The sequence below is a fragment of the Trachinotus anak genome, unplaced genomic scaffold (genome assembly GCF_046630095.1).
Source record: "Trachinotus anak isolate AG129_WGS33_773 ecotype Australia unplaced genomic scaffold, CSIRO_AGI_Tana_v1 ptg000002l, whole genome shotgun sequence".
NCBI lineage: Eukaryota > Metazoa > Chordata > Actinopteri > Carangiformes > Carangidae > Trachinotus > Trachinotus anak.
The window spans coordinates 11583296-11866729 of record NW_027273853.1 but is presented as its reverse complement, the minus strand read 5'-3'; the positions used below and the strand labels follow the sequence as shown (position 1 = coordinate 11866729).

General features: G+C 41.2%; 20 protein-coding genes and 1 non-coding gene across 49 annotated transcripts; 9 read left to right on the top strand and 12 right to left on the bottom strand.

Annotated features, from left to right (window-relative positions):
- The first annotated feature begins 7793 nt into the window (after positions 1-7793).
- tle3a (TLE family member 3, transcriptional corepressor a) lies at positions 7794-27110 on the top strand. 2 transcript variants are annotated; one of them, XM_071497885.1, is made up of 21 exons: positions 7794-8243; positions 8844-9007; positions 9600-9700; positions 9922-9985; positions 11364-11408; positions 15547-15609; positions 15888-15992; positions 19634-19838; positions 20267-20274; positions 21847-21969; positions 22105-22155; positions 22252-22404; positions 22874-23006; positions 23117-23292; positions 23431-23504; positions 23595-23844; positions 24331-24578; positions 24679-24826; positions 24955-25105; positions 25338-25414; positions 25730-27110. In XM_071497885.1, exons 2-21 carry the CDS (start codon positions 8984-8986, stop codon positions 25835-25837), a joined length of 2307 nt encoding a protein of 768 aa, XP_071353986.1. In that variant the 5' UTR covers positions 7794-8243; positions 8844-8983; the 3' UTR covers positions 25838-27110. The 2 variants fall into 2 exon arrangements, with proteins under 2 accessions (XP_071353986.1, XP_071353976.1); XM_071497875.1 differs by lacking the exons at positions 20267-20274; positions 21847-21969; positions 22105-22155; ... (8 more) ...; positions 25338-25414; positions 25730-27110 and having other exon boundaries at positions 15888-15962; positions 19634-20248.
- Positions 27111-88798: 61688 nt separating this feature from the next.
- kif23 (kinesin family member 23) lies at positions 88799-99875 on the bottom strand. 4 transcript variants are annotated; one of them, XM_071497823.1, is made up of 24 exons: positions 99735-99875; positions 98926-98992; positions 98629-98757; positions 98144-98249; positions 97733-97869; positions 97507-97619; positions 97251-97421; positions 97020-97064; positions 95638-95750; positions 94798-94919; positions 94574-94676; positions 94413-94492; positions 94212-94331; positions 93614-93773; positions 92872-93033; positions 92596-92762; positions 92338-92511; positions 91966-92175; positions 91128-91526; positions 90630-90863; positions 90092-90180; positions 89909-89987; positions 89426-89496; positions 88799-89325 (listed from the first exon to the last, which is right to left on the bottom strand). In XM_071497823.1, exons 1-24 carry the CDS (start codon positions 99746-99748, stop codon positions 89310-89312), a joined length of 3081 nt encoding a protein of 1026 aa, XP_071353924.1. In that variant the 5' UTR covers positions 99749-99875; the 3' UTR covers positions 88799-89309. The 4 variants fall into 4 exon arrangements, with proteins under 4 accessions (XP_071353924.1, XP_071353944.1, XP_071353934.1 ...); XM_071497843.1 differs by lacking the exon at positions 91128-91526; XM_071497833.1 differs by lacking the exon at positions 97020-97064.
- On the bottom strand, positions 95467-95563 carry LOC139608587 (Z30 small nucleolar RNA). Its single transcript, XR_011685057.1, has one exon. It is a non-coding gene; the product is annotated as a Z30 small nucleolar RNA (small nucleolar RNA).
- A 735-nt stretch (positions 99876-100610) lies between the features above and the next one.
- ddb2 (damage-specific DNA binding protein 2) lies at positions 100611-106049 on the top strand. The gene is made up of 11 exons (XM_071497863.1): positions 100611-100788; positions 100861-101001; positions 101089-101198; positions 102140-102331; positions 102892-103058; positions 103335-103434; positions 103626-103803; positions 104006-104151; positions 105195-105350; positions 105436-105481; positions 105598-106049. The coding sequence occupies exons 1-11, from the start codon at positions 100626-100628 to the stop codon at positions 105852-105854; spliced, it is 1656 nt and encodes a 551-aa protein (XP_071353964.1). The 5' UTR covers positions 100611-100625; the 3' UTR covers positions 105855-106049.
- On the bottom strand, positions 104574-107060 carry LOC139632731 (protein FAM180B). The gene is made up of 3 exons (XM_071497898.1): positions 106904-107060; positions 106630-106703; positions 104574-106532 (listed from the first exon to the last, which is right to left on the bottom strand). The coding sequence occupies exons 1-3, from the start codon at positions 106974-106976 to the stop codon at positions 106185-106187; spliced, it is 495 nt and encodes a 164-aa protein (XP_071353999.1). The 5' UTR covers positions 106977-107060; the 3' UTR covers positions 104574-106184.
- A 1550-nt stretch (positions 107061-108610) lies between these two features.
- Positions 108611-112519, top strand: kbtbd4 (kelch repeat and BTB (POZ) domain containing 4). Its single transcript, XM_071497726.1, has 5 exons — positions 108611-108684; positions 109565-110039; positions 110130-110271; positions 110834-110940; positions 111058-112519. The coding sequence occupies exons 2-5, from the start codon at positions 109578-109580 to the stop codon at positions 111916-111918; spliced, it is 1572 nt and encodes a 523-aa protein (XP_071353827.1). The 5' UTR covers positions 108611-108684; positions 109565-109577; the 3' UTR covers positions 111919-112519.
- An 861-nt stretch (positions 112520-113380) lies between these two features.
- rapsn (receptor-associated protein of the synapse, 43kD) lies at positions 113381-120335 on the top strand. Its single transcript, XM_071497751.1, has 8 exons — positions 113381-113990; positions 114759-115097; positions 115820-115978; positions 116840-116938; positions 117112-117234; positions 117478-117531; positions 117639-117838; positions 118136-120335. Exons 1-8 carry the CDS (start codon positions 113766-113768, stop codon positions 118206-118208), a joined length of 1272 nt encoding a protein of 423 aa, XP_071353852.1. The 5' UTR covers positions 113381-113765; the 3' UTR covers positions 118209-120335.
- A 1342-nt stretch (positions 120336-121677) lies between these two features.
- LOC139632658 (zinc-binding protein A33-like) lies at positions 121678-126324 on the top strand. The gene is made up of 6 exons (XM_071497739.1): positions 121678-122133; positions 122565-122660; positions 122869-123099; positions 124757-124779; positions 124870-124988; positions 125076-126324. Exons 1-6 carry the CDS (start codon positions 121741-121743, stop codon positions 125624-125626), a joined length of 1413 nt encoding a protein of 470 aa, XP_071353840.1. The 5' UTR covers positions 121678-121740; the 3' UTR covers positions 125627-126324.
- On the bottom strand, positions 126220-133321 carry ighmbp2 (immunoglobulin mu DNA binding protein 2). 2 transcript variants are annotated; one of them, XM_071497713.1, is made up of 16 exons: positions 133129-133321; positions 132177-132259; positions 131510-131679; positions 131224-131419; positions 131027-131124; positions 130698-130861; positions 130344-130544; positions 130025-130169; positions 129747-129921; positions 129229-129411; positions 129018-129136; positions 128837-128931; positions 127987-128110; positions 127055-127882; positions 126766-126965; positions 126220-126519 (listed from the first exon to the last, which is right to left on the bottom strand). In XM_071497713.1, exons 2-16 carry the CDS (start codon positions 132251-132253, stop codon positions 126322-126324), a joined length of 2973 nt encoding a protein of 990 aa, XP_071353814.1. In that variant the 5' UTR covers positions 132254-132259; positions 133129-133321; the 3' UTR covers positions 126220-126321. The 2 variants fall into 2 exon arrangements, with proteins under 2 accessions (XP_071353814.1, XP_071353805.1); XM_071497704.1 differs by having other exon boundaries at positions 130344-130589; positions 133129-133269.
- Positions 133322-134028: 707 nt separating this feature from the next.
- On the top strand, positions 134029-138946 carry chid1 (chitinase domain containing 1). The gene is made up of 12 exons (XM_071497764.1): positions 134029-134426; positions 134607-134750; positions 135466-135598; positions 135715-135759; positions 135885-135991; positions 136073-136134; positions 136232-136321; positions 136432-136533; positions 136677-136826; positions 137749-137829; positions 137919-137961; positions 138089-138946. The coding sequence occupies exons 1-12, from the start codon at positions 134322-134324 to the stop codon at positions 138185-138187; spliced, it is 1161 nt and encodes a 386-aa protein (XP_071353865.1). The 5' UTR covers positions 134029-134321; the 3' UTR covers positions 138188-138946.
- Positions 138769-141608, bottom strand: gatd1 (glutamine amidotransferase class 1 domain containing 1). The gene is made up of 7 exons (XM_071497810.1): positions 141428-141608; positions 141169-141245; positions 139799-139904; positions 139598-139705; positions 139405-139496; positions 139214-139307; positions 138769-139104 (listed from the first exon to the last, which is right to left on the bottom strand). Exons 1-7 carry the CDS (start codon positions 141603-141605, stop codon positions 138989-138991), a joined length of 771 nt encoding a protein of 256 aa, XP_071353911.1. The 5' UTR covers positions 141606-141608; the 3' UTR covers positions 138769-138988.
- A 62-nt stretch (positions 141609-141670) lies between these two features.
- cd151 (CD151 molecule) lies at positions 141671-146359 on the bottom strand. 3 transcript variants are annotated; one of them, XM_071497778.1, is made up of 9 exons: positions 146181-146332; positions 145132-145216; positions 144386-144577; positions 143593-143667; positions 143239-143259; positions 142822-142926; positions 142499-142654; positions 142329-142415; positions 141671-142177 (listed from the first exon to the last, which is right to left on the bottom strand). In XM_071497778.1, the coding sequence occupies exons 2-9, from the start codon at positions 145213-145215 to the stop codon at positions 142118-142120; spliced, it is 780 nt and encodes a 259-aa protein (XP_071353879.1). In that variant the 5' UTR covers position 145216; positions 146181-146332; the 3' UTR covers positions 141671-142117. The 3 variants fall into 3 exon arrangements, with proteins under 3 accessions (XP_071353879.1, XP_071353889.1, XP_071353898.1); XM_071497788.1 differs by lacking the exon at positions 143239-143259 and having other exon boundaries at positions 146181-146359; XM_071497797.1 differs by lacking the exons at positions 143239-143259; positions 143593-143667 and having other exon boundaries at positions 146181-146314.
- Positions 146360-146505: 146 nt separating this feature from the next.
- cracr2b (calcium release activated channel regulator 2B) lies at positions 146506-155506 on the bottom strand. 4 transcript variants are annotated; one of them, XM_071497643.1, is made up of 18 exons: positions 155360-155506; positions 153217-153467; positions 153028-153139; positions 152742-152889; positions 151797-151943; positions 151612-151702; positions 151425-151520; positions 151151-151338; positions 150065-150136; positions 149807-149861; positions 148908-148987; positions 148686-148806; positions 148331-148460; positions 148153-148234; positions 147911-148025; positions 147519-147626; positions 147321-147397; positions 146506-146775 (listed from the first exon to the last, which is right to left on the bottom strand). In XM_071497643.1, exons 2-18 carry the CDS (start codon positions 153463-153465, stop codon positions 146688-146690), a joined length of 1959 nt encoding a protein of 652 aa, XP_071353744.1. In that variant the 5' UTR covers positions 153466-153467; positions 155360-155506; the 3' UTR covers positions 146506-146687. The 4 variants fall into 4 exon arrangements, with proteins under 4 accessions (XP_071353744.1, XP_071353762.1, XP_071353754.1 ...); XM_071497661.1 differs by having other exon boundaries at positions 155391-155486; XM_071497653.1 differs by having other exon boundaries at positions 155364-155421.
- Positions 155507-155538: 32 nt separating this feature from the next.
- tmem138 (transmembrane protein 138) lies at positions 155539-159214 on the top strand. The gene is made up of 5 exons (XM_071497677.1): positions 155539-155692; positions 156289-156846; positions 157833-158004; positions 158206-158281; positions 158373-159214. The coding sequence occupies exons 2-5, from the start codon at positions 156719-156721 to the stop codon at positions 158483-158485; spliced, it is 489 nt and encodes a 162-aa protein (XP_071353778.1). The 5' UTR covers positions 155539-155692; positions 156289-156718; the 3' UTR covers positions 158486-159214.
- Positions 159215-159541: 327 nt separating this feature from the next.
- On the bottom strand, positions 159542-162287 carry tmem258 (transmembrane protein 258). Its single transcript, XM_071497691.1, has 4 exons — positions 162155-162287; positions 161486-161595; positions 159804-159932; positions 159542-159699 (listed from the first exon to the last, which is right to left on the bottom strand). Exons 1-3 carry the CDS (start codon positions 162155-162157, stop codon positions 159806-159808), a joined length of 240 nt encoding a protein of 79 aa, XP_071353792.1. The 5' UTR covers positions 162158-162287; the 3' UTR covers positions 159542-159699; positions 159804-159805.
- Positions 162288-162583: 296 nt separating this feature from the next.
- Positions 162584-183770, bottom strand: myrf (myelin regulatory factor). 9 transcript variants are annotated; one of them, XM_071497608.1, is made up of 28 exons: positions 183062-183768; positions 178837-178880; positions 174805-174895; positions 174395-174667; positions 173793-173854; positions 172929-173151; positions 172731-172831; positions 172444-172558; positions 171399-171594; positions 171225-171301; positions 170553-170663; positions 170355-170460; positions 169193-169393; positions 168810-168918; positions 168482-168591; positions 168234-168394; positions 168042-168114; positions 167857-167939; positions 167680-167748; positions 167499-167582; positions 167208-167275; positions 166752-166826; positions 166448-166675; positions 166197-166290; positions 165704-165766; positions 165128-165233; positions 164890-164964; positions 162584-164734 (listed from the first exon to the last, which is right to left on the bottom strand). In XM_071497608.1, exons 2-28 carry the CDS (start codon positions 178853-178855, stop codon positions 164654-164656), a joined length of 3054 nt encoding a protein of 1017 aa, XP_071353709.1. In that variant the 5' UTR covers positions 178856-178880; positions 183062-183768; the 3' UTR covers positions 162584-164653. The 9 variants fall into 9 exon arrangements, with proteins under 9 accessions (XP_071353709.1, XP_071353700.1, XP_071353661.1 ...); XM_071497599.1 differs by lacking the exon at positions 178837-178880 and having other exon boundaries at positions 172752-172828; positions 183062-183770; XM_071497560.1 differs by lacking the exon at positions 178837-178880 and having other exon boundaries at positions 172731-172828; positions 183062-183769.
- A 5959-nt stretch (positions 183771-189729) lies between these two features.
- Positions 189730-212652, top strand: eps8l2 (EPS8 signaling adaptor L2). Of its 2 annotated transcripts, XM_071497519.1 has the most exons (21): positions 189730-189968; positions 193413-193463; positions 193851-193897; positions 198929-198993; positions 200710-200871; positions 201530-201679; positions 202954-203033; positions 203184-203293; positions 203412-203482; positions 203601-203727; positions 204985-205073; positions 205179-205253; positions 206311-206459; positions 206551-206719; positions 206811-206845; positions 206933-207038; positions 207323-207442; positions 208505-208580; positions 208699-208867; positions 209772-209904; positions 211660-212652. In XM_071497519.1, the coding sequence occupies exons 2-21, from the start codon at positions 193417-193419 to the stop codon at positions 211735-211737; spliced, it is 2058 nt and encodes a 685-aa protein (XP_071353620.1). In that variant the 5' UTR covers positions 189730-189968; positions 193413-193416; the 3' UTR covers positions 211738-212652. The 2 variants fall into 2 exon arrangements, with proteins under 2 accessions (XP_071353620.1, XP_071353628.1); XM_071497527.1 differs by lacking the exons at positions 189730-189968; positions 193413-193463; positions 193851-193897 and adding an exon at positions 198775-198821.
- A 66-nt stretch (positions 212653-212718) lies between these two features.
- LOC139632574 (acyl-CoA Delta-4 desaturase-like) lies at positions 212719-218686 on the bottom strand. The gene is made up of 13 exons (XM_071497536.1): positions 218444-218686; positions 217665-217933; positions 216734-216844; positions 216181-216378; positions 216007-216108; positions 215808-215933; positions 215641-215701; positions 215484-215560; positions 215184-215281; positions 214426-214522; positions 214239-214318; positions 213422-213547; positions 212719-213200 (listed from the first exon to the last, which is right to left on the bottom strand). The coding sequence occupies exons 2-13, from the start codon at positions 217863-217865 to the stop codon at positions 213149-213151; spliced, it is 1329 nt and encodes a 442-aa protein (XP_071353637.1). The 5' UTR covers positions 217866-217933; positions 218444-218686; the 3' UTR covers positions 212719-213148.
- An 11952-nt stretch (positions 218687-230638) lies between these two features.
- Positions 230639-238266, bottom strand: LOC139632559 (acyl-CoA Delta-4 desaturase-like). The gene is made up of 13 exons (XM_071497504.1): positions 238022-238266; positions 237238-237506; positions 236347-236457; positions 235794-235991; positions 235592-235693; positions 233797-233922; positions 233630-233690; positions 233473-233549; positions 233156-233253; positions 232394-232490; positions 232207-232286; positions 231389-231514; positions 230639-231167 (listed from the first exon to the last, which is right to left on the bottom strand). The coding sequence occupies exons 2-13, from the start codon at positions 237436-237438 to the stop codon at positions 231116-231118; spliced, it is 1329 nt and encodes a 442-aa protein (XP_071353605.1). The 5' UTR covers positions 237439-237506; positions 238022-238266; the 3' UTR covers positions 230639-231115.
- A 5387-nt stretch (positions 238267-243653) lies between these two features.
- On the top strand, positions 243654-246295 carry LOC139632473 (leucine-rich repeat-containing protein 10B). The gene has a single exon (XM_071497423.1). The coding sequence runs from the start codon at positions 244060-244062 to the stop codon at positions 245251-245253; it is 1194 nt and encodes a 397-aa protein (XP_071353524.1). The 5' UTR covers positions 243654-244059; the 3' UTR covers positions 245254-246295.
- Positions 246296-246490: 195 nt separating this feature from the next.
- saxo4 (stabilizer of axonemal microtubules 4) lies at positions 246491-251864 on the bottom strand. 10 transcript variants are annotated; one of them, XM_071497434.1, is made up of 12 exons: positions 251637-251864; positions 251172-251304; positions 250919-251036; positions 250279-250441; positions 250123-250168; positions 249820-249920; positions 249150-249221; positions 248958-249044; positions 248813-248878; positions 248613-248707; positions 247561-247665; positions 246491-247482 (listed from the first exon to the last, which is right to left on the bottom strand). In XM_071497434.1, the coding sequence occupies exons 1-12, from the start codon at positions 251745-251747 to the stop codon at positions 247464-247466; spliced, it is 1116 nt and encodes a 371-aa protein (XP_071353535.1). In that variant the 5' UTR covers positions 251748-251864; the 3' UTR covers positions 246491-247463. The 10 variants fall into 10 exon arrangements, with proteins under 10 accessions (XP_071353535.1, XP_071353536.1, XP_071353581.1 ...); XM_071497435.1 differs by having other exon boundaries at positions 251172-251292; positions 251637-251863; XM_071497480.1 differs by having other exon boundaries at positions 246549-247482; positions 251172-251292; positions 251591-251689.
- Between the last annotated feature and the right edge of the window lie 31570 nt (positions 251865-283434).

Genomic DNA, 283434 nt, shown 5'->3' with positions numbered 1-283434 from the left:
TGGTCATTTGCCTGGTCAATTATCCTCCATCCTAACTCCATTTGGCGGGCACCGTGCAGTGTTTCAGCACTGTTTAGCTGCTGATAGAGAGATAACCCCAAGCCTTGTTAGATTCCTGACAGGCGCGGCTTGTCAGTCTGTGGTTCTGAAACCTCCCTAATCAAAAAATCTTTTGGAGTGAGCCAGTGGATTCTGCAGGCGTGAGCATCATCAAAGCCTTTCATGTTCCCTGGCTAAAGGGAGAGACAGTGAAGGGGAGAAAGCTTCAGCAGGTACACTGTGCTCTTTGTTTACCCTTTCTCTTACCAATCTGGTGCACAGATGGCCAACAATTATTTCTCTGTGTGCGCATTGCCACTGGCGAGCCACCAGCTTTTCAGAGATTGGTGTAATCCTTTATTATTTATGATTGTCTGGGATTTTTGGATCAAGATTGAACACAATCTGTTGAATAACTGAGAGGAGCAGGAGGCAGCAGAGTGGAATGAAATGCAAACAAGGAGAGTGGAAACGGAGAAGTCAGGGCATCCATAATGAAGATGTGATGCTCACTGTTAGTAGAACTGCTCCTGAATCCAGCACACTTTAATCCCATTAACACTGACTAAATATACCATTTGTTTTAAGCTTGCCAGTGGTGGTGTTTATGCTAATAGCCTGGCCGCTCCAGGCGATTTCAGAAGACTTTTGGAGGGCACCGGCTAATAATTAGATTTAATAAGGAAGTCAATTTCTATCCTCATTTGAAATAAAAATAAGAGGCTTAGCCTCTCATAGGACAGGCATTAATTTGTTGATTTGGTCTCGCTTTCTCTCTCAGGGCTTCTGTCTCCATAATTCTTTAACCCTTCTGTGCCCTTGTTTAGGGAACAAAAATACACTCAAAGCAATATTCTGGAGACCATACGCACCTGTAAAATCAATCATTCTGATATGGAAACATATGAATTGTGAAAAATGTTGGAATGTGATTAAGTACATTTATTTTACTTGAATGCAAAGTTGAGATACTTGTACTTGATACTTGTATTTCCATTTTCTGCTACTTTACACATCTATTCCACTACATTTCAGAGGGAAATATTGTACTTTACTCAGCCAACTGCAACAGTAAATTGCTGCTCAAGGGTTAATGCATCAGTAATGATAGCATTATATTATACTGTGTAACATTTACTGTACTTTTACTTTTGATATTTTAAGTATAGTTTTCTGATGATACTTAAATACTTTTAAACTATTTCTATAACTGTATGCATATCCTTTTCAGTGTCGCATTGATCCTTTTCCTTATGTACAGTGGGGGAAGAAATAATTAGATCCTTTACATAAAAGCACCAATACAACAATGTCAAAATGCTCAATTACAAGTGAAATTCTTGCATTCAAATGAGTACAAGTACAGCAACAGCAACGTGTACATAACATATAAAAGTAAAAACAAATTGTAGAAAAATGGCAGCCTGGCTTTTAATTCTGATGCATCAATGCATAACCAGCACCTTACTAATGTAGGCTATGAAGTATTTTATGTAGTGTTTTATATAGTGTTAGTGTTTTTTGGAGTAAAAGTTGTTTATTTTATGACATGTATATAACTTTACCTTAGGCTTGTCCCTCTGTTTTTATGTAAAACCAGAACCTAGAAATGAAGTAAGTTAGTAAGTGAAGCTGCCAAGCACATGTAGTGGAGAGGTGTAAAATAGCATTAGCAATGCATATGCTCAAGTAAGTAACAAAATGGTACTTGAGAGGATGTTCTCCTCACGATTGCCTAAGTAAAGGATTTTCCTCCACCACTGATTATGAAGTGATGTGTTTAGGTGTGGGTGTGGAGTTGCTGTTTGCTACAGTACTTAGGTGCTTCTGTTCTGACCTTTCCTGTACAGCAGAGCTCATCATCCCGGTCGACTGCTGGGCTCTCCTCTGCCAGGCCCATGAGCAGGGGTTCCAGCTGGAGGAGCTCTCTGATCTGCTGTCAGACGGCAGGCTCACTCTCCCCTGCCCTGATAACTTCCTCAGCTCTCTATTATTCTCCTCTACCCAGTCAAGCTTTTTTTTTCTCCCCACCATCCCCTCACTCTGTCTCTCTTTTTCAACTTAATAATGGAATCAAGTACCCCTCCAGAGCACGCAGAAATGCTGGCTGCTGGTGAAGGAATCATTTTTGAGCGAGCATGTGTCAGTCAGCAGGTATAGGAGCACTTGTGGAGTCAATTTGGCATGGAGGAGTAGGGCTATATTACTGTGTGCCGGGGAATATGAAATGCTCCTCAGTGGGGCAGAGGTGTTGAAATGCAGTATATGAGGACAGAAATCTGCTGTCTTCTGAGGACATTGCTGAGATACTACACGGCTCACATTGTCATTAGTTAAAAGGCTGTGTTTACTCTCTGATAAATTCAGCTCAGCTCTTACTTCTATGAAGTTGCTTCATCTCATTTCTCACGGCTGAGATTTCCCCCTGCCGTACACTGGTACATCTCTGTTTGATGTAAGTGAATGTAATGTTCACCCTCATGAGACACTCAGTCAAACACTTCACAGACTCTGACCTGAGGAGCAATTGCACTTTTCTTGCATCGCTGTTACCTTGACAACATATTTTCTTTCGAGACAGTCATGTGAAGTCATTCCCATGCCATGTGAATGCAATCACGAACCATAACCGAATTTAGGCCCAAAGAATCTTTTTAATCACATTAGCCATTTAGAAAACTGGATTAGAGTAACAAAATCTTTGTTGAGCAGCTCAAGGCCTTTTCAATGAACTTGTACCACTTGATCCTCTGATCAGTTTAATGTTGACTCTTTTCATAGTGCTTGCGTCCTGAATTATGGCACACCTCCAGAAGGAGATTGCGTGCAGAAATAATTCAGCACGCAGACTAGCTGTGAGCCTCTTGACTGTAACTTGCTTTAATCTGCAGTTTGTTGTCAAAATAAAAATGTGCAGCAACCTATTTCCTGAGCGAAGGGGATTTTGAACAAGCTCTGATACTTGATTATGCAAAAAAAAAAGGAGTTTAAAGGGGCTACTGTGTGCCACCATCACCTCTCTGAAAGCAGGCTGCTGAATTGAAGTGGATAAGTATGTATGTGGCAAACCCCCAGCTCAGCTGTGTTCTGTGGACGCAGAACAACAATAACGTCGCAAGAAAACAAGTTTGTGTGTGAGGATGAGGCCGTGAGGAAGTGTTCATTTTCAGCCGTGTGAGTCCTGCTGGTTCGGCAATGAGATGTGTTACAGATTCAATGCAGAAGAGAATTGCTGAGGTTTTCTGTATCTTTAGAAACACTGTGTATCTGGATGGAGTGGGGCCGTAAAGATGAAGATTAGTGAATATTAAGAGCAGTGTGAGGAATTAAAACGCTGTGATTTATATGACTGAACTTTAATTGAAAGATGAGGATGTCACGGTTTCTGGTCACATGCATAGGTTAACAAACCCAGCCAGTGAATGCTAAAGACAGTTTTATTGTTACCCTGAGCCTTTTTTTTTAATTGCCTTGTGAACTTTCTGGATACTAAAATGTGCTGTCGATTTCATCAGCTATAACAGTCGGGTGAAATGAATACACTAAGTTGTGGTTTGCTTTCACTTTTGGTTTCTCCTCCTATCGTTGCTCAAGCTTTTGTATGTATGTTAGCATGTTAAAGCACTGACTGAGTCGTTTTTCTACAAACCGAATCATTTTTTCTCTGAGTAAATTTGAAATAAAGCCGCAGAAGAGAAGAATCTTGGCAAATATTATCACATGAAGAGCTTGGCAGATGAACTGACAGTACATGTGTATATTTTAATCATTATTTTTCAAGATTCTGTACAATGGGTCTAATTTTAGTGTATTATGATTTTACTGATGGAATCTAATTAACTGTGAATACTGTTAAGTGTGAAGAACTTGGAATATGTTGTGAAAAGGAAAGTCACTCAAACTGTAAAACGTTTAGCCCATTTTTGAGACATAAGACAGTTTTCTGACATGACAAGAAATGAGTGTGAAACTGATCCTCCAGGAAAAGAGCCACGGTTTGGAAAACGCATCTGATGGACAGGTTGAGCAGTCTTTTGAGAGTAAAGGAGAGTGGATCATTTAAATTTAGCAATACGCCAAACGAGTGACTTCATTTGAAATTAGAATGACAATATACTGCATGTCTGAGCGCCCCAAGTTTCTGATCTCTGTTGAGTTGTATTTGATCTACTATCACATGTTGTTTTTTCCAGGTTTAAAACCCCAATAAAAAGGTGAGAATATAAAAACAACGACAGCTCTCTGTTTAAATGTTTTAACTTACGTTCTACTGAGTAACATGTATCTAAGTAAAACCACAAACTCATTAAGCGGCCTCGATTCGGCAAGGTTCTGTGTATTGCTATTAATGTCTAAATGCTTATTTCAATCAGTGAGAGACTGCTGACAGGAGAGAATATTCATTTTAGAGTGGCAGTCGGCTCTGTGTCCTCCTCTGAGCTGAGAGCGACAGCAGACTCCTGCTGAAAACATCACCTTTTTGTTCTGAGACACTTTTTCTCCTTTGATAAGGACTTTCATCCTGTTTGCATTGATTACTGCCTGATGAGTCATCCTGATAATACAGTACTGGCAATTCATCTTTCCACCGCACACTAGGCCCTCTGTTGTATGGAATGTGTGTGCGTGCGTGTGTTTTTTGTGAATTTCTGCCTCCTGCCTGTGAATGACGTGCCCGCGCCACGCGAGCATGTGTGTGTTTGTTTGTGAACGTGCGGTATGTAAGTCTGTGTTCATCTCCTTATATCCAGCATGCCAGCGCAGTGATGCGTAAGTCATGGCAACACAAACCCCAGCCTTTGCATTAACAGGGCCCTCATTTTCTGCTTCATGAACAGGGAAGGAAGGCTGCATGAGAGAGAAAAATACCCAAGTCATTTATTAACTGGAAGTCACATTAATGAGCCAATACTGTGTGATCTCCAAATACATCCAATATGGGTTCAGGATAAATAGTTTCAACGTAATGTAGATCTTTGCCTCGTTCTCAGGCTGCAAAACTCTGACTTCAAACTGTACACCTTAGAGGACTAACACCAATTCTTCCACAGAGATGCACACAGTGCACGGCAGAGTTATAGTTACCTCTGGACGGTATGACCCCGCAGTAATTGTTCTGTGGAAGAAACAAAATATTTGCTCACTAGCTGTATCTGAGCTATGGGGAGAGTGAGTTGCTACTCCGTTCAAAGTGGCAGGAGGAGGACAATCCCTGCTCTGTCAAGAATTAGAGCCACCTCTGCAAATAGGCCAGTGTGTAATGCCTGAGGGTGGGAGTTTCACTGAGGCTGGGGTTTCCGTGTAAATAAACAGTGTGGGGGTCTCAGTGGGCGGAGGGCCCCCTCTCCCTGGGGTTTGGCCTGGCCTTTTGTTGCCTTTAATCCAAGCACTCTCTATTGAAAAGCATGAGGGGGTGCCTGGCTGAGATTAGCCCGCCAGCTCTTGTGTGTGCTTGAGTTTCTCACAGACTGCCTCCATACCTTTGGAAATAACACAGTTATCCCACATCCTCAAGGTGGTTGAGAAGAATGACAAGTAAGACGACTGCTGGGCAATCTCAGACCTGAACATGACAAAGTGACCTTAGCATCCCCAAAAAGCTACTGCTGTACTCAGTGTGAAACATGGCTGGCTGTTTTAGTCACTTTATTGGCTGAGTTTTATTTCATCACAAGACAACCTGCGCATGATAAAAAAAAAATTCACAAACACAAATATTCAAAAGAGGAAACAGACAGAGAAAAAAAAAAAGAATTAAATACAACATGAAACATACGCATAAGAAAGACAAAACAAAGCAAACAAAGTGTTTTTCATAAAAAATTATGCTTTTTCAAATTTTACCCAGCACACTGAAAAGATGTAGATCCAGGAGCACCATATCTTTCATGTTGATGTTTCATGTTTCATGTTTTTAATTTTGACTAGGCCTTGTATTGTACTTGTGTCGGCCTCTAGTAGTCTGGTGCCTGCCCATTGATACACGACTTCCTGATAAATACTGAACGCTGTTTGAAATGTTTAATGTTTGAAAAGGTCCTGCACCATGTGTTCTTTTATTACAAATCATCTTATGTTGTGTAATCTGTACATATGTTGGCTGTTTGGTTAGTCTGTTCTAACATTACACAGATCAGACTCGATTTAAATTAGCTTTACTGGCACGACTATAATCAGGGTTAGTATTGTATAAGATTACATGTTATACATGTCTTTTGTTAATTTATCAGCTTTGACTGTGTGTGATACGTTGAAAGACTGGAGATAACATGATTGGTCTGCCATTTTTATGCATCTGGTGTTGTTTTCCTTCATTTCACAGCCTTACTGTCACAGCTGACAAACAACATACAGCTAATTTAAGTCTTCCCTTTTGTGTCCATCATAAAAACAAGAAGACACGTTTCTCATGTTTTTGACCACATCACATCTATACAACATCCCGTGAATATCAGGTTCAGCTTAACGTTAAAACAGGTCGATGTGATAAAGGTGCACAAGACCCCTCCGTGCGCTCGCTGCAGAGGCCCGTATGTAAAGGAGAACTACAGGTTGTAATGTTACAACTGTTTGCATGCTTCCTCTCTTCCTTTGTTTAATGTAGGCTCTCATTACTACGTGGTGGTAACAGATTGTTTGAACTGGAGAGAAAAAGCCATTCGGAGCTAATTAAGCAGCCATTCCCGGCTCCATTCACCGGCAGAGGACCGAGGAGCACAGGCATTTGTCAGCGCTTGACCCCGCGTGGTATTGATTGACAACGCTGCTCCGTGAATGACAGCCTCGACGGCGCCGGACCAATGGGAAGCCGGCGAGTAAGTGCGCCGCGCCGCCATTGGTCGAGAGGCCTTAAAGCCGCAGAGGAGTCCCACGTGGGGCAGAGCCGAGCCTTCAAAACAAGGCGCAGCGCTCAGACATGGCTGCGGCCCGTATCAGACAAAGGCAATCATCTCCTCTCTCTCCCCGCAGCGCAGCTATCGCCCGAGCGCTGATAGGTAGGCGAGCAGGATGTGTTGCGCAAGAAGCACGAGAAACTTAAAAAACACGGTTGTCTAGTCGCCCCCCCCCCCCCCCCCCCCCCCACCATACACACACCGGGGCTTCAGTTCGGTGGGTATCGTCGATCGATTGGTCATTATTGTGTCCTTCACGGTGTATGTGTGCGCGTCAGGGAGGGGGGGGGGATTAAACCCCGGAACATTTCTAGTTTTTGGTGGATACTTTATATATTTCACACTAACATATCACTTCACATTTTATAACCCTGTTATACAAACACCCCCCCCCCCCCCCACCACCACCACCTCTTCCTTGTATGGGGATAAAGATTGAAGAATGCTTGTTGCACCGCACACACCTCCCTCTCTACCGCCCCCCCCCCCCCCACACCCAAAAATTCATCAACTTTATTCAGGCTGCAAAAAACAAAAAAAAAAAAACAAAAAAACAACACCAGCCTAATGAAGCGCGGATGTGGACTTCGTGCCGTCCCTGTCAGGTCTGGATATCACCGTCGGCACATCAACGCCCGCCGCCGCCGCCGCCGCTGTTGTTGTTGCTCTCGGTGGGACGGACGGACGGATGATGCCTTGTGGATCCGCGGGATGATGTCATGTATGGCTGCACCCCACGTGGGGGCTGTCGCTCTCCGATAGGCAGATGTGACCGTATCCCCTCCGAGTCATCCGATTGGACAGATAGGCGCTTTCACGGCAGTTCAGCCCTGCTGCCTGTGTGTGGCAACCGGGGTAAGCTGGACAACTGGGGGAAATGCGAGATTGTGGAGAGTACCATGTTACGCTTTTAAAGAATCTCCAACCTACTCGAGTCGGAAGACAAGATTTTGGAAGCACATTTATATATATATATATATATATATGTGTGTATATATATATTTAAAACCTATATCTGCTTTTCTTTCTTTTTTCTGGATTAACCAGCCACAAAAGGCGCACATTCCTCGGAGGTTCGCGGCGGAGAATAAAGTAGTTTAATCGAGCCCGACCGCACCAGATTTTCTCCCAACTGCTCCCCCGGTCTGGCTGAGTGCGCTCCGGAGAGAGAGGGAGAGAGAGGGAGAGGATGCCTGTCGAGATCCGCGTCCACCACGCTTACATTAGGAGGGATTAAACGCATGAATTACAGCCTGCTCTGTTTTTCCTCCGGGAACAAAAGTCGGACGGACGCTTAGCACGCACGCACGGGTATGTATTTAGAGCTGTTTCTTGTTCAGTTTTTTTTTGTTGTTGTTGTTGTTGTTGTTTTTTTTTTTTTTTGTTTGGTTTTTTTTTCGGGGCGTAAACTCAACACCGCTTCCATCGCTTTCCGCGGAGTCCGACAGGAGGTGGAAGCCAGCTGCCGTCGGCTCCGGCCGGCCTGTAGACCTGTCCTAGAGCTGGGGGGGGGCGGGCGGGGGTGGGGGGGTGTTTTTGGTCGTTTGACGAACATCAGTCAGGATTAGAGTCACAAACAACCGGGTTCGATGCAGACGTGTAATTTCTACGGCGGAAAAGTGGCCTCTCTAATTTCCCCGTGTTGCGTTTGCATCGGTGTGAATTGCAGATTGAGACACGTTCGCGTGTCGGGGCCGCCGCTGACCACTGACCGAGTCAGGTCATCGAGAAGACAGAAGCGCGGGACCAGCGCTGCTTTTCTGTACCTGCCTGCAGAGACCGGGACTAGTTTTGTGTTCTGACTACTTACAAACAACGTGAACTGTATTGTGTTGTGTTGTGTTGTGTTGTTGTGTGTGGGTTTTTTTTTTTTTTCGTTTATAGATTAAACCGCGTCATTTTTCAACACAGGGTTTTCACGCCCTCCCCTACCCCACCCCCCCCCCCCCCCAAACCCCTGTCTGCTGAGGCTGGTGGGGCTGTGAGCAAATTTGAACCATTTTGCCAAAGGACCTGCACACTGGAGAGATAAACAAAGGATACATTTCAAGATGTATCCACAAGGCCGACATCCGGTAAGAAGCGCTTCCTCGGTACTTACTACAGCTTACATATTTCTCTGACAACACTGATGTTGACATGGTTCCTGACTGTGCTGATCCCCCCCCCCCCCCCCCCCCCCCCCCTGAATCCCCGCAAAGTATCTTCCAGCTACATTGCAGCTCATCCAATTTCTTTACGGTCATATTACAATGCATTTATGCTACATCAGAATGTGCACTTAGTGGTAAATGGATGCAGATGGTTTGCATGCCTGGAGATGTTTACTCAGCCATGCAGCAACATATGACTGCTGAATATGACGACAGGTGGTGGTTTTAATTCATTTTTGAAACTGGATTTCATTTTCGGCGTGGAAGCCTTTTGATGTTATTTTTTATTAGCTTCTGGAGGTGTGAAGCAGACCCACCTGCTTAGTGTGGTAATGTCTTACTTTCTGCAGAGGAGATATCATCTTGAGAGTAGTCTAATGTGAGAACTATCCAGCAGCATGGGACATAATACAGAAAATGATGAATAAATCCTTCTACTGTGACTGTTACTGAACTGATTGTTTATTTTTTTTTTTGTTTTTTTGTTTGTTTATTTTTTACAACCTTCTTCCAGCCTCCACATCAGCCTGGTCAGCCTGGCTTCAAATTCACCGTAGCAGAGTCTTGTGACAGGATAAAAGATGAATTTCAGTTCCTGCAAGCTCAATATCACAGGTAATGAATGCAATGAATATCTCCAGAGTCAACATTTACTCTCTATTCAACAGTAAAGGTTAAGGTTAATATTTAGTTGTTGACTCCTGCGGGAATGAAAAAAGACTGCAGTTTTTTGTTGTTTTTTTTGTCCTCCGTACACTGCTGTCAACTGGTTAAGTGTGAGTGTGTTATTGAAGTGATAGAGAAGCCTGAAATTGACACCTTGTCTTCTATTTTAGTCTTAAGGTGGAGTATGACAAACTGGCCAATGAGAAGACAGAGATGCAGCGCCACTATGTCATGGTAAGATTATGTTACAATAGGGAGCAATTATGGTTCCAAATTGCAAGGCTTGTTGAAGATCTCGTTGGGGTGGAGCGAGACAGGCTATTGTGATCACCTGTGTGGTGGTTAGGGCGGCTTGAGTGTCAGGTACAGGCCTGTGAAAGCCCCCAGGGGGGTTTGATGTAGCTGGTTGTTACGGAGGAGCTCCTCCTGACAGGCAGGCGGCAGTGCGCTGAGGCTCCATTATAGAGCGCCCCTGATCTCCAAGGGTCGACTGCAGCGTTGCCCTCTGTGTGTGCTGATCTGATTATTCTCCTAGGAGACTCCACGCTCAGACATATGCATGGCCATAAATTAGGTGTGAGCTGACGGTGGAGGGCCACAGCAGTGTGTGGGAAAATGCACCACAGCAAACAAAATGGAGGACGTGGAACACGCTGCAGTTTACTTTGCAATAGGTCGATTTGTGTAAACCTCAATTATTAGCTTTTAATTTAGCAACCGTAAAGAAAAAACATAGGTGTGTCTACGATGCAGGAATTTAGTTCGGACGTGACACAATCTGAAGGTTTTTCTGTGGCGGTGTGCTCTGTTGTCCCAGGTAAACACACCGGGGATGACTTAAACCAATACATGCAGGCTTAAGTTAAACATTCTTTTCACAGGAAAACAACATGTCAGCCTGACAGGGAGGAGGTTAGGTAAACATGTAGAGAAGTATACCACAGCCAGCACTGGGTGTCAGGTTACGCTACGGCTGTGGGGCTCTGATCTCAGACAGAATGGCTCTCTTGTTTGAGAGTAATTTTCAAAGAAGCTAATGGACTGAATAATGCATTGGCCTCATCAAATAGACGCTGACTGGAAAGCCATTTCTGCCCTGGCTGCCACTTGTGGGCTCCACGGATTACATTTCAGCCAGACAGACTGACCTGGCTTGAAATATCAAGAGTGTTGAGCAATCACGTTACGCTAAGTAAACAGACATCCTGGAGATCTGAGAGCCTCAGATGGTGATCAATAAATCTAACTCTTTCTTCTGCGTGCCCCCACTATAAACAACAAAATATTGATTCATTGGATATTCGCTGTCAGCTGCACAGAGAACTTCTTTTTATGTCTGATTGTAGTTTATCACAATTGCCCACAGAAGCTGGATGGGATTTGGTTACAATCGTAATGTTTAAAACCATGTGATGATGTAATTAGTAGAGTGATCAACTGAAATATTGATTAGTGGCTGTAGGCTGTGTCTGTTTTATTTTAGAATCATGATTATTACCTAACAACTTTTTTTTTTTTTTTTTTAACATATAAGAAAAATTAGCACAACTTTATTGTAAATGCAACTTTATCAACCTCATTATTCAGAACCAAATCTTTGCTTTCATTCCAGTATTATGAGATGTCCTACGGGCTGAACATTGAGATGCACAAACAGGTAGGTACCATCATGTTCCTCATATTTTTCAGCTCAGTGGTTTTCCACAGTGTCAGGGGATGTCAGACCCAGGAGGAGCCGCTCTCAGGCTGTGAACTGAACTGAGTAACGGTAATAGGCTGTAAACAGATGGATCTACTGCAAACAAACAAGGCAGCAAACTTGCATCATCACTTGTATAATTGCTGTGACACTTTTTGAAATTTGCAAGTGGTGTAAAGACAGGATTTGTCTCAGCCTTTTGATAAGATTAAAGGTAGACTTTGGCAGGCTCGGCCTTTGACTTATAATGATTAAAAGGAGAGGATTGCTGATAGGTCAGTATTTCTTTTTTAACAGAAACTTAAACAGAAACTTACAGGAGGGGGGCCAAAGTTCCTTTGCCATTTATTGTGCCCTTATCTTCATCAAAAGATCCTATCACGTATTGCTCCAAAGATCAATCACACGGATGCTTGAAGAGATAAAGATTGTATGAGTGAGTAATCCTGAGATTCCCATGCATGCAGCTCTCAAACCAGCGGGGCTGTTCCCTGTCTTGTCACAGCCTAGCTTGGTTAATGACAGCATTGGAAGCATGGCGGATTGGTGTGGTAGGGTGATCTATCAGTGTCTGGGTTGTGTGTCACACTGCCACATGTCTGTCAGGGCTCGGGCCGCTCTGATAGCTTCTGTCAGGCACTTATCGCCAACCGGAGGAAAGAGGAGGGGGATGGGAGCCGGAGACAAGTTGGAGAATAGAGCTGGGGGAGGGGCGACAGCCCAGCTCTGTGTAAACAGGTTAATCGACTGATCCATTTTAGCGCCTGACTTTTATCAGGAACCTCAACAGAGCTGATGGAAGCGCTTGAATAATTCATCAGTGGGGCCCTAACCTGCTGAACGGAGTGTTTGTGAGCAAACAGTGTGGGCCCGTCCATGCAGACTCCCCCAGCTTACGGCTCAGGCAGGGGAGGAGGAGAGGACGGGGAGTGGTTAACAGGCAGGGTTGGGATGGATTATTGGATCCACATAGGCATATTATTTTCCTGCCAGGAGATTTATTCCATAGTGAGGAAATCCATTCCTCTAAATGTGCCTTTTTCATTACTGTGCAGGGACATAATTCAGATTTCAGAATGCACACACTGACACAGCTCAGATGGACTGATGTGGCAGTGTTATCCGATCCCTCTCTATCAGACGTGACAGTCTGTAGATGCAAACGGCTAATTTCTGCTGTGTGATGTCAGCCAGTAATTACCATCATCTGGTGCTTGTTTCCAAGGGCTGCACAGGGTTTATGGGCCTGGGTGTTGGTGAGGCTCAATCAGATTTGGCCGTTATCTGCAGTCGTAACACAGACATGAGACCCATGGCTGTGGGAAGCATTTGCTAAGTAGCAAACTATCTGCCATACCCAGGGTCAAAGCAAACATGGCCAGCCAGCGGACTGTCAGCAGCGCTCATACAAAAGAGGCGTGCAGTGAAAAGTGGTTTGGAGAAAGTTGTGGCTCTCCAAAACATCAACGCTTCCATATCCCCAGTCTGTCATGTGGGACTGGACTGGGCTTTAATAAATGCAGGGTGTGAACTGTTGGGTGTCAGATCCACTTATATAAACATAAAGTTATTACATTTTAAGATGTGACATAATGAAGAAGGTTATGGTTTTATGCTGTTTTTGTTAGAAAGTTTATTGTTTTAGGATTGAAGTAATCTTTTGGCCAAGAAAATCAGCTGACTGACTGCTGTGGCTGACAAGGTTAATCATACTAATGACTCATGCATCCTTTTAGGCAGGCTTTCGGCATGACCGAGATCAATACTGATAATGTCAAATGCCAAATAGAAATTTATGCTGGATTTTCTTCACATTAACAGCTCTAAGGCTTTTTGCAACATCTCAGTTGAGTGGAAACATGCGTTGCTGTCATCTTGGACAAATTAGAGGCTCTTTACATCTGACTAGTCAAGTATTGTTTATAGATGGATCATGTGACCAGAGCCACCCATTGTTTCCCTCCGCATTTAATACTCATCAGTGTCTCGACTCCATTTTACCACTGCTGATAGCAACAGGCGAATACCTTTCTGCACACCATTGACAAGCCAGCCTGAGAGTGCTCTTAAAGTGGTGCTACACAGGTCCGAGTACCTGTAATTGTGTAGCAGCAGCGCAAAGCTGGCCTCTCAAGGGCCAAGCTGTCATCTACTTAAAGTGGCAACAGCCCCATTTTTATCTGCCAGCAGAACAAAAAAAAAAGAAAAAGTACTCTCAGCACTGCACTGTATCTATTTTGACAGCAGTGGCGAGCTGAGTTGATGCCTTTTCCATGTATTTACATGTTGTGTTGTGAGACTGTGGAGGCTGCCAGTTGTTCAGGGCGCAGGGGATCAGGCACCTCCTGACCTTTCCTAGCCAGCTGTCACCATGACACTAAGCTACAGAGGAATGGACTGTGCGCTTTCACAAATCCTGTCAAATGTTCGACTGCTATTGACATGGCTTATCTCAACAAACATGGATTATACAGGCTCTGTAGCTTTTCAGCTAGTTCTGAGGGCCTTCTTGAGCTCTTGCTAGAGCACTTACTACATTGCATTAATACTAATGCTCATAAAACCTTTATCTAACCCTTTCATTGCTTCACTGGTTGTAGATCACATTTATTGTGTGTCAGAGGAGACCGGAGTTCAGCGTCTTTCTTTTCTGCAGACAGTAATCAAGTTATAATCAGTATTATCTTATGGACTGTTGTACTTTCTGTAACACATGCTACGCCATGTTTGTTTCACATTATTGCCTCTGATCCCAGGGTTTACTTTGTTTCATCTGGTATTTCATCTTTAGCTTGTTGTTTGTGCTGCTGGCTTGCCTGGCTAAGTGGCTATCCATGTTGCAGCTTGGGTCAGCGGGTCTCGTTCTGTTGGACATTACTCTCCAATCTCTCTGGCTCTGCTCAGAGGTAATATGTCTGGCTGCCAAAACTGCCTGGCATTTCTGCCATGTGTAATAAATAAGCTGGCAGTCTGCAAAGTACATTGTGTGTGCTGCTCCAAATGAAAAATCGGAGAAAATCCCTGTGATGTGTTTGTGTTCCGCAGTGGCCCTGGGTTGAACTGCAGCTCATAAATTCCATAGATGATGTAGCTTTGGCACTGTTATTTTTCTGCTCCCAGTGCTGAGCTTGAACCTGAGAGTCTCATCTCCCATCCCTGGAAGAAGAAGGAGGCAGAGCAAGCTGGCTGTGCAGTGTTTTTACAGGGGAGGGGGGCGGATCACACCCCCTCTGCACACCTCCTCCCATTGCTCTTTTCATCCACCATTCATTTGCTACGTTCATGTGATCGACAGGCTGAAAATTCAATTTAATGACCTGCCTCCAAGCACGTAATATGATTTTAAAGCCTGTTACGGTCAAGCAGAGGTGCCATTTGCATAATGATCCCAGCAAGATAGGGTTGGAGCCGTTGCCATGGCAGTTGGTAGACCAGCAGAAGAATGGAGGCAGGGCTCTGTGGATGGATGGGAGGTTGGGAGGGTGGTGGGCAGCTGATTGCAGCGAGAAATGGCCTGGCCTTCAGTCTTGGAAAGGCAGAGGTCTAGCACTGCACTCTTAACATTTACAGGCTGGTAGTTGTCTTCTAATGGTATTGATCATAGATTTGAGGTGTGTTACCCCAGAGGTCATTATGGTTTGTAATCTTTGCTCAATCTTCAGTTATAACCCTTTAATGTAAATTGCTTACACCGTCACATGTAAGTAAACAGTGCAGTCTGGTTAGCGGGCCTCACTTCCTGGGGTGTGGTTGTATGGTTTAACTCGGAGGTTAACTGCAGGACAGCACAGTTGCAGATGAGGGGAAGGAAGGCAGAGCGAGAGAGGATCCTCTCAACACAGCAGCACTCTGCCTGCTCATATCCGTTTAGCATGGAGTGCACTCTCAGCACAGCTGTGCTCCATCCCCCTGGGCTCTCCTAATGTTTTAAATATTTCAAATGTCAATATCACGCTGTTTAGAGGATGTTGAGTCAAGCAGTTCTGATTGCCGCAGCAATTGACTTAATCGGTGTAAACATTAAAGGCGGGGTTATATGAAGTCACTGTCTGTTTCATACTTTACCATCTCATTTTGCTCCTCTTTTGTTTTGCAGACGGAGATTGCCAAACGGCTCAACGCAATTTTAGCTCAAATTATGCCTTTCCTGTCACAAGAGGTGAGTTTTGAATGTGGCTCCCAAGCAGTGTCACACTTTAGTCCTAAAATAAAGTTACTTATTGTTGCCTGTGTTCTAAAGATACTACTTCATATAATTTTCAGGTTAAGCAATTTGGAGTAATTGTGTGTGGCATTTGCCCTCAATTTTAAAATTGCAGGAGCACTATGAAAATTAAGTGTGAAATTCACAGATAAGTGTGGTGGGCTAAGTGGGTGTGGGTGTGTGATAGATGTTGCCTTGTCCCACTCATCTTTTTTGTAAATGTCTTCCCACAGCACCAACAGCAGGTTGCTCAGGCAGTGGAGCGGGCTAAGCAGGTGACTATGACCGAGCTGAATGCTATCATCGGGGTACGTGGACTTCCCAATCTGCCTCTCACCGTGTGTATACCCCCTTTTATTCCTTTATTTGACCTTGGCTAGTGGCAAACCTGCACATAAGACAATGATTAGCTGTAAATACTTTTCCATATCCATGTCTTGTTCTTTTGCCAAGTAGTCTGAACTGTGATTTAATCTGATACACCACCTGCTAAGGTTACACTGCAGATTTGCCTCTTGTTGAATCAAATGTGTGTATATATGTTTTTTTTCCCAGTTTTGAACTATATTCTTCACCAGTATATTTAGACTATATACACAACAAGTTTAGCTCTCAAGAGCTGGTCCGTTGCTCCAGCGTTGGTCTCTGTGGCATCTTCACTGCCTTGTTGTGTGTTTATAAATGCGAGCCTGAGAGCTCTTGAGATCCCCTTGCAGCCTGTATTGCTTTAATTGGCTAAGGTTTTAACGAGGAGCCTCATCCCTCACTGCTGACCTGGATAGCTGTGGGAATTAGAGGGCTGCGGGGTGAGCAGAACACAGCCAGCGCTGCAAGCTCACTGAGACAGTACAGACAGCAGTCAGCAGTCACAGCTCTGCTGCACAGTTCTCTCTGCACACCACAGCACTGAGCAGTAATGCATGGCGTCCATGACTGCCTCCAAACCCCATCTGCTCCTCATTGATCAGCTGCACTCACCCTGCCCTTCTAAAAGAGAAGTGATTGGCTTCGCTCTGAATACAAAGTTCAAGTTATTAGTGATCTTGTTACTACAGTTGGATCTTGCAGAGTCTTTAGCATGCACAAGAGGCTGGCCCAAAAGGCTGACTTAATGACTGGAGGCACATATTGGAATTCAATTAATGCCCCCATGGTGACCTTTTGTTTCAGGATAATTGCTCCCTAGAATTTGTCTGAGTAGGTGTCTTGAGGTGATGGAGAGCTGTTTGTTTTTTTATCTGCTGGACTGAAGCAGATGCTTTATTACACTTTCACCAAAGCAGAGCAGCTGCAAGCGGCAGTTGTTCCACAAGAAAAGCAAATTTGATTTGCAGCTCCTTCCTGTGTATGTGTGTTTTCACATTTGGAACAATATAATATGGGAATATCGCTGTACTTTTGAATTGGTTGTTGTGATCCTTTCAGTGTGGCCATCTGTTGGTCCTTGTCCACAATTAAATATCTACATTTTAGAAAATATTGGACGAGCCAATTCATGATTTTAGTATATGGTCCTATTTGGCACTCGGCTTGTTTTCTGAAACCGCTCAGACATCCAAGGCGCACTGGTTGCTCATGTCAGAGGAGGTGGAAATGTAGCTAGTATATGTTTTACGAATACCCTTCCATTAGTTATTCATTGAGGAGCAGCTCTGTAGGCATGCCAAAATCCTCATGCATATTGTAAAGCAAGGTGGGGTGAAAGAACGTGCCAGGCAGACAGGCAGCATCCAGGAGCCAGCTGCATGCCTTATTGATGGGGCCGAGGGCCATTAATAGGATGCAACTAGGGCAGCTGCTTGCGTTGAGATTAACCTGACTGGTGGCGCTTCCTGTTTGACTTGAAAACACACAAAAATATTCAGATAAGCCCACCTTTCTCCAGCAAGTGGCCACCTGGATCAACCCACTCTGTGGTGTTGTTTTAAAAGGGTGTTGAACAATGAGTAAAAAAGACTTTAGACTTTTGCAACCCCATCGGTTTCAGTTTATCATAATGGAGAGAGGGCATCTAGAGCAGCTGTAGCCCTGACTGTTTTCTGTCCTCCTTTTCAGCAGCAGCAAGCTGCCTACCCTGCTCTCATGGTCAGTGGCATCCATAAATATCTGCTGTTCTATCATGCTGTTGTTAAAGGCCTTGGGCTGTGCATACATCTGGGCTTGAAGGGCTTGTGCATGTTGCATGGCACTTCTCCTGCCGAGGTGCTATGCATTTCACTCAAGTTAGTTTAGTTAGTACACAAGAGACTAATACATTTGCTCAGTTTTGCTTGTGTGTGTGGTTTTTTTTTTCCTGTAGCTTCTCACAGCCTGAGAAAAAAGGGGCAAAGAGTCGGTCTTTATCGTGGAATATTAAATTAGAGGAAATAGGCCAGACTCCTTTCTTTATTTATTATTGTCTTCATTTATGGCCCTCTAATGAGGGCTCTTGCTGATCAACCATGCATATTACCCATCAGTGCCTCATTAAACACAATGAGCAAGGATGGCTCTCCCCTGCCAATGAACTGGCTCCTTAATTTCCCTCATGGACACAATATTATAACACACTAGCTTTCTCTCTTGCTCTCCATTCTCTCTCTCACTCTTTCTGCCCTGGGTATATTTTGTAATTGGATTGACATCTGTCCTGTGGAGCAAAGGACAATGTTGCAAGTTAGAAACCTCACTATTTTTCAATCTAGCCCTCTCTGCCCCCCCAGGGTAGATCTTCCAGAAAGCAAGAAGCAATTAAAAACGCCCTCCAGATATGATTTTAGGAGACATATTTGAGTAGTATGTGCATATGTAAGACCCACGATCGAATACCACTGTTAAAAAAAAAAGAATTTAAAAGCTAACTCTTATGGAGTTAAAGTACTTCTACTTATGTGCAAGAGTAATGTGGTGGATGTGTCTATGTGTTGTACCACTACCACTACCTAGCCATTACAAAGTGCCTAATACGGCTGAAATGGCCGTAAATGGTCACTGATTGAAGTCTGTCTTGTAAAAGAGAGGAGGTGCATGCTGTAACAGCTGCTGAATTATTCAGCTGGCTTGTAGACGGGTAATAAATTGCTGATGTTTTTATTGGTGTCTCAGCTAAGTATTATTTAACCTTGCTTTAAACTGCTTACTTCCATGCTGAGTGCCTTTTAACTCACATCCATTTCCCTGTGCCTTTCAAATATTGATGGTGAATATTGGAGGGTTGACTGAGTGCCAGCATGGGGCCCCTGGTCCTGGCTCCCAGAGCAGCCTTCTGGACGCACACACAAACACACACTCGAATGCTCAAAGTAAGAGGGATGGAGTGCCAGCTTCTAGCACTTAGTGTTCCCTCCGTCTCTTAAAGTTTGGGTGTGCAAATGATTCATGTTCTGTTAATCCAGGAACGTGAGTATGAGAGGAGTAAATAGATGCTGGTTGTGTTTTTTGAAGCCTTTAAAAAAGCAGGTGGTTGTTTAGCCCACAGGCTGACAGATTCCTACACAGCTTCATGTTCCTTAAGAGAATTGCTCAACTCACTGACGGCATAGGAGAGCTGTGGTGCTGCAGTATGAAATGCACTCGTTTACCTGAAGTAAAATATTCCCTCTGCGTTAAGTGTCGGTCGAATCAGACTTTGCTTTGCTCGTTGCTGTTCATGTCGAATGGGAAATATTTCTTTTACTTAGTTTTCAACTCATCACACACTACTAACGCTGTGTGACTGAGTGTGTCCAGCCCTGCATCTCATGCATTAGCCGCATTGAGCAGTGGATTGTTAGTCATAACTTCTACTCTCCTCAGCACAGATCTAGGGCTTATGCCACCCTGGCCTGGTATGGAAATAGCACTGAGGGGGATTGCTGTCCGATCCTGACAGTAATAGATGTGTGAATGTGCTAATATCATCTGGGGTTTAACTGATCAGCCCCATGTTTAGCGCACGGCTTCGCCTTGCCTTTTCCCTCCGACCCACTCGGTGTCTGTCTCTCTCCTTGTCTACCTACAGCAACAGCAGCTCCAGGCGCAGCACCTCTCCCATGCAGCTCACGGGCCTCCAGTCCAGCTGCCACCACACCCCTCGGGCCTGCAGCCGCCTGGCATCCCCCCTGTGACGGGCTCTGGATCAGGCCTGCTGGCGCTCGGTGCCCTGGGCAGCCAAGCCCACCTCCCAGTGAAGGACGAGAAAAACCATCATGATCTCGAACACAGAGGTGAGGAGTTAAACTCAGACATATGGCTTTCCAATTAGGCGTTAGCTGCTTAACCAGTTTGTTTAGAAGAACTTAAAAGTGCATTAATTTTAACATCATCACATAGATGTTAAACAGGGAAAAACCACTTTAGAGCAGAGTGCTTCTCACTCTCTAGAGCAGAATCCTGGGGCCCTTAGGTGAGGAGCACATCCTGTCTGTTCACATTCTGTCTGGGTAATGAGCTGGTACATTCCCAGCCCATGACTGTATAAGCTATTCAACAGCTCTAACACACGGTGATAAGAGAGGCCTTGTGCCCCGCAGTTGATTCTCACACGTTCAGCCAGAAGCATCTGTTATGATATGCTAACTGACTTGTTTTTCTCTTCTTGCTCCACTTGGTTTCATCATCGCCTCGGCCACCATTGTTATGTCTGCCTACGCAGAGAACACGGTGAGTGTCCGAACCCGCAACTACATCTGTTATTTTTTTGTTTGTTTGTTTGTTTTGTTTTTTTTTGCAAGGCCTGTTGGTTTTATAACTCATCACATTTTTGTCTCCACTGCAAATGTCAAATAAAAATTCTTGCTAACCACATGCTGCCATGATATTTTCGTGGCCCGTTTTGAATCTGCTTTCAGTAAAATTATTAATTAGAAAGGAATTTTGAAATATAAGTCTTGTGTGTTTAATCCAGAAGGGAAATGACTGGTATCATGCTGGAGAGATTAGAGGCCTTGTAATTTCATCACATTTAAGGAAAGACTTGGACTTCCCCTTCTTAAAGGATTTGTTTGATCCTTTCTACTGTCTCCCTTGTTTACCATCTCACTCTTTCTCCTCCTCGGAATGTGGTGAATATTTATGAACAAAAATGGAGGATTGGAGGTTTTGTTTTCTTTCTCCCCACCCCGTCTGGCTGGAACTGCTAAAGCATTTTATTTGAATGGCTGCGATCTCTGATGGCTTGTGATGGGACTGTGAGATTGTGTTTCTGTAGGCCGGGCCAGCTGAATGGGTGCAGTCATGTCTGAAGAAATGGAACTCCTGGGGCGATTAGCAGGCCTGTTTTGTTTCTGTGCTCTTGTCCCAGGTCATCTGATAGCAGAGTGGTGACTTTGGTTAATGAGTCACGCTAAGCATCTCTTTAAAAGTCAGCCATTATGCAGACAGTGGCTCTTTGCCCGGACTGCTAGTCCATCGGCCATTGTCCACCTCTCTGGGCTGCTGCTGACTTAGTCCATGTTGTTGCTTCGCTCCTCAGAGGAAGGGACGGAGAGAATCGGGAGAACTTGGCAGGTTACAGGCAAATGGCAAACTCCTGTGAAAGCCGCTGGACACCTGCCTAGTTCCTCCCATTCTGCTGGCGGCTAGAGTGAGCTGTCCCAGCTTGTGTGGGCAGGCAGGCTCCATGAAGAAGCACCAGTCAGTCCCACGCTGCCGTGCCCACTGGCAGGATATAGATTCTCTTGCTTTATCAGAGCTCAAAGCAGGAGCTGACATGGTGCCTAAGCGCGCTGCAGCAATCAATGCCCAATGCCCACAACATACACTTTCTCTCCCCCTCTCTCGCTGTCTCTCTCTCTCATTCTCTCTGTCTCTCCTCCCCTCTCTCTCTCTCATGCTTAGCCTGACTGACTCCAGAGAAAAGGCCCTCTGTTCAGCCACAACACACTGCTCATGTCCCTGTGAGGCTGTTTGTTGTCCAGTTATGAGGAGGAGGGAGCCCAGCTCGGAAAACAAGCCCTCCTCCTTTCAGTTCAGATAACGGCCCATTCTGTTGTGTGGCCAGGGACAGGCTTGTGTGTGAGATTGGGCTTGGCTGGTGTCAGGGTACTGTTTGGAGCTGGCCCTACAGCTGCATTTTAAGAGTCTGCCGCATCCATAGTTTTGTGAATGAGGCGTTTTTAGTGTTTGGATTGGCACAGTGTGTTCTCTGTGAATTTGTGATGGATGAATGACTCACTGCTCTCTTTTACATTGGAAGAGGAAATGTTAATAAAGTGTTTGGTTTTCTCTTTGCAGAATAACTCTATATCCCCGTCAGAAAGCTTACGCACAGCCAGTGAGAAGCACCGCAGCTCCTCTGACTACAGTTTGGACTCAAAGAAACGCAAAGTGGAAGAGAAGGACAGCATGAGCAGATATGTGAGTCTTTAAAAGGCATTTTAGGAAACACTCTTGGGTATTCCATAATTCCTCCGGTGGTCAGAGACATTTTTTCAAAGGCTTCATATAAAAGAAGATTTGCTGCGGTGACTAATTTGCCAATTATCTTTACAGGACAGTGACGGAGAGAAAAGTGATGACCTGGTGGTAGATGTGTCTAATGAGGTGAGCGGTGTAGCATGAAATCATAGATGGCATATTGACATATGTTGAGATGAAGCTGTTGCATCAATGTGAAACTCTATTGCTGTGTTTCTCCAGGACCCTGCCACTCCGCGCGCAAGCCCAGCCCACTCGCCACCTGAAAATGGCATTGATAAGCCCCGCCCTCCAAAGAAGGACACACCCAACAGCCCTGCATCGGTGGCGTCCTCTGGAAGCACCCCATCCTCCAAGGCCAAGGAGCTCAGTCATGTAAGACACCAAGAGAGTTAGCAACAAACTAGGGCAGATAGGGGTTTAAATGAGAATTGCTGAGAGAGCAAAGGGATATGTGCAAATAAATCTAGGACGTTTTCTGCAGTGGATTAGGAATGGCTGTCGGTGCTTTAAGTGCATGACTAAATGTCAGGGATAATATTGTCCTGCATCAGGATCAGTTAGGTCTTCTCTGTTAATAGCGCAATGTATTTAACTATTCCAGGATTTTTTTCCCTCTGCTTCACCAAAAGATTAAAGCCAAAGCAGTAAGGGGATAAAAACGGCCCCATCTCCATTGTGGCCATAATAGGTTTTAGAATAAATAGCAGTTTATGGCTCTGCAGGACTATGAGGGTTGTCAGAATTAGATTGGATTAAGTTCAGTTTGCTCTCAAATTGTCAGTCTGCACAGTGCCTGGTTTCCGGGATTGTGAATGTGCTCGCTCTCTCATTCCCTTTGCAGAATGACAAATCCTCCACGCCTGGCCTAAAGTCCAACACCCCCACCCCCCGCAACGATGCCCCCACCCCTGGCACCAGCTCCACTCCCGGGCTCAGACCCATCCTGGGCAAACCACCAGGCATGGAGGCTCTTGGTTGGTACCATTCTCTTTCCTCTATGGCAACTGAGATAATCTTTTTCCATTCTTTTCTAATGTACTGTTATGTTAACATACCAATACCCTTCTCCTGTCTTTGTCTGTAGCAGCCCCAGCTTTGCGTACCCCTCTGTCCATCGCAGGCTCTTACCCTACCCCCTTTGCCATGATGGGCCATCATGAAATGAATGGAGGCCTGACTAGTCCTGGTGTGTATGCTGGTCTGCACATCTCCCCTCAGATGAGCGCTGCAGCAGCTGCAGCCTATGGACGCTCCCCAATGGTAAAACCCTGCCTGCCCCCTCATTTAACTATATTTGGGATCACCTAGAAACACTGCACATAGAGTGCCACGTGGATTTTGCTGCGATGACTGCTCAATAACAAATCAATTATTCAAATCTGCCTTGTCGTCTTTCAGGGTTTTGATCCTCACACCCACATGAGAGCTCCAGGCCTTCCAGCCAGCCTCACATCCATTTCTGGCGGCAAACCGTAAGTGTGTCACCAAAGGTGCTATGCTCATACATTTTTAAAAACAGTATAGATGTAAGACAACTCACACAGCTCCATCTTTTCCTACAGAGCTTACTCCTTCCACGTCAGCGCAGACGGTCAGATGCAGCCTGTGCCCTTCCCACCCGATGCCCTGATTGGCCCTGGTATTCCTCGCCACGCACGTCAGATCAACACACTGAGCCACGGAGAGGTGGTGTGCGCTGTTACAATTAGCAACCCCACGCGCCACGTCTACACTGGTGGCAAAGGCTGTGTCAAAATCTGGGACATTAGCCAACCCGGCAGCAAAAGTCCCGTGTCCCAACTGGACTGTCTGGTGAGGAGGCTGCTGATGCACATTTGACTCTTAACTTTTTTGCCCTTAGTTGTTTTTGTGCAGCAGTTTTAAAGGTTACCACAACACCATTCCATTAACAGTGGGAAAAGCCTTTGTTATACATGAGGACCACAACAGGCACACATCCCACTGACAGTTTGACAGCAAATGTACTGGTTGTGTACCAGTACATTGCAGCTCATGCTTTTACTCAGTGTTTGTGTTAAATAGAAGAAAATTTTGGCACCAACCAAGGAGGAATATGATAAACATCACAAAACAATTCCTAAAAAATTACACTTGAAATGTTAAACTAACCAAATAAATGCAATGAAATAAAAACTTAGTCCAGGTTTGAGAATACCCTTCTGTTGGTTTATTATGACAGAAGGATTTTCATCCTCTTTCCCATGACTTCTTCCTAAATCTATCTCTAGCTCCACTGCCCTGAACATGAATTGATTCGCTTTGTCCTCTGTGCATCAGAACAGGGATAACTACATCCGCTCCTGTAAGCTACTGCCTGATGGCCGCACATTGATTGTCGGAGGCGAGGCCAGCACATTGACCATCTGGGATCTGGCCTCTCAGACACCGCGCATCAAGGCTGAGCTCACCTCCTCGGCCCCGGCATGCTACGCCCTGGCCATCAGCCCCGACGCCAAAGTCTGCTTCTCCTGCTGCAGTGATGGGAACATTGCCGTGTGGGACCTGCACAACCAGACTCTTGTTAGGTGGGAAGAAAAGACAGAATTTGCTGTGTGTGTGTGTGTGTGTGTAATTTTAAAAGAGGGTGTCAATAAATGTTTGTACGCCATCTGACTTTGATTGTAGGCAGTTCCAGGGTCATACGGATGGTGCTAGCTGTATTGACATATCTCATGATGGCACTAAGCTGTGGACGGGCGGTCTTGACAACACTGTTCGCTCCTGGGATCTGAGGGAGGGTCGACAGCTGCAGCAGCATGACTTCACTTCACAGGTACAACACAAAGGAATATCAGCAACACAGAAGAGATAGATAACACCCACACCCACAGACCTACTGTGGAGGGTGGTTTCCTCTTAGCCCCAGAGCTGTCAGTAATTACTGTCCTGTCCCGTTTCCAGATCTTCTCCTTGGGCTACTGTCCAACTGGAGAGTGGCTTGCTGTGGGCATGGAAAGCAGCAACGTGGAGGTGCTCCACCATTCAAAGCCTGACAAGTATCAGCTCCACCTGCACGAGAGCTGCGTCCTCTCTCTCAAGTTCGCCTACTGTGGTATGAACACACACACATAAAATGAGGGGGAGATAATGCTGACTGTGCTTAACCGCAGAAGGGCCTTAGTCTCACCTATTTTATTCAGTGCTAAAACCGCAGTGCCCTCTTTTATAGTCTGAATGTCTATTGTGTTCTCAAGGTTACAAACCTGGCAACTCTCATTTGTAGGTATTTTTCTCACCACTTCTTAATTCAAGGAGGCTTAATTGCATTGTTGTTTTCTTTGCAGGTAAATGGTTCGTAAGCACTGGGAAGGACAATCTGTTGAATGCTTGGAGGACTCCTTATGGCGCCAGCATATTCCAGGTATGCAGATCAATACACTCTGTCTGCAGCCAGTCCAAAAGTATGCACAGCTGTCTCTGGGAGGAAGGGCACAGCGACCGCTGCCTGACAGGACTCTCCTATCAGTGAAAACCGAACCTGAATTATTGACCTGACAAAGAAGTCTTTTTGAGGGGCATCAGGCCAGAACTTGATGTCACTGCAATCTAATCTTGCCCTGTAGTCAGCTAATCTTCTCCACTTAACTTAAAATGTAGTTGAGCATGTTAACTTCCTCCCAGACTAAAATGTTTTTTTGTTTTTTGTTTTTTTTTTCATCCTCTTTTCTCCGAACAGTCCAAGGAATCCTCATCTGTCCTGAGCTGTGACATCTCGACGGACGACAAGTACATTGTGACAGGCTCTGGTGATAAGAAGGCCACTGTATATGAAGTGATCTACTAGAGCAGACGGCTTTGGATCGGAGCACGTTCATGCTCATGAACAACAGACTCTTCCTCCATCTACCTTCCCTCACACAGACAGCATGGATGTTGCCTGCAGCCCCGGGATGGATGGGCAGGAAGTTTGGCAGTGCCAGACTGAAATGGACGTTGGTGCTGTTGTGGCCCTGGATGCCGTGTCCTTCGGCTCTGCCCTTCCTCACTCATACAGCTAACACTTGTACAGTGAGTGCAGTTCCCCAAGGCACTAAGAAGAAAATAATGTCTTGCTGTTTTTCTGTTTGTTGGATATTTCTTTTTTATTCGTCCTTTTTAATGTGGAGATAAAGTTCCATGACACAACTAGAAGCGGCGCTTCACTTTGGAGCTTCTCCTTGGAGGTCCTGTGAAAAGTGTACATAATGGAGTAATAAAAGGCCTTTTATAGATTTATATTTTGGTGTCCAGTTACGCTTGTGATGGTTCTTTCTTGTTCTCTCCGTGATTTTCTGTCCCCTCTGGGGATGGAAATTAGATTAGGACTTTGTAAGAGGATATTCTATTTCAGTTTTTCCCTCCTCTGCTTTTTTTCATGTTCGTTGTCCAGAATGACCTTTTCGGAAATCTAATTTGGATTTTTTTTTTTCTCCCTGACAACGGCTTTTTTTTTCTTCGCTGTTTGCTGTAACACAGAACACAGACGTTTGTCCAATGGATTTTAGCTGTGGAGAATTCTGGAAATGCCCTTTTTTCAGACGGGAAGAAGGAGAAAATCATGGTTTCCAATTACTTCTACCCTTTGGCCCTGATCAGCAGAAATTCAGCTTTGAAATGAAGACCTATCCCTGAACACTGGCTGCTTTCAGTAACATTGAAATGGATAATTATCAACTGGAGGACTGATGGGTTTTATGGAGAAGCAGCTGTGACTTGAGTTCAGTCTGGTGACTTGACTATTACATGAATCTTCATTTTTCCACTCAGCAAAGTTTAGTCATCAGTCTGTTAAGAGTTAATTATTGCCTCTCTTGTTTGACTCTCTGTGACTGACATGCAAGACTTACATGGTTACTTATAAGGGTGGCGGGCAAAGCCATTACCACATTTGACATTTTGGGTATGCTCTGTTTGCTTTCTTCAGTAATTCATAATATTCCACCACAGTCTTCTCATAGACAAGACTGGTCTCTGCAGAAACACACGTTAGACTGTGTAGCATACACGTGTCATCATCCCTGAGGATTGTACAGTTGACAGTTGTTGATAAATCAATAAACTGTTTTTATATAAAATCATCTTGACTGAATTTCTATAGTGCTGGTGCCCTACTGCTGTCAAAGTAAGTTTGACATGTTGGAAATTATGCTTTTGCATTTTGTGAAGATGGAGATGAAAAGATCAACACTGCTCTCATGTCTGTACCAAAAGGAAGCAGCTTGTTGGGCTCTGTTCAGTCGCAACACCAGCACACCAGCAACTCACAAATGATATCTCCTTAGTGACTGTCAAGTATTATTACCAATGTTTTTTGGCTTGGTGTAGTAATTCCCTGCTGTCTCTGCTGGCTGGCTGGTAAACATTAAGGGGATGACAAAGTTTCTGTGCCTGACCAAGAAATACTCTGACAAATAAGTGTTGCTGTAAAATCACAATGTGTTGTTTTTTTACACTTTGGTTTTTGTCCAGGTAAAACAAACAACAATAATGTGTTTAGTGGTGTTCTTCAGAGGTGATAGTAAGTGGACTTTGTTACCTTCGGATAGAGCCAAGCCAGCTGTTTCCCCCCCTTATACTAAGCTATGCTAGCTGGCTGTCATCTGCAGCTTCATATTTACTATACAGATATGACAGCAGGGTTGATCGTCTCATCTAACTCTTGACAGGAAAGCAAATAAGCACATTTCCCAAAGGTCAAGCTATTTCTTTCAGTTAGGCGGTTTTAGACTCGTACCTAAAGCAGCAACTGCTGTTGAATGCACCAGTAACTGGCTCGTGCCGGCCTGGCTCTACTCTTCTCGTCTGAAAACCAGAAATTGTGTCCTTAAAGTCTTCACTGCCCTGTGCGCTGCTAGTGAGGGCTCTCCCTTGCTCTAAGTCTGCATCTGCAGTACTTTCAGACTTACTCACAGGCTCTCCTTGACAGTAAATGGACGTCCATCAGTAAATGGCTATAAATGCATCCAGATAGGAGTTGACATCTGTCTCAGACATGAGAGGAAGACATTCTGGGTACTGTTAGAGAGGCTGCTAGGGGCCTCAGGCAGTGGCTTGAACTCAGGAAAAGACTGAGCTTGCATTAATATTTGAGTGATCGACTTGGTACTGCATTGAAAGTTATGGTGTACTTACTTACTGGTCACTGTCATCACCCACCTCATTTAAGGTTGTGTCTTTGTACGGTGTTAGCACTGACACTGCACAGCCATCTCAATGAGGCAGAGATTTTATGCAGCACCACTTCTGAAATATGACGCAAACACTGCTCTTGAGTTCTTGAGTAGTCTTTTGGTAGTTGAGTAGTTTTGGGCAGGATGAGGTGAATGGCTCAGTCCTTCCACTCCAGAGCAAGGCTCTTCTAGGACTCTGTGTGTGACGCTGTGAGCCCTTCATATGGCTGCCTCTTCAGAGATGTTGTTGTTAGATTACAAAAGCAGGGCCGGATGCTTTCAGCATGGAGCCAGCCGCCATGCTCCGCTCTCACAGGCTCATTTGTTAAAGGCTATAGTCTTTCTTTTCCCACGTCGCTGAAGTGTGTACTTCCTGTGTGCATTTGTAGCTTAAGCTCCTTGCTCAAGTAGAATTTTCTTCCTCACTTAATCAAACAGTAGAATATCTGCAGATGAAAGGTTGTACCACTGAGTGCCTATTGCTGGACACTGAGGGGTCATTGTCTCGCCTTCCACTGATCTACCTCTCAATGGAGGGCTTTCAGCAGGTTCTCATGCGAAAGCCCATGCTGGCCTGTTCTATTTAGTGGAAGGCTACAGTGCAGACTAAGAAACTAGAGTGGCCTAAGTGTTTTACAGCAGCTCTAAACATAAGAGAATAGTCCAATTCTCCACTTCAGCTCTAATTGTTAGAGCCAAGACCCTACAGAGAATCAAAGGGGGTCTGTAATGCCAATATGTGGGATTGCACATGCAAACCACTGTGAATGTTTTTTTTTTTGTTTTGTTTTTTTTTTTTAGTTTTAGCTGCCAGGCATTGATCACAGTCCACCAGGATTTTGGCTGCTTCTTTTAGCTGGCATTCTGTTTTTCTGCCTTCCCCCATCCATCACACAGAGAATCAGGGCTTTTTTTCCAACAGCGTGGAACTGGCACCGTGCTGAAATGCAGAATAATAATCCCCTAATCACCTGAGTATTGCCAGTCCTAGGTTTTATCTGCAATGGATGTGAAAGCCCCCAGTGCCTAGTGATTACAGCATTTGATCTGGGTAATAATGTCTTCACTGTTGCCCTGCCTAGGGCCCGAAGGCAGTGCAGCTCTAATCCACAGTGCATTCTAGTGGAATCGCATTACACAAAGACCACCAGGGTTCTCCTCTAGAGGGGAGGGGTGGGGGTGGGGGGGGTTAAAGAAGGAGGTTGCCATGGAAACAAGCTTCTCTCTTTCTTTCTCTCTCTCTCTCTGCTTCTCTCAGTCACACAGACACACATGCACATACATACACACACACACACACACTCTCTCCTGGGATATAGATAAGCAAAGGACAGGTTCTATGTTTACTTTCCATGGGCCCTCCAATCCCTGAGCAGGCTGAGCCCTGATAACACGAGGCCTGTACAGCCACCGACCACTGACAGCAGATAAGCACCCCAGCAGAGCAGAGCAGTCATCACCCTCCAACCAGGATGAACAAACCTGAGAGACCCAGATTCATTTGGATTAGGCTGGATTGCTGCTGCTGCTGCTGCCACCGCCACCACCTCTGCTGCTGCTTTTGCTGCCGCTGCTGTGTTCAGACTACTGATGTTGGCTTTAGGACTTTCTACATGAGAACTTGATGGTGCACTTCACCATGTGGAGTCTCAGAGCTTAGTCAGAGGACACAGCCTCGGTAATGGACTGGATGCTATTTTAGATATTGAGGTCAAGGGACTGTCTGCACTGGGCAGGTTTGTGTCACCGCAGCTGGAGGAAAACCTAAATTCCTCCTGATGTGTCCTGAGGAGCAGAGAACCACACATTATCAGTATGTTGTTTCACCATCTTCTCACATGTGTCCTTTTCGTAATGGCTGTTTTCCACTGAAACGCAGAAGGAATTGTCGGGACATTCCCTTGTATTTGTTCCAAGTATCCACTAAAATCCAGTAATTCAATACCCAGAGTAATTAGATTTGTATGATACTAATGCCCTGAGAAGGGCCCAACATGGTCTTTGATGTTGAGATCAAAACAACTAGAAGTACTTCTTTATTATGTGCATTATGCTAACATACTAATTATATTTCCACACACATTCTTTAATTAAGGCACAGCTGGAGGTGTATACGCTACATGACTAATTACAGAGGAAATGCTGGTATTGAGGTAAAGTGGTGGGAGCTCAATTTCCCTTTGTCCCCTTCTCCTGCCTGTGTTTACTTCTAAGATATCCATTAGTTTTTTATAAAGCTGATTAACAACTCGATCGCATACCACAAAGTTAAAAAGGGAGACTGTCCACTCAGTATCAAGGGTTTGTGGGCCTATATTTCCTGCATTGTTAATATGGATTTATCTCAGTTTATGTCAATAATTATTGTTTGAATTAAATCAACACTATGTCATAGATACAGTTTAGGACCATTATATTACTTACTGCACATGTGACTCTTCACTTCTTCAGCCTCATGATGGTTTCTGTCTGTTGTTATTGTTGGATAAGATGGATATAACATGTCCATGTAATGTGGGACATATTTATGAAATATTACGCAGTGGTCTCTCCAGCTTTATTGATAAACTCATGGAAAACACGGACTCGTCAGTCTTTTCTACTTCAAGGATGAGTCTGGTTTGTTCTCTATTTTTCTTAATGTAAGGAAATTCCATGAAAAAAACAAAACTAACAGCGTGTTGGTCAATTGTTCATAACTCTCTGATTTCCCTACCTCTACCCTTACATCTTTAAAAGCAAATCACGAATGTATCATTTTATTTATTTATTTATTTTTAATGTCAAATGAATTCAGCCACTGTGGAATACAGCAAATGTCATTCAAAGACAAGTAAATAGTCCATTTGTTGGGGACAATTTCAGCCATGTATGTGGGATTGACTAAACTAAATTTTCTGAACAACAGTATGGCGCAGAGGAATAGGATATATCAGGCTATGATTACATGGGTAATACTTGTGAGGAGGAGAAATTCTCAGTTTAATTTTGGTCTTTTCATGTGATTTGTTGACAATAAAACAAAGATTACCAGCCTTATCCTTTATGCTCACTACACTTAAAGGTAATATTGCATTTGTAATCTAAGTTTTTTTTTTTAGTCCTTGTTTGCAAATATCTTTCAACTTGTATATAACCACAGTCCTTTAATAGCTTCAATAAAGATGCTGTACTAATGTTTGGTGATGTTTGAGACAGGGTCATACTGTTTATAACAGCCAACTGCAAATGCATTAATGTAAATATTAATCTAATAGCTCAGGATTAGCTACCAATTAGCAAGACACATTATTATCTAAGAAAACAAAACTAAATATGTGTATATATCTTTTTTTCTAACCCAGTGCAGTTGTGCACCTGTAAAGGCCTCCTACTGGGTTATTTTTCTGGTTTTCTTAAGAAGGAGCAGCAGAACAATAGTTTCAGTTCAACACATCATTGGTTGGACTCTTTATATACAGTCTATGCTCCGGCTGGTAGCAGAGATTTCTGCATTCAACTCAATGTTGTTATTTGTCTGCCATATCTTGTAAACAGGCCACAACAAATCGTCCCGGTTTGGATTAGCCGTGTCTTGCTAACCGTTAGCTACACCTCACCTGCCTGCTTTGAGCCGGCGGCGGAAGTGGTTTATTAAGCTTTATTGTGACAAAAATAATGACCGCTATCAACACCATTAGCACACAGGGGAGCAGTGGGGAGGGGGATTTTACTACAGGGAAGATTTGAATTATTTCTGCGGGGGTTTTGGTGCTTTTTCTCCCCTCCCGTCGTTAAAAGTACCGCTGGGATACACCGACTTCAAGCTAACCGCAGATGCTCCTCTCACTGAAAAAGGAAACTACAAACCTTAACATCAAACATCCACTTCTCAAGTCTACAGCGGGTGAGTTTCTGTTATTAGTTCATGTGACAGCTGCTGCAGATGCATTTTAATCCAGCTCTGAAGAACTGAACATGTCGAGACTAATCTGAAATCAATCAACAGCCAAGTCAAGCTAACTCACTTAGCTAAGTCATGCTGATTTGACAGAGAGAGGTGAACCCCCATGACAGAAGTTTCCTTTATCAAGTAGATTAATACATCTGAGGACATCAGATACACTCTGTATTGAAAAATAATGTGGCTCAACTTTTCACTTAAACTGGTGTGAACTGATTTTCACTCTGACTATAATAATCATAATCTCAATATAACCCCATACGTCATGTTTGATGGATGGGGTTAAAAAGCACAAGTGCACCTCATTGTAAACAGTTGTGTGGCCTGCTCTCATTGACATAAATGAGCTGGACAAATTAAGAGACACCATCCAGTATAATGTGATACAGTCCAACAAAGGACATCTTGTAAAATGACCATACAGTTCAATGACACATCTCTATAACAATGTCGCAGCACCATTTTTTCCCCCTTATTTTCATCTGTACTATTGTAAATGTTGATTAGTGAATTCACATATATCTGTTTTTCAAATACAAAATAATACTTATGGGCCCTGAATTTCTGCTGTCAGATAAACAAGACAAAAGCAACCCTGATTAAAGATTGTACAAAGTGGTGAAAATGATCCATGTGCTGATAGACTACTTTAAATCATTACATTTGAAGAATTATTAATTAGCACAGTCTTCTTCAGGACACAGGATTCTCTGTCCTTGCTCATACAGCAGAGTAGATGGGGAAAGGCCATATTTTGTCCCCATTACCTGAGCACTGTGTCTCACATGTAACATGTCTCATACTCTAATAGGAAACACTAGACCTTTTGCTTTCCTCACAGCAGATGCTCTCATTTCACTGTTACTGTAGTACACGATAGTCATAACTGGAGAGGTGCAGAGAGCAGCCTGCGCTCTAAAAGGCATATACTTTGATTACAAGATTGCCCACCCTTATCTCTGGGCTTTTTGGAAAGCCCTTATACATATAAGTCATGAAGTGGCTGCATGATCTCTATGCTGGAGAGCTCAGCCCCGTCCAAATACTCTGTTGTGATGCTCAAGTGTTATTCTCAGCCACAGAGTTATGTGTTTGCTATCATTTAGTGAAGTGGACAGGCACACCTGCCTCAGGAATGAAACTCTTTTTTTTTTTTTTTTTTATTCTCTTTTCAGTCTGGAGTAACCTATTACATAGAATCCAATGGTCAGTCATTTATCCAGGGCTCTAACTGATGATTATTGTTTTCATAGATTAATCTGCTAATTATTCTCTTGGTTATTTGATGACCTGTTTGGTCTATACATGTCAGAAAATAGTGAAAAATGCCCATTATATTTTTTAACAATCCAATGAGATATATTCAGATCTGTGGTTTTGTTCAACCAGTGGCATAGAATCCAAAAATATTGAGGTTACTGTAATATATTACAAAGAAGAGCATCAACTCCTCAAATTTGAGAAGCTGAAACCAGGGACTGTTTGAGATTATTACTTGAATGATTGATCGATTTATTAAAATAGTTGCCAATAAATTTTCAACAATCAGTTTATTTTTGCAGCTCTAATATTTTGCTGAAATGTACTTTTTTCTTCTCCCTTATGGCGCCATTGGTTGAGTTAAACCACAGACATGCTTTTACTATCAAGACAGCTCTGTGTGGTATTTACTTTAAAAAACACATTTAAATAAAAACGGGTAAATTTTGACACCAGGCTAATGAGATTTGGTTGATGGAATTGTTAGTGAAGCTGGATTTTCTTGCCCCTGCTTCTGGTCTCTGGTGATTTTTTTTTTTTTTTTTCCCTGGTAAAACACTTTATTTCTATTCCTGTTTAGTTCATTGAAGCATCTGTCATTCCTAGTGCTCCCATTGTGCCTGACAAAAGCAGAGCCATGTTAGATTGAAAAGACAGAGGGGCAATCTTTCAAATGGATCTCTTTTCGAAAATATATTATGACATAATCATGTTTTCTCCCTAAAAGCCCAGGGGAGGCCTGTCTGTCAGATTGCAGTCCTCTCTTGGCTGCCTGGCCTGAACAGAAACAGCAGTTGTGTGTTAATAGAACCCAGAGGCACTCTGAAACCTTACCCATTCTGCTTTATGCTCTCAGCCAGGAGATTAAAGTCAGGGAAACATTACAGGAGGCTGGATAATTGCCCCTGTGTCTCCAGCAGACAAAAGGCAACGCTCCGGCAATTCCCTTGGTAAATTGTCAAGAGAGGCTCAAGGATCCTTCAAGGCTGCAGCAAATTGTACAGTGCTGTCTAACAAACTACCAATCTCTGGATATTATGAGGCTTCCATATATCCTTGGCCGTAATGACAGCTTGCACTGCTTTAATGGAGTGCAGGCACAAGATAGCTTTTGTGAGCTCACTTCCAATAGAAAAATCACTACCTTGGTTCCCAGTCTGTGCTTTTCATTTTTTTCTTTTGTTCCCATTTGTATTTTGATTTATTCTGCTATCGTTTTTATTTTCGTTTTTATTCAGAGCATGAGTGCTGGCTGCTGCCACCAACAGATGATTGCAACCTTTACTCCTGAGGGCCACTTGATCCCCCGACAGGAAAAAAAAAAAAATCTGCAAGCAGTTAATGAGTTGCCATCCATGCCTAGTGTTAAGGGTGTCTGCAAATTAACAGAGGCTTTTGTCAGGGCTCTCCTTTGCTCCCTCGCTCTTTTCTGCTCTTGCCACCACTTTCTCTGTCATGCCCCCCCCCCCACCCCACCCCCCCCCACCCCACCCCCAACCCCCACCCCCCCAATCTCGTGCTCCCTCCTGCTCTTCAATTTTCTCCCTCTACCTGCCTGCTTCACGCTCTAGTAGCTCCGTGGCGGGAGCAGCGCTGTCTGGCTTTGGCTCTGAGCAGCACTCATTGTCAGTGCGGTTCATGTTTAGAATTAGCCATTTAATGAGAACAAAAGAAATTAATTGGTGGTTTAAGCCTAATGAGACGTCTGTGAAATTAACGGGCCTCATCAATAGAAACAAATAAAATCCTTCAGCTTGTTGTTGGGGAGCATTATTCTGACAAAGCTTTTGACACAATGATGAATAGCAGGTCAGGAGAGACCATCTGTGCTTTTTTAAACCCCTGCAGGAGGGGGATGGAATGTGGTCTGGCTCGAAGAGATGGTGATAAAAGAGGGAGAGAGGGAAAGGGGGGAGGGATAGGAGAAAAGAGAGGAGAGAGGGAGAGAGGAAAAAAAGCTGAGAAAAAAACAAATTCACCCGCTTTATTCATCGCCCTTTAGCATGATGCTGCTGTCTAACCATGGTTACAAAGGAAATAAAAAACACGGGCATTAGCATGTGAAAGGCACTGGGTCTCTGACTATGCGTCCAGAAAGCCAAAGAGCTCTGATTTCGAGGGATATTTAACCTCCATTCAGACAGCAACAAAGGCCTGGCTGTCGCGCTGAGAGCAGCGGTTCAGCCTGATTGGGGCTCGGGTGGGGTGGGGGTGGGGGTGGGGGGGCAGGCAGGATCACAGACCTCATTTGTTCCCCCTCTTTCCTTTAGCCTGTCTCTATTCCCACTGAAGAGCAGCATTTCCTCTCTATACACTGCCATCACCCCCACCCCCACCCCCACCTCCTCTCTCAAAGTTGTAAATGTATGACCTGAGGAATAAATTGGATGGGAAGGAGGCGAGGAGGCAGCACAGAGAGGAGTAATACATCTCTATCATGTTCGGTGACCTTTATTTACTGCGCATTGAGCAACATCGTTGTCCGTGTTATGCATCTGCCTCGCTTCCTCTGCTTTTAATGGCCCGATGTGGAAGTTGCGGACGTGATGGAGGTGGTTATCTGCACTGTCTTCAGCCCAGCCAGCGGCTCAGCCCTACCCTTGCTCTCTGGCCACCCAGCAGGGCCGACCCAGCCCAGCCTGTTTGTGTATCATGGAGAAACTGTTTGCTTTCCTGCACTGATCAAATAAACAGGCCATGTCTTTGGGGGCGGGAGGTTGGAGGAGTGGTGTCTGTGTGTTGTTTAGCTCTCTCGGTGTAGATAAGGAATTGTTTGATGGGGTAGAGAGAAACGAGAGCGATTTAGGTCAGCTAATCTGATTTACACAGAGATGGTCTGGCCATTGCAGGGAGCAGTAATTACATAGAGGGATTAGAAGCCCCCCCAAAGCTCCCAACCTGCAGAGAGGAGAGAGGGGTGGAGGCTTAAAGGCCTGAGAACTGCTCGAGTATGTTGCGGCAACAACAACAGCTTGAGCAGTTCTTGGTGCAGATTAAAAATGGCTCAGATTGCGCTCGAAACAAAGGGGGAATTTGGCTAAAGTATTACTTAGCTTGTTTACATGCATTTACATCTGCTGCTTTTGATCCCACAATTATTAGAATTAGTTTTCTGTGGCCAAATGTCACAGTTGTGTCTGCCAGGGAATTCAACAGCACGAGCTGATGTCACCAGTGTAGTCATCCATCAGATCATTTTTCTCTAGGAACCCGTTACCAAAGTACACAGCATAAAATCACATGGTGTGTTTCCCTTACCCTGGTTCACCCTCTGTCATTGCTGCAGCTATTCTGCATTTGAGTGTGCTTTCTGCGATACATCATTTACAAATTGATCACTTTCAGCCTTGACATTCTGTTCACACAGCTATTTTTCCATGTTTCTGCTAGGTGTACAGAGCAGATATTCAGCGCTTCTCTCATTGCCATTTGTCTGCGTATTTAAAATGCACAGCTGAATAATTGCACTGCCAGAGCCATCACTTCATCCACAGGAATGACTTGCACGCTTGGCTGCTGTTTCTAAAGTGTGCTTGGCTAATCCACTCATTGCTTTGTGCATTCAGTGCTGTGAACCATAGGGCACCCGCTTGGATGCCCGTGCATAAATTACTGCCATGGAACATAAAGTGCTGGGAGGATTTTCCTTAACGATCGCCAACGCTTTAAACGCTTCTGCTTCAACAGTCGATACTGCTCAGCCCATTCAATTATTCAGCGGCCCGTCCCTCATTAACAAAATCCTGACCTTGACATGTCTGCCCTGTTTCTCTCCCCTGACAGACTCAGCTCTCCAAACGACTTTGTTTGCTCTGATATTGGCTGGGAAATCCATGCATATTGATAAGTTGTTTGCAGTGTAATTGAAAATGTCAGTTATGAGGCCCATGTAGACAAAGGTCGGCCCCAAGAATAAAAGCTGACAGGCTGCTATATATGGAGCATATATATATATATATATATATATATATATATATATATATATATATATATATATATATATATATATAGTATAGGGATGAAGGAGAGTATTAGTAGTAGAAGTTGAACAAATTCTGACTTATAAACTTATATTATCCTTATTACATGTATGCTCACTGTGTGCCAAAAGGACCTGTATAAACTGAGATCCATTTAAGATGTTTTAATCCTGAGGTAATTACATGACTCCACTCTCCGTTTTCATATAGTTTTATGGATTGGTTTGTGGTCACTTGATTGAAATTCTAATCTGTTTCCAAAGGTCAAATTGTTCATCATTCATATCTCAGGATCTGGGTAAACATCCACAGCTCAAACATTCGATAAAACTTATGAATATGCTCATCAAATTCGTAACCCACCATCTCTTGAGGTGTAACAAGTGTCCTTTGGGTGCTGTCTTATCTCAGAGAAGTGTTGTACCTTGTGCATTAGTTGACGTGATGTGTCAATCAAAACGCGCCATGCCCTGCATCTCTGAGCACATCCCGCTCATAATCAGACTGTCTTAATCTGCTCCACAGGGTGGGATCTGAGGTTAAAGTGCTCGCCACTATTTCTACATAAACAAAGATTTGAACCTCAATCCCCAGGAGCCTCTGCTGGCCGACAGGCCCCCACCCTGCCAGATCCCATCCTCCCCGCAGGCAGAGTGGTGACTGCCTGCTGGTTCTTTAATCGATTGCTAATGGGTTCAATTCCATCGTTGAGGAGCTGCTTGGAACCTGGCCCTGAGACTGAATGAAGTGGAAATACCATTTGCGGCTTTATGAGCCGTTATACTGCAGCGAGAGACCTCTATTCGGCATGCTTCATAGCGCTGCAGAGTTTTGCACCACCACTTGATGGTTTTTCTTATGCTGGCTCCTACTGCTTTCGTCTCAGTGCTTTCCATTTACACTGTGCCCTAAAGCATTTACATCCATTCAATCTACAACAAAATAGCTTTGCTTTGCTGCATTTTTCACAAGACCTGATGTAGGGTAGGGTAATTACCATAGTATATCTCTCTTGTACACATGAGAGCACAACAGATTCATTCCATCTTTAAGCTGTGATATTATTCATCAGTTTTTATCAATAGCATGTACCTATGACTCTGTAACTCAGAGGCGTCTGGGATCACTGTGTCTTATTACCCACAACAATGAGCGTGCAGTTCAGAGAGTATGAAATATGCGAGTAGAGCATAAGTTATGAAACTGCAGTTGTTTTTTTTATTGCAGAAACATGTTCCCACTGTCTGACGAAGTTGCAGAGGGAGAGGTTGTGCCTCGTACTCAGCTCTCCCTGGTTTACAGATCTGACCAAATTTCTGCAGTGCTCTTATGAGCTTGCTCTGGCTGAAATGCAAAGCTAAGCAGCCAGCACTGCTCTACATTTCACAGCCAGTCCCAGCAGACATGTGCTCTTTGAAGCATTTCTGGGCCAGGGATACAAGTCTTGTTTGTTCAGTACTTCTGGAGAGAGAGGGAAAAAAAGGAGAAAAATGTAAGCTATTTTTTTCTTTCACTATGGCAGAGAGTAACATTCCTTGACGTCTCAACAGAAAGCCTTGTATTACAGCACTTGCTGCCAGATGCCTTGATAGAATCACCCATGTCAAACAGGAAGAGAAATAAACGCTTCATTGAACTACAGCTTAGCTTAGTGATGGTGGGAGGGAGGAATGACGAGGGAGAGAAAGGGAGGGGAGAGCAGGCTGCTATGTGGGTGTCAGTTCACTAGGGGAGGGTTATTCTCAACCCTCGGTATAAGCACTTTCTTAGATGTGATGTGAATAATTAGTGTGCCTGGCCTAGATAGCCTCATCAATGGACATCTAATCTTCTGAGGAGTACGAAAAAGAAAGCTGTAATCAAGAAAACCGACCATTTTGGTAGCCGACCTGGTGCCAGCAGTTGCAGCAGGGCACAAAGCACATGTTTGTGTTTGTTCTTTCTGGCTCATCTTCCAGCGCCAAGTAGAGTATGACAGGATTTACATGCAGGCTCCTAATCTCTGTAAGCGAACCTGTTTCGGGATGTAATTCACATGGTATGTCTTTTGATTCGGATTAGTCTGGGCAATCCTCTTACCCGTGGCTCAGTATAACTTATCACTGACAAGGCCGTCTCGTGGAGCAGTGCAAATCCTCATATCCACCCCTCCCAGACTTCCAACTCTTAATTCTAATCTGTCCAAATCTGATCTGAGACTTTAACTTCCAAATACCTCTTGAAAGCCAGAGCTCAAGCTGAAGTTCATGCAAGGGCTTTGGATTACATAAATTGAGGTTAGGGATTTCCAATATGGCCTTATGTTAGAGAATAGAGCAGGATTTGGATGTAGGTTGTGATGGAAAATCTTGTGCATTTTATCATTTTGCCTCTTTAATGTTGAATCTTAAATTAAGGGATCATTACTCATATCCTACCCAGTTTCTTTTAGTAATTGATATTGTGCCCTTTGTATGAATTTACATAAAATAAGACCTATTCTTTAACCTAAAGTATTCCATATATAGTCCATCTTATGTTAATGCAGTTGAGTTATATTTAGGAAATGAAATTCCTGGATATAAAAAGTTTTCTAAACACTGCAGCTCATACTTTACTTGATGATGTGCTTTGACATGAAAATGCCATAAAATATTTAAATGTATGAGTCACATTCCTGATCCTTTAAGGTTCTTTATAATTCAATAAACAGGATTTAAAGTAGAGCAGGCATGCTCCACTTTTTCTGCCTCTGCCGGAAGGCCACAAACGGGCTCTTATTAAACGTTGTAAGATTATGCCTTAATCTCACTGAACACATGTTGGGTGGAATAAAAGCAATTTTATTTCTGAAACAGAACTCCACACAGCTCTCCCTCTCTATAATCTTATCACGGCTTCTGCTACAGAATGAAAAGTCTTGTTGGCGTGCCAAAGCGGCCGTGTGTTTTGAGGAGGCTTACAGATCAAGGCCCTAATTGAGAGGTGTAACCCATTAATGTACCTGTGCCCAACTTGGACTGCACCTACAGCCCAAAGGCAAACTTGGTTCCCTGTTGGAGAGGATTTGGGGGCCATGTTCTCTGCTCTTGGTGAGACAGTGGTGTGAAGATGACGATAAGCCAAAGCTCTAAATCCCAGACTCAGCTGTCTTATCTGGAGCTGCTGGGCCGTGTGGTATGCTTTAATGGAGGCGGCTCACTGTCTGAGCTTTAGCTACAATCGCATTAAGTTTCCCCTTCACCTCAACTAGGCTTGTTTGTTGTCAGTTTTTGATTGAATCTTGTGAATTAAGGTTTCATCTCGCTTAAAGTCACCCCACAGTTTAATTCTTCTGACTACTGTGTTCCCAGCGAGGAACAGTCTCATTTCATCTGTTATCATGGGAGAGAATGACAAGTACCCTACAGCTAATAATACACTAATACGCTGAAAAATAATCAAACTTTTAATCTGGCGGAAAACAAAAGATTTGCCTTTTCACCCTCTTTGTCAGCTGCGAAGGAGCAAAAGAAATAATCACACTTTTTATACTCATGGAACAAAGTGATGTTTTACTTCAAAGAAAACATCACTTCTCTAAACGTTTAATGGCAGGAAAAAATGGATATTTAACAAAATTTCTGGAAAACAAGGCATTTGCTTTTGCATTTTGCATTTCCTTACTCACATATTTTCCTTTCACCTGCTACTGAGAGATTTTGTTGTGAAGAAAGAAAGTCTGAGACAGTGTGTTTATGCAGTCAGTCACCTGATGTATTCATGTCACCTGTCCACCTAGAACTAGAAAAAAATTATTGTCCATCACAAGCCAATAAAAAGTCTGTCTTTATTGTAGCTCACTAGTAAAAAAAAAAAAAAACAGTACACACACACACACACACACACATACACACACAGTAAAAATGTACACACAGAGCCACAAATAAAAATATTCACAGTGTGGCTGTACGGGGAGTAGTAAAGTCATCCACCTTAATTCAGGTCTCTACTGTGGCTTTGAGAGGACGGTGGTGATGGGATCTCTAAAGTGAGCCTGCCTACAGATTACTGTCAATATATGGCAGCCATTTTTAATTAGAAGTGTTCTTTATAGTCAAACGCTGTCCCAACAAACAAGGAAAACTGAAACAGATGTTCCACAACTGTGCCTAATGAGTTCGTCAGATGTGTTGTCTGTTTCAATCTGCCACACGTCAAATATTATCAAATTTCATTACCATAATATGTTACTGTTTTCACCTGTCCTCATTTAGAGGAGAAGAATCACAGTAAAGGCAGAAAAGGTGCTCATATCTTCAACCTATTAAATTAATGGGGCATGATTTTATCAGCCAAAACAATATGGGGAGTCAGGCTGATTTGATTAAACGATTAGTTAATTGATAGATGCTTTGATAATTGATTAATTGTGTAAGTCTCTGATGACAGAAGAACGTCAAACACGTTCCAGCTTCTCGAATGTGACGATCTGCTGCTTTTCTCTGTTTTTATATAATCCTAAATTAAATATCTTTGTTTTGCACTGTTGATCAGACAAGACGTCTAAAAACTCCACTTTGCATTTTCCACTAGCTTCAGGATATTCTGTGTACTGGTTCACTTGGCAGCCCCTCACTGTCATAAAGTCATAGACACAGTAGAGGCAGGTTGGATTGACCTTGTTCCAAAGTGATAGACTGGTCTGGCAGTACCTTTGGCATCGCTGTGCTTTTGCTATTATCTCCTCTCTGTTTATCCCAGCACCCCCACCTATCCACCCACAAACACACGCACACGTGCACGCAGCACACCCATACCCCCAGTGAGTCCCAGTCTGTTTACTCAGGTGCCTGCTCGCTCAGTGCAGTGATGAACTCCTGTGCAGACTTTAACACTCCGCTGCCTCTCAGGCAAATGCCAAAACAAATCTTGTCATAATTAGCAGTAATCCTGCTCATTACCGTCTGCTTAATTATCCTATTAATAGCACTTCCTGGGAGAGCTTGTTTGCTACGCAGGCAAATGTTTGTTCCTAAATTAGCAGACAAGAAGACAGCTCCATTGTTCAAACAGCAGCTTTGTCAAAGCAGAACAGGCAGGATTAACAGCAGACAGAACGGGCCACAAGCTCATCTCTGCTTGGCGCTGACAGGCAGGGAGGAGGCAGCCTGGGCCAACAACAGCACTCTTATCCTGCAAGCTGCTGCGTAATCTACATAGTCAAGCACACACAATCAGCATGAGCAACTTGTCATATCAGAGCTTGCAGTGTACTACAAAATAAGCATGAGTGACAAGAGTAAAACAAGCTACAGGTGCACTAGGATTAACGGTAATTGTGCAGTTAATGCACAGGTTTTTTAATGTGTCTGATGTTTAGTTTTTCATTGCTGTGAATGGAGATAAATCCACTGTGTTGTTCCTAATAGGATCCAGTCAGATTCCTCCGACCTGAGAGCCAAGAGCATTACAGGAGCACCCTGCAGACAACCGTCCGACTAACCTCATTACGTTGCAGGTAACAAGACACTAATGTGGACTTACAAGGCTGTGTGACTTTCAAAGGGAGACTTGTGCCTACTCCCAATCTTGTAAGGCGATAGGCTCATCATTGTAAAAATGGAAGTATTAGTGAATTGGATCTGTCTTATCCGCCCAGCCTCCCGAGTTTCCAAACAAGGCTCCAGAGGGAAGCTTTTAAAGTAAATAAGGCAAGTGCTCAGAGCGAGGTGAAGACCAGCCACACAGAGCTATGCACACTAACCTAAGCAGACCCAACACCTCACGCTCCAGCAGGCCTATACATTATAAATGACCCTCTCTCTTTCCCCACGTGCACCAACCCCCTATACATACACAGTGTGCCATAGCTGGAGTAAGCAGGGCCTGGTCTGTGGAGCCTGCAGCACTGTCAGCCCATTGATGTACAACACTCTGCCCTTTGTTCTTCGTACACAAACACACTTTCCACATTAATATTTCACAGGAAATGTACTCCATGCTTGTGATTTAAAGCCTTTTCTTGTTAACAATGCTGTTTTCTCTATTCTGTTGCACTGAATTATGAAGGCAACTTGTCAGAAAGAAGACATGCCCATTAGATTATAATACTACTGGCGATAAATGATTACTGGCAAGGCACATGTGACTTAATCCACTGTGCCTCGCTGTGTTCTAGTTCAAACATTTTCCCTGAGGTTGCACTTGCAGCTATTAGTTAAGAGCATGGTGATGTGTTTAATGTGGTGTGCGTACGGTATGTGTGAGCGAGCATTTGTAATGTGTGTACACGTTATGCACATATGCATATTATACATCGCCTTATTGCCGCGGCATTTTTCTCAGATCTGTTTGTCGGAGTGTGAGAAAATGTACAGCCATGTGATGTCGCTTGTTTGTTCTTGTTGTCAGAGAAAAGGCAAGGATCAATGGATTTTCCTTGCAAGAGTGAAACATGACAGACATAACGAAAGCCTTTCATGAGAAATGAATGAATAATTCATAGGCGCTCTCTCGCTGTGCTTTGTTGTGTCTCATACAGATGGGATTACAGAAGGCTAGATCTTGGAAACATATGAAAGATTAATTTGTGATCTGGGACCCTGCTTGCTTACAAAAGGACTAAATAATGATTTTACTGAGAGTGGCAGGGATCTGGGGATGGTTGTGATGGACACAAAGAGCCTGCAGAGAACAGAGCACACAGCAGTCAGAATAATGTGACCTGACAGATATTCAAAAACTTTGTGTGAAAAGTGAACTTCAGCACTCAAAGATTTCTCTCATTACTTTGATTAATTTGTGTTGTGATGCAATTCAATAAAAAACTAAAAGGCAAGTAAGTGTTGGAACAGCATAGCTAATCGTTTTTTGGATTGATCCCTTAAGATAGAACTCTATTTGCTTTACCCTTTTTTACACAGGCAGATCGGACACATGGCGGCTACAAAACACCTTCCATAGCTACAGGGATTTCCTGTCTTGCTCAAGGACACTTCAACTGTGCAGATGCTTGCATTCCCTTAAATCAAGCTCCTCCGGCTAAATGACTGTCTCCAGATTAGCAGCCTGCTGCCCAGAATTTAACAACAGTAGGCTCCTGTCTTCATAGTTGCTGATTATGGCATTAGGAGGTTGCCTGAAAATAACTTGTGTCTTTTCAAAAGAGCCCTCAAATAATTCACCAGGGAAAACGAAAAGCTGTTGTCTGGTCTCCCCCAGATGGCAGAGACTCTAGGGTGGCACTGCTTGTTGTTTTTGATGAGCTGTACATATACAAAAGCAAAACATCTGGAGCCACCATGTGGCCTCTCCATTTGGCCAACCCCATACCTCCCCGAGCCAGATGCACCCAAACAACTGTGAGCTAAACAGCATGAATGATTCATAGAGGAGTGCGAGGCACAGCTCACACCAGAGACCTGCCAGCCACTTTGATTGGAAATCTGAAAAAGCTATGAATATGCACGAGACATTAAGCCTGCTAGGGGGGATGATTTGTCAAATGATCTGTATTTGACCATTATGGAGAAAGCCCCTGTGGTTTTCATGATTAGAAAATAAGAAATTTAATGTCCAATTGCCAGAATCATTAAATTATTAAGATGTGTAAATTGTTAGCAAGGTGCTACAGAAATGTGAGCGTGGCTTGGTGCTGGATTGTTTCCCGTGTCAGAGATAAGCAGACAGTGTGGAGGAAGAAGGCATTCACACCTGCTCCATGACTCATGGAGATCAAACTTAATTAGGTTCGAAATTGGAGACACTTTGCATTTGATATCAGAGCATTTATGCAGGAATCTATCTGTGGAAATAAAACCAGTCAGTGAGAACGGAAGTTTCAAGTGGATCAGCCTCAGTGCTTGAGACTTTGAGTAAGTGATAAATTAGTTTTTACGTACAGTAGTTATTTTTATATCCTGTGAAATTTCTGATATGACATGCAATGAAAAGTGGCTCACATATTTTTCAAAATATTTTCTATAAAATAACAAGAATTGTCACACCTGTTTAATTCAGTTTCATCTTAGCTTTTCAGGGATCAAGGTTACAATATTTTAGTTGTCGTTAGGGCAGGTTTTTGAGTGGGGAAGAATAATATTTTAGTTGTGTTTAATTAAATTGAATGTAAAAATCTATAGTCCACACAACATGCATCTTTGTCATATTGTATGTGATGAGAAACAGCTTTTTCTTCTGAAGGCAAGTTCATAAAGTCACTGTCAGTGTATGATATTGCAGATGTGAAGAGTAACTAAGAAACTTCACTTCACTTATAAAATGTTTCTGAACTCAGTGGAAACACCCACAAAGGAACAGGAAGCAGAATCACAGAGAGACTAAGAATGGTTTAGTGCTGCTGTTGCCTCTTAAGTGACAAAAAAAATGTGTAAAAAATGATTTTTGACACATTGTTAAGTAGGTATATGTCAGACTTAGCAGCAATACCCAGCAAGATAAAGAGAAAATGTTCAAAATGTTCCATTTCATAATTTTATTTAAAGAAGTGTTTTCATTTTTCATCTTTGGGACTTAAAGTACTTGGAGTGAGATCCAGACATCCACACATTGAGCTATTCACTTCCCTTGAGGAAAAAAATATTCAGAGTATTTTCTTAGCTGGAAACATAGTCTCTCTGGTCCTTAATTTATTATTAACAGAAGATATGCTTTACAGAATCAAAAGAAGTTAGGTTATTCCGCATTTTGCTTCTAAAAAACACTCGACTCTATTCACATGCCTCATTTAGTGAAATGTTTTTTTTTAAATTAACATTGTATGAGGAGTCAAGATGCCACTTGAAACATGAGACCTCCGCAGCAGTTTTACTGCTTCATTTTTATTTGAGACTCATCATAAGAACCTACTATAAAACTCATTTTACAACAAAATCACAGTGTTGTGTATCAAGGATACAGTGATGCCCCTGTTCTCACCTGTCTGGGTCATTTCTCTGCACACAGTAAGCAAAAGCATCATAACTGAAATTATAGATGACAGTTCTGTATTAAAGTTACCTTTAGAAAAAAGAGGTTGGAAATCTGTGAAATGCTCCTTTTGAATTGCATGGGTTATATGACCTTGTATTTCATAAGATAGTTTACTGTAGTTACTGTAGTTTTTTTAATCCAAGTTAGTACAAGAAAGGGGTATTTGTCACATTCTAGCTTTATTTTTGGTGATTACGCGAAAACAAATTTATTTATTTATTTTATTTTGTAACTACATGGGAAATGTTCTGCTCCTGTTGAGTAAGTCATGCACTGTGAGTATATCCTTAAAGTTTTGCTGATATGTTTGTAACAATAAAGGAAGAGAAAAATGAGTTTGAAACCTGTTGGGGAAGTCGCTCGGCAAAATCAGCATTGAAGTGAATCGATAAAATCCATCAGGAATAAACAAAGATTCACCGTGACAAAATTATGCATCAAGTCATTTTGTAAGTTTAGTATAATGTGATACAGAGGCTGGGTGATGTGTGTCAGCGATGAGGTGATCACCGCCTATAAACAGACCAGGAAACATGAAGCAGGTCTGTGGAGGAATGTGACATCAGAGCTCTGACAGCTTGTTGTAGACAAAGCACTGATGCCACTCACTGTCTAATGAGATGAGCTCTCGCTGCTAATTAACCCATCCATAACTCCCAGCGCTCCATTCATCACCACACACAGTTTAATGAAAACAGATACAGATAAGGACAACAAAATGTTTAGACCTGCGTAATGTCTCTGCAAATCAGTCAGGACTAAGTGAGATGGGCTCATGGAAAACAAGTTGCTTACATTATTTAACAGAGCAGTCACTACTGTTTTAAAGTGTGTTCATACCACATACGAAAATTAGTTTAGGGTGTTCTCATCAATTCAAAATACTAGTGCAAGAGAATCAAAAACACAAAAGGTACAGTTCAGGTTCCATTTGCTCAAATCACACTGGGAAGGTCAGGTGTCAGAAATACATTAACAGCTACAGTATCACCTACATAGCATATGTACTGTAAGATCCAGTAACAGCAGCCCTGTAATTAATACCTTGTTTGTCAAGGTGTCTCTCAAAACCTCTGTTGTTAAGGCTACATCCACACTAATATCTTTTTATTTTTTTATTTCTCCATACAGTATCAGAAATAATCTCTGTCCATACTAACACACCTGAAAACGTATGTCACAAGACCATTCACACACACAGGGAATACCCGTGCTTGTATAAACAGGAAGCAGATTGTCTACTCTGCAGTTGGTTACTTAGTTGCAGAAGACCAGGGATTTCTTTGCTTGGACTGACAAGAAGGTGTAGTCGTGGCTGTCATGGAGGCAGAAAACACATTGGGAATTGTTATCCATGTTGCACGCACCACTGGTTATCAAGGCTGATGTCGTTTGTTGTCTTATGGAAAAGGGCGAAGTGATAGGAGCGTGATGAATCAGGGAAGGATACATCGTGACTGATGAGACCTAATCAGGAATTGAGTGGGAGTATCTCCGTCATCGTTTCCAAAAGTCAACGTTTCTGCGTTAGCTTTGATCTTTGGAAAAGGTATGACTGGGTATTTGCATGTTCGACATGAGAGGTTGTTATAACTAGACACAATCTGGATGCAAAACAGTGAGTCTGTAGAGGGCCAAAATGTCAATACTTCACCTTCAGGAAGTCAGTTAATTTAGCTTCTTCTGGTCATTTACATTTATATGTACAGCAGATAACTTTGCACATTTCTTATATAAGAAGTAGCAGCTGGTCGAGCCTTGTGACAAACAAAGCAAACAAGTGTTAGGTCAAACATAACACCTCTGTTGGAAGACGTGTTAACCTTTGTTTTAGCATAGCCAATGATTGTGCAGGGAACACTCATTAATTAGTACATTTACATGCCCACAAATTACTGTGAGAAATTAGATTAAATCAAAAGTTTGATTGATGTATTAAATCATTCATAGAAACCAGACTGCACTAGCTGGAGTTCATAGGAACTGTTTGATAGTTGAATCAATGTCAGGTCGTGTGTAAGAATTCACAGTGTAGTGGCAAAATGGAGCAAAACATCAAAATTCAGAGCCAATGTTCCTAAAAATTTAGCTTCCCCTAAAAAAATATGTGTGCATGGCAACTACAATGTCTTTAAGATTAATGACAGATCATTATATTTTATTATGGGAAATAAAGTATGGTTGCAGTTAGGCTGCAAAAACACTTGGTTAAAGTTAGGGAGGGATTGTGGTTACAGTAACAGTAACAGGAGGCCAACGCCGGTCTCCTACTCAGGCGCCCAGCATTTACACCAACCTCTACTCCATTCACTCCTTCTCTTCTCTTCTTATATATTACTATTAAAAATAATAACAACATAATGCAGTTCAGTGGTTTAAATTTGATGCATGAAGAAGCAACAGTGAACTCAATGAAGTCAAGCGAATCTGGAGAAAATCCAAACTATGGGAAAGTAAAGATATAATGACCTACTGCCGGAAACTTTTGTGCTTTGTGTCTGTCGGATTCTTACATTATTCACAATTCAACAGAATCTAGTTTTCTAATGTTTTTTTCTTTTTTCTCGGCTCATGTAACAATACATTGGTTTGCAGTGAGGGACACAGATGAACAGCATTAGTGCCCTTGTATGAGAATTAGATTGTGCCCTTCTGGTTGTATTTGATTCTGGTTTATTGCATTGATGGCAGCTTTCAATTTCCCCCAGTTCCCTTTGGTTTCAGAACTAAGCTGCGTAAAAAAGGATTAAGATTATGCTTTGAATGAGTCATCACTTTAAACTACAGATGGAGTTTACAGTTCAAAAGGGATTATAAATATTAAAGAGGGCTTTTTTTTTTTCTTTTCAAATGATTGGGTTTTGCTTCAGTGCATTGCTGAATCACATAGCATTCACAAATTCAAAGGATTAGGCAAACATAAATCTCCAAGGTCTCTCTTATGACTAGGTCTGCATTTGAATTGCCACTGAATAATATCCAATTATTTAATGCATTGTTTCTCAGACAAACAGGCCTGTCACAGAGGCCGAGTGAAAGCACAGGAAGTCCACAGATAATCACTCTGCTTTGATTTGCAGTGGGCTTCATTTGATCAAACAGTTTGGGAGCTTTTTGCGGAGTTTGGAAAGACAGCACAACAGTTGTTTCCTCAAACAGAACACGTCACTTTTCTGATCACCCATCAGTGTGGGCAAAATGAAAGTGATCTTTCATCGCTTGCTTGAAATAGTAACAACGTGTGATATTTCTCTACTACAGTCGCTACTGAAATGATCTATAAGTGAACATCATCTTAGCACAAAATGAAACAATAACAAACAAAATTGTCAAGTAAGCAAAACATATGGGTAGGAGCTACAGTATACAATATGCTTATGTATGTGAACTGTTAGATATTTTTCTTTTTTGTAACAATGTAAAACATTAAACATTGGTACAAGCAGAAACTCAGGTGGATGAGGGACTTGACTTAATTAATTTTGCCATGTTCAGCAATACACCTGTTCAATGGCAGACATTTTGTACCTGGGGAACCACAGGTATAATTAATAACACTCTGTATATAACCATGTAACCATGTGAACTCATGTGCATTTGTCCTGAATGCTGACCTGTTTTTCGAGGTAGTTTTTTGGAGATGCCATAGAGAGAAAAGCACAAATGAAATTAACAACATTACAGGCTGCACCCTGTATTGTTTGACCCAGCTCATACTCACTGTGCACAGTCTCCAGAGACACTTTATGGTGAATATTTGTTGAAGTTACAACTGCACTTCTCCTTCTGTAAGAGGTCTATGTTGCATAGTTTCCTCTAGTGCAGCGAGCTGTCATCTGCTGCCATGTCTTTCAAATCAGGACCGATCATATATATTAAAGGAGAGTTAAAGATATAATTAGAGTTTTTTGTTTTGCTTCCTGTCTTGGAAACCACATATTTCCCAAACTATCAATACATATGCACGGGGTGAGTAGTGGGCTTATTCATTACATACACACACACACACACACACACACACACACACACACACATATGTTACTGAAGATGTACTGAAGAAGTAACGTGAATACTGAGGTTCAAAGTTCAATCCTCATCTTGTAAACAACACTTAAGAAAATGGGCTCACTTCCGGTCCAGCTGTTGTAGAGCATTCAATAATATTACATGATCTTCATCAGCAGATGGAGTTTGCCCATTTGTCTTGGAATTGTAGATATTCTAGTTTTAGAAACTGTAAATAAATTAAATCATTTCATGTAAAGTTGTAAATTAGTAAATTGTGAATATTGATTGTAGCACCTACAATTTTCATCACAACTTCTGGTGAGATTTGTTTTCTCACAAAACAATATGTAATTATATAAAAAAGGGCAGTGTGTTGTGTGACGACTGCATTATCGTTGCGCATATTAAGATGTGGGATCATGGCTTGAGGTATATTTAAATAGTATTAAATGACTGAAACCATTTCTGTGTTGAAACCTTCAGCTCTGTGGGTGTAACAAACCAACCATCATGGAATAGAAACCTCATATCTCAAATCTGTTTGGTAGCAAATTACTGGCCGGGTCGATGACCAGTAAGCACATGAATGGATCAATATCTTCACTCTGAGGGAACAATCTTCACTTATAATGACGATGTATTGACGTTTTAATAACCGCTCATGTTTCAGCAGTGCTAATCATTGTGCCTCCGACTGAAAATGGATCCTTGACTCTGTGTGTGTGTGTGTGTGTGCGCACACATGATGTAATGTGTGTAATTGAATGGGTGGTGTCTGTGTGTGCATTTGTTTATGTATGAAAGATCATGCATGCATTCCTGGCTGCACATAGCATGTGTGTGCATTGTGTTTCCACATGGCATGTGTGCGAGGCTGAGGGAGAAGTATGTGTGTGTACATGTGTATCAACGTGTGTCTGGGTCTCATTTATGGAATTAAATCAAACAAGAGCTGCTGGCTAATTAGCCCAGTCTTGCTGTCTAATATCTGACCAGCTGCTTAAATTAAGCAGGTTGGGGCGACCTGATAGCCCAATGGTTAGGGCACATACCACCTGAGCAGGTGAGTCTGACTCTCGGCTTGCCGGACTCTTTGCTGCATGTCATTCCCCCTCTCTGTCCCCTCATCTCCTGGTCTCTCGACACTGTCCTGTCTAATAAAGGTGTAAAATGCCTAGAAAATAACTTGGACTGTCCAGGTCATAGGTCCAGGTCAGATCTGTCTGCTTGGCTATTCATTGGTCTTGAGCTGCAGGTTTGGCGGTATAGTGGCCAACATGAGCCATCCTGTTCTGGTAGACTGCCCTCTATGAATAAATGATGGACTGTGTGCAACGGTCAATGACTGTAATAGCAGCTCTGCTGATGTGATACTGTGTTCATCTGTCCCCTGTTCCAACAGCTGGGAGGTGCAGGCTGTTCACGCAGTTTTACCTAAACAAGGTCATTTGTAAGAAGTTTGTGTAATAGTCTATACACAAGCAGCGATGAGCTTTATGCAAGTAAAGGAATGCATGACATATGTTATCAATTAAAGTCTAAGGTTGTCTTTTTCTGCTTTGCTTTACTATTTTTATTTTTCCATTTTTCCTGCAAAAATTCAGCCATTAGTCATATTTAGCCAGGCTGGCGGCATTGCTCTAGGTATTGGAAGGTCATTCTGGTGGTCAGTCGGTCAGTCAGTCCGCAGATTTGGTTCAGACTGAAATATCTCAACAATCGGGCGGTCTGCCTTGAAATTTTGCAAAGACATTTGTTGGTTTTTCACTTATTCTTTGAAATGTATAAAAATTTACTTGATACACTGGCACAGAATTTAGAACAGGCATTTGTGGTCGCAGAAGATGAAGCCTACTGAAATTGGTAATCCCCTAACTTTTCTCTCTTGGCCACCATAGGGTTGACGTTTCTATCTGCAATACCGGTGCTGGGTTTTGAGCTAAATGTTAGCATGCTGACATACTAAACTAAGATGGTGAACATGCTAAACACTCAACCTGCTCAACATCAACATGTTAGCATTGTCATTGAGAGTCTGTTAGCGTGCTGACATTAGCATTTAGTTCAAAGCACTGCTGTGGCTAAAAACAGCCTCAAATAGCTGCCAGCAGGACTTGGTCTTGTTTGTAAGGACACAGATTTGACTTTGGCCTTCTAAAATCTGTAGAAAAGTTTTCAGTCTGCACTATATGTACAAGTAGATTTATAACACAAGATAGATTTTGTATACAAAGTTTATCTGATTTTTGCTACAATGTTACAGAAAAGCCTCTTCCAGTTATGGTAAGACTCTAGATGCTGCACCAGTTTTCAATGAGACTGGCTCAACTTCTACAAACAAAAACATATGCCATCAAAATATTTTTTAAAATAATTTAAAGATGCTATCATCACACAGATTTATTTATTTGATGGTCAGAATCTGCATTTGTGAGTTTTACATCTTTTTATATAAGTTTTTGCACTTGATATCCACATGAACACATGTATAACTGTGACTTCATCATGTGGCTTAAGGGTCAAACCATTTTGACATTTCTGTGTCTTTTGAAAGATTAATCACTAAATTAGATAAATGCCTCTCTCTGCTTTCCTAGTCACTTTAAGGGGGAGCCCTGGTGGTTTATTTGCATGGAAATCAAAACATTACATTTTTGAAAGAGGTGCAGTGGTAGTGCTGCTCTGTTAGTTAGCTACAAGAGTTATCCACCTGTCACTAACACTGTTATCACAACTTTGATGCTTTCACTTTGAAAACAGGGAAGAATTCATCAGTTGAGGAACGAGTCTTTAGATTTTAATGTGACAACAACTAAGGAGGGTTCGGGCATTTGGTGGAGAAGCTCTGAATTTTCTTGACAAATAAACTAATTCCTGCCAAGGACTGAAAATACACGGCTTAATCTCAGATGCAAACCTGGAGAGGGATTTTCTTCTGAACTCATTCCCTCTGAAAATTAAAGCAAAAACCTGATTTCATTCCCTCTGTGTATGCATATAGAAAGCATACAATCTATTGCAATACAGAAAAAGTTATACCACTCTCCATATTATCTTTGAAAATGTAATGTGAATGACAGATGGATTTGTACGTATAGGCAAAAAGCAAATATAACCCAGAGTGCAATTTTCCCTCAGCTACTTGTGTCTACCTCATTGCAGTGTTCAGAGAGACAAGAGGAGAGGAGCGAGAGGCCCTGTGTTAAGTGTCTTATTATTGGGAAATGACTGCAGTGTCAGACGAGCCCAAGCTGTCACAGTGCAGCCATCATTAGAATAAGCATGAGAAGCTCTTGTCGTGGATGGAATCACATTTTAATCCCCACCACATTATTACTGTGGTGAGGAAGGTCAGCACTCAGGCACATTTAAGCAGGAATAAACCCCCTTGAGAGCTTATGATAATGTCTTCCCTCAATGGGAAATATTGGTCATATTTTAGTTTCAAGCTTTTTGTAGAATACGGCACAGCTAATGAAGAGCCTAATGTAATGCAGCTGTGTGGGCCGCCATGGTAACCATGAATAATTCAGCCTACTTGTTCTTTGGTTTCCTGGTCTCAGGAGGGTTCTGCCTATATTGTCCATTATGACAGGCCATTATCCAGCCTTCAGCCTGCTAGCTCTCAGATGGAGCGCAGAGCCCATTTGTTACCCCTCTTGCCCCTGGTAACCTTCAACCAGATGGAGAGAATGATTGAGACTATACTGTTATATAAACATGAGAGCAAGAGGTGCAAGAGGCAAGAAAACGAAGAGACCCCTCCACACCGGGGAATTCAAGGAGGCCCTTCCATTTCATTACAAGTGCATATTACATCTGCCTTCAAAGCCATCAGTTACTCTTTGAATACAAATTGCACCAACAGACCACTGTGATATATTAATGTGCACTGTGCATGTCTTGTTTTGAGCAGCGGTGGAAGATGTATTCCAATGCTTTACATAAAAGTGAAAGTATCAATACCAAAGAGTGAAATTTCCTGCATTGAAAATCTTACTTAAGTTTTTAACAACTTTAACACATATTTTATATACATACATACATATATATATAAAATGTGTATGTAACTTTTAAATTGCTCAGTAACTACTAACTATCTGAAATAAATGTAGTGAAATAGAAAAGGAGTGGAAGTATAAAGTAGCAGTAAGAAAACGCACTTAGCTGTATTAAACTGCTGGATTTCTGTTTTTATAAAGATACATTTTCTTTTAAGTTGTGTATAAGTAGTATTTTTTGGGCATTTTCATGCCATTATTACAGACAGACAGCAAAAATGAAGGAAAGAGAAATGTAACACAGGTTCTCTGCTGGTTCATGGTTTGCAGCTAAACTCCCACGCCACATGAGCGCCCCTCCACAACTGGTTTTGAGCTGTTGTCTTGTAGCAGCCTCACCTACATTTCATCCATGGTGAATTATCAATGATCAAATCATTTCCTATGGATTAAAGTAAAGATGGAGCAAAGAATAAATTCGAGAGTCTGAAAGGGAATTGGTTGTGTGATTGTATTTGGTCTGGAATGTAGTCGGTATTGGATCAGCCAGTTGAGGAGGTGCGATGCATTTGATCTAGTCATTAGGACGGGCAGGGTGCTCTGCGCTCTGGTACCTCAGCCATTTCAAATCAATGCCTGTGGCGGATTTTAAATCAATGAGTGTATTGCATCTCAGAGACTCATCAGTGGACAGTCCCCTGAGAGCCTGGCTAGCTAAGAAGACAGAAAGGAAGACGGAGAGAGGGAGATAGACATTGGGAAAGAGGAGGAGGGAGGGGGTACACTCTTAGCCACTGACCTCCGTAATTACCCTGTGCTATTGCCTGAATCCAAATGTGATCCGATTGAGATAATTGCCTATTGGAAACACCATTGAGCTTCACTGCAGTCACAGCTCTCAGTGATCTCTGCCTGGACAACCCTGAACCTATGTCATGCTGTGGCTGAGCTGCTACAGTGCTAAGGCCTGATATTTAGCAGAGGAGTGAATTGAGACCGATGTTTGTGTTCTTGTGATTCCAGCCCAGCCATTGTCCCAAGGGCAGGGAAGTGTAATCAGGGCCGTGATAGCATCTCTTGGGGGGAGGAGGAAGCAGGGCCTGTGGGCTGATCCAGAGGGCAGATATATTTATCTAGGTAATGAGAGCCCAAACAGTGTGGCTCTGTGGGGAGGGCCAGGGACATGGGCTAGTGCGCTGAGAGACCCGCCGGTGCCATGGCAGCGAGGTCCCCGTGCTGCTCATTAAACTTCCATCAGCGTGTGGTCACCATGTTCCTGCCAGGCCTCCAAAGTGCCCGTTATTAATTCATGAAAGCACACCGCACATGTGATTGAGTCTGGTGAGCAGTGAAGCATTGAGGCACAAGAGATGGGGGAAATATTGTCTGTGTCTGAACACCCAACCCTCCACCAAACCCCTCCCACACATTCCCTCTGGCAGTGTGCCCTTGAAAAAAAAAAAACTGAGACAGAGACACAGATACACTATGTTGTGAAACATTAATAGCCACTGCTGCAGTTTGCCTACAGCTGGAAAGAGAGCAATGCAGGTCGTGTGTGTGTGTGTGTGTGTGTGTGTGTGTGTGTGTGTGTGTGTGTGTGTGTGTGTGTGTGTGTGTGTGTGTGTGTGTGTGTGTGTGTGTGTGTGTGTGTGTGTGTGTGTGTGTGTGTGTGTATGTGTGTGTGTGTACGCGTACGCGTACGCGTACGCGCGTGTGTGTGAGAGCACATTTATGAATGTATATGCAGGATCTCCAGATATGCATGCATGTTTTGAACCCATTTGCTTTAGTGTTTTATAAATGTGGAGGAGGTGGTTGTGTATTGCCGACACATTCTGTGTGAATACATTACCAACAAACGTAGTGTTGTTTTGGGATGGGAAGCTTGTATATACAGTGAGCCAGCTGCTTTTATCTTCGCTCCACAGACGTGCTCTCTAAAGCTTGTGTTGGGAGGGCCGCCTTTAAAAAGGAGACAGTAAATTGGCCTGGATATGGATTGTTGCAATTGAATTTAAAACATTAGCTCCAGGATAATAAGGGTTGCTATAGAGAAAATCTAGGAAATGCATTTGGTCGTTAGAGCATGGAAGGATGGGACTAATGGTGTAGGGGGGTGGGCTGGAGGTGGAGGCAAAAAATGATGAAAACCATTTTTAGGATGAATGGGTTATTTCAGGGAGAGAGTGAGAGAGAGAGAAAGAGAGAGGAAGTGAAATAAAAAGGAGGAGACGAGGGAGACAGCAAGAGAGAGTGGTGCTACATGATTTCAAATTAACCATTATTGTAGGCTGTGACATGTATTATGTCTCCTGAGGCTCCGAATCTCGAGCTCATTTTCACAGAGAAGAGGGGAATAAGAGTCCACTGTCACAGTTTGAACGTGTACAGCTGGCTTGAGCTCCTCATCTTACGGCCAATTATAACTCCTCTTCTTCCAAATCCTTACCCCAGCTCTCCGAGGCAAATCTCACCACGCATAGCTTATTGTCAGCCTAACTCGGTGTCCAATTAACAGAATGTTCCTCTCATTTCCTCCCCTCCCCCCGCAGTGGAAAATAAGACACTGACCAGTAAAACTGTGTTAACCCTCAGCACTCTTCATTGGTGAAATGATAAGATAATAGCAGTGGGAATATGAAGTTTTTATTATATCTGTGCAAGGAAGAGTATACATTCGTAACTATATGACTTCCTGATATAGAAATTTCATTGCTAGCATAAGTGAGATGTTATTGGCATGCTCCTACTACTGTATGTTTGTATCATAATTAAAATGACAGATCAGATACTATATATGTATGTATGTATGTGTGTATATATATATATATATATATATATATATATATATATATATATATATATATATATAAAGCAATATTATCTTAATCAGTTTGATATGACTTCTCATAAATCAACAGTTCATATCTGCTCTTCCGACAGTAATTGAGCTCTTCTCTGTGGTGTGAGCGCCAAGTTATGTATCTGCTCATCTCATAATTCGTGTTGTGAGGGACCACAGATTAGACAGAAAATGAAACTGACCTTGTCGTAGCCTGTGAGGAAGACAAAAAAAGACCTCTGCGTCAGAAAAGCGTACATGGCTAGTCATGCAGAAAAGGCAAAATGGCAACTGTTGAGACAGAGAGGAAGTCTCAGTGCATTGCATTCGCTTGTGTTTACTGTCTTGAAATGTGAAAGGCAGTGGCAATAGTGTGTTACTGTCCAGCCCAGGGGCATCGCTGTCAGATTTCATCAGTGTGTAATTAATAAGACAGGCTGAAAAAGCTCCCCTTGTATTAATAGCTGCATTAAACAGCGGCATTTGTGATATCATTAGGCCAGTATGTGGTGTCATTATCAGATGGGTGGAAAATGTAGCACTAAAATAATACAGAGAGGTTTAAGTCCTGTGTGAAACAAGCCATAATTATAACATGAAATTCACTGTAGCTCTCATTAGCTATTCTTAGGTGTTTTGTCTGTGATATTAATTAAAATTGGGATGTTTTTTTCTGGCTTATGCAAGTATACGACAGCACCATACTGTAGGCCGAGTACCCTTGCTGTCTACTCTGGTTAGCCACTTGTAGATACAAGATATGGATACAGCACTGAGGCCAAAAACTGCTCGAGTACAGTGATTACATGTCCATATCCCCTATTTTATGGCTTACATGACCTTCAAATGTGGAAAAAATGACAGAGCAGATACTTACAAGCGCAAGGGTCATGATTCTACCAATTGATGTCAGGGATTTCTGATGGTGATCATAAATTTCACAGCGACAATCACTAAATGTTATGGGTCTGGCATCATAGATCAAAAGGCCCAGTGCCCATACAGAGCCATGACACCTGCATGATTCAGGATGATGTTCATTCACCTCCAAATGTGTGCGAATGAGTTATGTTTTTCACCTTGTACGTTAGTCTATTTATTTAATCTTTGTTTGTATAGGGACGAGTTTATAACAATAACCAATGCTATATACCACTGCATTTGTGGCCTAAGCTAATTTGCAATGCCTGTCCAAAGATGCGCCAATAAAATACCTAAAACTCCAAAATAATCCAGAACAGGATTATTTTTACAGGATCCAGAACAAGATAAACCATTTACAAACAATGGTACAATAAAAATACAATAGAGTTGGTATAGTTGACAATGATGAGAGACATAAGACACTGTGATTCAGTACCTACCAACTATGTTATACTGTGCCTGACGTTATATTGAGAAATTGATCTTCCTTAAATCCCCACAGTCCTCGATCACACGAGATCCTTGATGCAGAGAAAACGTCATGCTATTTTTCACTCTCATTAACTGGGAAATGTATACATTAACGACTTTACACAATTACTGACCATATACAGTTCTGTTTGGGAATTTGGCCAAATGTGACAAGCAGGTAGAGATTGCATCAAGATATTGCTGTAATTCCATTAGATCTCCACAGTATAGGGAATGATCACAGTTTTGCCCATTCATTGTTTAACAGCATCATAAATAATTACTGGCCTGCTTCAACTGGCTGCATGACTCTTATTTATTTAAAAAAAACATTATTATTAGTTCATAAAGGTAGAAAGAAGTACAACATGGTTCAAAGCAAACCAGTCAGTGTCCATGTAGCCAGTGTATGTAGCTCAAAAAAAGTACAAGAACATGTAATCTGCAGCAGTGGTTGCCAGCTTCTGGGTTGGGTTGCTTTGTTTACATTTCTGACTTGTCTCTAATCTTTGTTTTTTCTTGTGGAGTATTCCATCTTTTTCTTTTCTGTAAGCCTCTGAAAATAATCAAATCAAACAATAAGAGAAGGAAAGATTTGTCTTTGATTGAACTGCTTACAAATCATACATGAGCAACCTCTGACAAGGGGTCTGTGTACAGTATGGCTTCATAATAATGGCTCTCAAGCAGAAACATTTGGGAACCTACAGACACACCACAGGTACTTATTATACAGGTACTCTGGGTCTTTGTGTATATTGGCCCAACTGAGTAAAGTGCAACAGTCCCAACATTGACACTTATCACCAGGAACCTGTGAACAGCAACTTCTGACTGGATCAGCCTGGGTCTGGCTCTATCACTGCAGGACTGACTGCACTAAAGTAGATGCGGATTAACAAAGACACTTAAATGTGTACATACATGTGCATATAGTATATGAATACACGTCTACACATAGACTCAAGCAGACACATAGCGCAGACATGGCTCCTCTTTTAAACAAACCTCCTCTCAGCTCCTCCAGGGAGCGATTTCTCGTCTCACCTTCAAAGTGAAAGGCGTACAGTATTAGTTCACATTTACTGCAGCATGGAGGGAAGTGTGCTCTCAGCCAGCAGAGCAGAGATTTACCACAGCCAAATGTGTGCCACCTGTCTGACCTGTCTGTCTGCCACCAGGACTGTTGCCCAAGAGGAACCATTAGTGGACCTCCCTGCCACTGTCTCAGCTCTCACTGGGCAGGACAGTTGACATGTGCCAGCTTAGGTAATATTACATATCATCTACTTTTCCTTTTAGGCTAGTGCTCATTATGAAGTAAGATATAAATTTATATGTTACAGAGCTGCTTAAAGAGTTTGCAGCTGTCAGTGAAGCATTATATTGCTGTTCAAGCTTTCAAATTGCCATTTCAGACAGTCCGCTAAGTCTCTACCATGCAGGACTTCCTGTGGCAGGGGGACATCTCTGTTATATGTGTCAGAAATATGTTAGTAATGTAGCTGAATAATCACGAGGGGCGCTGTGGAGGAACAAGTCCCAGTGGGAGACAGATGGCAGTGGCCACAGAAGTACGAGGCGTGTGCTGGCTCTGCACATTCACTGTAGGGCCAGATCTCAACACCTCACCCCTTTCGATTAATCAAGCCTGCCTTGGTTATTTAAGGCCCCTGATTAATCATGCAGGCTAACTGAGGTGATAGATTAGGGTTAAAGGAAAGTTTGAAGATAAAAGGGTTTATTCAGGGTTAGTCTGGCACTGCAGCCAATGGTCATCTGACCAAGAGGCTGCAGTCTGGGTTTCAGTACCTTTTCTTGCAGGGAATTTTACTTATTCATCGCTGAGACAAATTCTCTTGAGTCATCATTTCTAATGTGAGCGCTGTGTGTTCATAAACAGACAGATAAAGACTACAGAATGCACTTAAGGTACCTCTCTTCCTTGGTACAATGGGAATGACGCTGTGAGTGGTAATACGCAGGTGTTAATGCAGGGAGTGCCCTTTTCAAATTCATTATGAAGAAGTGAAGCTAAACCTTCCTTAAATGATTTTTTTTTTTATAATCAGAGGTGACGTGAGTGTTAATTCATTCAGCTGGGAAAGTGAGACAGTAAGAGCCTGAGAGCACTGCACTTCAGGCCTCTTCACTGGTAATTTAACTGCTGTATGTGAGAGGACATGCATACATCAACACTCAACACCTCAACACTCGCAATTGGCACGGACTGAGGGAATGTTCGAGTATATGTGTGTGTCTTTCTGCAGCTTGGCAGAGCATTGGCATTGAATCTGCGCAAGGAGCCATCAGAATAACATTTCAGTTTTACTATGCGAATGATATCTGATGTCGAAAGTTGAGGAATCAAAATTGCAATTACGTCTGTTTATGAAAACGTGTTTCATGCCTCATCGTGTGTCAGTAAGAGGTTCCTTTAAGCAGCAGGTCTGTCGTAGTGAATATAGTATGTCTTGCTCATGAGCAGGCATTCCCTCTGCACTGCAATAGCAAGTTCTTGGTTTGCTAATGAGAGTCTAAAGTGAGTCTGATGTTGCTGTTAAATGGCAGGGGGAGCTGTGAGGATCTTATTCTAACACTTAAAGCTGACTTGATCTTCTGTCTTTACTCCTGCCAGCTGCTCTTTGCTCTGACAGACATGAGCACATTCCTTGGAAAGAAGATTCTGGTTGAGCCATTTACCTGCCAATCAAATCTGAAGGGGTCAACCCCGCCGGGGAAAGCACACTGTCACAGCCTCAGCTCGTCATGCACTGTGGGTCTCCAGATGAACCCTGCCGCATGTGTGTTGATATAGGATCATTTGAGCATGTCGTTGTGTAGGCCAGCGCACAGCGAGTACACGGTGTCTATAAGGGGCCACAGTTAAGTTTACACTAATTAATGGGGCTGAACTTTTCAGGGCAATGCATAGCTTTCCAAGCAGCAGGACCCAATTCTATATTTAAATCTTAGGTGCAGCAGGGTTATTTACAGCTGGGAACATAATCCAACACCTCATTTTGCTGAATCCAAATGAAAACTGCCACCTGAGTGCAGAGATTGGGAGACTTGAGTTTTCCCTTTGTAAATATATCTATAAGATTTTACTTAAGTAAAAGTACAGTATTGGCAGAATATACTTTGAAAGGTGCATTATAATATTATTATCAATGCATTAACTTGTAAACAGGATTTATAGTTGGTCAATGTGGAATTTCAACTGCTTTATAAAGCTTAATAAAGCCTTTTGGGCGGCCCGGTAGTCGAGTGGTTAGGGCGCATACCATTTGGGCGCAAAGATGCTCTTAGCAGGCGGGCACCGGTTCGACTCCCGATCGGTCCGACTCTTTCCTGCATGTCATTCCCCTCTCTACCCCCTTTCCTGTCAGTCTCCACTGAACTATAATAAAGGCATAAAAGCCCAAAAAATAATAACTTTAATAAAGCCTTTTAATATAAAATTTTAATCTGCAAAACTAATACTAGAATCTGATCAATAGATTGGCTTGTTAACATTATCAGCCAATATTAGCTCATTACAGATTTCTTTTAGCACATATGTTGGACATATTTTTTAATTGTCAAATATTGATATTTGTATCGGCCTCAAAAATTTGTCAGGCTCTAGTAATTACCAACTAAAATGATAAAATAAGCACAATACGGTTTCCTCTAAAAAGTTTTGAAATATAAATAAACATAAAATGGAAATAATTAAGTGAAGTACAAGTACCTCACCATTCATTGTTCAATTTAAAATTTGGATATAAATATATATATATATATATATATATACACACACACACACACACACACACACACACACACACACACACACACACACACACACACACACACACACACACTGAGCAAATGTACTTTTCCACCATTATGTTTCCAGTATATACTGTATGTAGGTATGTATGTAGGGGACACACACATATGGAAGCATACTGTGACATTTCACAATAGCGGCCTAATCTGAGCTAAGGCTCTTAAACAATGTAGCACCTGATTGTTGGCTTATCATGGGGCCTGTGGTTACTGTCGCCCAGCCGGTCCCTGCTCTCTTGGGGCTTTAGTGAAGCACTATGGCAGGGAAGGGAATGGGGAAATGCCCTCTGAGAGGGGTGGAGAGCACAGCAGTGTAGGGGTGCTGAAATTTGTGCTGTCATAAGACTCTCTCCCTTTCCCCTTCTCAGCGGGGCCCTGTTGCCACCTCCCCTTCAGCCAGCCACACCCCCCAACCCCCCACCCCCCACTACTCCCACATGACAGAGGAGCCGCCGGAGCAGCTGGGGTTAGGGATACTTGTCAGCAGGGTGATTGTGTGTCCTCTGAGTCTGTCCCCTGTCTCTCCCATAGCCATGTCGACTGACAGCCAGCATCAGCTGATTATCGCCACTGTGGCAGTAAAAGAAACCCACTTTGGCAGTGACAGGCTTATGACCTGCAAGACATGCTCATATTGAGTAACCAACACTTCATCCAGAGGCTCAGGCTGTGTCACCCTAGCCTTGAGAACATACTACTGGGCAGATAGTCTGACACATTAGCAATCTGTTTAAGGTTAAAGGATCAAATCATAGCCACGGTCATAAATTGCATCTGTTACCCGTACAAGATGTTTATGTGTTTGAACGCTGTAATTGAACTTTATTGCCTCTTTGATACACAGAGCAGAGCGATTGTCCCCGGCTAAATGTGATTCCTATCATATCTACGAAAACATGTCTAAAAGATCATTAAACTAAAAGGTTTACTCATCATTAAATTGGTCCTTTGCTATGTTTGAATAAGTTATATTGCTGACCCAAGGCAAGTGTGGAAACAGCAGTATATGAGCATGGCACTCGTAAAAGTTATTTTAATCCCTCCTGGCCAGTCGTGCTTGGTGTTTGTGTATTTTGAGAATCTCTGAGAGGTTAACACCCCCTGTGCTCAGAGGCTCAGACAGACTACTGGTGTCTGGTATCAAGCTGAATTAAAGCTATGTCAACACATTCAGTCAGCCAGGCTTACATTACAGAGGCACCCAGTCGTCTCTTATCTGAGGCACAGACATACAGTCAGCTACATTATACACACACACACACACACACACACACACACACACACACACACACACATAAGATATTCCACTGTTCTCCATGTTTATTCTCTAAATATATTTTTGTGTTGAAATTTAAATGAGCTTGGAAATCTTCCTGTTGTCTGCCGTGAGGACATGTTTGCCTTGTTTACAACGCGCAAAGATTAGAAAGCACTGAAAGATGTTATTTATTGATGGAATCAAATTAAAAGTCTCATACTTGTACGTAAAAGCATCAGCATTAAATTATTGAAATAAGTTTTTGGGGTTGTGTGCAGGCTGAAGCATTGTTCTGAAGTGGCAGACATTGTAACTTTCCTTCCTGACTCAGTGTGTTATTGTGTCACTAGCCTCAGGCCCTCAAGCTGCACACTAACAGTAACTGACTAGCTCTGGCTTATGCTGTTATGTAAAGATGCCTGGTCCAATGGGAGAGGCGGACTGCTGCTTTCCCGCCTGGTACAGTCAGCGTGAATGAGGCGACGTTGATGTTGTCCTCAGAGTCGTGTTGTTCTGTTGATTGCCTTGCGTGTGCAGCTTGTTAGGCTGCTGAAAGCATTGTGTTTAGCCCTAGAGATGGTGGCTTGAAGGTGACATCTGTCTGGGAGGTAGAGGGGAGAGGAGAGGAGAGTGCTACGCCATGCTTCTATAAATACGCAGCAGCCGTGACAGCTCACAGAGGAAGCAGCTGAGAAGAGGAGCTTTGCTATGCTGCATACCTCCTAGTGACCCTGTCACTTTCACAGAGGTCTTAATTATTCTGCACTGGCAGCTCCCCTCTGCTCACTGCTGAAGCTGTGACACACAGGGGCCTGTCAGAGGAAAGGCCCACACTGTTCCCTCTAACATACTGCACCCACAGAACATGTAAACAACAGTTTGGTTCAGTATGCACAGTACTCTCTTCACACGTCTGTCATTTCAACTAGTATTAAGCACACTTTTTTCCAGCCTGATGCAGCCCTTTGCACTCCCTGCATGCTGATAAACACAATTTGTCATCTATAACTTCAGTTGTTCTGTAACATTGCAATTACATATTCTTTGTACCCTCTCTTTTTATTTATACACAGCACTTACTTATGATTATACCTATTTTATTTGATCTACAAGTTTTGTTTGTAGAGATGTCGCCACTGAAATGATTCAGTTTGATGTGCAGTTTCTAATCTTATACTCAGGGTTGCAGTCCATAAAACAAGTCATATTTTAGCATAGTGTGAATGACCTCTGTTACCCTGTGAATGACGCTAGTGGCTTTAACGGCTGGTACTGGCATGGAGGTACATCTTTATCACCTTTGCAGGCTTAATGGCAACTTATAAATGGGGCTAGTGTTTCCACACTCAGGTTTCAGTGTAGTCAAGGTCACAATCTAGTTCCTGTTACTCATGCGCATACACACAACACCAACACGCACATTTATTATACAGTATACACATGCACATTTCAAATATCTTTATTTTTCTGTTTTTCCATGAGAAAATGATAATGATGTCTGGGGAAGGTTTTATTTGTGTGGAATCCGATTTTAAAAAATCCTCATAATTATACAGTTTTTTATACTTTGTATATCATATAACACCAAACAGCATTTTTGCTGCATTTTCAGTTGAACTCTCCGTCACTGGGAAGATAGGTTCCAGCCGCTCACCCTGAAATAATTCCTCATGTTGTTCCTGCAGAGCCATAACCAGCACTCTGCCCTGACAGTGACTGATACTGTTGTGTTGCCTTTATCCAGGCCCAATTGTGTGTGTGTGTGTGTGTGTGTGTGTGTGTGTGTGTGTGTGTGTGTGTGTGTGTGTGTGTGTGTGTGTGTGTGTGTGTGTGTGTGTGTGTGTGTGTGTGTGTGTGTGTGTGTGTGTGTGCGTGTGTGTGTGTGTGTGCGACACTAACTGGCACCAGTGGATAGATTACCTAATACAGTCCAAGCACGTTATTAGACCCCAGGGCGCTGGCTAAGTCACTCTGAGTTCTGTTTCTGGCCTTTTAATTATTCATCAAGGTATTGCCTGGGATGTAACCTCAATTACTGTGGGCTGCGGGGCCAGGTCACGTGTTGTTAACACTGTGCTGTGATCAGAGCCACCACAGGGAAGGCTGCCAACGGGAAGAAGTGCTCTGTGGCTTGGCACTCCACCCACCGCCACTGATTGGCTCGCGTTGAGCAGCATGCTGGCTGCACTGAGGGCAGGGAGGGGAGGGGCATTCCTCAGATTCCCTGTTGCCACAATGGGGACAGGAGGATGGTGTAAATACTGTAAATCAAAGCTTGATTGGTGTGATCAGCGTGGTGTGAGCAGCCGTATGAGGCTTAAGGAGGAAGGAGGAGGAGGAGGAGGAGGAGGGAGGGAACAGCTGAAGGTTTTAATGAGCCAAGAGGAGGGTGAGATGTGAGCTGTCTCTTGGGCCCACCTGTAGTGGGCAGACAGGCTGTGCACCTGCAGTCCTGGAGCCCTCAGCACACAGAGCGGTGGGGGAGAGAGGAACTGGCAACCCGGCAACACTTGACAGAAGGACACAGGGATGAGAGGCTGGTCTGATTGTGAGTGGCTGGAAGGTGGCAAAACTAAGGACACTGTTAATCAAATGCTCCCTGTTTTTAGCGTCGTCACGTTCAAATTTGTCTATTATCTCACCTTTATTCTTCGTGTTTAAAAGAGAAACAAGAAAATACACTCAATTGAAGGCTTCTGCTTCTCAATTTGCACCTTAATAAGGCATCTGCGGTTCCATTTGTAACATCCATAAAGTCGAACAGGCAGAGCTGAATTTCTCCACTTCTATCAGGGTGGGTGAGAGTGATCAGACATCCCATTTCTCGGCTGATTTGTGGCGATCATGTGTAGCCGTCCCTTGTGCCTGCGTCGCTCTGACAACCATGCCATGCATATCCAGGTAGTGATAATGAGAGCTGCTGTCATGGCGATCTATGACTAACAGCAGTTTCACGCTGTGTTAAATCAGGGCTGCAGCCTTGTTTGAGTCTGTTCCCTCAGGCCACACCTACCTTTACCATCTGATACTGAGGCCTCCAAATCCCATGCATTAGGACATAAAAAGATGGTTATCATGAGGTGACAAATATACAGATATTTTTACCAACAGTGTTATCTATACAGATCCCCACAATGACACGAATAACCCATTATCCCTTCATGTTTCACTGTAGTGATCCAGCTTGACACCTGCTAATTCTGCCACTGTGAAGCCTGTGCACTGGTTTGGCAAACAGTGCACTGAACAGTATGACTGAGGTGAAATTATTAATCCAACAGAAATATAATCAGCAACAATTATAATAATTTTGATATTTGGCAAATACTCTTGGCCCTAGCTTCTCGTGCTGGTTTTGTTTGTCTGCTAAGATCATGAACTGAATATCTTGGTTGGACAATCCAAGAAATTTGAAGACATCACTCTGGGTTTTTGGAAACATGTCATGGTCATTTTCACCATCCTCCTTCCCTTTTACAGACTAAATGATAAATCGAGAGATCTGCGGATGAATTGTTAATAAATTAAAAAGAAATCTCATTTGCAGCCCTACATTATTAGTGCTGAGAGAAATATTGGCAGCAGATTCAGTGCCAGTCACCTGTTCTAGCCTCTCAAATGTGAATATGTGATGCTTTTTTATGTTGGACATCATTATGAATTGAACATCTTTGGGTTTTGGACTGTTGCTCAGACAGAACAATCAACTTGAAGACTTGAAATGATTATCTGCATCTGTGAGCAAACCCTTGTAGTTAGAAAGCTTGGACTCGGGCAGATTACAATTAATCAGTTAACAAAATATGTCCTCATTAATTTTATGTTGATAGATTAAGTGATTAACTAATCATTTCAGCTCTAGAATAAGTTGTCGTCTATGAAAATAATCGATAGTTTCGGCAAAACATCATATCAACATTTCTGGTGACAAACTGTTTTCTGCCGCAGGCGACTGTATTGCATTACACCCAGAGGACAAGAGCAGATGTCCTAGAGAAGTGCTACTAGCTTCAGGCAGCCCATCCTCGGGGGGCCAGCAGACAGGAAGCATCTCCAGATGGGACATCCTGTGTCATAAATATTGTGTGAATTCTAGTGGCTATAATGGCACATGCCTATTTCCGCTATGCCTCCAAGTAACCTTGACCGCCGATTTACAAGTACAGACATAAATTGCGGTGAATGATTTAGAGGAGGCGAGAATATTCAGTAAAACGTGTGGACAGTGTGTTATACCCTGTGAGTGACATATCATTTTTAATTTCATCTATGTGGCCAAGCTTTTCTACATAGTTGTATAGTATATAAACATGAGTGCAAGCTTCTTTCTCATTATATTACAGAATAACAGCAATAACTAGTGTCTACAATAATGCACATATTAATTTACAACCCGACAGCTTTTCTGCCTTATTAGTTTTGATCTGGAGGTTTAATTACGTCTTCTCTCTAAAGGTCTTGTTTAGATAATGTAGAGGGTGCTAATTAACTAGCTTGCCCTCCCACTTGTAGCTAAGGTCACAATATTGCTTTGTTCATGTTGATCCAGCAGCTAAGCCAAAGCTCTCTGCTTTCCATTATGCTCAAAACCGGAGAACACTGAAGTAAACCTACAAAATGAATTCTAGGGCAAGAAATGCAAACGCCGTTCGAGCCGTGTGAGCTGAGTGGATTATCTATAGCTGCAGTCCTGCTGCTCCTCTGGGATACTGCCTTTTATTATGGAGTGTTTTATTGCTGCCAGGAGTAAAGCTGACAAGGAAGAGGCAGCTATAAAATGAAGCTCCTCATTCTTGGTTGTCTGCCACCTCCTGTGAAAGCTTTGCAGTCTGCATGTTCATGTGCTCTGTGTGTGCATGCAGGGGGACCGATGTGCGTTGTGAGCTTGTTTGTTTGTTCATTTGGTATAAGATGAGACGCTGAGTTTCTAGAATAAATAAGGCATCACTGATGACTCTTGTCACTGTAATCTATGTGGCTCTGATACCGAATCTGTCCTGTACTCTAACCACAGTGCACATGTAACTTTACGTGTAGAACAGCATCAGGAGGAAGTTTGAGAAATGATTCATTTTAATGGGCTGCTGAGCCTGTTTTTGGGCTGACAGAGTTTTGGCTAAAATTAAGAGTCCCAAATATTTTTCCAGAGCTCACAATGAGCCAATGGCCCTATCCATACAACAACATCTGAGCAGTGTGATGTGTTTTAGTGATCAGTGAAGTGTGTTTGCTTTTCACCTCATATCTCAGTTAGTTTTTAGAGCTTCCCTGGTGGACAGTAGGACACACCCAGGGACATTTTCCAAGCTCTCTGGGTGTGTGTGTGTGTGTGTGTGTGTGTGTGTGTGTGTGTGTGTGTGTGTGTGTGTGTGTGTGTGTGTGTGTGTGTGTGTGTGTGTGTGTGGATGACCATGTTCACATGCCTTGCAGTGGGGAGCAACAGGGATCAGTGGAAGTAGAGCGCTGACAGGTTGACCCATACCAAAGCCCTCTGTCATTACAGGGATCAAACTGTTCAAGGCCACAGACTCTCACTTGTACTCCTCCCACTGAAAAAATGCTGCGCCTGGCCTCCTCGCACATACAAATACAGTTACACGATCAGACAGTTCAGGGACCATATTGGTGTAATTTCTCACCATTGCTGTATATGCTTCCTGTTTTCAGCAAATTGTATGTGAATAAGTGTACACGATGCTTGCTTTAGTAGATCCCAGCCTGACTGCCATTCATGTGGAAAACACTCTGTGAGCCTTGAAAGTTGCCCGGAATCTATAATTTTGCCCTTGTGAAAATTATACAGATGCTTATTTTTGATTAAAATACTGTATTGCTCTGCAGCAACTTGTTGACGTTTTGCACATAGATATTAAATCTTTTCTACTTTTATGCTTCCAAGAAATGAATTTTCTTCCTTGGCTGCATCGCCTGTGGCAAAACGTCTCTGAATATTCTCTGCAAGAAAATAAAGACAGAGGGGAACAATGTACTGTGCAATGTTCTCTGAATGTCTTCTAAGACCCTTTCTGATATAGATTACATTTACATACTACATTTTTTTTGCCAAATATGTTTAGAATGGAATGCAGTTGCTGCCTGGATGATATATACTGGCAGTGTTTTTTCTAGTTAAGGATGTGCAACATTTTTTTTTCAACATAGAAGTCACGAGGAGCTAGATGGTGGACACTGGAGGCAAGGGTTCACAGCTTGTCTTTAGCACCATGTGTGGCTGTGTTTTAGCTTTTAAACATTGGGGTTTGGTTCAGTATTGTAAAATTTACGTGGTGTGTCTCATCCTTCAAGTCAGGGTTGAATTTTTCCATATTTAACCACATACCACAAGCTTTGTATAACCGTTACCAAGTTCTTTCGGATTCTAAACATAATCATAAAAGACATTAATCATGTTGTATTGCTGTGTAACTGCTGGGTGATAAAACAATCTCAATGATTACATTCTCCAACAATAGGGTTACATAGCTGAATGTGAGGGAAGAAACACAGACATTGTTGGAAACCTAAGAAATAAACGACCATGAGGGAGTTCACACTACATCAGTAATTTGGAAATGGTTCAGATTCCTAAAGCTGGATAAACAGCGTTGCAATGTCCATTGTAAAATACTGACCTGAGCTGAAGAAGACGAGAAACAAAACAAACCTTTTCCACCATTTGGGAAGGTCCGATCCTGCTGAGTATACAGAAAGCCAAACTCCCACACTGCTAGTACTAGCACCCAAGCTCAAAAGTGAGAGCTCAAACCAAAGTAAGGAAACAGCAAGTGCCTTTTCACATAAGACATGAAGACGGTTAGACTGATGGAAGAACTGGGTTTCAGAAGTGAATGAAAGTAGCTTCCTCTGGGCATAAATAACTCCCAGGACAGAAAAACAGCGTTGCCTCAGTTTTATGCTACTGATGTGTGGTCTAGCCAAACAGAAGAGCCTTACATCAGCCTATTAAGCCTAGATGTTATACCATGTTAGTTGCGGAGAGAATCCAATTATTGATTGAAAAATCAATGATTGTTTAGAACTATAACAACTTGTGACTCATGTAGGGTTCATGTGTAAACTGAATATATCCCTTGAAGGAACCCTCTGGAGCTCTCTTGTAAAAAATATCAACCTTCACTTTTACTCACCATAACACACTGTGTGTATCCTTGAGATCTAACACACATACTGATTTTTTTTCCTTCCTCATTAATGGTATTAAATGTACATATCAATAATTATTGACATTGATCCGTATGACACAATATTGTGATAATATTTTTGACGATAACACCCAGCCCTAATTGAGAGGGTCCTCGAGTCTCACTAACAGATTTAATGCATTTTCTTCCTCCTAAACATTTGTAAAGCTGTTTTTTTATTATGTTTTCTGGTTGTCTGTATGTCTCGTTCTCCTTCACATGGGCTCAAAGATGAACTGATTCGATTTTGGTGGTCAAAGGTCAAAAGTCGAGGTCACTGTGACCTCACAAAACACATTTTTGGCCATAACTCATGAATTCATTTGCTAATTATTACATAAGTGAACACAAATAGGATAAGAAGATAAATGATAAAGAGATGATATTTTATATCCAAACTGTCAAAGGTCAACTTCACTGTCACATCAAAGTGTTCTGCAAAAATACTTCTGGCCATTATTCAACCCTTTAACCCAGGAAGGGGGGAGATTGTGACCACATTTCCTGCTACTTGACTGGTTGGTGGAAGCATACAAACCACAAGGTGGTAATACTAGTTTTTAAATTTTGCATTGTTTACATCTACGTTTACTTGTTAGCAGTCTGCCATGTGTGTATCAGGGCAATAGTGTGAAACATTGGTAGCAACATGCATCATGTCACCTGTGAGGATGCACATGCATGAGAACAAGCAAAATGGAGACCCATTCATAAAAACACTGCTCCATAGCACTACTAGTGGTCAAAAACTTAAAAGGTGCCTTTAATACATTTCCTCATTACATTTTTGAAAAAAGTAATTGGAGCAGCACGACACTTCTCTCAGAACATATTTCTGAAGCAGATTTGTAGTCTGTAAACATAATTTCTGGGAGAACATTTTCATGTTTGAATGTAGCCAAATAATACAGAAACCTCCATGAATGGCATTTATCAAGACTAACGCATGCCTGGTTAATTTAACCGACGGGACGACTCCAGTAGGCCAGAAAAATTACACTAGACTGTTTTCTTTTTAATAATGGCTTCCAGAAATGAACCCATCAGAAGTTCAGTAGTTGTTTGAGCAGTTTATCTGGTGCAGCAGCAGAGTAATGTGTGTGTGTACATATGTGTTTGTGTGTACATGTTTTCTAACAGTAGAGTGAAAAGAAAGGTGCCTGTGGCGAGAAAGCGTGTTTTCTCTCCCCTCTCCTGCTCTTATTACTGCTGTTTTGGCAGCTGACGCCCAGTAATGGAGACCTGGCTGTCAGGGAAATTTGTAGCTGTCTGCTGTAGCGCAGCTCTTCATTCCAATCAGCAGCTGTCAACCCAGCCTAGGCCGTTATTAATGACGGCCACTAACTGCCTCACAAATTCTCAGCACTATTTGAGAGCCAGCATGAAATAAGGTTACACTCTCCCACTGTGCTGCTGTGGGTTAATGGAGAGGTCTCAAATATCAGACAATTGTACAAACTACTTCTGAGCCTTCTTTCATTTTAAGGAGCTCAGACATCATATAAATATAAAGTTTTGTGATTGCTGAATGTTGACAATAATAAAACAACAAATAAAAGTTTTGTCCTTGAGAACAGTTCAGCTGTTGGAACAGTTTGCTCTTTAAGTCATTGTTATCGTGCTGATGCCTGTGTCGTCATGTCAGTGTGTGCATTGCTGAAGTAGTCATCCTGCTTGACTGACTGAGATAACAGCATCGTAAAAACTTCTTTATATCCTTGTATGGTCGAGGTTGCACTAATAGAATTGTGTGTGGGGCCATAAATGCGACCATGACAGAAAAAGCATGTGTTTGTCAGCTGTTAAACGTGGTGCATGGGCATTCAGAACAGCACACTGGGGAACAGCTGCCATATAAATCACTCACCTTTGAAATGCTGTGATTAGCTCGCCGCCCTCACCGTCACTCTGTGGGTGAAGAGAGGAGCGATTGAGGGCGGGGAGCGGCTGACACCCAGGACATGACACCGCCTCCCACCTGCCTGACAGACGAGGCAGCAGAGAACACCACTGGACACCTCCTGTCAGGTCCCTCGCTGCTTAAGCTTGCCATGCCACTGCTTCCTTTTGCACTTAAGGCAAAACGGTGTGGTGCGGCACCACCCACATAAACACAAAGAATTTCACCACAAGCTACTTCTCTAGCTAGGTGCATTGACTCACACAGTTTCCCTCGTATCTTTCATCTGCCAGATTACTTATCCACCCATTTAGGTTGATGAGTTACACCACAAAGGAGATCGATGCTCTCGGCTATGATGGGCCTTGTAAAAGAGGGGAGATTCCTGTCCTGTGACAGGTAGCAATTAAGTCTAAAGGAGGTGTAACAAGGTCCTGGATTATCCTTGTCAGATATCATATCAAAGAACTGCATCTCTCCTATCTGTGAGTTGCTATTGAAGGATAAAATAGATGGAGTAGAGATAGCTGGGGATTATGTTTTTGTTTGACCTTTGGTTCACAGGTAATCCTTATCTCAGGAATCTTGAGCCTCAAAGGTGCGGCTGTTTCCTACCCTCATTCACAGGACAATCTTTCTATCCCTCCCCGGTCTGCAGAGGAATGTTCACACCTGTAGCACTTCACCCAAATGTGAAGTCTGTTGTGAGAATTCAGCCGGGCAAACCCTCTGCCAGCACATGCCGATCACTCCTCAGATAACAAGCTGTTGTTTTGGCAACAGTCAGACTATCTTGATAAATGATAGAGCAAAAGAAGGAATGATAATAACAATAATAATAATAATAGTCACTGTTATATGAGGTGCTGGCGCCCCAGAGTCCTGCGGCTGTTTGTGGTTCATTAAGACTTGTTCTCTCTCTGCTCGAGTGTCGAGCCACATTCCACAGCATGTTAAGTTGTTTGTTAGTGGCTGTGTCGGTGCAGTGGAGGCTGGAGAAAGGGATATGTGTGAGTCAACAGCTCCACTGACCTGAGATTGAGGAAAGAGCTGTTTGACATACAGCTTTCTGCCCAACCACCTGTCAGTCCACACACTGTTCCCACCCTACCCTGAAGGCACATCACTGGGAAACCGCTGACAATTACAGGATGCTGTTGATACTATTTCTTTAACAAGGGGAGTGAACAGATCTTAAAGTATTCTGTGGTATTTGACCCACAGTGTCAGCTTCATAATTTAAGTGCTGTTGCGTCAGTCTCATGCCCCTCTGAGGAGTCATCTCCCCCTGGCTGGAGGGTGACAGCACAAGAAGTTGAAGCAGAAGAACTGAAATCCAGATTTCAGAGAGAGGTTTTCTCTCAGAAAATATCGCAGCAGCTTGGGGTTATTAACTCCCCTCATGTTTGCACAAGACAATCAAGACTGAACAGTTCAACAAAAGGGTTGCAGGAGCCTGAGGCCACGGTCATCCACATGTCAGAGAAAAGCATTAGGTCTAGTTTCACGTATTAGTTCAGCCAGGAGATATTTGTCATCCGTTTGACTAAGTATTGATATGTAACAAATATAAGCGTGTGAAGTGTCCTGGTTTGTGTTTTCCGTCTTGTTTGTGGTGTAATCACAGTCAGGCCTGTAATATGATCACACGTGTGAAGAGATGAAAGAGGAAAGTGACGTGACAGAAGGTCACAGAGCCTGAGGCAGCTCTGGGGGGGGGGGGGGGGGGTGTAGATGCTTCACACTCACACACTGAATCACCAGTTCCCTGAATATGGTGAACTTTTCCCTTGTTTGTCTTCAGGCCTACACTGTGTTTGCCTCAGGCAGGTAGGTAGTTAACATTACTGCCTTATTACTTTGCAACATGAATATCTAATGAATGAATCTAATGATTCCCCAGTCATGTTGATGACTACTAGCTCTTTAGGCTGTACTTATGCACGGTGGTGCTTTGAGTTAGAAGGCTAATATCGGTATGCTAGCATGCTCACAACATGCTCGCTAATATTTGGCAGGTATAATCTAAACCATCTTCACCATCTTACTTTAATGTGTTAGCATGCTAATTAGCTATTTGATTTGTCTCTTTAAGCAAAGTGTCATAAAATCGCTATATGATTAGATTTGATGAGAGTGAATACAATTTGATTACTTTCCATCTGTCCAGAGAGTAAAGCAGCTCCTAGAAATGTCAACTGAAAAACATTGGCCAAACTCATTCTGCGTGTGAAGCTGAAGCTGTGATATGTGAAGCTGACAGAAAGGCGCTATTTCAAAGACATTTATCTTAAGGCACAACTTCAGTCTCAAATAACTCAGTCTGTGGTGTTTGTATGTGATGACTGTTAATATAATCAGCAGATTGCTCAATAATGAAAGTAATTGTTAGAAGCAGCCCTACAAATAATAATTAGTGTCTACATGTAATATGATTTTTTAAAATTATGGCTGAAATTAGTGTCTGTATTGTTAGATAAAATATACAATAAATCTCTTTTTTACATGCGTGATATAGAAAGTAGATGTATTTCTTTGTTAACTGACTCGCAGAATCCTCTCCAGAGCAAATCTAAGCGATGCTAGGATCTGCTAAATCCATTAGCAATTGTGAGTGTAACACCAGACTATCAGGGGAAATGGTAAACCTCACTTTTGTACATGACAAAAAACCCCATGATGAACAGCCATAAAGTCGCACGGCATTAAAAGTTCACTTTTCCCACGTCGTGCTGCCATAGTGCAGGGCATGTCTACAGAACCACAGGACCATAACTCATGCACGCTCTATAAACTAATCACTTGCTGGGTTTTCTCACTGTGAGGCGAGACTGTTTCATCTGTGTGCAGATGAAAAATTTGGGGTTGTGAAATTTACACTCACTCACATACAAACTGATTCTTGAATACTCCGAGAAAAAAAAAAAAAGACATTTCACGAGGGAGCTGTTACATTCACAGAGGCATAGATTTTCTGTGCACTTTAATGGATTTAGTTTCAGATTCATGAAATAAGATGCCTCTGTCTGGGTGTGACCTAGACAAGGGTGTCTGTCGGTGTCAAAATTGAACATCTGGGTGGCTGGGAAGTTGTTTTAGCTCAGGTCACCAGAGGAAAAGCAGCACTTAAAGGGCACTGTCTCAGAAAGACTGGTCTAAGTAACAACTGCTTCAACCCAAAGCCTGTGATGAAGCAGTTTTGTGCGTCTCATGAACATGCAGCGATTCTCTTGTCATTCATTTATTAAAACAAAGTGCAGATCATCAATTTCTTCAGTAACACACTGGATTGTTCACTGTCCAATGTGATGTGAATGGTGGAGTGTCATATAGGGTCACTTGAAGACCAACCTTAAATGTTAGCAATGTCCATGTATCATGTTTCATAACATGCAGAACAGTTCATATCATCTCATTATGTTGAAGCAGGGAACAGCTCAACTTAACTTAAGCCAACAAAGTTCTCGAAGTGCTCAGAAAAAAATTGAAATTTAAACAAATTCAACATTTACAATACCAGGAGAACTGGATATACTCTGTTGACAAAGATTATGTGATCCGATCAAAAGCTCCGGAGGTGAGATTGTTTTGTCAAAGTTTCACTGCGCGGACAAGCAGAAAAGGTAATAAAATTGCACACAAAACATAAAAAGCCAGAAACAAAATTAAGGCATTCAATTTTAGTCAAAGCCTAGAAGAATTGGAAAAAGTCAAAAAAGAGACAAACTGGACAAATAAGGGAATTAAAGCCATAAAGAGTAAAGCAAAGCAACAGGGTTTAAAGAAGGGCTTTTAAAAAGTGATAAAAACTGTCAGCAGGACTTATCAGACTAATTCTACCTCGTCCTTCAACTGTAGTTTTCAGGCTGGATCTGGATCTCTGCCTATGTTTAAACTCATGTGGGGATAAAATAAAATAAAAAAAATTCATGGTGCTGTAAAACTTATCCACTGAACATTTAATTTAAAAGTTGCCTTAGCCCTTAGCTGTTCAAAATCAGCAACTACTGAAGTTATTTTAATCCATTTATTAACTACAAACATTAAAAAATGTGTGCCACAGTAGCATGTATGCATAAGACAGTGTGTTATTTCTGTCATAGGCCTACTCCTAACTTTCACTTCAAATCCTCTGTGGCCTATGTAGCCTAAATTGGCTAATGGATAACTGCCAGATCTTAAAATCAGTAGTAAAATTAACAGGAATCTGGAATGAGGATAATGTGGCAGCTAATATGTCTCCTAATCCCCGTTACAAGTGTGGTTATGATTAACCTTATTACAGCCAAGTCGTTTCATGGATTAGATCACATTATTACAGCTCACATTTTAAGATGGCTTCTTAAAATGTACCCCCATTAGGCTTTAGGAGTAACAGACACATTTATCATGTAGGTTTTCACAGCAGTGTCCATGATGGCGTCATGCTGAAACAGGCTTTGTAAAGAGGCACGCTCAAATATAGCAGCCTGTTTCCCTGGCCGAGTGTTTTGGGGTGATGTTGCTGTTAGAACAAAATTGATCATGTGCGGCACAGCAGGCTGACAGAATGACACCGTGGGGACGAGGAGGAATATCTGTCCATTTTCTACACAGAAAGAGAACTTTCAAACACGAAAAGGAAACCATGGAAATTAACAATTTTGTGGCTACGCTATTAGTGGCTTTTTGGCTGGCAATGCTAAAGATGGATAGCTTATCTGACTTTAATAGCTGGCGCAGCAGCATTAGTGCTGAGCTGGAGCGAGGAGAGGAACAATACGGCACATTAGAGGAGCAGCCAGCACACGCCAGAAACTGCTCCAGACTTCTAATTAGCATTCATTAACAGTAGGGGAAAGAGCGATTATGGTCTTTAAGTAGTGCATTAGCTAATGTTGCTTTTTCTCATGTCAGCAGATTTAAATAGGAGGGGTGTGCTGCCACATCAGAGCCAGTGCTTTGTGCTGACTGGGAGGTTTTGGTTGATGTTTTTGATGACCTTAAAATACACTGCTGCTGTTTGTTTACACTAGTTATTACCGCTAACAAGGCCGCAGGCTCAGTCAGACATGACTGACTGACTGCTAGCATCACGGCTGCTGCAGGAGCTAAGCTGAATGAATGACAGCCATCACACCGTTTTTCATGTTGTTGCGTTGACTTGCTTGATGGCTGCAGATGAAATGTAGCTTCCCGTGTGATCTAGGAGTTTGATTCTACACCTCTGAATCTACTTACGTCTGAAATAGTCAGTAGGGAAATTAAATAGCAATTCAGCCTAATTATCAGACTAGTGATCTACAGCATATACAGTGTGCCACAAACTTCTTTCCTAATAAAAAAGATTTTTCCATTACCGTCAGGGTTTTGTTTTTGTAATTTTTTCCATTATGTATATAATTTATGTCAAAAACTGAATATAATTTATGATACTTTTGTGGCCACTGGGGACAGCACAACTGGCTATAAACACAAAAATGACATATCACCTTAAAAAAGATGATGGAGCAAATTTAATCTCAAACAGTTCCTTATTTCTAATTATTATAATGTTATCATATTGTAATATATATATATATATATATATATATATATATATATAATACAAAAACAGTCTCCTTTTAGCAGTGTTTTTGGTCTTCAGTCTCTTAAGGGAAATATCAGCATTTTTAGCAGCTAAATGCACCAGGTATAGCTGCTAACTTCTGTTTGGTGCTCTGCAGGTGATGCACAGTGGGTTTTTAGATTTTTTTTGGAAAATAGTGTCCTGCTGTGGCTGGAAACAGGGCTGATGAGAGCACTAAGACTGTGTACAAACAGTAAAGTTGAGGGCCAGAAAACCAAAACATTGAATTGAAAGAAGCTATAAAGCTCTTTAGGGTGACGGGAAACTGCAGAATTGGGGTGACAATAAAATCGTGAAATGGGATAGTATCCTCAATGTTGCTCAATGTAGAAAGAACTTAAAATAGGAAGACTCTATAAGGATCATATATGTTAGGACCCCAAGCCTCAGTAATGTTTCAGATAAATCATGTTTTTTCTGTCATGTTGGCATGGCAGATGGATCTAAATACTGCAGTACCCATAAGCCTCAGATGGGGGCATGAATCAGAGCGATAGCAAATTCAAAACCCTGCATTGTTTCATTTGAAGAAAATGTGGTGTTATAGTTTCTGTATTCAACCAAAGTTGACCCCAAAAATAAAAGTGAACTGATTTAAGCTGCAGATTAAAAAATCAACACCAAAATCTTTAGTTTCCACCACCGTTAGCAGCATATGTGACAATATTTTAAAGTCAGGGATTGGATTTTTCTTGCTGATATGCACCTTGGGAGTCGTAGTCAACTCTCTTCCAAAAGTTTTATTTACACAAGCTTGTGCCTTACAGAAGAACCAGATATTTTCTAGCTCATAACCCATTTGTGTACATTTTGTACTGATGATTGAATTGGGAGAGTTTCATGCTGATACAAGCTGTGGAGTTGCTCTGTGAGTCATTTAACATTGTCTGTGAATAAACAAAGTTTTGTTTCGACAGGTTGGAAACCACTGAATTAGAGGAAAACACTGATTGAGAAAGTTGGGGATCAGGGCCTGACGAACACCCTTACAAGTTAAGTAAGAAAGATGAATAATTAATACACCAGTATGCTGATCAATAACAGCATTTTGCTTGCCTACTTCTTTATTCTTATTATTTTACTGAGATTGGCAGATGCGGAAGCTCAATATTTTTTGTTTGTTCTCCAGAATCTCCTGTAGATTAAACTCTACTGAACAAACTGACAGTTCTGATAGCTGATGGGTTTATAATTTCCTCTTACTTCATAATTGCAAATGAGGCACAACTCAAACATTACTCAGCTGCCCTCTGTAATTAAAGCTTTATTCAGCCACAAATGTGCTTTATGCCACTGCATGTTTTATGTGGAGGAATCACAGTTAATGGCATTTAGTGCTGACTTTTGCTTTGAGTTTATTCATCCACAACGCATTTATTGAATGGAAGAATGAATGTTGTGCAATCTGATGGTGACAATATCATAATCAGGCTGTTGATTTTGGCAGCTGTTTGAGCCTGAATAAACTGAAACAAACTCTCCTTCAAGACTGAAACATTCAGCTGAAGTGCTCTGCTGTTTATGTGGGACTGTCAGCAAATCTGGTCTCGACTGCACAGGGCACCCTCAGCCAGAGGAGAGAGGAATGAGAGAGGCTTGCCGCAGGGACTGTGACGTCTAACAATAACATCCACACAAAAGACAAGTGATAGAAGAAATGTCACTCACTCAAACATAGAAGCCACTAATTCAACAGTAAGCTGGAGTTTGCTTTCTTCCTCTTTCCTATTATCTTTATTGTTATTACTGCACCGGGCAGTCAAGGTTCACTAACAGAGCACACTTAACCATATATCCTGTCACACACACTCCCACCTACCTACCACACACACACACACACACACACACACACAGAACACACACACACACACTCACACACACACACACACACACATAACTCTCTGTCTTTCTACCAACACCAGCCCTGCTCTGTGTGCTCTGCTAATATTGACTCTCCTGACTAACACTGCCTCTATTGAGTCAAACACAGAACTGTTTGACTAGAATTAGAACATCATTGAGATAACAGCCGTGGACCTGTCCAGGCTGGAGCTGTGGTGCTAATGTAAAGCAGAGCAGGAGAACTGCTGCTGCTGATCATTGTCACTGAGTGAGCTGGAGGTGCAGAGGTGGAGCTCACAATCTGGTCCCTACACAAATGTTTTCTCACTCTGCGACTTTTATCACCAATGCACAATAACAGCCACTTGTGAAATGTCTTCTTGTGAAATCGCACACGGTGTTCTGTCATTAAGCTCATTGAGTCCTCTAGGTTGTAAAACGGGCTTGTCAGTGGGGCCATTGTGTCGTTTGTGTTTCTCTGATGAAACAAAATGCTGTCAAACTTGTTGGCAGCAGGAATAAAAGACTGTGTTGTGTGCCAAAGCACGTTTTTAATCTGAATGCAGGTATTAAATTCTTATCTTTGGTTACACATTGGTGCTATAATGTTAACAGCTCTACCCAAGCATAAAACACACATGTAAAGGACACACAGATAAGCAAACCTACTTGACTAGTCACCACTTGCAGGCCAACTCACTGACTTATCTCACTGACTCTCACATTGTGTCTGAAATCACTTCAGATGTACTATATAGCACCCTTTATTTACCCTCTGCCATATTACTATATTGAATAAATTGTGTGTAGAATTATCTACCATATAGTACCTGAGCAGACATCATTGGCATCGATGGCATGTACACTACTATGCCTTATTATGCAAAAATTACAGTTTTGTGAATTAACACCTGTTAGTGATGACATAAAAGGACAAGGACTGGTTAGAGTCTACAATTTGCTGCTCACTAAAGGTCTTGGAAGTAATGCTCAGTTACTGCTGTAGGTAAGCTAGGTAGCTGGACTGAGCTTTGTGGACTTAACTTAGTTTGATTTAGCTTTGTGGCCTATGTTAGTGCAATTAAACACAGTGTTTAATCCATTCCTTATATTTTTGTCCTTATGTTTATGGCTTAGATCCTCTGATCTTTAGATACCAAGTATATCTCTTCCAAATCAATCCAAATCATGACAAGCTTGGTGCCAGTTATAGCTTAGCAACGTAGTTACAGTTGCTAGGCTATGATTGGACATTCACTGAGGGAGCTGCTTGAGCAAAAGTCAATTCTGAATAAATTTTCAATCATGTTCCCATAAATCATTTCTCACTGTATTTAACTGATACACCTTGTTGAGACCAGACCTGTTAGTCATCGGCAGTCCATGTTTGTCATCCACATGAAAGGGGAAGAGCTGGAGAAAAGGCTGCTGCAGATTCAGTGCAGCAGTCTTTTCTGCTTATGTGGTTTCATTTTATCCCTACAGGCCCTCATGGTATTTTGAATTGCCCTGGGTTATGTATTCACATGGTCATGTAAGCTAAATGAACCATCCATAATGTAAATGAGAAAGAAAGAGGGAGATTGAGAGAGAGACAGGGATGCAAATGCAGTAGTGCCCCTGGTGTTGGAAGGGAAGAGAAAGAGATGTCAGCGTTTTCCCACATTTCACTTTCAAATGAGCCACAGCTGACTGGAGAGTCAAACCTTGGCACTGCATATACCAAAGAGTGTAATTACTTAGCAAAAGATTCAACAATGCGTGAATTTAAAAAAGTCAAAAGCATCACAAATGTAGTTTATTCTGTAATTTATATGAAAGGGCTCCACATCCTTGTCTTGGATTTGCATGAAGAGAGATGATTCAACAGTCCCTGCTCCATCATTTACAGAGTTGCTGACTCTCCCTGACTGGCTGGCAGGAGTTATGTGCTTTAGAGTTTATTGTGGTTGAACCTCCAGCCTTCTTTTTTTACCCCTCCTGTCCCACAAAAAGTCCCAAATGCACTGTTTTCCATTTAGAAGACAGAGAGGACACAGGTTGTGCTTTGAGTGCAGAATAATTACTGTTGGAAATTTTTGTCTGCCTGTTCAGGTCACAACACAAGGTAACCACATAACAGCACTGCTGCTGTCTGCACTCCATCTCATTTCAATCAGTAATTACCCAGCATATTTGCACTTGGCACTGCAAAACATGATGCAAGTTATTTTGTGTCCTCGATGAGAAATATTTTCTGGCATTTCACTGCTTCCAAACTGTTACAGCCAATTTGATATTAGATAAATATTTGAGCTGGCATGCAATGAAGCGTATGTCAGATGAGCAAAAAGCACTGGCACTATGGATGCATTTAGCTGCTCAAAGGGAGGAAAAAGACAAGGGAGAGGCCTTGTCTGTTCTCCATTAGAATCCACTCAGTTCTTCCACAAACAGAGAGGATGCTAGCCAAACAAGCTTATTCAAGGGGGTTCTGTGTGGACCGTGTTAGCTCAGCAAATCCAGCTCCACAAACATGCTTCAAAGAATCCTGCTATCTCCACAGAGCCTTTGATGTGGGTATTGATCATGCAGCGGTCTGTGAGAAAGAGGGATGCAGTGGAGGTTTAGTATTCTGTTCTGACTCAGATGGAATAGATAATAGCAAAAACATGCACTCCCATCACACCGCGCTGTACTTCAGTTATGACAGCTGCACAACCATTTTCTGGCTCTGAGGTAGATGTGATTAGGAGTAAAAGACAGGGGAAGAGTAAATCAGATCATTTGCCCTGAGGACAGGTCACAGCACATTGTGTTTACCACAGTAGAGGAGCCCAGACAGAATCCAAATAAAGTCAAAACATAGGTTGACAGAGAAGACCACCACACCTCCAGGTGACAGAATCAGTCTGAGATCTGTCCAATCACTCCTAAAAGCATTAATGCTTGCCATTAGTGCATAGGGTCACTTCATTTTTGGGAGGAAAACAAGTACAACAAAAACACATGTTTTGCTAGTTCCTGGTGTCGCAATACAGTGGCAAGAAAAGCAAAGCAAACAAAAACAAAGCCAACACTTCCAGCATCACACAGTTACGCTGTATGCTATAGAAAGACAAACAAAGTCTGTTCCTCTTAGCATGGTAAAACAACCACCCACAGCCCTGCTCCTGTCTCACACTGAGACCATTAGTCACAATGATTTCTCTGCCAGCTGTCCTGGTGTTTGCTTAAGCTAGCCTCGCAGGCAGGTTGGGCCTCATTTGAATTCTTGCTTAAGTTTATTAGGCATGCGCTGGATCATTAGTATCCAGTAAGGCCGATGCAGATGTGTTCCTCAGGTAATGTTCAAATGCATATCTGAATGGCCATTAATCATGTGGATAAACACACCATGAAAATAGCATGCTCTGTGAATTATATGAACCCACAGTCATCCAGTGTTTTTGCCTCTTGGAACAACTGTCCCGTTCACCTTGTCAACAGGAGCCGCAGCCAGCGCTCTAATCTTATTTGTGCACATGGAAGCTGTAATCTCACCCTTGATACTCATACCTGGGCTTGTGTGATAAAAGTTGCTGCTTTATTAGAATGAATGATTTTTGCAACTTAACCATATCTAATGAATTAAATAACAACTCCTTAACGCACCATGTGTAATCGCCCACCATTTACAAAGTGCAACGTGCGAGGTACTGGATCAGAGAAGTAGCGTGGCAGACTATTTTAAGATAAACAGCTGATGTGTGCGTTCAAAGAGGCCTTTGTGTTTGTTTTTTGCGTGGGATTTTTTGTGGAGAGACCTGACTGAGCGTTATGCAGATATGAAAATCAGGGGGTGCTAATTCACCTTCTTCCAAATGCCACCCATGATTGTGCACAGATAAGCTGGTTCCAGTGTGAGTAATTTGCATGAAAGCACTGGCAGGACAAAAGTTTGAAATGCCATTCTCCTTCTTTCTGTAGCAAACAGGGACTCAGGATATCAGTTTAGCAGGTTAATAGAAGGTGTTGTGAAAGCTCAGTTATTCTTTGTACTTGGTGAAGGGAAGCTAGAAGATTCATGTGATGTGAGAAAGTTGAGTCAATATCCTCCACATCCAATAAGAATTTAATCATTGTACATCACATGGCATTGTAACATTGTCAGTACAACCATTTCTGGCATCTCTTCTCCTTTCATTTCATCAGCAAACTGCTTGGAGCGCCACTTAAATAATCAGCCAACTGCACGCAAAGCCTGGTTACGCCGCAGCGTTAACTAGATGAGATCAACCACTTGTAAAAAAGCAGTCAGATATTTCTATGAGGGACACACTGTGGTTACAATGAAAGTGAGTCAACGGAAATCAGTCATGGCATACTGTCATCCGAGTGAGGACACAGCCAGCTAAACGTGCAGCCAAGCCACATATACTGGGCAAGGAGAATACACTCAACTGACAGCTGCAAGCACTTAGTGGGCTGCCAAGAACAAAGACAGGCAGGAAAAAACACTATTCAGCCCAATTTGGACATAATAAGCCTACACAACAATGGCTTCCAATATTTTCAATAAGAAGTCGGTCCTGACTTGAATTGCGTTTGTCAGAGGTCAGCTCTCTCTGTGTTGATGTGTAACCACAACAAGCACGCGGACAAATGGATTCCTCATTACAACTTGAGCTCGAAATGATAACTTGGATGTGAGGAAACAGAATGGACAGAGACAGACTTAACATCTGTTATAGTCATCTGTGGAAAAATTTATCAACTGCATAAAGTAAGAAATCAGATTGGCGATATGTATCCTGTCAGACAGACTCTGAGTGGAGCAGCTAAGTGACATAAAAGCAGAGCAGGAGGAGGAGGAGGAGGAGGAGGAGGAGGCAGCAGATGGGATGAGGTGTTCTGAACCACTAACCACATGAGCTTAAGGGTCAGAGCAATTCTCATCCAATGTGCTTCTAAACAGCTGAAAAAACCAAACTTTACCTCCGGGTGCCTCTGCGAGTTTGTGACTCTTTGACCCATCTGCTCGTCACAGCCGCACTGGCAGAAAAGAGAGCGTGGGAGCTTTTACCTCTTATTAACACTGAACACGGTGCCTCATGCCTCCGCTGTGCATGTTAGTATGCATTAAGGCAGAGGAGCGTGAGGTGAGCAAGCAGTGAAGAGGAGCCCCGCAAAAAAAAAAAAAAAAAAAAAAGCCAGATGAGTCCCAAAAGGCTGGGAGATGGGCTGAATGACAATTGACTGGCTTTCAACACTCATCTACATTCACATATCTTTCTGGCCAAACACATTTAGCTGGCAGACGGCCATGGCCTTGACATACGGAGATGTAGTGTGCAGACCCTGCTCAGAGCTTTACTTTAGAAAGCTCTGCTCTCATGAAGTATTTACTTGTGTTTCCCGCTAATTGACTTGCATTGTCAGGGATTGTTATCCTCTACACTAAATGAAGGCAGAACACCTTGTAATGAGTTCTGCTTTAAAGGACAGCTGTGGCTGCCTGCTTCAACATGCCCTTCAAATCAACCATTCAGTTGTTATGATACAGCTTCGGAGGCAACTGAAACTGCCATCATACCTCAGATGCCCCTCACAGCCAAGTATAGAGTGCCGCTGGATAGGGTTACACGTTCATCACACCTATTTAAACTCATGCCCGCTTTTCACAGCCTGATTCAGTACAGTATGTTAATCATGTAAGCAGACAGAGGTCATGAACTGGCTGCTCAAGTCAAATTTACCAAAACAAAATGGCGACTTTAAAGATGCTTTAATCAGTATTTTTATATTAATAATGGATCAAATGATTCTGTAATGTGAAAAGTGTCACTCACAGTGACAGACCTGAAGGGAATTATCATCCAAATCTGTAGATATATAAAGATATTTCCCTCAGGAGTTGGTAGAGACCAAAGCAGAGCTAAAAGTAGAAGAATATAGAACTACCATACATCAGGTGGACACAAATACAACTTGAAATCAATACTGGCACTGGCAACTGTTTTCATACTAGGTCACCATGTCAACTTGAAGGGTATTATGTCAATGTTGCGTTCAAAGCTTGTTTTGTGCCCCCAAGTGACCACAAAATCAGTTATTGCAGGTTTAAGAAGGCACGTCAGTGAGTAAAATAATGTTATGAATGTAGAAAATATAATTTTTGATCAGGTGAAACTTGAGGAAATGATTGTATGTCATCTGACAATGCTATTCTGAATCACTTAATTATGAATGGCCCTCATCAGTATCATAGATTGGTGTGAAAATTATTTCATCCTGCCTGTGCCAAAAGGCAGCTTAAGAACTCTTTATCAGAGTCATTCAAGCAAAGAGTCAATAAAACATTGCAATTAGGCTTGCTCTTTTAAAATGTGAGATGGTCTAATTGACTGTGTGTATTCAAGTAGAACATCAGAATTCCCTCCAGCCAGTTTAATAACACTGATAAGCGGCACGCTGTGTAATCATGAGCTTCAGGCCCTGAAATGTAGAATGTTGCATTCTTACCATACACTTGGATGAACAGTGTTGTCTTTAAGACTTGGTTTATGCTTATTGCTCGCCTTTGTGTTTAGTTTTCATTTATTTTTCTCTAGTGTCTCTTTGAAACTGGTAATGTTAGTCAGGGGCTCAACAGGAGTTTCATGATAAAATCTTTATAATGCTCGTGCCACTTGGTCGTGGAGGGCTTGCAGTGAGGAGCTGGGGATAATAGTGTGGTGCAGCACATCAAACAGAGCCTGGTCAAAAAGCAAAGCACTCAATATCTCATAGGAGTGAATTTAATGGCCACTGGTTGCTCTGGACTCTTGACCCTCTCCAAGAGGCTCCATGTTAGTCACTCTCCAGTGCTTTCCAATTGAAAGCCAGCCAGACTGGTAGTGGATGAGATTTCAACTGTCTACTCAAAGCCTGGATGACTGTACCACTAGCTTTAGTTGGTCATTACACTGGTGATGCTCAGCTGATAAGAGACAGTGAAACTGGACAATGACACTTAAGTAAGTTCTGCTAGATTAGTTTTCAAGAATAAGACTTTCTCACTCTCCTGTAGATGTAGATGTAGATTGTTGTAGATTGTTATTCAATCAATAAAAATACTATATGATATATTGTGTATGTAATAACATAACATATTATGTTGTATAACATGATAAACAGGCAAAATGTATTTCAAAATGTATTTTTTACTGTTACCAAAAATAGAAAAAACACAAATGCGGTGATGGAAAGTGCACCAGTACTGTAATTAAGTACGAGTTTAAGGGTCTTTACTTGAGTGCTTCAATTTTATGCTACATTTAATTGAAATGTCACATTTTATTTTCAAATTGCAATTTCACAAATTTGTTTATTTCTCTATCCAATTTCCTTTTTCAGTTTTCTTTACATTCTTAACATTTAATTATGGCCTGATTAACCTGGATACTAAAATAATGTTAGTTTTGCACTTTCTCTTGTAATTTTCCATTTTTCTTTTTTAATTTCAATTCCACGTAAAATTATGCTCTATGTCCAGTTATTTTAAAGAACTACATTTTATAGATTATATATTCACCACATCAGTATATGAAGATGTTAAAATTAGCTCCACTTCCACCAGCTACAACTTGCTACTTAACATCGTAATTAATCATCAAACACAATCCAATAATACAACACTGGGGCTATTTTGTCACCTAATGACTACTTTTATTTTACCTCTTACTTCTACTAAATTATGAATGCAGTAAGGGAGTATTTTAAGGGTAGCATTGCTACTTTTACTTTAACAATAGAAATGTTCTTAATACTTACAAATATTCCAACACTGGCCCTTATCCCTTTGTTTACAGACAATTGTCCACATTATTTATATATATATATATATATATATATATATATATATATATATATATATAACCAAACTAAACTAAGTCAAGAAGCAACCACAGAATAGTGGAAGCCAGGACACACTAAGGCACTTTAACTCCTGAAACTGACTCGGCCTCAAGGCAACCAACCAGCCTAATTTAATATGGATTCATATACAAGGTGTCTTGTTTAACATAATGAATATCTAATCAAGCATGAGTACAGGAAAGCAATTTCAGCAAAGTAATTGAAAGCAGACTTTGTTTAGATGACAGAGAATATTGCTACACTCTTGGCACAGGAGGGCTCTAACTCAACATTAAATCTCCTTTCGTGGCTCATTTTAAAATAAAAGGGGAGTTTCTCCTTACCAGCTTCTCAACAGTGCTGCTGACAGCTCAGGATTGTTCTTGTTTAAAGCATCATAGAACTGGTCATTACAACAAACACTTAAAATATGTGCTTGTCTTCAGAAAATTAACATTTCTTGTCATATTATTAATATGCATAAAGAACAGTGGCATGAGAGATGCCTTCTAATAGCTGTCAGGCATCCAGTGCCCCTCTTCCCCCTGCAGTGAAATTGAACCCATGTTTAAGATTCATGATGTACTGCTGACCTGTGCTGCCATCTAGTGTTCAGAAATTATCCTGCCGCCAGTTGTTTCATCTTTTGTACTGTACTGTAGTGTCAGTTTTGCATTTGTATATATACACACACACACAACAAACTGGTGCTTTGAAGGAATTTTATTCCTGCATGTACAGTGAAGGCAGGAGAGCTCAGTTTTATATGAAAAGAAAGAAATTCATAAAGAACTGGATTTTTCAAACACTTTGAAGCTCAATATAATTCACCAATCAAGAGACAGGATGTGGAAGACAAAAATCAGTATTGTGGCAGCTTCACAATGACTCCTCATGTGCCAGGCAACAAATGTAACTACATTACACACAAATGTGCAAAGACTCTTTCAGGCGCAGGGTTGCAGTGACTAAATATTTGCCACAATCCACAACTAAATCAAGTAACACTCATTTCTATTGGTTCAAATACAACGTATAAAATATTTTACAAAATAGCTTTGGTGACCCATGTATATACACTTCTGCATATATAAAAAGTGTGGAAAAAATGTTTAAATATTATCACTAGAGCTAAATATAAAAAGGTTAGACTATTGCACAACAGCCAGGTGATGATAGTGAGGAGGGGAGTGATCACTGGAGCAGCTGTCGACTGCTTTTAGGGTTTTCTGCGCCTGCAAGAGAGAGCAAAGTTCATCAAAAACTCCCAACTGTGTACCGCAGTGGAAAACTAAATGTTATTCTCAGACACAATCTGTAAGGATGACAGCTTACTTGGTGATCCCATGATGCTCAAAACCAGGACCCATGTTTGACCCAGCCCTCATTTCCACGGCCACAGAGCACTGGGGAAAAAAAAACAAACAAAAAAACAATTGGAACCCAAATGTACTCAAGCATTGGAAAACTACATGAATGAGAAGACCAACATTAGGAACAACACAATGATGATAAACAAGAGTGGCATGCAAACAAAACAAGCAACAAACTGTTCTGATTTTGAATAAAAAGATAAATGAATAATCAAAATTGTTGATTGTTTCGTCCTGCAGTTTCTCCATTAATATGAGAAAGATCTGCATATGATTAATTTTACCCAATCTTATGATTTCTATAACTGCTACAAGAGGCATATATTTGGTTGTGTCTTAGGCTGGCCACCTTTACCCTCCAACTCAAGCAAAGTCAAGTTGATCACATGATCCATCTTTCTAAACATGCAATTGTAGTTTAAAGAGACTAATAATATCATTGTACCCTCGTCTCCACATCAGTCCAAGCTCCATCTGTTCCATCGCCGCTGGCTGGAGTGCCTTCTGAGGATTTCCTCTTGCGGCTTCAGAGACAAATGTGAAATAACAAAAAAGATGTTAAATGTAATAATATAAATATAATAACAGCTGGTTAACCAGCACCTATTAACCTGCAGTGAACTGCTACCTGGAAGCTGTAGTGAGCTCCTGTTTCAGAGTCTCGATGTCAGTGAACTGGACAGCTTGTCCTCCTCCCCTGGTTTTAATCACCTCACCCTAAAAAAAAAAAAGAACAAGTATGAGGTAGTGGCCAACTTGAGTTCATCCCATGTAAAAATCCTTTAATTATCTAGTATTACTTGTGTCAATTGATAAACAGATTATTTTTTCACATAAAACACAGTGAGTTAGGTGAGGTTAAGTGCAGCATGTGACGTTTGTCTAAAAGAGAAGTGACATGTTCTCTGGATATGCAGCCGATGACCAGCTTCATGTTTTATGGACAAAGACAAAGAAGTGAAAAACCATCAACTGCTTCTATCACCAGTTTCTGTGTCAGCTAAACCTGAATTTGACGAATATATCACTCGCTACTTTTCCAAAAAGAAACCAGCGTGAACATGTCTGGCTGAGTAAAGAAATTAAGTCAAATAGCAAACTGTTCTATCAGGCAAAGGATTTGCTATTTGCAAAATGTGTCTACTATCCTGTCGCAACATACTTACCTTAATAAGTTTGGTCTGTATCTCGCCATCAGAAGCAACCTCCTGGTGTGTCAACACATATCTGTCACACTTTGACAGGGCCTTCTCACTGGGTGCAGACACCTGGATGGCATTGGGGATGACAGGCTGCAAAACTGTACCCAAGTCCAGGCTGGAGGCAGGTTTATGGTCCACCCACTTCTCCCCGCCAGCAGACCGGGAGCGACGGTGCAATGGGCGTACTGGTGTCGCCGTCTACTCAGCAGAGTTGGGAAGCAGCAGCAAAGAGGGTAAAACAAAAAAGTAAAACTTGGTCAAAGGATTACATCAGAGCTTGACAAGGTTTATCTGTCATTAAACTGGTAAATGGCTGAGGATACCTTCACTTGTAGGAACCCAAATTGTGTCAAATAGTAGACTTAATTAGTCGATTTAATTTTGAGGTGCGTAGCGTCTAAAAAGCTGATCAGAGACACCAGTTTTCATCTTAATGCTGCTGCCTATAGCTAACTCACTGACCCTGTAGCTTCTCTCAGTTAGGTCTAGATCAAATGTAGGGGATGGGGAGCAGGCTTCCTCGTCTTCTTTAGCCCAACACATAGCTCTCCTCCTGGCCCGGCTGGCTGAAGGGGCTGCTGGAGACTGAGTTGTTGTGGGCGTAGTAGGTGAATGGTAACCCAGCTGACTGTCCTGAGCTGCCCGCTGCTCCCATACAGAGATGCAGCTCGCCACAGACAAAGCCCTACTGCTACTGGGGACTGGACAGGCAAGCCTTGGGTTTGTCTCAACTTCCTCAACTGTACTGGCACTGAATGGCTGTGACCCTGACCCTGGCTCTGGTTCTGGCTTTGGCTCTGGCACTGGCATTGGCTCAACATAGGGAGAATCAACGGGGCACTGGGGAGCAAAGTGCCAAGTCTGCACAAATACACAGTTAGATACAGTTAGTAATAGAGACACAAAAACCACATGAAAATTAAATGTTATAGTGGTGGTGAAGTAAAGTGCACCATCTAATATAATCAAATACAACAATAATATGTTGTGTTACCATGTTACATTTTTGCTGAGACGGTGTGAAAGAGTGGTGCTATTTTTAGAGTCACCTTCGATATTTTAATGAAGTCAATTGAAAGATTAATTACTTGAGGGTTAAATCAGCGCCTCTGTCACATTCTCATCAGAAATGTTAAAATGCTTTTGTTTCACAAGGGTAGTTACAGGTGCCACATTAAAGCCTTGGTTTGTATCAAAAACATGCAGGTGTTGATGGTAATGTGTCAACTGCCAATGCAACAGGATTAGTAATGTTAGCCCTGGGTAGATGTTTTACATGTGCACTGTCAAAACAACTCACGGGGACAGGTGAGGGCGAGGCCGATCTCTTTGCAGGAAGGCGTTCCTCCCTGGAAGGCCGCTGAGGCTGGGGCTGAGTCTGACGCGGTGGAGGATCAGGACGACCTGAAGTCTTGCTCTCTGTCACGATGGCCTTGAGCTGCTTCAGCTTTTCGTCTTTCACCCACAGCTTGTTCTGCATCTCCAGCTGCATCGCATTAACTCGTCTCTCCTGCACAGTGAGAGGCAGAATTTTGAAGTGAAACACCTCTGAGTGTACAAACGATTGCTGGCTGGCAAAGCTGAGGCATTAGTATTTTGCTACTTAAACAGGCTATAATAAACAAAACGCTAACAAATTTAATAACATCTGTGTTAAAGAGGAGTAACTCACACATTCTTTCTCCCACTTGTGCTGTGTGTCTGAGACCACACCGTGCATGCGCTGCTCCATGCGTCTCTTCTCAGACAGCTCCCTCTGCAGCCTGTGGTCCCTGGTTTCCAGCTCCTGCCGCAGTGAACGCTTGTCATCCTCATAGATTTTAGTTGTTTTCTGCAGGATGTCAATCTGGAACAGAACCATGTGAGACATTTGAGAAATCAAATCTACATGCAGTATTTTTGAGAAGGTTTGAATGTTTTTGTTTCCCACCTTGTGCTCTTGCATCTTGGTTTTCTTCTCCAAGCGTTCCATCTCTGCCTTGTTGGCCTGGATGATTTTGTCTTTCTCTGCCAGTTTGCCATTTTGTTCATGCATATAGTTGTCTTTTGAAATGAGGTTGCTGTCCAGTTGCTGAAGCATAGACTTCATCATGTTAGCTAAAATAATATGAAGGAGACAAAATGCGAACCATGATAAGAAATCAAATTCAAGTAACTTGAACTGTCAAAACCACAAGGTGAGACTTGAGCTAAAAGGAGGAGGCACCTGCTTTGTTGTATTCGTCAATCATCATCTGCCTGATCCTGTGTCTGTTCTGCAGAGCTTCGATCAGCCTGGGCAGGGTGATGTCATCGTGAGGGTCGGTTATCTCAGAGGAGGGTAGAGGTGGGAGGCTGTGCACCAGGTGGTTTATAACAGAGGTCACATCTGTGGAAACAGAGAATTAACACAACTCCTAAAAGCCATTTTGTATTTTAATAAGCATATGAAATATTCCATGGATGAAACATTTACAAAGTATTGGCAGCATTACAAGTACTGGCCCAAATGTAAACACAACACAATGCTGTGTATTTTCGTGGAGATTACGTTTGCAAGAACTGGGCTGTCATATATTTGAGGACTAATGTTATAATGTATTGATATAAGCTCCAGGTGCATATAAGAGCTTTGATATGAGTGAATACATGACTCCGTAATATTTTGAGGGAAAGTTATTCAGTTATTCAGATGAAAAACAAAATCTAAGACACGAAGCCATGACCTCATGCAAATTCTCGTTGAGACTTTACAGTTAAAATTAAAAATATTAATGGACTATTTTTTGATGTGTTTGCATTGTTTTACTATATTTCTATTTAAAAGTGACAATGCATTCTGTAGTTAATTATATCTGCCTGTGTTTAGAGTGTAAATATAAATCAGGCTAATCTTACATTCCAATCAACTAATCAATTAACCCCAGTCTTGTTTAGCCGATTTGGCTTATAGGGTGAACGACTCTTACCTCTGTCTATTGGACCGCCACGCTCCTCCAGCTTGCGAGACAGTTCCTCTTTAAAGGCCTGGTTTCTATTACGGCGGCCTGGAGTGAAGCCACAGATGGGCCTGTCCACTGGCCGAGCAACCTCCACCTCCTGGGTCATCTCTGCAAACCGCATCACCAGCTGTACAAGCAGAGCACGTCAGACAAAAAAAAAACAAAAAAAAAAACACAACAACTTACAAGTTCATTAAAAGAACCAGTGTGTAGGATTTAGGTGATCTGTGTTTTCACTCATGTTTCATCACCTGAAACTAAGAATCGTGTTTTCATTAGCTCAGTATGAGTCCTTCATATACATATAGGGAGAAGGTCCTTTTGCACAGAGCCCTTGATGTTGCACCACCATGTTTCTACAGTAGCCTAGAATGTACAAACCAAACACTGGCTCTAGAGAGGACCTTTTGCATCTTTATATCACCTGAAGGCTAGCGTAGGTTCTCCTATACGCTTTGAAAGGTGAGGGGGTTTTCAGTTGGTTGCAATCTGGATCCACACTAGATTTCGCTAAATCCTTACACACTGGTAAAGTATGGTAAAAAAAAGTGTGAAATTAACCTACCAATGTTTCCTCGTAGTCATCAGCCTTGGGATTGACACAAACAACCATTTTGACTTTTCCCTCTCCATCAAAGTAGTTCTTGAACAGATGGGTGACTTTAGAGTCTCTGTAGGGGACCATCTGTAAGAGAAATATACATTACCTACATGGTCCATCAGTAAATATAATGGCAGTGTTCAGCTTTAGTTTGGCAAGTCATACCTTGTTTGTGCCACACATCTGGTTCTCTCGAAGTGTCTCAATGCATGTCCGCAGGGTCAGCAAAGACTGATTAATGTTACCTGCAAGGGAGGCAGTTGTTAGATCTCACATGTACCTCAGGGCAAATGGTAAAAGCAAATCTTGACGGTTGTGTAACAAACCTGCTTCACGTATACGAGTGCCTTCTGCCCCCGTCCTACCAGTGCGCTCACTTCCGGCCAAGTCTACCAGGCACAGCTGACTGACATTCACCTGGCTCTTATCCTGACAAGCCACATCAAAAAACGGTTAAATATTACAAGTAGTGCGTATAATTCATCCAAATGTGAATTACAGAGCTGCACTCAACTCTGGGACCTGAAATCTGTTTTCAATTTAAACTGACCTGAAGAATGTTATCGCCATCTGCATCAAGAGGAGCCTGAGCCAGTTTAATAATGAACACACTGTGGGAGCGGCTGGACTCTCTGTTCAGCCGGGTGTTCGCAATCTTCCTCTTCTTCTGACCTGGAACAACACAGTATAAGCAACTTTTCAACCAGATTACTGAGGGTTTTCTGCAGCATTCACCAAGTTAAACATAAAACCTTTTAAGAACACAGAATGCAGCTTAATATTCATTTCACAGTAATACTGGCAAAAATTTGAAGGATATCAATGGAAAACAGCAGGAATGATATGGCCCAGAATTATTTCCCAAGAGCATGAATTTGATATGACATTTTCGTGACATCATATTTTTGTCACTCCTTTCAAGCTGCATGTACCAATAATATCATTAAACTCAGACCTGGAGCTGGATAAGCATAATTGCAAACAGAAAACTGATAACTAAATAGACAGTGGGATTAACCATAAAAAACTACCTATTTAAGGTCTACATATGAATTCTACATAACAGAGATTTAGAATAATGCTACTGCAGATTTTCCAGCTAAGTTTTGCTAAATTCACTCACAAAAATATTTACTGCCTGAGGCTATTCAAGACCTGCAGATGCCCAATTTTTCACTCATGGCATCTTCACATGCAATTTCAACTCCTCTTCCATAAGCTGCTCAGAGAGAAGATTAAGTGAAGTCATTACCCAGTCAGAGTTGACCCGGAGGCCAGCAATACCAGGTCAGTCACATCTACAATCATCAGTGCAGTGGTTTTCTCTCCCTCTTTTCTTCCCTTAAATTTAACCCATTCATATCTAAATGCAGGTCTTACAGAAACTTACCTTTCCAGAATACTTGAAATGCTTCCTCAGCAGACTTGACTTCAACTTCCATACAACCAGCCACATACATGTTGTGATTCTGATCCTCTCTGAGGATTTTAGACTGAGGTGGTCTATATTGAGACAATAAACTGTTAGAAACTGAAGACAAGGATTTGCATTTTTCATGCAGTAGATGTGGGTTATGAAACTTTTGAAATGGGGAATATTAATGTTGCTTGATTACAGCCATAGAAAGTAATCAGACCATTACAATCATGAAGTGACATTCAAAGCAAGAGAAAAGACAATCAGGAGCTTTGCCATAACAAGACGACAAGCAGCAGGGGGGTAATCTAATGATTTTTAGGCCCAAAGAAACACTCATCAACACTGGAGACATAACTTGGAGCAGCTCTGTTAGTCATGCTTTTGGGTAGGGCTGGGTATCAAACCTCCAGACTGAATGTATCTGAAGCAGCAATCAGTTACACTATATTTAGCTATATGTTACATTAAAAAATATCTGCATTTTTGGTCATAAACGTGTTGATATTTCTCAAATATATTATCAACTGGTACCATCTCGTCACTTCAGCCTGTAAGCCTTTGAATGTGTGTGTTTTGTCCATGAATTAAATAAGATCAATACTTAAAAATTATTGTTTTGTTATCACTGAAACTCTGGTGTCATGTCAGCACTGGAATAAAAAAAATATTTGAAATGATAGCCCGCCCTATGTTTCATTGACTTCTTAGATGTTATGCTAACTGGTTTTAGATTAGACGTTTTTTACTACAACAAATAAACATATAAGGGGCTATATGTAAGTTTTCTCTAACCACCAAACGTGATTTCTTGCCAGGAGTGGGTGACTGTGATGGTCACTTGCCAAAAGCTTCAGCTATCATGTTTACAATAAAACAAGTTATAGTATAACCCACAATTAGCACTACTTCTTCAGGGCAGCCTGGACACTAGAGTGACTCGCTATCAAAAAGCGATGAGATGGTCTGGCCAAGCTGGGGCTAGCTGCTTAGCATTCTAACTTCAGTAGACGAAAAGATGATAGAATTAGAACCGAAATAGGAGGGCTGCTTTCCACCTCTGGAGACAGCTCTTGGTAAAGGAATTAAGTTTGATACTAAACTGGCAATTTTTCCACTACACTGGTAGGTCAACAGCTGTTAATCCGAATGTTAGCTATGAAGCAATAGCACAAAACTTACATATAGCTCCTTTAACCAACCCATACATAACAACATCTGTGTAACTTTGAAGATGTCTCCAGTGTTGACAACATTTCATTTATTATCTGCGCATTCGTGTGTAACAGGGAAAGGTCATCTAAATCAGGCCACTACTCTGATGTCTGATGTACGAGTATTCACTGGTCACATACATGAACTCAGTGTTCTGGCGCACAGGTGTGCCTCCACCATTCCACCTAGTAAAGAGAAAAGATAATAATTTTGTCTTCCAGCTACTCTGACGTAAAAGAATTAGCTCTAAAAACCACTACATTTAATATTTTTAATAACTGACTGCTCTTTACAGTTAAAACATGATGCTGAGTACACATTCATATAAATATAAAACATATTCCTTTCAATTCATATTTTTCTGAACTCACTTTGGTTTGATTGCATCTTCCTGAGTTTCCTCCAGGAGATCATAGATGTAGTTGTTGTAGATTTCAATGTAGGAGACAAAGATGCTGTAGCTGCTGTCCTCGTCCACACCGTCTGCTTTATAAGCTTCCTCTGTCTTAATCATGTCAGCAATTTCAGGATCAAGCTTTTGTCTAAAATCAAATTTGTGAATTACATGTTACATATCAAATTATATTACATTACAGACCACTGCCATTTTCCAGGACTCAGACTTACCTTGAGGGGGTCGCTTTTGGAACAGGCAAGTTGTTTTCCCGCCTTTGGCGCTCCAGCAAAGCATCAACTTCACTCTGGACATCCATACCATTTTTATCATCTGTCTTAAAAACCTGAATAAACAGAAATTAAATTAGATAAATATGTGTACAGATTTCACAAAGCATTATTTAATTATGTGGGTACAAAAGATGATCAACACTGCTCTTGATTGCTACTTCCTTACATATCTTTTGGCCTGGTAGGGGCCTATACTGTTGAAGATCATGTCGAGGGCACGAGGTAAAAGTCCACCCTGGCCTGGAGAGCCTGTCATAGTGAAAGTCTTTCCACTTCCCGTCACCCCATAAGTAAAGAGCAGGCCTGCAAGAATCAGAAGAGAGAACCAGCTATATACATACCATACATATTTACAATGCAGCTAAGGAAAATTCAGATGTGGTGGTATGAGAAAACAACAAGAGTACTTGTAGGAGGAGAGGGGAGACACAATACAGTATAAAAACTTGGATACCAGACGCTGACGATCTGACATGCAGTCCAGACAGAGTAAAGTAAGTAGAAACAAGCTGACCTGTTATTGTTTAAAAAAATAAATAAATACAATAATATAAAATCAGTTAGCCTATGTTCTTACCATTTTTTCCATGGATGAGGTCATCAACAAGAGGTTTGGCCACATACTCAAAGAGCTCCATCTGAGATACCGAAACCCCAAAGACTTTTTTGAAGGAATACTGTGTCTAAGAAGCAAAAAAGAGGGATTTGAAAATTAAGAGAAGCATATTTAATAACATTAAAGATTCATCAAAATGAAAGTATTCGTCATAATTAAGGAACATGTCCTCCACAGCAACTTTGAGGTCAATCGTTTGTTCTCAGAGGCACAAAACTAATAAACTATATCAGGCTTTGGCTACACAGACAAATTTAGTTTGGATCATTTCATTGTTGGTTTTGGTCTTTTCATGCAATAGGAAAAACGCAGAATATAGCCAGTCTAATCCTTGAAATCTACATGGGAGAGATAATGTAAATGTGACCAATACCTCTGAAAAGTGTCTGTACTTGTACACAAGGGAGAGAAAAACAAACCTACTCCTGGTTCACTACATTAGTTACCTCTTTGTACTCTCCATTGCGGTTTGTTTTGAAGCCTTCAGGGGCATGCAGCTGGATGGTAGTGCTGCTGATCACTTCAATGCAGCACTCTTCATCCTCCGCACCCAGGGGACGTACACGGCAGTACACCTATGTAAAAATATATCAGTCAGCTGTGCTCCGAAGGAATGTACTTTGGAAAAATGATTAGATCAGTAACAAGCTTTGCCCTAAAACTACAACTTGCCAAACAATCGTGTATCACCTCTCAAAAGTATGAATGATACAATTTGTGTTGTTAGCTCTTTGATGACTCACCCCAACTGGGTCTTTCTGGTTGCTGGAAGGCTTTTTGGGAGGAGGCCTGCGGGGGGTTTTACCCTTCCTGAAATTAAAAAAAATATATATCAGTCACGTTTAATTATTACAGTTCAAACTGTGTCTGCAGGGTTCACCTAGTTAAAACTTAAGAATTTTAAAAACCTTTTAATGCCACATAAAATGCAATTTATTACATGTTTCATGATCACACCGATCAATATATAAAAGTATGAGGGAAAATAAAAAGGGATGATTTGAACTGTTTAGTATTATAACAGATTTGTTTTCAGTATTTCGCAGAAATGCTACTGACAGAATTGAATGACTGTGAGCTGGACCCAAAGATGCACAGAAAATGAGTGAATGGATAAACCAGTTAAAGATTATTCATTCTCTCGCCCAGTAGCAATCCACTATCACAGTAACCCTACTTTTAGTTTCTAACTATATGAATTACATCTTCCGCAATTACACATTTTATACCCACCATTACTGCCTACAGTAGGCAAGACAAGTGTTTAGGCTAATTTAAGACTTTTTAAAATACCCCCTAAGACCTTTTTGAGTAAACTGAACAAAGGCTTATTAAGACTGTAATACCTGCGGATACACTGAGCATTAGCATTTTTCAAAGCCACTGGCTACACTGCCTGTTAGCTTCCGGCTAACGTTACTGCTAAAGCTAGTTAACTTGTTTGGATTCGCTCTACAAGCCAGTAAAGTGTAAAACCTCCAAAAGAGTAGCATATTTAATGGCAGTATACTTTTAAAAAGATGGATGGAAAACATGAAGCTACAGTACTTACGCTTGTCTGTTCATTGTAGCCAGCTGCTTGTGATTTTTTACCGTTTCTGTCGCTACAGGTTTGAACTTTCCCTCCGCCTCAAATCACGGGACGTTTTCAAAACGGGCCGTCAGCAGCCAATGAGACTTCAGGACAACAAACACGTGTTTCTGCCGTCACTTCCGAGCCTTTTATGGAAACAACAACAAAAAGAAATGTCGGATATGTCAACAGTCATCAGATTAGCTCAGATTATTCTGACCGTAAGAAGACCAGACAGCAGACAGTCTGATCCTGAGAAACCAGGAAACAAAAATAAACAGCAACAAGAAGAACTGGAATTTTCACAATGATAATAATGAGAGTAATGTCACCCTTTCCCTATGTTTTATATTTTATCATTTAGGATAGGGGTTTATTTCAGATGTTGCCAACATAAGTAAGTAATTTAGGTTGTTATTATATATATTAGATTTTATATGTTATTTTTGAATAGTAAAAATATTTGTAAGATTTAGGTTCCTTAAGTAGCTCATCCAACAAAGAAAATAATAAATATTTTGTTAAATATTTGGTTAAAGTTGTAATGTTATAAACAGATTAGGTTAAATAAATTCACAGAGAAATAGATTGATGGATATAGTACTTTATTTCAGTTACTCAGATCCCTCACTTGGTAAAAGTACCAATACAAAAATCTAAATACTCCATTACAAATAAACTCTTCAATTCATAACCTTAGTTAAATAAATGTACACAAGTCTCGGCACCAAAATGTTCTTAAAGTGTAAACAGTAAAACTATGTTTCACTGTATAATGTCCCCTCTGACTGACATATTACTATATAATAGACCAATCAGTTTTCTATCCAGTGTCATGACTGTACACACCCCAACACAGTAGGCGGCGGTATGCGACCCTCTTATAAACTCAGAGAAGAAGAAGTCGAAGAAGAAGAAGAAGTTACAAAACAGAGACACAACACACTCACATGTACTGCTGCGTTATGCAAACACTGGAGTGTCTTCCGTTTCTCTGCAGCACAGGAGGCTGAAAGTCTCCATCAAGAAGCAGGTTTGAACCTCACCGATGCAAACAGACGCATCTGTTGTCGTGTCAAAAGTTACCGAGTCGTCTTTTTTTAAGGTGGGGAAATGAAAACTAGACCTGCGAAGTCAGACGCATCTGAATCAAAGGGTAAAGTGAAGAAGAGACCCGCGGCGAGCTCGGGTCCAACTCTTTCCAAAAAACTACGAGACAAGAAAGATGGAGAAGCGTCTAAACCAGGTGTGCGGACCTGACAGGACAGTGACGGTGCGGCATGAATTACACTGTTGTCACTCGGGTTGACTGACTGCTTAGTGTGTTTTGCAGGGCCTCCTCTCAAGCCTGCAGGAATCCAGAGGAGAGGCGGGTATGGGAGTATCCTGCACTACATTTACAAGAGCACCCTAGGCCAAAGCCTGCACTCACAGATGAGACAGGTGAGACCGCTGGAAACCACATAGGCTGCACACAGTCATCAAATACTGACACTAATATAATATGAACTTAAATGAAGCCACAACTCTACTTAGAATTTATGTGAATAAGGGAAAGAAACTGTTGCACATTTTTAAAAATACAATGTAATCATTCTGCATCATCTAATTGTCTATTATATAGAAATATACACCTCCTGGACATTTTATCAGGCTCACCCATAAAAGTTAGTATAAAATATAATCCAATGCTACAGATGTTCCCCTAATTCTAAATGCAGGAAGTTTACAATATTCAGTTTTTGTTGACACTGCCAAAGAGGTGTTAATTACATTTATTATTACGATTGTATGTAGTGGTGGTGTTGTACTGGGTCCAGTGTTCTTTTGGATTGCAACAGATTTTACAGGTCTTCCCAATAAAGCGGCCACTGAATGTATGCGGAGGAGTAAATGGCCATGATTAAGATCCCTGATGGTGTGAGTTATTAGTTAATTACTACAGTCATGTATGAAGCAAACATTTCAGCAAAATGCCAGACAAATGTGAGGATTCTCATCTTATCAGTTTTCTTTTATAACTTTGGGTTTAGGACTGACGGTTAGAAAAAAAAAAAAAAACAAGACATTTAAGATGTCACGTACAATTCTGTGAACTCATTTTGGTCTTTTTCTCTTTTTTTTAAAAAAACAATTTCTGTTTTTTTTATAGGCTAAAAGTTGAATTAATTAGTCTCTTATATGCAGTATGCATCTGAAATATATAGATCTGTTGACTTTTATAATTTGCATTAACTTAAACTGGAGTCAAAGCACTCAGTCCCTGCACGTAGATCTCAGTTCTGTACAAGGTCCGGGAGTGGGTCACCTGAATATTGGATCTTCTTACATAGAAAAGTTATTTTCATTGGTAACAGTGAGTTGTACATTTATCTCTTTTTCAGTGTCTCCAGGAGCCTTTCGTTCGCTCTCTGTCATCCTATCACTTCCACGGTGCCACCAGCCCCTTCGACCGCAGGATCACCTGTCTGGAGTGGAACCCTGTTCACCACACCACTCTGGCTGTGGGGTCCAAGGGCGGAGACATTTATCTGTGGGACTTCAAGGTCCCCACAAATAAAACTTTTATTCAGGGGGTGAGTTCTTATATGATGGTGATGCATCTTTTACCTGATACTTGAATGTGAAACAATGTGAGGTGTTCAATAATTTATCTGTTTGTTTTTTTTTGTTTTGTTTTGTTTTTTTAAACCTTGCCTTTATGTAACAATTGAGGCCAAGGACAACTACAATTTGAGTCTGTAGCTAATTTCAAAACTGTGCAATTTAGATTCATGTGACTTCAAACTTTCATTGGTTTTCTGCGTAGATGGGAGCTGGAGACTCAGTTACAGACATGAAGTTTAACCAGTTAAATCCCACTCAGCTGTTCACCTCGTCTATGGGTGGTACGACAGCACTCCGAGATTTCAATGGGACAACTCTAACAGTGTTTGCCAACACTGACACACTGAAGTAAGACTGAATAAAATAAAGATTTAAAAAAAAAAAAAGGGTGTTAGGTTTCAGATCTGATCGGTCTAGCATCAGTCTTCTTATCAGGTGGCCCCTACTGGTTTAATGCTGAGCATGTTTGTGGTAGTGTGGTGCCAGTTACTGCCCTGTGATCAGCCTGCATTTGTGTTTGTGTGCACAGAATGGTGCAGGAGACTTTATCGGAGGGATGAAGTTTTGCCCCACGGACCTTTCCAGAGTCTATGTGGCCTCTGGTGAGGGCACACTGACCATGCAGAGCTTTGAGGGCCGCACACCCACCATACTATCCCGAACGCAAGACTGTGGCCACGATCACCACAATGTTTGGTGAGAAAACTGCAAAGAAGACTGATGCTCAGCAAAGAAAGATGCTGTGATCTTTTTGTTAATTTGATGCCAACAGGCAGTACTAGTAGTAAAAGTAATGTTTCTCCAAAATGTCAACACATTTTTTTTGGCTGTTCCATTGTATTTCAGTGATTCTTGATCAGTAGATTTTCTCTATTGTATCATCAGTTTTCTATACAGTGAAGACCTCAGCTTCAGTCATTTTTCCTTTGTCAAATCCAGTGAATTTACTTTGTTCCTTGTTGTCCCACACAGTTATTGGTACTGCTGTGTTGATGTGTCTGTGAGCCGACAGATGCTTGTGACAGGAGACAATATGGGACAGCTCTTACTCCTGGGCTTGGATGGACAAAAGGTGTGTGTTTACTCCTCAGTGAAGTAGTGATGAATCTGAATATGTCTGTTCTTTAATGAGACAAGAGATGCCTTCTATTGTCTGTGAGTCAAATTATCCTTGTTTCTCATACAAACCAGAACATATTCTAATAACAAAAAGAATAATGGGTATGATATCTGTTAAGACCTTGTTCCATTTTGACATTGTAGATTTTCAGTAACAAGCTGCACAAAGCCAAAGTGACCCATGCAGAGTTCAACTCTCGATGTGACTGGTTGTTGGCGACGGCCTCAGTCGACCACACGGTGAAACTTTGGGATCTGAGAAACATAAAAGACAAGAATAGCTTCCTGCATGACATGCCGCATGAGAGGGCCGTCAACTCAGGTAACATTCGCTTTTAGAAAAACCTTTTTCTTACTGGTGTGGACTTAAATTAAGTTCAAGTCTTTGCAACATACATCACCCAAAGTAGTCATCAAAAAAAACACCAAGAGAAGTTTGTGGCCACGATTTGTATTAAACTTCCTATGGCCACAGATCGTAAAGAGATCAATTTGACAAAGCTGTTACTGTCGTCTCCTCACAGCCTATTTCAACCCGCTGGACTGCACCAAGTTGCTCACCACAGATCAGTATGACCAGATCCGCGTCTACTCGTCCCCTGATTGGTCGAAGCCTCAACATATCATCCAACACCCACACAGACAGTTTCAGCATCTCACACCCATCAAGGTTTGCTTCTTCTCTCTCTGTGTGTGTGTGTGTGTGTGTGTGTGTGTGTGTGTGTGTGTGTGTGTGTGTGTGTGTGTGTGTGTGTGTGTGTGTGTGTGTGTGTGTGTGTGTGTGTGTGTGTGTGTGTGTGTGTGTGTGTGTGTGTGTGTGTGTGTGTGTGTGTGTGTGTGTGTGTGTGTGTGTGTGGGTGGGTGTGTGTGTGTGTGTGTGTGTGTGTGTGTGTGTGTGTGTGTGTGTGTGTGTGTGTGTGTGTGTGTGTGTGTGTGTGTGTGTGTGGGTGGGTGGGTGGGTGGGTGGGTGGGTGGGTGGGTGGGTGTGTGTGTGTGTGAGACCTTGGCAGGAACGTCTACTGAGGGACCAAAACAAACCTGATGGAGATAAAACATGTGCACAAACAGCAGGTGTACAAGACACATAGTCCACAGTTGTGCTGTAAATAGCTGTTTATTGACGGTGTTATTGCAGACACAATGATAGAGTGCATTCATGTAATTTTTTTTTTTTTTTTTTTTTTTTATGAATTGGACAGCATTTATAGGATACATCTCCATAGTCCAGCACGGAGAGGATTGTAACTGCACTATGATAGAAAATCAGTTTTTATTTTTACAGCCATCTAATCAAACCTCTGCCTATTTATAAGACTGAAAAACCTTAATTTGACTACCATTAGCTGTAAGAATGGCAGAAAGATATTAAGAGAATTTACAGGCTCTTTGGACTAAATCACATTTCATCTTCTTAGTATTAAGTACAAGTTTAACAGCGGGCAGAGATGTCATTAAAAAAGGCAAAGCGTTATCTAGTCATGGCTTGAGGGCAGCAGCCAAATGAATATGCGGATGTGCACTCAGTCTCCAAATGGGTATAAGAAATAGTTGGTGAAATTATATTAATATTCATGTATTTATAGATAATACTGGACCAGGTGGTATTTCAGGAGACATGCCAGGGGGAAGCAATATCTTATCACTTCTATGTGCTTGGTCAGTGTGGTAGGATAGCATTTGTGTAGATATAATACTGTGATTGTTGTTTTGTAGGCCACATGGCACCCTGTGTATGACCTGATTGTGGCTGGCCGCTACCCTGATGACCGTGTTTGCTCTGGCGATCAGAGGACCATCGACATCTATGATTCCAACACAGCAGAGCTCGTGTGCCAGCTTTACGATCCCACCGCTGCAGGGATCAAATCTGTGAGTATGATTCAAAAACACGCACAAAAAAAAGGTAAAGACACCAAAACCAAACTTACTAACTCCTGGAATTGTGCTTATTCAGATCAACAAATTCAATCCGATGGGTGATGTGATTGGATCTGGCATGGGTGAGTTTCTCAGGAGCACAGTATCAATAGATGCGTTGTCTGTTGACTTGGATTAAATCAGTTCTGCGAGGAAATGTCAAATTGTCTCACTGAAGCTGCAACACGTTCACTCACAGGTGTGACAGTGTTAGTCTGGGATAGGAACGAGTCATTGATCAGTGATCGGCACACACTGAAGGAGGACACCTTGACCTCGGCAGGCAGCGTGAGAGGGCAGAGGAGAAGTCAGCAGCGCTCCACCAGGGACCGGAGAGGTCCTGCTGTGGATACAAAGCTCAAGAAAAAACTGGCCTCTCTGGAAGAATCTGAGACCAAAACCAAGACCAAGACTGGCTGTACAAAACAAAAACAAGCGCAGATGAGGAAGAAGTGAACTGTAAAATAGTCAGGGTCTTCAAAAAAATCCATGTATATATTTCTTTGTTTACTGTTTTTTGTGCCTCTAACTGCAGGGATGGTTTGAATGTTTCAGATATTCTTTTATAAACCATTTTAAGACCGGACCTCTTGTATGTTCGCACAGGTGTTTTTTCTACTGTATGGTAATAAAATGTTCATGTTTTCATTATGATTGAGTTCTTCATTTACAAATCTTTCACCACATACTGAATTAAGTTGTGAATACACATTACAGGAAGATAGGAAGATTTAAGGGCAGTGATTTATTACATCCTGTATGTCACACAGACTGACAGTCGGTGTATTAAGCATAATTGAAGAGATAATTTCCACGTAGCTCAAAAACGGTGACGTTGGCCAGCTGGAGGAGAACTTCACCCCAGGCCTCCTGTTCCTCTTTTTTCTCCTGATGCCGGGCCTGCTGGGCAGAGTACACCATGCTCAGGATGAGACTCTCAAACTCTCTTTGAGTCAGCGGCCTCCTCCTCTGCCCTTCCAGTGTTTTCACCAGCTGCATCATGGAGCGCAGACTTTTGGGAATGCCGTCATTGATCTGAGACAGGAACACCCGCCCCTGCCTCATTGACGCCATCTCCTTGTCAAGCAGGACAATGTTGTTGTCCTGGTCGAGCTCTGCCCCACCCAGCAAAAACTGCACCCAGGAGAGTAAAAGAAATGTGCATCACTTAATCAAGTAAAACGTGGCAAGAGGTTTAATTTATCTGCATGTTGACTTTTGTAGAAAGTACCTCAAACATCAGGTTTGCATCAGAGATGGATGAGCCAGTCATTTGAGAAGTTGGACTTATGCCTGCAGCCACATCTAAGGTAGAAAAGACTGAAGTTTAACTGTGACGCAAATAGAATTAGTCACTGCAGATAGACTATCAGTGCTTTTGGAGACTAAATTAAACATCACTGTTGCTGGTTTTAATGCATATTGCACAATGCATGCAGTATCATTATGTAACATTAAGAATTTCTGTCCATAGCCCTGTTCAAAGACCCTCTGTTTCTACTTACCCTGCACCACTTGTTCAGACCAAAGCCACAGAAGGACCTGAAGGTAGATTTTAAGTTGTATTTTCATGGTCATTCTTCTCTTGATTATTACAGAGAGATAAACCACCGCATCCCTCTCACCTCTACTCTCCCTCGCTCACTTTTGTGAAAACAGGCAGAGGCAACTCAGACTGAATACCATGCATTTTTCCATCTTGGAAAAAGGCAGCAAAAGCCAGTTGGCTGTGATGCAAAGCTGAAAGCACTATTTCTGAACACTGGTTTTTCAAACCCCATCCAATCCTGTGACCTAGCAGGATAGTGTGTAAGGCTTTACTTCAGTGAGAGATTTCCCCAGTGTATTCATGTGAACAAAACAAAAAAAACAAAAAAACAAACACAAGCATCCATGAAATTAAGGTAAATTAACTAAAGGTGAGGGTCCTTCACAATCACAATCAATGATTCCAGTAAAGACAGCTTAGTCCATTTTTGTCATTTATACACTGAAGATTTTGCAAGTAGATTTAGTTTCATTTGTCTGTTCAGGGGCATTTACAGCTATAAATAAATGTTAAAGCAATAAAATCTAATGATTAACCAGATAATCCTTTTTTTCTCCTTCGTAAAGACTCCAGCTTTCACAGACACCACATTTAGTAGGTGATCTGAAAAGAATCCCAGAATCCCTGTACTAATTCACTCTACAGTCCTACTACTGTATATTGTGCTGTATAAGACCAAAATGCATGGCTAAATGTTATTTGATATTTTTAGATTTACTTTGTCTTTGAATAAGACAAATATATGAAATAACCCTTAAGTGCTCACCCAGTTGGTGAACATTTTACACAGTACATGCTGTAACAAAGGCATTATTTTCATCATAACATACAATGGAACTAAGTAATTTGCTATCTGTCTAACCTACATGATTGATGCCTCTCAGTTGAAATGACTTATTTAATGTAATTAAGAAATTATATCTTTTGAATTAGGTGTCATTCAGCATATTTTACATCAAGACGAACAGTTACCAACTAAAAAAAAAAAACAGCTCTGTGTTTTTGTTATTTCTGAAGATTTCTCATTTCTCTTTCTTGACTTGAAAAGATTCAGGACAGAACAGTGTTATTGGACATGTTCACTTGGACTAAGGCTGGGTCAAAGGTGACACGAACAATTGTGGATGCATCTGAATTTGGATCTGTGAAGAAAATATGTGTCTTCTTTGTGTCTGGACAGCTCTTACATTGCTTTCTTTTGTTGTGGTTGTTCTAGGTTGTTTCCTTAATGTCTATGTATGTTTTATTGTTTATTTGTGGTGTGCTATATTTTGTCATGCTTCTTTCATATTGCACCAAAATAAGAAAACAGTTACACTGGTAATGTTGAAGTAAAAAAAATCTAGCAAGAATTCACGTGAAAATAAAAAACAAAGACTGCCCAGCTTACTTTTTAAAGATTTTCAGAATAAAAGATTTTTAACTTATAGCCTAACCAAAGTGCCGCAGATTTCCTTGAGACTGCCAACCAATACCATGAACTTTCTTCAAAAAGTAAGCTAGATAGTCTTTGGTTTTTTCATTTTTACTTAATATAATGGAACTATTAGGGGGCAGAAAGAATAAGAAAATCATTATTTTGTAATGTGTACGAAGTAAACATGGTAAATTGACGCCTGTAGTAGTACAGGCTCACCACATGAGGGCAGTAGCAGCAGTTGAATCCGGTGAGTAGACTTTATTTACTTCCGGTTGAGAGTTCATTTGCTCCTGAATGATAAAGTAGTGAAGAATAAGGTAACGGCACTTGATATTATTATAAAAATAACATATTTTGTAAAGCTTTACGACTGTTGTGTTTCGTGTACATTTATAGAAAAAACAACAATATCCACAATATCACGGTTGAATTTTTCGCACGAAAGGAACGTTAGCCAGTTAGCTGCTGTGGGCGCTAACGCTAGCTAGCTACTCATAAACGTAAACAATATGTCGCATTCACAGTCGGTAAATGTGAACTGTCCTGTTGACTCTGTGAATTAGCATCTGTAGTTTATCTGTTGTATTAAATAAATAAAGTCAGGTTAGAGGGGGCATCACAAAACATGCAGAGATCTCGATTCTGGCTCCAACAGCATCTCAGTCACCACAATACACTTGTGTATGTATGATCCGCTGACGTTAACCTACCTAAAAAAGTGTGATCAGTTAATTTAATGGCAGTATAAGCAAGCTTCTGAAGAGATGTCTTTTGTATTTTTGCATATTATGTTATACCAGTTGCCGGTTTGGAAGATAAGTCTAGCTAAAGTTTAACGCCACAATCTGCCCCCTCCCAAACCACCACAAAGGTGGGTCCACACCAAAGCAAGGGGGATAAATCAACCAGGCCAGTGTAATCGTATTTTAGAAGTAATGTCTTGATATATCACCTAGATAACAAGAAATTGCAGTACAGAAATGATAAAAAAAATGGTCCAACAGTGGTAACATTTAGTTTGTAGATTAAAAACTGCTTATATGTACTGATATAGTTATCACATTTCTTATTTAAACACAACAATATCGATAGCAGTATCAGGCTCCAATATCAGTCACGCATTTGACTACATTAGTTTTAACCAGGTGTACTGAAGAAACGAGTATCTAAGTGTAAATGGTTTGTTGGCTTTGTCAGGCGAGCAGCAAAGATGGAGTCCAGTGAGGAGGGGGGCCTCAGTGTCGGGGGCTCAATGGGAGAGGAGAACTACTTCTTGGGATACACCTTCACTGACCGCTCCCATTCCAGCCGGGTGGTGAAGAGCATCATGGACCTGTGTCTGGAGGATGGCCTGTTCGCTGATGTCACCATCACTGTGGACAGTAAAGAGTTTCACCTGCACCGACTTGTGCTCTCAGCACAGAGCAGTTTCTTCCGCTCCATGTTCACCTCTAACCTCAAAGAATCCCACAACCGCGCTATTGAGTTGAAAGATGTCAGTGCCACTGTCTTTCAGCTGCTAATTGACTACATCTACCACGGCACAATTAAACTGAGGGTGGAGGAGCTGCAGGACACTTATGAGATGGCAGACATGTACCAGCTGACTGCTCTGTTTGAGGAATGCTCCCGCTTCCTCTCACGGACAGTGGAGGTCAAGAGCTGCCTGCAGGTAAGTGACTGTTTTTCACAGACCTAATCATATCTGCTACTTAGCAATAATTATGAAAGATCAGTTTTATGATCACTTGTTTGTGTCCAGGTGATGTGGCTTGCAGACAGACACAGTGACCAGGAGTTGTACACTGCTGCCAAGCACTGTGCTAAAATCCACTTAGCCCAGCTGCATCAGACAGAAGAATTTCTCAATCTGCCTCTCTGTCTGCTCTTGGACATCATCAAAGGTATTCCAGCCTCCTCTTCTGTTGCCAAGTGTCCGACTAACCGGTGTTTTTGTTTATTAAGCCTGTTTACTACAAGCCACATACACTTAACGTTACTATTACAACGTTACTCCTGAGCACACCCTTCTTTTTAATGTGTTTTGAATTTATTTACTCTTACTTTCCACTAAACTTTTGGTTTTCGTTCATTTTGTATGATATAAAATAAGAACTAAGAGACTCTTGACAGTAGCTTCAGATGGGTAGTCTTCCATAATAAACATTATGTCCACTGTGTCTATCTTTGCTTTTGTCAAACTTATGATATTGTCCATGGTAATGCAAATCAAAGTATAGATTGATTTGAAAAATCTTATCATGTTATAGTTGTAACAATATAGTAATAATTTTGTAATGTTATCATGCTGTGAAATTCGACCAAAACAAATAAAGGAATTTTGTTCACTGTGGTTGGTTGCCTGTCTCAAGTTAAGTCTCACGTCTCTACAAACTACTCTACCAATTCATTAACAACAAGCAGCTCCATGAATTTGATTCATGAAGGTCTTGTGTTTGTGGTCAGATGGCGTTCCGAGCTCCCAGAATCCAACAGTGGCAATTGAGTCGTGGATAAACCACAACAAGGTGGAGAGAGAGGAGTTTTCCTGTATCCTCCAAGAAAATCTCAAGGTAACATTTATCATCTAGAGCTGAAAAATATTTTTCAAGAGGGTTCTTTCATTTTATGTCTGTTGAAATTATTTGTATCTGTGATGCATGATATCACTTTATATTTTATGTCCACAGGAAATTGGTGAAAATGTCCACATCTACCTGATCGGAAAAGAGGAGACGAGGACTCACTCCCTGGCTGTGTCACTTCACTGTGATGAGGACGATGCGATCAGTGTGAGCGGCCAGAACAGTTTATGCCATCAGATCACTGCAGCCTGTAAACATGGAGGAGACCTGTATGTGGTGGGGGGGTCCATCCCTCGCCGCATGTGGAAGTGCAACATGCACACCATGGACTGGGAGCGCTGCGCCCCACTGCCCAGGGACCGCCTCCACCACACCATGGTCTCTGTCTCTACTGAAGATGCCATTTACTCACTAGGAGGGAAGACGTTGCAGGACACACTCTCTAATGCCGTCATCTACTACACAGTGAAGGACAACATGTGGACAGAGACCAGCCAGCTGGACACTGCAGTGTCTGGGGCTGCTGGCGTTAACTTGGGAGGTACCATCTACCTGCTTGGTGGAGAGGAGAATGACATGGACTTTTTCACTAAGCCATCCCGTCTAATTCAGTGCTTTGACACCTCCTCCCAGAAATGTCAGATCAAACCTTACATGCTGCCGTTTGCGGGCTGCATGCACGCTGCTGTCCACATGGACGTGATCTTTATCGTAGCAGAAGGAGACTCCCTGGTCTGCTACAACCCTCTGCTGGAGAGCTTCACCCGACTGCGCTTCCCTGAGGCATGGAGCTGCGTTCCTTCTCTGTGGAAGGTGGCCAGCTGTAATGGCTGCATATACGTCTTCAGGGACAAATGTAAGAAAGGTGATGCAAACACGTTAAAGTTTAACCCTGCCACATCTGTTGTCTCCGTTATCAGAGGTATAAAAATCCTCCTCACAAACTGGCAGTTTGTTTTGGCCTGAACTGTCCTCTGGATGTTCACACTGTGGTCCACACACTCGCCACAGAGAATCAGGAGAGACTGGGATAACTTACCATGACTTCACTGTTCAGACATCCTGTGAGGAGACCTGCTCTAAATATGTATTTACTCAGCTCGTTTCTATCTATGTCACTCATTCCATTCAGACTCCACCACCCGACCTGTAAAAACAGTTCAGTGGTGTGTGTCACCTGCTTGTGGTACAGTGTGTCTCCTTGTGCATCCCTTAGCTGAGAAGTCAGAAGTTTGTGGTGATGCTGTAACCAGTGATGAACTAATCAACATTGTCTCCTGTGCTTGTTTATTGACACGCATGAACAACTTCAACGTAAAGACTTTGTCTGTACATTAGACACGCTTCAGTATGTTGTATGTGAACAAGTGTATCATGATGATGTAGGCTGAATACCCTCACGTGTCATATTTGAACTCAATGTGCATAAACATGATAACAGAGAATGTTTTCTAACTTTTCAAATTTTCACAGTTTCTTGTCTTGAGATTGTATTTTTCGATGTACAGTGTACATGTTCAAGTTAAGCTGTTAACATAAATGTCAAATATATCGCTGTAGTTATTGCTGTTTGTTTTGATATTTATGACTCTGTTGCTGTTATGCATGAACTATCTCTTAGTTTTAATACTATATTTGTTAACAAGGATTTAGGATTTTTTCAATATACCAGTTATATCATTTATACAGAAATGCATTTACAAAGGGCACACTTTGTTGTTGCTGTAGCTATTGAAAGTTTTGCCTCAACAAAGAGATTACCTCCAGCCGTATTTATTGGTTATGCATCTTGTGAATGGCGAGGTGGTAAAGGTGCCTGTTTGTGTCCTTGAGGGGGGGGTTGAAGTAGAGAAAGCTACTACAGAGAGGCCAAAACTTTGATCCCATTGATGTGTTTCAGGAGGCTGTGCAGCTGAAACCCAAGCCCAGTAACATGTCAGACTTTGTGAACTATTCTAAGCATCAGTTGCTGACGCCGAGATGAGGGGTGGGGGTTTCTGGGGGCACATATGCGCCTCCATAAGAACTCCCAATAGGAACTGCTGGCCACTGCAGGCACCATCTGACATGCAGTCCCTTAATGTTGGGAAATAAAGCTGTTTATAGCCCCCATATCACAGTTCACAGTCCCACATGTGAGAGGCTGATCAGATCCATTTGTGGATGAGTGTTTTTAATGCTCCAGGGAGTTGTGATGAAAAAACTTGTAGTCCAGCGTCTGGTCAGTGAGGGAGGTTTAATGTGAAGGCAGATCGCTAGGAGCTGTAGTGACCTTGGGACTGCTTGCTGAGGGCAGGACAGAATTCCTGAAGGGACACATGGTCTAGAGTGACAAGGCCATCTGCTGTAGCGCCAGCAGTAGGAGGAAGGTGGAGGGGGTTGGACACAGGGGTGCTGAGAATTCCTTTCGCTGGGGTGTGGAGGGAGTAGATATTCTGGGATATCGCCGCTAGCACTCCACCAGGAAACGTGTTTCTTCGGCGTTTTTCAAACGGAAATCTAAGGGAGAATTTTTGAACGCTTGATGGTGAGTGGGGATCATTGCAGGGTTAAATGGGGAAGATATTTTCCTGGCCCTCCAGCTCTCCACAAAGCGACTGGTGATAATGGTCTTGGTGTGTCGCCGTTTTACTTTGGTGGATCCAGTTTCCTTTCCATCTCAGCATAGTCGGAGCTGAGAGAGCGGGATCTGGTAGGCCTTCTGGCACCAACCTCTCAGAGGATCATCTTCAAGGGATCTTCTTTGGAGTTGTACTGTGCATGGGAAGGATCTACTTTCTTGCTGCCTCACTGAAATTGCATGGCCTAAACGAATGAATATTTTTATGAGGCGTCTTGTACCAGAGATGGGCCAGGACCAAACCAAGCAGCAGATAGAGAAGGGCCTGAGGTTGTATCAGTCCAATCAGACGGACAAAGCTCTGCATGTGTGGACAAAAGTGCTGGAGAAGACCTCGGATCCTGGAGGGAAGTTTCGGGTGTTGGGGTGCCTGATCACAGCTCACTCAGAGATGGGAAAATATAAAGATATGCTCAAGGTAAGCCTCTGAAACAGCAGTATGCCACCTACAATAGCTTACTGCTATTTAATTGACCAAATAACATGTAATCACGATATACTGATGATATATTGCTGCTCTTGCATTTCTTTAATGGCTTAATTATAAGAAAATGTCAATCTACGCAATGATAGTTTTTGTTTGTATAAAATATTCCTAACTTTGTCATCACTTGGTTTAGATAATTAATGTCAAGTCACATTTTTAATACTGTGATCATTTTTTGTGTTGTGCAACCAGCAGTAGGATATGTGTGTGTGTGAGTGTGTGTGTGTGTGTGAGTATGAGCGAGTGAGGTTGCACTCGTAATGAGTGAATGCCATTGAATAGCTCATCAATTTTATATGTCATCATGTCTGCTCAGGGTTGGTACAGTTCATGCTGTCGCAGCATTTTAACATTTTGGCAACGTCCAAATGCTTACTGATCGAAAAGAGGTCAAAGGTTACTTGCTTTTGTTCCATTTACAGTGATCTTAAGAAGCATGGGTTAATTTGTGGCTTCCACACGATGCAGAGTAAATAAGTGCCCTGCAACTTGAGTATGAGTGTGGGGTGTCTTGTTGACATAATCATCTTTACTCAAGCAACACCCACTCTCACCCTTAGGATGTTTGAAAGTAGGGGCCTTATGTCTTTGAATTCATCAGATAATTTCTCTTTTATTCAGTATTTATTTGAATTTAAGACTATCCACCTGATTGTTTGCAATTTGGCTGCAATTTACACTGACACGCTCTCCATGCAGTACGCCCTCGATCAAATCGACACAGCCAGAGAAATGGAGGACCCAGACTACCTGACTGAGGGCTACCTGAACTTGGCGCGCAGCAACGAGAAGCTGTGTGACTTCCAGAAAACGGTCTCCTACTGTAAGACCTGCTTAAACATGCAGGGCACCACTGTCAGTCTGCAGCTCAACGGACAGGTATGTCTTAGCATGGGCAATGCCTTCCTGGGCCTCAGTGTCTTCCAGAAAGCTTTGGAGAGCTACGAGAAGGCCCTGCGCTATGCACACAACAACGATGACAAGATGCTGGAGTGCAGAGTCTGCTGCAGTCTGGGAAACATCTACGTCCAACTTAAGGTACTAAATGTACAGCTTTTACTCAAATGAGCTGAGATTGTTCTAAATCTGGCTGTAAACTGGTGTTGAGGATCTTAATGTGCGCTGCGTTGTAAATACAGTCCCAGTCTTCGTTCCTGTAAGAGACATTTTAGAGAAGGAGACTGAATAAAAGCCTGCTAAAAAAATCTTGAATACTCATATGGTTGCAGACATCCCAGCTATGTTATTTGGGAGAAACATTCATTGGACTGCACGTGTGACTTGATTGCGCAATCAGTAGTGATGTTGCCAGTGTATTTGCAGGGTATGATAACACTCCTGAGCATCCAAGCAAACATCATCAATGGTTAGCTCATGTAGTGCTGGGCATTGTAAAACAAGGGCAGAGTGAGTAGGCTGGTTGGCAGGGGGCTTATGTAGTACCCTTGACATCAGAGATTTGTAAGAGTAATCCCCCGGCTTCCCAGGGAGGATTGGTTTCAATGGGATTGTGATGAAGTGGTGTTAGATGAATGCACTCATATGTCACATTATCAAACAAAAAATATAACGTGTTTGTTAGTGATACTGGGGCCAATATACACTCACAGTTTGCGCTCAGATTCTTTATTTTAATACGGTCAAAAGTTGAGTTGTTATCATTAAAGAATTACAAACCAGAAAGTCCATGTCAGTAGTATCGATGTAGGATGTAGTGCCATACATTAGAGGTCTTGCTCATTGTTCATGTCTGCCAACAGGACTATGAGAAAGCCCTGTTTTTCCCCTGCAAAGCAGCTGAGCTCGTCAATGACTACGGCAAAGGTTGGAGCCTCAAGTATCGAGCCATGAGCCAGTACCACATGTCTGTAGCCTACAGGAAACTGGAGCGCCTGCCAGACGCCATGGAGTGCTGTGAGGTATTGTTTTATAACCGTCCAACACATGATCGCCGTCCTCAGACACAAACTTGCATAACAAATGGAGAATGTCACAGTTTTGGTTTCCTCACCAACTCGCTGTCGCCCCGGTGCCTCTGGCTGTTCCGATGTCGGAGCTGCAGATACAGTAGATGTTGTGCCCCTGACAGGTGCAAGCGCCAGTTGCTCTGTTGTACCAGGCCTCAGACCTCGACAAAAATATGCTCACAGAGGCACTGGTTTAACACTGTTAATGAAGAGGGTGGCTGAAGTCTTCACTCTGTTCTAATTATGTACTGTGGGTGAAAAATAACTCGATGACATTGCCTTGGAGTGTTAAAGTATAGTAACAAGGATGCATTTCAGATTTATTACCTTTGGCCACGCACATTTAGCCAAATTATTTACACATCTTGTTATATTGGAATACCAGAGCACAAGAGGAGTCCTCAAGGTGAGACATAGATGTCTCACATTCCCCATCACTTCTCACTGTGGCTCATTTGAAAATATGGTGATACTGAAACTGCAAAATACGAAATAACTGAATGAAATGCGTCAACGTAGTTCACTAGAATACAGTGTTTAGAGTGAGGAATTAGGTTTTATTCTTGTGATGGTAAACAATTCTGTGATTTATTAATAAATCATGAAGGTTTGGGTTTTACACTAAATTAAGCACATTATAAACATACAACCGCCACTGAATGAAAATGAACTTGCATTGCTAATAATAAATCCGCTTCAAAATCAAGTTTCCCTTCATTTCCAATTACATCTTCGCAGTACGTTGGTGTCACAGGAGACAGGGTAGGACTCCTCTTTAATCATTTTCATTACCTCTGTCTCCGGCTTCAACAGGAATCTATGAAGATTGCTCTGCAGCATGGTGACCGTCCTCTGCAGGCTCTGTGCTTACTGAACTTTGCAGACATACACCGCTGCAGGCGTGACACTGATGTAAGGTGCCACCATTTGTGCAAATTTGTTTACAGAATTGGTTGTTAATAATTATGTCTTTGCCTTTGAAACTTTTTGGAACTCAAATGTAATATTTACATTATATCAACTGACTACTATAGTTTCTAAATAACTTTGGTATTTAACTGTGGGATTTATCTTCCGTCATTCAGAAAGCATTCCCTCGCTACGAGTCTGCTCTGGGTATCATGACCGAGATTGGAAACCGTCTCGGACAAGCACACGTCTACCTGGGTGTTGCGAAGTGTTGGCTTCTGCAGAAAGACTACGACAAGGTACATATAATTATATTAAAAAAAAAACTTAATAGCCACCCAAATATCAGATATCATACACAATATAATGAATGAAATGAATCAAGAAAAACTGACAATTCAGTCTGATTATCAGGCTACAATTGTGTGTAAATCTCTGTGTACAGCTTTGCAAAATATCAGCCTTGACACATTACTGTTTTATTGGTTCTCTTAATTCGTAGTTATGCGGTAATTCTGTCACCGTCTTCCTCACTGTTCCAGGCTCTTGACTCTTTGCAGCGAGCACAGGAATTAGCCGATGGAATGGGAAACAAGGTATCTGATGTTCTTTAATCACAACCTACGAGACAAAAGGCTCAGATCTATTTCTGATATCACAGTATGCATCACGTTGACAGTCTTTTTCCTGTGTGTATCTTAAGCTGTGTACGCTGAAGGTTCACTGCCTGAGCGAGGGGATTTATCGAAGCCGCGGGCAGCAGGAGGAGCTCAGAGAGCAGGTGGTGAAGTTCCTGCAGTGCGTCGAGGAGCTGGAGCTCTACTGTGGCATGTGTGGAGAGTCCATTGGGGACAGGGACCAAAAGCTGCAGGCCTTGCCCTGTTCCCACATTTTCCATCTCAAGTGGGTGTTGTAGCACAGTGTATTCTTGTCTTCTATTATTTTTGACATGTATATTTTAGAAATAACACAAATTGTTGACTTTTGTTTTTATGTGATTTTTATTTTTTTCTGAAAAAAAATAATTTGCCTCCAAAAGAAGCGTCTTTTGTGATGTAGGCTACAGTGTAGGCTTTCACATCTGGTTTCTAGAAGAAATCCAGTCACAGATACACTTTAATAAGTGCATTTCTCTATTTTAACACCTGTTTACAGGCTGACGGGTAAAACTGTTGACACTCTGCTGTTTGATTCCTTCAGGTGTCTGCAGACAAACGGAACAAAAGGTTGCCCCAAATGTTTCAAGTCCTCCATGAAGCCTGGATTTGTGTGATTGTGAGACGGTGTTTGTGCATTGGATCTGCAGACACAGCGTGATGCCTCACAGGCTCCTGACTGATCTGAGAGAAGCGGGTTGCGTCAGGATGTGCTGAAGATGTTTGAGGAGTAATGATTCACTGCTCTGTGCAGAGGATGCTGAACTGGACCCAGAGTGTCTCAGAGTGTGGCTCTGAGGACGTGATTAAGGCATCCATCTTATTTACAGACACCGGTCTGTGAGTGACTGAAGAGGTATAACATTTAATACATTTCAGTATAAGCTGAAGAAGAAAGAACCTATGTTGTCTCTGTTGACTGGCCATTTGTTGACTGGCCATTTGTTGCAGAATTTAAACAGAGAGGGGTATGTACTGTCCAAAGAGCATTTATAACTTGGTGTATTTGTTTATTTCGCATTAGAATTGTTTAGTAAAAATGAAAAGTGAAATCTCAGTAATCTTAGGGTTTGTCTTTCAAATTCAACGTTACTTTTTACACCACATCTGCTGTTCTTTGCTCAACAGTTTTCTGTTTTGTTTTTTTTAATCAGAACACAGAACCATTTCTGAATTTAACTGATTTCATACTTGGTATATTTATTATTGATTTATTATTAATGTACATACTATTCTCATATTCACTTGTTTTAAAAGTTTGATTTATTTGTGGTGTTTTGTAAAACCTAAAACTAACTAAAATCTCTTAACCATTCAAAAACTAGTATGTCTTTACAAAACAGGTACATGCAGCTTTTTTTTTTCCTTCTTCACAAAGATTAAGGAGCAGACTCAACACACATTGTGTTCATAGAAATTCCTTTTCTGGAAATGTTTTACTCTTAACTCTGACATCAAGGTAGTATTGTTGCAAATATTGATAAATATTGTTGAGAAGGAAACCTATTGGGAAAGGATCTTCTTTGACCAATCACTCACTAATTATTTAGAGGAGATGCATACAGTCTGTTTTAATGTAGTGTATAGTCATATGTAAATACTAACTGGCAAAATCTCAATAGTCAAATTGAGATTATTTTCTTGCAAAGGTATTGAAATTTCAAGGTGATTTTAGGGGAAAAGCCAAAAAGCTGAGGCATCATGTTAATTGTTGCATGTTTTATTTATTTACAATGCCGAGCAACAAGGTTGAATTACATCAAATTATCTATCTATGTAACTGCATATTTACGTACTTCACAATTGTTTGCTATAGTATTTCTTAATATTCAAAGGCTTTTATCATTCATATTACTTATATTTGTTCAGTTTATTTTAAACATTTAATTTTGTGATTTGGAAAAAAAAAGCCACATTAATCAAAATCATTATGACTTATAAGGGTTTTCATATACAGTAGGTTTTCCTCAAAAACTGTGAGCTCATTAAACCCAGTTTCTTTATAGTTCTCTTTCAAAACATCGATAAGTTCAATTGTTTGGTGAAAATGGAATAAATGCTTGGTACAAAGTAATTATAACGAAACGAATACTATTAACCCCTTTTCAAACATTCATAGTTAAAACAAAGAGGCGACAAACTTTTTAATCAGACAAAATGAGGAATACACACAAAAACTTAAGCTTTAAATTGTTAAGTATTTAGTTTTCTCTCTTGGTTACATCATGCGAGTTGGGTGACAGCATGAGAAGAGAGAGACCAACACATTTACCTTTACTGCACAAGCACTTATGTTTCTCACTAAAAGAACACATCACTGCACGACCTCACTTGCTTATTCTTGTTTAAGGTCCCTTCATCCAAAATAATGTAAATAAACTGTCTGTTTACCTGTCGTACAGTCAATGTAAAACTCTTGTAAAGCACAGATATTATCTACACTGTTTATTCTTGTCGTGTGGGGTGTAGAAAAGATTTTACTGACAGTACAGCCACTCAGCTTTAATGGTTTAAACTACCTCTGTTTTTGACTCCTCCTCAGAGGATTAATGCAGTAATAACACAACATTTAAATACATGTAGAATTATTATGTTTTTCTAGACATGTTGATATAACCGTGATTTAAAGATATAAATTGTGACTAAAATGCATTGTTAATATATTTATGCATTGAGTCAACACATGGTACTGTGTCGAATATGGAGACATTTCATTATGGAAAATAAAGTACACTGAAAGTGAATTGAAATGTTGCGATTTCAGTGCTATTTACTATTTGTATTGTGTTTTGTTTTGTTTTTAAACAAAGCTATATAGATTTGTGCTTTTAAATTAGTTTTGTTGGTAATTTTCAAACCAAAAGTGAATGTCAGTGAGCTGATATAACTTTATTAGATGGCAGCAACTCAATGCATTTAGACATGTAGACATGGTCAAGACTTGCTGAAGTTCAAACCAAGCATCAGAATGGAGAAGAAAGGTGGTTTAAGGTGATGAACGTGGCATGGTTGTTGGTTTCAGATGGGCTGGTCTGAGTATTTCAGAAACTGCTGATCTACTGGGATTTTTCCACGCGGTCATCTCTAGGGTTTACAGAGAATGGTCTGAAAAAGAGAAAATATCCAGTGAGCAGCAGCGAAAATGCCATGTTGATGCCAGAGGTCAGAGGAGAATGGCCTGACTGCTTTGAGCTGATAGGAAGGCAACAGTAACTCAAATAACCACTTGTTACAACCAAAGTATGCAGAAGAGCATCTCTGAACGCACAACACGTCAAACCTTGAAGCAGATGGGCTACAGCAGCAGAAGGCCACACCAGGTGCCACTCCCGTAACTAAAATTGGACAATAGAAGATTGGAAAAACATTTTCTGGTCTGATGAGTCTTGATTGCTGCTGCAACATTTGGATGGTAGAGTCAGAATTTGGCATCAACAACATGAAAGCATGGATCCATCCTGCCTTGTGTCAACGGTTCAGGCTGGTGGTGGTGTAATGGTGTGGGGGATATTTTCTTGTCACACGCCCCTTAGCACCAAGCCTACCAGCATCGTTAAAACGCCACAGCCTACCTGAGTATTGTTGCCGACCATGTCCATCCCTTTATAACCACAGTGTACCCATCTTCTGATGCTGCTTCCAGCGGGATAACGCGCCATGTCACAAAGTTCAAATCATCTCAAACTGGTTTCTTGAAGATGACAATGAGTTCACTGTACTCAGATGGCCTCCAGTCACCAGATCTCAATCCAATAGAGCACCTTTGGGATGTGGTGGAACAGGAGATTCGCATCATGGATGTGCTGCCGACAAATCTGCAGCAACTGTGTGATGCTGTCATGTCAATATGGACCAAAATCTCTAAGGAATGTTTCCAGCACCTTGTTGAATCTATGCCACGAAGAATTAAGGCAGTTCTGAAGGCAAAAGAGCTCCAACCTGGTACTAGCAAGGTGTACCTAATGAAGTGCCCGGTGAGTGCACAGTATGTGGAATACACCCATGTCGATTTAACCAGTCATACTAGTTTGCCAACCTTAACTGAAGTTTCAACCAGTCCTTCAGGGTAATACTGCCTACAGTCACAACACCTGAGAAGCAGGAAGGAAGTTTTCACGTAACCTCACTTTACAGGAACACTTCAACCTGATGGCAGCAGCGAGCCCATTCTCTGAAGAGGACTTACTTTGTCCTCAGTGCTCTGAGATTTACTGCGTTCCCGTTCTTTTGAAATGTGGCCACAATATTTGCAAAGTTTGTTTACAGAAATTCTGGGAATGTAAAGGATGTCGAGAATGTCCTGTGTGTCGCGCTGTGTCTGTCCCTGGGAGGCCTCCCATCAACTTGGCACTAAAGATAGCTGCAGATGAATATCAAGTGCGGCGGGCCAGCGGCAATCAGGAGATTTGTTTTCTTCACAATGAGAAGCTGAAGCTTTTTTGTCAGAATGACGAACAGGCCATCTGCCTTGTCTGCCACACGTCAAAACAGCATAAGGTTCATGACTGCTGCCCAGTGGAGGAGGCTGCGCAGCAGAAAAAGGTAGAGTAAAAATAGAAACTGGGAAATAACTTGGCAAATTGTGTACACCACAACACAAGAAACACAGGATTCAGTTAGTTATCTGTGCGAGCAAGAGATTTGCTGCTACTGTGGTTGTAGTTTTTGCTGTCAAACAAGTTTTAGAATGACTGCAACTAACAATTATTTTCTTTATTATCTTTATCACACACTATGCCAGTTGTTTTCTCAGTTAATCGATTCATCATTTAGTCTAAAAATGACTAAAAATAGGGACAAATGTCCATCACAATTAACCAAAATTAGAAAGCGACATCTTCAAACAGTCTAAAATCATGTAGTTACAATGATATGAAGCACTGAAAAGCAGAACATTGATCTCAAGATACTTTTTAGTCGACTAATTGTTTCAGCTCTTCATTTAACTCCTGATTTTTCTGTGAACATCTCAGGCAGAAATTTCAGCCATGTTGGAGGCCTTAAGGAAAAAGCTCAGAATACTGAACATGACAAAAGAGCACTGGGAGGGAACAAAAACCTATATACAGGTAAAAAATTATTACATTTGCTATATCCATCATTCTGAACACAACATCTGCCTTGTTGTACATCTAATCACACTCATATTTCAGTATTTGTGGACATTAACTGCTTTAATTATGAAGTGTGACTCATTAAGGAGGATTAACCTCAGGGCAGCACGCAAACATTCCTTTTGTTTACTGCTATAAACAACCAGCTTCCTCAATGTTGCAGACCCAAGCAAATCAAAATGAGAAAGTGATCAAGGAGGAGTTTCAGAAGCTGCACCTGTTCCTCTGGGAGGAGGAAAACACTAGACTAAAGGTGCTCAAACAGGAAGAGGAAATTAAGACCCAGGTGATGTGCAAAAAGCTGGAAAACATCAAGGATAAGATCGAAACCCTCTCTTCCACCATCAGTGATATTGAGACAGCCCTCAGAGCGAAGGATTTACCATTTTTACAGGTACATTTACAGTCATCTTCACACAACATTATAACCACTGACTCCAAACCACAAACTTATCCAAGCGTACAGTGGTTCAGTCCCAGTCAGCTTTTCCTTTGGTCAAAATGCTAAAAATGCTCACACGCCAATATACACATATAAGTAGGTTCTATGGCAGGTGTAGTCATAACCCAAGCCTCCAAGGGTGATAAACATCTCTAAATATGAAAAACTGAAAAAATACACAATTAAAAATGTCAAAAACATAAATCCCAACAAGTGGTAGTATAGTGACTTGTTGTTTTATGGTACGTTCATTGTATCACTATTTGTAAATTGTATCTTGTGGCCTTTTGTATCAAATTAATTCCTATCAGCTTTGGATATATGCTGTGCTATGTGGCACTGGTTTCTGCTATATACTAACATGAAGAGAAAAAAAGAGTCAATAATGCATCAGATATATCAAGTGTCAAAATATGTGTAAATTAAATGAAAAGAAAAAAATTAGAATATTGTACATGACAAGAAGCATTAATTTGCTATGAACCAGAAAATCTCTACTCATATTTCTGTTAAAACAAACAAAATAATATACAAAACTGAGTCTGTGGGAAATGTTTCATTTCATATTCTCGGTTCAAACCTCTTGGTGTCAGAATTTCGAGTGAAATTTAAATTTAAAAATTCCAGTAAAAAAATAGGGAAAATTTATTTATATTTTGGATGAAGCTTCCTGTTGAGAGTTGTACAAGGTTTTGATCATAACATATCTGTGTTTGTTAACTTGACAAAGAAATGTGTGTGTGTATATATACATTTATATATTTCACACTAACAATTTACACTAACAATGCTAACATGTGGATGTCTTGCAGGCTTAATGTTTTACCATCTTAGTTTGGCATGGTAGTATGCTAACATTAGCACTAACTGTAAAGAGCAGCTGACGTTGATGGGAATGCTGTTACTTTAGCAGGTACTTGGCTATAAACTGCCTGTACCTTATGCTGTGAAAAAACACTGAATAGTTCTCAAGGTATTTCACTAAAAGCCACAAACGTCAACCTGCTGGTAGAGCCAGAGGAAAAGTGAGGACATACAACATCAAGTGGCATTCCCTCAATTACTTATTGAGATGTTTTGAGGTGGACTAAATGCTTTTGGTCATGTACTTTTTTGCATATTTTATTTGGTTTGAAATCTTCCGATATACCCCATACATTTAATGTATTATTGTCTCTGTGCTCCCTTTCTTAGGGATTGATATCATTTTGGCTGTTTTACTTCTTGAATGATTCATAGTGGTGAGATGTTTATCACCCTGGATGGGTTTTACCACATAAACTCAGTTGTCAATTTATTAGGAAAACCTAGCTAAAACTAATATGGTCTAATACAACAGTTCTGCAATAATTCCTCCCTTCATCAAGGTTATATATAAACTGTATCATCATTTTGGGGGCTGTAATTTGTAGTGCTTTGTGTTGTACTAAATGGTGTTCCTATTATTTTACCTATCCCAATTGAATCAATGTGGGTAGGCTAAAAAAGAGACACTTCTCATTTATGCTGATCTCCAGTAGCCCTAAAAACTACATGTGATGTGCATAAACTATGCTGCTAACTTCATTAATGAGATCTAATTCTACATTTTTTTTCTTCAACTAAAAAGGACTACAAGCAGACAAAGAAGAGGTATGCATACCCTACTATCTGCTAAATTAGCTCTAACTCCATGTCTCCTTTAGACAGTCATGAATCACAGTAATCATTTCCACATTTTAGGGGAAAATGCAACATTCAAAAGCCAGAGTCTATCAGAGACATTCTGATAAACTCTGCAAAGCATCTGGGATCATTGAAGTTTGGGATTTGGAAGAAGATGGCCAACATTGTCAAATATGGTGGGTGAACACACGATGTCCTGCGAGTTAAAGTTTACTATAAGGTATGAGTATTTTGAATCTAATGAACTTTGTTTACACTTTCAGTTCCCATCACTCTGGATCCAAACACTGCCCAGTCCAACTTAAAGTTCTCTGACGAGCTGACTAGTGTGCAGTACATCAGTAAGCAGCTTGTACCTGACAATCCTGAACGCTGCACCAGTCGTGTGTGTGTGCTGGGAGCAACTGGCTTCAGATCTGGAAAGCACAGTTGGACCGTAGAAGTGGGCAAAAGCAAAGACTGGTACATTGGAGTGGCCCGAGAGTCCATTAAGAGGAAGACTGCTGTCTTCCTCAACCCTGCTGAGGGCTTCTGGGTAATTGGCCTATCTAATGGCGACTCCTTCTGGGCTCAGACCTCGCCACGCACCAAGCTCATGTTGAAGCAGAAGCCTGAGAGGATTACTGTAGAGCTGGACTGTGACAAAGGAAAGGTGTTGTTCATCAACGCTGATGATTTGACAACAATACACATGTTCAAAGAGAGATTTACAGAGAGGATTTTCCCCTATGTCTCCCCTGGATTGTTTGAGGGTGGGAAGATCTCCAGCCCACTGACAATCTGTCCTCTGACTATAACAGTGGATGTAGAGTAGATTCTCATACAGTAGATGCATCTTTCTAGATCAGTGGCTCCCAACTTGTGGGCAGGGGCCCACTGGTGGGACGTGAAGGTATTGCAAGTGGGCCAACAAATCATTTGCGAAACAGTACAATTTTTGTGAAGAGATGTAATTATAAAAAATTAAAATGTTTTAAAATGAAATGATCTTTAAAAACTCACAGTTTTTTTCCCTCGCATTAAGGCCTACCACTGTGATAATGATAGCCAATGATAGGAACTTTTATGTTGTCACTGGCCGGACCACATTGTATACTTGTTTGCTCTCTCAGTCTGATTGCATGTTAAAAGATCATATCCATGGCAAAAAGGAGAGTGGCATATCAAAATGGATAGCTGGTTAGCTGTAGCAAGAATTAAAAAGAGTCAAGAGAAAGATGGTTAATCAAGTGATCAAGAAGTGATCTCTGAGATGAGCCTCCCCTGCTTTCAGTTCAATCTTGAATGTTCAGTTGTTATCATTAAAATAAAAAGTGCTATGAGAACACACTTGGCCTTCATATTGTTGGCAAAAATGACAAAAAGGTATGCAGTATACCATAATGTATCCAATGAAGGTCAGAAGAGCAAAATGTATGTATAATTTATTATACAAGACTATAACCATTTTCATACTTGTTCAAAACAAAAGTCTTCAGTTCTGTTAATTAAAGTGTTGGTATGGTGACATTAGCTTTCCTTTTCTTTGTTTTTTGGTTTCCTCTGTGTTTCCATATCTTTAAGTTTAGAGTCCAGTTTTCTTTGCAGGTAAGCTTTCTTATTGGGATCCATGGATTTGTCTTTCTTCCCACTGCCAGCATAAAGAACACCCTCCTTGCTTATTCTCATCCGAGCATGAGACTTGGCTTTATCTCCACAGCCGTGAACCTAAAAACAGATTACAACACATTTACATTTGTGGTGAAAACACAAAACTTCACACACCACCATTTCCTTATATTAAAGCTGTCACTTATGGTGAAATATCAGCACACAGACTTTTAAAATACTGTCCTGGCACTGTTCATACATTTTCAGCAACAAGTGCATCACCACACCAAATCCCACCTACACAGAATACTAAAAACACAAACCTAACATATATTATTTGGTTGTGGTTTGTTCCTGTCTTACCTCTGGTATATGATGACTGAGACAGTACTGTCTGTTGCAAAAAAGGCAAAGCTGTCCAAGGGTTAGCACAGATGCTTTACACTTGACAAAACTACACACACTGTCAGCCTTCATGACAGCATTGATAAGTGTGTCAAAGTCATCATCAGGAGCGGCTGCTGCAGCAATGTCGCAGGCACCCGCCTTTGTTCGCTTCTTTCCTGGGAGAGAAATGACAGAGTTATAGAGACACTAGTCAAATGTTTGATGTGGCAGATGTATAAGAAAACTTTAATTTTCTGATGCAAACCTTTGGCCTTCTTGGATGTCTGCATCTGAGCAGGTGGGATGTTGTTCTGCTGCTTTTTCCGTTGAGCGTTTTCCTCTCTTTTCTGTTGCTCCCTCTTCATTCGCTCCAAATGTAAACTTTTCAAATCTAATGGAGGGTGAGATTGCGGCTCACTTTGGGGATGTGGGACTGTTTCCTCTTCATGGGCTTTTTCTTGTTCTTGTGCTTGTGTCGGCTCCTCGGCTGGTGCTGACTCTAGGGGCCTGGACACAGTGATACACCTGTCTTTCCCCTCACCTTTGCTCTCGTGCACAAGTCCCAGCTCCTCTGCGATCTGGTGGACTAGCAGGCGGTCATGAGAGTTGAAGGATGATGGGAATTGTATTTCACTCTGGTTTAGGTCCTTCAGAAACTTCTCCACCTGCTCTCTGATCTCAGTGTATCTCTTCTTGTTCTGTTGTTCCTCTGTGAGTGTTGATGTACAGGATTTTGTGTGCTTCTCTGGACCAGCAGGATTTTCCTTACTGCTGCTACAGGTGGATTTCTTCTGCCCTTTCTTCCCCTTGCTGGGAGCCTGATCTTTGACACTTTGTTTGGTAGATGCAGAGCTGCTGGCGGATGTGTTAGCCTTAGTGTCTTTGTGGTCACGGGTGTAGTTCTGTGGCACGATATCTTGGATGTACTCAAAGGCTGTTCTGACCTCACCAAACTCAGTCATATGATCAATCAGGGACTTCAAGAAAGCATGATTCTGAACAGTTTGTGTGTCGCACACAACAGCAATGTGGCGTCTCGCACGTGTAACAGCCACATTTATTCTTCTGTCCTCTGCCAGAAAGCCAACTTCCCCTAAAATAAAGGGATGAACAAATACGTTAGCAGTATCAGTTTACACACATGCAAAGGTTCATGGTGTGGCAGAAACAGATACGACAACAGGAAAAAAAATGTACCTTTTCTGTTGGATCGAACTAATGACAACACTACAGCCTCTTTCTCTCTGCCCTGAAATCCATCCACTGACTTTATCTCCAGCTCTGGATGCCTTGTAGACAGTTTCTGACGCAGGAGATCGACCTACACAGCCATAAAATCAGTAAATCCAAATCACTGAGGGAATTCGAGACACATTTGTTCAATCTTTTGGTGTAATTTTAAATTTCCAGTTTAAAACAAGTCTATGTAACTTTTGCTGAGCAGCAGCAACAGCAGCCTCTGTAGCCATATGTGGTGATTACAGGAATTACAATTCCGAGTCTGAGTGATTAAGGGTACTGGAAGCAGCATACCCACTGATGCTAACAGTTCATGTACACACAACAAAGCCTGTCAGTCACTCAAGCAGCAAACACAAAATCATCATCTCAGTAAAAACCACCAATCTCACTGTTCCTTCATGTCAAGTAAGTATTTGGCTAATCTGAACACATCTGAAACCACAGCCGTTGTGTGCTAAAATCTTTGCCTCTGCCATTGTTTCTGTACTGAGAATAGCGAGTTGGTGTGTGATGTAGTGCCGGGAAGTGTTACGCACTTCTTGTGGAAGATCGTACTTGCTCCACTCAAATGACATAGTGCAAGAACAGGCATTCACAGTGGGAATGAAAATAGCTGTATAATGTTGCTTTAATTTGACATTTTCTTTGTTAGTGATTTTATTTTAGTTACTGTAAAAGTGTGGATTTTTTTATTTATGAAATGTAGAAAATAAAGTTCTTCATTATTGCTATGACCCAGTACAGTAGTGGCAGTTGAGTTCAGATGTATGATTTTAAGATACAGTTCCTCAAATCAGCAACTTACTTGTAAATTGTACGGGGCAATAACAGCTATGTCTTTAGCTTTAATCCCAGCTTCAGTCAAGGCCTTTATGTGCAGTTCAACAATGTCTACCTCACCTGAGGATGCAGTACACACACAGTTAGATCCTATACAACTCAAACAGTTAAAATATTCTGTTTTTTTCCTGATAAAAACAACTAACCTTGATTGCCTTTGGACTGCTCATCTGTGACTTCCATTTCACTCAGACCACAGCCTGCTGTATCTATCAGAAGAAGTGGTGTGCTGGTCTCTTCAACACAGCTGACTCCTGGTAGATCTCTGTTTGGATCAAGTGCAACAGTGATTTCAATAAGTTATCCTTCACCAAAATACAAAAGTGAGATATGTTCTTTAACTAAACTCATTCTTACTTTAATAAATGTCTCTCCACTGAGCTGTGAGCAGTCAGTCTTCCCTGGTACATCTCTTTGGAGGCCCACTCCATGATGGCACTGTTCATGCGGTACTGAACTGTCAGCATACGGACCACTGAGTCCCCATACATCTGGATAAGTCTCTCCATAAGACTCAGAGACAAGCCTTTTGATGCAGCTCTGTGGGAAACACAAGAGAACAATATGCACCAAAGAATAAAAATCATGTAACAAGATCTTTTAACAAGCTCTGAAAACCAATTCCCTCAGTGTATGATGACAGATGTGGGGTTGTTTGCTAATGTTGCCAGTCAATCAAATCTGATCAAACAACACCAACTTTCCTTTACTTTAACCTTGATTGTTGCTTATATAGTAATAAACATTCACAGTTTCACAGAAAAATGCTTCAAATTTAAAATCAGTTTTTAAGGAAATTTTTTTAACTGCAGCGAATATCAAATACTAAATCTTGAATGTTAATATAGATGCATAAAAAGGGAAAACCTGTTTACTTTTGTGATTTAATAGTCGGTGGTAACTGCTTGTAGTCTCCAGCCAGAATGCACTTGCGTGCTCTGAGCAGGGCGATCCAGCAGCTGCTCTCCAGGGCCTGAGCACACTCGTCTATCACCACCCAATCAAAATGCTCTGCTGGCAGGAACTTCAGAGGGCCGTCATCACAAGCACCTGCAGAGGCAGACAAGTGCTCGCTGATTGCCTTTCATCATCACCGCTACAACTAAATGACAGGGAATGACTGACATTTTCTTCACTCAAGGCCATTACTAACCTGTGTTGGTTGATAACACAACATCAGCACTTTTCAGGATCTGGGCAATGGCTGTTGCTTCCCTGGTTTTCAGCTCTTTTCTCAGCTCGCCTATTTCTCTTCTGAAATTCACCCGCTCGCCTTTTTCATGCTTCTTCATTCCCATCTGGAAAAAAAAATATACATATATCTATATAATATATATATAAATCATACGAAATAGCTGTTTGTCTCTATGTGTCAGCCCTGTGATAGACTGGCGACCTGTCCAGGGTGTACCCCGCCCTCGCCCAATGTCAGCTGGGATTGGCTCCAGCCCCCCAGACGCTAAAATACTTACAAAAGCTTTATCAATGTCTTTGCGGATGTCAGTGATGATGCTTGCATTGTCACTCTGAGCGAGGATGGCATCCAGTGAATGTTTCTGAATGGACTCCAGCAGTCTGGCAGGGTGACCCAGCCTCAGGACTTTGGCCTTGCATTGGGCTAACCTCTCTACTAAATTATCCACAGCCACATTAGACGGGGCACAGCACAGGACCTGCACAAACCAAAGGATCCCATGAAAATGATCATGTCTAGGATTCTGCGACGACAAATGCAGCAACCAGTGACAAGCACACATAAATATAACTAACCTAATCAGTGGAGACAATATGTTCACATTTACACTTATAAATTCAACTTTTTGCACCTTCTGGCCTTGTTTGACTGCTTGCAGAATAATCTCCACCACTGTGGTGGTTTTCCCAGTGCCTGGGGGTCCATGGATCACAGCCAGTTCTCTCTGAGACAAAGCAAATGACACAGCTTCTCTTTGGGAATCATCCAGGTTCAAGTTAAAGAATTCAACCTCATCTGAAGGAACAGAAAAGAAACAGCCAGAATTAGTCTCATTGATTGGCGAGGGTTTGAAATTAGTGTAAACAGTGTGCTGCATACAACCAAGCTACCACTAAGACATAAAGCAAATAGAAGGTCTATTTTTTTTTAATAATATTTCCTTTATAAAGTCTCACTTACTTGGCTGTGACTGAGAGGAAGGTTTTGTGTCTCCAAAGAGAACACTGATCAGATTGGCTGCCGTTCCATTGCTGTATCTGTTTAATGAATTCAAGGCACTGCACAAACACACAGAGTACACATTAGTCGTTTTAAGGTTTCTCAGCTCACTTCTATCTTTATGGCTTTACAGTGAGAACTTTACATATGTTACTCACTTTTTCATTCGTTTGTAGGTGACGTCATTTGCCAACTTCAGGAGGCTGTAAAGAGCATCTGTATCAAAACTGAGCCCATCCTTTGAATCATCAAAGGCCACACTTATGGAAGCTTGGCTGACTCTCGTCACTATTCCTGTGGCAATCTGAGAGGCTGCGGTGCATCCACCAGTGTCATACAAGCCAACTATATCACCTGTAACAAAAGATGTAAACATCATATTAAGCAAAATATGAAACCAAAGTGACAAAAAAACAGATCAAATGTTTTAACTTTCCATCTCACCAGGTCCAAAGCTGTTGCTTGGTAGAGACGAGAAACCAAGATGCTTTCTTGGCTCTAGGATGACGACTGTGCGACCATACAAGCCTGTGGACTGACTTCCTATCTGCAGTTTCAGCAAGCAAACTCCTTTATTTTGAAGATTCTTGAGAGAGATGTTCTCCTGCCATAGCCTGGTGGCACAAAACAAGACTGTAATATCATAATGTCAACTACCACTAATAAAATTTTATTTTTTAATATTTTGTGTGAAAAACAACCAAAGGCCTTTCCATTAAAAAAATACCAAAATCCCTGTCTAGTAAAAGGATATCCACCAAAATGCACATAAAGGTTGGTATACATGTCTTGGGGACAATTACACAGTTTGTAAAAACAGTTGTGCAATAGCTTGCATTACAAACTGAGGCTGTGGAGTTGTAAAGACATGAGCATTCCTCTGTCAAGGATACACTATGGCGTATCATTATGGGAAGAGTAGGACCCAGCATTTTTGGAGCTTGACCCATCCCAGAGTCTAAAACTCACAATAACTCTGCTGCTTCATTTTTGACCTTTGTTTTTGAATTTGTCTCTTCCAAGTCCAGCAACTTCATGGAAGTGCAGAACAAAATTGCTGATGTGCCCCTTTACACAGTCAAGTATAACAGCCTGGATGTTATTTTCTTACCTGGTCTCCTCAATTTCAGCTTCCCTCTCCTCCTGTAGAAGCTCGAGTGTCTTTGACACAAATTGTTCAACTGCCATCACTCACTAAAATTAAAAATGATAATCAGTGTAAAAGTACAGCTTCCAATACAAACCAGTAATACCTCACTTAAGCTACAGACAAATGACAAACCAGGAGAGGCTCTACTTATTAACTGTTAACTCTGTCACATTTTAATGTTACACGCCAGGTCACATTGGACTAGTAAAACTTGATGTTGATAGATATGTTAGTTCTCCTATTAACATGGGTGAATCTCACCAGTGGTGTAGCTTACACTAAGTAGGTTTATACAAGCGCTACACATAAGTGTAATTTTGATGTTCTTGTACTTTACTTGAGTATTTCCATTTTAGGCTTTACACTAAATGTCAGATGCAAATATTATACTTGCTATTCCACTTATTTCTGACAAAAATAATGATTTAATTTAGTGATTTCAATTTGCTTTACACCAGCCATGCAGCTACAACATGAAATCCTGTACAGACAGTAATGTACCAGTGATAATAATCCAATAATGTATCACAACATTGGGATGATCATTCTGCCGCATAATGAGTTCTGATCAGTCTACTTGTACTGAAGTAAAATGTTAAATGCAGATGAAGTGTTTTAGACTATGGTATTGACAACTTCAATGAAGAAAGAAGCCCAGAAACCTCTTCCACCACTCAACCTCACAGGACATGTTAAAATGTCCAACATGGTGCACTGTTAAACAAAGCTCAAGGTTTGACCTCTCATGCATCATCGTTATAAGTGACTGTAGTTAATGTTAAAGTGTCATTCATGCCATAAAACAAGCGGACTGCCGCCTCAGCAGTTTAAGACAGAAATGCTGATACATTAGCTCGCTAACAGCACTGCACTCAAGCTATTTACTTTAGCTACAGTAAGTAATAACACTTACCCTTTAACGCTGGATATCTGAAAAGAGCCCGAAAGAGCAGAAACCTGAACAGCTAATGTTAGTTACTCATGCCGGACAACTTGTAAGTGTCTCAGTCATGTCTTCTGTGGACAGTGGGTTTGTTTGACGCATGTCGTCTTCTTCGGTTGTGCTAACTCGTTAGCATGTTAGCCACACCGCCGCCTACCTGCTCAGCTGACTTCCCTGACACTCAGCTCGGCTGTGTTGCCAAATTTGACTGATAAAGCTTAACCAGAGTCTAGAAACCGCACGGACTTCCCAAAAGTAGCTCCTTTTTTGGTTTAATTTACCAAATATGAGCTTAAACGTGAGTATTAACAACAGATAAGAAGTATAGTGTTGCCCAGGATGTGGAGTTATGCTGTGGGCTGCCACTTGAGCAACACTTTTTGTCTATGTTTGTTTACAATTTGAAGAATTAAGTCCACCGACTTCGTCATTAGAGTTCCTGTTAATTATATATTATTAGATGTGGTGACCGCTATCAATAAATTACTCTGATACTGCAGGAAACTCGAAAATGTGATGTTTCTCAGGCAGGTTTTCTGGAGTGTCTCTTTATTTTTTTGTCTGCGTTGAAGCAGGTTTATGGACATTTATGTGCGATGGGCATCAAAGAAGAGGATATCTCTGGAGAGGGTGAGTCTAAAAATATGTGTCGTTTATAGGACACCTGCATGCACCTGTCCCTCTCACCTCACACAGTATCTTTGACTCATATCTCTCTCCCTGCTTAAAAACATATGGAGTATAGACGAATTTTTTTAATGGTACAAAAACTAATCAAAATTAGGGGGGGATAAACAGCCCGATCTGGCAACACTGCTCGTTGGCGACATGCGCAACCTTTATTTTGAAAAGCACACAATACGGAAGTTACACAGCTTCGTTCAGCCACCAGAAACACGTTGAGCTAAGTTGTCAATCACGCTGGCACCAGCCGCTCGACAGTCAAAGCCAAGTTGTTTATCACATTTTCAGGGGATAAGTTTGAGCAGGATGGACGGGGCCGTGTCGGCTCGTTGTTCCGTGCGGCTTCAGACCGCAGGGGGACATGGTGGTTTCTAATCTGCCAGCTCTCCGTCAGGAAGGAAGCAGTGGAAACCTGCAGACAGGAGCTCACCCATTCTTGTTTCACTGCTTCACGACGCCTTTTGATTGCCTTTCTGAAAATGAGAGCGACGCTAGTGCTGGTGCACGTCCTCTCCGGCTGCTGGTTGGCCAGTGCTACACTTTCAAAAACTGATGCGAAGAAGTCGCATAAAGCGGAGGCTGAGGTGAGTAACTTCAGGTCTTTACCTTGAAATGGGCGTGAGCTGTCCTCTCCTCTGTTTGTCTGACATGTCGCTGTATTCACATGGATTTTTCCAGTTTCAGGGAGAGGCCCTTATCCTCGCCTGTCACTTGTAACCTGCCACTGAAATGTGTCCCCTCTCCTCTTTGATCCCACTGTTTAGACATCTCCAGCTGAGTTATCTGTGTTGGAGAGAGGCCTCGTTGTGTCGGACCCGCACTGGAAAGACATAGTGAAGGAGGAAAAAAGACACTGTGCTCACATCAAGAGAACATTTCAAGGACCTGTGCTGGGATATGTCACACCTGTAAGTCTGAAGTCCAGTCACTGGTGCATCTACACTCTCCCTCGCTGCTATTTATCATTTCACAACACTATTACCACAGCATCAAAGGAGAGGTTCAGAGGTTTTCAAGTCTGTCCGAATACAACACTTGCAAGCCCATATGTACACTGGAAGAGTCTGACACTGCAGTTCTTCCTCGCCAAACTGGCTGTAAAAAGACCCTTTTCATTTAAAGACAAGCATGTAAGAAATGTGTGTGTGTGTGTGTTTGTCTGTCTGTGGGGCGGGGTGGGGTTTGCAAAAATGTGTTCGTTGCAAAAATGAATTCAAATATTCACAAAGCTGAGCCTGACTTAGCCAAATAAACTGGGCATCTCCCAAAGTTTTTATTGCAAAATCTCCTCTTTGTGTGTCTGTTTGTGTGCAACTCAGTGCAGCTTTCATGCTTTTCTCTGTCTTATGTGTGGCTAAATATAAAATCTGTCCGCCTGACTAAACAAGCAATTTGAACACATCACCTCCAGCTCTGGGACACTGTGATAGAGCAAAATTAATCAACAATAAAAAATAGTTTTAGTCTTAGTAGTAGCCTTAAACTTTGAAAGACACCCAATGTCACCATCTCTTGGGCATGTGAGTATTACTTTCGGACAAACTTGAAAATATATCAACCTATCCTTGAATGTTTCAGTTGTACGTTTCGACACAGTATCTGAATTCATTTCCCACCCTGCAGTGGAATTCCCACGGCTATGATGTTGCCAAAATGTTTGGCTCCAAACTGACCTCACTGTCTCCAGTGTGGCTTCAGCTCCGCCGACGAGGACCTGAAACCTTTGACGTCACGGGACTCCACGACCATGACCCAGGTAGACGAGCCACATCAATGACAGTCAGACAGGAAGAACTCCTCTAGTCTTTACTAAAGTGTCCCCACAGATGGACTAATGTACATGGAGTAAAAGGGTCTGTTCTGTCTTTTCAGCATGGGTCAAAGCTGTGCGCAAGTCTAACAAAAAAGTCAGGATGGGTGAGTAGATGTCCTCCTCACTGCCTGCAAGTCAACTCAGATCTGTTCATGTGGCTCAGTGCAAGTGGTTTCAGATAAGAGTCTTTTGTTTGATTATTTAAATGCTCCATTTTCTGTGCTCTCAGTGCCTCGGCTGTTATTTGATGGCTGGTCTTACCAGGACTACATGACCGTGCTGGGGAGTGAGGATGAGATAGAAGAACTGGGGAGCGAGCTGGTGGATGTTGCAAAGGTAATAAAGTGTTGTGTTCAGCTTTATCTCTCTTACAATGAGTGTTGGTGCAGTTTGTCTAATGAAGCTGCGGCCTTGCAGACTGAAGGTTTCGATGGCTTCACCTTGGAGCTCTGGAGCCAGCTGGGAGGTAACAAAAGAAAGTGAGTTATTTAATGCCAGGTCTTTAGTCTTTGTCTTTTTGAGATTATTCAAGAGGGTCATACAATTTATCAAACATGTGCAATCTCCTTCATCCAGAGAGCTGGTGCATTTGGTGAAACACATATGTGAGACTTTGAAGGCGAAAAGATTAGACTGCATTCTTGTTATTCCACCTGCCGTCACAAGGTGAATAAAAATGAAAATGGTCACTTTCAACAACTGTAAACATTTTTTTAAAAATTTAAAAAAACAACAGAAATTGCCACTGCTTTTTTTCCCCTTTCCATCACGATCAGTACGGGGCAGCCGGGTATGTTCGGCAGGGAGGAGTTTGAGCAGTTGGCCCCTGTCGTCGATGGATTCAGCCTCATGACGTACGACTACTCCAGCGGCGCCAGGTGAGTTACAAGTAATTGAAATTGAGATGATTTGATGAGGTAGTGACATGATTTGAGTAGCTGAAGATCCACAGGAGACAATGTTCTGAGTTGTGTGACTTTTTCTTTCTTTCTTTTTCTTTGTTTTTTTTTTTTTTAAATAGACCAGGCCCGAGCTCTCCCCTGCCCTGGGTAAGAGACTGTGTTCTCCAGCTTGCACCCACCACTCAGTGGAGGCAAAAGATCCTGTTGGGACTCAATTTGTACGGCCTTGATTTTGCAAGCCAGGGGACAGAGCCAATCCTGGGAGGAAGGTAAGATGATGCAGGAATAGTTTATAGCAAATAAAGTTTCATATGTTGCAATCTTCAAAATTTAGAGCACTCCACTGATTTGCACTCCTGTGTCAGACAGGTGAGGTTTTTTTTTTATTCTATGCATTGTTCTTCCTTGTTAAAGTCTGGTTTGTACATTATTTACAATGCAACTCGACTTCAGACAGTTCAGTCAGGTATTGAAGTGTTTTAAGATAATCTTGTCTTGAGCTGCTGGCTGATGAGATGATAAGCAGGCTACAGAGATCTGGTAAACTCACTTCTTTCTAACTCCACATCCCCAGATTTTTTTCATTTTCAAACTTGTGGTCTTCAGTTTATCAGACTTGATGTAGCTCTGCTAGAGCCACAAAACACTTAATGTAACTTTTTTCATATACATAGTAGTCAGTGGAGTTCCCCTTTAAAGCTCCTTACATTTAATTTTTTCTTTCATTCCTGTTTTATCTTGTTGTCTATTTTATATTTGTCAAAGCACTTTGAGCTGCAATGAAAATTGCTATATAAATAAAGTTTATTATTATTATTATTATTATTATTATTATTAAACATAACATACAATATTCATAACCAAATAAGCAACAAAGTTAAAGTATGGAAAAGAGAACATCACCTGTATAGGTGTGGTTTGGCCACAACTGATTGGCCTGGAAACATCACCACATCTGTGACCAGATTTTTGCTTCAAATGTTGCTGAAGTCTGACTGGTGCACAAAAGTACGTGAGGTCACCTTTTTCCAACTAAGCCACGCCCTCATCAGACCAGTGAGAATAGTAGCGACAATACAGAAATCTCTCATGTGAAATAACCAAAACCTTTCTAACTTGTGTTTAAGCAATAAACTGGGAGAAGTCAGTAGGGTTTCAGGGTTTAACACACACATCTTTCATTTTCTGTAGGTACATTGAGATTTTGCGAGAACACAGGCCCAAACTTCTCTGGGATGAATATTCTGCAGAGCATTACTTCAGTTACAAGAGGTAATAATAGTGTAATACTTTGAAAGAGCAAATTTTTTGCTTCCCACAGCCTGTTTTACACAAGATCTGTCCCTACCCTTTAATTTCAGGAACAATGCAGTTAAACATGTGGTGTACTATCCATCGCTGAAGGTAAACCTCTTCACATTTTAAGTCAGTTTGTAGGTAAACAAATGTTAAGACCAGGTGCCATTTACTTCACAGTTAAACTTGTGCTTTCAGTAACGTGGGGATTAACATTATTTTCATTATTTTACAGTCAGTCTACCTGAGAATCTCTTTAGCCACTGAGCTGGGAACTGGAATTTCTTTATGGGAATTGGGACAAGGACTGGATTATTTCTATGATCTCCTATGAGAGTTGGACTTGTTAGTGAAGACCGGGGACCTTGGATCATCAGCACATTGATTTTTTTTTTTTCTTGAACACAATGCACCAGAAACTCAGGTGGTGTATGCAGGTATTCATTTTCTTTCTTCTGTGTGAGCAACTGAAATGAACTCTGAAATGAGCCATTGACAGAATTTAGTTAATGCTGAACCTGCGTGAGGGTCATGAAACTGTTGAGAAATCTTGAATGAAACTGAGATTTGTTGATTTAATAGGTTCAAGCAGCAGCCAATAGGTACTTCTGTTTTATTCCTGTGTGTCAATGATATTGTGGAAAAAAAAAAACTTGTGCAGTTCAGTCAGAGTGCAGTAACACATCTTCATTCAGCGACAGAAGGTGCATGATCATCAGTGTGTATAAAGTTTAAATGAAGGGGTATATTCTTGTTCAGAGGTCATCAGAGTTCATGTGCCACAGACATCTGTTCAGACTGTTTTGATCACCATTAAACACATACAGTTCTGCATCCAGGTTCCTGGCTTTGGACAACCATGGTGAAGAAATCTTCTGCTCCTGATACCTGATACTAAATCTTCAAATCGAGACATTTGATTGTGTGGTTTTTATTAGATTTATATCAGCATATAACATATGTCAACAGCATTGACAAGTAATGAAGCTGTATTTACATTGTTGCCAAACATCTGTTCTGCTGCGGCATCTTCCAGTATTTATCTGAGATGAATGTTTGTTTAATTACATGAATATAAATGTGAAACAACTAAGCTGTTGAATTTGAGTGCTCCTGATTCAAACGTTTCTATTTTTTACTTGGCACTACAGAGCAGGATTAGATTATTTACAGCAAGTGAGGTCGACTCCATGTTCTGACCAGTGATCAGGTGTCTGTCTATGACCACGTGCACAGCATCTTCTTGACTTGCTAGAAAAGAGAGATGTAAACAAGGGAGGGGGTTGGTTTAGTTTTTTAAAATGCTGATTGAGTCTTTTACTGTGCTGATTTAGTATCTGTGCTCTGCAGGTCAGCTCACCTGTGTATGACCCTCCACTGTCTTTCACAAAGTCTTCCACAATCAAAGGCAGGTTGGCAAAGTCAGGCCTCCGCACGAGTTCAAACACTGACGGCTTTTAACAAAAACAGTTACTGTTGTCAATTACATTGAACACATACATATCATATATTTGGGTATATTGCCTTCATGTTTACTTGAGCATAACTAACCCCTGTTAAACTGTAGCCACTGAAGATCCACTTCTGTCCCTCTGTGGCACAACACAGAGCCGACACGCCTTGTCCCACTGCACAGATGGGCTCTGCACACACACGGGAAAAAAAAACCCAACCTACATCCAAATCTCTACGGAGAATGTACAGATTACATACTGATTGTTCTTAAAATGAGCCTCACACTCACTTTGGTGGGAGATGAAGTGTGTGAGAATGCGGTGCAGAGAGCCGCTGTGTGCCAGGTCATTCAGCGCTCCAGGGCAGTCCGGGATGAGCAATGCCTGGTATCGGGCACCTGGAAAAGGTCGTTGTGACATAACTGAGCAGAGTCCAACCTGCAGCAGCAGAAACTGCAAAAGCCAAGTGGCTATGAAACAAATAGTCTCACCATCTATAGATTCAAGTTTGGCTGGTGTGGCATAAGGTTTCACATTGAAGTCCTGCACCCATCTGGCAGTGCTTTCATCCACTCCAACAAAGTCTATTGGCTTCCCCTGCAATTCAGAGACAGACTCAGCCCCTTCATCTCAGTACAAAATGCCAAAATGCAACTTGTGTGAGAGCTGACATAATTAGTCCATTGATTAGTTGGAGGACATAAAAAAGACTAGTTTGATAATCAATTAATAAAAGCAAAAATGCCCAACATTTTCCACTTTTTCAGTTGTAATATATTTACATCTCCGGATTTTAGACCGTTGGTCTGATAAAACAAGCAATATGAATACATCACTGAGCTTTAGAAAATTGTGCGACACATTTTTCAATATTTTCAGTTACATTTTACAGGCTAAATAATTGAGAAAATAATTGCTAGATTGATCAATAAAGGAAATAAGAATTAGTTGCAGCCCCAGTGGTGTGAGGATGTGAAACCTCCAGTGCACATACACTGAGAATGGAGTTTACAGTGAAGTAGGAGACATGTTGTGTCCAGTAGCTAAAATTTTAATATGACACTTTTTAAATCCTCAAAATTCATCATAGATGAGGGAGAAGGAGTAAATGTAATCTTAAGAATTTCTAACTTGGTAATTGTTTTTTTTTCTGGGGGGAAAAAAACAAAAGATAAAAATTATTTAGATCAACATATTTTTATATCTTTTTAAAACTAGTCTTTACAGATCAGTTAAAATCCATCTATAACAACAGCCTTTGGGTTGCCAGGTTGTTGAAAATCCTCCTCCAGCATGACACTACACCCTGGACACCCCTCCAAGTCATCAAATATACAGTTATAAATGTTAGTGAGTCATTAATAAAGGGACGTGGGATTCTCAGTTTTTAATAAGTCGTCAGGAAAAGTTTGTCAGCCACTTATACATGTTAATAAATCATTAACAAATCTATAATCAATAATCGCTCAAATCTGTAGTTATAAATGTAGTTATAAACGGTTTGTAAATGATTTTTGGTCCAGATGGCCTAATTAATGACTTATAACTGATCTATTAAGCATTAGTAAATGATCACTGACGCCATTAATAACAGCTTATAAACCCTTTATATACGTTGTCTTATGAGACATTGGTCCCCATGTCTATAGAGGAGGTTTCTTTCGGTTTTTGTGTTTCTCAGTTATTATTCACTTGCGACCTAACAGAGTAAGATACCTTTCCATAGAGCTGTCTCATGTCGGTGGCGGCTCTTTTTCAGAGTAGCTCAACTCATCTGAACTCCGCACTTTCATGAGACATTTTAAAATGATGAAGAGCATTTGCCCTTTTTTTTTTTTTCTAGTTAGAAATAAAGTCTTACCCCCGGTGTGGCCGTCTGGAGATTAAACGCTGAGGCAGAGAGACTGAAGGACTGAAGGAAAGACTTAGCGGACACCCCTGAATGAACAAACACATCCCTTTAAATGTACCAGAAAACCCACTGAACATCTGCAACAGAAAACTGTTAGACAGCCAAACGAAAACATATGATAAAATGAGGAACCAGGCTCTAATTGATTCAACATTGTGTCCCACACTCGGTCGTTGATACATCAGCTGTCACATGTGGGGCCACCCACCTTGAGACGAGGCGCTCGCCACTATTAAACAAGTTGGCTTGGCAGACATCTCGTTAACCTTTGCGGTCCCTCTACATGAACTATTTTGACCTCTACGAAAAGAATAACAAGATATCAGGACGAAATCACGCAAGAAAAAAATCCACAAGGAAGAGGTTTTGTCAGCTGACAACAACATCCGCTCAAAGGATTTCAGAATAAAAGCTCGATGTCACAGGCAAGGGACATTATGACCTGTAAACCTCAGAGGCTGCGAGTATTATTTTATTTGCATTGCAAACAGACAAACAATGATTTTTATGTTCATATTTAAATTATAACTTTGGTAAACAATGGCTGACGATTTAAAAAACAAACAAACAGGTAGTAGATCAACAATAAGGCCAACGCTGTTTGCAACATTAAATACTTGAAAATGGAAAGAAAAAGAAATGAAAATAAAACTTTAGTTACAAGTTCATCCATACAATATTAGCGTTAAAATAAGATGCTGAAAGCGTGCATTAGAACGCGTATTAGTGCTGTCCAGCAGCATTACAGTGTCTCTATAGTGTTTGTATTCTGAAAACCATCATGTTTTGGTGTCAACTTCACAGCATCCAGAACTGTGTGAGTAATTCGGGGCATTCAAATTTCTAAACAAACATTTTACAATTCATGATGTGACACATTTTGTGATATTTAAAAACATCAGTATGGATCTTCTTTCAAATTTTGATAAAGGCAGCAAGTAAACATCATCCCCACAAGCTGAAAGAAAAAAAAAAGACACGAGGAACATCTTAGTTACACACTGCAAACAGAAGCAACGTTTGTTTACTATTCAGCTGCTGGTATTTTGCACAACATTAAATAAGATGTTCATATTAACCAGTGTTTTGCTAAGTGGGTAGGGTTTTACCTGGAGAAATGCAATCCCAATGCCCACTGCACCGAGAATATACAACTGACTCAGGATGAAATCCTCTAATTTCATGATGCATCCTCCCTGAGAGCATGAGAGAGGAAAAGAAATTAAAATCTTGCTATAATTCATCGTTTAGCTGGAGACAAATGAACAGATCCACCCACCTCCACCTTGTAGATGTTGGAGGGATGGTCCCTGCGGCCGCAGAGGTCACTGGGAGTTTTACAGCAGCTATCGGGAACCAGCTGCTCAGTATCAGCAGCATGGATCCACGTGCTGTCTCTCCAGTCTGAGGAGCTGTTACTGCCACAACACTTAAACTGAGAGGGCGTCGGGAAAGGGAGGAACAGAGGAAATAGAAAAGGATGAGACGCATGAACAAACGCGGGCTAAATTGGCTGTCATTTCAAACTCTGTGATCACTGAGTTTTTCTCGGCCATGGAAGCGGTGGCGCCGTGATTCAGACATGCAGTATCACTTCCACACCTCCTGCTGAAGCTTGTCCACAGCCTGCGTAATGCTCTCCTCCCCTGGCTGCTGGTATTTCTGCTGCATGGTCACCTTCAGGTTCTGTCTGAGCTCCTCATCCAGCTGCGAGACAGGAGAAGCACTTCAGTGATCGCTCAGCACAAAAAAAATGTCACTGTCAGTAAGAATAAATAAAAATAGCCCCTCGTCAAGTTTCTTTCCTCCCTTGTAACATTCCACTGTACCTGTGCAATGCCCACATGTAACCCAAAATATACTACTCCCTATTTCATGAGCAGTCTTTAAATTTATTTGCAAATATAAATACTTTTGTTTCTTGACTGACAAAGTGCAAAGAGTGAAAATGAACCATCATATATCAACCTGCTAGAGAAACAGCTTGATATAAAATGGAGACAGGTGGCAGCAGGTTACCTGGTAGCAGAGAGGGAAACACTGGAGCCAGAGAAAAGGGGGAAGAAAGAGAGGTGTGAGAAGAATGGAAAAACAGGACAAATGAAGAACATGTGCAGAGAGGCATGCAGAGAAGATTTCACAAAAGAGAGGGCAGCAACAGAAGCACTTCCTGGGTGGTAAAAACAGTGACATGATGGAGATAGTGGAATGACAAAAATAAAATAAAAAATAAAATAAAATACAAGCAGAAAGACAAAAAAAAAGTAAAAAAAAAAAAAAAAAAAGAAAAAAGGAAAAAAAGAAGTTGTAATTACTGCAAAATTTGAAATAAATGGAAGCTGACAAAATAATGAAAAATTATAAACACTTCACCTCTTGATAGGTTACGAAGGCCAGCACACCAGCAATGATTTCCAGCAGGAAAATACAGAGCAACAAGACCAAATACTGTCGAAAAGACAGGAAATAAACAACAACACAGCTGTAAATAAACTTCAGATGGAAAATAGAAATTCCGGCATTTTTCAGACGGTGTCTCAGTTCGTATCTGTGCTGAAATATGACATGCACTGTGATTTTAAATATGGCATCAGCATTGAAACTATCTGTGCATGACTCCAAAAACCAAATAAAAGTAATGCTCTAGAGAATTGAACTGTGGGAAAGGAAGTTATTCATTACAAAGGTCGTGGCAAATATGGAAATAGACACGATGTGACAGAGCTTGTGCAGTGCTGCTTCAGTATTATATCCTCTCACTGCGTCTGTCTGTGCCTCTCACAGCCTCTTCAGTCCAAGCAGCTGCTTGTGATGCCCTTCATTCCTCTGGCATGAGCCGTGCTCTAAATCTACACTCTTAAAGACACACTCTGCGTGACTTTGTCTGTTATTTCTGACAGCAAAGCCCGACTGACATAATGGGCTGTACTGAATGCAGGCAGACGAGACATAAGGTCACCAAGGATTAACTTTCAATACACATAGACCCAGACTAGGTTGTGTGTGTATAAACAGGAACTTAAAGTGCCTTTCATTGGTTTCTGATTCCACATTATTAACTGGGGTTAACGCTCTGGTGGAGAGGAGTGAAAGTAAACAGCTAAAGGTTTTTAATCAAACATTTCTCCGCTGTAGGGTCGTATTTTGTGTGACTGAGCCACCTTACCACAATCAAAAGACTCTTCATCTCCTTCAGAGTGGCACAGCATCCGATTATCCCGGTCACTATCACGATGGCTCCAGCAGCTATCAGAATGTAAGCTGAGGCTGAGTAAAAGCTGGAGCTCAGTAAACTGATGTAGTCGCTCTTATCCGCCAGAGTCCACACTCCCACTGCCAGCACAGTTCCTCCAGCCAGCTGAAAGAGGGGAACGTTATCAGCTCAATTCAAACCAGATGCTCCTGTCAAGAATGTGCCACAGCATTTTTAGCAGTTATAAATTAGCTCCTAAAATGCGATAGCGATGCAAAGAGGGCAATGCCTTATTCTTTCATTGGGATATGGAGCTAAATTTGTTTTCTTTTCCTTTTTTTTTTTTTTTTTTTATCTGATGCACATAGATTACAGTTTCATATCTGAATAGAGACTTGGTGGAAATAGACCATGAGAAATGAGGTTATACAAGAACTGATGCAGTTTATCTTTAAAGCCTAAGGGAAATGAAAGTAATAAATAAAATAAGAAGTAACAGTATTAATTGTGTAAGCTGAGTAGTGTTTCAGTGTCATAAAGTTAAAGTCTTCATTAGTATCTGTGGTTTCTAAAGCAAAGCATGAAATTAATGCTCCATGTAAAAGTTCATTATTACAACTAATGATATTGATAATAATCCCAGTATCAAATAGAGCCTTTAACAGAGGGTTTGCTGTCTCAAATTGTGTGAAAACCTTAACATTTCATTGTCAACTTACCCAGAAAAGAATATTGAAGAGAAAAAGTAGATATTTCAGACAAATTGTCCCACAGGTGTGAGTTTTTTCACCTTGAGTTTCCATTCTGAAATTAAAAAAATGACGGTGAAGGTGATGCAGGAACAAAGGAAACATCACCAAATGAAAAACTTCTTGGAGAAGATCATTTTGCACAATTGAATCTCTCCCTGGAGAATGAACACAAAACTGTTTTGCATGTTATACTTGAGATTACTATCTAGTTACTATACTTTCATAACAACAAGCTTAAGCCTATTAGTGCTGTATCTGATGGAGACGAGCAGTTGCGATGTAGTTTCCTCTTTCGGTTTGCTTTAGTTCTACCTTTGGTGTGAAAAGGTGATTTCCTGGGTTGAGCTCAAATGTGACTACAGCATGTATGAGTTTTTCAAGGTTTCATATGTATTACCTGTGAACAACATTAAACTGTAGACATAAAATAAAATGGTGTTACATTTCAAACTTGCAAAAAGTTGGTATAACAGAGCAATGGAAAGAGCTCACTGATGAAATCAAATATGTTTTAGGGAAAACATGCTTTACGTGTGTCACATGTCATCCAGCAGACAGATATATATGTCCCCCTGTATCCCTGTAACTTAACCTCATCCTCTCACACTCCAGTGACATACTGTTGACATTTAACTATTTACTTAATGAATTAGTCAAACTCTGTTTTTTCCCCAACCTGAACTGAACTTTCTTCTGCTTCTATTTTAAGAAAAGTTGTCACTCAGAGCATCGTGAGAGATGGTGACTTTAAATTCTAAGTATTAGCAGACCTCTGTCTTTATAAAGAAAAAAAGAGAAAAGCAAAGGGTAAAGGGACAATAGGTATAAAACAACAAGTACATTTAAAAAACAGCCTTATAAGCGTATGCCTTTTTTTAGCCATAAGACAAAACACTGTGTGAATGTGATCGTCTGGCAAAACAAAATCTCCTAATGGTCATAGTCTGAGTTATTTTTAACTCATTGTGTCATGGAAAAACTTCTCTGCCTTTCCACTGAGACCAGAATACTCCTACCTGATTTTCAGCGGTGGGCCCTGACTGATGTAGATTATCGGGGTAACGTCTTCCAAGCTCCCACTAACCCCAGTGTCAATGTGCTGCTGTCTTTGAAGGTTAACTGCAACAGTGTCACTTCTCAGTTGACACCCAGAGCCGAGCCGAGCCTCCTACCCAAGCGTCTGTCCTCTTTTGGCACAAGAAGCAGCGCGCCCCTTCCCAGGCTATACAGAGTACATGTCTGCCCCCAGCTGGTTTCCCATGCATATGAGCTTTTTAAGCTCTCAAAACTAAAGTTTAGCTTATAAGGGACTGTTCAAAAATGTTTCAAAAGACAACAGAGGAGTCATCAAAAATATATTTTATTGGATGTATTCTAAAGTTACGTAACAAAATGTGCAAACTTTACAGATAATGTTTAGTAAACTTATTCACAGAAAAATGGCACTGGAGCAAAAATGTAAATCCACTGAACCACAAGTGTGCTCAGAATTTTTAGCTTTTCAGTAGTCTTTCCTCTTCTGTTCATGTTTTACAGCAGCCTCTTTTCGTTGTGTCCTCGCTCAGTAAAAGTGCATCTACATACTGTCGGTCATGCTGGGCAACCAACATCCTAAAATAAAGAGAAGTATAAAATGAGTGTGCAGCAGAAACCGCAGTGCCTGAGAATGGAAATGAATTTGCAATTTACAGCACTGATCCTGCTGCTTTGTGTCTTCTCAGCCTTGTGAGAAAAATAATATGCTAAGAAGTATTCGGTGCAACCCATTTATATCGATAATGGTAGATTAAGCATGAATAATTAATCAAGAAAAAATACGTCGGTTCCAGCAACACAAATGTTATTTGAAGACATCACCTTAGGCCCTGGTAAATTATGATGGGCAATGTTCAAAAATAGGTAAAATTGCAAACTGAAGCCTCCAAAATAACCATGAAGTTGAATCAACACGTCTCTGTAACAGTTTCAATAAAAACAGACAGAACTGAACTCATTCTAACTGTAATGAGGGTCGGATTTATTGTTGGGCTGTTGTGTTAGGCTGCATTAGCTGGGTTTACATTATAAACTGAAAACTGAGTGTGGCTCCAATGACGTATACACTGACAGAGTCAGTGTAATAACAAAATGCGTAGTAAAGAAATATGATTTCATACCCAGCCAGGTGAGTCATCAGCTCCTCCATGTTATATCCGGTCTTGGCGCTGCACTCGTAAAACAAAGCTTGGTGCTGCTGTATAAACCAGAAAACAACTTTTTTTTTCATTTATCTGAAAAACCATTTTCTTCCTTAGCAGAAACATTATGAGAGAAATCTCTGAAGAAATTTGTTTGAATATTCAAATGAACCTCACCTCTGCCAGCCTCTGCCCCTCCCCTGTTGTCACTTTTCTGCCATGTGTGTCTGCCAGGTCCAGCTTGTTGCCCAGAAGCATTAACACTGCACTGTCACACATCTTCTTCTGTGACATAAAACAGGTCACAGTGCACATATTTAAATACATTAGTTCTTAAAAACGGAGGTAGACATACATACAAACTGTGATGGTGCATCATCCACATGAGCATCTGACGGAAATATAATAAATAATAAAATAATAAATAAAAGTAGAGCTAAAATAAATACTTGTGTCTACTGAGATTCCTCTTGCACTGCACTGAAAATGACCTGCATGTGTATTGAAATTTGGGTAACTGTTTTGCATGTTTTTACATCCAAGCATCTGTGACATCACCACCTGCTCACCTTCACAGAGTCCATCCACCCTCTCACTGCTGTGAAGGAGGGGGGGCTCGTTACGTCATACATGGCGAGGACACCATCAGCCTTTCGGTAGTACTGCTCAGTGATGCTGCGAAACCTGAAAGAAGAATCAGTAAAAAGGAGTAAAAAAATATTAATACTCAAAATGAAAAGTTATGAGGTGCTCAGATGGTATTGAGTGGCTAAAAAAAAAAAGCGTGAGGATAAGCTCTGTTACATCTGACCTCTCCTGTCCTGCAGTGTCCCAAAGCTGCAGGATGATGGTGGTGGAGCCCAGAGTTAATGTCTTCATGTAGAAATCTAGACCTAAAAACAACAAGAGGCCCCCGGTTTCATATCTTACTTCTACACAGAGGAGCAAGTTCATCATTGAGAAAGAGTCATAAACACTGAAAATCTTACCAACAGTAGCACCCATGTTACTGTGGAAGCGTCCTGTGCAGTAGTGGTGGATGAAGGAGCTCTTACCCACACCAGAGTTCCCCAAGAATACCACCTTGAACACTTGTTGTGGAGGATTGACAATTTTGCTCTAAAATTTGGGTAAAAGGCCAAACTTAATTTGATTTTATATATGTATTTTTCTTTTCTATGAGATAAGGAGGGAGCATATTTTTACAAAGATATATGAAAATCTGTGCTCTGTAAAAAGAAGCGTCATTATCTTCATCATTATTTCTCTGTTTGCTGCTACTGTGCTCTTAAATTGATATCTGAAAGATAAGGATATATTGTGTAGATTTAATATTTTCCCTACCTGAGTTTGAGCCTGTTCAACATTTTCACACCTGACTCTACATGACGGTTGGTGTCTCTTGGTTGTATTTGTCACCACTTTGTCTTTGTCCTGCTCCAACTCATCAGATGAGCTCAGCTGTCTTCAGAATCAATGAATACACACAATTAGTGACTTCCTAGGGCAATGTCACTTACTGCAAAGATGGCAAATAGAATATCAGATGCAGTTGGTCATACAAACCTTTTCAGTGGCTTGTCTTGCAGTAAGTAGTTACCTATGACTGACCCTCTCTTCTGCAAAGTCTTTGTGACATTTGGATTCTAAAAAGGTTTGATTGTGGAAAGTGAGGCAGAAGAAACGAGTAGCATTAAGATTCCTACTGTTCAGAATAGATATTTATAGTCTTAAATGAACAGATGTGCTATGGTGGGAATCCAAGGAGCATTCATTTACATTCTGTAGTAAAACCAACACAGGCATTTTAAACAATTGAGTCCAGTAGTGACATTTATTCTGCTACAAAGTACTTTAACATCATATTAATTTATCAGCAACACACTTAATTCATCATGAATTATAATAATTATAAGACCAGAAAAAATATAGGAAATAACCAAAATTACCAAATAATATAAATAACCAACAGGTGAATGTTTTGTCTTTTGATTTTGATCCTTTGTTCAGAAACCTCAATACTTGATTAAAAAAAGCCTACTAACGATGTGAGAATTGTGATAAATAAAAGGGCTTTATTAGTTTGGTAAATACTGACCCACTTTAGTTCATTTGCATAAATAGTGCTATGAATAGTATCATTAATAAACATATATAACACTCTTTGCTTCACCGTGTCCTTGACACAGCACAACACTTCACCAACCACCACTACAAGAGGAAAAAAAACAAACAAAAAAAAAAAAAAACATTGCTGACATGTAAAACTCTTTAACAGTGTGAGTAATATTAACACAAGTTCAGTCAATAACCAAGCAATAACAGCTGCCCATATAAATAATCATTGTCCAGAGGATGGACTTAGCTTAGGGTGGATAAAACTGCTGTGTCCACGGGGTACAAAGGTCTTCACTGAGGTAACAAGTTAATGGCAGAGCAGGAAGGACAGAGCTTTTGTGACTAACCCTCTTCTGAGACTGTTGGGCATCTTTCTCATCTCGCAGCCTTTTGTTCATATCCCTGACACAAGAAGAGAAAATCATTTAGATCCATTCTCACATTGACTGAACCATGTTTGGACCAGTGAACGGTTGAATGAAACAGAGACATTAAAAGTACACACACTGGAATTACAGTTATACCTACAAATTCTTGTCAGGACATTTCTTTCATTGTCGCTACAAAAGAACTTGACTCAAAAAACAGCAGCAGTTCAGACTTACCTCAAGAGCTCCAGTTGTCTCAAGAGGCTTTCCTTCTCTTTCTGCATGTTCCTTGACACCTTCATCACGTTTCTACAGGGAAGTAAACAAATTATTATTTCTATATTTTTGTTAATGTAAACAACCCCCGTAAATAAGACCAAAACCAACAATAAAGTCATCCTACGAAGTGCAACCAAAGCCTGGTGTAAAGTATCTTATTCCCTGTCCTCTGTGCCATACAGCTCCACTGTTCTCCAGAACTATTAAAAACACATCAGTGAGCCACACTGTTGCTCTGGAAGACATGCTCCTTTATTATGAGGAACATGGGCACTCTAGTTTATTTGATCCCACACACACACACACACACATCATCCTGCTGCCATAAATATTCCCTTCACAGAAAATTTGCCATAAATTACAGCACCCAGCTGTATTGGGTTATTTCTTAACAGCCTTATTTAGGAAATGAAACTATTTGTTGCTGAGCTGCTTTTAAGGATTTAAAGCTGAGCTGAGTGCCAGCATCAAGATGGAAAGTATTGAGAGATGGAATAACACATTGTTGGTTTTGATCTATTTCTGCTATTTCTTGAAAAATAAAAGAATTATGCCAGATTTATCCTGTAATAAAACCCTGGTATTCCTGCATATTATCAGATCATCTGCCAGGGACCTGGGAGTCATTTTATGTCCAACTGAAGTCCAGAGGACTGTTTACAGTAATCTGATTCTCTACATGTTTGGGTATTTTTTAACTTGTTTGACATGGAACAGTTATGTATGCTTTTGTTTAATCTCACACTCTCTTTGGAGGCTTTATTGCTGGTCTTTCAGTCTTTCGCTGCCTGTAGCAAGAGTTTGATTGGAACTAAAAGGAGAGCTCATGTGACACCCATGTGTGTTTTAGTTTTTATAACAAAGCAGACAAGCATCTTCTTTCTTTTTTAAGAAGCACTATTGAAATAAAGTGATTAAGATTGATCCAATTAGTTAAAATAATGGCAAAAATGGCTACAAAGAGAGACATTTTCATGATTGAATCTCGTACCTTATACTCGGGACATTCGGGCAGCTGCAGTATCTGTGCTGTTAGCCACTCACCTCTGCTTAGCCACTTGTTCCTGGGCAGCGTTGAGCTGCAGCAGGCTGAGCTGACCCAGCGCGGCCTGCAGCTGCTCTCTGCTGCTCTCCACCTGCTCCTGTAACTGGATGTTGAGGCTCTGCAGCTGCTGGTTCTGCTCCTTGATGTTTGCCTGCTCACGGCTCAGCTGCCGTATTCTGGTTTCCATCTTAGGAACAAAGACAGGTCCTGTTGATTCGCTCATTAAAGTATAGCACACTTCAGACATAATATTAGTGCCATTTGAACGCCTACCTCTTTCTGTTTGGTCAGTGTACTCTCCAGCTCTTGCTCCCGCATCTTCAGCTCATCCTCAAGCTGTTGTCCTTTTTGCTTCTGTCTAATGCTGTCCTTGATTTCACAATAAATTCATTAAATGCTTTTCTGACAATCACTCTTGTTAAACGGCACCAATGTTGGACTCAATATCACACATCTGTACCTGAGCGCAGTGTTTCTGTCTCTCCTCTCTCAGCTGATTTTCCATGTCTTCATATATGGACCGGACAACCTGGTCGTGTTCAGTCTCCCGTCTAAAACAGAAAAAAATAAAACAAAGTTGAATGGATGAATTAAAAAACTCACAATCTGAAGTATATTGTGTTCACTATACAGAGGAGTTGGGACCTGCGTAGAGCTTGTTCCAGATTGTCTCTCTCTCTGATGGAGTCCTGCAGATGGGACACAGCGTGGATCAGGACGCCCTCTAGGACACTCAGCAGCTCTGGTCTGTCTCTCTGGAGTTCACACCACAGAGAGCAGAGCTCCTGCTGACTGACACACAACACAATACAACACACAACTGTTAAAAGACAGAGGATAACTAAACCTAACAACACATCACTTACTTACATTACATAAAACTAGACTGTTGTGCACTGTGACTGAGAATATTTCCACAAAACATTTCCAGTTTAGTCTTTTTGACAGTGGCATACAATAAAGAAAATATATTTTGGCTGCAGCTACTGATTATTTTCAGTATTGATTAATCTGTTGATTAAGTTCTTGATTAATCAAGTTATTGTTTATTATATAAAATGGTAACAAAAAAATGCCCATCACAATTTCCCAAACCCCAAGATTACAAGTCTTAAAATGTTTAGTTTTGTCTGATCAATCGTTCAGAACTTTACAGAAAACCTGAAAATCTTCACGTTTGAAAAGCTGGAACCAGAGAAATTAGCTATTCCCTTGATTCTCTGATTATCAAAACAGTTGCAAATTTATTTTCTAATTTATTTCATTTATTTTTATTTTCTGTTGATCAAGTAAAGATTAATTGTTCTGCCTCTAAATTACATCATTTATTGTTCATTCTTATCTTCTTTCTGTTTATTCATTCATTCAACATATCCTGCTGACACAAATGAACACTTGATGTGTGCTAAATGTGTAAAAAATGATTAGAAGTAGCATACAAATCAGTCTCTGAGGATTTTAGAAAGATATGGCCACCTGTCCGCTGATATCTGAAGATAAAGGTGGTAGTTTCTTTTTTTTTCCACTGTCTAGAAGCTAAGAGGATGACAGTCAGTCTCGTGGACCTTAATGACAAAACACTGATCTTACTCTTTGAAAAGTTTGTCGGCTCCCAGCTCCATCAGTACGTTTACAAATCTGACTGCAGCTTCGTCCTGGGACAAGTCCACCTGGTCCGGATCCTCCTCTGCTTCGTCTTGACTCAGCTCAGTCGTGTCCTCCAGTCCCATCAACTCACCTGCACCACGGATGAAGACAGGTACAGGGGGATTAGTTTAAACTGCATGAGAGATGAGTTTTTGAATGAATCGTACCTTTCCCCATTGATGTCAAAGTGAATTGTGGTGTCAAATCCCCCAAAAAACACGACGCTCACCAAGCCCTGTGTTGAACTCAATGGGAGTAAGGAATCCGTTGCTCTCTCGGTCCAGACTTTCAAACACTGTCTCCAGCTGCTCAGGGGACAGCGGCAGCTCCCCTTCTAGCCTCTGACCAGAAGAAGATGGAAAGTTCAGTTCTCTTCAATCAGCCTAGAAGTTGTTATTCTACCACACTAGATGCTCACCTGCATGTCCCGCTTTGTGATGAACCCTTTCCCCTCTTTGTCACACAGCACAAACAGCTCCTTGGCCTTGCCCATGGTCTCTGCCTTTGGGCTTCCTGGCGTTGCCTCTCTGTGTGAAGCCAGCGGGCTACGTCCCCGGCCCGGCCTGGGGCTCCCAGCAGACAGGCCCCGTGGTCTGGGGCTCACTGGTAAGGCCTCACCACTGCCTTGACCCACCAGCACTTCGCCATCATCCAGCCACATAGACATTACTGTACAGAGAAACATAGGTATGGGTGGGGAGGTGGGGTATGTTTCTATTAATTAGTCAATCAACAGCAAAATAATCAAAAGTACATTGATATTTCAGCCCATTTTCCTTCTCAAATGAGAAGGTTCCTTGCTTTTGTTTGTCATATATCAGCTGAGTAACTGTGGTTTCGTACCTCTCACCTAATAAAACAAGATATTTTAAGACAGCACCATGGACTCTAGCAGGTTGTGATGGGCATGTTTTTCATCATTTCCTGACATTTCATACACTAAACAATTAACTGATTATCTGAAAGAAGTAACCAGCAAATTAATCTATAATGAAAACAAACACTGGATATAGCCCTAATGAGAACTGGAAACTTCCTGTCTGAAGCATATTCAGAGACATTTACTATTATTTTCTGGATAAACTTGACTGAATTTAATGACATTTTGGGTCCTCTCTCTTAGTGCGCTAAGCTGGCCCTACGGGTCCTCCCTTGTCAAACATGAGGTGCAGAACAAACTATAACGTGCACAGTCAATAAGCTGTGACTGTGCACATAATCTACAGCTGCTGGACATGTCTGCACACAAGGAGATGTTACTACTGTTTGAGGAATCCCACGTGATGGCAATTATTTGACACATTTCTGACTAAAATGTCATTATTCCCAGGAAAGGGTATGACGAAGGGGCCTGGCTTCAGACAGCACTGCCACTTGTCTTCACTGTTTATTTAGAAGAAGAAAATTTAAATAAATGCGATGCTGCCAGTAATGTCCATGACTTTGCACCAGGATGTATCTCGGGTAAAAAACAGGATGGTGTCATGTGAGACGAGTTGCTGTGTACTTGAAGGGGAGGGTGTATGGATACAGGAGAAGAGATGCAAATCAAACATTTGCATTGTCAGAATTACCACAATTACAAACAAATTTCACTTTCGAGAGCTATGGGGGAAATAGGCCTCAGTATCTCCATTACATTCACAAAACAGTGATTTATGACAGCGTTACACACAATCAGTCCACAGGTTATATGGCAGTTCTATTACAGAGGAAGAAAATTTTACCATAAATCATTAGTAATTGGTTTAAATAGAATTAGAAATCAAGGCAGAAGAAAGATATCGCTGGGGTTCATCGGGCTAAAGTGCAAACTGAACTGAAATCTGCCTCAGTATCAAATAAAATAATCTGTCCAGTCCTGCTATCTACGAAGGTGTAAACCCTAAAAACAATCTACTGATAATGGCAGGTAAAGCATTTGCAGATGATCTATGCAGCCTTAAAACTTCCTTGAAACAGAAAGATATGCGAGTTTTCCAGATAAGAGGTTAATGTAAACATTATAAGTTAAGGATGACAAACCAGACTCCCAGTGAGCCGGCGGCCAAGCCAAAGGTCAGATAAACTTAAACACACCTCTGGACACGCTGTTGAGCAAGGTCGGTGTGTGGTGAAAGGTGGAGTTGCTGTCACATTCAGGGAAAGTTATCACAGAGTTTACAGCATGTCGTAGGCTACAAAACTGTCAGTCAAACCATCTGTGAGAAATGTCAACATGATACCACATTCAACAACATATGTCGCTTTAAAACACTTCCAATAAGAAAAGAGCAAGTTAAGCAGACGGTGCGGATGTGAAATGCTGACACATTTCCAACAGCTGGAAATGTCTAACACACCTGGAGTAATGCGGCTAAACCGAGGAAACTAAAACCAACACAAATGAGCGATGTACATTTATTATTAAAGGGACAAAAAATGGTCGCAAAAAGCTGCAGTCGGTCGGGTGTTAATCTACCTGATGAACATGAACCTATTCGTCCTAATGGGTTTTAAATGACTCACACCGATATATTTCATTTCAGTGCAGCGAAGTTGTAGAAAGTTTGGCTACTCACCCACCGTGTACTGGACGCAGGTGTCTCCTACCTTTGATCGCTTCAGTCACCCAGACACACACTGACTTCAGCCGCCGGGTGGCAGTGGGGACCTCTACCGTAACATGTAGTGTAGCCCGCTACCCGGAGGCGCTTTTCTCGGGAACCTATAAACGGGTTATTACGGTAAGAGGGAGCGTTACCATGGATTTTGCGGAAATGCATTTGCCGCTTTAAGGCAGCGGTGGATGCTCAGAGCGGGCAGCGTTGTTTGCTGATATCAGTGGGAATATGAGCGATTTACCGGTTGTTCCTGTCTCAAAGTGACTTTCCTCATTCTCCACACGTTTTTCGGTGAGTAAACGTCGGTTATCTGGTATTTGTGAAGCCTGCTTATGTAACAAACAGCAGTCAAACAATGTTGTGGTGGGTAACGTAGAAAACTGGAGTGAGTCCCTCGAAGTTTAAAAAAACAAAAACAAAAAAAATCTGAGCTGCGCCAACTCGCAAACCAACCGAGTGTGTTGTAGGGAGAAGTCAGTAGTAACTCTATTAATCGTCTCCAGATTATCCGCAGCCAGGGCTAAATAATGACAGGCTGCCGTCATAGGAAGATTAGATGTGTAAACAGAAAGGAAGTCTGACACCGCGGCAACAACAACAAAACACGGGTTGGTGGTGTCCGCGTAGATAAAATTAATCTGTAATCCCAGCTTTGACCTCTCCACGGCCGTCTGTGTAACAGCCTGAGCATCTTGACCTTACATGGCTACGTTTACTGCTAATTTAGCTGTGTGAGGAAGCCGACTGGTTACATCAACCCCTCATACTGGAGAAAGCTGGCTTCAGGGTAAACAGATAACGCTGCTGCCAGGAATACGCAACAGAGGCATAAAACTGTTTATTTTTCCATCAAACAATACAACTAAGGTCTCTGTTCTTCCTTGCAGGTAGTAATGCAGCAAATGAGGAGACTTCTCACAGCAAAGATGTCAACATGCAGAATTTGAAAGGGTCAAACACGTTTCATCTGATATCGTGGACTGCCTGCAATCATCACAGAGATGCTTTTTCCCTGAGGAAGACAAACAGCATGTTTCTGTCTGGAACTGTCTGGAAGAAATAGTACATAAAGCAAAATGGGATTTGTGGAAAAAACCACCACTTTCTGACTATGTGAATGGACAAGCTCTGATTCACTGGTGTAGTGGACCTCTGCAGTGTTTTTGCACTTTAGTATGTAGGGGGGACTATTGACCAAATAAACTTGTCTCCATCAAGTACCTGCGTTTGGCATCTGTAAAGAAAAGCAGTCAGAAGATATTTAAATAGGAGAGCAGACTGCGAAGCTTGGTGGTTTGCAGGATCAGGCTCGCCAAGATGCTCCAGACTGGTAACTACTCACTGGTGCTGATGATCCAGCTGACACTGCTGGCCTACGACCTCTTCGTCAACTCCTTCAGTGAACTTCTGAGGGGAGCGCCTGTCATCCAGCTAGTGCTTTTCATGTAAGTCACTGAACTACATACTGAAAAGATCAGCTGATTTTTCAGTCAGTCATTAGTCCATCAACTGGAAGTAAATTGATTCCAGCTGACAGTTATTCATGTCATTATCAGGTAAAAATACCAAAAACTGTCAGGTTACACTGACAGACATGCTGACTTGACTTATTATATGACGATATTTAGTTTTGGACCAAAACTAAATAGCTCTAATTGCTGATTGACAAACTAATTTTGTGATTTAAGAGATTTACATTATTCAGATGTTTATGAGCAATTTTACTTTAATTACAGAAACTCCTTTCACTTTGTTTTTGTTGAGGTTACATGAACAACCATTTAAAATTTGCAGATTTATTATCCTTGTAAATGTAAATAAAGATTGCTCTTCTACTTTTTCAGCAACTGGGAAACTTCCCTTTGCTGTACTTTGTGTAATTATGTGCAATGCACCTGGTGATATAATATGTCTGACATATTTTAACTTTTAGACCAACCATTTATATTCCATTACTGTTTCCAGTGTGTATTGGTAAAAAATACTGAGGCAACACCTCTTTGTGACAGAATCTTATTCAGTGGCTAGTCTTCAGTATTTGGCTAGCAACAGTTAAAAACTATCACAGGGAAATGTTCCTTTATTTGAGAGAACAAGTCCAGTCCTCTTAAGCAAAGAGTTTTGGCTTAAACAACATTGGGCTTTTAACCATTACTAAATGGTCTGGTGAGTGAATAAAGCCTTGTACTAACCAGAGCTCCTTCATTTCTGTGAGTAGTCAGTATTCATACAGGGTCTATATTAATTTCTTACTCCTCACCTTTGTTGACAAAAACGCTCTTTGCACAGTATCTTTCTCTGTGTTTCTCATATGTATTTTGTTGACACTTTATAGACATTTTGCTGCATGGATAACTTAACTAAAGGCACACACTTGACACTCCATCAGAAACCAATATTAAAAATTGACCAATACAATCGGTGTCTACAGAATCCAGGACATTGCCATCTTGTTCAATCTGATCATCATCCTGCTGATGATGTTCAACACCTACGTGTTCCAGGTCGGACTGGTGTCTCTGCTGCTGGAGAGATTCAGGGCTCTGCTGATATTCTCCACGCTTTACCTGACACTCAGCATCTGCTTCCACTGCTGGGTCCTGGTACGCTCCATCACACCATCACTGCAGGCCAACCCTGCGCTAAAACTAACTTAAACAGTAACATTTTAATATGTTTCCAAGTGAAATGTTGATGAAAACAATGCTACCCATGTATAAAATGTCTACTGTCTTACATCAGAGTGCACAATGTTAATTCACAAACCTGTACCTGATAAAAATTTCCTTTTTGTTTTTCTTTAGAACCTTAGATGGCTTGAATCAAACCGCTTTGTTTGGACAGATGGTCTTCAAGCTCTCTTTGTTTTCCAGAGAACAGGTAATTGGTGGATTAATCCAGCAGTACATTTTACATCACAACTAATCCATTTTCTGCATCGTCATTGAGTAACTGTTCTTTCTGTTAACAGGAGCAGTGTTATATTACTACTTATACAAGCGCACAGCCGAGTATATGGGAGACCCAAGGCTGTATGAGGACTCTCTGTGGCTGCGTGACGCCTTTGCCAGAGCTCGTCAGTGAGGGAGGGACAGTTCTGACTGAGAATTAAAAAGATCTGCCAAGGACGCCCCACATTCATCATCACCATCACCATCACCATCATCATCATCATCATCATCAAATTTTCTGAATTTCAGATTTTTTTCAAACGTTTCTGTAGGGTTGACACTTGGCCTGACACTATTAAGAACATAGAATAAAATAATGGGCTGACGTTGAACACTGATGAAACTCATTATCAGATAAAGAGGATGAAGCAAAGACTCAACCACAGTTTGTGTTTACTGGCTCTGAGTAGCCAAGTGGGCAGCCAGTTAAATGGTTTACACTACAGTGGCAGGTGTGCCAACCATGGCATGTGTGTTATTGTTTTAATCTGGATTGAGTCTGTTAATCTATGTGGCCTTTGTAAATCAATTTGAGCTATAAATAGAATACAACACGTTGAAAGGATGTCAAAAGTTTAGTAAAGCTCTGTCCTGGTACTGCCTCCCATAGCATTAGTTTGTTTTTATCTATTTTAATGTATAATAACTTGTAGAACCACATGTAGTGAAATAGCTTTGCTGTCAAAGTTGTTATTCCCCTGCAAAGGAAGGAACCAGCTGGTTTATTTTGCCTTATGTAAGATTAGTATGTGCTGTTTACATGATTATTTTAATAAGCCAATGTTCATTTGAATCCTGCTGTCTTTGAGTTGGGATCTTTGAATCGTGTTACTGTTGTTTTTATTAAATAATCCTTCTGTAATCCCGGTGTAATCCTTCATCACTGGGGTAGTCAGTATTATCCTGGAGACAAGGTGAAACAGACTGCTCTATTTTTAACACAAAGATTAATCAGGGATTGAGGTTTTAGACGCCACTAGTGAAACGCACCATAAATAGTCTTTACTGCGTCAAAATAAACCTTCTATTCTAAAGCACTCAGCACGTTAAGTTGCAGTTCACTTTGGGTCTGGTCTCAATAAAACTTAATAAACATTTTATATAACCATTAAAAGGTATGAGATAGTGAGAACTATGGATTATTGCCAACATTGCCGCTATCAGGCCAAACAAAGGAGGACACTAAAAGTTGTACAAATCTCCTTTACTTGTGAAAACAAAACCAGAGTCCATATGATCCCACATTATGTCAGTGCAGTCCAATTAAATCCAAAATCCAGTTTGTATTGTGTGTGATGTCCTCCATTCCGCTGGAATGTGTCATTATTTTAAGTCAGTCACCCGAAACTGCAGGAAAACAAGGAGGAGAGGGAATACAGTTAATAACTACAAAACTGTTTGGTGAATTAAAAATTAAAAGCCATTCAACTTAAATATTATATTAAATGTACCTTTATACATAGATGCCGACCCAGAGTAGCAAGAAAAGCACACCGAAGCCCATGAAAAGTGAAGCCACGAGGGAGATCAGCAGCTCTTTGTAGACGTCCCTGGTGTATTTTGTTGATGTCACCTCGTAGCTGATGAAAAGTTAAGGCAAACTCAAAAAAAAAAAAAAAAAGTCCAACAACCAGCCAGCAATGTTACATGCTCTACTCTAAGCGTCACACCTTCTGCTTCATTTATGACTGTAGCCTATTATGCGTTTGTGCGTAGTGGTGGTGTATTATAGTATAGTGTGTGCTCTGTCATTCTGTATTCTTTAATGACATTCACGGGAATCAGCATTGAAAAGGGCACACTGTAAATTTAGACCAAAAATAATAAATAAATAAATAATTATTAATATAATTATATATTAAAAACAGGCCTTTTTACACCAGTTTTACTGACAACTGAAGTAAACCATAAGTTACATCTTGGTCTTGTATCCTTATATCTCATGCAAACATGGACTTTTCTAAATGCTTTGTAGCAGTAAATAAGACAACACTTTCTGCATGAATGAGCATGGTTAATATTTCTCCAACAGTTCAGCCAAAATTAGCCCCCGCTCTTTAAGAGACAGGCTTACTCATGTCCAGAGGTCTAAAAATTATCCACTGTTGGCTGTATGGCTAAAAGAAACAGTAACAAACCACAAAAATTAGGGTCCTGTGATTCACACCTGTGTGCCCCTACAGCTGTACTAACACCTCTGCTTTCTGCACACAGGTGGACCTAAAACTACAGATCTCTTAAAGTAGCGATAGGCAACAGCCAGAGCAAATTAAATTATTCTTGACTTATGGATTACTACAAAGAAATTAATATCTGCAGAGTACTAAGGTTAATTATAAATCTATTATTAAACCTAAAATGAATTCTATTAATTATAATTTTGTATAATCAAATAGCAAACTTGTGAACTTATACAGGTATCAATTGAAATCACGGTCTGATGTATGAAATTAAGTCAGGTAAGTAAGGAATAAAATAAGTAAGAAAGTTGTAATAAACTCTGAGTGAAAACCAGTGGGTGTCTGGAAGGTGTTAGGAAACATTAAACATCTGAAATCCTATGGTACGCTTTGAGAATTTGTGCAATTGGCAGCGATGGCAAATCTTGTGAAGTGACTGCTGGCACAAGTTTTGCAAACAGTAATGTAAAGTATAGCTGCAGCAATGAATTGATTGATCGATTAAAACTAATTGGCAGCTAGCTGATTAATCTTTTCACAAATTTTTCAAGCATTCCACTTTATTTGATATCATTGTAATCTGTACATCTTTGGTATTAGAATGTTGGTTAAGCAAAACCAAACAGGACTGTGGGAAAATGTGACAGACTTTCCACAATGTTCTGATATTCATAGACAAGTTGATTGAGCAAGCAATCAAAATATTATCTACATATTAAGTGATAATTAAAAATATTTGTTAGTTGCAACCTTAATGTAAAACTAAAGCATCAGTGCCTTAATTTGTTAAGGTTAGAGTTACTGATATTACCTTAACTTAATCTTGTGTAGACTTACTGCAGGTTGTTATTTTACAGTAGCCTAATGTTCTGTGGTGTGACCCCCCCCCCCCCCCCCGAATTTCATGTTAACCACATACACAGTGTGGTGCAGAACAAGCAGTAAAAGGATACACGAAGAACCAGGCGGTGAAGAACATGCCGATGGCCAGCAGGACCACAGTGAGGTGGGGGAACACAGCCGGGTTCACCGGGCTGGTGTATCTGGTCATGGCCTCGAGTTCCTGCGGCCACGGCAGAGACAGAGAGAGAGCAGATACAGGCAGGTTAGACAGACTCCATCCCCTTCACAATCCTCCTGCCATGTCCAGTCCCCCCAGCCTGTAGCTCCTGATTAGAGCTGCAGAACGATTAGTTACCTCCGCCAATTTACCTGTTTACCTGTCAGCAGGATAACTCAGAAAGTACTGAACCGATTTGCACCGAACTTGGTGCTGGGATGGTGCATGGGCCAAGGAAGAACCCATTATATTCTAGTGCAGATTCAGATCAATTACAATGAGTTTGAATTTTATTCTCTTAAGTCTGGCGTATGTTGTTTGACAGTGGCCCTGGCCCTTCTAGTTTACTGTCTGGTTTAGTTTAACTGGAGCGGCTGAATCGGTGAATTTGACATGAGAAGCTAACGATTCTCGGCTAGTCTGCATATCTGCAGCTACGAAAAGCGCTGTTTCACACAAAGCGTTTTACACATGAAATAGAGAATAACGTGGACAGATAAACCGAATATCACTTTATATCAAAGCTGTATTTACATCAAAGAAAAATGCTGATTAATTTTACCATTTTGTAATGAAGCGGAGCTCCTGCTCTATGGTTCAAGAGGATAAGGCCACGTACTGACTATCCCTTCCTGGTGTCGTCATGACGTACGATTTACGTCCCTACTTCCGGTATTTCACACCCTGAGCTTTGTCTGTCAGGCTTCTCTTCTGCTCAGGCTGCGTGAAAATCTGCGTGAAATATTCAAACCCTTTACTTAAGTAAAAGTACGAGTACAAGCTGTGAACCACTAGTTGTGATGAAGCGGTGGACAACTTTAATATTCATTCATTTATGTATTTATTTTTAACCTAACACGCTCAATTTAGGGCATCTTTTACCGCAGATTCATAATCACTGTTGATAACACTTTGGCTGCCATCTAATGGACAGAATGAACAACTAACTGCGTTTCAGCTCAGCAGTTGGAAAAGTAATCAGGACACAAAATTCAATCACAAATTTATTTACTGCATGCATTCATAGTATTACAGCATAATTTTGACAAAAAGGTTTTGAATATGTAATGATAAAATGAGCTAAAAAGAAAAGGTAGTGATATTAAAGTTGTAGTGTTATGGTATTTTCTCTTAACAAACAATGCTAAAATTAGAAATGTATGTGTGTTTTCTTGCTTATCAATCGTTTCTGGGCTCCAATAGGTAAAAGTTAATATATTATTGACAATACGACAACCAAAAAATATCAACTATAAAAACAATTTGATAAAACACATCAGATAAAAAGGAGCAGTGGTAGTAACAAAAAGAAGCTATACAGTTACATGTAATGCAGTTCTACCAGAGTATTTGAAACCCGTGTGGTGCACTGGATAGAGCAAAAGCAGTTCATATGTACAGTGCAAAAAGTGCTACAGTGGTTTCATTATGCTAGCTGGTGCTTTATAAATAAGCTAAAACAGTACACAATACCCACTTAAGTAATAATATTTATACTAAAACATTATACAGTGTCTTCATATTATGGTAGATTCCATAAACTTTTGTCCGATGGCTGTTTTTCCTATATTCCTTATAATATTGATTTTATATTTGAGATACACTATTGTGGTTTTTTGTTCTGAATACAGATGCATATGAAATATGTATTTAAAAACAAATTTTGACAAAAGCAACAAAGGCATGGTGGTGTAAGTGAGTGAGGAATGCTTTTAAAACAAGAAATAATAACAGAAAGGAAAACATTATACAATTCAGTTATATCAAAAGAGTTATCACTGCATATTCTTAATTGTATAGGCACACTAAAAGTATTCAAAAACATCCAGAGAAATACATGAAAGAGTCCAGTGTATCATATCCAATTTTTCCTCTGCAATGTGCGTAAATAAATTCAACTTCATTGAGTTTACCTGTGAGTCGAGATGTATCATTTTAGAGAAATGATTGGGCATGCACCTGAACTGATATATGCCATTTATTGCCTTACCAGCATTCTGTCCAGTTAGCAAAATACAGTGTAAGCTATTCCAGTGTTTCTTGAAATATTGTCAGTGTTGGACTTGTGGCATGTCCATTATCAGATGCTAAGAGCTGTCAGTGTTTCTGCATGTTCATCTCCAGTGATTTATAATCTATTTGTTACTTATCCAGTCTTATCACATGCTATCCAGGGAATCTGCTGAAATGGATGCCTGCATTTAAGGAGTGGTCATGAGGATTTCTGTTTAGTTTAATGCATTTGCATAAACATTTTATATAACAATTTGATATTTAATTCAATGTCACAATTGACATATGAATACTGCACAGCATTTTCCTCTCTGTACAGTGTTGAGTCAGATGCTGCATGAGGCGACTGTAGACAGTCTGGCCGACTGCAGCAGTCTCAAACACAAAGCTCCACTGTAGAGACCCAGGATTTGCCAGTGTACACTACTGAGGTATATTTTCGATGTGAGTTGCAAGCATTCACTGAGGCCTTCAGCAGAAGCCAATGATCTTCTTTCCAGTGTATAAAACTATTGAACAGAGTTTTTGTTTTCAGTTGACACTGGTTTCAGTGTACATACAGACTCAAAGTATTACAAAACAAAAAATGTGTGCAGTGTCATCTACAGTATCTTAGCCTGGACTTGATTTAGAAACATGAATTCTGCCAAAAAAGTAATTATGGCTTATATTAAGTATGGAAGACATAGTGATCAGTAATAAAGTGAGCTATAAACTCATGGGTGTTACTTTCACAATAGCAGTTAACAGTGACATAACACAGTTGTCAATTACAACGATCTAAAACAATTTCAGTGATAGAAAAAAAAGAAACTTAAACAGTGTTTGAAACTCCAGTGATCACAGCAAAAAGAGATGTCTTAATGCATATACATATCGAGGAATTACAGTGGGGACAGTGGTATATAGTTTGTTCTGTATTAAATCTCTTTAAAAACAATGTACAAGAATGAGACAAAACCCTTTCCCATCACAACAGCGTATAAATGGAACCACAAAAGAGAAATGTGGTGTATTTAAAGGCACTTGGGACGCGTCACCTTTCTCCTCACACACAGCTGCTTTGAATGAGAAAATGGTAGTCAGAGTATGATGAGGTTTCTCCTTCAGTGGCACAACTCACTTCACTCTGAAAAGGCATGTGGAGATAACAATCATTAATCAGCTCCACCCAATGTCTTTACTCAAACTAAGCACTACAATAAATGCATCAAATAACACAAAGAAATCATGTGTGTCTACACTCTGCATGTTCTGGATATTCATATCCATGAGTTTACTTACAGATAGGGAGACACGGAAGTGATAGGTGATGTCCTGGAAAGACAGCACAGGCACTGACCACAGGTGACGAGTCCCCTAAGAGAAAAGAAGAAAGCATCAAATGAGTAATTTACTGTAAGTCATAGGTTTTGATAAATAATAATGCTAGTTTCACATACTGGTAGAGACACATGGTGAAAAAATAAGGAAATATGTTTAAATTTTATGAGGGATCATGATTAAGTATATTATAATATACCTTTGTTGATGTGCTCTGACCACCATAGAGCTCTGCTTCTGTGTGGTTGGGGCATAAACGTCCCTTGGTGGCTCCACATTGCTGTACCCACACACTTTTTGTGGATCTGCAATGAATTAGTAATGCTTTATTTTATCAGTATGTTATTTCCTAACAAATTTCTAATAATCTCCTGAAAGTCACCTGGAAGTAATTATGCAATTTAAGATTTATTATAGGGAAAAATAGAGATATTAGTTGTTTGTGCATTGTATTGAGTGATTCAATGATTTCTGGTGGGTTTTCCTTGAAAAACTGCTTTAACCCGTGTAAAATCATCAATTTATGATTGAAAACATCATTCTTCATATACAGTATGTTGAACTGTATGCTAGCCTCTGAACAAATTGCACAGTTTTGCATGTCTGGCTGACCTGCTGCTCTCTATGTTGCCTATAACGATGCCAAATTACATGTTTCATTCAAGAAATCTTCCAAGGAAATTCTTAGGAATTTAATTTACACCTGTAAAATGACGTGTCAGCTTTGCATGTGATAAGTCCAGTTATGTTGATAGTGTGGTGTTTGTATACTCACGTCATGTACAAAGTGATTTGTGAGAGGGAGGAATTTCTTTTTCCATGGAGTGATACTGTGTAGCTGAAGTCAACATAGAGAAAACTAGTATCAGCATACAGAGACCTGAAGTCAAACTTTGTAAAAAAAAAAAAGAAAAAAAAAAAAGAAAAAAAACGTATTCAAAACGTATAAACAAGTGACAAATTGAAGGGAAAAAGCTAAATAAACAAATGGAGAAACACAATAAATTCAGATACTTCCATACATGTCAAGATGTGTCACTGACTAGTTTGATGAGTATGAAAATGTCACCAGATCTCAACACTTCTAAACACCTGTGGGAGATCTAAGACAGCTCTCTCCACTATTACCTTTTGGAAGAATGGCTTGCGACTCCCCACAACCAAGGCACGCACATGTTGCTCTGGCTGCTTGTGGTTACTAAGGCACTATGTTCACTTTACCTTTAATTTGTCCCCAATCTGTTCAACATCAGCAAGTATATATTTACCTGCAGCTCTTGGGTGTCGCACAAATTTGTGCTGTAATCTCTTGGTTCGTCTCCACAATATGCAGACTAATCAGAGAGGGAGCTGACCTTCCTCCTGCAAAAGTGAGAGAAGCTGCATTATGAGCGACCGTACCCATAACATTCCTTTGTACAGTATGTAGACAAGCTTTGTTTGCTGCAGTCAAACAAATGACTTTACTCTGTTTGCATACTGCATATTATGTGTGTGAAGAAAGTCTTAAAGGATTTACCCTTTGTGTGTAGGCTGCGTTGTCTACGTGGCAGTGGCTGACCCCCGGGCAGACGATTGGTAGCTCCCACTCCATCCAGGTCTGTAGGCGCTGGCTTTTTGGACTTGGCAAAGTATAAGGGTGCTGAGGTGTGACTCACTCGATTTCTACCGTGGCCATCCTTGTCCATTGGTCTGGACTTGGCCTTCTTACTAATAGTGCCTAGTGTGGGAACCAGGCTGCCTAAATCTGGAGAAGGAAGATAATTAACCTGCACTGAAGACAAATAAATAATACAGCAAAACACACCTCATATGAGACTTACCTGTTGTGGATTGGTTGTTACTCAGTGTCAAAACTGTAGTTGATTGGTTGTTTGCGGCTGTGGTTGAACAGCAAGCTACGGGATTTGTGAGAGAATGAGAGAAAAGGATCACATCTAAATAGAATATACTGTATATTGACTTATATATTCTGAGTCAGCTTGTTTAAGGGGCTATTTGTATGTTTTCTCTGCCGCCGATTGTTGTTTCTTGCCAGCAGCAGGATTTGATTGAAACAAGACTCATCATTGTCGTTGCTCTCCACTGCTGGAGACAGCTCATCGCAGGTAAAGGAACGAACTTTGATGCTGTCGTTGCAACGTTTCTGTTAATGCAAACACTGACTAACACTGGCTTGCAATTGCAAAACTTACAAATAGGCCCTTTAAATATGATTTTCAAAACCACCAAAAAGAGCAGTTTCTCCTACAGGTCACTTAGTTGAGATCGCCACTCACCAGGTGCAGGGGTGGTGGGCAGTGGAGTATATGGACTCTTGCGTGAAGATCCCAGTGCAGCTCTGGACCTGCACAAATCAGAGGACGCAGTACAGCAGGTGGAGACCATGCTTTAGTTAAAATAATGATGCACTTAAAAGCTAATGAATTTTAGGGTGTTTAGATATGTGACTCATGATCTTGACCTCGTTTCAGGGAGGACAAAAGAAACACCCAACTAAGCAATCAAAGATAAGACTGAAAGAGTAGATCAGAAAATAAAAGGAGTTGCAGGAAAGACAGAAAGCGTACCATGGGCAGACAGGTGGACAGAAAGTTACAGTGGCAGTGAAGATTGGCATCCAAGAGATGTAGAGAACACAGGAAGGAACATAGCTACAGAAGGCAGGGACAGACATCATTATTCTGGGTGATATCAAAGAGGAGAAGTGGAAAATTGATTAAAGGACCAGATTTCACCAAAAGCACACACGTGTCTTTCTCTGTGACGTCTCCTCTATGGTGAAGAGTCAGCACATAAAGGACGGACATGGAAATGACGCTGCAGGGAGACAAATAAAAATCCAACATATTATTGTGTCATTACCGTGCACCAATAAAGCTGCTTTTCCCCACGACTACCTGTTCAAGTGCATTTTTTCAGCCTCACCTGAAGGCCATGACTATGACCAGTGCCAGGATGGTCCCCTGCATGAACCTCTGACTGATGCAGCCTTGATCTGGAGACGAGTTCTGCAATTAAAAAAAAAGATTACATATAATAAAAGCTTTGTGCCCTGCTGTTCACTGACTTATTATGCTTTTTTAATAAATACACCAAGCATCACCACAGACCTTGCTCCCAGGTGCGACTGTCTTCTTCTTGAGTGGGCCGCTTCCTGTCCTGCTAAAATAGCTCCCTGATTGGCTACAAAAAAAATAATAACAAAAGAAATATGTGACTTTTCTACTCATACAAGAGTACTGACAACATGTAACGCCCACTTCGAAGCCCAAATCTGTTAGGGATTTTATCATTGCTCTCACCTGACAGTGCCTCCACTCACTGTGCTCTTCATGCTGTCGAGACGACGCAGCTTGGCCAGTTTGCGACTCCAGCGCTCCAGTTCGTCTATACGAGTCTCCAGGTTGTCTGTCAGCTTACACAGCTCCTTCACCGCCCCAACGTTCTCCATGAAGATACGTTCCTTTGAAATAAGAGGGAGAGCTGTTAATTTGTGTAATGTCACAGTCTGTGCCGTATGTATGCCTGTGTGCGTGTCTGTGTTCATTACCTTGTTGACGACCAATAGGTTGGGAATAGTTTCTCCATTGGCGCACACCACATCACCCCCCTCCTTCACTGCCTCAGGCAGGATTTGCTGGACCTCCTGAGCGATCACTCCTGCAGCAGGATATAACAAGTATTGAAAGGAAAAAGAGCAGCAAAAGCATGGGAGCATGCACAGGTACATGACATGCATGCATAACTATGCACATAGAGCAAAAGATAGATCAGATATTAAGACATTAAGACGATAAGATGATATACAGTGTACAAAGAAATGAGATGATGGAGCTAAACATTCAAAATTGAACAAAGGTTATTCATGAGGTTGTTACCAGTCTCTGCAGTGTTCTCTATGCCCACGGTGGCAGCAAACTCAGGCTTATACTGATAATGGACCAGCCTCATCTGAGAAATCCGTTTCAAATTGTCTGTGGTGTCGACCTACACACAGGCAGAATGACAATGACACCCATGCAGATGGTATGAAAACACAATGTTCATGTTGCAGATGGAAATGCTCAGATCAAGTATAATGAAAAGACAAAACTCAAAGTGAAACTGCACAGTCAGGGAACTGTGCTGGGATTGGGCCTCTGTATGACATGATGCATGATGACAAGCACAAACCACACAGTGACGCGCACAGCTTGGAAACACACGCATGCACACACACAAACACACACCCATATACATACACACTGAGTGTCATCCTGACCTCCTGGACATTTTCTTTGGCCCTGATGTCAGACGGATGCACCAGGGAGCCCATGACCTTCAGATTGCCATGGACGACAAGGGCCTCGTCCGGCCGGTCGGTGTTGATGCCAACTCTCCCGTGGTGGTAGACCGAGTCTGGTAGTTGGCCGCGCTGCCACAGCACCTCGTTGTCACTTTCAAACTGGCCTGGGTTGGATGCCTGTAACAGAGAGACAAAGAAGAAGGTGCACAGAGAAACTGTGGTTCAGATAATTCTAAAAATATGCCACAAAGATAAAAACAGTTGCAATATTTTTAAAGGAATAGTTTGACATTTTGGTAAAATATGCTTATTTGCCTTCTTGGTGAGAGTTTCATTAGACGATAGATGTTTCTATTGTGAGTTTTAGAGGTGCTAGTGGGCCTAGTTTGGTGATTTCCTCCTTTGTAATCTTTATGCTATGCTAAGATAACTGGCCTCATTTTATGGTCACATATTGACAACACAGACGCAGTATGAGGAAAGAAAGCAAATAGGCGTATTTCCTGAAATGTGGAACTGCTCCTTTAACACAAACCTAAGATGTACATTATAACTTAATAAGCAAAGTTGTTTTGAAAACTGTGATTTTCTGTAAACACAATTAGCCAAAAACAAGAAAATGAGTGTGTAATTTTCAAACAGGTCTTCGCATCCTTAAAAGACTCATGCAGTTAACTATAGATTGTCGCTCAATGCTTCTGCATTAAGTACAATACCATCACTGTCCGATGACAGCCATGTATCACCAAATTTGGGGAGTTTCAAATTTGTACATAAACTGAACGATAATTAAAAATTTTCCTTTATGTGTTCAGAAAATGTTCCTAATCCTGAAGTTAAATAAATAATTAAAAAACCCACTGATTTATCTGGTATTAAGCTACATTGTCTTTACAGAACAGTGACAATAGGCCCTGTTTCCTAGTTTGAACTAACCCTAACCCTCTGAACTCCTAAACTATGAATTATGGATTTTCTAGGTGTGCTGGGGATCACAGCCGCACCGCATGAAAAGAAAAGCAAATGGAGAGGATGTTGAGATCTACACAGTGACTTTAAAGTGACAGTTGTGTACAGTAGACCAAGAGAAAGGTGTCACATTCACAAGGGATATGATTGTTGTAGGAGGCAGACAGACATGGCCAGACGTTACCCTGACGATGATCCTCTCAGACACGTGAGCAGCCACAGTGTAGCTCTGACTGTGGGACTGAGCATGCAGCGCCACCACCAGCATGAAATACCTGCCATGAGGAGGAAACATGATTACTAGAGCTATCATTGGCCCATAGTGAATTGCGTGTTGACGATGATAATGTGATTGCACGTGCGTCACCTCTGGTCAGGGTTTGGTTTGCCCTTCTTCCTCATGTTATTTGCTGTGGTCTCACTGAAGTGGAGCCGCCCCACTGTGACCTTTGTGACCTGCTCTGGGGGCAAGGTGACACTGCAACAAAATCACAGAGACATTATTGTTGTTTCTGCTTCAATTAAAGATACAGGCTCACAATTTCTTTAGTCTGCATTAAAACAATAATCAGGTTCATATACGAACGTAGAAACAGTTTTTACTTGCTGTCATTATTCCTTCTGTTCATACCGGCCATTAAAAGATCCCAAGTGATTTCCATGTAAGTGAAGAGAGACAAAATCCATAATGCTCATATTCTGGGAGAACGTTTAGGAGAAGTCAATGTGCGGCTTCATCAGCCAGTGGATATCTTCCAGTCTTTGGTGTGAAACGAGCAACTTTGGAAGATACTCACTTTATTTGTCTAACTGAAGACTCATATTAGCTCACATTAGCTCCAGATAAAATTCTGAATACACTACTGCACAAAATGAGGACTGCAATTTTTGTCCTTTATTACTTACTCTAAAGGAAGGGCATCTTTTAAAGGCTGGTATAAAAGTGAGACATCAAGCTAAATCAGTTGCAGTGCTCATAGGGGCACTTGAATATTATTGTTTGTTTTGTTTGTTTGTTTGTTTAAGTATTAAGACTCACAGCACTGGTTTGAAAGGTCTCTTGCTGCGGTCAGACTGCGACTGCTCAACACTAATGGACTGGTTCATGGCCTCCACCTAGCAATAAAAAGAGAAATAAAATACAAACCAAATACACTGTGGAGAATACAACTACCTGTCACATTGATGTCATGCTCATTTTGCCTTCACTCACCTTCACTCCGTTGAGTTTGAGATAGAAGCAGTCGATGGGCTGCAGGCCGTCACTCGTCTTGATGTACTTGGGGTCGCCCAGCATGCCTATGTACACTGTGACCTGGAAATGGTTCTTCTTCTGGCAAACAAAGGCGTCGTCAGCCAAGGAGAAGTTGAAGCCCTTGTCAGCGTCAACACGGTAGGTTGGCATCGGACTAAAGACGGGGAAAGAGATCATGATGTATGAGTAATGTGAATAGAGACATATATGAACTTGCATTTCTCAGAAGTGTAATGTTGAGTTTTTTTTCACTAGGGGGAGACTCTTAACCCCGTCACAGGGGCGTCTACATGTTTTAAGGTGCCCAAAGTGCCCAAAGACATAAACATGCGGAACATATGTCATGTCTGCCATTTGATAAAGAAATACATATTTTAGGTGATATCAGCATAGTAAAACCTTTGATTTTTCAATTATTCTTTTGCAGTGCTAACTTCAAATCAGTGACATTATGGTTAAACTTTGCATCATTGTTTGGGACCTTGGAAACCCAACATACCCCTGAGGGGCCCCTGGGCCTCAGTTTTGGTGACATTACTTTATTGCACGGAGGTTTAAGATCTTCTGAAAGACTTAAATCTAAATCAAAACAAATGAAAACTCTCTGTTTCGTTTTTGTAGGTGTGGTGATGGGCAACCAGGTGGTTGTGATAACACATCTGCAAGGTCTTGTGAGTTCATTTTAACCTTCCTCCCTATCTATACTTCTTTCTATTTTGGCATTGCAAAAGCACAAGTAGGTGCACACTAATTTATCCCTTTACCCCCTCCTCACGAAACCCTGTGCTCGTTCACTCCCCCACACAGCTCACATCTGAGGAATTCGTAGAACTCTGTAACCCTGCTATTCCTTTGCCACTCCTCCTGTATACTTTTCTGAATTATCCATTAAAAAAATTATAACTGCTTTCACTTTTGACTCTCTGCGGAGAGATTTTGGCTCTTTTTGTTCCAAAATAAAGATCTCAAGATGTTCAGGTATGCCAAAATGAATTCCACCCACAGCTCTTTGCAGTTTGCGTCATATAGTGGTGTCCACTTGTTCTGCTGGTGAGGCTGCCACTTAATGCACTGATAGTTTGGATCCAAGTAGCTGTTGTCTGCATCCTGCATTAAACCTGCGACAAACAGTTTGAAATAGCAGCAATTAAAACGAGACCAAAGACCGTTAAGAATGTCCACAACTGTTCTGCAAAAGTCTTTATCTGTGTGAGAGTTAAAGGGTAGAGGGTAAGAGCAGGTGAGGATGAGGTAGAGGAGATGAGGAAGAGAAGAAAGATGCCTGCCTACCTGGTTCTTGTTTGATGATACCTGTGAGGATTTGGGAATTGAGGGTGCTGTTGGGAGAGTCAGAGTGCTTCCTCTTCTTGGCCGGGTGAACAGGGATGCTGCTGTGTGAGGAAAGGGAACTGCGGTCAAAATTTGTACACATTACATCTTCTTCCCATCATTCCCTATGTTCCATCGACCCCCCCCTTAATGACTCACTCTTGCCCCTGAGGATGCTGAAGCAGCTGATGAAGCATCTGCGTCTGCTGCATGTCTCCACTTCCGCTCGTAGCTGGACCGATAGAATACTGTGATATCATGGGCTCAGGCTTCAGGTACATGTCCCGATGCATGCTGGGATAGTGCCCGTGTGGTGGGAGGGGTGGCGTTGGAGTCATGTGACACATGTTCTCTGGTGTCATGGTCCTGATCATGTGAGGATCTAAAGGACACAGCAGGGATGGAGCATAATGTTTATCTCTGTTTCACATTTCATCTTGCCAGTTGACTCTACTTTCCCCCAACCTTGGCTAAAGGTACTTTCCACTGTTTCAAACTGGAGAGATGCCCATCAGATAACACTATTCCACACCTTTTTACTAATGGGCAAAACCAACACAGGTGTGTGAACGGCATGAAGTACATAATGACTTTGAGCGCTGTTGTTGTTCAACTTGTGCGTTGAAACAAGCTAAACATATGCTTCATTCTTTGTGGAGGCATTTAATACAACTGACTGAAGAAAATTGAATTTAAATGATAGAATTCATCTTCCAGACAGTGAATGTAAACTGAAGGTTAATAAATGTCAGACACAAGCTGTCTTTAGTGACTTCATATATTGATTTGTTTGCACAAGAGCTCAATTTTCTCCTCACCTGTTCAAAGACAATGAAGTGATGAGTAACAGATATTGATTAAAGCAGGGGAGTTGCTGTGACCCACATCCGCCTTGAATACTTGGTGCTGCAGTGTCAGAGTGCAGTCTACAGATTAAGGTACCATTTTGTTTCTTATATTCTCCGACACTCACATTTTGTCTCACATTTTCACAGGGGGGAGCAAGAAGTGTCTGTCACTTACCATTCACCTGCTGTGGAGAGTACGGCTCAGAGCTGGAGTCTGGGGGGGACTCAGGTAGTGTCCTAAAAACCACAGAAAACAGTAGATGTTATATTCACAAAGACAATAATGTCAGATTTTCAAAATTATAGAAATTGGTCAAATAGTACCATGCTTCAAGTTGGCAAGCCCTGGCTCCTATATTCTTCTTATTTTCTAAGCTGCCATCATATTTCAGGGAGAAAAGCTCCTTTGGGATCAGAGTCAGTGGAGACGTTCTTTACACAAGCTTGTGTGCGTCAGGATTTTTTTTGCAGGATGTAATTTGACTCTCTCTCTGTCTGTTATCAGTCTCCCTCCCCCTCTTGACCAGCTAATGCTTTATTTGTACAAATGAAGCTTAATCAAGTATTGATTGCATAATAGACCTGTAGCAGGGTGTGTGTCTGGTTTCGTTGGGCACTGAAAAAAAAACACTGCGTCATATGCTGCAACTTCTGCCTGATTTCATGTTTAAAATGTGAGTTGATTCTTGAACATTTCTTCAACATTCCTAAGTATCAGGTCATGCTACATTTTCTCCCTCTTGTGCCCCCATCCATCTTCTGTGGTACTGTGCTCACCCTGGAGCGTAATGGCCCCTGTGCTCTGGTTTGATGTGAGCCTGCTGCTGCTGCTGCTGCTGCTGCTGTCCCAGGCAGGGGTAGTTGTGTCGGAGGCCCAGGGATGGACCTGGGGGGTAGGCGTTCTGACAGTTAGGAGGCCCAGGTGGAGGGGCTCCTTGACGTAGGGGAATAGGGGGGCTCACACCACACACCAACCCCCCAGAGGAGGACACTCCTGCCTGGGGAGATGAGTAATTTGGTCCTGGGGTGCTGTGGACCTCTGAGAAACAGCTGGGAGAAAGAAAGAGAAGAAGAAAAAGAGGGATTAGCGTTATCAGAAAAAACAAATTCCTTTGTAACGACATGATCTGATTCAGTTGGTGCATGTTGTTTTGACGTTGCTGGGTTGGTGTGGAGTCCCCACTGACATGTCAGTGCTATCGTCCTCCTTGCTGATGTACTCTTCCAGGATACTGGTGTCGATGTTGGCTGGCTCCAGAGAACTGGTAATATCATGACCTGTGGTGAAAGGAGGGTCGGGAACACAGAGGGGGAGATGGAGAGCATCTGGGAATTAGCAACGGGAATCTTTCAGCAAATCCACACACAGTGCCATACCAGCTCTAGTTTCAACACAAGCTTGTGGTGTTACAATTCCTTCCAAGTCTAATAAAATATCATGATCTCAATTTGTTTATAGCTTTTTTCTCCATATTACAAAGAACTTGATTACATTGTATTAATAGAGTTTTATGCCAGAAAATATCAGTATCTTTAGCTGAACACATAATGAAACCCAGCTCTGACTGGTTCACAAAGAATCTAAAGATTAAGGTTTCAGGAGTGACCAACGGTCTAATTATGTTAGTTGTCAACATTAAAGATCACATACTGATGATTCAGTGCCTCTAAGTGGTTACACTATGGACTGGAATCAATCCAGTTCATGGTTACATCCCCATTAGAAAAAAAACGTAAAGTAACTACATCATAATTGCTCAATTGTGATGTCCCTGTTTTCTTTGTTCACTTTAATTCATGTCTGAATTAAAGAGAGTTGACATAAAAGTAAAAAGGATGCTTTTATCTTTGAAAAATTTTCTATATGATGATAGTGGTGTAGTAATTTTATAATTTCCTAATCCTTCCCTTACTTCACCCCAGGGTCATTTTCACCCTTTGATAGCCAAAGCCTCATAAATCCCAAACACATGACCCCCACTAAATCTTTAAAACACCAACTTGTGGAACAAGCACTTGCTTCTGCATATATTTAGAAAAGAGTAAATCACTTATTATAAACAAGTCTTTTCTATTGCCCTCAGAACATCCAACTGAAATGTTACATGAGAGACAGAGATGAATTTTGTTTAAAGCTGTCACTAGTCGTCCCAAACTGCAGATGCTGGAAAGAGAGTCAGTGTGGGAGAAGAGAGGGGGGGAGCAGGATGGAGAGCGTGAAGCAGAGGGTAAGGACCTGATATAAAGTGGGTGGGCAGGCAAACCCCAGTCTCTATCACACACACACACACACACTGATAGTTTAAGCAGCTACTCAGTTGGGAATGCGAGGAATTTTTTGTTAGCATTACAAAAAATTCTCTTTTTTTTCCTCTTTTTGTCCTCTACTAATGCTTCAGTTTTCATCAGAAACCCAGAAGAAATGTTATCTATTCGTATGATTGTCACAGTTCCTTTCCTAACCATCTCCACACATTGCCACCATTCACCACAAATGATTTAATGGACTATATCATCTTGTGAATAATGTGCTTTGTCCCACCTAAGCCCAGCGTTGACAGTGTGCAGCAGCAAACCCAAACATCGATCAATAAACCCACAAAACAAACCACTTTTCTGACCAATCAGATTTAGAACAACTCAAATTGTAATGTTAAACATTATAAACCCTCATATTACCATATTCTATGAGAAAACTGGCATGTTTACACTGACTGACTTTCTTAGCTGGAAAGAAACAGATGGTTAATGTCTTTTAATACGTGCCAATGTGAGGGAAGAAAAGCAGGATGGCTCCCCTTAAATAAGATCCAGATGTGCACCCCACCCAAAAAGGCAGTAAATTTAAGCTGGCAGGCCTGATAACGAAAAAATACAGAGATGGAAGGGGAGGGGAGGGGAGGGTAGATGGAGGCTGAGGAGAGCGAAGGCAAGAAAGACAGAATACAAGTTTGATGTCCAAGGATGGACTGAGGAACCTGTAAGGAAAACGTCAGAGAAAATCCTGCATGAAACACGGCTGTAGTGAAGACCATGTTCGTGTCCAAGAGAAGTCCCAGAGCGAGTATAGTGGAGTTGACGTCAAGAGGGGCAGAAGCTCAAGACCTAGATTGAAAATCAATTCCCCCACCAAGACACAGTTGTGTCCATTTTTTCAGTATTTTTTTCTAGCTATTATACCTGCTCACTCAGGACTACCCATGTGATACAAATGTGTAAACTGTAGATGTTGGTGTTAATTTTAAAAAACGGTAAAGACATAGTTATACTAGACAAATTCTGGGCTGAACCCTTGAAGAAAAAGTTGTGATTTTGCGCTATTTACATACATTGACTTGACCACTACTGGAAATAGTAGACATTCAAAAGTCTGTATGTAGCCTCCACTCATCTGTCCACCTGTCTGCACCACAGTGTATCGGGTCACTTGGACATTTAACTAAATATGAAGTTATATTACCAAACTCTACCTAACATAACTACTTATGAAACAAGCTCTGTTAAGTAAGGTGATCACTGAGGTGCTAGCACAAGGTTAACAGGCACACAGTTCATTGAGCAGTGAATGCAAAACTACATTGTGAACAAAGAGAATTTTTCTGGTAAAACAAAATCACAGAGAACAAAACAGCCACATAAAGATTTAAATGAGTGCAATAAGACCCCGACATTAAAGACTGGACTCAGGACTTGACACAAGAGTATGGCAACCACACTGCTTGCCTTTCATTTGTTGTAAGTGTCCCGTATCTTTAATGAAAGGAGACATTTTCGTTGCCTCTTTTCTGGAACTTTTCACCATCTTTGTAACAATCTACAAGCAAGAGCGCTGCCATGCCACATTTCTAATGGTTAAAGCACATTTATAGTTAAGGCTGTCATTAACTGCTATTCTTGTGTGGATAAAGAAGAACAGAAGCATAAATTAAGTAACTGTAACCACTAAATCACTGAACCAGTTAAGTTTAACTTGCTGTGAACTGGATGTGTAAATTTCCCTGTCCTCTATGTGTTTTCTCTGTCCAGCTGTGTTCAACAAGAGACAGTGAAATGATTGTCAGTCCAACTTCGATACAGACTGGCCTTTTGAGAGATTAGGGGCTGAGAGGGGAGCGTGTGCGTGTATGTGTGTGTAAGCATTTGCGTGCATGTGTGTGCGTGTGCTTGTTTGTGTGCGTATGAATGTGTGTACGTTGTGCCTCCATTTCAATGCCTGAGTTGTCAGCGCAGTAATAATCTAAAATGAACACAGACAGAGGGCTGAGTGTGTGAGTTCCCATTAAACATGGTTTGACTTATATCATTCAGACAAATGCGCAGCTTTTCCTTTTCTTTGTATGTTTTTTCACAATAATAGTCTATAATGTAATTGTCTTCTCACAGAGTTTTCATAAAATATTATTAAGACCTCTGACAGAAAAACTATGCTGAATGAACATAAAAACTGACCTTGAACTCATATTTTTTTAGGACTTTTCAGACAAATTGCCTCCAAATGAGATCTGTATAACACTCACATGTGTGGGTTAATGATTAAACACTATCTTACTAAGGAGGAACAAAGTCCATCTGATTATCAAACAGTTAGAGTAGAATGAACTTGGCTGCACACCCACAACACATGTACACACACTGTACAGACAGTGGATACAGATATTTTACATCAAATTTCATACTGTACAAATAAGTTTAAAAAATTCTTTGCAACAAAAAATAAAACTAGTCTTTGTGGCATCATGAATATTTTATATAAAGTTGTCTATATTAAATGAACAGGTGCCATCAGTCTGGGTCCTGTACCTGGATGCACTTTTCTCTATTTATCTGTTTTTCCCAGTAGCACTTTGGACTAGACCCTGACAAAAAAAAAATCAACCAAAAATAATGACGATGGAGCTTACTAATGCCAATATAACCAATGTACAAGAGCAAACAATGTCACAGCTGGTGTAGATATTGCTCGATAGTCTAGAAACACAAGAATCGTGCCTACAGTGACCATCTTTAACACAGACATACAAATAGACAGATTGTGAAAGGAAACGGGTCAAGTCTACAGAGGAAAGTGTTAGAGAGGCCTGACACAGCGTGAGAGTTATAGACCTTCTCCATTTGTACAAGACAGGGTTACTGGTACAAGCGTGAAGAGCATTGCTATGAAACCAAGGACTAATAAATCACATCTATAGAGAAGCAGAGCGGACAGAGTGGCTGAGTACCTGCGCGTAGCCAAAGCATGTTGAAGTCCTTGAGATGAAAGCACCTGAAACAGAAGATGAGAAGAACAATTCCTCTCTATTTTTCACATGTTTCCCTACTCGGGCTGAAAGACTTTCTTTTGCAGACCTGAGAGTCGCAGATCAGGGTAACGAGTGTGTGTGTGTGTGTGTGTGTGTGTGTGTGTGTCTGCGCGTGCATGCCAATGTGCAAAAGCATGTTGTGTATGTGTGCGGGTGTGTGAGAAAGACTCGCAGAGTATTATAATGAGGATTATTCCCCCAGTCATGAGAAAGGGCTGTACCAGGCTACCACACACAGCCCTTGTCGCACACAAGCACTGGTCGCACCGGTGGACCTGGCTCAGGAGATTACAGGAGTGACAAGGCTGGGACTGGGACACGGAGCAAGGCTGGAAAAAACACGCAAAACAGCAAACGTGGGGTTGAGTTTGAGGGCCTGCGCTAGACAGAGTTATAGAGCGTAGCAGAAAAGACACAGAGCAAGAAGAAGAGGGACACTGAGGAAGAAATAGAAGAGGAGGGTACAGAGAAAGAAGCAAAGGAGGACACAGAAGAAGAATAAAAATAAGAAGATGTTGACCAATATGAAGAAGATGAGGAGGAAAATTTAGCTTGTTAGACTGATTCAGATTTGAAAACAAGAGCAGACTTATGTAAACTAGATGAGAAGAAACTGTATGTTTTTTTTCTAAACTGCTGAATTTCAGACAGAGCATTTGCAGTTATTATGACTGTGCTGTATATAAAGATATTTGTGGCAATGACTGATGATGTTCATGGTTGCAAGCAAAACATCCCATAACTCCCCTAATCTGCACATAGTGGGTTTTTTTTCATGCCAGCCTCTTTTTAAGTTACTGCACAAATGTGAGCACAAAAAGTGATCAATCCTACGGGATCTGGTTCTACCATAAATAACATTCACTGGTTGAAGATTTCTCAGTTGGCAGTCAGCACTGATGGGAGTGATGCACGACAATGAAAAACTAAAACACACCCATAAGCACTGTAAGCCTGGCCGCTCAAAAACAATGCATTCCTCTGACTGCAATTCACGAACCATTTTGATTTGTTACCCCCACAAATCAGAGGAACCGTCCATGATTCACAACCGCCGAGGAGTACAACGTGACTTAATGGGAATTTTGATTTAGTATCACAGGTGAGGAGTTGTTTAGCTTTAAAAGGCAAACACTGAGTAAGAACATGATTAATCCACCTTCAGGCTCGGATGGTTAGGAGGTGAATATGCTCCAAGTTTTATTTCACCTACACATGTTCATTTCGAATCAGAAAGTTTTTAGCCACACTGGCAGCTCTTAGTTTGTGCCACAAAATATCTCAACCATTGTGTAATGGATTGCCATGAAATTCTGCACAGACATTCATGGTTCACAGAGGATGAATCATTGACTTTGATGATCCTGTGAGTTTTCCTCGAGCACCACCATAAGGGCAAAGATTTTATTTATCCCGTGAAATTCCTCAAGATTTACCTTTAGGACTGGCACAAATTTTTGTTTAAATACTCACAGTTTCCAGACAATGAAGTCTAACGACTTTGTTGATCCCCTTACATTCCTCTGGCATCAACAAAAGGGTTCACATTTGTGGTTTTCAGTAAAACCACAAATTTTCAGTAAAGTTCACCAACATTCCCATTTTTAGCTGTACTCTGACAAGAAGATATTCTGCAACTATTCTTTCTTTTTTTTTTGTATCAAAATTGTAATACATCAGTTCCACTCTCTCAGTTGTGAGGACGTTGTCTTTGTCCTGTGTGATTGTATGTTGGCCACAAAAGAAGACTTTAGGACACGTTTCTTGTATTTTATGCACCAAACAATTAATTGAGGTGATAATCAGCAGATAAATTGATGATGAAAATTACTGTTAGTTTGAGACCTGATTCTGATGTTAGCATTAAACTCAAAGTTTCTCTGTGACAAACTGCAACATCTCAGAGCCGCTTGCACGACTGTAGACCCTTCATCTTGTTATATTTATATGCAGTCTGCCAGATCCATATTTATTTCAGTGGCAAAAGCTGTTTGTCTGATTGTTATTTTTCTCAGTAATTTTCAAAATATTGCTGACATGTTGAAAGTCTATCACAAGCAGTGGGTTAAAGTTAAATCAGTGTTTGCTTGTCTAAAGATGGGCCATTACTTTGAATTACACAATATAACAGCAATAGCCGTGATTGTCTTTTGTATGTGCACGCGTGGCTCTGTGAGAGTGAGACAACTGTTTGTTGTCTAAGAGAGTCAGAGAGGAGAAGGTCAAGTTTTGAGGGGGTTGGTGGTTTAGCTGCTTTTCTCTCAACAGGCCAGTGAGTCTGCACTATCTCACCTCCTCACCCTGTCTGCTCACTGTCACTCTAATGGAGTCAGAGAGAGTGAGAGCCTGGAGAAGACCAAATACCCGAGGAGAAACACCAGTCTCACCTCATTGTGTTTTAACAGCCACCAGGGCTATGCCAGGAATGTACACTGTGCATTAGTGTGAATGTATACATATTTCACTAATCCTATTAAAACACAGTTTACCACTGCCAAAATCCATTATAGTGCTGTCTCTGTGTGTGTGTCTGTGTGTGTGCGTGTGTGTGTGTGTCTTTCAGGTAAAGGACAAGTTAAACATGGACACTATGACTAATTATCTGATATTTAAAACTGAAGACTTAACGATTTTACTTTTTGTTGTCACTTTGAATTAAAGGTTGATTGTCTGAAGGTCTGAATCCATGATGTGAGAAATATATAACTAAGAGTTTAAAAATCATTAGGTTTACTGAAGAGAAAAAAAAAGTTAAATGGGAAAATAAGCATCTAAGGCGGCAACTACTGTATAATTCCCATGGACAAGTTGACATTTTAGTCCAAGCAAGAGTGGCTGAAATAAAGCCAGAGTAAGAACATCTCTCCAACTCCCAAAGCAAGAATGTAAACACACTGAATTCCTGTTAGAATGGCAAGGAACCTCTGACAGGCATGGATGGCTGTGTATATTGAAGTCAACGCTCTGTGTATACTATAATAAAGTGTAAAGTCTCTCTGCAGATAACTCATTATACATAAACCACAGTTTGTGTTTTCATTGCACTTGACTTCTCCTGGAACACTTGACACCCAGTTCTTTAATTAGGAAATTGTGAATTCTGAGGCAAGCTGTAAATGACAGAGCACAGAGCACAACTAACAAATGTGACTAAATGTGATGGTCTTTGTGATATATATATATATATTTACTGCAGGAATATGATGGATACAATAAGGTTCATAAATTCATGTATTAGATTCAGACTCTCAGTTCAGTCCAGACCACCAAGTCTGCAAGACACAGAACTCAGATGCACTAAAAAAGGATGGAAAATAGGAAGAGGCTATAACAGAAAAAAAATGAATTGGTATATGTAGAAAAAAACTAAACCAAAACCTCAATGATTTAATATAAAATAAATGTTTATCTACTTTTTGGGGGGGATGAACATTAGTCACTGCTTTTCTGAAGTGAGTTTGGTTCTATTTCTGGTTGTTTGCCTCATGATGACCTACACCACATCACTGGTTGAAATCATATTGCTCATGCCTTTCTGTAACACATACACATTGTGCCACAGTTCCCTTGCAAAACACACCATTTATCTTGACTTAAATTCCTGCACCCTTCCAACCCTCAACCCCACCCTCCTCCACCTCGTTTTTTTTCCTAAGGATTCCCCGTTTAACTTGATCTGTTACCCATCACCAGCACTTTTGCTCCCTGCACCCGGTAACCCTCCTGCCTTCTTGCATTTTGAGTTTGTTTTTTTAAAAAGGAGAACAGCCAAGAGAAACTTTAAGGAGAGAACAGAGTGCACATTAATGTTTGGGTAACTTTCACCTAAAAGCCACAAGTCCTTTAATATCAGTGCAAATATTATTTGATCATAGTGATAGTAACCACCTGTCATGTACATGCAGCAGTTGGAACCAAGCTCTTAGACGCTGAGGCTTTATTGCAGCCCACAAGCAAAACACCAGCTCAAACCCCGAAACACCTTTCATTTTTTTCCTCATTAAAACAAATTAGTCGCAAGTCAAAGTGGTTGTCAAATCTGCTTAAAATTTTCTGAACAATATAATACTGTATTAATACACACACAAACACATACAGAAATACATGGAAATAAATATGGGCTATAATAATCATGGATTCTTACCTTCAAAAAATCTCTGTAACGCTTCTGTTTCATCTACCACGTCCATCCTAGCGGGTCCCACATAAAAAATCCATGAAAGTCTCCCCTTGTCCGAACGAAATCAATTCGGATCGGGGAAACTTTCACATATACATCACGGAATCCAGATTATAATCGTCGTTACTTTTCTTGGTTTAGTTTACATAAATCCACCGCTTGCGAAGAACTAGTCCTTTCTCCTGCTCAGCAACTCAGCGCTGGATTCACGTCCCTGATGGTCAAACGCCTCCAGTGACGCTATGGTTCAAGCTATAACTTTAAAACTATAGTCGGAGGCGTTTTTTTTTTAATTAAAGTGCCAAGAAAAATCCATAGAAGAACATTATTAATACATTTCCCTTCAGGCGCACATTCACTTCTGCGCCCTCAAGCCTCATAATAAACTTTGGTTTCCTCTCTCTCAAAAAGTATCATAAACCTGTGGGAAAATGGTCAAAATCTACGGGAAAAAATATCAAGTTAAAAAAAAAAAAAAAAAGTGTGCACTAAAGTTGTTCAAACTTGGCTTCCGTGGCTCTCGAGTTGCCTCTCTCCCTCCTGTGCCTCTCCCTCTCGGACAGGATGTGAGCAGCTGAGAGTCGGAGGAGAGGAGCTGAGGCAGGTGAGGGATGTGCGCCAGGCTGCTGCGAATATCCCCGCACAAAAAACACGCTTCACGTTTCCGTGGGGACGCAAAGTGTCCGTGGCAGATGCTTTATAGTTACCTATATAAGGCCAAATATCATATGTATTTACCGCCTGCAAAGAGTTGCTACATATATTTATTAACTACTTTTATAGTCTTTTTTCTTTCTCAAGTAAATAATACTAAGCGAATAGTACATAAAATATCTTTGGGTTTTTCACTGATAGACATCTCTTTGGGCTCTGAGAAGCTGTGAGGGATGTTTTTCACTGCTTTTTGACATTTTCTAGACAAAAGGATGAACCAAGAAGATAACTGGTAGATATTTGGTAATTAAAGTAATAGTCTAGTTGATTGCAGTCATTCTCCTATAGTCTGATATCTGATAAATAAATATTTCAGCCTATCATGCTCTAAAACAAAGCAGTTCTTTAAAATATAGGATTGAGGCTTTAATAGCCTACATTTTGTCTGTCTCTGCGGGAATGAGGGATTCCGCCTCTGCTGCTCTCCCTGAGGTTTCTCCCCTTTTTTGTCCTCGAGATTTTTGTACAGTACACTTAGTTTTTTTTTCTGAGCCTGATGGGAGGTCTGAGGAAAATGGGTGTTGAACTGATTGTAAAACCCAGGAAAATGTTTGATTTCTTACTTTGGAGTAATAATGAAATTGACTTAACTTATAATTTATGAAAACACTTAGTTAATCAGTGATGCCTTAACTAAATCAGCACACAGTAGACCCAGAGTGAGGATGCATTCTTAACAGTTTAACAGTTCAGTTTATCAGTACATGATGCATGATCCATAAAATAAACATTTCCTCTCTCCCTGATCTACTAAAAATAGTTGTGAAATCTTGAACTATAATAAAAGTTGTGATCTTAAAAACTTATGTGGGGCCCTTTTGAATTCCTCCAGCTCAGACAACTACAGGAGTGTTTTGTGTCAAGGCTTCCCGAGGGGAGGATTTGAGGGAATGATCCATTTCTCTCAACCTTATCAGCTGCATCCCACCCCCCCTTATAACAATGCCACTGTGTGCAGCCCCCACAGCCTGGACGCCCACCCCCTCCCTCCACCACTCTCACCCACATGTGAGATGCTGTTGTGTTGTCTTGTTCCCCCACAGCTGGAGCATCTCTCTCTCCACCCCTCCACCCCTCAGCTTTTCCTCCATTCAACCCAAACAACGCCTCCGTTCTTTCAGTCACACTATGCAGATTGTTTCCGAGGACAAGCAAGAAAGAGAAACAGATAGAGGCTGCAGGGGACAATGAAACAGCTGGCTATGTTAAAGCAGTTCATTTTGGTATTCTGTATTTCTTATCTCATATAGCTCTGTAACTGCATGTGCATGAGTGTGTGTGCGTGAGTGTGTAGCGTACTTGCACTGGTCTTGCACATTGTATGAATATAAACCCTGTTTACAAAGTTATACTAAGGGGACTCATTTCCTATTTGAGACAAAAAAAACAGATCTCTACAGAGTGAATTGTTAAATCTTAGGATTAAGGTTAGGGTCAGGTGAAGGTTCAGGTTAGTAAAGGCCAGAAAATAAATGTAATTCAAGCAACATCCTCCTAAGAAGCAAAGATAATAAAGGCTTAAGTCATTATTGGAAATGAATATGAAGCACTACATGACAAACTGTGTCCTGGTATAATAAACATTATTAGCAGACACATTGTATCCGACACATTGTATTGCACTAATTTCATGTCATGGCCACTTACTGTGAGATCTGTGCTCCAGTTGTCATCCATTATTTAAAGCTGCATTGACTGATTTTTTTGGCCTGAGCAAGATGAAAAAAACTCAACACACCATCACTTTATAAAGTTGTTATAACCAAGATTTTGCCAAACATAATTCTCTTTACATATCCACCAGATATGTAGCAAATAATATGATTTCTTTCACACGATGAAAAAAATATTCATTCTCCATTTGGCTCTGCTTTGGTTTACGCCAACTCCTGGGGAAATAGTCTGACTCTAGCTGCTAAAAAGCTTGGTGGCTGACTTTTATTTTTGGAGTTAGACAGGTAGTTTGCAGTTGACAGAAGTTTTTTTTTTTTAGGTTTCACCTAGTATTGTTGCTGTTGCTGCTGCTGCTGGAAACAAGGTGAATTAGAGTGGTATTTTCAGGTGAAAAAAACAAAGATCCAAATGCTTTGTGGAGCTGAGGCAGGCCGCAGACTCTGGTGTCTATACACTGTCGGTTCATAAGTCATCTCTCACATTCCACATTGGTTCCTTACTATAAAAGATGCATTGATTTATTTTGTTGATTTGCATAGATTGTAGAAAGTTTAAGTCATGACTTAACAGTAGGGTTTATACGGTTGTGTAAATGATAACTTAGACTTGAATCTATCTCTGTCATTGTGAGAACTCAGATACCTTTTTTTTTATTTCATTTCATTAAATTGAGCAGACCTGAGCCACAAAAGCCATGTCAGAAGAACTTTGTGTCTCTGATGATGAGCTCTACACCCAGCTATCGTCTGTTCATGTTCATTTTACTTTCCAACCACTGCTGAGACTGACAGCAGTCTACTTTGTCCTCTAGTTAATGATCAGTCTTGGCATCATCAGAAGACTGAGTACTGAACATGTTACACTCTTTCAGGTGCTTTGATGTTCTGTACCTATAGGGGCTGTCTTCCCCTGCTGATGCCCTGCTCTGTGATGTCAGTTCTCTCATCTCTGGTGAGACCACAGTCACATATTGAACCATGATTGTCTTTAAAGCATGCTTTCATTACATGCTGCCTTTTCATCATACATCCCTGTGCCTCTGATATAACATCTTTAAAAAAAAAACAAAGCACCATGCCAGTTTCTGCATAGTATTCATATACTCTTAACATGCATCATTATACATTAAACATGTATAATAATGCATATCATTGTTGTTAAGGTTGATTACACGCACCCCACATGAATACCCAGTTATGAAAGGCTACATACATAAATATCTAAAAATAATTTCTATATACATAAAAACAGAAATTAGGCTCAGGGACAGACAGGAGATAAATAATAAATGGGGAGATTCTGCTTTAGCCAGTGCTACCTCTCACCTCCAATTTACACAAGAAATATCAAACATGCAGCAGTTTATAACACCAGTTGGAGTAACATACCTAATTCAGACGTCCCAGCAGCTTTCAGATGTGTCCTGACTGCGTCTTACATGTAATACAAGAGCAACCTTTTCACCCTCAAAAATAAAGACATAAATAAAGAAAGAATTTTGCTATAAGTCTACTTCCTGCCGTAACACAACATGATCATCTGCATGATCCTAGCTTTGAGCAGTGTAGCCCAACTCACCATGTTGGTGCAGCTTTCATTAGTTTTTACTGTAGCTATATGAACCCGCACCAATCACTCTAGATGTTGATTATATGATCACAATCTTATTTTGACATGGTTTGACATGTCAGCATATATAATAGACAGCATAGTGAATTACATAATCTAGTGTCAAACACAGATGAAATAATTATCACATGATGAGACTAGCCTACATTTTAGGCTCCATTTATCTTGATTGACAAGATACATTGAGGTAATTAGCATCTCGTGCATATGTTTTGAAAGACCTGACTGCTTTGAGCTTTCTTTTCATTCCCGCTTTTGTTCATGAATGAAGTATCCCTGGTTCCCTTTAGGACTTGTTTGAATTATTGATATGGGTAGCATTCATTCAAGTGATACTGTATACCTTGTACAATGTCGTCACATCGCGTCACAATTTTCCTCCCACGATAGATCCAAGGACAATCCAATCTCTTATTCTGAAAAGCTGGATACTGTATATTCAGATGGTTGAAATACCTTCATGAATCAATGTGGATGAAAATGTATGAAAACCCATTAGACCTAACAATCTAGCTGTATGCAGGATTGATTTTTGGACAACTTAACATTGTTTCACAAATACCATGTGTTTGTTAAGGTAATAACAGATGTTTAACAGATGTTCATGTGTTCTTCCTTGTCTCTTTCAGTATCTATTCATGAAGAAACCTTCTCTTCATCATCATTTTGTATGTCACAGTTTCGCTACAACCAGAAACTGAAAAGTAATGTTTTTGAGACTGTTTGAATATCTGCATTATAAAGCCTGTTTATTTTGACTGTTTTTTTCTTTGTACGACACAGTTTGTATGATACTTAAGTGACAAATGTGCTTTAAGTATTTCTCAGGGAATTCACTGTGATGCAGAGGGAGTAAGGAGGGAGTAAGTAAAATAATCAGATTTCATTTCATTATATATATATATATATACTTCTACATGTGTAAAGATAAAATCTATATTTGTGTAAGTCGCTTTGGATAAAAGCGTCTGCTAAATGACTAAATGAATGAATGAATGAATATGATACATACCAAATTTATGAGGTTTTATGTTTCTTCAGTGTTTTCTCCAGTAGAGGGCAGAATTGTTTTTGATAAAATAGTGACAGTCGTGGTTTTATTCCTCAAGGACATTTCTTTTCCAGTGCTTTGAAATAATAGATGTTGTATGATGGTGTTTTTGTAGAAATGTATTTCTCAACTGCAAAAGTCTTGTTTATGTGCATATCACCCATCATGTCACTTTCCACTAGTCATCTATTATAATACCACAACACCGAAAATTCAACTACCTGGCACTGACTCAAATGGCGCATATAGACATCAAGAATTAAGAATTTGTGTTTTACTTTGGCTCCTTAAACTGTACATATTTGATGCCCGATGAGCACTGACCCTCAGCACTTCATTCATTCAGGTGCGCAGTTTTTCAGTGTTGGTAACTCTTCATCATTTCCCTCCCCACATTCTTAAAATAGGTGATTTCTCAGCACTGACAGTTTAAGTTAATATTCAAACCCAGTGATAAGGTTTCCAAAGTAACCACTTTCTAAACAAATCACATTTCAGAGTGCCTGTGCTTGAGCAACAACTGAGCACACAAACACTTGTGCATTTCACTCACTGCAGGTCAAACGTTTACATATTCCCCTGTATAATAATACATTTTTTATTTTTGCCAAAGCATGATTATTGTAGTGGTTGTTTATCTAGTATAATGTACCCAAAAGAGTGCGACTGCATTAACTTGTTGATTTTCTTTGCAAGGACAGCTGGACAAAGAGTGGTCAGTCTTAGCAGCCAGTGTCACTGAAACCTGGGCAGCGTTCCACACTGTTGCTCCTCTTTCATTCACCCTGTTGAATCCAACTAGTTTAGACCAGTCACCTCTTTGCTGCACAAAGGGAAACCTGTGGAAATGAATTGATTCCACCACTGAAGCGCTGTAATACAGTATAAGAGCTGTATTTGTGATTGCATTTGTAAATCATAAACAGCATTTTTGGAACTGTTGTTTTTTGCCATACTGTCAATGTTGATAATGTCCCCTAAGGCATCTCATATAATTTCAGAGATCAGAACTTCACACGAATAAAGAAAGGAAGCATTTCTGCAAATTATGTTACTTTCTTATGGCCATGCTCTAGTTTTTGCTTTTGTGTTTTGAAATACTACACACCTCTTTCTCTTTAGCCTATAAAGATACATCATATCACATTACAGTTAGAAAGAAAGAAAGAGAAAGTGGAATTGGCCAAAAATCACGTCCGCTCTAAGGCCGTAGCTTATCATGAGATGTTTCAATTATTTAGTTTATAGCTTTATTGTAAAAGGGCAGAGGCAGAGAAGACTGGAAGCACTGCCATTAAGATTTAAGGCCATTAAGGCTGCGTCGAACCTGCTGGTTTGATGTCAGGATAATTCACTGACAGCGTTTTGTTCTTCTAACCAGGCTTGGGTTTGGGCTCTTGCTGCTTTATGCGCTGCAGGATAGCGAGCAGCATCACCAGCATGAACACTCGCACCGACCGACCCACCCTCACTGAAGTGCCCGTGGAGCTCCGCCCCTCTCGGGTCGAGTTACCTGCAGAGTCACGTATCACTCACCTGCTCCAGTGCTGCCTCCTCAGCGGCTGTTTCTGAGAACCGCCAGCAAACGTGTGGCAGCGCCCGGTGCTGTGCTGTGTTGGACTGTGTAGTTCACAGCTCGGGGACCCAGAGGTTGTATCTGACAGCAGACGGTGACACTTATCGATCATTTCCCGCGGAGTTTATTAGTCGATCGATCGCTGATGACAGGCTGATGCTTCAGGCGCCGTCTCGCCCACGTTTGTCACCTTGAGCAGCATCCCGTCCCGTCCGGAAAACACCACTGTGAGTTCTTCCCTTTCTTCTCTTTTCTTTGAGCCTGTAGTGCAGCACAAGTTCACCAGTGTCTTCACACTGAACACAAACTCACTGAACAAAAACATGACACATTTCACCACAAGGTCCAGTCAGTGGATGTTCTGGAGCTTTCGGTTGTATCCTATGGTCTTCCTCAGCAGGTGGAGTTGCCTTGTTGCTGCTCAACTCTCCACTTTTTACTGAGCTGTTTGTTAGAAAGTTGAGGTTGACTTGTGTTTCTTCTTCTTGTTTCTTAAGTTATTATAATCGTGTTATGTTATTTGGGATGAAGGCTGCAGATTTAAAAGGATTATTGATACCCTGTTGGTTAAATCATACATTTATATTTGATGTCACCCACAGCCTTAAATTCAGCATTAAGCTCTGCAGTCAGAGCAGTGTGCTTTTATTGGGGTGCAACAGGTTGACATGCTGCACCTCACCAACAAAAGGAGGAAGACTGACGGCTAATTTTAGGGTCAGGTCTCAGTCTTTTAATAAGGTTTTGTCTTGACACGGGATTATTTTTCTCAGTGTGTTGGGATGGTCAAATTAATGTCATGTGAACAAACAGGAATAACGTGTGAAATCTGAGCTGATTTTGTCCTATACTGATCCTGTGTGCCCTGATTCAGCGAATGCACTCTCCACACTGCACCTGAAGACCAGAAGACCAGAAGACACCTGTGATAGCGTCTGCAGCCATCATAAGAACATAATGTGATTCAGTCAGATGGCTGGATAACTCCAAATACATAAAATCTGATAATCTGATAATCCTATCACTTACAAAATGCTTACTCAGGAGCATGGAGCAAAGTTTGCTCGTAACAGACTAAGCTCTTTCTTTTCTGACATAAGGAAAGAAATCAATTGCTGAGATCATGGTACATTTTGATTTTCAGGCTGAGCTTGTCGAAAGAGAAATAAATACTTTAACAAGAGGCTGCTATTCAGTATGCGCTGTAAATGCGGAGATTATTCCACCATCAGTGCTCCTGTCAGTAGTGATTTATGTTCTCAGCATATCTGCCTGTTTTCCTAAATGCTTTGTTGAAGCTTCAGGTGTGTGTTGGGGCGTGTGTTATAGGCTAGTTAGACACATTACTGTAGATGTTTATTGTGTCACTGCCGTTGCTATGCTTCATGTGCGGGTCCAAAATATCTCGGTGTACTGCTTTGTACTAGTCATAGCATGAGATGTGTTTCAGGCTTAAGCTTCTATGAATCTGTCGTTTTATTGTTCTGTACACTTGGTAAATATGGTCATATGCATAGTTTAATCTGTGTGTTGAGACGCTGTCATGTGGTAATTTGCGAAATAAATCTTGACTGTGTTCATCAGTTTACACAAGGGTTACCAAAACGTTGAGGGCGGCGTAATTATTGATCTGATACACTGTTTATCACACAGGCAAGCTGTTGTGATGTGGAGATGTTGGTTAGTGTTCAGAGAATCTTTGCAAGAGTTTGTGAGGGTTTCAGAGCTCCTTGTGTGTGTTTCAATTCAAGTTTCAATCCAAAATAAGGTTTAAGTTGTGAAAAAAAAGAAACAACACAACACAGATCACATGACTGATACCACAAGCTTAAAATATGAGACCGCAGACTGTGCTGATTTGTTGTCACAGAGGCAGCATGAATGTAAGACAACACTTGTGCAACCTCATTCCATTGAATGTGAAAATCAAAAAGACAGATCGTATCAGTAATTTTGAAAATGGGACCAGCTCTGCGAGGGTGCCTGAGATAAGCATCCTGCACACTGCTGCTTCTTTTGCGTGTGATTATTGTTCTAATACCCTATAATTACATCTGGATAAGATTTTGTTATTATTGAACATTAAGGACCTTAGGCTTAGTGAAGGAGAGGTGTGCAGAGGGCCTCTCACCATTAGGCTGACAACACATGACACCCAGCCTCTCCTGCTCCAGCTTCACCTCCCTCCTGAAACCTGGCATCGGGCCAGAACTGGAAACAATAGAGTGGAGAGAAGATGACCAGATAGTTGGGGACAGAAAGAGGAAGTCTTTTTGTTTGTGCAGACTTACTAAAGTAAATATGAATAGTTTTCTTTCCTTATTCACACTATCAGTGAGGTTTTGTTGCTGCAGTTTTGGATCGGGGGCGTGGACCTACATGTGGCTCTGTGTGAATAAAGACATATTGTTATGCACTGACTCCGGCCCCGGTTGTGAAAGCGATTGTTGTGATTTGTTTCCAAAAGTTCTGAGGAGATTATCTGTTGAGAGCGATTATGTTTATGATCTGCTGCGAGATAAGCTTGAGTGACCACACCTGTAACCTATAAGTGTCATGCACACTATTTACCTTGTGCATGTGGTCATTATACAATAACAGTTTTAACTTCAGAGAGTGGGTAAAGCAAGTCTTTATAAATTGTGTAATAGCTGAATGACTCAAGGCCAGTATCTTACAGAGTGGGTTGTTCTTTACAAACACTGGCGTCACAGGATCCTAACCTTTTGCCTCCAATTAATAATACAAACTGGAGTGGTTGTTTAAAGTGATACATGGCTCCTCGGTGTCTGAAAGTCACCTAAGGTAAAAGGTGATTATTTTATCCAGTATTTAAATATTTAAATAGTATTTAATAGTATTAAGTAGCTCACTTTAGCTATTATCTGAGGAATGTTTATTTAATGCAGTGATAGAATCCATAAAAGGATTTAAAAGGAAAGCATTATGTTGTGTAACACCTCTTTAGGGTCCACAGTTACAGTATATACTGATACTGTATATGTTTAGCCACAGTGTGTGCTGTAGGCCTGATATATTACATAACCCCGTCAGCGCATGCCTTGACAGACACGTCAGAGTCTCCAGGCTCAGAGGTAAAGGTGTGGGAGAGTTTTCTTCTCTCATTTCCTACCCACATCAATCTTCGGCTTCATATTTTATACTTGTCTCCTTTGAGGCCACGCTAATGACCAAATAGTTAACACCCAACCAAATTAAATAATTGCAGCTATGCAGATATAGTCATCAACAGAGTGGATCTAATTACACAGTGCATATCAGCCTGCTGTCTTCCATTGTAACAGATCAGTCCCCTGACTACCAGCAGTACAGGCCCAACACCTGGCTCCCCACAGTGGAAGAACAGGCTGCTCAGTAGACTACACCTCAGCATTTTTTCTACGGCCGTTATAAGGTGTCTACACCTTATAACGGCCAGTTTATACACTGTGGTCTGTGTGTTAGAGCTCACCCAGGTGGAATGAGAGAGAGAAATAAAAGATACCTGATGCAACAAGTATTCAAAAGGCTTTTTTAGGCTAAATAATGCATGTTTCTTTTGGGCGGAAAATGTTTTACCTCCCCCACCAGCCACGTCCCTCTCTCTGTGTCTCACCTACTGTCTTTCTTTTCTGATTCTCATCCTCAATTTTTTTTTTTTAATTCTTCAGGTGGATGCCTGAAATCATGAGCGTCCTGGGACCTGAGTCGAGGCAAGCCAAGTGAGTGTTCCACACCTTCCTGCTTTTCCATACACGTTTAGAGAATCACTAACCCAGTATGTGGAAGGTGGTGTGGGTCAGGGACCTCGGGCACAGAGCGGCTCTGTTGAGAATTGTTTGCTTTGCCTTGGTTCCTGGCTCCAGCCTCCCTCTATGCCCACCCCCCCACCCCCCTCCCCTTCCTACTCTCCCCCTCTCTCTCCCTGGCTGGTCCATATGCTCAGAATCTCAGGCTAATCTCATCCAGAGCTGGCCAGTCTGTTGTCCGTATATCTCTGTGTGACAGTGTGGGAGATTCAGAGGGTTTGTGACACTGGCATCCAGAGGTGCAGGGGAGAAGATGAAGGGTGCACAGCGTAACCCTGTCTCCTCTTCTTGTCATTGCAGTGGAGTGGCCAGATCGGACAGCAAGATCAGCGCCAAGGCCCTCTACGGTAAGTGACTGCATGGAAGTGCTTGGAGGAGTTGGACCGCTTTTGTTTTGTATTTTATTGTTGGCTCGTTTTGAAGACTGTGCCCTAACATGCCTTTATTTCTGTGGCATGAGTCACTACTGTACTACACTATGGCTTACAGCTATAATTGAGGAGACTGAACACTTTTTCTTGTCAAGGAATAGTTTATGAAAATTTGTATTTTTTTATTAAGTATGTTGCTTATTTAGTGTGGCCCATTTATGAGTTAAACTCATAAATGGGCCACACTGTTGGAAATTTTCCTTTATTATGATTAACAAGGACACTGTAGTTTATTGTGACACAAACTCCACCCTGTCCCTATTTACTCCTGTTTGAGTAATGTTTGCTAAACGATACAAGGCCCAGCTCTTTTTTTTTTAGTGAAGTACTTTCCAGTTTTAAAAATGACACTATGTTTTTGTGACCCACTTTAGAAGTATTTTATCTTCAGCAGGAACAAATCTTAAATGGCATACATTATATAATCCCCTCCTTATCCTTTGATATCTCTCCAAACTGTCAGTAGTCAAGCTGTGTTCGTCAGAACTGTAATTGACACAAATCACAACAATATTCAATTTGCTATGCAAATGACTTTGTCAGGAAATCCGGCACTCTCTCTCTGCTGCATGTTTCTGCAGCCACACTGCCTCACAGCACTATCACGTCCTCTCTCCAGAACACACACACACACACACACACACACACACAGTGATAAGGGGACCAAGGTCCTGCTGAGGGGCCCTGTCGTGCTCAGCCTGCTGACACCTCTCTTCAACAGTGAGGGACATGGGAGGGAGGCTGGGCTCCTAAGGGGAACAGTCACATTCTCATGCGTGTGTATTTATGTTTTGCAGTCTTTTGTGCTTATTTTGAGTTGAAGGCTGTTCTGTAGTCATTGTAGTGCTCCATTTACATCTGCAGGCTGCATCACTGATCTGTCATGACTGCGGTGAAACTCAGTATGAAATGCTTAGACTTTTATTTTAGCTGTTGCATGCTTGTGTTAGGGTGTGTTTCTGTGACTGAAATGAGCTATGTTACATTAGCTGGGAGTGCAGGGTGTGCCTGTTTTTAATGTGTGGTTGGAACAGGGCGGGGATGCCCATGTCTTGCAGGTGAATAAAAGACGCATTGAAAAGTGGAGGCGGACGCTGCCTCTCACTCACCTCTGATTCTCCCCTTCGCTGCCTCAGACATTAGCTCACTGGTCTCTACCAGCACCTCCTTCCACACTGCCAACACAGAGGAACATTGTACAGCATATCATAGGCCCAGTTAGAAACCTGCACTAATATATGACAGGACGACCTGCTTTCCTGCATGGCTGCACTGTTCCAAATTTAGAATTGCCTCAAATGACAGATGACGGTATTATAGGGATGCAAGATGCTCCCAAACTATCTGACTGTGCTCCTCCATCGTCTGTGAAACATTTTTGGGCCATAAATCATCCAAATATCCACAGGATGCACCCACTCTTGTGGTTTCTGAGAAATATCCTACTGTATGTGTGATGACACTTTGCTGTTTCATTGGCTTGTTTCATCTTGTGCGGCAGATGGTCACCGCTACCTTCTCACTGCAGGATGACACCAGCATGCCTGTGCTCCTGAACCAGAGGGGCAGGAGAGTGGACAATATTATGCAGCATCCGTCACAGCGGAAGACATTTGGATAGATATGACTCTGCAGCTTTCTCTCTGCTGAATAAACATGCAGGGGAACAACAGCAGCTCAATCTCAATCTCGCATATGCAAAAGTTCCCGTCATTCACATGGTGAAGGGCAGCGAAGAAGTGATGCAAATGATATACAATCCTCCCACCTGATCTGTTATCAGCAGCTTTAAGGTAGAGCAGAGAGATGCCACATCAGACTGATCATCCCAGAGTTTCGGACTATCAAACAGGCTTTCTTGAGTTTGTCAGACGGTTCGTGGTCGAGGAGCATGTCTCTGTCAGGTAAAATGTGTTTGGAGTTGAAATGGTTGGAAAAACATCCATCTCTTCCTGCTGCGCAGTTTTTTCTTCAACCTTTGTGCTTATATTTGAAATTCAATTGAATCTCCATAATGGATTTGAGTAATTTAATCCCTTTAAGTCAGCACCATTGTTGCAGTCTCACTCCTCCTCTTTGTGTTTGATTTGGACTTTGGTAAAGCAGCGTTATTAGTGGCTACATTATAAAAAGTCAACAGTATGTGTTTGGCTTTGTACTGCTCTAGATAAACAAATGCACAATGTAAAGCTGTATTAATTTGTCCGGCACTATTTTGGGACTCAGTGGTGAATCAGGCTCTGAGGTTTGTTGATGTGTTTCTGGTGACATATGGCCAAATCTTTGTAGACACATTAGGACACTCCTGTATCCAAAGGATGCCTTGAGGTCAGATTGAAAAAAAAAACAAAAAAAAAACAGGCCAGCTTATTGCAACACAATTGCTTATTGTTTGAGTTATCTGTGGTTGGACTTGTTCAGTCTTTTGATGTTGAGATAAGGGATTTTATTCTCTTTATTAATCAAAGTAAAACTTAAAAAATGTAAAGAGTTTCATGGCATTGCATCAAAAACTGTGACCGTCTCGGTTGTAGGGTGAGTCAGGGTTCATTGTGTTTAAAGAGCAGTTATTAGAGAGGTCGGACTATCTGATTGATCTGGGCCATGTATTGGTTTGATAATCTGCCAGGCAGCCATGTTCATCACTGGTCATTGACTCTGGAGAGCCCTGAGGATCTGCCCATCTGCCTGCTAAGTGGCTCTTATTGCAAGCTGTCGCAGCGCTGTGAATTGATTGGCATAAACGTCAGTCATTAATAAGACATGGGGAGAGCTCGACTTTCCGAACGACACCTGACGCCTGTGTTTCACCTGTGGGGAACCAAGCAGGAAGGAATCAGCTGGGAGGAAATGGCAGCAACAGGAAAGACAAACGCTTGCATCATTTGGATAGTGACGGCAGTTGAGTGGATATGAAGTGATCGCCTTTGAAAATCTTTTTTCAGTGCTACAAAATCTGGGTCAGGCACAGAATGATAAAGCATCTACATCACAAAGAATCATTAATAAGAGGATAACAAATACTGGAAATATTGTGTACTGTAGAGCTTGGACAAATATTTTGTTAAGTGTTATACAAACAGCAGGGCTTTTGTGTTACATTCACCATAAAGCACATAAAGCAAAACATGTCTCAGTGTCTGTATGCTGACAAAACCAGAGCTGCAGTCTGTGTGGCATCAAAATGTTGACTCTGTTGGGTGGGGGACAGAGAGAGACATGATATGAGATCTGGCAGTGGAGTTGATAGGAACATGCTCTCATTTAACCGTAATTGTTACCCGCAGACTATTCACTTGGTAAATAGGTCAATGAGAACACTGGCGCCTGCCAAGAGCACAGGCAATGAGGTGAACAATGGTGCTGCGAGTGTCTGGATGTGGATACTAAAATACTTTCAATGGTTTGCCGCATTTTGAACTTGATTGGCCTAAATCAGATTTTTGATACGTTGTACAGGTTATGAAAAATCACAGTAGATGTTTGTTTCTTTTTTCAGTCGTCCGCAGACAACTTTGTGGCTTTGTGTGGTGGCATCACAGCTCTTGTTTTTAGCCACACTAGTGATGTAGTGGCTCTAGAGATAACAGTCAGTCTGTCTGTCAGTCAGCTGGCTCACCACTTGGTTGCAGTGTCTCTCAACAGTTACCGGATAGATTACAATGAAATTTTGGTCCACAGAGAACCAGCCCTAATGACTTTAATGATCCTCTGACTTTCTATTTTAACACCACACAAGTTTTCTCTTATTCAGTAGACTAATGCAAAACTAATGACACCCCCATCAGCCTCGTCTCTACTTTATGTTTAGTGAAATAAGGTGTAAACATCATTCCTGCTAAATATAAACATGATAACATGGTCGCGCATGTCAGAATCTGGATTAGCATTTATCTTAAAGTACTGCTCTGCATAAGCACAAAAAATATCAACATGCTGATGATGTGATTTCTTTTTGGGTCTTGTACCAAGCAAACATGTTCCCTTATATCTGGAGAATATGATTTGTCTCTTATACACCACACTGCTTTATTTATGGAATGATGTGAAACATTTTCCTTTGTAAAAAAAAAAAAAATTGCAGCTCCTGCGATTTGGATATTTCACTCGGCCATATAGCGATTTTGATAATTTGAATCCTTGTTCAGCCCTAATTTGTACATACTAGAAGGTTACATGTGACAAATCACAATACAGTGCCACAGGTGAGGAAGTGAGCACGGTGCTGTCATGAAGTAGCATCACTGACTTTTGACCCCATAGTAAATCTGTGCCTCATACTAGTGCCCTGGTTGAAATGAGTTTTAGTGCCAGTCTTGCCAACATGGGATCAGGCAAATCAAGTCACATTTATATGAGACTTAATTATTAACTTCTGAGATAGGACTGTCTCCATGTCACTTGCCCTCTGGATAGGACACTTTTGTACATAAATTGTGCTGAAAGATTTAATAGAGAACAGTTTCACCTTTGTTTCATTTCTTGAAGAGAGAAGTGCATTAACATTTAAAGAGCCCATTTAAAGACCCATTATTTATTGTCTGTTTGTTGAAAGTGGCTGTGTTTACTTCTCTTCACCTCAATCAACAAAATATGTAATTTGCCCAGGAGTGTCCAAACTTTTGCATACAGCCTTAAGTTGATACTTACATGTAACAGTATAGTTGGTAGTGAGGTTGCCCCACACACACACAAAAAAAAAAAAAAAAAAAACATGCACGTATTACCTGTGCTTATCCACTTCCTTATTGCCCTGCTGTTCTTTCAGCTGGCACATCAGCGTTTCAGTCTTTCATTTCATCTTTTCACTGCACAGAAACGGTCAACATGTGGACTTACGGTCAGTGTTACTGCTGCTGCCACAAAAGGATTTACAGAAAAATCACAGGCAGGACTCGGTGGCTTCTCAGTTTCTCACTCTGAATGTCTTTGTTTTCTTATTAACAGAACAGAGGAAAAAATACTCCAACTCAAATTTTATCATGCATGAGACATCGCAGTATCATGTCGAGGTAAGATCTTCTCTGTTTCTGTCTCTCTGAAAAGTTTAAGTTGTGTTTTATAAATGTGACACTATCAGTATTTTATTTTATTTTTTAGAATCAAGCAAAATATATAGAAAATGGAAAATTTGGTAAAAGTCTCTCGCTGAGTGTTTAACAGTATTATAGCTGAGATTGGGAGCTAAATGGATCAGTGTAAGAGGCACTTTAACACATTTAACCGTTATATTCAGTAAAATGAAATAAAATGTTAATGTTTATCAGTTTTGTTTTGTTTTTTTTTTTACAATAATTAGAAACCTTACTGTGATTGAGTCCAGAAATCTGCAGTTTCTGGTGGATTTATTATCATTTTGTATTATCTAAATGTTTTTTCAATTTTTCATATTATTTACTGTATTATTATTATTTTGTTGCTTATATATTTACCTGGTACCTGCTGACCCGACTGGTGGTGACTGGGGAGATAAATAAAGGCACTGGAGATACCATAAAGTGAATAAAAGGGGAGAATAGAAAAGAGAGTAGATTTTGTATTTTAAAATGAGCAGTTAAGCTGGAAAATCGAATAACTGGGTAGTCGTTGTAATGCAGTAGTCTTAAACCCTGTAACCACCATGTCCCTAGTCTCTCTTTGTCTCCATGTTTTCTGTCACATTTTACTGTCAATTGTCTAAAATGACATAATGCAAAAAAGGCTTAAAGAGGAAATAAGAACTTATAAAGGTCTATAAATTGATGGCTTTAAAGTTTTAAAAAGTTTATTTGGACAACAAGATAAAAGCAAAGTGCTTACTATAAATGTGGTATAATAAGTGCTTTACTTGTACTGTTCTTTTGCCCAGAGATAAAAGCTGACAGACCATTTAATTTCTTGATAACATCTCATTTATGGGAACGCTGCCATAGTAAAGCTGTCAGGCCTCTGACAGCAGCAGTGGGAATCTGATGTTTCAAAGTCTGTATCAGAGACGTGCCTCAGGTTAGGGATGGTGTTGATCTATGTCCTGCGTCTTTGCGGGTAGGATTTCTTTAAATGCCTCCCCATAATCACACAGTTGTGATCACAGTTAATAGCCACACTGACAGCAGCTGCACGCTGATTCATATGTAGCAATATGGCTGTTCTGACATGAGCGAAAACAGGGTAGTAATTTAAAATGCAATATAACGTCAACTAGAAGAAATGTGAAAAATGTTGCATCAGTTGAAATAATTTTGCAATAAGATTAAAAATCACTATACAGTCCAGTTAACAGGTACAGTTAAAGGAACAGCTTGATGCTTTGGGAAATATGCTTATTTATTTTTTGCCAAGAGTGAGATGAAAAGCTCGACACCACTGTCATGTCTAAATGTTAACCTAACTTAGCTAAAAGAACAGCCTAGCCCTGGAAAAGGAAACTAAATCTGCCCTTCATTACCCCTAAAGCTCACTAGTTAACACTCTGCTAAGCTAAGCTAACCGGCTGCTGGTTCTAGCTTCATGTTGAATGTTCAGTTCAAGTGACGGTGGCACCATTTTTCTCTTTTCTCTTGGCACGAAAGCAAAAATATATATTCCCCAAAATGTTGTATAATTACTTCAATACAGTCAGTAAATATTGTATATTTCAAATTACAGCCAACAACCTAATACAGTAAATCAGTCTGACTTTCCATACAGACAATGCTGTTAGTTCACACCAGGATCCCTCGTTTACCAACACGTTGTTTTCTCCTCAGCATCTCTCCACGTTCATTATGGACAAGACAGAGTCCATTGTCACAGTGGATGATGCCATTAAGAAACTGGTTCTTCTGGATTCAAAGGACAAAATATGGACACAGGAGATGCTCCTCCAGGTCACGGACAAGGCGGTCAGGCTGCTGGACTGTGACACACAGGTAACAGCTCCACACGTACACACACTGTGCACATTAACCTGCAATAAATGAGACATTTCAGATTGCTTACAAATTATTTACAGGAAGCCTAGATTACAAAGTGACGATTTTAACAAATGAGCGTATTTACCAGGCAAGGAGGATCTAATGAAAGATGCCATTAAGTTGCGTTATGGGAACTGTAGGATCAACTGTTTTAAGAGCTAAAAGTGCTTTAATATTGACCATTCTTTTTTAAATCTGCCTCTCAAAACTTTTCCAGCTTCATGAAACTGCAATACTTAACTGCCCAAGTGCCTTTTAGGTGTCATGTAAATGTGGTACAATTAAATAAAGTTAGTACACATATATTAGATGCATCCAAAAGTGCTATTTGCTCTCTTGCTGTGGGTTAGATGGGAATATTGATAGCACTCTCACGTCTGTATGGTACATATGAAATTACAGCCAGCAGCCAGTTAGCCTAGTTTAGCATAATGAGTGAAAGAGGGGGGGTAAACAGTTAGTCTGGCTCTGTTTCTTAATATTTTCTCCCTCATACACATCTTAGTTTTTATTATCTTGTCTCACTGTAGATTTTGCAAACTCATGTAGCATCTTGTTCCTTCTCTGCCACTGCCCCTTTCGCTCTAACCAATCTTGGGTTGTTGTCCTGCAGGAAGAGTTGGAGAACTTTCCTCTCCCCACCATCCACATGTGTCAGACAGTGCTGAATCAGACACGCTACCCCTCTGTGCTGCTGCTCGTGTGTCAGGACAAGGAGCAGCACAGACCCGACATCCACTTCTTCCACTGTGACGAGGTGGAGGTGAGTCTCAGTTGGCTCAGTTTGCGTCCTTTATTGTCCATGCACGAATGGTTGGCTTTGTCTTTTATGTCATTCATAAATCTAAAGGGCTGTTGTTGGAGCACCAGGTCAGATTTCAGTGCTGTTAGTGGCTGTGGGTTTGTGTGTATACTCTTCTTTTTTTTTTGTTTGTTAAGAGATTTTTGCGCAAGGGAGGATCTACCATTGAAAGGATGTAATACAATAACCTTCTATAAAGACATGACCTCTTTATTGTACAGAAAAAGTACAAGTAAGTTCAAAGGAAGCATTTACAAGAAACTGCTGATCATTCACTAGAGGGTCTGAATATAACAACCTTTGGATTATCACATATCACCATGGTCTTTATTGAAACAATATAATGAAAGTTCTTATTCATCAAAACTGTGATGCAGCTGTCATTTGACTTGCAGGAGTAGTAGAAAGCTTGGCATGTTCAGAGATCTTGCATTGTCTGTTGCCTCTTTTTTGATGTGGTTTAGATAAGTTCACACTGCTGAGCTTCCTAACGTCTATTAGAAGGGTACAACAACAGCAAAAGTGCGCTCTTTATTTTTGCTGCAGCCAGGGATTTGTGTCATAGATACAATTATTGAAAAACATGAAACTTTTAATCCAAATGACAAAAGATAAGAAACAGGAAGGAAACCAATTCTCAGCATGAATGCTGTACATATTCACTTAGAATCTAATTAATAGCTTTGTCTTTATTATATGGTATACATCATTTTTGATTGAGGAATACAAATTTAACCCTGGAATCAAGCCGTCTTGCCATGTCTTTGACATTATGTGACAAAAACATTGCAAAGTGTTGTAAACAAGACACAGATTTCTGATATTTCCTCTTCTTCCGTCCCACTGAAAAAAACCCAAAACACAAATATGTGGTTTAAACTACGCAGAGAGGCAACACAGATATCACACCTCTCCTCTACTTCTGGAGACATTTCAGATGTAGGCAGGCTTTAGAGAAGGGAACCCTGTGTTGGATTTTGAACTGTCTTAGTCCAAGTCGGCCACAAGACAAGTCTATAAATTTCCTTTCCAACACTCATTATAATAAAAATATTTTACTGTAAACTTTCAATATTGAATTTGATATTGGAAAGGTGCAGCTGGGTGCAGGGAGGTGCAAGCCAGACCATTTTTGACAAACTATTGTAGGATAACTGTGTATTGATGTGTGTAATGTTATATGTACAGTGCACATGCTAAGTTTGACTCCCTGTGTTTCTCCTCGCTCTCTCCAGGCTGAGATGGTTCATGAAGATGTGGACAGTGCCATTGGAGACAACAAGCATGGAAAGAAAATGAGGCTTCAGACTCTGAAGTGAGAGCGCTTGCTGCTGCAAATACACACAAACATGCGCACACACACATTTTATAGTCAGATCCACATTTAAAGAGGTGACACTGACCTGTAACTAGTAGTTAATGAACTTGATATTAGGCTGCTGAAGGTCTTTTCCTATTACTCCAGGGTCAACCAGGAGAAAATGAAGCGTCACAGAGAAACCATCCTCCCGCCCTCGGCCCCCAAGGGCCCTTCACCTTCTCCAAAGGGACGAGTGGCTGCCACAAGCACACAGAGTGAGTGTGCCCACAAGGATACACTTTGCAACATGCACTGTGCAACAAAATTATCAGTCTTTGCATACTTCTGTTTTTGTTTTTTCTAATCACAAGCTGTTTTTGTGTTTGGATTTAGATGGACCATTCCCTGGACAACATGACGCAGAGTCACATGAAAAGCTGGCCCAGCGCATTGAGAAGGATGTGGTGAGTGTTTTATATTTTCAATTTTATTGACACCTGTCATTACATGATCACACAGCTGCTATCACCTTCTCAAATTGCTGTATTCTACACACTAAACACCAGGATTTGTCTCCGTCAGCAAATCCTCAACTGTGCCCTGGATGACATAGAAATCTTTGTGGCGCGGCTGCAAAAGGCAGCAGAGGCCTTTTCTCAGCTTAACCAGCGCAACAAGAGTAAGAAGAATAAGAAGAAAGGACCAGCAGGTCTGTCTCCCTTTCTTCTGATGTGGTGGCACGAATGCAGTGACAATATGTTCATATTGCTCACGTCGCCATGTTTGTGTCTCTTTGTGTCCTGTGATCCGGAACATCCACTGATGTATGTGTGGCAGTAGAGGCTGGTTTGGGGTCTGTTAAGTGATACAATTCTCATTACTCAGTTTTGATGACTGATGTAATATTATTACCTCTTATTCACTCCCATACAGTGCTGATCAAGTGTATTACTCTCCTGTTACACCCACACATTTGATGATTTTTTGTCTGAATTACATTATTGACATGTTTCTGTCTGACAAATTCAAAAAGAAGGTAAACTTGAGTTTCGGGGGATGCAGATGAGAGGAGTCAAAACAATTTAAATCTTTTCAGGAAATGACACCAAAAGTGTCATCTTAGTTGTGGACTGAAAGTTGTCCCCTCTAATTACTGTTGTGAGAAGAAATAATATTACTGTTGCTGAGTAATGTTTGACCACCCTGCGTCGGCAGTGGTGTGATGCTGTGTCCTTACTGTGTATCACCACATCTCATTCCCTGTGCAGTGAGATGTACATGTAACATACACATGACTCTAAAAACAATCTATTGTTGTGGTCAGGGGAAAACACGGTGTTACTTTTCCACACATCCTTTGGTAATAACAGTGTAAAAGTAGCAGAGATGTGTATTGCCCCTGATTCCACAGACAGATGTGCTGAAAAATGATGTATTCTCTATCCAGAGAATCTGTTTCTCAACTGTGGGGTCAGAATCCCATGTGTAGTCACTTCTAAGACAAAAGATTTGTAAGACTTGTGTTGATATGTTTTTAAAAAATATATTTCTAAATTAGGTATGAGATATATCTTACTCTTTCCAGTATGTAAAGTGGAACTTCTTAATGCAACATTCAAATTAATATGACATAACTCTCTGAATTTTGGGGTCGTGAGAAGTTTGGGACCTTCTGGGTCACAGGTTGAGAAACTCAGATGTAGCACATTCTTTCTTGGACTTTTACTTTCTGGCCAAGGTGAACTTTTCATCTGTAAAGCTGTTTATTAACTAACCATGATTGTGTTGTTAACCTTTGTTTCAATGGAGACATTGGCCGTAAGATAGTACAGATGAAAAAATAACACTTAGGGTTATGACTTTGAACCTTGACCAGAAAGTAAAACCTGTGTCTGTAATGTTTCTGTATAGCAGGGTGGTAACTCAGGAGTCTGTGTGTGGTCATTGTTGCTCTGTTTGTTTACAGAGGGCATGCTAACGCTACGAGCCAAGCCCCCCTCTGAAGCAGAGCTCATTGATAGCCTGCAGAAACTGAAGCTGGCCTTGAACCTCTTGGTGAGATATCACAGCTCCTGACCTCCCTTGTTCATCACATTCATCATCAGCTGCCTCTCTCTTCATCACCTTCTCACTGTGTGTCTGTCACTGCGCCCCCTGCAGGCCAAACTGAAGAAACACATACAAAACCCGAGCGCGGCTGAGCTGGTTCATTTCCTCTTCGGTCCTCTGGAGATGGTAAGAGCTAAAAATCATGGTCACGTGTCAAACAGGTTTATATGGATGATGGCTGTTGTACGACATCATCCTGAGCTCATGGTGATTTTTCTGGATGCCAGCAGTATAAATCCATGTCATGCTACAGAAGTTCTCCATGTCATTGGATACCCTCAGTGTTGACGCACAACCACAGGCATATCTGACAACAATACACTTTCTTTAAATGCACAGAATCTGCTGCATTGTTGCCATCAAACACTCCTCTTACTGTTTTCTTTTTTTCTGGCACCACATCCACTGCTGCTCTGCTAATCTCTCACCAGACTGGAGCAACGTGGCTTTCAGCTCTGGCACAGGTGCAGCCGCACTTACATAATGTTGGTTTCCCAAGCCGCAGCATGCAGCCACGCCTTCGATACTGCTAGTTAGAAACACAGAGTAGTGATCAGGCTCTGTTTAGTTATGGTGCGGTAACCTCTGGACACGTTGGATTTGCTTGATAAGGTCGAGATAAATCCAGAGCAATAATATATAAAGGTTGGCCCCGTGGCCATTAGCTGTCCTCAACAATCAGTCACACAGCAGCTTCAGCCACATCTGTCCTCCAGTTGTTTTACAGTTCAAATAAGATATCTTAAGTCTATGTTTTAGCGTATTTAAAATGTATGGAGCAGTGAATTGTTAATATTTCATCCACAATGTTAATGTTCAAATGTTTGTTGTTTAACACTGTTTATTTATTGCTTTCAGGCTTTCTAAAAAGTGTCTTTAGATTGAACAGTGGAAATATATTGTTCAGTTTCATGTCTTCTAATGAAATTGGCATTAGATGCTCCCTCATGTTCTTACTCTTTAAAAAAATATTTTCATTTTACTCAAACCCAGGGGAAAAAGTACTGGTACTAAATCTCAGGCATCATTGTGTCACCATTATTGAACAATTTAAAAAGATAAACAGTTGGAGGTAATACATTTATCTAAAAAAAAAACAGCCCAAAAAAACCTGCATGATTCTGTATGGACAAAGCCTCTCTTTTGTGTTTTCACATCATTATGTCTATGAATGGGCCCGCAGGTGCTGCAGAGCTGTGGGAGTCCTGACCTGCCTCGTTCAGTCATCTCTCCTCACCTTTCCAGAGATGCTGTTGAATTCCTGCGGGGACACCTCACCCCCAAAGAGATGACCATCTTTGAGCTGCTGGGGGATGGATGGACCAAACCCAGGTACATGTGTATCACTGCTGGCTCAGTCTGTGTGGGTCTGTAGCTTAAAGGTCACCTTTTGACGATCCCTTTACTCTTCCTGCTCCTACAGAGCAGAATGGCCCAGGGATCAGTGTGCTCCTCCTTATTACCCAAAGTTTCGTAACGGCTGGGAGCCACCGATGGAGCTCTTCCGGACAGCCCCATGGGAAACAGAGGGACCCACAGGGCCACTGTCGTCCCCCAGCAGCCCTGATTACAGGAAACACTCAGCGGAGGATGTAAGAATTTTATTTGGCTGCTGACTGTAAATGCACTGATCATTACAGATCCTAACCCTTGAAAACATAACCATCTGCCCGTTATTTTCAGTTTTATGGAACTCATTCATCAAACTCATCAAATGGGTGAGTAAAGAAGTTGTTCACACACTTTCTCATCATATAACACAAACACAAAAACAGGTCAAACTGTAATAAATTGTGTCTGAACAGGTCTTACAATGGAAAAACCCACACCCGCAAATATGCCAAAATTCGCTACCACTTTGTAGCGCGTAATGCCAACGAGCTGTCAGTGCTGCAGGATGAAATCCTCGAGGTAAAAACAATTTCTTATTTACTTGTCCTTCGTGTGAAGTTTGCAGTTTGAACCAAATATAAATGTACATGTGGTATATGGCAGGGATGAAGCCAACCCTTTCAAACTGTCAGCAAATGAAATATTTCACTTTGCTATATGGGATTGTGTCCGGTGTAAACAAACTGTAAAACTGAGCAAATAGCCAGTGCTAAAGCATGTACGGTCACTGCATTCAGGTCAAGAGTTTGTGTTTAATAGTGGTTTTCAGTTCTGTAAAGTGAGATGTGAAACGTTTCTCACAGGTGATAGAGGATGACAAACAGTGGTGGAAACTACGGAATCGCAGCGGCCAGGCCGGCTACGTCCCATTTAACATCCTGGACGTTGTGAGGATAGAGGAGCCAGAGGGCATCTACAGTCAGGTGGCCTGATATGCATATTGTTTATCTGCAGTGTGTTTACATGACAGTCTTTGATTAATACCCATAAACATTCATCAGGGTCTATAAGTGTGTCTCTCTGCATCAGTCCTTGTCTGACAGTATTGTTAAAAACATTTTTTTTTAGCATTCCCACAGGTAACAAGTTACACCATGTGATGTCAGTTTCCAGCAGCTACACTGACTTTTAATGACAAACACTTTATACTAATTTTTGGAGCAGTGTTAAGTAAGAGTTCAGACAGGGGACTCAGTAGACAACAATTTAGCCAATGTTCTGTTATGAAATTATTATTTTTTTTGTAACTTTAGGTACCATACTGTACGTGTCAGTATCACATTCAATCACTTCACCTACAGTTATAATCCTTATCTCAGCTGCAGGAACTCTGGTGTGTCGTCAGAAATGAATTCTGGGAAATGTTGGTAATCGCTAACAGTAATGAGACAGGTCAAAGTTTCTTTATCGTGGCTTGTGGATAAATTTGTTTTGCAGAGTAGGTATGGCTGATTCCTCATTAAAAGTACAGAAGATGATAAAACAATTACTACAGTGTGTAGGGAACATGATAAAGAGATTTTCTAGAGATAAATAAGTAATCAGCTTACTAAAAAAAACAGATAATAACAAATCTCTTTATTGTATATACACGTCGTTTTTACTTAATTACAAAATGTTATCACAGTAGAGTCGCATCATTTGAACTCTGGTCATAGATCAGTGCAGCTTTTTGTGCAAACTCACTGCTCTTCTTATGACCCCACATATTGCGCAGCAATACTTGCCCTCACTGAAAACTTAAACTCCTAGACACACACACTGCACTGCATTTACACTGTATGCAGCTTCACCAACACCCTGCAGCAAGTAATGCATGCAGCTACTCCTCCTCTTGTGAAATACTTTCACACACATACTTGGCTTTTGGCTCCTGGGCAAAAATGTATCAGCCAGAATGGCATGAAAGACAAACCTGTTTTTGGTATAATACCATCTGCGGTTTCTCATGAACTTTGTTTGTGTTTGTGTCTGTGTGTGTGCAGCAAGGCTACAGGACGTCACCTCCTGGTTCTCTGAGCCATGGAGACAATTTCAACAAGGGTAGACAAAAAGACAAAAGTGAGTGAACACAACAAAGTAACCAAAGTCAGATTTAGGAATTACACATGTAGAAGCAGCTTTTACAAGTAGTTACTCTTGTTCTAACATCTGCTGCCATCCTGTTTCTGTGCTGCAGTGATGGATGAAGTCAACAGTGAGTTATTGATGAAGATCACTGCTAACAAAAGCCAGCCACCCAGGAAGTTCCACGTGGAGCGATCACCTGGCAGCCAAGTACCGCTCACCTTTGACTCTAACCCAGGGCAAGTGACTGCATGGCTCAGCGCAAAAGGTTTCTCGAAACCGTAAGTCACCCATGACGCTCATAGATCCACCAAATCAAAATACTGCCTCATGTCTTAAAAAGTAACTTAACAACCCTTGAAAAGCTTGTCTTCGCTGACCTGCAGAGGTTCAACTGCTCGCCTTGCTGCAGTGATGCACAGGTGTATTCCAGGACACTGTGACATCACTGCTGGGTGCGGGTACAGGTGCAACAAAGCAAACAGGCTTAAAACTTTAAATCAGTGAGGGCTTTTCAGCCAGGTGTGAAGTTACCCTTTAAGCTCTGACTGAAATGTCAGGAAATATTAAAACCTTATCCTGTGTTTCTCCATTGTTTATGTATTTTCAGATGTGGCTGTAGGGATGGCAGTGTCAGTCAGGCTGAACTATCTCAACATCTACTTGATATGTTGTCATAAAATTTGTACAGACGTTCATTATCCCTAGAGGCTGAATCCTAAAAAAACCTTTTGTCAAGCAGATGTGAAAGTTATGATTTTGAGTAAAATATCTCAACAATTGGATGGATTGTCTAACTAACTAACTTGTCTGACTAACATCAACTAATTTGTTGTTTTGAGATGTGTCAACTGTTGTTACTTTTTCTTTCGTTGGTGTCTTATTTTTTATATTTCATAGAGAGGAAAGAGCAGGTGTAATCAATCTTTAATGGTCTCTCAGTTCCATAAAAATCCACAAGACGTGCACAGTATCAGAATGCTGGGAAAGACACACCCCAAATGAATCCAGTAATAAATGTTATCGATTGCACCTGTACCTTTCCTGTCAGGACATGTCAAAGTGCCATGAAAGTTTTAGATGGATCTACCGTGTTTCACTGCTGGAAACAATGTAAAATGAAGAAACAAAGTAGGTGAAATTATAATAATCTGTAGATGACTTGTCTGATTGTCTTGTCTGCAGGACGGTTGATTGTTTGGGGATCCTGACAGGAGCCCAGCTGTTTTCCCTCAACAAAGAAGAACTGAAGGCAGTGTGTGGAGACGAAGGTGGTCGTGTCTACTGTCAAGTCACTTTACAGAAAACACAGCTAGAGGTTGGTCACACACCTGTGTGTATTTGAACGTAAACTCCCTACACACCCGTTTCATTCATGGTTAGAAACGCAAAAAAATCAAACCCATAAATGAATACACTTGTTTGTGAAAATGGTGACCCCCACATGTCTCAACCGACAGTCTTTTTATCTGGGCATGTTAAGACAAGTGAATACACACAGAAATACAAATGCTGTTGTCAGTGTCAGATTGTTAGTGAGTCACACTGTATGATTAATACAGGTGTAGCCTAAAAAGTGAGTGTGCACACACACAGTCATCAGGCCAGAGCTAACTAGGTAGGATGAGTTGTCAATTTAACCCTTCACATGGACGTCATTTGTTATATTGATTATAAGAAGAAGGTGCAAAGACTGCAGAAGAAATGAAAAAAATAACCCAAAGTGAACCAAAATGCAACTATACCATGTTATTAGTCTCAAATTTACATATGTCAAAGTTATTGTTATTATTGTTGTTTATCACATCTTTTGGCTGCAGGAATAGATAAAATAATAACTGTGACATTATTGATTACCCTTTTGCATTACCCACATTACTATAAATAACTCTCAGAATATACCCCAAATTTGGAGTAAATAGACAGACATGTTCTTGTTATGTTGTTTTTCCTTCCACGTCCATCCATTACACCTGTGGAGACCGGATACTGTTTGTGTACATTACATACCTGCTCTTTTACTACATGTAGGTTATACAGTGGATAATTATACAGTGCGATGTCCTTAATAATCTTACAGCTGACTAGATCATTGACTTAACATAATAAAAAATAATTTTCTTTATTTAACCAGGAAAAGTCTCATTAACAGCCTTATAAATAAGAATAGAATAAATAAGAAAAAAAATAAGAATATATGCCTCAATTATAATTCCTAAATATTTATACTGAGATACTGACTGAATCTCAAAGTCCTGAAAAGTGGTGATTGAAATCGCAGACTGCACCATTAAGATTCCCTTTAAATAAGGGATGGACAAAGGTAGATTTCCATATAAGAGGAACTTCATCAGTGTCCAGAGAGACAGGTTAAAACATATGTCAGATGTGATGCAATAAAAATCGGATGCAAGCTTTGGAAAGGCTCCAATTTATCAGGACCTGTCAAGACTGTAACTAGATTAAAACTTAATCTAGTGACTTAATCTATTGATTTACCATAACATGACCATCAGAACAAACTTCTAATGACTAATATTGAGACAATTGAACAAGGACAAGATACAATGAAATGCTCGATAAAACATCCAAGCATTTCTGTCCATAACAATACACAGTCAAACCTCTATGCAATCTCTATTTCCAGCCAAGGATTTAATAGTTTTCCAAAATTTCAAGTATAGTAGTTGAGATTGTTTGAAGTTTCGGTGAGGAAATGATCATCTTTGCAGCCCATCTATTGAAGATTTTTTATGTTTAAGTTTTGACTTAGACTTAATGAACACAATAAAATCACCCACCTTTTTTGTTTAATAATCCATGCCCTTTCACCCAAAGAACCTTGAAACCATTTATTATACTTTGATAAGAAAAGCGGCACTGCTTAACCAGCCTGTTGCTATTACTTATGCAAATTTCTCAACAGTGGGAAGGCCCTAGATTACATCTTTTCCAGCTCATGATTGTTCTCTTTATTCTACACTTCGTAACAGGAGAATGTTTGAACAGTGTTTTTAGAGAGAAAAGGAAAACTCAATAAAGACACATATGTCTTCTTGTATTTCGATTACAGAAGACCAGTGGAGACTCAGAGCTGCAGGAGATCATGAAGCGGAGGCAGGAGAGAATCGAATCTGGCAGCAAAGACTGAAGCTGCTGACCAGCATGACCCAACCTGAAACTTCCTCTCCCTCCAAGCTTTCTAACAATCTATCGTTAATTATGACCTACAGTAGGACATACTGAAATTGTTGTATACATTTTAATTGTTGTATATTTATTTGTATCATGCAATGTGTATGTATTCAAGTGTTTTCCTGTCTAATTATGTTGCTTTTGTTTTCATGGTCTCATTAGACTTCTTCATTAGAGATGTTTGTGTATGAAAAGAGGAACAGAAATGATGTACAGTTTGGTGTGTCTGGGTGTGTATGTGAGTGTGTGCGCGCATGTATATGCACAACATCTATGTAACGTGCATATTTGTACGAACAGTGTAGTCGATGCTTATGCTCATTGTCAATATTGCAGCTGTTTACTAAATGACCTGGCAAATAAGTAGATCTTAGCTATTGCATCTTAATCTGTGCCAGAATGTGTGACACGTCTCTGATACTTAGCCAATTATTTTCATATTACTGTTTACAGCTATAGAAAATAATAAACCATGCTCTATGACAGTCCTCCGAGCAGATATCAGACATACAGCACTCATCCTGGTTGGTAACCGCAATTCAACAGAAGGTATTAATCAAAATAATCTTGCTGTTTATAATTCTGGTGAGTTTGCACCACAGACAAACTCAAAATAATCCCGCATGAAGTCATTGTTGATAATAGTGAAATGCTGTTGTTTATGTAATTTTTTGCAGCATGGTTTCTTGTAGTGTAAACTGCACCGACACAGAAAGATTAAGGAGTATATACAGGTTATGAGTATGTACAGAGTATGTTGCTCTGCTATCAATAATTAAATGAAGATTTTGACAAAACAATAAATGGGGTTGTAAATATTTTGGGACACGAGAACATAAATAAAAATAAACTTGGTAAATATTTGATATCACATCTTCTTTTGCACATTATTTGTGTTTTTGTCTGGATTGATAAGATCAGAAGAGGAGGAGGAACAGCCAGTAAAGTTTCTTTATTGTTGTGTCAGAAGATGAGAAAAGAGTTTTAGTTGAAGACAGACATTTTAGGTTTGACAGGAGATAATTACAAGTACAGAACATTTTAACCCTGTTACACCAGAGCTGACATTTGTTAGTGGTCATATTTTATTGTTGAAATGTTATACAACAAAAAATGTCACTGTAAATAACTCACAATCAGTTGTCATTTCATTTATAACAGCATACCACTTTTGATCAAGATACTAAAAGGCAATACTACGTGCACTAAAATAAAAATCTAAAAAAGTAAGCTAAGACTTAACTGTAACACCTACAGAGAGAAAAGATCATTCCCACATTTTACATTTAACAGATACAATCAATTTATGATGCAGAGGAGGAGAAAAACATCACATCTTTTAGATACAGTGTAGGGAATACAGTTTGTCATTTATGGAGATATGCATCAAGCCAGAGATCTCCTGAGGTTTTCAGTGACCTGAGAAAGAAAGACACAAATAACATCAGTTAATAAACAGCAAGTGGCCCGTCACTCTCATCACTCTTCTCGGGATAAATCTAACAGCCTTGTGGGATTATGTATTTTGTGGAATAACCAAGAATTGTTCATAATGACACTTAAAAATATTGTTGCTGCAATCTGCATTGATTATTCTATAGTAATATAATATGAATCTATAATATCATGATTGGACGTACCTGACAATATCAGTGAGGCCTTGCCACATAGTTTTTACTTGGTAAGGAATCCCATACTTCTCACACAGTGCACGGACTTGCGGGGCCACCAGGCGGTAGTTGTGGCGCGGCATCGTAGGAAACAGACTTCAGAGACAAAAGGAACAGAACGCGTTCATCAGACAGTTGAATGCAGCCAACCTGTGTTAACATTTGTTTGTAAGCACTTCAGTGTAGTGAAGAATGCCTGCTTCCACCCAGCATAAATGTGCAATGGCAATGTAGAAATAAAAATGGTGTCTGTGTTATTTTGTCATGAAACCTGTATACTCAGGAAACATTAGCTGACATGTCTTCTTTGTTCTGTATCACAAAGGAGCAAAGATAAAGCAAATGTAAACTTCAAGAGGTGAATTTTCACGATGAGTGTAAATCAGTAACTGCTAGTTGAAAATATAGTTTAAAATTCAATTTTTTATTTTTTACAAACTAGAGAACAGGGGAGTCTTTTCTCAGTTCCAAAAGCATGAGATGTTGAATCAAACTGCGTCTTAAAGAGTTAATAATTGGTATTAAGATTTTCAGTATTTTCTCGTGACTCTGCTAAGGCCTTTGTCTGCAAGCACACGGGTCCTGGACGAGAGTAGTTTTACTGAAAAGCACCTGATGGTGATGATGCAGCAGAAGCTTTCAGAGATGTTTGATGGACCCTTAATACTTTTTGAATGATGATTAAATGTTTTTAATTTCATCTCAATTCTCTGAAAAAACGCTGATGTTGGATTTTAGGAACTTCTCCCAAACTTTCAGCTGAGACCATGAGTCCACTCCCACTTACTGGTGTTCGATTTGAAAGTTGAGGTGTCCGCTGAACCAGTCGTTGAAGTGGGATTGTTCGATATTACAGGTGGCCTGTAGCTAAAGAAGAAGATCAGACAGAAGAGTGCAGATACTGTACATCAGCATCACCTGCAGGTAACTGTGGATTTCACAGCACTCATAGGATTTCTTAATAAACCCACTACCTGCATGGTTAACCAGTCCCGGTGTTTCTCATGGTCGATGTCCATCGGCAGATGATTCATCTGCGTCACCCACACGAACCAGTGACTCTCCAGAAACCTGTAACATTTACAACAATGCCACACCAGTCACTGAATAATGTGTCACACCACGTGATCAAGGTGTTGTAAGGAACTGTGTGTATCACTTCCCAGTGAAACGTTCTTCATTAAGTATTTCAAAGCTGGTTTATGTATGTTAATTATTGGTTTATCGGTATCAGATCAGTTATAAAAGATTACAAAGTAAAACTTTTGGTTGCCATCTTCCTACTTAATTTTCACCGAGAACGTATGTGTTTCCACAACAAAGTCCCTGCGTACAAGTTTTGACAGCTGTATTTTTTATAATTGTTCGTTGCTGTGTTCAGAGCATGTGTTGCAACATATGTTTCAAATAGGTGTGAGTGTGGTTTTATGGCAGTTTACAATGCTGGTAAGTATGTGTGTGGTTGTGGTTGTGGCTGCGGTGTGTTTGTGTCAAGAAAAGATAATTATGTTAAGTTTTGATAAGAGTGAAGTTTTTGGAAGGTTTGGCTACTGGACCTGACAGCAATGTTTCGTTTTGGTGGGAAAATGTGAGGTTTAGTAAAAAAATTGTAAAGAGTGAGGAAACATGTTGCACCTCAAATTACACCACCCAGAACTCATTCATTAAAAACATTATAAAATATGTTTCATTAGAAAGTGTTTCTAAGTTAATATTCCTTAAGCTCTTTTACCTGACGAAGGTGATGAGCGCCAGTGAGCCAAACAGGCCATACAGGGGTATGTAACAGCAGAAGTAGCGAATATAGAACGACATGAACCAAACCAGATCCTTCAGAAGACAAACAGGATAAAATGACTGATGTAAGAATCGTGACTCCCTAACTCTTTCCATATGTCATATTCATATAGGTCATATCCTCTCTGCAGTGTTTTATGAACAGTTTTTCTTTAAGTTTTAATACAGATAATCAGATTAAGAACTGTTCGGCTACAATATATTTGATTGTGCTGCACAGAAGACAGGGTCTTACCACCCAGTCGTGGCGAGTGATCATGACGCGTATTACATCAATTTGGTAGAAAACTGGAAGGAGAAGCGGTGGTGCCACTGCAAGACAAACAGTTACCAATCATTCCTGTGAAGTGTTCATGGTTTCATTCACTTTAAATGACTCTTAAAAAACATACCAAGAAAGAAGTACTGGTGTTGGTGATGGTAGGGCATGTGTTTGATCTTTTTTATGCCATACTGTAACAGAGAGGGAAACAGAGATAGAGTAAGCAGCGAGTGACAGATTAACTCCTGGATCAAACTGGATTAAAGGAATCAGAGATATCAGCCTCGTGCTACTTACCTCCACAGGTTGAGTGGATCCAAGTACAAACATGTCTAACATGTTGATATCAGGGTCCTTCCTGAAGACGTTGGGTTTAGCATGATGCTGGAAATGTCGATGATTCCACCAGTTGCCAGAAGCTCCCTAAGAAAGCCATATTTTAATATCTATGTGAAAAATTTAAGAAAAGAAATATATGATCGAGAATACCAATCACCTTTAAATGGCCGATGATGAACTTGTGCAACAAGTGATTCCAGCGGGACTTCTTGAAGACAGACAGGTGGCCGAAGTCGTGCTGCAGCCAACCAGCCTGCGCCTAGAGGAAAAGAGGAGCAGTTAGTTTGCCTCAGAACTGCACGTCATCAGAAACATTTAGACCAAGAGTCACCTGAGCGGTTGTCAGCATGACCACACACAGAAGCGTCAGTATCCAGTTAGTTCCCCAGTGCCATATCATCAGCCAGGCGAGGATATCCAGCAGCATGATGTGACCCAGGTGGAGGCAGAAGAACAAAGGCCGAGCTCGAAACAGACCCTCGCTCTCTGCCTGTGCACGTAAAGTGTGGAAATCCTGTATGATTGCTGCCTGAGAGCAGAGGAGAGGGAAGAGAAGGTGAATCAGACACAACCTGTGAAGCTCGAACGCTGACGCTCTGCTGTGACATTTGTCAGTTTTAGAGAAATGTATGTTCTTATAGTGTTTGAGGAGATGCAGCATCAGGGTTTTGATACAGTAAAGTAGAAAAACAACGGCAGCTTGATTTATCTAACAGCTAACCAAACATCCAGAATCTTATATGTGCCCGAACACTGCAAGACTCAAAACCAGATCTGTGAGTGGTCTGACCTACTTCTTTTCCTCAGGTGTTTTTGTACATGTCACAGTGAGACTAACATGAATAATGTGAGGTTTTCTTTGAAGAGGCTGAGCTGGGTCTCACATTTTTGTTCCAGTCCTGGCTGGGCTCTGTCGCTGCCAGCTCACCAATCTGCAGGGGCTTCAGAAACTTTTGTACAAAAGTTGGATCAGGATGAAAAGCAGTGAAAGCCTCCTGGAAAACAGAGATGAGAAATCCTGTCTGTGATGTAATAAATAAAGGTTATGTGCGTTTATCAGTCGCCTTTTATCAGTGTTATATTATTATATGACATTTCTAGATTGGTATCACTGATATTAACAATGCAAAAGCAACATTTGCTGTTCTGTAGCTGGTCGACTTTTGTTTTATGCAGTCTGGTAGATTGGTTTCCTTACTAGGGGTCAGGTTCCCCCTCATAGGCTGACATGATAAATCTGAGGGGGTCATCCTTTTCTCTGAAATTAGCTTTTTGAAGTAAAGTATTGGATGTGTTTTTTTTTTGTTTTGTTTTGGGGGTTTTTTTTACCGTATTTGGGTCTCAAATTGTTATATAAATGAAACATTTACAGGGGAAATGTCTCTTTGGTTGGACTGCCAACAACTCAAAGACATCTGAAAGGTGACAGGAACCCCGTCACTGCTAGTTTGTGAATGATGACGGGTCAAAATGGCTGGAAACCACTGTGTTAATATTGAATGATGTGTTGGATTTTATAAGCTTAACATGTATTTTACAGGTTGAGTAACTAGTAACTAAAGCTGTCAGATGAATGTAGTGGAGTAAAATGTTTAGTGTTTTCTTCTGAAATGTGGTGGCGTGGACGTGTCACATAGCATGAACTGGAAATACTCAAGTGAGGAACAAGACCTCCTCAGATTTTTACATGAGTACAGCACTTGAGTAAATGCAATCTGTTGACATTTATGAACAGAAACTTTCCTTTGAAAATAGTTTATTTACTAGTTTTATTTTGAAGAAGATAAGAAAAGTATAGTAAGTAAGTATATTTACTGTGGCGTCCTCTCCAGCATAGTGGCTGATGACACGAAACCCTCCTGGATGCCTTTTGGCCCACTGAGTGATGTTGTAAACCTTTCGGTCTATGACCAGCCACTGGTCGTTCCTGATATTGTGACTCTGCACCTCCTCCCAGGTGTAGACACCTCCAGCTCGCCCGGCGCCCTTCTCCGTCAGCTGACCTCCACCTCCCATCCTCACCGCTGTCTCTGGCCTTGATCCTCTTGTGCACTCAGGGGCAACTCGGCCACAGAGTCTGACACCTGGATGTAAAAAAAGGTCTGTTTCACAGCCCTCTGTGCAGAGGGAGCAGCATTCAGAGGTTTTTAACCTGTTGCTCTCTTTACTCCAACCACAGCTGATAAGTGCAGTCAGACAAAGAGCAGAGCAACATCACTAATAATTGATGATGTAATCAGCCAGGAGGCTGGTGTGGGTTTCATCTTTTGCATCATTTCTCTGTATTGACAAAAACATTAATCTAAATGTCAAGAGCACATCTCTGAATTAAATTCTGATAATAACATATATTTAGGTTGTAACCTGCGCAGTATATCTTCACAGCAGTGCGTGTGGGTAGTCGCAGTTTATCACAATATGCGATTAATACGTAAAAAACGTGTCATAATTACACCTATTAAAGCCCACAAAGTCCCTCGGTTGACGTTTATCGCCTGTGCATTGATTAATCCAGCAATAATCGCGGATAACGGGAGGCAGGCTGCGCAGCCCACAGGCCCACTACATGAAGATGAGAAATATTTCAGACTTACAGTTTCCAGATTGTGTCTACTCTCCCTGGGTTTCAGCCACATCAGCGGACCAGCTCACTTTATTTCCTCCCGTTCCGGTCAAATCCATCTTAAATAGAGAACACCCCCAAAAATCCGTCCTGTAGTGACCTTTGGCCGCATTCACCCTCTCATTCAGTACAAATTCCGGCTTGATCATTCGAGGTCTCTGGGCCAATGGGCGAACAGCATATCCAGGACAGGCTCATGTGCAGTGGGCTCAACAGGCTCCTCTCTGCGGCGGAGATGGAAAGAGTCAGTCGGTGAACTTGGTGCGGACTTCGCTCTGAAATGATCCCCTATTATAAAATATATTTATTTACACATACGCGTCTGGAAGGTGCTCACTGATCTACGGTGTAACTCGACACCATCGCTGTATAAAGTAGTGTTTGCCTCCTTAATGTCAGTGTTGTAAGACGCCATGACTGATGTTGTTAAGTGTATTGTATTATTTAACGTAATACTGGCTACAGCTTAATGCATCTCGGTGTGTTTAGCACATCTAACTATTGAATATCTGCATATAGATTAAAAGAACAGTCAAATGGAGCTTTCTGATTATATGTGTGTGGACTTTTTGGACAATTTGAGCATATTTTAAAAAGTAATAATAACTAGGCTAACTCTGTATTTTTTTTAAAGAATTGGCACTGGAGTGTCACCTCAGTCATATACACTGACAGTGTCTGTAATTATATTTATTAAAACTATGCTTATTATATTACATAATTACCTATTTTCTTTTTACAGAGGCCTTTTTAAAAAAAATGTTATGGGCTAGCTATGTAATTACTACTCTAGTGACTTCGCGGACGAATAAAGTTAATTGAATTGAATTGAATTGAATTAAATCTTTAAAGTGTTGTTTTTGGAGAAATATCAATACTGCAGGAAACACAGAGCCATCTGTTGTCATGTCAATGTATGACAAAATTACAAATATTGTTTCTTTTGTATTTACAGTCGAAAATAAGGAGCCTTGCAAGTTTAGTATCATGTCTTATTTTCTTATTAACAACGTACCAATCTGTTGCAGTTCCCACCTCCACCAGCAGGTGGTGCAAATGTGTTCCTTGGATCAGACACCACCTTGTCCTCATTTAACCCCTTGGACACGTCTGCATATATCACCACACTCCTGTGTTGCTTCTTCTTCATCGTCAAGAAACAGACGTGTAATTTATATCAAAGGTGATGTGTTATTGTTAATGATTTGCTCTTGGTACATGATGGTAAATGACCCTTTGCTATTTTTTCCTCAATTGCTTTGGTAAAATTCTCAAGTGATAATGATTTTTTTCAAAGCAACAAACCATTGGGCACTTGTCCTCCACAGATGTGAATTTCTCACTCTTTTAAACAAATTACAAATGTTTTAGCACATCTATAGCCTATGAGTACAATTGTATTGTCTTTGTATCTTGCTGATAAAAACAGATTTTAGAATCACTGCAGTTTCTAAACATGGAGGAACCTGGCCAGGTAAAAAATACACAACCTGCTTGAGGAGGAGGAGTAAAGATCAATGGCGGTGTAGTGAGGAAAAGACAGCAAAATACAGGAAGGTGGATGAGTACAAAGAGCTGTCCTAGATGAAATATGTGGACCATGTACCAGTACTGCCCACGGTGTCACGGTGGCAGAGGCTGGTCACAGGGTGCAGCCTAATGTAAACTACAGAGTCAACACTGGACTCAGTCAGGTTACTATTCAAGTTTTGTTTTTACTGAGGTGTAATACAATTACTTTATGTAAATAAAAATACAGCAACAATTTCCAAGTGCAATGTGTAATGACTATATATTTATATATGTGTGTGTGTGTGTGTGTGTGTGTGTGTGTGTGTGTATAGTCAGAGAGAGAGAGAGCGCGGATAGTTCAGTGGATGATAGGTCAGGGGGGAGATAAGAAATCGTACCAGTGGCTGGAAAGGGCTGGACTGAAAGACAGCACAGAGGCACTAATCAACGCAGCACAAGAACAGGCACTCAGCACAACACACCAGACAGGACTGTGCAGGCTGTGCAAAGATGCCCCTGAGACAGTTCAGCACATAACAGCAGGTTGTAAGATGCAGGCAGGAACAGCGTACATGGAACACCATAACCACGTGGCTGGCATAGTGTACAGGAACATCCGGTGAGTGTGGACTGGAAGTCCCAAGGTCAAAATGGAAGACACCTCCTAAGGTGGTTGAGAATGACCAAGCTAAGATCCTGTGGGACTTCCAGATACAGACTGACAAACTGGTGATGGCTAACCAACCGGAGATCATGTTGGTCAACAAACAACAGAAGAAGGCAGTGGTGATAGATGTAGCAATCCCAAGTGACAGCCACATCAGGAAGAAGTTCTGAAAACACAAAGTTAATGGCATAAAGTAGTCGAGAGAGAGAGCCCAATGCATCATGGGAATCCCCCAGCAGCAAAATACCACAGGCTGAAAGAGGAGCTAGAAAAGATGTGATTTAAGTAGTAGTAAATAAAACAGCTGAATTCTGGGTAACATTAGCATAGCTTGTTATCATTCTGCAACATGCACCTCTATGTGCAACATAAGTGTCTCCCAGCTTAAGGGGAAAGTGACATAAAGAAATTGGCCAGACTTCTAATATTCACTTGCTGACATTACAACTGGGTGTCAATTACATGAATAAAGTTGTCTCTGTGCCATATTCTGGATCAATCTGTTAATTGGCTTTACCTCTCTGCTTACTCTTGTTGTAGTTTCCCGTTTTCTTTATTTTTCCACTCCTTCACCTACCTCACTTGCTTTCCTTTCCTCATCAGTGATTGGCTCTTGATTTTACCCTCATCACCTCATTATCTGATCAAGTTCACCTGGTCACCACAAAGTTATTTAGAGCTCTCTTCATCACTTTCACCATTGCATGGGGTGGCAGCTCTGATAAGAAGTTTTGTTCTTTTCTTATACTAGGTCCTTGACAGTCTCTGAGAACTTTAATTTTTCATTTTCTACTCTTCTCTAAGAAAGACATGAGACTACTTTGATTTATTGTATAGTTTAATCTTTATCTCCATTTGTTTTATTTCAGATTCTGCTGTTCTTTCCCCCCTTCATATTTTGATTGCCTTTCATTGATATTCAAGAATAAACCTTCCTGAGAGTGGAGTTTCATGGTTATATTTTTCCTGCATCCTGACACGATGCCCATGATGATAGTTTGACACACACACACTGAACCTTCTCCTACAAAACATGGTCCTTCGAGCCAGAGCCTTACTGTTGTCATGGATTCACAGCCATTAGATGAAACTCTTCGACATTCAGGGTGTGACACTCGACCCCCTGCTCATTTATCAGATTATGAAGTTCAGTATCCTGGAGCTAAAGGTGCTGCATGTCAAACAGAATCCACAAGTCAAACAGAATGCATGCATCATCAAACAAAGGACACACATGGGTTGCCGGAACATGGGAAACATGAACTTGACAGTCAAAGAGGAGATGACGTAACAGATTTGGCTGACCCTGTCCCTGCTGATCAAGCTGAAATCATGAAGGAACTTTTAGTGACAATGGGGGGTATTCAGCGTCTTATGGATAGATCATCTACTCCCCATTCCTCCTCTAAATATTCATCCAAATCTGAGTCATCTACAGGGAGGAGACACCCGACAGTTTCTCAAGTTGAACAGCAAGCTGCTCACTTTCCAAGTATTAAATCATCACAGCAGTCAACTGGTCTGCCATAGGTCAGCCGTCATCCTGTTGCAGTTACTTCTGCTGTGCCCCATCTTCCTAATTTGTCAATCCTTGATGCTGCAGTTTCTTCACCTGGTCTACCCAAGACAATCCTTTCCTCACAAACCCTGCTACCTCTTAGTTTTCCTGCAGCACCACTGGAGGGCCATCCACAAAGTCAGTCTGTTCAGCCTGTGAATCCTCCAGCTGAAAATCCTATTCAGCCTCTCGTTTCCTTTTCCTCCCAGCAGAGGCAGTGTTCTCCTCTAAGACCTCATCCCTCTGCTCCTCATAGCCACCAGGAACAAAACCTTTGGCACCCCCTACTGGCAGAACATATGCCTACAAGCTTGAGGGCCCCTCCTTTCCAGACCTTACTAGAGAAGATGAAATACAGTACAGGATGCTGCAGATGGCACTCAGTAATCTACTTGATCCTAATGAGATGGAGCACTTTAAATACCACATCCTCCTTGATTACCTGAAAGTAGACCAAGCAAAACGACTAGCTCTTGCTTTCTCCTATGCCTCTAACCCATACACCCAAGCCATCACTGCTCTTGATCAACATTATGGGCAACTGAGACAACTGGCATTGAAGGAGCTAAGGGCCCTATTAGAGCTGGTGATGGTCATGCTCTTGATCCCCAAGAGCATATGCTGGGACTGATGTGGAATTGCAAACATGACCTTTTCAAGTTCAAATACAGAACTGTGGAAGTACATTCCATAACAATGGGACACATCTACAGAGTTCTTGCTCATCTCTATGATCCATTAGGCTACCTCCTTCCCTTCACAACTCGTGCAAAAATTCTAGTTCAACAGCTATGGAGAAAGGAACGAGAATGGGATGATCCCCTTCTTCCACATGAACTCCTAACAGCTTGGAAATCCTGGGAAGAACTCAACTACCTTCCTCAGGACACTATTCCTAGCTGTTACACTTCCAAAGGGTTGGATGCTCTCACTACAGTTTGAGACATCCTTACTTCTGCGATGCTTCAGAACATGCTTATGGTGATGTTGCATATTTAAGATCAGAAAATGAAGGCCAAGTCAAGTTGAGTTTAGCTCTAGCTCGTTCATGTGTCAAAAGGACAGTTACCAAGATTGGAGTTATGCGCAGCACTATCTGGTGCACGCCTCTGCAACCTCATCATGAATTAACTCATATTACCAATCAGAGCAACTACACTTTGGACTGACTGTACAACTGCACTCCACTGGCTTCAGGCAGACTCTTGTCACTTTAAAGTATTTGTAAGAGCCAGAATTTAAGAAATCCAAAATCTCACCAACAGTCAAGATGGGAGATATGTGGATTCAGCTAATAACCCTGCTGATGATGTTACAAGAGGCAAATTCTTGCCAGATATCCTAGGTCCAAATAGAAGGCCCACCGGCCCACCATCCCTGTTTGGAACCCCTGATACTTGGCCCAAACTTCAATCTGCTGAACCTAATGATGGTCAAGCACAGTTGAGAAAGTCTTACTTCTGTGGTGCCATAAATACCAGTGCTAATGGTTCAAGCACCACTAGTTTCAAGACTTACCAGGAGCTTCTGGATGTAACTGCCCGATCCCTCTCCAGTGGAAACCCTTCTGCAGCTGACTACCTGAAAGCAGAACAGGAAGTCCTCCGACAAGCACAGATGGATAGCTTTGGTGAGGACTTATCCTGCCTCCACTCACATAAACCACTCCCTTCACACAGCCGCTTACTCTGCTTATCTCCAGAATTGTGCAGTACCTTGGGACTCATCCATGTTGGAGGTCGACTGTGGCAAAGCCATCAGCTGGAATCTGGGTTGATCCATCCAATTGTACTGGATCCTACTTACAATGTAACGAAACTGATCATTCAGGATTATGATTAACAATTATACCACCCTAGCTCAGAAAGACTCTTTGCTGAAATACGTTGGAAGTTCTGGATCTTGAAAGAACGAGAGGCAGTATGCTGACATCAGCGTAACTGTGTTTCATGTCAGAAGTGGAGAGCGAAACCAATCATTCCAAGGATGGCTGATTTGCCAATTGCTAGTCTCAGGTTACTTAAACCTCCTTTCTACTCCACAGGAATGGACTGCTTTGGACTATATAATGTCAGGATTGGCTGCCGATCTGAGAAGAGATGGGGGATCATATTTAAATGCCTCACAACACAATGTGTGCATCTTGACCTCCTTAATAACATGGATACTGATTCTTTCCTCATGGCCAAAACCATTGGTGCACAAATGGTCACTGAGGAGGTTTTGAGAACAGCATTGATTTAAATTGAAGGCATTCTCAATTCGAAACCTCTTGGCTATGTATCCTCAGATATTGCTGATGTTGATCCAGTCAACCCCAACTTTCTCATTATGGGACAACATGAGGCAGCACTTCCTCAAGTATCTTATGTGGAGTCAGATCTCCTCAGTCGACGGCGTTGGTACCATGCCCAGATATTGTCTGATCACTTCTGGAAACACTAACCGAAATCTTACCTACCATTACTTCAAACACGGCACAAATGGCAAAGGGACAAACCAGATCTGCAGTTGAACTCCATTGTGATGATTGTTGACCCCCAACTACCAAGAGCCCTGTGGCCTGTAGGAAAAGTGACCCACCTCCTACGAAGAAAACATGGCTGCATTAGGACAGCTGAAGTTGCAGTGAAAGACAAGTCCTATGTCCAGCCTGTAGCACATCTAATCCCACTTCCTGCTCTCCCTGAAGACAACCTTTATTTATGGTTTGGTCTTTAATCATATTTCTCACTAGAAATCCGGGGGCGGCTGTAGTAAAGTTTCCTGTTTTCTTTATTTTTCCATTCCTTCACCTACTTCACTTCCTTTCCTCATCACCGATTGGCTCTTGATTTCACCCACACCGCCTCATTATCTGATCGAGTTCACCTGGTCACCACAAGGTTATTTAGAGCTCTCACATTCATCCATTCTCTCCTTCACCATTGCATGGAGTGGCAATTCTGGTAAGAATTTTTGTTCTTACTAGGTCCTTGACAGTCTGAGAACTTAATTTTTCATTTTCTACTCTTCTCTAAAAAAGACATGAAACTACTTTGATTTGTTGTATAGTTTAATCTTTAATCTCCATTTGTTTTATTTCAGATTCTGCAGCCCACGTGTTCTATTTTGATTGCCTTTCATTGATATTCAAGAATAAACCTTCCTGAGAGTGGAGTTTCATGGTTATATTTTTCCTGCATCTTGACATGATAGTCTCTCACTCTCTCTCTCACTCTCTCTCTCACTCTCTCTCACACACACACACACACACACACACACACGCGCACCTCCTACAAAACACTTGTCCTAATGTGACCCTGTGACAAAGAGTGCCTCGTCACCTGGCTTGTAAATATGGCACCATGCACTTTTGACTGTTAGGGGTATGGAAACACATGGACTTCAATAATTGCACAAGCACTTTAATAGGAGCAATAGCACTTTATTTTAGATTTGCACAATACATATGATAATATTGCATTTTGCACATGTGTATGGCTAGACTTTGCACTATTGATTGATGAAATATTTGTCTCCATATTGTCCTTTTTAATTTTGATTGGATGGCAGGTGCTGTGTAGGCCATGCAGCTCCACCTGAAAGAGAGGGACATGGGAGTAAATGTGCAGCCATGTTTTAATGAATAAAACAATGAGCTTCGGGTTAAGCCAAAAGAAATAGTAATGTAATAATAGTTGATGTAATGTGTAGTATATGCGATAAGTGTATGAAGGTGCAATGAGGGAGCATAAAGTGTGTTAACTACTCACCAGTCTCTTTGTCTTCAGTGTGTTCGGGCAAAAGGCTTCCCCAGACAATGGACCCCATGTTTTATAGTTCCGGGGGTAACCAAGTGTAAATTGGTGTGGGGTGGTTTAGATGTGTGTATTATATTGTGGTAAATGTAATGTGGTTTAGTGGGGTTTCGTTTCATTGTTAGTGGAAGAAATGAATATGTATTTAGGGGTGTGAGGATGTGTGTATATGTAATTATATGAAAAGAGAGTGTTAATATGTGAGCAGGCAGTGGATCCCTGTAAATGAAGTCTCCTGAGATCATTAGCCGAAACACAGTATAAAAAGGCACCATTTTGTGTGTTGCTGGTCTTATGCTGGGTGATGCTTGCTCCTGAAGATGGATGAATAAAAGGCCACATCTGTTACACATGCCAAACCTGCCTGTGAGTCATTTTATCGCTGTATTGTCCAACGGTAATTGTGGTTCATCTTACAGACCCATTGAATTTTTTGATGGCAGCGCATCAGGTTGTAAATCCTCAGTGGTTGCTCTTTTGGGTGCTTGACTCTGGATGACTGGTGCTTGTTTTTTCCTGTTCTCCACCATGCTTAGTCTTTACTTCACTGCTGCTGTCTCTGTCTTTTTCAGTGTGGAGAACTTTCTTATATCTGGCACTCTATGCCACAAACATTGGGTTCAGTATTGGCTTCTGAGTGACTGGTTCAGGATTCCTGAGGGGTGCTTGTGAGGTATCAGAATGCTCTCTCTCTTAAGAGTCTTCCATGGAAGTAGTCTCTGCTACCCAACCGGCAGTACGTTCTGACCGATCAAACTCAGATTCAGACACCAGAAGACTTCCTTTTACTGCACCATGTTCTTAACTTGGTTCAGAACCACTGTCAAAAGAAGACTCTTTCCATGTTGTGGAACATAACATCCGCTGGCAGTCTGGGAATATGTGTGGCCGTTCCCCATGGGATGATAGGGTGTTGTACTTGACTTTTTCACCCCCTGGTCTGCATGGATCCTTTGTAGGAATCCATAGACACAGAAGTACCTATCCCACAGCCAACGTGCAACTTGTCAGTGGGTCCTTGCACACGCTGTGCCATTAATCATTTTCAGTTCCTGTCATTGTTTTAGGGTTTTAAGCACCTTTACTGTCAGTCCAGCTCTTTGTCTTCATGAAGGCCATCTCCCACTGATGACAAATGAGATAACCTGTGATAGTGTGGTCCTCCTCTCTGTTCTTCCTGGAGCTGTTCAAGTAAGAAGACAGGCAGGACACTTTGACCTGGTGGGACTAGCCTCTCTAGGTCTTGAGCAAGCAAAGACACCACACATATTTTGCTTTGAACTTTGGTCCCACTCAACATTGCCTTCCAATACTGCGGACACCTCACCATCGTTCAGAGAACAATGTTGCAAGTTCCCAGGTGAAAGTGAGGATTCAACACTCTGGTGGTTGGCAGTAGCTCTAAATGCCTCTTGGACCGCACCCTCTTGAACTTGTTGTGACTCCTCCAACAACACTTCATATGACTCATTCCTCTGGCAGACACGATTTCAAAAAAGGGCCATCGGCTTAAAGCATCAGCAAAAATATTCTTACTGCCAGATATGTACTTGATACTGAAGTTGTTTGGTGACAACATGGCTACCTATCATTGCTCATATGTGTTGAGTTTGGGTTTTGTGAGGATCTAAGCAGATGATTAGCGGATTATTCATCTGTCCAAACAGTAAAGGTGTGTCCCTTTAATCAATGGCTAAATTTGTCACTATGGTGTTGTATCCTCTATTTTGACAAACACACCCGGAGCATTGAGAATGTTAACTGTTTCAGGAAAAAAGCTAAAATAACTGAAGAAAAAAAATGTCATCGATCCATCCATTTTCATCTGCTTATCCAGGGTCAGGTCGCAGTGGCAGCAGGCTAAGCAGCGAATTCCAGGTATCCTTCTCCCTAGCAATGCTTTCCAGCTCCTCCTGGGGGTTCTCAAGGTGTTCCCAGGCCAGTTGGGGGTACATAATCCCTCCAGCGTGTTCTGGGTCTACCTCCAAGTTGGACATGCCAAGAAAACCTCCAAAGGGAGGCGCCCGGGAGACATCCTCACCAGATGCCCGAACCCCTTAAGTGGCTCCTTTCGATGTGAAGAAGCAGCGGCTCTACTCCAAGCTCCCTCCAGATGTCTGAGCTCCTCACCCTATCTCTAAGGCTGAGCCAAGCCACCCTATGGAGAAAACCCATTTCAGCTGCTTGTATCCATGATCTCATTCTCTCGGTCACTACCCAAGGCTCATGACCTTAGGTGAGGGTTGGAATGAAGATCGACTGGTAAATCGAGAGCTTTGCCTTTTAGCTCAGCTCCCTCTTCACAACAACCGTCCAGTAGAAGTCTGGATTCCTGCTGACGCTGTACTGATCTGCTTGATCCGCTCCATCTTACCCTCACTTGTGAACAAGACCAGAGGTACTTAAACTCCTTCACTTGGGACAGTGGTGATGGTGATAGCAAAATAGATAAAATAATAATTGTGACATTATTACTTACCTTTTGCATTCCAATATTACTATAAATATAAATAATTCAGTATATACCCCAAATTTGGAGTAAATAGAAAGACATCTTTTTATTATGCCGTTTTCCCTTCCATGTCCATCATTTATCCCTGTAGAGACCAGACACTGTACGTGTACATTACATACCCACTCTTGAACTACATGTAGGTTAATTATACACTGTGGTTAATAATTTTACATCTTACTGGATAATTTACTGCGTGTCTTCCCTTGTTTTAAAATGCCCTGATAAGATTTTGTATTTATTTATTTATTTGACCAGGAAAAGTCTCATTAACAGCCTTATAAATAAGAACAAAAATAAGAATATATACCTCAATTATAATACCTAAATATCTGTACTGAGATACTGACTGAACTCACAAAGTCCTGAAAAGTGGTGATGGATGGAAGGTTCAGTGGCTTTGAGTTTACATTTGAAAACATGAGTGCTGTTTTGTCAGCAGTCAAAAACAAGTTTTAAATTGCTGATTCCCTTTAAACAAGGGAAGAACAAAGGTAATTTTCCATATGAGAGGTACTTCATCAGTGTCCAGAGAGAGAGATTAAAACGTGATGTGATGTGAGGCTCCAGTTTATCAGGACCTGTCAAGACTGTAACTAGATTAAAATTAACTAGATTAAAATTTAAGGATTGATTTACCATATAACGACAATCAGAACAAAACTCTAATGACTAATATTGAGACAATTGAACAAGGACAAGATACAATGAAATGCTCAATAAAACATTCAAGCATTTCTGTCCATAACAATACACAGTCAAACCTCTATGCAATCTCTATTTCCAGCCAAGGATTTAATAGTTTTCCAAAATTTCAAGTATAGTAGTTGAGATTGTCTGAAGTTTCGGTGAGGAAATGATCATCTTTGCAGCCCATCTATTGAAGATTTTTTATGTTTAAGTTTTGACTTAGACTTAATGAACACAATAAAATCACCCACCTTTTTTGTTTAATAATCCATGCCCTTTCACCCAAAGAACCTTGAAACCATTTATTATACTTTGATAAGAAAAGCGGCACTGCTTAACCAGCCTGTTGCTATTACTTATGCAAATTTCTCAACAGTGGGAAGGCCCTAGATTACATCTTTTCCAGCTCATGATTGTTCTCTGTATTCTACACTTCGTAACAGGAGAATGTTTGAACAGTGTTTTTAGAGAGAAAAGGAAAACTCAATAAAGACACATATGTCTTCTTGTATTTCAATTACAGAAGACCAGTGGAGACTCAGAGCTGCAGGAGATCATGAAGCGGAGGCAGGAGAGAATCGAATCTGGCAGCAAAGACTGAAGCTGCTGACCAGCATGACCCAACCTGAAGCTTCTTCTTTAAGTTTTGACTTAGTGTAACTGAACACAGTAGAATTAATCACCATTTTTGTTCAATGATCCATATCCTTTCATCCAAAGAACCTTGAAACCTTTTATTAAACTTTGATAAGAAAAGTAGCAGTCCTTAAAAGATGTACAGTTTGCTGTGTCCAGGTGTGTATGTGAGTGTGTGCGCGTGTATATGCACAACATGTATGTAACGTGCATATTTGTACGAGCAGTGTAGTTGATGCTTATGCTCATTATCAATATTGCAGCTGTTTACTAAATGACCTGGCAAATAAGTAGATCTTCGCTATTGCATCTTAATCTGTGCCAGAATGTGTGACATGTCTCTGATACTTAGCCAATTATTTTCATATTACTGTTTACAGCTATAGAAAATAATAAACCATGCTCTATGACAGTCCTCCGAGCAGATATCAGACATACAGCACTCATCCTGGTTGGTAACCGCAATTTAACAGAAGGTATTAATCAAAATAATCTTGCTGTTTATAATTCTGGTGAGTTTGCATCACAAACTCAAAATAATCCCGCATGAAGTCATTGTTGATAATAGTGAAATGCTGTCGTTTATGTAATTTTTTGCAGCATGGTTTCTTGCAATGTAAACTGCACTGACACAGAAAGATTAAGGAGTATATACAGGTTATGAGTAAGTACAGAGTATGTTGCTCTGCTATCAATAATTAAAGGAAGATTTAGACAAAACAATAAAGGGGGTTGTAAATATTTTGGGACACGAGAACATAACTAAAAATAAACTTGGTAAATATTTGATATTAATCTAACAGCCAGCAAAATGTTTTTATTGTTGTATCAGAAGATGAGAAAAGAGTTTTAGTTGAAGACAGACATTTTAGGTTTGACAGGAGATAATTACAAGTACAGAACATTTTAACCCTGTTACACCAGAGCTGGCATTTGTCAGCGTAATGCTCATATTTTATTGTTGAAATGGTATCACACTCAATAGATAAAAAAACATCACTGTAAATAACTCATAATCAGTTGTCATTTCATTTATAACAGCATACCACTTTTGCTCAAGATACTAAGAGGCAATACTACGTGCACTAAAATAAATCCTGCACAGAATCTAAAAAAGTAAGCTAAGACTTAACTGTAACACCAAGAAAGAGAAAAGATCATTCCCACACTTTACTGGATTATAAAACCAAACAGATACAATCAATTTATGATGCAGAGGAGGAGAAAAACATCACATCTTTTAGATACAGTGTAGGGAATACAGTTTGTCATTTATGGAGATATGCATCAAGCCAGAGATCTCCTGAGGTTTTCAGTGACCTGAGAAAGAAAGACACAAATAACATCAGTTAATAAACAGCAAGTGGCCCGTCACTCTCATCACTCTTCTCGGGATAAATCTAACAGCCTTGTGGGATTATGTATTTTGTGGAATAACCAAGAATTGTTCATAATGACACTTAAAAATATTGTTGCTGCAATCTGCATTGATTATTCTATAGTAATATAATATGAATCTATAATATCATGATTGGACGTACCTGACAATATCAGTGAGGCCTTGCCACATAGTTTTTACTTGGTAAGGAATCCCATACTTCTCACACAGTGCACGGACTTGCGGGGCCACCAGGCGGTAGTTGTGGCGCGGCATCGTAGGAAACAGACTTCAGAGACAAAAGGAACAGAACGCGTTCATCAGACAGTTGAATGCAGCCAACCTGTGTTAATATTTGTTTGTAAGCACTTCAGTGTAGTGAAGAATGCCTGCTTCCACCCAGCATAAATGTGCAATGGCAATGTAGAAATAAAAATGGTGTCTGTGTTATTTTGTCATGAAACCTGTATACTCAGGAAACATTAGCTGACATGTCTTCTTTGTTCTGTATCACAAAGGAGCAAAGATAAAGCAAATGTAAACTTCAAGAGGTGAATTTTCACGATGAGTGTAAATCAGTAACTGCTAGTTGAAAATATAGTTTAAAATTCAATTTTTTATTTTTTACAAACTAGAGAACAGGGGAGTCTTTTCTCAGTTCCAAAAGCATGAGATGTTGAATCAAACTGCGTCTTAAAGAGTTAATAATTGGTATTAAGATTTTCAGTATTTTCTCGTGACTCTGCTAAGGCCTTTGTCTGCAAGCACACGGGTCCTGGACGAGAGTAGTTTTACTGAAAAGCACCTGATGGTGATGATGCAGCAGAAGCTTTCATAGATGTTTGATGGACCCTTAATACTTTTTGAATGATGATTAAATGTTTTTAATTTCATCTCAATTCTCTGAAAAAAGCTGACGTTGGATTTTAGGAACTTTTACTACAAACTTTCAGCTGAGACCATGAGTCCACTCCCACTTACTGGTGTTCGATTTGAAAGTTGAGGTGTCCGCTGAACCAGTCGTTGAAGTGGGATTGTTCGATATTACAGGTGGCCTGTAGCTAAAGAAGAAGATCAGACAGAAGAGTGCAGATACTGTACATCAGCATCACCTGCAGGTAACTGTGGATTTCACAGCACTCATAGGATTTCTTAATAAACCCACTACCTGCATGGTTAACCAGTCCCGGTGTTTCTCATGGTCGATGTCCATCGGCAGATGATTCATCTGCGTCACCCACACGAACCAGTGACTCTCCAGAAACCTGTAACATTCACAACAATGCCACACCAGTCACTGAATAATGTGTCACACCACGTGATTAAGGTGTTGTAAGGAACTGTGTGTATCACTTCCCAGTGAAACGTTCTTCATTAAGTATTTCAAAGCTGGTTTATGTATGTTAATTAATGGTTTATCAGTATCAGATCAGTTATAAAAGATTACAAAGTAAAACTTTTGGTTGCCATCTTCCTACTTAATTTTCACCGAGAACGTATGTTTTTCCACAACAAAGTCCCTGCGTACAAGTTTTGACAGCTGTATTTTTTATAATTGTTCGTTGCTGTGTTCAGAGCATGTGTAGCAACATATGTTTCAAATAGGTGTGAGTGTGGTTTTATGGCAGTTTACAATGCTGGTAAGTATGTGTGTGGTTGTGGTTGTGGCTGCGGTGTGTTTGTGTCAAGAAAAGATAATTATGTTAAGTTTTGATAAGAGTGAAGTTTTTGGAAGGTTTGGCTACTGGACCTGACAGCAATGTTTCGTTTTGGTGGGAAAATGTGAGGTTTAGTAAAAAAATTGTAAAGAGTGAGGAAACATGTTGCACCTCAAATTACAGCTGGTAACCACCCACAACTCATTCATTAAAAACATTATAAAATATGTTTCATTAGAAAGTGTTTCTAAGTTAGATCTCAGATCTTTTACCTGACGAAGGTGATGAGCGCCAGTGAGCCAAACAGGCCATACAGGGGTATGTAACAGCAGAAGTAGCGAAGATAGTACGACATGGACCAAACCAGATCCTTCAGAAGACAAACAGGATAAAATGACTGATGTAAGAATCGTGACTCCCTAACTCTTTCCATATGTCATATTCATATAGGTCATATCCTCTCTGCAGTGTTTTATGAACTGTTTTTCTTTAAGTGTTAATACAGATAATCAGATTAAGAACTGCTCGGCTACAAATATGAAAAACCTCATATAAATTGGATTGTGCTGCACAGAAGACAGGGTCTTACCACCCAGTCGTGGCGAGAGATCATGGTGTGCATTATCTGAATGTGGAAGAAAACTGGAATGAGTAGCGGTGGTCCCACTGCAAGACAAACAGTTACCAATCATTCCTGTCAAGTGTTCATGGTTTCATTCACTTTAAATGACTCTTAAAAAACATACCAAGAAAGAAGTACTGGTGTTGGTGATGGTAGGGCATGTGTTTGATCTTTTTTATGCCATACTGTAACAGAGAGGGAAACAGAGATAGAGTAAGCAGCGAGTGACAGATTAACTCCTGGATCAAACTGGATTAAAGGAATCAGAGATATCAGCCTCGTGCTACTTACCTCCACAGGTTGAGTGGATCCAACAACAAAAATACTCAACATGTTGACATCAGGGTCCTTCCTGAAGACATTGGGTTTAGCATGATGCTGGAAATGTCGATGATTCCACCAGTTGGCAGAAGCTCCCTAAGAAAGCCATATTTTAATATCTATGTGAAAAATTTAAGAAAAGAAATACACTACCGTTCAAAGGTTTGGGGTCACCCAGACAATTTTGTGTTTTCCATGAAAACTCACACTTTTATTTATCAAATGAGTTGCAAAATGAATAGAAAATATAGTCAAGACATTGACAAGGTTAGAAATAATGATTTCTATTTGAAATAATAATTTTCTCCTTCAAACTTTGCTTTTGTCAAAGAATGTTCCATTTGCAGCAATTATAGCATTGCAGACCTTTGGCATTCTAGCTGTTAATTTGTTGAGGTAATCTGGAGAAATTTCACCCCATGCTTCCAGAAGCCCCTCCCACAAGTTGGATTGGCTTGATGGCCACTTCTTGCGTACCATACGGTCAAGCTGCTCCCACAACAGCTCAATGGGGTTGAGATCTGGTGACTGCGCTGGCCACTCCATTACAGATAGAATACCAGCTGCCTGCTTCTTCCCTAAATAGTTCTTGCATAATTTGGAGATGTGCTTTGGGTCATTGTCCTGTTGTAGGAGGAAATTGGCTCCAATCAAGTGCTGTCCACAGGGTATGGCATGGCGTTGCAAAATGGACTGATAGCCTTCCTTATTCAAAATCCCTTTTACCTTGTACAAATCTCCCACTTTACAAGCACCAAAGCAACCCCAGACCATCACGTTACCTCCACCATGCTTGACAGATGGCGTCAGGCACTCTTCCAGCGTCTTTTCAGTTGTTCTGTGTCTCACAAATGTTCTTCTGTGTGATCCAAACACCTCAAACTTTGATTTGTCTGTCCATAACACTTTTTTCCAATCTTCTTCTGTCCAATGTCTGTGTTCTTTTGCCCATATTAATCTTTTCCTTTTATTGGCCAGTCTCAGATATGTCTTTTTCTTTGCCACTCTGCCCTGAAGGCCGGCAAGTCGCGTCTTCACTGTTAGACGTTGACACTGGCGTTTTGCGGGTACTATTTAATGAAGCTGCCAGTTGAGGACCTGTGAGGCGTCTATTTCTCAAACTAGAGCCTCTAATGTACTTGTCTTCTTGCTCAGTTGTGCAGCGGGGCCTCCCACTTCTCTTTCTACTCTGGGTAGAGCCTGTTTGTGCTGTTCTCTGAAGGGAGTAGTACACACCGTTGTTGGAAATCTTCAGTTTCTTGGCAATTTCTCGCATGTACAAGCTTTGATTTCTAAGAACAAGAATAGACTGTCGAGTTTCACATGAAAGTTCTCTTTTTCTGGCCATTTTGAGAGTTTAATCGAACCCACAAATGTGATGCTCCAGATTCTCAACTAGCTCAAAGGAAGGTCAGTTTTATAGCTTCTCTAACCAGCAAAACAGTTTTCAGCTGTGCTAACATAATTGCACAAGGGTTTTCTAATCATCCATTAGCCTTCTAACGCAATTAGCAAACACAATGTACCATTAGAACACTGGAGTGATGGTTGCTGGAAATGGGCCTCTATACACCTATGTAGATATTGCATTAAAAACCAGACATTTGCAGCTAGAATAGTCATTTACCACATTAACAATGTATAGAGTGTATTTCTGATTAGTTTAATGTTATCTTCATTGAAAAAACTGTGCTTTTATTTCAAAAATAAGGACATTTCTAAGTGACCTCAAACTTTTGAACGGTAGTTCGAGAATACCAATCACCTTTAAATGGCCGATGGTGAACTTGTGCAACAAGTGATTCAAGCGGGACTTCTTGAAGACAGACAGGTGGCCGAAGTCGTGCTGCAGCCAACCAGCCTGCGACTAGAGGAAAAAGAGGAGCAGTTAGTTTGATGGTTTGTTTGCCACATAACTGCACGTCATCAGAAACATTTAGACCAAGAGACGATGGTGTTGGAGTCACCTGAGCGGTTGCCAGCATGACCGCACACAGAAGCGTCAGTATCCAGTTAGTTCCCCAGTGCCATATCATCAGCCAGGCGAAGGCCTCCAGCAGCATGATGTGACCCAGGTGGAGGCAGAAGAACAAAGGCCGAGCTCGAAACAGACCCTCGCTCTCTGCCTGTGCACGTAAAGTGTGGAAATCCTGTATGATTGCTGCCTGAGAGCAGAGGAGAGGGAAGAGAAGGTGAATCAGACACAACCTGTGAAGCTCGAACGCTGACGCTCTGCTGTGACATTTGTCAGTTTTAGAGAAATGTATGTTCTTATAGCGTTTGAGGAGATGCAGCATCAGGGTTTTGATACAGTAAAGTAGAAAAACAACGGCAGCTTGATTTATCTAACAGCTAACCAAACATCCAGAATCTTATATGTGCCCGAACACTGCAAGACTCAAAACCAGATCTGTGAGTGGTCTGACCTACTTCTTTTCCTCAGGTGTTTTTGTACATGTCACAGTGAGACTAACATGAATAATGTGAGGTTTTCTTTGAAGAGGCTGAGCTGGGTCTCACATTTTTGTTCCGGTCCTGGCTGGGCTCTGTCGCTGCCAGCTCACCAATCTGCAGGGGCTTCAGAAACTTTTGTACAAAAGTTGGATCAGGATGAAAAGCAGTGAAAGCCTCCTGGAAAACAGAGATGAGAAATCCTGTCTGTGATGTAGTAAATGAAAAGTTATGTACATGTATCAGTTTTGGAAAAGCTCACTGTCTATTTACTTAAATAACAGTACCAGTATTTTTCACAAATGTGCCCCTCATCATCCATCCATTATCTATACCACCTATCTGAAGCGGGTCGGGGGGTGAACAGGTCACCAGTCTATCACAGGGCCGACATATAGAGACAAACAACCATTCACACCAATCAACCTAATGTGCATGTCTTTGAACTGTGGGAAGAAGCCAGAGTACCTGGAGGAAATCCACACAGAAGCCCCGGCTCAGGGTTCGAACCAAGAAGCTTCTTGCTGTGAGGCGACAGTGCTAACCACTGCCCATTACAAGTGTTATATTACTATATGACATTTCTAGATTGGTATCACTGATATGCAAACAATGCATAAGCAACATTTGCTGTTCTGTAGCTGTTTTTTTTTATACAGTCTGGTGGATTGGTTTCCAACTAGGGGTCAGGTTTCCCTTCATAGGCTGACATGATAAATGTGAGGGGGTCACCCTCCTAAAATTAGCTTTTTGAAGTAAACTATTGAATGTTTATACCCATTTGCCTCAAATAATTATGTAAGTGAGGAACAAGACCTCCTCAGATTTTTACATGAGTACAGCACTTGAGTAAATGCAATCTGTTCACATTTATGAACAGAAACTTTCCTTTGGAAATAGTTTATTTATCAGTTTTATTTTGAAGAAGATAAGAAAAGTATAGTAAGTAAGTATATTTACTGTGGCGTCCTCTCCAGCATAGTGGCTGATGACACGAAACCCTCCTGGATGCCTTTTGGCCCACTGAGTGATGTTGTAAACCTTTCGGTCTATGACCAGCCACTGGTCGTTCCTGATATTGTGACTCTGCACCTCCTCCCAGGTGTAGACACCTCCAGCTCGCCTGGTGTCCGGCCCCGTCAGCTGACCTCCACCTCCCATCCTCACCGCTGTCTCTGGCCTTGATCCTCTTGTGCACTCAGGGGCAACTCAGCCACAGAGTCTGACACCTGGATGTAAAAAAAGGTCTGTTTCACAGCCCTCTGTGCAGAGGGAGCAGCATTCAGAGGTTTTTAACCTGTTGCTCTCTTTACTCCAACCACAGCTGATAAGTGCAGTCAGACAAAGAGCAGAGCAACATCACTAATAATTGATGATGTAATCAGCCAGGAGGCTGGTGTGGGTTTCATCTGTGGAGTTTGCCTCACATCTCTGTATCGATAAAACATTAATCTAAATGTCAAGAGCACATCTCTGAATTAAATTCTGATAATAACATATATTTAGGTTGTAACCTGCGCAGTATATCTTCACAGCAGTGCGTGTGGGTAGTCGCAGTTTATCACAATATGCGATTAATACGTAAAAAACGTGTCATAATTACACCTATTAAAGCCCACAAAGTCCCTCGGTTGACGTTTATCGCCTGTGCATTGATTAATCCAGCAATAATCGCGGATAACGGGAGGCAGGCTGCGCAGCCCACAGGCCCACTACATGAAGATGAGAAATATTTCAGACTTACAGTTTCCAGATTGTGTCTACTCTCCCTGGGTTTCAGCCACATCAGCGGACCAGCTCACTTTATTTCCTCCCGTTCCGGTCAAATCCATCTTAAATAGAGAACACCCCCAAAATCCATCCTGTGCCTTTTCTAATGTGTGCAGCGACACATTCACCCTCTTATTCACCAGAAATTCCGAGCCGATCATTCGAGGGTTTCTGGGCCAATGGGCGAACAGCATATCCTGGACAGACGCGCTCATGTGCAGTGGGCTCAACAAGCTGCTCACTGCAGCGGCGGCTGAGCGCTGAGATGGAAAGAGTCAGTCGGTCGACGTCGCTCTGACATTATCCCCCATTATAAAAAAAAAAATATTTACACGTACGCTTCAAGAGAGTGCTCACTAACCGGCTATATCACTCAACACTATCACTGTGTAATGTAATATTTATTCTTTTATAAAACATCAAATGAAAGTAGATTTAATGTGCCTTTCCATAAAAAGACTCCTGAAGGTCAGTGTTGTAAGATACCAAAGTGATATTACTGATGTTGTTTATTATTTATTGTAAGATACTGTACATAGGCTTGATGTATTTCTTGACGTCACTTCCAGTATTTCACACATCCATTAAATATCTGCATATAGATTAAAAGAACAGTCAAATGGAGCTTTCTGATTATATGTATGTGGACCTTTTGGACAATTTGAGCATATTTTAAAATGTAATAGGTGATAGTAAGTAAGCTAATAACTAGGCTACTTCTGTATTTTGTCAGAGTACTCTGGCACAGGGCCTTGGCACTGGAGTGTCACCTCAGGCAAATACTTTGGCGGACTGACAGTGTCTGTAATTATATTTATTAAAACTATGCTTATTATATTACATGATGACCTATTTTCTTTTTACAGAGGCCTATTTGAACATTTTATAGGCTAGCTATGTAATTACTACTCTAGTGACCTCGCAAATTACCCTTCGAGCACGAATAAAGTTAACTGAACTGAAATGAATTGAATTGAATTGAATTGAATTAAATCTTTAAAGTGTTGTTTTTGGAGAAATATCAATACTGCAGGAAACACAGAGCCATCTGTTGTCATGTCAATGTATGACAAAATTACAAATATTGTTTCTTTTGTATTTACAGTCGAAAATAAGGAGCCTTGCAAGTTTAGTATCATGTCTTATTTTCTTATTAACCACGTACCAATCTGTTGCAGTTCCCACCTCCACCAGCAGGTGGTGCAAATGTGTTCCTTGGATCAGACACCACCTTGTCCTCATTTAACCCCTTGGACACGTCTGCATATATCACCACGCTCCTGTGTTGCTTCTGTCATCACCTATGTGTTATTTAAATAAAATGTGATGTGTTATTGTTAATGATTTGCTGATGGTAAATGACCCTTTGCTATTTTTCTCAGTTGCTTTGGTAAAATTCTCAAGTGATAATGATTTTTTGCTATAGGCTATAGATGTTTTAGCACATCTATAGCCTATGAGTACAATTCTCTACAGTTTGCATAATTACCAGTTGAATATATCTATCCTGCTGATGAAAACGGATTATTTTTTGCTTTCCAGTTGAACAGTTGTACTCTGAAGTGTGTGTAAATCATCACATGCATAATCTGTCACAGGTATGAATATCATTACAGTAATATGGGTGTTTTATGGAACATCTGCTGAATTGGTAAATTGCCTGTCAGGTGAAACTTGATTGTTCAGGTTTCTCACATCACATTACATCTACTAATCTCGCATTCTGTCAAGTGAGCTGACAGGTGCAATTCATGAGGATGAACAACGTATTTACAGAGACTGACCACAACAGAATCACTGCAGCTTCCAAACATGGAGGAACCTGGCCAGGTAAGAAATACACAACCTGCTTGAGGAGGAGGAGTAAGGATCCATGGCGGTTTAGACAAGAGGAGAAGACAGCAAAATACAGGAAGGCGGAAGAGATGGAAGAGAACAAGACTTAGAGCTGTCCTAGATGAAATATGTGGACCATGTACTGCCCACGGTGTCACAGTGGCAGAGGCTGGTCACAGAGTGCAGCCTAATGTAAACTACAGTGTCTGCAATTATCCAAACATTCTGCTGGGAAAAGAGGTATGTACTGAGTCAACACTGGACTTAGTCAGCGTACTATTCAAGTTTTGTTTTTACTGAGGTGTAATGCAATTACTTTACATAAATAAAAATATGGTAACAATTTCCGTGGAAACGTGAGTGCAATGTGTAATGTAAAATCTTATACTGTTGAGATCTGCATCTGAAGCATTCAGTGAGCTTGACAAAAATAACACTGTAGTACAGTAAAGTCTCAGTGTCAATGGTGAAATAGGACAAGACTGAAATGTGGATATAAGGAACATTTCCAGAGTCCACTGCCTTACTGACAAAAGACATAAACATTTCCACCACCACTGTTTGTACAATGCAAAAGGAGCTTTTCATTTTGAGGGCAATGACTTTTTATATGAGACTGTAACTTTGTTTTGAAGCAGGAGTTAAATGTATTGGGTGAATCATGACCTTTTACAGGTGGGCTATGATGATGTGCTGTATCAGCTATTTTGACAAACACACCCGGAGCTTTGAGAATGTTAACACTGTTTCAGGAAATGAGCTAAAATAACTGAGAAAATCCATAATGTCTATATTAGTTTGATTTTTTTAATTGCTTTTTTGTTTATCCATATGTGCTGGCTGGGGAATGCAGTGCTTCATCTGCATTCAACACATTCACCTCAGCAGTCACATCCATTCACCCCCCCGAGGTCTCTGTCTGTCTGTCTGTCTGCTGCTGCTGCTGCTTACAGTCCGTTGTGTCATTTCAGGGTCGTTTCAATGCGATGCAGAAATTTGCAAATCAGCTCTTTAGGTCCCCAGCATATCAGACAGGATTATCCTCAAGCAGCGTGTAGCCTGTCTCCCCATTTGTCCGCCTCTTCTGCCACAGTTCATCAGGCTGACAGGAGCGCTGCACATCTGACCCCAGCAGCTTTTCCTGGCTTTTCTTCAGTATCACAACCAACAAAACACACTGCCAATCAGAAAACCTGTCTGCTGTTATCAACTATTCAATAAATTCAGAGCTGGAGGGTATTGTATTCAACTACAGTTCAGTAGTAAGTAGCAGTAACAGTAAAAGTCTTATCTCAGCACAACTTGCACCCAAAACATAATACATTACATTAATGAAGTTATATTAAAAGAGACCATTCCTAAAAATGAGAATTTAGACTTTAGATAAATAAGTCCAATGTTGCTGGTACTATACAGTTGTGGAAGAAATATTCAGATCTTTTGCTTAAGTAAACATAACAATAATCAAAATGTAAAAACACACAATACATGTAAAAGTTCAGTCCCTTCCTATAAAAGACTATAAAAAACAAGGTATTACTGAGGTATTATCAACAAAATGTACAAGCAAAAGTATATTATATAGTGTCATATTAGTATGCTGTATATAATATATATTACTGTATGGTATTTTTATTTTTTTATCCTAAATGTTGTAGCTGGTAGTACTGTTTTTTCTGGTTTAGTATTTTAATTATTATTGTTTTTGGTTAACTATGATGCACAACTTAGTATTATTTCAGTCAAAAACATATAACATATAAATATTTGCCTCTGAAATGTAGTGGAATTGAAGTATAAACTACACAAAACAAAAGCCTGAAGAGTTGGATTTTAGATACAGCACTTGGTCACGTTCCACCACTGCTCCATCATGCAGGTGTAGTGGAGTATTTTCACTTTGCTGTGAGGGGAAACAATGTGAACACTCTTTTACTGGAAAGTTCGTCTGTGCTGTAACTGTTGTTGCCCTTTTATGTAAAACTTGCTCTGGGCTCTTTCAAATTTTGCTGCTATTTTGAGACACAGTGTAAAAATATATTTTAGTCATGTCACATTAATGTCAATATACACAGCATTTTTGATCTATCTATCTATCAATCAATCTATCTATCTATCTATCTATCTATCTATCTATCTATCTATCTATCTAGGTCATCAGCCACTGTGTTGGAGAGGATGCCACAGGAAATATCCTTGTTTACTGTAAATGTCCACCATATTTAACAAGCCTAGTGGAGATTGCAGATAATAATTTAGCATCAATAATGAAAAGCTGACTTTAAAAAACAAGTATAAAATACAATAAGACTACAGAGGACATTACTGTAAAGTACAAATCCTACAAATGAATGGTTCAATAATTTGTAAATAAATCTGTCTGGTTCTTGTGTCAGGTTGGACACTGTGAGTGTTGACAGCAGCTAATACGTTTCTTTTGTGTCTGTTCTGTGTCAAAGCGGAAAGTCATCACAGAGTTTTAATTAGTCTATAAAAACCTGCTGAAGCTAATGTCTGTAGTGTTTGATAGAAACCAGTGCTGGGATTACCATCTTTGGAGGTCCAGGGCACTGTGTGATGTAGCGGTCTCTTACTGCTCTGCATGTATTAATGCATGATTATGTGTTTACAGTGGTAGTAGAAGTATTTGGATCCTGAACTTACATTTAGTAAGAGTTGCAGTGCTTCAATATAAAAATACTGTGCTACAAGTAAAAACCCTTCATTCAAAATAAAAGCGTGTAATAAAAGCATGTAACTGTCATAAGCATAATGCACTTAAAGTGTCAAATAAAACTTGGCTCCTGTCAGTGTTATTGTCAGTATATTGGCTTATTATCACTGTATTACTGATGTCTTAATGTGTGAGCAGCATTTTAAATGTTGCAGCTGGTTTTACAGTATTTGACTCAAACATATTCAGTACAATAATGACAAAATAATGACAGGAACAAAGTACAAGAAAATTATTTAAACAACTTTCTTGAGCAATGTGCAAATAACTTTAATCCATGTGTAATACCAACATGAATTAGAACTGCAGATGGATAGTATAAATGGTTCTTTGGCGAGTACTTACTGTTATTTATTATTCTTGCATTTTTACAATGAATCAAAACGTGACACTGGTCTTTGCTGTTGTTTGACCATACTTAATATTTATGTTCAACCCTGAGAGTGTTGCAGTTTTCTATTAAAAAACAAACCCCGTCTTATAATATGCAAAGGACAGGAGAGAATTTTTTATATACACTTCTAACACACACACACACACACACACACACACACACACACACACACACACACACACACACTGACCATGTGATGTGAATGCCCCTTGTTCCGGTTACAGAGGAGGCAGGGAGGGAGGGATCAGTTGAATGTAAACCTTCACACTGATGGAGAAAAGCGGCCAACATCAGGAACACAGTCTCTCAGTCACTCAGCGCTGCTGCACTTTTTCCTAATGTGCAGTTTCTTTCTCCAGCGCGGATCATAACTCCGGCCTCTGATGGGCAGCAGCCACATTAACTAGTGGACAGACTTCCATTAACTGGTTTTCTTTGCCGCCGGCCAGGTCACTGAGCTGCGCACACACTGTGGACTTCTGCAGCGACACCCGGCAGGAAGAGGGGCAGCGAGCTGACTGTTCAGTGTCCTAAAGTGGCGCTTTCTCCCCCCCTGCTCCGATACAGAGACCGGATGAACAGGTGACCTCAAAGCTGCGGGTTATCTGTCTCTTAAAAGCCCCGTGGAGCTGGAAGAGGAAAGGAAAGGGTAAGGACTGCAAGAATTCCCTTTCAGAGCAAAATTCAGCTGTACTTTGTTGAGCTCAACTACCAGCAACATTACTACTATTATTATTACTACTACTACCACTACTATTATTACTACTATTACTACTATCATTACTATTACTCCAGACTTTGTTAGATATTTTCCACTGGTGATTTTATGATGAAGCACCAGATGAAGGGACAAACAGAAACCTGACAAACTGCGGTGGCATGGCTCAAAGAGTGCTAATTGACCCGGACCATGATGCTGTTTGCAGCCAGTGGGTTCAACCACAAAACAACAGCAGCTCCCAGGCTGAGGGTTAACTTGTCACAGAGACTACAGCATCAAATGACTCTGTCCTGACTCACATAGGAGTCAGGGGCTGCAGGCCACAGCATGGGCAACTCCTCCAGGAAGGGAGAGGGAGAAGAAGAAGAGGGAGGGGGGAAGGATGGCGAGGAGGCAGAAATCACAGAGAAGAAGAAAGAGGAGGAAGTGGAGGTCGAGGAGGAGCTTCCACTTGGGGTGGAGGAGTTGTTGGAGAGTGGAGACCCTGTGCTGGACTTGAGCTACCGTAAATTCAAGCGCTTACCGTCGCGTGTTTGTGGACTGATGCACCTGGAGAAGCTGTACGTTTGCGGAAACAGCCTTCGCACTCTGCCGGACAGCGTCTCCCAGCTGCAGGGTCTGCGGATACTCGCCCTCGACTTCAACAAGTTGGAAGATGTTCCCATGGCTGTGTGCCAGCTCACTAACCTCACTCGTCTCTACCTGGGCAGCAACCGGCTGATGACCCTCCCACCTGAGCTGAGGAACCTGCAGAGCCTGCGCTGCCTCTGGGTGGAGAGCAACTACTTCCTGAGATTTCCACGGGTGCTCTATGACCTGCCCCACCTCAAGTCCCTTCAGATTGGGGACAACCGGCTGAAGACACTGCCTCCTGACCTGTGGCGTATGGAGGCTTTGAGGGGATTATGGCTCTACGGGAACCGCTTTGATACCTTTCCCAAAGTCCTGCTGCGCATGGAGAGCTTGGAGATCTTAGACCTGGACCGCAACAAGATCTCAGAGTTTCCCAGCCTGAAGCGTCTCCAAGCCCTGCGCCTGTTCTCCTATGACCACAATCCGGTCAAGGACCCTCCAAATGTGGGCGAGGAGGCGCTGATAGTTGGTGAAGGGGCTGCAGAGTTCTTGGAGGCGCGTGAGGCCAGGAGGGAGAGGAGACGCAAGGCCGCAGAGAAAGAGGCCGAGGAGTTAGCTCTTGCAGGAGAGGAGCCGGTGATTCACGGCATTCTGAAGAACAGCAGCTCAAAACAAGCTGCAGTGACCATAGAGGACACAGATGTTAAAGAGGAAGGGCCGCTGGTTAAAGGGGAGGAGGAGGAAGGGGAGGTGGAGCTGCCAGTCACAGAGTACGATGGAGCTGAGCTTGAATATGATGAGGAGGGTGTTGAATATGAGACAGAAGAGCTGATATGTGAAGGAGAGGGGTTTGAGTATGAGGGCGAGGAGCTGGAGTATGAAAGAGGTCAGATGGACTATGAGTATGAGGATCTGGCGGACATGGGGAGACACGATGAAGAGGCATGAAAAAGCCCTCGTACATCCAGATAATCTGCAGGCAGGTGGAGGTGGATGACAGAAAATCTGCACATCGAGTTTTTTAAATAAGCTGAGACTGGGCAAGCGTGGGGGTTTCTTAGCTGTGCTGCTAATTTCTAATCCGTTGTTAACTGTGAAAATAGAGATGGGCATTATGATCCTATAAACTGACAGCACCTGCGTCATCTCAATCAGCTGCAAATTACCAAATCAGAGCAGGGCTCAGGTGGAGTGAGTGTGTGCGTGTGTTTCAGTGTTTATGGCTGTTTGAAATCAGTGTTGTGTTCTGAGTGTACACAGGAGACCAAGTCTTCCATGATTAAATATTAACTCCTTTGATGAAGTCAGTGTCAATCATTCATGTTGAGACGTGTCTGAATTTCCAGTGAAGGTGACGTTTCCAGTGAAAGCACCAGCTTCTGTTTACCTGACTGACACACTGTAATATCTCCACACATCATGGTCAGCATCTGTTTTATGTGCCTGCCAGTGCAGCTCAGCTCGCCATGTTGCTATTTTTACAGGCCAGGCCGCGCGCACGTGTAAATGTGTGTATTGGATTTAGATTCACAAAGTATTTATGACATGCTAAACACAACCCCCCAAACCTTGTCAGTGTTGTGTAAGCAGACCTGTGAGTGTCAGTGCCAAGAGAGAGAGGGAGACAAGCCGGATTATTACAGCGATGAATAGCTGAGGTGCCTCACCATAAAAGGCAAGTCCATAGGGACACTCCAAACATGAAATGCATGGACAAAAAAAATATTCACATGAAAAAAAAAAAACCCCAAAAAAACAAAAAACCTGAAGCCCTCTGCAGGTCAGAGACTCAGAGACCATATACTCCTTTTTGTCAGTGACTACACCTTTTTTACCTCCATCTCAAACATGAAGCAGGCCCGGGCCTTGTTCTCCTCTCATCTCTGCACTCATTATTCATGTGGGGCTCGTATGTAATCCAATCCTCCTTCGCTCCACATATCTTTTTCTCACATCTAATTGAAAGAGTGAAATATTTATCCCCATGCTGAAATATTTATGCACGTTCTCATGTGACAGCGTGTCTCTCTACTCCCGTGTCTGTGCTGGGGAAACAGACTCAAACTGATGATTGCTTCTCTTAAATTAAAAAAAAAAAACTGACACATGACATTGCCCCTTTTACTCATAAAACCATATTTATTACATATGTGTAATGGTATCTGTGCAACTGACAGCCATTTTCATTATTGATTGATCAGTTTGTCTTTTGATTAGAAATCAAGGGAAAGTGGAAATTACAATCATTAAAGTGATTGGGATTCAACCTCTTGGGACCATGAATGTCTTCGTGACAGTCCATCCAGCAGTAGCTGAAATACTGAAGTCTGGACCAAAGTGGTGGGCAGACCTAAAGACTCTATACTGTCGAGCCACTAGCATGACTAAAATTTCCTAAAACTAAAAGTATATTATTGTATAGGCAGCTAATTAAACATGATCCACGATCTATACTTTGCTGACACCAACAATTCTTCAGTGTGGTTTTATGTACGTCTTGTTTCGACACACCAATCTAGTTTATTTGACTTGTGTTGACGATGTGAAGCCGCTGCAGCCACAGACATCTGGTCCACTGTATGTATACATACTGTATGGAGCTGCAGTATTTGACAGATAATGTGATGCTGGTGGAAACTCGACCCTCCTCCTCAGGCCGCGCTCGGCTGCTTGTTCCATAGCTGTGGGTGGCAAAACAGTGTGACACAGCACAGACGTCCACAGGAATCAGTGCCACACTCAGTCTGAGTGTAATTATTTTGCTCATTGGTTTACACTCTTCTCATTCTCTGTAGGTCAGTGACAGGGAGGCGGTCAAAGACAATGCATCATCGCCTGCTCTCCCTCTTTGGCTTTCACACCGCTTACTTCACACAATTGTCTGACTGGCAGCTTTTCAACTCACACAAAAACGACTTCACAAAGAGCTGAAAATTAGCCGTTTTTTGACAGGATTATTGTAAAGCAACACAGACGTGGGAGTGATAAAGGTTTTCAAGATGAAATTATAAGGAAATGCAATACTGCAACTGTTCTTCCTCACAAATTCACAGCTTTTGTGAGAAAATAAATACCCAAAGTGATGTGTTAACAAGAAACCCCAAATTTCATTTTTGTGTTAAGTAACCATGAAGGTGCCATCTCAGGTGTGAGACGTTTTAGCCCCTAAAGATAAACCTGTGAAATAAAAAGGGTTCAAATGAGTCAAAGGAAACACATGATGGGACTTGATGTGCTCAGCATGTGTGTACCCACCTGTCCATGTCCCGACGACTGTAGCCGTTGTCCATTTTTGCACTGATGGTTCCTGCACCAGTATGACCAGATCTCAACTTTTCTAAATCAGCATCACGACAGAACCTGGAGAGAAACAACGTTTGAAACTGAATACTTGTCAGTTCAACAGGTGTTTGAATGATATATTCAACAGTACAACACATTTAGTCTCAGTCAGCTTAAAGTCAGTGGTGGAAAGTAGCTGAAAACTATAATGTACTAAGTATTTGTACTTCCTTTTTATAGGCTACTACTTTATACTACAGCTCCACCACATTGCAGAGGGAAATATTGTACTTTTTATTACACTGCATTTATTTTACACCTGAAGTTACAAATGAAGTTAAGCGGAAGTTCAATCAGGAAGACTCTTTGTGCCTCATTCATTCACAAATCCCTTTTTGCTGTCTCCCTCTCTCACTCCACTTCTTGTAATCAGCTGACGTTTTCGGTAACCAATCAGATCTCAACCAGCCAATCACGTTGTCCCTGTCAAACTTTAAAACCTATTCTCTCTTCTGCTGTCAGCAGTCATTTCAGTGCCTATTGCTGTGTCCCTCCTCCACCGCATCCTCCTCCAGCACCAGGTCGAGCTCATCGAGTCCACTCCTCATCACACCCAGATCCTTTGCCTTCTCCTCTTCCCCTCACCACCACCCTCAGTGTCACTTTCAAATATGATGACATCACGATGACATGGCTAAAAAGACTCTCACATCTCTCGCTTTTCTTCTCTTGTCTTGCAAACGGCAATAAAAGTTCATTCGTCTACTCAGAATGAAGTCTGTCCTGATTGAACTGTTACATAAAAATCTGTGTATAAAGTAGGTCAAATTAGCTCAACCTCAACAAACCACGACAATAATTACACACCACCACGTTAATACAGCTATAATAATAATACAGTGATATAATATATAACAGTAATAGTATAGCATATTGGTAGAGGACGTTTTTAATTAAGGCCTTTGACTTTAATGGGGTATTAGCACAGTTTGGTATTGCCACATCTAAATACTGAACACACTTACCTGCTGTTATAATGAGTAGTGAAGTGTGAACAATCAAAAGGTGTATGAGGGAAAGTCTGGTTGTTCGGAGCATTGAGAAGAGACCCTGTGGGCTCCTAAAAAACACAACACACAGGGTGAACACAACACTGAACAGTCCAAATAACAGTTCTAAACACAGAAGTAATATTTATTAAATGAAAAAGATAGAAGTGTTTAACCTTTTTTCCGATGGTCTTCTCAGTTGGTGCGTTACTTTTAGTCTGGGGCGGTGGCAGAAGGGAGCTCTAAAGGAGCGGAGGGAAGGCTGTTAAAGTGATAAAAATCTAAATCTACTACAGCTGGCAAGGAGGGGTCAGTACTCACTGGGCAGGCCAAGGGAGCAATGGCACCTCGGGTGAATCCTGTTTCTCGACAAGAATGGCTGCACAGGCCCGGTATCGCCTCAGTGCCCTCAAACACAAGCACAGAAGGACACTGTCAAACCTCGAAGCTTTACACATGATAAAATTACAACTTAAAAGGAGCAGGTAGAGTCAGCGAGCACTGTGCATCAACCTGCAGAAACGGCGGTGGCAAGAAGTCGTTTTTCATCACTGAGCTGTGAGTCTGGCGGGGTTCAGCCTGAACCTGAAGGTTTGCAAAGACAAAAAAAAAATAGCTGGTGTACTACGTTTTGTTTAAAATAATGATAATTAAAGGATGAGGTTAAAAAAAAGTCTATATTCTTCTTTATTGTCAATAAATCCCATGAAAAGCCAAAACAAACCAACGTGTTTGTCTTTATCTCGAAAACTTTCCAACTTCCCCAGCCTGCTGCTGCACTGAGCCTAAGATCATTTGTTCCTACTGAAGATGTATATCTTTAAAAACTGGTAACAAATGCAGACTTTATTTTGAAAAAAAGCCTAAGTAACTTCCCAAAGAATCTGGGCACTGTAATTTGTAGCACACATTGCTCAAACAGGGGCAAGTGGTGCAGTTGTTGGTGAATATTTCTAACCTATATTGTGCTCTAACAAAATATTTACAGCAGCAGGATGATGTATGTGGCATTGACTTAAAATAAACTACCCTACCCAGGGGTTTTATTATCATGTCACCCAGTGCACTGGTGCAGCTCATATATGTTTTTTTTTAATAGATTCTGGACAATAAGAAAATATGAATATAGGAATATAAAATATATAGAATATCATCAGACTTATCCTAAATAAATGATACTTACCCTGCTGCTGTTTTTCTCCTGAAAGGTGTTAAGCTGAAGGTCAGTCCCCTCAGTGAAACCAGTCTCTCCTTTAGGACCTACAGTCAAATGGTTTTGGGAAACTGGAACAAGAGAAACAGTGTAAATGCAACAACAATTTATAAGAGGTCTTCATTCAGTTCATCATGACACAGCAGCCTGTAATACAGTTTTAACAAATTGCGTTGTTTTATGTTTTTCTCTTTTCTAGATGATCTGTTCCTGTTTCTCTTATCTTTAAACCTTAAATTCACATAAGCTTAGATTTAAGTCTCTTTGTTTTACCTGCTGGTATGAGGCGATGAGGCACAAACAATCTTTGGTACTCTGTCTGAAGAAATATATTCATGAAAGCCGATAATGAGAAATTTACTTTTCAGTATCTATGATGTCTGTGACACTCTTCAACGTCAGTGTGTTTATCTTGTTATTTGGTCCTACCTTCTCCCCGCCAGCCACGGTTTTTGGGTGACTCCTCAGATAACAGAAGCCGCTGTCTCTGGGTTTGTTAAGGAGGTTTGGCAAAGACCCTGAACCATCAGAGCGAACGTGGGGCTGGTAATGCCGTTTGGTTTGAGACATGAAACTGTCAGATAACAGGACTCTGTCGACAGAAACAACACACCTGAGTTTGAGGTAACACTTGGAGCTAATCACAGTCAGGCTATTTGCTTTAATTGAATCTGTGAAGGAACCACCAATACACCACCCTGTTGAAATGTGTGAATCTAATTTTTCAATGCACTGAGTTCCACAAACAAAACTGTATTCACCTCTGTTGCACTGGAGCGAAGGCAAAGCCACAGAGGGGATTTTAATCATTTGTACAAACTGGGCTGAAATGACATCTCCCAGGTTGTCCTGTTTGCTCTGTAACACATTTTTGTGCATTTTTGAGATCAGTGGCTACTTATTATTGAAATCCAGTAACTGCTGTGACCTTTACTTAGCGAACTGGACCAAACGACAAAGCTAACAACGTTAGTTTGGCAATACTAAAGCTGGGACTGCGGGAGCAATAGAGGTACTGGGATAGCTATCAGAAATGAGCCTGTAGGGAACCAGAGCTCTGACCACTTACCCAAACTGGGGGTTGTCAGTGTGGTCCAGACTGGGCCTGTAATATATAGCTGGTCTCTGGTTTGCTGTGAAGCCTGTCTCACTTGGATGTCTGAGGTGTGAAGGGAAGTTTACTCTGCCTGTGTCTCAAACAGTCACACAAACGTTGACCATCAGAATCCCAATCTGAACCCTAGTCGGTCTCATAAAAGATGTGCGGCTGCAAAGTTTCAGGTGAAATAAAAGTTTTCTTCTCTCACCGTGTGCCCTCTCACCATATGATGCACCGTAAGAAGTATTATAGACTTTGAGTGTGTCACTGGTCAGTCGTCCCCTGCTGCCTGTTGCTCCCACAGTCGCTGAGACTGTCCTCCTCGGCTCAGCCATCTGTGACTGCTGTAATGGAAACTGTCAGTGACAACAGTGATGGATGGCAGAAATCCTCAGGGCATGTGAGTACTGCTGTAACCACGAAATAAAAGCAGCAAACAAAGTGAAACACCTTTGTTTTTAGGTTGGAATGAATCCAGCCAAACTCAAAGCTCTCTGGAAACATGATTACAGGTCTATAGGAAATAATGCAATAAGTGCTTCTTTTATCAAGTGCTGTTAGAGTGAGGAGGGAATTTCTGAGCAACAGCACCACTGCAGTACATTTACAGCTATTTGTGTTTACAGCAGATATAACACTTACCCCAGAAAAAAAAGACTCTGCCACAGCAGGGGAAAGCTTCACTTACTCTCGAGACGTACCTGCGACTCCGGGCTGTTTGTTCACCTCTCTGTGTTGTGGGGGTTTTGTAGGTAAACAGGTCTCTGTTGCTAGGTGATTCAGCACAAGGGCAGAACATTACAGCTGGAGAATGAGTCCAGGTTGGCTGCTTACAATAATGTTTCTACTGTATATCAGAGTCTTTGCTTCGTTTCTTTAACACCTGCCCTACAAAGTCATGGGTGTAATGTTATTGAATGTCGCAGCAGGGAAAACTGTAAGATTCACATTTTACTGTCAGCAGTTTTTACAACATCCAGCTGCTTTCCTAAAAACTAATGACGCAGCAAAATATTGCATACGAGCAGCACCTGTATACCTGTGGTTTACAATCTTTTTGTGTCTTATATGTCTCAAGACAGTCTTGTCAGATGTGCTCAAATGTTCCAAATATGTGTTTTAAAATGGATGTTTGTTTTTTTTTGTATTATTTTCGCGCAGGTTTAAATAAAACAAAGACACAGATCAAAATAAAAAGGGAGAGAAAGTCTAGAGGGACTTCAATTATTTAAAAAAAAATTAAATATCAACCAAGAGAATAAGTTAGACACCTAAAAATATCTAAAAATAATATCATATATGTTTATATGCTGCTTATAAACACTAAATACCAGGGGCTAAAGAAAGGTGTTTTTCACAGGGTATGGAGTGGTCTATACGGTACAGACTGTAAAACTGAAAATGTAAAATTGACTTGACTAGACCTGAGTTTTGTGCAGCTGTAAGGTGAGTTTCTCCGCCTGAAGATCATTGAGTCTTAGTGTTCAGGTCCACACCTCCAGCCTGGATGGTTACTCCATGTGTCCACTGGATGGCAGTGTGATGCCACAGTGGCCCCAACTATAGTCTAGCCCAGAAAAGATGTAAGGTTATGTAAAAATGATGGATGGCTCGAAATTTGCATGGCATCTTGATAACAATGTCCATGCGAGACAGGGAGTTATCATCCACCGCTGTTAGCAGGAGAAAATGTCCAAACACCATCCTTACATCTGCACATTTACATGAGCCTCTCAATTTGATCCAGTGGACACTCACCTCCTGGTGTATTTAGGACATCAGGAAAAAAAGCCTGAGCTGAACATCAGTGTTATTTTTCCAGATGCAGACATGTACATATATTCTTACTAATTAACCCCCCGACAGGAGGATTTTTGTATTAAATAAAAAAGGTAAAACTGTGTGATTTCTATCTAACACTATCTTTGCTTCATAGCACAGATTCCACATGCTCTTCAAACATGATTTTCTTCACCATTTCATCATTGGTTGGGTTTCTGAATGACAGTATAAAATCTAGTTGCTCATCCTTTGGATCACCAAATGTGACAATGCATAAGAGTTACATCATTTCCACACCGTTCCTTAAATTCTCACTTCCCATTGCTTCTCTTTTCATCTGATTTCCTTGGATTCACACTGCTTCTTCACCTCTGTCGTATCTCTCCTTGCTCCCTTTCTTCCCTCCATCTGTCCAACGCTGGCAGTCTTCAGAGCCTGTCTTTACCAAGCTGTTGCTTGTGTTGCCGTTCCACAGTCTTTCTAGCTTGACATGCTGTTGTGCCAAGCCTGGAACTGTTCATTATTTCCTCTAAAAAATAACTACAGGGAAACGCCTGCATCATTGAAACTGACAGTCTCATTTCCTGCTTCCTTTCTCTTAAACACAATGTGCGCATTATTGGCATTTCTAATTATAAATTCACAGGGATCCATACAGCAGGAATAGACCAGGCACCGATTTTCATTCCAGTCAAAGATTACACCAGATGATTTCACTTATTAGAACAACTTCAGCCTGAGAGTCAGACAGGAACTGATCAGTGGAAGCACCTGCTGTACTCTGTTTGAAATGAAAACCTGCAGACTCTCAGCTCTCTTCTGATTGTTCATCTCTGCAACACAGCAATCTCTGCTTCTTCGGTATCTGCATAATTCACATAGGCCTACAACATGACTGTGCTGCAGCCAGGCTGAGTTATAAGCCAGATTTCTTGTCAAAATGACAAAAATACTAAAAATACACATATAAAAAAATCCTGCACCCTCTGCAACAGTTTGCACTTGAGATAGCACTTACAGAGGGAGCTTAAAAGATGAAAAAAGGTGGGTGCAGTGGTTCTAAAAATAGATGGAGGTGATGCAAGCGAGGGTCTCCCGTTGAGTTGATGCGCTTGGCTTGCCTGCAGCCGTCTGTTGTAGTTCAGGGAGGGACGAAACCTCGGCCCCTGTCTGCAGGAGCTCGGCTGGCTCAGTGCTCGTCTGTGATTCCTGCCCAGCTCTGCCTCTGCTGCTCTGGGTGGAGAATCTCGACGGTTTCTCTGTCGATTCAATAACCTGTTTCTGTCTGCCATAGAAAAGCATGGAATTAATATTTAGAGAGACATAAAGAGACAGCTCAGGCGCTAAGACCTTTCTTTTTGTGTCAGGTCTCAGAGGTGCTCTCTCTGCTTCACTGCCTTACTGTTCTCAGTCTTATCTCCTTACTGGTTCCTTTTTGACTTCTGTACTTAATAGGCAAATCTGGCATGGATGGGTTGGAGTAAATTGCATTGTCATCTTTTTCCATTTGGAGTTTCAGTCATCTTTGGTGCATGTAATGCTAAGGAGGCAGACTGTGATGAGCAGAGGGGGAACCAGGTATAAAAGAAGACATATCCTGACATGCAGAAGACAGACTATTCTGTATCTCGATGAGAAAGAGATTCAATTCAAGAAAAACAACCTATTTCACTGTTAAGTTGATGTTGCAAGAAATACCTTTGAATTACATATTTGATGGATTGAACCCGCAACACTGAGCTAACACAGCATAACTGAAGTGTGTGATGTCAGAAGTGAGCCAGACTGTATGAACAATGCAGGAGCTAATTAAACTACATGAGAAGCCTGTCATCAGCCTTGAGACTGGGATGAAAGATTCCTTCAGACTGTAGCATGTAGCCGTGTGATTCATTTATCTTCATGCTGACTAATGTGAAGCTCAGCGCAGACGCTTTTCACTATCCATTTTTTAACTGCTCTCAAAGGCAAACACAATCTTTGCAAATTGCTACCTCTATCAGCAAGTGATGGAACATGTTAAATTGGAGTGGTGTCATTACAATTTCTAATTATTTATATTGCTGTTTAATTTCACCGCAATTACACTTCAAAAACCATCAGGACACAGACATATACTGCTACAAGGATGTGGCCTGAGCCACTGAAAACTTTTTTCTCTGGGGCTAGTTTAACTCTTAATATAGTGATGTTGCAGCATATAGATGGATACAACATAGAGTCTGAGGATGAGGTGAACAAAGAAAGTGTTTTCCAAGCTTAGAGTGGATGAACCAGACTGTGAATCCCAGCAGCCTCCAATCTTTTAGAAAGCCTTTCCAAAAATGCACAATCACAATTTCCCATGGTCTAAGTTCAAATACTTAAATGATATGGGTTTTTTTTCTGATCAACAGCTCAAAACCCAACAATATTCAGTGTACTGTCAAAGAAAACCAGCGATGACACATTTGACGAACTGCTACGAATGATTTTTGACAAGACTAAACTTCTACAACCACATAAGTGGTGCCTCAAGCTTAATGCCAATGTCAGACTGCTAACATGCTCACAATGACAATGCTCTTTGTTTAGTGTGTTAGCATGCTAACATTCGCCACTTAGCACAGAACACAAAGTGGAGCTGAAGCTGATGGGAATGTGATAATTTTTTCAAATAAAGGGCCATAAAACTAACATTTGGAAAAACTGAAATTTTGATGTGATGATGTCGTTTGGATCATTGAAGTACATACAGTTTGTCCTCTACGTAACTTGAATATCAGAAGCGAATACCATGGTAATCCTTTTAACAGTTGTCAAGATATTTCTTTCAAACTTCATGGTGCAGGTAAAGTCAGGGGATCACAAAAGTCATTAGGATTCACCCTCTGGGCACCATGACGGTCTGTTCACAGTTTAGACCAAATGGCAGAGTGACTGACAAACATTGCCTTCCCTAAAGCTACTCCACAGCACAGCTGAAATGGTTTTAACAATGAACTGATTATAAAAATTATCATTATTATACAGATTATTAAAACTGTTGCGGATCAATTTAAAGTCTGTCAACTAATCAATTAACCAACTAAGTATTTCACCGACAGCAACATGTTAATTTTGGAATGCGATGTTAAACCGTCACGTACTCGATAGGTGTAATGTTTGGTTAACCACATACTTTTGGCCATGTAGCGTATCCCCAGTGTCAGTGTCAGTAACCTTAAAAATTAGGGTAAAGTCACAGTGAAAAAAAAGGACCAATGAATCTCTGGACACAGATGTAGTAAAAATGATTCTTTAATATGGAACAAAATCAGAGCTCAGCTCCATGGCTCCGTCCACCCAACACACTCTGTAACACTGATGGGTGGAGGAGAACGAGAAAATCAATCAGTAAGATCACAGTCCGCTCGGCCAAAAAACAGGAGAGGCTAAAAAAACATGGAACGCAAAACCAAAGTGCTACTGGGTTTGACCTCGAGACGCCCTCGCTCCCTTCCCTCCTGACCCAGGAAGTGACCCACAGGAACTCACCTCTCTGCTGCCTCCCAGGGCTCTCCCACCTCCTCACCTACCTCACCTTTCTCTCCACCCTGGGAGGTCAGTGGCTCCTCAAACCAGTCGGAGAGCCAGTGACCTCTCAGAGCCAGGTGCAGTCAGCGTGGAGGCAGGTCTGGAGGAGCGAAGGGGCACGTGTGAGGGTCTTTATGCTGAGTGTGCTGTCAGTTGCGGGTTTGTGGTTCTCAGAGGGACGTGATCACAGACAAGACGTCTTGGTTATTATCATGGCTCCAGTGGAAATGTCTGTGGTTCAGTCCTTCTGCTGGTTTACTCCCAGCCAACATGAAGTCTAATCATCTTTAAAATGTTGTTCACTTGAAATTCTGATGGAATGTTTGAAGTTTTTGAGGAAATGAGATGAGGCAGGAGGGAGAGGACGTCTGCGGAGGTCGCCCAGTAAGAACCCATTACTATCCTAATACAGGGACATCAACAGAAGCACTACACAGATATGTACAGAGCAACCAAGCAACACATCAGAATACTGAGTAATAAATCTGGTGTGGGAAAGGGAAGGTAATAATAGTCCACTACAAATGCACATATCCCACTACTTTATTGTGTAGTTGGTCCAATCTTTAAGGCTATTCTCTTGCTCTTGCTACAAACGGGGCGGCAGTGAAGCCACCACAACATAGATTTGAGTCACAGGTCTGTGCTTGACTTCTGAATATGGCTGCTTTGTGTTTCTGTGTGCTGAGCTAGCAGTTGCCCTTCTCCTCAGAGTGTGTATAGAGAGGAGGGTAGCAGCACAACACAAATAAGAAAACCATATGACCAGGGATGAGTTGCATGGATCCCCTCTCTTTTTGTGCTAAATCATTCTCTGGTCCACAGAGCTCTGCAGAAAAACAGGGTGCTCTACAGTAATGTGGTGGGTGACAGATGAGAGCTGCTAATTGACAAAGAATCACAGATAGATGAGGAAGCATGGATTACTGGGGAATTAGACTGGTAGGTGTATGCATTACCAGCTGAATGGGAGAGTAAATGAACAATCGAGTGGAGGAAGTGGAAATCTATACTAGGTGGAGGATTAAAACAAAGCGTTGTAATGAAGAAGCAGAGTGTACGCGAGGAGACACAGAGCGAGAGAGCGCGAGTGAGAGAGAGGACATCTGCCAGCTTCAGCAAACACAGTCATCCTGCACCTTAACACACACTGCGTCACATGACAAACTACATCAGAGAGGGGCGGGAGGGGAGGAGGGAGGGAGGAGGCACTGCACAGAGAGCACTAGCACTACCATGGACGGACACACACCTAACACGCACACACACGCGCACACACTACTGCACAGGGTCCCAGTCTGCGTTCCACTGCACTCTCCTGGCTGCCAGAACCTTGCTGTGTCTTGTCAAGAAAAAACAGCAAACGAACCGATTAACAAACAAACGGACAAAAAGAAGAACAACACACACTTTGGATCCCACTGGCTATTAATAAAAAAATAAACCAGAAACGAAACCTAGAATATAAAAAGAGCCAGTGGCACCGGGTTTTACAGAAAGCATTTTCTCAGTAACTGGCTTTTGAACAGCTCTACGCTTTTTCTTTTAGTCTACCAAGTATATACTATTAACCTTACCAGGCAGCTAAAATCTATACAGTACTGTCATTTTTCATATATTTATAGATATTTATACACTATACAAAGTTGGCAAAAATACATAAATAAATACATGAAATTAGATTGTACACATCACAATTGTGTGTTTTAAGTTAGAGCACTCTTTGTTGAAGAGGTGGGCCGTGGCAAGTCGAGAAAGGAGGTGAAGAAACAGGAGTGTTACCCTCGACATTCCTTAATGCAAAGGAGTCTCAATCAGACTCGGTAAGTAATATTTCAAAGTATGGCGATAAGATCAATTAAGTGTATTGCTTATTACCTAACCTGATCAAAAAAGTCCACATTATGGCAAGAGTTAGAGGGTGCTCTAACTGATTCACAGAGTCTATTTACAACCAGCGAGGGACGACAAATACACATCTTCTGAAGGTTCTGGATTTAGGGAAAATAGTCAGGATTTATTTTCAGTGCATCAATAAATGGAAAATTGTTTGCGTGTGTGTGTGTATTTTGTGACTCCCACGAGACTCCCTCGAAAAGATGGTATTACAAATGATGGCAGGAGCGTCTCCACAGTCCTTCCTGCACACGGCTGCTGGGAGTATCTGCTGTACTGTATCATGTCTGTGGCGAGGACAGTCCTAAAAGTAATAAGAAACTGATAAGCTCCATCTCTGCACTGTACACAGGCCCAGCCAGATACATAGGGCTATGGCATATGGAAAATAGGGGAAGTGAGCACACAGACACCTGCAGTGAAAGTAGCTGGACTACAGCCCTGTGCATTTTTCAATGTTCGGGTGCAGCAGAGAGCTATGTCTGTGGAGAAGGCACAGGGCATATTTTGGACATTTGGAACGATCAATCTTATTCTCCCTCACTTTATTTGACTAAAACCCCTTATTTCCACTATGTCTGCCCCATGGCGGTTCATAGTGTGGCTCTTGCACTAATCCAGGGTTTTTCTTGGTGGAGTTTGAGAGTTCTTACAACTATCTGACCAAGCAAGAGACAGGCCTATTATGTGGCAGTCAGTCGTGCTTAATCAGGAGTCTAACCCCAAATAAGAGTCAGAATGTCAAGCATGCAAATTGTCTTTACAGGGTCAGACGGATGGTGATCGTCCTTCCCCTTGAATTCCTCTCCCTCCTCCATACATGCCCATCCCCATGTCTGGCCTCCAGCAAAGCAATAGTGACTCCAAATTCGATGAGGAAGGCATCATCAATGTCAGTACAGGGCCAATCCCGTCGAACACAATGGAATTACAGAAAATCCCCAAGCCTGTAAGCAGACAGGGTGAGATGTGATGCCAAGCGACCAGGGCAGATTGACTCCACAGGGAGGTGAACAATCCCCTCACACAGCCAGGGAACACGCTGGTTGTAATAAAAATACAAAGATGTTTTATGGTATGAATAATACAAGCTACATCATGTATTTCCTGGATTTGTGTCTGTGTGTTTCGGAGGAGGGTAGGGGGTTAGGTTTGTGGCAGTGTTGCTACAGTGGGCCTGGGATGTGTCGGGTATCACTCCTTCCCTTTGTTTCTCTTGCCCTGACCTCACAGCACCTCCAACAAAAATACAGCGGACATCAAAAGCCCTTATTCAAGAAGGGCAGGTATAATCAGCTTCAGAATCATCAACATCACCACTGTTATTCATGAATATCATTGTTTTCTTCATCATTTCAAGTGACAAATGAAAACTCGGCATACAACAAATGTTAATTTTCACCAACAATATTTACATAAAGTTTTCAAAAACAGAAGGATTTTCTTATCACGTTTTCATAAAGAAATAAACCCAAACACAAGAACACCAAGCACACACATACATACACACTGACCAACAGTCAAATGTGAACAAAAAGAAAAAAAATATTATTACTTATTGTTTTTCATATTCCTTTTGTTACCATTCAAATAATGCTTACTTGAACCCTGATTGGGAGAAGTCACATTGGTTTTCACCAGATGCTTAAAACAATTGAAAGGGCGAGTTAGGGGAGGTGAGGTCTGTCTGCGCAGGGCGAGACTCACACAGGGACAGACTGGACACAATGACAAAGGTGACCTGCAAGACTTTTGGGCTGCCTCAGTCGTCATAATATGATTCAGCAGAATAAAACATGAACTGCAGTGCCTCCAGGATGAGGTTACTACAGCCTGATTTTAATCCACACACACACACACACACACCTAAAGTTCCCCAAGTCTTAAAGCACAGTGTACTCCTAATTTAATATTGCACAAACTACAGCAAAGCAGGCAGTTTTCCAATAGAGTGAGTCATTGACGCTCATCTTAAGAAAGTCATATCCATCAAGGAAAACTAGTGAAGAAAGAACAGGACTGAGAGTATGACAAGGACAAGCAGTATCAACAAGCTCAGAAGAATATCTTGCTAATCCCTTGGCAAACAGGTGCAACCCCTTCAGCCAATAAAGCTTTCAGTTATTTGGAAAGTAAACAGAGAAGTGAAGGCTGCGGGTGACAATGATAAATTTGGGGGGAACACACTCAGGAATAAACATCTCAGAGAAGATGGAGTCCAGGAGATTGATCTTATACTTCACTATATCCAGCAACACAGACTGATAACAGGACTAAGAGTCTACGGCCACAACAGCAGCACTGAGGCATAACAAACTCATGTGTATCAGGTGTAGTGTTCACTATATTCACTATCTTAGTTTAGTGTGTTAGCATGCTAACATTTGCTAGTTAGCTCTAAATACAAAGTACAGCTGAGTCTGATGTGAATGTCATTAGTTTTGCAAGTATTTGGTCATAGACCAAAGTATTGAACAAATTAAAATTAGATCCTTAAGATGACACTAGAAGAAGTTAAGGGATCACCAAAGTTAATATAATTCTTCTTTAAGAGGGAAATAAAGGTCAGTACCAAATTTCACAACAGTCCATCCAATAGTTGTTAACTTTCAATAAAAACAAAAATTGTCAACCTCATCTTGGTGCCAGAAGTAAAGTCACCAAACTCTGTATGTCTCATCCTCTGGGCACCATGAAAATACTTCACGGGAATCCATCCAATAGTTGCTGAGATATTTCAGTCTGGACTAAAGTGGTGGACCAACTGACAGACCAACACTAGCATGCCTAGAGTTGTGCAGCCAAAACACAAATTGGCATTTAATGTTGAAGACATTTGCAGAGAGCTCATGTATCAAGTATTAATTATAAACTGGGTAAAATACTCATTTATGTAACTAAAAAGTCTGTTTAGAGCCTTTATTCAGTGGCAAAGTTGTGGGCAGTGTTGGCTGTGTCTGTCATCTTGAATTAAGGGTTAGGAATCAAACAGTAATTATCCACACCTGCGCCTACCAGTTGGTTTAGCCGGGGAATGAGACAATGACGAAAGACAGAGCAAAGGGTGGACACAAGGGGAGCAAGTGCAAAAAAAAGTCTTGACTGGGAGCATCTGCAACACTGCCACGCTGTATTCAAGAGCTCAGGACTGTTGAAGGTCATTGCTGACAGTGTTGGTGCCAACAAGACGCAATAAGTTTGGAGGCATGAGACAGGTGGCAGTATAATAAAACTGGGATTTGGAAATTGCTTTCTGCTTTATACTGTTTGGCTCCGAGCACATTATCCGTTTTAATGGTGCTGCTGTTTGACTGCTGGCAATGACAGAACATAATGTTTGCGACTCGTGATTATTTTATGGAGTGTGAAACTTTCTCTGTGATGAAGTATATGACACCGTGTTTCCTAAAGCTTATGGAATATAGGAAATATTATAATCACATTTAAGTATATTTCTTGATATTTTTAGAAGTACTAGTTACCTTTATGGATTTATTATGACCTTGAGCATGACGAGTCATGTAGTCTGTTCTAATCTTGACAAATTAAGATGCTAGATACTACAATGTAACTGCTAAACTAATCTTTGCATATGTAGAGCTCATAAGTACTCAGTCCTTCCTTTAACCCTCATGTTCATGTTGGGGCTCTTTAACAGCTCAAAAACTTGCTAATAATAATAATAATAATAATAAGACTTTATTTATATAGCAATTTTCAATACAAGTGACTTGCATTGTGCTTCACAAAGTACTTCCTATGAGTGAAATATAAAACATGAAATACAACATTATGTAGGTTATGTACATCACTGTGTAGGATCATGTATTGTACATCTCTTTGATTATAAATTACTTTTAGTAAAACCAAACATTTGTATATCCTTTCCATATAAAAGATGACGTATTTCCTTATTTGATTTTAAAACAATGCTTTATGGTTAGTTTGTCAAATATGCAAGCTCAGTTTATGGCCAAAGGAAGGGTTATTGTTCATCTTCACATTGGTGCTTAATAAGGCCAGAAGAAAAGAAAGAAAAGAAAGTGGTTGATTTAGTAATCATTATCATTTTTGCGTATACTCCGGTTTTTGCTAGCACTCACGTCTGTTGGACCCTAAACAATGGGGAAGAAAATCCAATGTCAACAAAACACAAGGGATAAAAAATAACATAGAAAGACATTTTCATTTTAAGAGTTAGCTCAAAGGGTTTATGTTTAAGAGTCTGCATTCCAAAGCACTCAGTGTTACGAGTTTTAAAAGCCCAACCCTGTAGCCTTCCACCCTCCAGTCTACCTCGAGGATCAGGGGCATCACACTGTGCCTCATGTTACTAAAAATAAAACCATATCCCCCAGTTTACAGGGTTACTGATGACGAAGCATTGTAAACCTCAGTAGCATAGCAATTTTTTACTCCTTGAGCAAGATGTAATCTTGGTGAAAGGAAATGGCAGAGGTATTGTGTTGACTCATCACCTCCACACCTGCACTTTCAAACCACGCTTGGTTTTCACAGCTTCAGCAGCAATCGCCCACTGACTATTTTATTAATTTTGACTGACAAGTCTTTATCCCTGCCCATCATTCTCAGGGTTACTAATGACTGTGCTCCGTGTTTTGTATTATTCTTAGCAAGTATTACTTCTGCAAATTGTGCGTCCCCCTGGCCCAAGGAAGCAGATATTGCTCCTTTCTGACCACCTAATGGGAGTGTAATGTGCTGTGACAATGCAGGCAGAGGCTGTCAAAACAGTGGGCCCTGTTCCACGGCTGGCCAATTGTTCTGAAGGGTGCTGGACTGGATCAGTGCATCGCAGCAGCACCGAGGCTCACATGAAGCACACTTTCCAGAACACACATACAGCACACTATGCACGGCCCAGACCGGCTTTTAGAGACACTGGATGAGGACTAACCTGGTGCAATTAGACTAGCTTTCAATTTGTGTCATGGTAATCTCAGGTTATCATTAGCATAAATCAAAACAAGCACCAAAACACGAGATACCATCAAATTAGTTCCAGAGAGGAAAATAAAATCCACTGCAGGACCAACAAGCATGAATTTTAATGGGGCAGGAGTTAGAAGGAACAACAAACACTGCATTAACAGTGATGTCTGAACTAAACAAACACAGAGTTGCTTAGATTTGCTTGCTCAGTCTAACCTGAGACATGTCTGACAGGTGAATCCTCATTTAGAAATAAGAACTAAGCCACTGTAGTAGAAAACTGACTTACTGACAGGATTATGCTTCACAGGTCCTTATGAATGTAAAAACTCAGACACAGAGTTACAGTAGAGAGTACACTAAGAAAGAGCAGATGCCTGTGTGAGTGGCTCTTAATGGATGATGGTATTCACGTTGTTGCTTTCTGACTGTTTTATTTACGTTACGGAAATATCAAGCTGAGCTGAATGAGCCTGACAAGCAGGGCAGCTCCCAGTACACTCTGTGGTGCTCTCAAGCACTCAGAGAAGAGATAATGTCTAATCTGCTTCTACAGTATCTCACAGTGGCAGATCAGCCCATCATCTAATATCACACCCACTGTCTGTGATGCACAGTCATTCATAGGTTCTGGGAACAGCAACAAGAACTCAGAAAAGGCCTCATTATTTTGTTAAAGCAGAAAATGCACATCCGACTGACTGTTTCCAGCTAAGCACCTACTGCTCAGCATCATGGACTCACACAGAAGCATACGGACTCTTGGTTAGAGCACGGACCATACCTGCTGTTGCTCAACACACTGTGTAATAACGCTGTTGTGTTGGCCGGCCTCCATGTGACAAGCCGACGAGCCTGATGTCTCCATCCTGGTCTGACATTTCAGCCTGCCACCAGGAGTCTGGTAGCTGACATACAAACACACACACAGACACACACACACACACACATACACACACATGTACACACATGTACACAGGTACATCGAGGAAAACAAGAGGAACAAAAAGAGGAGGATGAGAGCCCTACATCCATCCTCTGTGTCCTCCACTTCATCTCCAAACCCTGAAATCACAGAGCGGACGTCGCCCCTCCCCAACTGCTGCTCACCCTTTCAGATACTCCTCCCTTAATTTTCACCAGTACTATAATCATCATTAAAACTATCATCATCGTTATTATTGTTATTACATTTTCAAAAAGTGCAGATAGAACTTCCCCGTGCCCTCGTTCAGAAGGCAGGGCAGTAAAGGAGGATGGGGAAACAATGGCAGTAAGAAGAGCAAGAAGAGCGCAAGATGAGAAAGAGAAAAGAGAAGAAGATTTCTGCCGAGTCTGAATTGGTGTTGCTCCTGTGAACACACACACACACACACACACACACACACACACACATACATGCAGGCACACAGTAACTCTGTACACCATACAACTGCTGGGGTTCAACCCCCGTCGGCACAAAACAAGAGCACAGGGCAGCACATAGAATTCATAGCATCGATAAACACACACAACCGAATGCATGTGCACCAACAGCACAAACTTTGCTTTTTGCTTCTGTTTTCATCTTAACATTGGAAGAAGATTTTAAATTGGTTTCCTCAGTTGGTGATGCTGTGAAAAATGACATCATCGTATCTTGGGGGAAATTTTTTCTTTTTTTACATCTTCTTTTTTCTCTCTCCATGTCAGGGCTTTTTTGTCTGGAAAAATCAGGAGCGATCCATTTCATAAGTTTATTGTGTTCCCGCTTTCCCAACATTGGAAAGTTCAGTTTATTTATTTATCTATTTTTTTAATCTCTATTTTTGTTGGAGCTACAGCACAGCACCCACAGCACACAGACGACAAGGGAGGGGGTCCAGAAAGGAGAGGTTCACTAATATTGTGCCAGAGGAAGAGAAAGAGGGAACAATAAGGAAGAGGGGAAAAAAAGACAAAAAGAAAAGCATAGAGAAGAAAAAAGAGGAGGGAGAGAGAGAGACAGCAGTATCAACAATTCCATCTTGAGTTCAGCTGGTTTCATCACAAACTGAGTATTGATTGCTTTCGACAACTTCAGCTGAACATCAAACCACTCTTGAGTTAAAGTAGGGAGAACGGAAACCGGGGACAGGATATAGTACTCTTCAGATAGATGACAAGCACAAGGTGACAAACGAAGAGAGAGGAGAGGTGGGAAAAAGCGGATAGGCTATGGATAACATACTGTATACTAGACATGTGTATAGGGGGAGTTCTGCCAATCTATACGCCTAATATATTTATATGTATATGTACATACAGTACATACTGTATAGCATTGTGTACCTGGAGTAGTCATACAATAGGATTATATGAGATTAGATCGTTACTTAAGATTCTCTGTGATCCCACGGGACTGGCACCTTCAGTGGGTTAGGGGCTGCAGTGCAGTTCAGAACCAACGGGTTGACAAAGAAACTGAACATCAGACCTCCACAGGCAAAGTGCATAAGGACAGACAGACATACAGACAGTCAGAAACAGGGGAACCATTGGCAAAGCGGTGAGACATAGAAATTAAGACACGGCTGTATGAGAGGAGGGAACAGAAGAAGAGAGAAGAGTCGGAGAGGAGTAGAGATTTTGAAAGAAAGGGGTTTAAAGGTTTAAGAGAGCAGATGGCTAATTGTACCCGTGTTTCGCAGCCTGGCAGCAAGTCAGTCTTGTGCATAAGGACGGGAGTGGGAGGAGGGGACGGGAGGGAGGTGGTAGGAAGGTGGGGTGGGAGACGGGAAGGGGCCATGGAGGAAGCTGGGCGGTGCGATCAGGCCTTGAGAGCGTGCCACTGGGCGACGTTAGTACGCGGCCGAGCGAGCATGTCTTTCCAGTGCTTCACCTCCGCTGGTCCACTCTTCCACGATAGGTAGATCTGAGAGAGGGAAGGAAGAGAGAGAGATGATGTAGACTACAGTCCCCTCAGATGTGGAATAGGAATCATAGCTGGCTTTATTTACTGTATCTGTAAAGACACAGGTGTCAGTTAACGTTCCCATTTTTATTAATTTTATTTATACATGACAATGACAATGTTCACGTGATATTTGGCACCTGGTGCACACAAGGCACCAGTGTCAGCGCTGGAGAACTGATGCATTTTAAAATAAATTTTGCTGTTAAAACCTTAATTAATGACCATAATGCCCGCGAGGGACACTTTTCTCCACACTCCTTGCAGTGAATTCTTGAATAGCTCTGTTATTTATGTTATCTGTCAGCCTGTTCTGCTGCCTATTCTATAAAGTCAGACAGTGCACAAACATAGAATAACAAGATATTAAAGAAATAGTTCAGCTGCCAAGTTAGATGAGAAGATTGATAACACTCTCATGTTTGTGCTGTAAATATGTAGCAGGAGCCAGCAGCCAGTTATCTTAGTTAGCATAAAGACTGGAAACAGGGGAAACAGATAGCTGTGGTCTTACAAGGTTTTATTTAAATTGCTTTTACCTGCACCACCTCCAGAGGAAGGATCATTTTTATGCAGACTGATCTATTATTACAGTTTTCCATAGTTTATTAAGCTGTTTTTATTCTTAAAAGATCATAATTGATTGATACATTTATTAGAGCGGTCTGTGAGGAGAGCGGGACATCTACTACTCTCTCTGCATGTTCAACCTTGATGCTGCAGCCTTTACTTTAATGTCACAGCATCTAATTCAGTCTTGTGCCAAGTTGGAAATGTTACAGAACTGTTGCCAGATCCGACTGTCCGACAGAGACCAACATCTTGAACTGCTATCACATGTAATGAGGAGCTGAAGGGTCTTAGAAGTTGTAACCAAGGGCAACAAGACAAAGTTAAGTGTTACCTTGCCAATAACATCATTGCGGCTGAGCCTGTCCTTGTCCATGACGGTGATGATGATGGTGGTCTCCCTCAGCACATGGGCAGGCACATCGAAGGGGAAGGACTCATTGAAGATGGGATTCAGACAGCGCTTCATCACCACTGTCTTCTTCTTCTCCACACGCTTGTCCTTGTGCATCAGCCACACCTTTACATATGGATCTGCAATATGGACGGAGAGCGCAGCAGTTTACATGAGAGGGAGGATGAAGATGCACATGGAAGGGGATTTTGTGGGTCAGGTTTGCAATTACCCTCTTAATTGTTAAAGTCAGAGATGGCAGCAGAGAAGCAGATACCTACTTTGAGCTCAAGGTCAACTTATCCCCTGAGCTAGGAAACATACAAATGAGGAAGTATTTATGGAAATAGGGTCTGGGATTTGTACCACCAATTCTGGAGCATTATAATACTCTGTAATACTAACAGACGCTGCTCCTGCTATGGCAGGAAGCAGTCATCTTACAAAAATACACAGAGAGCATTTTACAGTGAGACCTGATACTTTAAAATCTAGCACCAAACTGGGCTGACACAGATTTGACTGGGAGGCTGAAGATCCTCATAGATATACAGAAAGAGACAGGACAGGATAGAGAGAGGGCAACGGGAGGGAGAGGCACTTGATATAATGTCACCTTGCTGCCGCAGCTATCTGCGGTGCGACCCAGCTCAGCAGCCAGACGGCAACCGTTTTCTGCACGGACAGGTCAGTAAATGTTTGAACACAGAGCCAGAGCTTCCAGTGTCATAAGAAGGGCTTCAGACTGGTGGACAAGGGGAAAAGAAAAACAAACAAGGAGGGATCGCTACCTGAGGTGCCCCCGATATCCATGGCTTTGAGATTACGTGCTTTGATGATGTTCACAGTGATGGTGTTGGCAGTGGGATTATAGCAGAGAGACACCAGCAGGTCTCCCCGTCTCCCCTGAGGAACACACACACACACACACACACACACACACACACAATGGAGTATGATTCACTCAGTCTAATATCAGATTTCATCAGGGAATATCAAACTCCATATTACTCACTAGCCTGTAGTGTAATCTTACATCACTGTCCTTTCTGCTCTAACCCCTCGTGTCAAACACAAGATGGTTCAGTGACCAGGACGGCTGAGCCGAGCCTGCTGTTCACACGTAAATTATGTCAATCAAACTCACATGCTGAAAGTAGTCACTGAACGGGGTCAGAATTGTTTGAATTACCCCGTAATCACAATATTTCAATTAAACACTGGATGTCTCATCATTCAGCCTGATGGCCTGATGGTCATCCCCCTGTTCTTACACTGCCATCACTGCAGGGCTTGAGCTCCTTCCAGAAGGTCTTTATCTGGCCCAGTTCCACCTTGTTAAGGGGAATTGACACCTCTCCAATGGGGTCATTCCTGCTGAAGCGGTCGTAGTCCAACACCTGAAGGTAGAGAGTTCGCTCTCTCACCTTCTCATATGGGAAGCCTAAAACAGAGGCAGAAACATGTAGGAGTGAGCTAAGTTACAGGGAGTGAAAAAAGTATTCCTGACAGTACAGAGAGAGCAGTGTAATCAGCACCATACCAATTTGGCAAAGGCCGAAGTGCATTTCAAAAACTGTAGGACCAGCCAGCGCTCTCTCAGGTGACTGAGATGGGTCATTATACTCCAGTCACAAAGACCTACCACATTCATTTTTCAAGGGCACTGGCCATTGTTCTAATTTAGGAAAGGGCTTGAGCCTCATTGCTCTTTGTGCCACTGCTACTAAACATCTGCAGTTCAAGGAGCTCAAAAACATTCCTTTTAAACAAAAAACTAAGTGTAGTTTCTTGAGCTGGAGATTTTAAAAAAAGTTCTAATATCAACATATTCGTTATTACTTTTCAGACAACTTCCACAATGCTCTCTGAGTGTCGAGAAACATTGTCAATGCTATGAATGCTTAAAGGGACTGTACTTAAGGCTTGTAAGTGAGCTTATTCGCTTTCTGGTAGACAGTTAGATGGGATGCCACTCCTGTCTGTTAAATATAAGGCTACAGCAAGAAGCTGGTTGGCTTAGCTTAGCACACAGAAAGTAAGCAGGGGGAAACAGCTAGCCTGGTCCTGGTAGATGGTTTGTCTTACCTTTGGACAGAGCCCGACTAGCTGTTTTCACCTTCCCAGTCTTTATGCTAAAAGAAGCAGCTCCTGACTTTAGCGTCGTAATTAGTGAAATCTGTCCAAAATGACCAAATATTGTTTTAAAGAGCTATGTGGAGCTGTTGAAGCTGTGGAAACCCTACCGCTCAAGCCGGCACAGAAAATTTTCTATAAGAATGTTTAAAGCCCCAGAAAACCTTTTTTCTCATTCAGCTTCTCTCAATGAGCAACAGGGACTCATATAAACACAAAATTATTTGCCAACGTGTGAACAGTTGTGTTTATTTCACATGAGAGATTTCTGTACTTCGATTTTCATTGGTCCTATTCTCACTCGTATGAAGTGGAAATCTGATGAAGAAACACCCACACAGTCCAGATGCAGCAGCTTATCAGAGTTTTGCAGTGTTTAGTTGTTAAATTAAAGCTATTGTTTTAGCTGAAATGTTCAGTGTTGCTTATGAATATTTGATGTTATATAAGTTTTAAGTGGCTTTGACGGGGAAAAAAAATGTGAACCATCTATTTGGGCAACATGACAAAATGTAATGGAAAGTGTGTAATAGCAACAATAAATGTAGCTGAACGGAAGTAACACAGACCTTCAAACAGGAAGGTTTCATTCCAGTGGGGGTTGAGGTTCTTTCTCTTGACCTTGGTTTCCAGCTTGTGCTTCTTGTCTGGCAGCAGGTAGATTTTGACGAAGGGGTCGGAGGTGCCGGAGAAGTCCTTGGCCGGGAGGTCCTGGCCCCTGAGAACTTTGACAGTGAGAGTCGTGTTCTGGAAGCTGTAACCTATGCTGAACTGGATCCGGCCCAGCTTCTCACTGATAGGCCCTTCACCATCATCATCCTCTGAACCTGGAGACAGCTGCAGGGCCACAAATGCAGTCAAATAAATATAAACACTCATACATGAGAGAGCAGCAGCAGCCCCTCACACAAAAGGTGAAGCACACACTTTTTGTGACACAAGCACGTGCGCTCAGAGACAGTGACAGAGAGACGTTGTGAGGGGAGGAGATTTTAGAGCTGCATTTCTATCCTGGCATATTGAGGCAGCTGCTCGAAGGCAGAGATTGGTCTGACATTAAGAAGAGTGAGAGAGTTTAATTTCCTTACTAATGTTCTTAAGAGGCAGGAGGTGCTCAGATTGTAGATAGGAAAGCTTTAGACCACCCATTCTCTCTCACAGCCACTCTGACTGCTTTATCACGCCTGTGTACTAAAAGGCCACTATCTGATAGAAAGAGAGAGGGAAAGAGAGAGCGAGAGACAAAGAGAAAGTGCAGGAGAGAGAGAAAGCATTGAGTGAAGAGACATGGAGAGAACGGCCAGGGAAGCAGAGCTCAAGGTTGCCTTTCTGCGCTTGCAGCTGTGTTTATAGTTGTTTCTTTTCCCCCTGTTGCTCCACCTTCTGTCTCTGTCCTTTACTTCTCTCTCTCTTTCTCTGACAATAGCATTCATTGGAGCAAAGCATTTGATGACTTTGAGAGAGATAAGACAACCAGCAGTTCATGAGACCACTTTGTGCAAGAGTCTCCACTGACACTTTGAAAACGACCAGCCTGAGAAGTGGTTTGCATGCAAACACTCTCTGGGAGCATAACTGGAAATAGCTGATTTCAGAATTTCAAAGTGACAAAGACTCACTTGCTCAGAATTTGTCAATATGGGTTTAGAGCTGACAGACAGAGCGAGTGTGAAATATTCCAAGTCTAATTTATCAAACAGTGTGAGTCACCTTGGATGGCTTGTCTCTCTTGATTGCCACTGTAGGAAGTGCCGGTGTGAGATTTTTTCTATTATGACTCCTTTATTACCATGTGCAGCTGTAAATCAACCTGTGCATGGAGGATGACTCGGCAGCACTAGCTCTACCTGGTGACCAAGAATTACCTCATGTAGTACATGGCCAAAAGTATGTGGACTGAACATTTCATTCCAAAGCCAGAGGCATCAGTATGATTCCTCTGCTCCTCTGGGATGTCTTTCCACAACATTTTGGACTCAGGCTAAAAGGATTTGCTTCCATTCAGCTGCAAAAAGCATTAATGAGGTCAGACACTGATTTTGGCTGATAAAGTCTGCCTCACAGTCGACGTTCTGATTCATCGCCAAAGGTGTTGGACGGGGTTGAGCTCAGGACTCCAGTCAAGTCCAGTCCACTTCTTCCACGGCAAACTGGAACTGTCATGTCAAGGTCAACTTACCTATCAGGAGGAGTACTATTCAACCGTAAAACAGCTGCAAAATGTCTTCAGAGGCTCTGGATTGAACCCTTTAAAAGTCTGAGAAAATAACCCTGATGGTGTCATCTGGGTTATGTCTAGACTTGGGCTTTGAGACTACATATTTAAAACTGAAAGCTTTGCTGACCTCTCAGTGCTTTATAAACTGGGGACATGAAATTTAAAAGACATGAGCATTTGCCATGTGTGTAGGATCCAGTGGTATTGGAGCTTGGTCCAGGCTAGTTGTTAAAAATCAGAATATCTTGGCCTCTGTTGCTTCAGTTTTGACTAATCAATTTTTAATGTGTCCCCCAAAGAGTTCCATAACTTTATGGAAGTGTGTCTCTCTTGAAGATTTTCCTTCAAGAATAAGTCTATATTAAATTTTTTTCATACTGTCAACAAATCTACTATGAAACCAAAAACTAGCAATCAATTGAACCTATTGGCAAATATTGTCTGTGTCTGATATTAATGATTCCTCTGTGCCACACAGCTGAACTGCTGTCCAACAATTACTAAAAACACAGAAAGGAGACACATTATTGCAATTGGAGATATTTTTCTTCAATAGAATAAACATGGACACTTTAGTTTGTTTTGGGTCAATCCCACAAACGTATGCGTATTCATCCATAACCAAAAATAGTACCAAAAATTTGCTACAATATTTCTTCTGTTCCAACATTTGCCTGCCTTATCCTCCACCTGGAATTATGGGGTCCAAACAATGAAAAACAGCTCTAGATTCGGACACAAAAACAGGGGCATCCACATACTTTTTGCCACACAGTGTACACCGAGATTAATCAGCACAAGTGACAGTGGGATTGATGTGTGGTGGGACAGTGGGCCTTACCATGACCATGTCTCCGGTGAGAGAGTTGGCCAGGTCAGTTACGGAGGAATGACCGTCAGCATCAGGGGGTTGACCCTTGGGGCTGTTAGCTGGCTTGTTGCCCCTGTAAGCAAAAACACAGTTTGACGCAGAGGGAAAAGAGCGAGGACATGTGCTGAGAAGCTAACTCATCTCCAGAAAGAGAGAATGTCTGAGCACACAGGGAGTCCAACCTCCACCTGTTTGGCGCTTGAAAACCGCCTATCTGAAACGACCAATTGAGTCCAAGTTTGCTTTGGATAGAAGTCGCTTCAAAGTAGATTGTGCTTTCTCTAGCTATCATGAGCGAAGCCAAATAAAATCTGCCAAAGATTCCAGAGATTAACGTCGGGCGCTAGAACTGAGGACATTTGATGCAATGAGTTGTGTTTGATGAAACTTGGAATCTGAGACTATACATATGTCCAGTGTGGCAAACATCCATATCTCTAACAGGAAAGTTACCTCCACTAAGTAAAACAAACACATGTCAGACAGAAAACAAAACAGAAACTAAATTTAAAATTGATAGAAACCAATCAAATATATCCAATCCCCAGAGTTTATGATCAACCCTTAGTCCCTCTGAAGACATTAACAAGACACACATGTATAATGACATGTATAGCAACATGACGTTACTATATATACAGTAGACAGACATGTATAGCAACATGGAGAGGACCAGACGTTTAACAGGACAGATGCTGAACAGTTTTGTAAAGTGTTTGTGTGTTTAAATCTCTCAGTTATTAACTTTGAATCAACAACACAAAATATTAATAAAAACATAAAGGAGAGAGCAGAGATCTCCCATGGCACAGCTTCATACTTAAGTACAAATGTCAATAGATGTTAAGTTTAGTTCCTTCACATGAGGATTGTTGAAAACATAACATTAAAGTGGGAGAAAAACCTCTATGTTCATACATCATGAAAACAAGAAGAATCACAGAGTGGAAAGAAAAGGAAAACCAGCAAAGGAAGAGAAAAAATTAAAAGAGGATAAATTTTATGAGATCAAAGGAATCATGAGAGAAAAGATAGAACAAGAAAGAGGCAAATGCAAAAGTCCTGGCCAATGCAATATGACACATTGGACACACAGCACTCCATAAATGACTGCTCAAGGCACATGGAGAGGCTGAACACTGAAACACCGTTAGGCAAGAAACAAACAGTAAATAGAGAAGAAAAACAAGAACAGAAACACAGAGAAAGAAAGAAATGAGCAGATGCAGAGAGGATGCTGCAGACACACAAACTGGACAGAAATCATAAAGACTGTAGATAAGATAGAAGGTTTAACAAGGAATGTAAGAAGTAGAAAAGCAAGCTTAAAATTATTTTTCTGTATTAGAAGAGATAGCAAGTATTAATAGCATGAACAGTGAGGTTACAAAAACCAAAACCAAAACAGAGTGAGATTGTTACAAACACCAGCACATTAGAGAGAAAAACAGAGCTGCAAGAAAAGATAGGGAATGAAGGAAGGAAAGCCTGGAAACACAAGAGAGGCTTAGTTTGGTCAGTCTGATAAGTATCAAAGAATAAGAGACAAAAAAATAAAGAGCTATGCACACACAATATCTCTAACAGGAGACAAAGGGGCGAACATGCTAAAGGGAGAAAAAGAGCACAGAGAAGAAAAGAAAAAGACAATAAATACAATTGATCACCAGGAGAAAGAGAGCAAGAACCATCGTTCTTTAAGTGGAGAGCTCAAAATAAACGATAGATGAGATATAGAATGAAAGAGAAATAAGGGTAGATATACCATACAAAAATATAATCTCATTGAAAACACAAAAAGGGACAAATAGTAAGAACATAGGAAGTGCACATTTAGAGTGTTACAAAAGAGGGACGTTGTTAAATAGAAGTAATAACTACAAATGATAGAAGTTAACTTTAATCTAACCTGATTTTCCAACCATTTAGCAACACTCTAAAAGTGTGGATTGGGGACACAGGGGCCAAAGCACAAACGGGCATTGGCTACATGTGCATATATAATATATGCAAGTAGTTGTCACTCAGAGAGTGAAGGCAATGCCTTGGACAGGCAGGAAACAGGGAGCCCATAGAAAGTCTGTCTGTCTGGCCAGCATTCTCTGTTGAGCTTTTCACTGAGAGAATGTATGTTTCATGGGTCGTACTTTTTTGTTGGACGCTCTGAACTGCAAATTTGGATGAGAATTGATGTTGAATGCAATAATGTGTACATTTTTGCAAAAGACAAGGACAGAACCAGGGGAAAATATACTGACAAATAGACAGACAGAAAAAGCAAGCAAACAAGACAAGCAAACAGACAATCACTCCAACCAGCAAAGGAACCAGAGCGAGACGGGGGGGAAGGAGGGATGTTAACCATTTCAAGAAGGGAAGGGATTATTTATCAATTGGTGTTAGTTGTATTAGTTGTCAAGGGAGGTAAATGCATTTTCAGGGGCCTGTTCATTTATTTTTTTGCACAGACTATAAACTGCAGGCAATGGCTTTGAGAGGAGAGGAAAAGGCTGGGTAAAAACACTTAACCAAGATCTGACAATGAGCTCAAAAGAGCTCTACAGCTAGGAGAGAGACTTAGGGCTTGAAGTAAAGCAAGGCACCTCCCTCCTCCTCCACCTCCCAACTATTGATGAGGGAGTGAACGTCTTTAATTATTCATTCTCCTTCATGCTTCATTCAGGGGTTCAGTGCATTCTCAGGTAAGAGCTAGTGCAGCCAGGGGAATGGCCTTTCTACCAGCCCTGCTCTACAGCACCTGAGGTGGTCCTCTGCTCCAGCGCTGCCTCCAGGCTGTTTAAACAAAGCGGCTGGGGCTGCAGATTTGTTGCGGGAAAAAAAAGGTACTTCCTCCAGATCGTACAGTATCTGAAGAGTATCGTGAATTGAAAATGAAGATTGGTTTCAATTTATTTCATTTCTTTAAAGAGCAATATTAATTATGGCAGATGGTAGTACTACAACTGCTGCATTTTGGTGCCAATGCTTTTTCTGCCTGACCCCTTGGGGAGGGGGTTGATGAGGAAATTTATGCTTTAGAGCCTGCAGTTGTCTACAGTATCCAGTGGGAGGCAGAGTGGACTTGAGTTCAGATCAGATTCTCCCACAGCTAAGGCACAGAAAGTGGGCTGTTGGCATAGCAACGGCTCTAGAAACACAGACCATACATATGGGGGTTTGGGGTGTTGTGACAAGAGGTTGTTGGGAGTGGACGCAAGGGAAGGGTGTGTTTAGAGGGGTGCAGCAAACAGGCAAACACACTGAGAACAAAGAAGATAAGGTATAGGATATATGACAGGTACGGGTGAGAGCCTCGCAGACACACACATTCACATGAACAGACATATGGAGGCAGGCGGGGCCACTTTGGGTTTCACCGTCCTGTGATACTATCCTGTTTTGTTACCTGACCGAGGGCCAGCAGCTCGAAGAGAGGGGGAGGGGGGGGAAAGACACTCCACTTCTAGGCTGGAGAGAGACGCGAGAAAGAAAGCCCAACCCAGCCCCAGCTTTTTTTTTTTTTTTTTTTTTTCCAGACACTCAGACTCCCCACCACTCTGCAAACATGTCACACTCAAACAAACACGCTTGCCTGAGACCATGAAGTGATTTATTTCAATGTCTATGCTCAATTTCATAGCAGCCCACTAGATCTGTCATTCTTCAGGGGCCACATCATACTTCCCAGGATCATTCACAGTCAAAACCACAGCAGTGCAGCACGCCGCTGCTTACGTAACTTCATCATCCACAAGACACACATGTATGTTCACACTGGTGTCAGTCAGTCTTTCCTGCTGCTTCACTTCTCAGGCTATGACCAAAAATTCTGCTGCCGCGCATAAATGTTTTCACTGTTGACTAATTACTTCCTACATCCTGGAACTGGAAATGAGTCTAAAATAGCATCGTTTATTGAAATCCCATTTCAGGAACAAGAAGCAACAAGGGAGGTGCTAAATGCTGCTTTTTTTGTATCTGCTTCTTTCACTGAACTCCAAATGGAAATAGAAAACCACAACACAATTCAGTCAGTGCCAAATGTGGATCTATGTAAGAACTATTATATTTCTATCTTACTTTTATTAGAAACCATATTTACTTCCTTTAATTTGAGTGGTTTGCAATTGTTGTGTTACCTATGTGAAATAAAATACTGTATATGGAAAACATAATTCTTTTCTAATCCAAAGATTAACTTAATGTTGTAGCAGTTCAGAGCCCCACCTCCATTTATGGCCTCCCAGTACTCTCTGCAATTTAGCAGTCATTCCTCTGAGCTCAACCAAAACAACTACCCTACCATTCCAGGGAATTTCAGCAACATGAAATCATCAAAACATTGTTCAAGTCCATTAAAACTCCAACCACGAGTCTACCAAATGTTTTGAATCCCGATTAAATTAAAAGATTGCCTCTGAGGTGGAGGCTGCTGCAGATGTGCCACCTGTTCTGAGGCAGGACACAGGAGTCCCAGGTTAATACTCCTAATAGCTTGACTCCCCAACCGCCATCCATCTATCTGTGTGTATGAGATGAGCATGTGTAGCAGCATGTACCTGCCGGCTAGAGTGCTGCCTCCAGCCCTGCATAACACAGGGATGTGCAGAGTACAATGAGTACTCCCTCCTACTACTCTCATGGAAGGAAGATGGATTTGCACTCTGAATTTTCTCTCATCCTCCCCTGACATATGGATGGATTGAGCTATGAATGTGCTCCCCTCCTCCTCTTCGCTTTCTAGCTCCTTTTTTTTCCCGCCTTAGTGTTATCTACTTTCCCCCTCTCTTAGCATGTAAGTGAATGCATCTCAATGTTCCCCCTGTGATGTGAGGATGAGCATGGTGGCCACAGGGAGCCAAAGCCTCAGGGGCAGTCTTAACCAGAGCCCCTGAAGACTCTGCTTATTAGTCGGGCTTGCAAAGCCCCTGTCACAGGAGGAGCACTGTGTCAGATTAACAGAACATAGCATAATCAATTTACATGTTTATGTCCAAACACACATACTGATTGTATCATCTGGAAGCATTGTACCAGCAGTTTTTTTTTTCTATTATCTTCGAAAACAAGCCCAATAAAATGCACACATTAATTGTTAAACCGTACTCTATAGATGTATGTGACCTCAGAATGACCTAACATTACATTAGCCTAAACACACCATCCTCCAGACTAATACAGTTAGAGCATAATGACAGAGTCATGATGTTAAATAAACACACATTTATATTGATTTAGGCAAAAGGTCAAAACTGCCCATTTATCTTAGCCTTTCGTGTCAAGTTAAGCAATGTAATAAGCTCATAAATTATGGAGCAATATCGTATAGTCCACTTGGCAATTAACAGACTCTCAGAGAATCTCAGAATACATCACATCTTTGAGGCAGAGAAATCTACAGCTATATCTATTAATATCTGCAAGATGTGTTCAGAAACTAGAAACAACTCCGCTGGCTTACTCAAAATGATGTAACATGCATGGATGAATAATTGAAAGACCAAAGGCAAGCGGATTTAATGTCAATGTGGCACAAGGACGTATCCCGCCTCCTCTGTCCTGATCCTCCATCCTCATTGGACGTTTGGCTTGTTTCTCAGTGAGAGATCTAGATTCAAAGCTCTGGGGGGTTGTTGCTTCTCTTTATAGCAACACTGGAGGAGAACCTACAGTATAGGTTCACTGAATCGAAACAGAATTGTACGAGTGAAGACCAATGAGGCATTAACGAGCCACACTAACATCCTAATTAAGCTTTCTAAGATCCACAACCTATGGATGCCTGGGATATAAACATCTCAGCATGTGTGGCCCCACAATCAAAGCAACGCACAATTTTGTAATCCATCCGAGTTCCTCTGCTATTTTACTGCGCAGCCTTCCCTCCCTCTCTCTCCCCTGCGAGTGTGTAACCTTGGCTTGAAAGTCTCTATCACCACCACCAGCTCTGGTGCCTTTCAAACTGTCAGTCAGCTCCTGCCTCACTTCATAAACAAATGGCCGCACAGAACGCTTTCATCCAACGATCGCACACACAAGGTCAGTGAAGGAGCGTAATGAATATCACGCACTATAACACCTTCTCATGGCCAGTGGGGATAAGACTGTGTTTGTCTGGCTTGCCTTCAACTATGGCCAAGCAACAATGAAGCATAAACACACTGCTGAGGGGGTAAATGAAAAGCCTCTCTGTTGTTATTTGTACCTACATGCTGTTTTGCATGGCTGTTTCCTGAGGCGGAAGAAGCACTTTGATCTTTTACTTAAGTTAAAATTACCCATACAACGATGTGAAATACTTCACTTCAACAAATACAAGTCGTGCATTCAAAATCCTACTTAAGTTAAAGTACAAAAATGTTGCCAGCAAAATCTACCTTCTGCAGTAAAATGTCTCCTGTTAGTGACTATATGATGTTTAATGTGTGTCAATTGATTATTGACACACATGATGTATCAACGTTTAACAAGCATTTTAATGTTGTAGCTGGTCAAGGTGGAGCTAGGTTAACCACTTACATACTGTAGTTTAGTCTGGTGGAGACCAACCAAGCCCAGGGGTTGGGTCACCTCCAAAAGATCATATGATTAATCCGAGGGCTGGTGAGATGATTAATGCAGTAGACCAGAAGAAAAAACAATGTTCAGTGACACAAATTTGTATTCATATTCTGTAAGTTGCTGTAATCTTTTTTGTGAAATATTCGATGATTTTACGTCTTTGAACAGTTCTTCAAATTAAACCATCTGAGAAGTTTACAGGGGAAATGGTGGAGGTTCTCATAGACATTGGAAATGTAACAAAGGGCCCCAACTAAGAGGTCACCTACATTTGAAGCTAAATTATCAAAGTATCTATACAGTAACAATTAACTATAGCAGTCAGATAAATGTAGTAAAGTACAGAACTTGAGTAAATGTACTAAGTTACTTTCCACCACTGGGGCTCCACATATCACTTCTACAGAGAACAGCTCTTTGCTACTGATGATGAGAGGAGAGATTTCACTTTGATGTTAGCACTGACAGTGTTAACGTTTCAGAGTAAACTATTCACATTAACTTCAGAGGCGTTATGTTTGGCGGAAATAATTTGCCAGTGACATGTTGTTTAGACAGGTCAGTTTAGCTGATTCAATTCAAGGGGTGTAACATGAGTGATGCAGGTATGGAGATGAGTGACAGGCACATGAAGGACATGTTTGATGTAAATGCAAAGACTGCGATGATATGGCTGCACAGAGGGGTGTGGACAACGAGGGGCGAATGAAGGAATGGCTTTGTCTCCAGCTGGATGCAGGCTCGAGAGCCCCGTTTAGAATGAGCAATATGCCAAGAGCGTGATTGATTAAATCATGGTCAGACATCTGTGAAGTCAGCACTAACACCACGGGGAATGATATATTCCCAGCAAGCTTACACCTTGCATTTTTAATACACTGTGGACTTATAGTGTTTATTCAAGCCTCTAAATTTAGCAACCAATTACAGTGTGGCTAAATCATTCATTATAGATTTGAATTTGTAATTTATCATGAAACAAACAAAACAATACGTGGCTCAAGTGGAGTTAGTATACAGCTCAGGAAAGGGATGGACAGGGGCTCCGTAAAGGGCCGAAACATTCGTAAGAGTCAAATGATTCTTTTTCACTTCCTACTTCTCTATTGTTCACAGACTGTAAGCTGCCAGTCATTCTGTTTTGACTGAAATTAAATGAACCTCAGGTTAATCTAGAAAATACCACAATGCGCTCAAACACAATTAATCGAGGTGAGCCCTGCTGGCCAAGAGCTGGACGGAGCAGCCTGTGGTTCCTTCTTGCTGTTTAGTCTATTAGTGGATTTCACAACCCATTTAAGGTGGTTTCCAGGTGAATAAAATGCCGGAAAAGCCAGATGTAATGTGCACAGCAAATTACACAGAAAATCGTACTCCTCTGTGGCTCTACGGGTTTCACACTAATCCTGAACAATGGCGATACTTTTGATGTTCACAAAAGCGACATTCTTACTCAAAGATGACTTTCATGCTGGTTTGTAGCTCCACGCAGTGCTGTGTGGACTCCATGAAAAGGCCACAGGATGCTTGGGGGCAGGAGACTAAAATGAGGCCGACAAACTAAGACAAATCTCTCACTAGTTGTTGATGTAGCATAGCTCAGGCACAGGCATACTTTTTATGATAAATAAAGGTGCTCACTAGTTCAGGGATGAAGACACAAGAGACCCTATAAATGTCTCCAGCCCACATGTGCAGCTTCACACTGCAGCTGTGCAGTCTAGACAAGAAAAGAATTAGCATCTGTATTATAATAGAGCCCTGGTTTTAAATCATGCATCAACTTGATGAAAGACTGAATGAGGAATAATTGGCGCGACGGGTAAATCAGAATTTGTTCACCTTCTTCTGCCATTTGGTTTTAAGGTGTATGTCACATAATGTATCTCCAAAATTGTCTCCAATTTGTCACAGAATCAAAGTGAGGTTAAAACAGCCTAATTGGACTGCAGAGGAAATCAAGTGTGTCGCATCTGCCTTGGGCTGGACCAAACACAGGATTACACCCTGGCTGTGTGGTGTTATGCTCTGGCGCAAATAATCAAAACTACCATCCGTGGCTGAAAATGAACAACACAAGCACAGTGTGGTGTGAGCTGTCCCTCTCACATGACACACGCCCCTGTACTCATTTGTTTGTCTTAAACTGTTCTGCAAGGAAAAAAAAAATCAGTCCTATTCCTTCACAGAATGCTAAACCAATTATTTTGGGAGAAAGGGAGATTGTGCGTAAGGTGGCTGGCAAGGAAAAGGTTTATTTTTAGCAGCATGTTTATGTAAGTGACTAACATGTTGTGGAATAATGAGGAGGCTCTCTGGGCCCTCAGTGGAGCTACAGAGACGGGACTCTCAGAGCAGCAGAGGGTGATTGAAGGAAGCTAATGAGCAGGAGGGGAAAAAAAGAACATAGGAGTAGAAAGGACAGAGATAATAAAAGCATGAAGATACAAAGGAAATACGACAATTACCAATGGGAGGTCTCTGTAAGCCAGTAATAAAAAGACAAACAAATAGAGATGAAAATGGTGGAGGAGAATGTCATTGCGATATGGGAAGATAATTATCATGGCCAGGAAAAAAAAGACTGCTGGCATGAGAAAACAGTGTTTTATTTGATTGGCTGAAATTTTACCTGTAAAAGCAGAAAAGAGGACTGGAGTACCAGTGAGCATCTCACTGCTGTGATTTATGAGCTCATTACTGCTTTACAGCTAACATCCAAATTGCTTTATCTCTTTACTCTTCTCACCATTACGGGTATTTTTTTTCCACATTTGGTTTTATAGCCAGCTCTCATATTTATTTCTGTAACAGAGTGTCGAGCTGTGGTGCTATTTCAGGTGCAGGTCTGCAGCACAATGCACCTAAGCACAGTGACTCACCAAGAACACTACACAACAAAACTACTTTCCTCTTCCTAGAATCTGAAATCATCTCTTGCTTTTCTTCGAAATCATATCCTTCGCATCCTTGCATTTTCACCCCATTCTCTCTCATACATGCAACAAGCACTCTCACATGTTATCTGGTACCTCTTCTCAGGAGGGGGCTCCTGATTGGTTGGTGGTGCTGCCTGCGCTGTTTCCTGCAGGTCAGGGATATTGGCAAAGTCATCTTGCTCGGCCACACCAATGGCCAAAGCCAGGACCACCAGCTTCCCTTCGCTGGCTCCCCATAAAAAAAAATTCAATAAGAGATAGAGACAGAAAGAGAGGCGAGAAAAGAGAGAACAGAGATGCAAAGGATAGGGAAATCGAACATAAAGAAGGTGTGGTGCAGGGAGAGAGAAGAAAAGAGAGGTCATTTCAGGTGAAAACGAGGACAGAAATGAGAGAGGCGGCAGGACAATAAGAGACCGTATGAGAGTAAACAGAGGAGGCACTAACAGAGAAAATGGTCATAGAGGGAAGAGCCGCAAAACCACATAATAACACCCGAGCAGTGAGCACTTTGTCCAGGGAAGGATATTAAGAAGATACCTTAAACTGAAAGGTCAAATTAATAATAATGTAATGATTTTAATGAAGTGGTGCTGACAACAGGTGCAGGCTGTGTTCACATCATACAGACAACAAATAATTAAGGGAACTGTTGGTGATTAGTTAATGATTGTTAATGGATGTGATATTCAGCAGCTTGCACATCAGCTTCCACACATGTAAAAGTTATGCACAGACCTGTATGCACACACACACACAGACACACACCACCCACACACGCAGTAATTTATCTAGTTATTCAACCTGCCTTCTGCTTTCCCTCCAGACTCACCTTTCCCATCGAACATGCCTGTCATCTTTCTCCAGAGTTAAGATTTAATTAAGCCTCATTAAGAAGATCTGGACTAATTGTTTCTATTTGAGTGGCACAGTATCTTGAGGTGCTCGGTGTATGTCACCGTTTTCTGGGTCACTGCTCTCTCACTCTCCGTGTTGCACTCTTCTCATTTCATCTCCTCCATTCTGCCACAGTTGCTCTCCAAATCCCCCTTTCCCCCTTCATCCCTATCCCCTTCTCTTAATTCCCTGCCTCTTCATCACTGCCTCCTTCCCTCCTTCCTGTCACCCACACCCACGGGTCTATAGCTTAAGGCTCTGACTGGGTTACAATATATCTCCGCAAAGAAAATATGGTGCTGCCAGGCTGTGGAAAGATATCACCCTAAACTTCACAATTTCATCTTCTTCACATGCTGTCAAAAGCATTTCTTGCAGCTTTATAAAGCCCTGTTTAATAATCTCCCTGTTATATGTCTTTACTAGCGGTTTCCAACCTTTTATGTCTGCTATGCTCAGAACCACTTTCAGATGAAGTCAAGTTCACTGACACCACCCAACATAAATCAGTTCATTCGAAGTGATTTCATCTGTATTACCCATTTTGACTATTTATGCTTTAATTCCAGCTCACAACTTCAGCAGTTATCTATTTCTTTAAGCTTAGTTTTTCAACTTTCATTGTTTATTGTTTGTTTATTCAGCTTCAACTTTGTATTTTCCTTTTTTTTCAGATTAATTGAGCAGCTCTATGAACTTTCCACCAGGCAACTACAGAAGTACCCCCACATACCCCCAATTGGGAATCATTGGTCCATTCAACATAATGGTATGCTACTTAT

Bases quoted from the DNA above. Each gene is read 5' to 3' on its own strand.
- cd151 (XM_071497778.1), bottom strand. From the start codon at position 145,215: ATGGAAACTCAAGGTGAAAAAACTCACACCTGTGGGACAATTTGTCTG. The intron at 142,655-142,821 runs GTGTGGAAGTGA...ACGCCCTCTCAG, and splicing joins TGGACAAGCTTCAGCAGGAG to TTTAAGTGTTGTGGCAGTAA. The intron at 142,416-142,498 runs GTGGGTGGATCT...TCATGCTCTCAG, and splicing joins CCAACATCTACAAGGTGGAG to GGAGGATGCATCATGAAATT.
- LOC139632574 (XM_071497536.1), bottom strand. From the start codon at position 217,865: ATGGGAGGTGGAGGTCAGCTGACGGAGAAGGGCGCCGGGCGAGCTGGA. The intron at 216,379-216,733 runs GTGAGACCCAGC...CTCTGCTCTCAG, and splicing joins GCCAGGACTGGAACAAAAAT to GCAGCAATCATACAGGATTT. The intron at 215,561-215,640 runs GTATGTTTTTTA...TTTGTCTTGCAG, and splicing joins ACACCAGTACTTCTTTCTTG to TGGCACCACCGCTTCTCCTT.
- kbtbd4 (XM_071497726.1), top strand. From the start codon at position 109,578: ATGGAGTCCAGTGAGGAGGGGGGCCTCAGTGTCGGGGGCTCAATGGGA. The intron at 110,040-110,129 runs GTAAGTGACTGT...GTTTGTGTCCAG, and splicing joins AGGTCAAGAGCTGCCTGCAG to GTGATGTGGCTTGCAGACAG. The intron at 110,941-111,057 runs GTAACATTTATC...TTATGTCCACAG, and splicing joins TCCTCCAAGAAAATCTCAAG to GAAATTGGTGAAAATGTCCA.
- ddb2 (XM_071497863.1), top strand. From the start codon at position 100,626: ATGCGACCCTCTTATAAACTCAGAGAAGAAGAAGTCGAAGAAGAAGAA. The intron at 104,152-105,194 runs GTTTGCTTCTTC...GTTGTTTTGTAG, and splicing joins AGCATCTCACACCCATCAAG to GCCACATGGCACCCTGTGTA. The intron at 105,351-105,435 runs GTGAGTATGATT...GTGCTTATTCAG, and splicing joins CCGCTGCAGGGATCAAATCT to ATCAACAAATTCAATCCGAT.
- myrf (XM_071497550.1), bottom strand. From the start codon at position 183,107: ATGGACGTGGTAGATGAAACAGAAGCGTTACAGAGATTTTTTGAAG. The intron at 172,559-172,730 runs GTAGGCAGGCAT...TGTTTGTCGCAG, and splicing joins TATCATCAAACAAGAACCAG to GTTTAATGCAGGATGCAGAC. The intron at 168,395-168,481 runs GTAATGAACACA...CTTATTTCAAAG, and splicing joins ACCTATTGGTCGTCAACAAG to GAACGTATCTTCATGGAGAA.
- eps8l2 (XM_071497519.1), top strand. From the start codon at position 193,417: ATGCCTGAAATCATGAGCGTCCTGGGACCTGAGTCGAGGCAAGCCAA. The intron at 193,898-198,928 runs GTAAGTGACTGC...TCTTATTAACAG, and splicing joins CAGCGCCAAGGCCCTCTACG to AACAGAGGAAAAAATACTCC. The intron at 205,254-206,310 runs GTAAGAGCTAAA...ATGGGCCCGCAG, and splicing joins TCTTCGGTCCTCTGGAGATG to GTGCTGCAGAGCTGTGGGAG.
- chid1 (XM_071497764.1), top strand. From the start codon at position 134,322: ATGAGAGCGACGCTAGTGCTGGTGCACGTCCTCTCCGGCTGCTGGTTG. The intron at 135,760-135,884 runs GTGAGTAGATGT...CTGTGCTCTCAG, and splicing joins TAACAAAAAAGTCAGGATGG to TGCCTCGGCTGTTATTTGAT. The intron at 137,830-137,918 runs GTAATAATAGTG...CTTTAATTTCAG, and splicing joins CATTACTTCAGTTACAAGAG to GAACAATGCAGTTAAACATG.
- saxo4 (XM_071497431.1), bottom strand. From the start codon at position 251,747: ATGTTCTGCCCTTGTGCTGAATCACCTAGCAACAGAGACCTGTTTACC. The intron at 248,708-248,812 runs GTTAAACACTTC...TGTGTTTTTTAG, and splicing joins AGAAGACCATCGGAAAAAAG to GAGCCCACAGGGTCTCTTCT. The intron at 247,666-248,612 runs GTAAGTGTGTTC...GTTTCTCTCCAG, and splicing joins ACTACTCATTATAACAGCAG to GTTCTGTCGTGATGCTGATT.
- tle3a (XM_071497885.1), top strand. From the start codon at position 8,984: ATGTATCCACAAGGCCGACATCCG. The intron at 21,970-22,104 runs GTGAGTCTTTAA...TTATCTTTACAG, and splicing joins AGGACAGCATGAGCAGATAT to GACAGTGACGGAGAGAAAAG. The intron at 22,156-22,251 runs GTGAGCGGTGTA...GTGTTTCTCCAG, and splicing joins TGGTAGATGTGTCTAATGAG to GACCCTGCCACTCCGCGCGC.
- rapsn (XM_071497751.1), top strand. From the start codon at position 113,766: ATGAATATTTTTATGAGGCGTCTTGTACCAGAGATGGGCCAGGACCAA. The intron at 115,098-115,819 runs GTACTAAATGTA...GTCTGCCAACAG, and splicing joins ACATCTACGTCCAACTTAAG to GACTATGAGAAAGCCCTGTT. The intron at 117,839-118,135 runs GTGGGTGTTGTA...TGATTCCTTCAG, and splicing joins TCCCACATTTTCCATCTCAA to GTGTCTGCAGACAAACGGAA.
- gatd1 (XM_071497810.1), bottom strand. From the start codon at position 141,605: ATGTTGTTGTCAGCTGACAAAACCTCTTCCTTGTGGATTTTTTTCTTG. The intron at 139,706-139,798 runs GTGAGACTATTT...GACCTTTTCCAG, and splicing joins CAAACTTGAATCTATAGATG to GTGCCCGATACCAGGCATTG. The intron at 139,105-139,213 runs GTGAGCTGACCT...TCTCTTTTCTAG, and splicing joins CAGTGGAGGGTCATACACAG to CAAGTCAAGAAGATGCTGTG.
- tmem138 (XM_071497677.1), top strand. From the start codon at position 156,719: ATGCTCCAGACTGGTAACTACTCACTGGTGCTGATGATCCAGCTGACA. The intron at 156,847-157,832 runs GTAAGTCACTGA...CGGTGTCTACAG, and splicing joins ATCCAGCTAGTGCTTTTCAT to AATCCAGGACATTGCCATCT. The intron at 158,005-158,205 runs GTACGCTCCATC...GTTTTTCTTTAG, and splicing joins GCTTCCACTGCTGGGTCCTG to AACCTTAGATGGCTTGAATC.
- kif23 (XM_071497823.1), bottom strand. The intron at 94,677-94,797 runs GTCAGTTTAAAT...GTGGCTTGTCAG, and splicing joins ATGGCGATAACATTCTTCAG to GATAAGAGCCAGGTGAATGT. The intron at 94,493-94,573 runs GTTTGTTACACA...CCTCCCTTGCAG, and splicing joins CACTCGTATACGTGAAGCAG to GTAACATTAATCAGTCTTTG.
- LOC139632559 (XM_071497504.1), bottom strand. From the start codon at position 237,438: ATGGGAGGTGGAGGTCAGCTGACGGGGCCGGACACCAGGCGAGCTGGA. The intron at 236,458-237,237 runs GTAAATATACTT...TCTGTTTTCCAG, and splicing joins ATGCTGGAGAGGACGCCACA to GAGGCTTTCACTGCTTTTCA. The intron at 233,691-233,796 runs GTAAGTAGCACG...TCTCTGTTACAG, and splicing joins GATCCACTCAACCTGTGGAG to TATGGCATAAAAAAGATCAA.
- tmem258 (XM_071497691.1), bottom strand. The intron at 159,933-161,485 runs GTATCCTTTTAC...ACTTTTCATCAG, and splicing joins TTCACCGCCTGGTTCTTCGT to CTACGAGGTGACATCAACAA.
- LOC139632658 (XM_071497739.1), top strand. From the start codon at position 121,741: ATGGCAGCAGCGAGCCCATTCTCTGAAGAGGACTTACTTTGTCCTCAG. The intron at 123,100-124,756 runs GTACATTTACAG...TCAACTAAAAAG, and splicing joins AGGATTTACCATTTTTACAG to GACTACAAGCAGACAAAGAA. The intron at 124,989-125,075 runs GTGGGTGAACAC...TTACACTTTCAG, and splicing joins GGCCAACATTGTCAAATATG to TTCCCATCACTCTGGATCCA.
- LOC139632473 (XM_071497423.1), top strand. From the start codon at position 244,060: ATGGGCAACTCCTCCAGGAAGGGAGAGGGAGAAGAAGAAGAGGGAGGG.
- LOC139632731 (XM_071497898.1), bottom strand. From the start codon at position 106,976: ATGACCATGAAAATACAACTTAAAATCTACCTTCAGGTCCTTCTGTGG. The intron at 106,704-106,903 runs GTAAGTAGAAAC...TTTCTACCTTAG, and splicing joins GTCTGAACAAGTGGTGCAGG to ATGTGGCTGCAGGCATAAGT. The intron at 106,533-106,629 runs GTACTTTCTACA...TCCTGGGTGCAG, and splicing joins ATGCAAACCTGATGTTTGAG to TTTTTGCTGGGTGGGGCAGA.
- ighmbp2 (XM_071497704.1), bottom strand. From the start codon at position 132,253: ATGGCAGTTGAACAATTTGTGTCAAAGACACTCGAGCTTCTACAGGAG. The intron at 131,420-131,509 runs GTGAGATGGAAA...CTTTTGTTACAG, and splicing joins AAGCAACAGCTTTGGACCTG to GTGATATAGTTGGCTTGTAT. The intron at 129,137-129,228 runs GTAAGAATGAGT...TGATCCAAACAG, and splicing joins GTGGAGAGACATTTATTAAA to AGATCTACCAGGAGTCAGCT.
- cracr2b (XM_071497643.1), bottom strand. From the start codon at position 153,465: ATGTCTATGTGGCTGGATGATGGCGAAGTGCTGGTGGGTCAAGGCAGT. The intron at 148,807-148,907 runs GTTTGTATGACC...TTGATTCTGAAG, and splicing joins CAAGACAAGCCACTGAAAAG to ACAGCTGAGCTCATCTGATG. The intron at 148,026-148,152 runs GTCAGATGTAAC...TTCTTCTTTCAG, and splicing joins GACACTGCAGGACAGGAGAG to GTTTCGCAGCATCACTGAGC.